We start from the raw sequence: 280,837 nt of genomic DNA, 5'->3' as shown, positions 1-280,837 counted from the left end.
GACAGGATTCGGGCGTGACTGTGATGCTGCACCTAGTCGAATAGCCCTCCAGCACTCGGTCAAGGCTTGCTCATTAGAAATGGTTACTTAGCCGAGATACCGAAGAGTACGGGGGTCAAAGAAGGGTGGGGTCGGGGAGGTGCTATGCTGGGGTCTGAGGCTAGTAATTTAAATATCTCCACTGCACCCATGGTTTAGTGAGTTTATCTGGTGAGTAACTGAGCCACACAGACTAGGATTAATTGTCTGGTCTGTGCTGAGTTAGTGAATATCAGGTTCAGCAGTAACGCCCCCATTGTCAAATAGCCTACTAACATTCTTTGTTAAGGCCTATGTAGGAATAATAGACACTTGGACAAGGTAGAAGGATGACCACTGCCTGTGGAAGCATCCCACAGTAAAAAATCACTCTCTTCAGGAGGGGATGGAGAGAAAATCAGTCAAGAAAATTGGCAAAATAAAGCTTCCAGTAGATTCTACCTAAACTGCGTGGCTCTCCCCTCATCCTTTAGAAAAACGGCACAGTAAGACTGTCCTTGTGATCACAAGCAGTCTATCACCTTAGTAAGTGTCCTCCCCTTAAACGCTGGATTGCGTACAGAGAACCTTGTGCCCATCCTGTTTGCATGTGCCTGTGAGGATGGAGGTCCCACAATAACCAGGTTCGGACCATGAGTATTCTCCCCTCATCAAACATTGGGCTCGTTCAAAAATGTGACCCTGTCATTTAGAAAAGAAAAGTTCAGGTAACAGTAGTTTTTGTTTTTTGAACATTCAATGCTGATATAACACCACAAAACCAGGGTTCAGCAAACCCGTTTATATATGCTAGAAAGTTTGTTTTTCCTTTAAAACAAAATTGGACCCTTTTATTTTAATTTGCATATTTGTACTTACTTGGAATGATTTATCCAAACTTGTCGATCAACACTTTTGGGGTGGGGCAGTCTGTGTGGGTAGTGTTTATGGTTCTAGTTTAATAATGAATATTACTAAGTTTCATCATATACTCCTTGCAGAGTTGTCAAATTTCAGAAGGCATATTTCAGTGAACGTGGTTTTCCCCATTCCTCCTCTCTTTGTAAGCCAGTGAACATTAATTCTTTCAGTGAAATTGCAATTTGAAACTTAATTTTAACAAATAACTGTTCTACGTGTTTCTCCCCTGTACCTTCCACTCCCTTCTATTGAGCTATAACTGTCTGCGATAAGTAAAGAAAGAAGGAACCTGCATTTACGTAGAGCCTTCTACCGTGGTTCGGTGGGCACCGCTCATGCTTCCGTGTCAGAAGGTTGTGGGTTCAAGTCCCACTGCAGAGACTTGAGCACAAAATCCAGGCTGACACTCCAGTGCAGTACTGAGGGAGGAGTGCCGCACTGTTGGAGGTGCCGTCATTCTGATGAGACGTTAAACCGAGGCTCCATCTGCTCTCTCGGGTGGACGTAAAAGATCCCATGGCACTATTTTGAAGAAGAGCAGGGGCGTTCTCCCTGGTGTCCTGGCCAATATTTATCCCTCAAACCAAGATTATCTCATTGCTGTGTGTGGGACCTTGCTGTTCGCAAATTAGCTGCCGCGTTTCCTACATTACAACAGTGACTACACTTCAAAAAAGTACTTCATTGGCTGTAAAGCGCCTTGAGACATCCTGAGGTCGTGAAAGGCGCTATATAAATGCAAGTCTTTCTTTTACAACTGCTTAACTCACCTTTTTGTCTTTCTCATGCTTTTTTACAACCACTTTCCAGTTTTTAAAACAATCCATTCTCCAGTTATTAAACCCCATTAGCAGCTTTCTTTTGCACCAGTATTTAGTATATTTGATTGGTAACCTTTGCCTGTTGTTTGCTTCCCTCTGTTTTTGGTCAGCCCTGACCGCTGGTCTCTACCTGTAACGTTTCTGGGACAGATCTACTGCCTATTTCCAGAATTTTCTGCTATTCTAAATAGTTTTTGAGCATGAGGGTGTGATGTCGTAGTCGAATAGCCCACCCGTAGTTCCTTACATGTATCCCAGTTGCACAGCTGTGAAAGTGCACTCCAGCAAGGAACCAATGGCTTTGGAAAGGGAAGGAACATTGCTGGTTTAGAGAAGAGAAAGATTAGTTAGCTTAGTGTATTTTCCAACAAAGTGCAGCCATACATTCTTTCATGATTTAGGTTTGCTTTTAAGAAATTATTTGATACTGGGAAGGTCTAGCTTTTCTTCTATTGCTGGGTCTTCACATTGTTTCCCACTTTGGCCCCCGCCCCAAAAGATTTTGAAAGTTATTTTACTCTGCGTTGAAGACCCCTCTCCCGTACCCGCCAGTATTCCACAGCTGAGGGAATATGCCTCCAGACCACTGTGCAACTGGCTTCTTGAAGACGTGCCTGAGTGATTCAGGTTAACTCGCTTTCCATACACTGGAGGAAATGAATGGGCTGTGGGTTTGCAGCTGGGATTCCCCCACACGGTGAGGTCCTGAAGTCGACGGTGATACTGTAGGGGAAATGGTGAGCGGAGCTCAGGCACTTCCCAATAGGCAGGGAGGGGAAATTAGACGCAGCTCTGAACTACCTCCTATTTGTTGGTTATAGAGGAGGAGGGATGCGAGTCTTGCTGAACGTGGGAGTTCCTGATTGGTTCGAGCATCCAGGACAAACATACTTGTCTCCCGCTGCATCCGCTCGAGCTCAATGTCACTGAGTTTGAGGAACATTAAGAGATGCTCCATCACCCACGGGAGTTGGAGGGGTTCCTGGAATACAAGATTCAAGAGGTGGTCACCCCACAGACAGACAGTGTAATAGAGGATAAGGATTACAGGTGAGTGACTATCCATTGAGGTGGGAAGAAAAGTAGGGATGAAGTGCAGGGGTCCCCGAGAGCATTGCTCTTTGGCAAACAAGTTTTCAATATTGAATACTTGTTCCAAAGATGGCATCTCAGCAGAGGGAAGCCATGACCAGTACCATGGCACCATGGAAAGAGTGGTTGCCCAAGGAGGCCCCCCCTCCCCTTCTTGGACTGCAGGAATGCAGTGGCGGGAGGAGATTCAATAGTGAAGGGAGCAACTGTAACTTAAGTTCCAAATTGTCTGTTTCCTGTAGGGACCAGGGTAAGGATATAATCAAGTGGGGGCACAAACTGTTGGAGAAGGAAGGGAGGCAGATAAAAGTTGTGGTTCATGTCAGAACCATTGACAATAAGGAAAAAAGGATCTAGGTTCTACAAAAAGAGTTGAGAAATTGATTTAAGAAACAGAGCCTCAAAGGTAATAATCTCAGGATTACTATCAGTGCCACATCCTAGCCAGTACACAGAAACAGGTAGGGGTGTAAATGTACGGCTAGAGACCTGGGTTCAGTTACTCCGAATAGGGGGCATCTCTGACAGGCCAGGACTTCAGGGAGATGCCTCCCCGGGCCCGGCCGATGGGGAAGGAGGAAGCCTCCGAAAGCTTGTGGATTTTAAAATAAAATTGTTGGACTATAACTTGGTGTTGTAAAATTGTTTACAATTGGCTGATGAGGCTGTAAGAGCTATGGGGAAAGAGCAGGAGCGTGGGACTAATTGGATAGCTCTTTCAAAGAACCAACACAGGCACAATGGGCCAAATGGCCGCCTCCTGTGCTGTAAGATGCTATGATAAGAGCCATTGGACAGGCCGTTCTGCAAAAAAAAATACTTGCATCCCCATTACCAATCTTTGAACATAGTTCTACCAAGACTAGCAGGTATCCAGCATTCAAACAGGAGCAAATGCCTGGTTTCAACATGATTTGTAGGCAGGCACACTTTACACCACTGGCCCCACACTCCAGAAAAGGGGGTAAGACGGGAACATCCCCGATCACCTATCCGGCCACGATATTTATGATCTGGGCGGGCGTCGGAGTTGATGGGAGGCAGTGGAGGTCTGATGCTTCCCCTACAAAAAGAGACGTGGAAAATCGTTACATCTTTTCAAGTGTCTCCGAGTTACTGGCTCAAGAAATCTTGGACCAGGTCAGCTTTTTGTTTCCATTCATGTAGGCATTGTTGGCAAGGCTGGCGTTTACTGCCCATCCCTAGGTGCCCTGAGAATGTGGTGGTGGGCCTTCTTCATGAACCGCTGCAGTCCATGTGGTGAAGGTGTTTGGTAGCGGTTTGATGCAACTGAATGACTTGCCAGGCCACGTCAGAGGGCAATTAAGAGTCAACCACATTGATGTGGGACTGGAGTCACATATAAGCCAGACAACAACAACAACTTGCATTTGTATAGCACCTTTAACATAGTAAAACGTCACAAGGCGCTTCACAGGAGCGATTATGAAACAAAATTTGACACCGAGCCACATAAGGGGATATTAGCTTGGCCAAAGAGTTAAGTTTTAAGGATCGTCTTAAAGGAGGAGAGAGAGGTAGAGAGTCAAAGAGGTTTAGGGAAGGAATTCCAGAGCTTAGGATCTAGGCAGCTGAAGGCACGGCCGCCAATGGTGGAGCAAGAATTGGAGGAGTGCAGGGATCTCAAAGGGTTGTAGGACTGGAGGAGGTTACAGGGATAGGGAGGGGTGAGGCCATGGAGGGTTTTGAAAAAAAGGTTGAGAATTTTAAAATGGAAGCGTTCCTGGACCGGGAACCAATGTAGGTCAGCGAGCACTGGGGTGATGGGAGAACGGGACTTGATGCAAGTTAGGATACAGGTAGCAGAATTTTGGATGAGCTCAAGTTTATGGAGGGTGGAAGATGGGAGACCGGCCAGGAGAGCATTGGAATAGTCAAGTCTAGAGGTAACAAAGGCATGGATGAGGGTTTCAGCAGCAGATGAGCTGAGGCGGGGCGGAGACACACAATGTTACAGAAACTTAACTGTACCAGCCACATAAACACTGTGGCTACAAGAGCAGGTCAGAGGCTGGGCATTTTGTGGCAAATGACTCAACTGACTCCCCAAAGCCTTTCCACCATCTACAAGGCACAAGTCAGTGTGATGGAATACTCTCCACTTGCCTGGATGAGTACAGCTCTGACAACACTCAAGAAGCTTGACACCATCCAGGACAAAGCAGCCTGCTTAATTGGCACCCCATCCACTAGCTTAACATTCACTCCCTCCACCACTGGCGTACCATGGCTGCTGTGTGTACCATCTATAAGATGCATTGCTGCAACTTGCCAAGGCTTTTTTGACAGCACCTCCCAAACCCGCGACCTCTACCACGCAGGAGGACAAGGACAGTAGGCACATGGGAACACCACCACCTGAATGTTCCCCTCCCAAGTCACACACCATCCTGACTTGGAAATATATCGCCGTTCCTTCATCGTCGCTGGGTCAAAATCCTGGAACTCCCTACCTAACAGCACTGTGGGAGTACCTTCACCACATGGACTCAGCGGTTCAAGAAGGCGGCTCACCGCCACCTTCTCAAAGACAATTAGGGATGGGCAATAAATGCCGGCCTCGCCAGCGACGCCCACATCCCATGAATGAATGAAAAAAAAGGCGGAAGTTGGCGGTCTTGATGGAACGGATATGGAATGGGAAGCTCATCTCAGGGTCAAATAGGACACCGAGGTTGCGAACGGTCTGGTTCAGCCTCAGACATTGGCCAGGGAGAGGGATGGAGTCGGTGGCTAGGGGACGGAGTTTGTGGCGAGGACCGAAGACAATGGCTTTGGTTTTCCCACTATTGAGTTGGAGAAAATTTTTGCTCAACCAGTACTGGATGTCGGACAAGCAGTGACAAATCAGACAGTGAAGGGGTTGAGGAAGTTGGTGGTAAGGTAGAGTTGGATGTTGTCAGCATACATGTAGAATCCGGCATTGTGTTTTCAGATGATGTTGCCGAGGGGCTGCACATAGAGAGAAATAGGAGGGGGCCATGGTTAGATCCTTGGGGGACTCCAGATGTGCGGGAGTGGGAAGAGAAGCCATTGCTGGTGATTCCCTGGCTACGACTGGATAGATAAGAATGGAACCAGGCGAGCGCAGTCCCACCCAGCTGGACGACGGAGAAGAGGCATTGGAGGTGGTTCGAGTGGTCAACAGTGACAAAGGCTCCAGAGAGGCCGAGAAGACTGAGGAGGGATAGTCTAGCACGATCACAGTCATTTGTGACTTTGATAGGGGCCGTTTCAAATAAGACCAGGTAAGGACAACAGGTTTCCCTTCCTTAAGGACATTAATGAACCAGTTGGGGTTTTACAACCATCCAGCAGTGACTCTTTTAATGATATTTCCAGATTTTTTTTATATACTGAATTCAAATTCTTATTTGAACTCACGTTCTCTGGAATACTAGTCCGATAACATGACCACAACACTACCTATATATGCTGCCAGCCTTTTGGCCGATCAGACGCGAAGATGTCAAAAAAAGGAGCAGAAGCCAATAAAATCCCGAAAGAAAAATGAATGCCTACCTCACAAAGCTGCTTTCAGTTAAATTCTAGAGTATACCAAGGTGCAGAAAGCAGCAATGAGGTTCTAAGGTAAACAATCTGTATTCCTGCCCAGTGCCATGGTAACACTGATGTCATTAATTAACACATTAAAGGTCAGCAAACTTTAGCGAACTTCAAAGTTTTAATAACATTTCCCTGCCCTTACCCGAAATAGACTTTCCCCATTCGAAGTTTGAAGAGTTTGAAGTTGTGTTTGAATTTTAGAAAATATTGCTCTGGGCATACAGCCAGATCTGGCAATAATTGGTAATGCGTCAGCAACAGAATTCACAAAATGTAGCAACAAGCCAGACAATCAACATAAGATTAACTTCTGGTGGTAAATAAAGAATTCACAACTGCTGCACAATATTGATTGCCATGTTCACAATTATAGCAAGTATGCTCACCTTTCTGGAAATGTAATGGTCTGAATTTGTTTACGAACATACATACGAAAAATGATAGACAGGGAAAGACCTATTGATCTATCCAGCCTGCGATGCGTTATGCATCACAATACATACACAACCCATCCAAGCTGGAGCCATGTGATCTCCTGGGAGAGGTGAAAAACCAAATTAAAAACCCAGGCCAATTTGGGGGCAAGGGGTGGGGGGATAAAAATCTGGAAAATTGCTCTCCTACACCCCCCCCCCCCCCCCCCACTTAGGCGATTGAAACTAGTCCAGAAGATCACTCTGACCCTGATCAACATTACAGGATACCTACCTCTTGTGTGAGGTGACCTCCGCCCCGGCCAGAAACAGGTCCAGCTCTCGCTTGAAGGAATTCAGCGAATTAACATTCACCGCGTGAGCCGGCAGCCTGTTCCACAGGTCCACGATTTTGTGGGAAAAGAAGAACCTCCAAACGTCTAACCTAGTTTTGCCCTAACATAACTGGTAAGAGGGACTCCTGGTCCTCCTTAACCTAGTCAGTTGAAACATTTGATATGCACAAACACAATTTAGTCCCTTCATCATCTTATAAACCTCAATCAAATCATCCCTTAGTCTAAGCTTCTCTAAAGGATAGAATCCCAGCTCTTTGAGCCTATCTGGGTAACTAGTTTACTAGTGCATCTCCTGTGGCATTGCTCACAGTAAATTGAATGATGCACTGTTTTCTAATGACAGGAGGTTTACACTATGTAATGCACAAATATATTATTCTGCTGCTAATATGGAGTTGTGTTTAACCTGACTTGTTCTTTGAGGCCATAGAGTCCAATTGCTTTAAGCAAACACAGCCTGAGGTCAGTAAGAGTTTAATTGCAGTTTAATGAGGTAAGTTTGCAGATTGCGAAGTGTGTGTAAACTTCAGTTCCCAAACTAATTGCTCTTCTTTCTATGGAGAGCCTCCATTACCTCACCCCAAAAGACTATTCTACATTTGTGAATATAGACAGAATTTCGGCAAGTGATTTGACTGCGAAGAAAGAGCTTGCATTTATATAGCGCTTTTCACAACCTCAGGTCGTCCCAAAGCACTTTACAACCATTGAAGTACTTTTGAAGTGTAGTCACTGTTGTAATGTTAAAATCACGGCAGCTAAATTTGCACACAGCAAGGTCCCACAAACAGCAATTTAATAAATGACCAGATCATCTGTTTCAGATGTTGGTTGAGGAATAAATTTTGGCCAGAACATCACGAGAACTCCCCTGCTCTTCTTGGACTAGTGCCACGGGATCTTTAACGTCCACCTGAGAGGGCAGATAGGGCCTCGGTGTAACATTTCATCCGAGAGATGGCACCTCCGACAGTGCAGCACCCACTCAGTACTGCGCTGGAGTGTCAGCCTAGATTATGAGCTCAAGTCTCTGGAATGCGACTTGAACCCATGAGCTTCTGACCCAGAGATGAGAGCACTACCCACTGAGCCACGGCTGGCGCAGTGGAGAGGAGGGAGAAATCAGCTGTTTCCAATAATGTTTCCGCCTGTACTTTGCAGCAGGAGTCACTGGATAGTGATCAGGATCAGACCCCCTCCCCCTCCGCCATTGGCCTTCCAGAGATCAGGTACCTCGGGGTACAAACCTACTAATGGTTCAGTGCAATAATGGGCAGTGCATTTACCATCTGAGCCCTCATGGAAGCCCATAACAATGAGATTTGTAACTGTCCAGATGATACGAGAACTGAGAGGTTATACCTATCAGGAAATATTGATTAGGCAGGGTCTCTTTCCTCTAGAAAAGAGAAGGCTGAGTGGTGACCTGATAGAGGTTTTTAAGATTATGAAGGGGTTTGATATTGTAGACGTAGAGAAGATATTTCCACTTGTGGGGGAGTCCAAAACTAGGGGTCATAAATATAAGATAGTCACTAATAAATCCAATAGGGAATTCAGGAGAAACATCTTTACCCAGAGAGTGGTGAGAATGTGGAATTTGCTACCATAAGGAGTAGTTGAGCTGAATAGTATAGATGCCTTTAAGGGGAAGCTAGATAAACACATGAGGGAGAAAGGAATAGAAGGTTATGCTGATTGGGTTAGATGAAGAAGGGTGGGAGGAGGCTCATGTGGAGCATAAACACCATCATAGACCAGTTGGGCTGAATGGCCTGTTTCTGTGCTGTACATTCTATGCAATTCTATGTCATCCAAAGCCAGAAGTGAAGTTACAGCCTCAAGCTGACTCCAAGGTTTTTATTATATTTTATTGTTCATAACATGAGGTTCATGTTAGCAGTTTCATTCAGTTTTGACAGCTGCACACACCAACATGCTATTTTTAACACACGGATAAGATGGAAACACCGTGTTTCAAACTTGCTCTCTTACCATTGTTTTTAAAACCTGCCGCTTTCCCATTGTTGTTAGATGATGATAAATGGGACTACGTGCCCTAGGGGAACGGGTGTTACTGAATGTAACTTCCTAGAACCTCAAGGTGTGTTTGGTCTGGTGACCCGACACCTGGTGCCACCGAGACTTTTAACTACAAAAATTTTTTAAAGGGATCACCTCATTGATTTTTCATGAAGATGGTGTCCCTTTAATTACCTTTAAGACTACATTGGACTGGGGAAAGACCATTGTGGTGTATCTTGGTCAGTATGAACATTCAAACGATGTCTCTCTCTCTCTATTCCACCTCTTATACCCTGCAGTAGGGGCTTACAAAATCAGGAAAGACCCCAAGAGTAGGAAATTATAGCACAGATGAAGACTTTTCAGCCCGTTTGCTGGGCTATCCACTCTAATCCCATCCCCCTGCCCTTTTATATTCTCCTTTTTCAAATGCTTATAGAATCATAGACCCTTACAGCACAGAAGCTGCCTGTGCCGGCTCTTTGAAAGAGCTATCCAATTAGTTCCACTCCCCTGCTTTATCCCCACAGCGCTGCAAAATTTTCCTTTTCAAGTAAATTCCCTTTTGAAAGTTACTATTGAATCTGCTTCCACCGCCCTTTCAGACAGTGCATTCCAGATCATAACAACTCGCTGCGTAAAAACATTTCTCTTCATCTCCCCCCCGGTTATTTTGCCAATTATCTTAAATCTGTGTCCTCTGGTTACCGACCCTCCTGCCAGTGGAAACAGTTTCTCCTTATCTACTCTATCAAAACCCCTCGTAATTTTGAACACCTATATTAAATCTCCACATAACCTTCTCTGCTCAAAGGAGAACAATCCCAGCTTCACCAATCTCTCCACATAACTGAAGTCCCTCATTCCCAGTACCATTCTAGTAAATCTCCTCTGCACCCTTGCTAAGGCCTTGATATCCTTCCTAAAGTGTGGTGCCCAGAATTGGGCACAATACTCCAGCTGAGGCCTAACCAGTGATTTATGACGGTTTAGCATAACTTCCTTGCTTTTGTACTGTAGGCCTCTACTTATAAAGCCCAGGATCCTGCTTTCCTAACAGCTTTATAAACTTGTCCTGCCACATTCAAAGATTAGTGTATGTGATTATCCAAATGAAGTTCCAGGCTCTGCCTCAATAGCAACTTGTTGTAAACCGTTCCATGTTCTATAAACCCTCTATGTGAAAATAAGTTTTCTAACTTCATCCTTCATTCTTTTAATGATAATGCTGAAATCATCTCCTTATTTCCGATTTGTCCATCAGTAGAAGCAATCTTTCACTATTTACCTTCAAAACCTTTCACAATCATGTAGAGTGCATTATTGCATCGTGAGCACATTTTTGGAAATATTCTATCTGATTTAATTTCTCAGCAATCACTGTCCAAACTGTATTATATTGTGTAGTATTCCATAAAGCTGTAAGTTAATGTTGTGCAATAAACCCCATTGATGGTGAACTAGAATATAGTGTCCAAAGTGAACGAGGTGTACACACAAACTCTTTGTTCAAGGATACAGTCCTGAGCAGTGCCTTGCTTGAAGGCCAAATACGAAGCAACAACATTTCTCCTTTCTCGCTTCCTCCTCTGAGTCCCCACTCCAGCTTGCAAAGCTGTGAATCAAAGCTCAGAGACACATGGGACCGTAGTTCAGCTGAGGGTTTCAGGTTGTGCAATGCTGTGAGGGGGAGGTGGGCTACAAGTAGTCCCTGATGAGTTAAGGGTGTCAATGTTGTAATCAAACAGAATAGTCCTTTTACAGTGAAATAACTCAGCATTTATTGTGCCAATCTGAGCATCAATACAACAGAGCATTTGTTGTGCCTCACTCATGTGGGACATCGCAAAATGCTTCACAGCCAACTATTTACTTTTGAAATGCAGTCGCTGTTGTTACTTAGGCAAACCTGATAGCCGATTGCACACAGCAACATCCCACAAACAGCAAATGAGACAAACGACTCATTAATCTCTTTTCTTGGTGGTGTTGGTTGAAGGATAGATGTTGGCCAGGACATTGGCAGAATGCCCTGCTCTTCTTCAGACAGTGCCACGGAATCTTTTTACACCCACTTGAACAGGCAGACGGGGCGTCAGTTTAATGTCTCGCCCAACAACAATCTCCCAGTGTTTAGCTCCTGAGCAGCAGTAGAGTATTGCCCTCCCGTGACAAAGCACTTAATCCAGCCGCACTGATTCAATGTCTCAATTACACTTTTTGGAAAGCAATGATTTGTGTTCAGCTGCAAGAACGAGTCAGTCTCACGATCTTAATCCTCTTTTTTTTTTGCAAAGTTTTGCAGTCAATTCGAGGTCAGACTCATTACCTTCTGAAGGCAGAGACTGCTGCACCTTTATTATATCACAGAATCTTTAAATTGAGTTTGAGAGTGTAATAACCTCAAATCAAAATGACTTGTTTCTAGAACTCAACTAGAAATTGCTGTTTCATCAAATTTGTCAGCCTGCCAGTTCCTAAAGTCTGCGTTTTAGGATAAAAAGATTCACTTTTTTTTGGGTTCTTTAGTAAGTTATTTTAAAAGGCAGTCTTCCGAGCACCCTACCCCAAGCAAAGATGACGGACAGCCTATCAGTTCTGTACCTCTGCCCGTCTCGCTGTGCAACCAAACACGGGGAAATGGCCATGAGCATGTCAAGGTAATCTGCCAGGTAGGGTGGTAGAGACAAAACCCTTGGGGATGTTCAAAGTGCAGCTGGATGTTTTAATGGGATTAATTAGGATAACAGAGGGATGAGTTTCGATGGGCTGCATGGCCTTTTCTTCTCCTCAATTCTTTCTCATGCCACTCGCTATTTTCCCCTCATTCCTGTCAGCGTAACTGAGATCAATGATTCACATTGTGGGGCACAAGCGTTTATTCTACCGTCCTGGTTTCACTCTAGTTTGCTGTTTGCAGGATCTTACTGTGCACAAAATGATGTCAATGGCCAAGCTGGCAGTTGTGGTGCTACAGCTGGGCTATCTAACCTTGGACAAGGAAAGGGGGGAAAAAAAATCTGCCAGGGTTCCCTGTCCTGGTCACTATGTGTGTGAATGTGTGCACGTGCGTGTATAGACATTGGATACGGCCAAGATCAGGAAGAGCTATGATGCTGCTCTCCCCTCCCCAATAGTATTCCAACACTCTGTCCAGACTCACACATGCAGAATGGTCACTTAGGCGGGGTGCCAGAGGTTGTGTGGTGTCAATGGAATTGTAGCCCAGCATAGCCCCAGTACCGTCAGGGGAAGAGTGGGAGGAGATTGAAGAGGGAAAAACATTACCTTACTTTTCAAAGCTAAGGCAAGGATAAGATGCATCACATCATCCAATTTTAATGCATTCCCAGCACTTCAAAACTATGGTACTTCCTTGGAGGTGTGAGTGCAAGTATATAAAGGCATAAAAAAGGCAAATAGCATTTTGGGCATCCCATGAGGAAAAGGATACTAAAGACCATGAGAGCATATAGCATAGAAACACCAAGCTGATACTAGAGATGGGGAACTATGGTTATGAGGAGATGCTAGAGATAGTGAAACGACTTGCCCTGGAGTAAAGAAGGCTAAGAGGAGATTTAATGGAGGTTTTTATAATTATAAAAGACATTGATAGGATGAATCATAGAATCATAGAAAGGTTACAGCACGAAAGGAGGCCATTCAGCCCATCGAGACCGTGCCTGCTCTATGCAAGAACAATCCAGTTGGTCCCACTCCCCCGCCCTATCTCTGTAGCCCTGCAAATTCTTTCCTTTCGAGTACTTAGCCAGTTCCCTTTTGAAAGCCATGATTGAATCTGCCTCCACCACCCCCTCGGACAGCGCATTCCAGATCCTAACCACTCGCTGTGTAAAAAAAATTTTCCTCATGTTTCCTCATTGGTTCTTTTGTCAATCACCTTAAATCTATGTCCTCTGGTTCTTGACCCTTCCGCCAATGGGTACAGTTTCTCTCTATCTACTCTGTCTAGACCCTTCATGATTTTGAATACCTCTATCAAACCTCCTGGCAACAGTCTCTGTTCCAAGGAGAACAACCCCAGCTTCTCCAGTCTGTCCATGTAACTAAAGTCCCTCATCCCTGGAATCATTCTACTAAATCTCTTCTGCTCTTTCTCTAAGGCCTTCACATCTTTCCTAAAGTGCGGTGCTCAGAATTGGACACAATACTCCAGTTGTGGCCGAACCAGTGTTTTATAAAGGTTCATCATGACTTCCCATACTTTTGTACTCTATGCCTCTATTTATAAAGCCCAGGATCCCGTATGCTTTTTTAACCGCTTTCTCAACCTGCCCTGCCACCTTCAACGATTTGTGTACATATACCCCGAGATCTCTCTGTTCATGTACCTCTTTTAGAATTGTGCCCTCTAGTGTATATTGCCTCTCCTCGTTCTTCCTACCAAAATGCATCACCTCGCATTTTTCTGCGTTAAATTTCATCTGCCACGTGTCCGCCCATGCCACCAGCCTGTCGATATCCTCTTGAAGTCTATCACTCTCCTCCTCACTGTTTACTTACACTTCCAAGTTTTGTGTCATCTGCAAATTTTGAAATTGTGCCCTGTACACCCAAGTCCAAGTCATTAATATATATCAAGAAAAGCAGTGGTCCCAGCACCGATCTCTGGGGAACACCACTGCACACCTCCCTCCAGTCCAAAAAACAACCGTTTACCACTACTCTCTGGATAGGAAAAGACTATTTTCTCTAGTTGATAAGTCAGTGATAAGGGGTCATCAATTTAAAATTGTTACTAAGAGAGTGGGACAGAGGTTAGGAAAAAAAATTCTTTATACTGATGGTTGTTGGAGCATGGAATGCTTGACCACAGGGAGTTCTGGAGGCAGAGACCATTACATCTTTTAAGGGAAGAATAGATAAATATTTGAAGCAGAGGAAGATATAAGGGCTGCGGAGAGAGGGCAGTGGGATTAGTTTGGGATTGCACCAGCAAAGAGCCAGCACGGACACAATGGGCCAACTGACCTCCGTCTGTGCTCTGAAGGTCCATGGTTCCTACATTCCTCAGTCTTTCCTTCCCTCTACAATCTACAGGCTTTTAAACCCCAGGTTTGGTGGCATCTAACCACTGCTTTTGGAGTTATCTTGTCTTATACCCTCACTTTTTCAACTTTACTGGTCCCCGCACTAAGGGCCTTGGCTCTTTTACCTAAGCTCCTCAATTAAAAAAGAAGCTGCAATGAAAGACTTCAAATTCTATGGCCACCCATTCATTATTGTCAACAATGTTTCCATTGGCAACTTGGGGGTTCAGTGTTTTACTCTCAGCTGGAGAGTATCATAGAAACATAGGAACAGGAGTAGGCCATTCGGCCCCTTGAGCCTGTTCCGCCATTCAATTAGATCATAGCTGATCTGTATCTTAACCTGCCTTGGTTCCGTAACCCCCAATACCTTTGCCTAACAAAAATCTATCAATCTCAGTTTTGAACATAAAGCATCTTATGTTCATTTCCAAGGTGTCACCATCAGTTGCGTCATAAAGATGAACTTCACTTCAACACCTTCTGTGACACCAGATGTTCTCTATCTTCTACTGAAACTGAGAATTCACAATGAGGGCTAAACTGCCGGTTTCTGAATCAATCTGTGTAGGCTTTAATCCTCTAAAACATTTCCTGAATACAGTAACTAACGTGTATTTGGTCGACTACTTGCATGGCATTTTCCTCTTTCAAGCCTAGGCATGCATTCACATTAATCCCTAAAGTTCTTGAATTCTATTTGGGCTGATAACAGCTATAAATTCTAGCTATCTGCATGTCAGAATAGTATAGTCAGTCAAAGAGCAATATCCTTCTCATTGATTATACTAGAAGCTGCTTAGAAATCTGTCAAAAATCAATGAATTTTCTGACACCATTAGAACTCGTACCAATTCCCCTATTAATTCGCCATGTCCTCAAACCAGGTCTCCGAAGTTGGGACTAATTACTTAGAAACTCTTTTGTACTCCAGTGTAGGAACATAAAGCATGGAACTAGACAAGGCTATTTGCCCCATCACTTCCACAGACCATGTACAATCTGCTCCGTCATGGACTCTACCCAACCCATTCAACATCCTGAGAGAAGGATCTGCATCGTTTTCCATGCACCAAAGGTTTTAAATACCGTAAAAATGTAGGAGTAAAGGAACACTGAGGGAGATAAGGAGTTCCAGAGCTGGTGGTAGGACCCCCCTTTGCAATTTTCAGGAGCAGATGGACGGAGCGCAGTCCACCCATTTGTACCAGACAGTGGGTGGTCTAACTAGCTGTTGTCAAAGGGACCGCTCGTGGTCGCTCCCCAAAAGGCCCAGAAATTTTTTTTTGTGGGAGGGAGGGCAAAGAGGGACAGGAACGCTCCCCCTGGCTTCACAATAGTTCTACGGCCTGCTGTCGGCTCGGGCTCGACCCCCTGCGGGACTGGACTCCCCCCCCCCGAAACAGGCCGGACCTGCCAGTCAGCTCAGTGTGGGAAGCCGGGGACGATTACCCACTCTCCCAAAACCAGCGGAGCGCCCGTTTGGCTCCCACATTTCCATGGCTACATTTTATACAAGGCCCAAACCTGACAATGGTTCTGGACTCCCTCTGACGGCTTCATGCCCGTTTTGGGCGGAGGTCGAAAATCCCTTCCACTGAGTAAGGGGGGAGAAAGGTAAGACTTCTTTTTGGTAAGTGTTGATTAAGATGCTAGCAAAGATCAGGAGAGGAATGACCATGCCGCGAACAACACTGCTGATCATGGACAGGCCAGAGCTTTCACAGTGACAGATATTTAGAGAGTTAACTTGATTTGGATCGCACTCTTAATTGGGACAAATTTGTATCGTGGGCACTAAAAAGGAAGTGGTGCTGTAGTGTCACTAGTTAGACTTTTATGGACTGGCACTGCTGTAGAAGCAACAGGATATTATTGGAGGCACTGGATACACATTAGATTCCAACTTCATTCCAGCTGTGTCATGATCACATGTGGAGAGATTTTTGCCCAAAATGTATATTTTTACTTTACATAGCACGTACGGCACAGAAACAGGCCATTCGGCTCAACAGGTCCAGGCCAGTGTTTATGCTCCACACGAGCCTCCTCCCTCCTTCATCTAACCCTATCAGCATATCCTTCTATTCCTTTCTCCTTCATGTGTTTATCTTGCTTCCCCTTAAATGCATCTACGCTAGTGGCCTCAACTACTCCTTGTGGTAGCGAGTTCCACATTCTAACCACTCTCTGGGTAAGGAAGTTTCTCCTGAATCCCCTATTGGATTTATTAACGACTATCTTATATTTATGGCCCCTAGTTCTGCTCTCCCCCGCAAGTGGGAACATCTTCTCCACGTCTACCCTATCAAACCCTTTCATAATTTTAAAGACCTCTATCAGGTCACCCCTCAGTCTTCACTTTCCTAGAGAAAGGAACCCCAGCCTGTTCAATCTTTCAACTTTTTCTTATTGAATTTTTTTCTATTTAAATTATTATCTCCCCAGTTTGGTCTCCACGGACCATTCCTAGCTGAGAGGGCAAGCAGAGACCCCGCTTCAAGGCCTCCAACAAAGCCACTCTTGGGGTGTCCAAAACGAGTTGCTGAGGAGCTGCTTGGGTTACTCCCTCTCCAATCTTCTCTTCCGACCTGTGCCTAGAAGTGGCTGGCCTCAGATCAGTGCTTTTTTATACAGCAACACAGCTGAGCGCAACAACGTGCAACGACATATGCAGCGTCTTGGTAGTAAATGTTCCAAGGTGCTGGACAGAGGGGGAAACGGGTGCTGAGCAGCAGTAGAAGAACTAGGAGAGATGACTGAAAGGATGACCAAACAGATTGTCCTTGCGACGGCATTTAACGACGAGGAGAGAAGTAGCAAGTTGGAGGGGTATAGGGAGCGAGTTCCTGAGGGTCGGGCCGAGGTGGCTGAATGTTCTGCTACAGAATGGTGGTACAGGGAGGAAGACTAAAAGACGTGGGCTGGGAGTGCAGAGGTACGATGGCTCAAACCCATGGAGAGATTTGTAAATAAGGACAAAGTGTTTGACTTCAGTGTATTCAGTTTAGTAGCAGGTGAAGAATTGTTAGCACAGATCCAGGTCGTATCACTGTACTGTGCTACACTATAGTGGATCAAAACACTGGCCTGCTAAATGCTGCACAATACTATAGATACTTTGAAAACTGCAAAGAACATTCATCACTTGAATGAGTTAACTGCACTCATTAGCCTCACAATTGATAGAAAAATGTGTGCAGCTCCGTGCACCAGGAGTAAAGGTGGTATCGGGGGATAATTCTAGGCCTGTGGCTGAAAAATGGGTTTCTCAGATCTAAGACCTAATTTGGTCATTGTGCTGGAAAGCAGCAATTCATTTCTGAGGAGCAAGTCTCGGCCAGCCAGCTAATACTTTTACAAAGCATACGTGAAGTCACGCAGCTGAAAATAAACATAACACCACAACATTATGCCAAACCTAGATTTCAACATGCTTGACCCTGACGCTTTATCTGCAGTTATCAATTCTGCTTAATCTCTAAAGATGTAAGTCAGGCCACTGTTGATGCTGACGTGACTTTTATTTGTGTATTTTGATTATTATACCACTGTTCAGGGAAGCTTTGGGCTCTGCCTCCTACCACTGGGTTGCTTAAGTTTGATCTAAAAAAGATGTTAATGTACGACAGTCTGCGATTTAATTTAATTTTTTGTTCATTTTCCTTCAGGGTTCTCTTACTACTGTTTTTGCATTCTCCTTCAGCTAGTTGAGGTTATGAGTGAGCTGAGGCACCAGTGCTGCTCTTTATTCAGGCAGCAAGACAACAATAGCAAGGTAGCAAGGCTGTAAAGCGCTTTGGTCGTGAAAGGCGCTATATAAATGCAAGTCTTTCTTTCTTTCTTTCATTCTCTTAGTCTTGTCTTGTCCTGTGTCCTCTACTGTGTCCGTACAGTGGTGCTAAACCCATATGTGATGTTAGTAACACATGGGTTTATTTGTTAAAATGGCGGACAAAAGAATTTAATTTGAACGAGTTTATGCATACGTTACTGATACCACACAATGCAATTTAAACTCACGAGTCTCCTAGTTTTCCAATCCCTTCATGGCCTCACCCCTCCCTATCTCTGTAACCTCCAGCAGCCCTACAAGTGGGATCTCTGTGCTCCTCCAATTCCATCCTCTTGATTATCCCAATTTTCATTGTTCTGCCATTGGCGGCCTTGCCTTCAGCTATCTAGGCCCTAAGTTCTGGAATTCCCTCTCTGAACCTCTCTACCTTTCACTCCTCCTTTAAGATGCTCTTTAAAACCCATCTCTTTGACCAAGTTTTTGGTGACCAGTCCTAATATCTCCTTATGTGGCTCGGTGTCAAATTTTGTTTGATAATATTCCTGTGAAGCACCTTAAGAACATAAGAACATAAGAACATAAGAAATTGGAGCAGGAGTAGGCCAATCGGCCCCTCGAGCCTGCTCCGCCATTCAATAAGATCATGGCTGATCTGATCCCAACCACAAATCTAAAGAACACAAGAAGTCGGAGCAGGACCCGGCCACATAGCCCCTGGGCCCTCTCAGCCACCCACAGGGCATTGACCGATCCGAACTCAGCTTCATGTCCAATTTCCTGCCCGCTCCCCATAACCCCTAATTCCCTTTACTTCTAGGAAACTGTCTATTTCGAAACCTTAGAGGGTTTTACTATATTAATGGCGCTATATAAATGCAAGTTATTGCTGTAGTAGTTGTTCAGTCGGCAGCTTCCCTGGAGTTCCTACCGCTACCCAGTGTTGGCCATGAGAAAGTGGTGGTTGGCCTTCTTGAACCGCTGTGATCCATATGGTGAAGTTGTTCCCACACCGCCGTTAGGAAGGGAATTCCAGCATTTTGACCCAGCGGCCGATATATGTCCAAGTCGGATAATGTGTTACTTGGAGGGGAACTTGGAAGTGATGGTGCTCCCACACACCTGCTGCCCTTGTCCTTCTAGGTGCTGGAGGTCGTGGGTTTGGGAGGTGCTGTCGAAGAAGCCTTGGTGAGTTGCTGCAGTGCATCCTGTGGATAGAACACACTGCAGCCACTGTGCGCCGGTGGTGGAGGGAGTGGATGTTTAAGGTGGTGGATGGGCTGCCGATCAAGCGGACTGCTTTGTCCTGGATGGTGTTGAGCTTCTTGAGTGTTGTTGCAGCTGCACCCATCCAGGCAAGTGGAGAGCATTGCATCACACCAGTATGACTAACTTATGCCTTGTAGGTGGTAGAAAGGTTTTGAGGAGTCAGGAGGTGAGCCACTCGTCGCAGAATACCCAGCCTCTGATCTGCTCTAGTAGCCATGACATTTATGTGGCAAAGAATAAGCTTAGGAGGAAATAGGTGACTTTGGACCTATGGCTCCCAAAGCTTTCCACCATTGGGGCTTTCTTCACGTCATGTCTGGATCTGTTACAGACTAATTGACAGAGATTGATTGCTATGATTAGTCAATAACTCCATTACCGTTGTATCATCCGACTACCAGGATGGTAGAAGGTGAACTAGATGGCCCATGGTCTTTTTCCATCTAACAATTCCTATATTCCTAAGTTAGAGCAAGAGAATTGCAACTGTGATAATATCAGCTGCTGAGCCTCCGCCACAAACCTCTGGAGATCGCAACTCAGAAACTGTGAGCCAGCAGCAATCCAGATGTGCATTATTGAAAAGATGAATCCCCTCTCTGAAACCAGTTGCTGTGCTACTCTGACCATGGGATGGCCCACACCATCGCTTCTGCAGGCTACACCAAAACTGGGAACACTTGGTGCTGTGTCAGCTATGGCTCAGTGGTTAGCACTCTTGCCTCTGAGTTAGAGGGTTGTGGGTTCAAGTCCCACTCCAGAGCTCAAAACTCTAGGCTGCAGCACTGAGAGAATGCTGCACTGTTTAGAGGTGCTGTCTTTCAGATGAGATGTTAAACCAAGGCATTGTCTGCCCTCTCAGGTGGATGTAAACAATCTCATGGCATTATTTTGAAGAAGAATTCCTGTCAATGTCCTGGCTAATTTTTATCCTTCAACCAATGCAGGTTATCTGGTCATTATCACATCGCTGTTTCTGGGATCTTGCTGTGCTCAAATTGGCTGCCATGTTTCCTACATTACAACAATGATTACACTTCAAAAGTACTTCCTTGGCTGTTAGGCACTTGGGGACATCCTGAGGTCGCTGAAGGCGCTATATAAATGCAAGTTCTTTCTTTCTTTTCTGCTGTTGGGTGCCCAATGTGAAAAGTCTTGTGTGTCTGTTCCCTAGCGCTGACATCCCCCGAATACTGAGCACAGAATTCACCCAAAAAACTAGACAAACTAAAGTCTATGCTGTAAAAATATTTGGTGATAATTCTAGCAGGGCTGGTATTAGTTTGATCAGATCCCCGACATGAAGACATGTATAGACCTACTCCTGATATTTCCACACAAGTAGATTAAATTAATGCATTTTTATTGGGTTGGCATTTTTAGAGGTATCATCCAAACCAATTCTTCAGCCAGTATGCCTTGTAGTTTGTTATCATGATTTTCAATTTTGTGCTTGTTTTTAGGCACATCAGGGCGTCAACATTTTCAGCACCCCTATTATCAAAGGCTTCAGTGGACCAAGAAACTACCGTCAATTGATGTGACATTCAATAATTTTGGATGGCACCTCCCTTAACCGAAAGGCAGACTTTGGGACGTCCCGCAGATGAGAAGGGTGCTATATAAATGTCAAATGTACGGAGTCGTACAACACCAGGTTATAGTCCAACAGCTTTATTTGAAATCACAAGCTTTCGGAGCTTTGCTCCTTCGTCAGGACGAAGGAGCAAAGCTCCGAAAGCTTGTGATTTTCAAATAAAGCTGTTGGACTATAACCTGGTGTTGTACGACTCCGTACATTTGTCCACCCCAGTCCATCACCGGCATCTCCACATCATATAAATGTCAGTCCTTCCTCTAAAAATGCCAACCCAATAAAATCTTCTTGAACATATTTCCAATGTCATGACACATAGAAACCAGAATAATTTTGTTCAGAATGTTATTAATCTTAAGCAGTGAAGTGGTTAACTCACTGCACTGTTTGAACCAATAAGGGTCATTTATCAGCATAAATTCTCAAATGTAATTTTTTAATGTTCCTTTTACACACAAGATAACAGGTATATCAGACACTTTATTCCAAATTGTACCGCACTGGCCCTTTTTAACAACACTGCAGTGTGACCTTTCCTTTAACAATCGGAGCAAAATTAATTCATATCATTCCCCTTCGAGTAGGTGAAGCTCCCCAGGGACTGCTGCTAAGCAGAACAAATACCACATCTTACAAAGGCACATGGGCTGGGAGTCCAGAACCTGACACACTTTCATTGTTTAAGCAGCACAAAAACTATATTCATGCCGAGAGGAAAAATATCGCCAGCAGCTCCTTACGTAGTATGTAACGCAAATCCATTAAACCTAATCAGGTCATCTCAGTGCCATCACCTACTGCCTCGCCACAATATTCAAAGATACAGGTGTGCACAAAAACAACCACACACACACTCACACACACTCACACAAACACAATCTCACACACATTCACACATGTACTCACACACACTCACGCACATACTCTCACACATACTCACACACACTCACAAACACACACTCACACACACTCACGCACACACACTCAATCTGACACACACACTCACACACACTCTCACATGCACACTCATACATACACACACACACTCTCACATAGATACTCACACACACATACATACACACTCAAACACACTCACATACACACACTCACTCACAAACATACATACTCTCACACGCTCAAACACACACTCTCACACATACTCACACACGCACACACCCTTTCATACACATGCACACATGGTCATACACACACACACTCATGCACACACTTACACACATGTTACACTCACATACTCATACATACACACACACACACACAGACTCACACACTCTCACACACACACTTTCACACATACACTCTCACACACACACACACACACATGCGTACAGATACACTCTGACAAATACACAGAACACGGGAGATAGAAGGCCGGCGGTGGTGGGGGGGGGGGGGGGAGGTGAGTGGTGGGGGGTGGGGTCGAAGGTCGTGTGATAGAGGCCTGGGAGGGGGGGATCGGTGGCGATCAGGTGAGAGCGTCAGCCTGTGTTCTTTAAACGTGGGGTCAGGAGGAACACTGCTGCTCCTCTCGGCACTGCAGTTTCATAAACTTATCTCGCAGTGGGGTCCTCAAACAGATGTTAGGCTCCTTATGTGCCTTTGCAAAGGGCCTAACGTCGTGTTTCAGGAGTGGGCCCTGGACGCCTAATTCTTTCCTTCATTCTTATGGTGGGCGGCGCGCTTCTGGACGGAAATGCTCAGGCGCTCCCTGCCCGCCACAGTGGGGGCTTAGTAGGCCTGCTAGCACCCCAATTTATAGACTACCGGCTGTAAAGTTCAGAGTCTGTGCTGAGATAGGGTGAGGTTGTGGCTGTTCAGCTGCAGTCTGTGTTGCCTGCTACAGGGAGAGGATGTGGCTGTAAAGTTCTCTGTGCTGTAGGAGAGCAAGAAAGACTTGCGTTTGTACAATACCCGATCACGGACTTCAGAAACATTCCAAGCTTCAATTACTTTCAGTTTGCTGAGGCAAATGAAGCAGCAATTTTCTGCACAGCAAGATTCATGAACAGCAAAGGGAAGAGTGAGAAGTTAATCTGTTTCTGGTGGTTTTGGCTGAAGGATGAATATTGGAGAAAATTGCTGGGGGAGCTCCCTGCTCTCCATTGAGTAGTGCCGAAGGATCTTTAATAACCCTCCCCGACCCCAAACCACCAGAACAGGCAGACGGGGACCTGGGTTTAACATCTAATTGGAAGGACGGCAGCTCCAGTAACGGAGGATTCCCTTGGTACTTCACTGCAGTGTCAGCCTAGATTATGTGCTTAAATCCTGGAGTTGGATTAGCGATTGCAAGGGAAAGAACAGGGGCAGAGATAACTGAAGGCTGTGCAGGCCCTGTCAGATGATGAGAGCTGCTGGGTCTGTGGGACGATCCCGCCGAGGGAGGCCCCGTGTCAAGGCCTGTAATATAGGATGTCAGGTTGGAAAGGTTATGGGAGGCTTTGCTTTGATTTACATTTGGAGCAAGGAGCAGCTTTGCAGGAAGCGAATTGTAGTGGGTACAACCCATAATATAACGGGTTTGTGGAAGAAATGAGCTCAATGACCTATTCTTCTTCCCCGCTTTCTTATATTTGTGATCTTACACCAGTACTGGCTGGTGGGGGTTACCAAAGCCAATATTATGAGGGAGCTGGTTTCAGGGACTTCAGCATCGGAGCAGACCTGTTCGCTGCTCACCTGATCTTGATTGGGGAAGATTATGCGGTGCGATGGAACTAAAGAGAGAATGAAGAAATAATGAAACAAGTGAAAGGAGGACATTTAAAAAAAACAGGGAAAATTGAGTTTTTTTCTCTCATTAGCTAACTATCAGCACTGTTGTAGTTGCGTGTAACCTCATCCAATCTTGGGACAGCACCATTTATCCACTCATAGAACAGACAAATTTGCATTTATATGGTACCTTTCACGTGCTCAGGGCATCCCACAGTGTTTTGAAGCCATTGAAGTACTTTTGAAGTGTAGTCATTGTGGTAATGTAGGGAAACACAGCAGCCAATTTGCGCACAGCAAGGTCCCGCAAACAGCTATAAGATAAATGACTAATCTGTTTATTTTTTAAGTGATGCTGCTTGAGGGATAAATGTCGGGCGAGCATTTCCCTGCTCTTCTTCAAATAGTGCCATGGGATCTTTTACGTCCACCTGAGCGAGCAAACGGGGCCTCAATTTAACATCTCATCCAAAAAACAGCACCTCTGACAATGCAGCAATCCTTCAGTGCTGCACTAGGTTTTATGCTCAAGTCTCTGGAGTGGGATATGAACCCACTACCATTCTGACTTAGACGTGAGTGTGCTACAATTGAGCCAAATCTGACACCATACGACCTCACTAAGGTGGCCAACTCTAGTTGGACTTATTCCTGGTGGTTTCATCATGTGACGGCTCGCCTCCAATGGCCCCGCCCCCATGTTCCCGCCATTGGTCGCCCGACATGTCCATACACGAGGGGCATCGCCTTCCCACGGCCAATTGGACTCTTTGTTACCCAATTGGATGATTCTTGACCGTTAGTGAAACAGCCTTTTCTCCCCCCCCCATCTCCAATATTTTTATTACTAATAAATGAAAATGTTCAATGAAGCAGTGTCCTAGAGATTAATGTTCAATTCCTGGAGACAGCAGGACATTCCTGGAGGGTTGGGAACCCTAAGCCACATAGAGGGTAAATGCATCGGACCAACTCCCAATTGCTTTTTTATTATTTGCTCTCAGCTGCATTTATTGCTCATCCCTAACAACTGAGTGGCTAGGCCACTTCACAGGGCATTAAGAGTCAACCTTGAAGCATAGGCCTGGAGTCACGTGTAGGCCAGACTGGATACAGATGGCAGGTTCCTTTTCCTGGAGGACATGCGTGTATCAGTTGAGATTTTACAACAATTCAGCAGCTTTCACCATCACCTTTATCTGGGGCTAACCCACAAATGGCCAAATTTTATTCAATTTAATTTCACAACTTACCATCAGGGGATTTGAACTTATAACATCTGCATTGTTAGTAGAGTACCATAACCATTACACTACCAAAAAACCAGCTAGTTATATTGACGTTACAACAAAGAGTTGCATTTATATAGCGCCTTTAACATAGTAAAACGTCTTAAGGCGCTTCACAGGAGCGTAATCAGACAAAAATTGACACCAAGCTAAAGAAGGAGACATTAGGGCAGGTGACCAAAAGCTTGGCCAAAGAGATAGGTTTTACAGAGCATCTTAAAGGAGGAGAGAGAGAGGTGGAGAAGTTTGGGGAGGGAATTCCAGAGCTTAGGGCCTAGATGGCTGAAGACATGGTCACCAATGGTGGGGCGAAGGAAATCGGGGGATGCGCAAGAGGCCAGAATTGGAAGAACGCAGAGATCTCGGAGGGTTGTAAGGCTGGAAGGAGGTTACAGAGGTAGGGAGGGGCGAGGCCATGGAGGGATTTGAACACAAGGATGAGAATTTTAAATTTAAACCTGCTCCATTATCTTGACAGCAGAATCGTAGATCCAAATTTTAGTGGGTCCACATCGCTAGTGGAATAAAGGTGCCAGGCTAGTTCACACTACGAATACCACCCCCCACTCCATCAGCTAGATTCACATAGCTTACAGGCACTTTAACAGGGGACCATCCTATTTATTCCTACGGGATTCTTTCCTTCTATTGCTTGGACAAGCTAACTGAAACAGCAAATAGAATAAATCCCTGTTGGACGAAATTATATTTTCATCCCTCAGGCATTCACTCTGAGTGCAGTCAGAGCTGAAATTGGTAAATAAGCTTTGTGCTGTCGTTCCATATCCTCCTGGGACTAGTCTGTGATTATTAGATCTCATTTTACACATCACCCTGAATGTGGGTTGAGGTGGGGTAAATGGCCAATTAAGCAGGATTGAGATAGTAAAACAAGAACATGAACGTGAAAGGCATTAGCCTTTCAGAGGTGGAAGAGCCTGAATTAATTGAACTTCATTTACATCCTAAGCAGCATCATTTGCACCTAATGATGGGTAACATAAGCTGCTTCTATATTACAGGGCAGGGCCCGGGAGAGTTACCTAAATGCACAGCTCTCCCACATTTACACCCTAACTGTACTGGCTGCGAAATGGTATTTTTATGCATAGCGTGATAATTTGGGGAGTGCACATGAGCATAGTAGAGATGTGCGATGTCAGCAACAAGTGACATCCTAATGCCACTACAGGGAATCATCAGCCACATATATATATATATATGACAATGTCTTGACCTCGCATCACAATGTCAACACATTGGGGTCACGCTGCTTCTGTTGGAACAATAAGTTCATTGACTAGAGTTTGTTGACCCTAGGAAGTCCAGGGGCAGTGAGGGAGACCCAATGTAAAATGGGTTTTGAGCCAAAAGCGGAAAATGTTGGAATCTGTGGAAGGGTTAATGTTTCAGGTATAACCTTTTATCAGAACTGGGGAAGAAAATTAGAGATGGAATGTTGGTCTTTATCTCAAAAGGGGTTGGAATACAAAAGTGCCAAAGTGGTACTTCAGTTGTACAGAACCTTGGTCAGACCTCATCTGGAGAACTGTGTTCAGTTTCGGGCCCCACACCTCAGGCCTTGGAGGGAGTACAGCACAGAATAATACCAGGGCTTAAAGGGTTAATTTAAGAGGACAGGTTGTATAAGCTTGGTTTATTCCCTTGAGTTTAGTTGGTTGAGGGGTAATCTAATCAAGGTGTTCAAAATGATAAAGGGATTTGATAGGGTAGATACAATTTCCTCTAGTGAGGGAATCCAGACCAAGAGGCATAATCTTAACATTAGAGCTAGGTCATTTAGGAGTGAAATCAGGAAGCATTTTGTCACACAAAGAGTAGTGGAAATCTGGAACTCTCTCCCCCAATAGGCTGTGGGTGCTGGGACAATTGAAATTTTCAAGACTGAGATTGATAGGTTTTTGTCAGGTAAGGGTATCAGGGATATGGAGAAAAGACAGGTAAATTGAGTTGAGGTACAGATTAATCATGATCCAATTGATTGGCGGAACAGGCTTAGGGAGCTGAATGGCCTCCATAATAGCATTTGAGAAAGAACAGAACAAAAGGAAGGGGAGAAAAAAAACCAGAAACACGCATACAAGAGAAGCTGTAGGATGACATATAAAGTGCTTAAATAGAAAACAGGAAATGGTTAAATGGCTGAAGTGATATTAATATGAGATGATAGGAAGAAGCATTATGCAAACAGGCCAAACTATTTATCTTATGAGTCTCTACCCCCTCCATGAGTATATGGTCCAAAATGCTCCATTTGCTTTAAAATATAAAAATGTCTTTATTCATAAGGATATAGTTGAAAATCCATACTAAAGAGTAATACCTTTTGAAAGTTAAGTGGCTTTTATATGTTGCTACTTACACGTTTACCTCAGAAGGTACAATGAAAATATTAACAGAAGACAGCAGGCATCAACATAACAGTAAACTGTCCTGAGAGCGCCCTAGGGTCCTGATTGCATTGACTCATGATTGGGTTTGATTCCTTAGGTACCGGAAGCCCTCTGATACCTTGCTCAAGTGGCCATTCCCATGCTGAGTGTAGAGAGTGAGTATCACCCAAGGGAGGGGTGGGGGCTGATTTGATTAAACTTCTGTACCAACGTAGATTAGCTAATTTAGCACAGAATCATTATCAATGCCTTCACGATATGGCTGAATTCCACAGTGGGCAATAGTTTTCCCAACTGAGCCACTGAGGGGGTTAATTAGTTGCTGAGTGAGCCAATTCCATTGATAAATAAATTTTATGACAGGAAAAGGACAGTAGAGTCTTCTTTGTGAACATGTAAAAGGTTTATCAGTAGCATTTTCCACCTTTCAATTCCATTTCAGCAGGTTTACAAATGGAGGTGGTGACATCATAGCCTCGCTACACACAAAGGGTGGTAGAAGTTTGGAACTCTCTTCCGCAAACGGCAATTGATACTAGCTCAATTGCTAAATTTAAATGTGAGATAGATAGCTTTTTGGCAACCAAAGGTATTAAGGGATATGGGCCAAAGGCAGGTATATGGAGATAGATCACAGATCAGACATGATCTTATCAAATGGCGGAGCAGGCACGAGGGGCTGAATGGCCTACTCCTGTTCCTATGTTCCTATGTTCGCTAATTACCTCCGCCCAAACACATGTTTAACTTTAAAGTAAAATGAAAGAAAAGGAAACAAAAATAAGTGCTTCAGAAAAGATCACGCTGCAGTACATAGAGCATCTGGAAATGAGCCTTGACCCTAGCGTCAGCAACCAACACGGGGGGGGGCCGGGGGTGGAGGTGCGGGGGGGTGGTGGTGACTGGCAACAGCCCATTGAGATATGAAAAATATTAAATAGAAAAGAAAAGAAATAACTGAGCTAGCAAGCCAGCTGAGAACCAATGACATTGTTCACACAGGTGGGTGGCAAGCTGGAGTGTGGAACATGAGCTGGGATTCTCGCCTAACAAACGTGCCAACTACTACACAAATCACCCTCTCATTTTGCTGATCAATTCCATACAATAATAGATATCTGATTGCCTTCAATGTTGGGGGGGCGGGGGGTGGCGGGGTGGGGGAGTGGTGCAGGTGCTGGAGAGGAAAGTGTGAATCATTTAGAGCAATTAAGAGTTTGAACCCAAAGTCTCATATTTATAATGCCAATTTGGCTGATATCCATTTCAAATATTCTAAATGGCAGGTAGTCATGCAGATACTCTGCTAGTATTTGGAACTGTTGTTTTTTTTTAGAACAGTGCAAGGCGTGGTCATATCCCAAGCTTAATGATTGTTTTCGCCAAGGGGCAAATCTTTTACATACAGACAGTGGGTTGCGGCTGGCATATTTTGAATTAAGTTGGCGGCACACAACACAGCAGCTGCGATTCCCAAATGCGAAGCCATCTGCTCAAACACAAGCAACCACAAAAAGCTTGAGAGGAAAGCTCCTGCACATCACAGCAAAGTAATTATAATATATTGTTATTCTGCCTTCATTACAACACACAATATATAATTCTCCTGGATCCATCCCCCTGTGCCCTGCCTGCAAATGGAATTTTGTTTCCTGTTATATTTTTGTCAAATACTGTACGTCTCAATTGGAATAACTGGAATGAGGTTATTTCACTTACCTTATAATTGAGCAGAATGTATAAGTCGTAAATTGTTACATTTATACAGCACCTTATCATGTCTACCCTGTCTTTGACATGGATGGTACCAAGTTCATATAAACCGAAGCCCTGTCTGCTTGTTCAAGTGATTGTAATGATCCCATGACACTTTTTCAAAGAGGTTTCCTTGAACTCCCACAGTTCTGGTCTCCATATTACAAGACGGATATAGAGACACTGGAGAAGGTGCAAAATGATACCAGAACTGAGAGGTTATAACTATCAAGAAAGACTGAACGGGCCGGGGCTCTTTTCTCTACAAAAGAGAAAGCTGAGGGGTGACCTAATAGAGATCTTTAAATTTATGAAGGGGTTTGATAGGGTAGGCGTAGAGAAGATGTTGCCGTTTGGGGGGGAATCCAAAGCTAGGGGTCATAAATATAAGATAGTCACTAATAAATCTAATTAAAAAATTCAGGAGAACCTTCTTTACCCAGAGAGTGGTTATGTGGAACTTGCTACCACATGGAATAGTTGAGGCGAATAACATAGATGCATTTAAAGGGAAGCTAATTAAGTACATGAGGGAGATAGGAATAAAAGGATATGCTGATAGGGTGAGATAAAGTAGGGAGGGAGGAGGCTCTTGTGGAGCATAAACACCAGCATGGACCATTTGGGCCGAATGGCCTGTTTCTGTGCTGTAAATTCTATTTCTTTCTATGTAATGTCCTGGCAAATATTCATCCCTCAACCAACACCACCAAAAACAAATGATTCAACTCATTGCTGTTTGTGGGACCTTGTGTGAAAATTGACTCCCTCATCTGCCTACAACACTGCAGAGTTATTTTCCTGTGGAGAGATGGTCAATTTGTGCTTCTCTTATTGTTAAAAATTAAGACTGACAAATTAAAACAAAACCTTAATGTTATTTGCTTCGCCTTCGCAGAATTGATAACCTGAGTCCCTTCTCTCTCCAGGAACACATCTAATTGGTTCCTGAACCCACTTATACTGTCTGCTTCAGTGGCCTCTCCTGGTAACTTATTCCAAAATCTATTATCCCTTGTGTAAAAACGTTCCACCTGACTTCCTTTCATACTCCTAAATACTTCATTTTAACTTGTGTTATTTGAACCCTTCAGAAAAAAACACTATGGCAATTTAGCATGCATTCCTTTAAGTGGGTATGTGTTAAGTATATACCTCCATAAATATATACCAATTAAGGATATACAATTAAGTGTGTACTCCTGAAAATATATATCCATTAAGTATATATCAAGTGTCAGTTGTGGATTAGTTGTTAACACTCTCGCCTCTGGGACAGAAGGCTGTGGGTTCAAGTCCCACTCCAGGAACTTGAGCACAAAATCTAGTACAGAGGGAGTGCTGCACTGTCGGAGATGCCGTCTTTCAGATGAGATGTTAAACTGAGGCCCCGTCTGCTCTCTCAGGTGGATGTAAAAGATACCATGGCACTATTTCGTAGAAGAACAGGGGAGTTCTCCCTGGTGTCCAGGCCGATATTTATCCCTCAACAACATCTTAAAACAGATTATCTGGTCATTATCATGCTGCTGTTTCCAACATTAAGGGACTGTACTTTATTGGCTGTAAAGTGCTTTGCGACGTCCTGAGGTCGTGAAAGGCGCTATATAAATGCAAATCTTTCTTTTTCATTAAGTGTTTATCCCATGAAATGTGTGCACCTCTGTAAATATACGCCCATCAAGTATATATGTAATATAAATTGTATACTTGTCCAGAGTAAACCCCATCCAATCTCCAGTCTGTTGAGTTGGTGATTGACAACTGGGGCTGGCACTGGGAATTGGGAAAAAGATTGTACACCAGTAAATCCATAGATCTTTAACAGCCCCTCCTGCACCCAGACACATGGGGGAAGCAGGGGGGGGGGGGTGGTGAATTTCCACGGGGGTTCTTCCGGTCAACGACTGAAACTTTGACTGTTCCTTTGAGGTACAGATCAGCCAAGGTCTAATTGAATGGCAGAGCAGGCTCGAGGGGCTGAATGGCCTACTCCTTTTCCTAATGTTCCGACGTTGTTCCAGGGTTTCCGTGGATCTTTGACCGATTGAGAGGACCCTCATGGAAATTCACCACCATATGCTTAAGTTTTAGAAGCGTATGCTGTTTATGAGATATAACATATAAGGTATAAACATATAATATTATGAGGGGGCTTGACAGGGTAGATGCTGAGAGATTGTTTCCCCTGCCTAGAGTGTCTAGAACTCGGAGGCATAGTTGTAGGATGAGGGGTCGGCCATTCAAGATTGAGATGAGGAGGAATTTCTTCACGCAGAGGATTGTGAATCTTTGGAACTCTCTACCCCAGAGGGCTGTGGATGCTGAGTCATTGAGTATATTCAAGGCTGAGATCGATCGATTTTTGGACTCTAGGGGAATCAAGGGATATGGGGATCAGGCGGGAAAGTGGAGTTGAGGTTGAAGGTCAGCCATGATCTGATTGAATGGCGGAGAAGACTCGAGGGGCCCTATGGCCGACTCCCGCTCCTATTTCTTATGTTCTTCTGAGGAAGTTAATGTTACATTAATGTTCACTGTACCTTCTCAAGCTGTGCAGACAGTGGGCAGCAAATTAGTAGCCTCAGCGTTTCAAAGTAGCAAAATATTCCCTTTTCGTCTAGAATCCTCCAGAGCAGAAATATTGCCGGATTATCCTATGAGCGGCAAACAAACAAACCCTGCCGTTGGTTAGACTTGCACTTGCCCATAGACTTTTCATGGGCTTTTGCCCTCTGATGGGGCGCTCAATCCAGCACGGCGCCCTCTACAGGGCATCTGGGACCTGTGTGAACAAGCAAGCAACTGTGTACCTCCTTAATCAATCAGATTGTAGCACTGTTAATAAGCTGCACAGAGACTGATCCAGGAAGTGCAAGTTAGAATAATGAATTCAGTGTCAAATCAGGTACAGAAAGCATGATAAAGAGAGGGTAAGAAATATTGAATTAAGTGATGTTGGAAATATACTATTATTAATGCTACCAAGGGTTATAAATCCTTCTTAATAATAACTTCCACTATGATTTGGGCCTGAGTGTGACCGAACATGCAAGCTTTATTATAGACACAAGGCCAACATTCTAATGCGGTTATACCAAACAACAAGTATTTATATAATAACGTTCTAATACAGTTATATCAAATAAACAAGGATGGTACAACCTGTTCCTAGGAAGTTTCAAGCTGATCAGGCCTGGTTCATAGGGTGTGTCGACCTCTGCCATCCTGGGAAGCTGTTTCTATCTGTAGTGGGTCAGCGCCTCAGTTTATATATCTTTCTGAAGCATATCTGCTTCTAGTAGCATTAACGACATTAGTCTCATGATGTCATCTGTCCCGGACTTCTTTCCCCCAAGGTGCCCATTGTTCCAGACATCTTTTTCCATTCTATGGTGTTAACTGTTGTCCATTCTATCTATCTTATGGAGGGGGGGGGGGGGTCGTGCCCTTAACTCTCTGTGTATTTTGATTGTTCGGATGTCTGTTAGGATGCGGACATTTAAGATGTTTCATCCTGTATATACGAATCAGTTTTAACTAAACAAAGTTCCTGCAGTAAATATAATAGGATTAGTCTGTGTCCAGGTCCTGAGTCTTTGATTATGCCTTGGGACGTTTTGTTATCTGTTTCTGACAATTGGCCTTCAGTGTGTCTGTTTCACATCTCTATTGTCTCTGCAATATTCCCAATTACTTTGCCTGATGGCCTAATGTTGGGCCATATAATTTCCTGTGGAATGGTGGCTCCCTTTGTATTCTCACAGACACACGGCCTGAGCTTCACTTTTTAGCCAAGCACCTAAAGCTTTGCAGGATGGGATACATGACTATGATTTACAAGAGTCAGAGATAAAATAGACAGAAAGCAAAAGAAAAGAAATGTAAATTTATTTTTAAATGTCCAACAATTAAAATCTGAAGTAATGAGACTCCATACTTGTAAAAGTTTAATTTTCAGTGCCAGAGAGGTTGTTTGGCAGTGGTTAAGACTTACCAGGCCGTTAACAGGGTGCTCAGACTTAAAATGACTTGACGTACCTTTTTTTTGGCGAGATTAGTTCGTATCCATCAGGTCAGTGCAGGAACTTCACGTCGTTCCATCCGTCTAAACGGTGAGTCAGACAGCGAGATGCCGTTCTCACGCAGCTTAGGGAAGAGGGTCACATCTGGTCGAGCAACCTCTGGATTTCCGCGTTTAACTGCACATGTGAGGTCTCCGGAAGTTGCTCTACCATTTGCCCTGAATTAACGGGTAGTCCCGTTAGCCTCACTGTTATTTGCACAAGAAAATCCGGCCCAATCTTTTTTTTTGTGGTGAGTTCTGCTTGGTCATCTTCAGTGACTGTCCAAATATTACTGTCAGATATTTTATATAAGGAAATGTTCTCCTGTTCTGTGATCCACAGACAATACAATGAAGAAAGGGTCAATGTGAATGTCTCCCCCCACCCCCTCCCGCCACTAAGGTCCTTTCACTCAGTAATGATGCAAAGATGCTAGGCAGATTTACTTGTAAATAAAGAGATTCTCCAACCATCTGCTGTCTTGTACCTTGACTTGGAAAATTGGCCAATGCTCAACAGCACATAATGTTAGAGTCTTTTTATTAAAGGTGGGATGTTTCTCTTTCAGATTCCGACTGAGCTGCTTTGGAATTCAAGCATGTTCTGTTTTTGTTTCAGAGTTCTAATACTCAACCGTTTTTCCAAATGATCTTTTTGTAAATATGCTGCCAGTGAGGGTGTTTGAAGTGGGGAAAACCTGAGTTCATTCTTATTGTTTTCATTTCTTCAGGTAAATGATTGGCCAGTAGTGTCACTGCTGAGAGAGAATAGCTTAAAACAGAAATAATGAATTTTTAAACATCACTGCCTTCAAGAGCTCATAAAAAATAGGAAAAGTACAATAGTTTGACACCTTCGAGTAAAATCCACAGGCTTCACACAGACCGAGCACCTTCTTCATACTCCACACAGCCTTTATGGTTTCATCCACAAAAATGTCCGACCCCTCCAAATATCTATTGAATCACTTTGTCGGTGCTATACTTAAGAAATTAAGAATTTTAGGAACAAGAAAAGGCCATTTGGACCATTAAAAGCCCACCTCTTCTCAATAGCTTTTAATCCCACCCACCATTCATCTCACCATGTTCCTCAATCCCTTCTCTACGTTCTTCATTTACTCATAATTTGGTGCTTATCATGATGAGGTTCTGAGCGCTGGGAACACTTCCCTATTTTCCGTGCCGAGTGTCAGCACACAGCACTCCCACTTCAATTGTAAAGAAAGAAAGACTTCCATTTATGTAGGCCGGTTAAATGCAAGATTGAAGCTCCCTCTGCTCCGCCCAATAATGAGCTTTTGGCTCCAAACTCTGAAGGGCATCCCCTACTATACCAGTGTGACACTTTCTCACCGACCATCTTGTGGCTTATCTCAGTGATGGTACCCATACACTGTCAATTAATGGTGAATTAGAGGCATTTTATTTTACTGTGGGCTCATTCTTGCTAGGAACTGGATTGAGACTGTTCATATTCATTTCAATAGGACTCTTACAGCTAGCAAACAGGACCTTCACCCAATCGTGTTGTTTTAAGCCCAGTTGCCAGAAGTGAAAGGACAGTGCAAAATAGTGTGATTTTTGGGAGATGCGAGTCATTAAATATTTAAATGTTCTAAATAATTATGTATTATTAAATGTTCTGGGACTAGTTTGAAGTTGAAATTGCAGCATTTTTGCTATCTACCTTAAAGAACACAAGTGTGTGCATCCAAGCAGGGCTGGAGTACTTAAGTTACAAATCAAAAGATAAGTGCCAGTTTCTGGTGAGATTGTACAAACAGTTCCAAACCACTGAGACTCTCGAAAAATCGCTGAAACCTCAAAGTAACAAATAGGTTCTGTTTGATTAAACTTTATGACAGAACAATGCTCCAAAAAGCAAAGTGTCAAATGTCTCCTGATGTGTAACTGAAAAACTGGGACATACACAATGGAAACTGTGATGCACATAATAGGAAAGCTTATGTCAAGAAAACGCTATTTGATGCGCAGAACTCCTTCCACAGACCATGTACAATCTATTCTATTGTGGGTTCTACTCCACACATTTAATCCTTCAAGGGAAAGATTTGCAAAATGTCACCCTGACCACAAAAGATTGTCAAACAAAACTCTACAATATCCATCTGCACTGCCAGCTCCATTATTCGAATCATGAGGGGAGTCTCAAATAACTAATTGGAGTAAAGGAAATTGAGAGGGGACATGATCCAGTTTTTTTTAATAATTAGGAAGAATTAATAGTGTGGCTAAAGTAGGTTGCATCACCCCAACATTATGTTCCATGGATTGTTTGGTTATCTTAGTCTACACTTATAATGATGTGGAGATGCCGGTGATGGACTGGGGTGGACAAATGTAAGGAATCTTACAACACCAGGTTATAGTCCAACAATTTTTAAATCACAAGCTTTCGGAGATTATCCCCTTCGTCAGGTCACCTGACGAAGGGGATAATCTCCGAAAGCTTGTGATTTTAAAATAAAATTGTTGGACTATAACCTGGTGTTGTAAGATTCCTTACATACATTTATAATGATTGCCTTCAATCCCATTCCTAACCAGATTTTTATTCAGCTCCTTTTTGAATGAATTAATGGGCACAGTATTGACTATTTCTTCTGAAAGTGAGGCCTACAGGTTCCACTAACCCCGCAGGGCAAAAAAAAACCTTCTAATGTCTGCTCTCACTTTATGCCATTCAATTTTAAACCCATGTTTTGCTTTCACCGACCAAATTTTTTTAGAAAACTTGCAATAGCCACACTATCAATTCTTCTTAATTATTATAAAAGCCTGGATCATGTTCCCTCTCGGTTTTCTTTTCTCCAATGAAAACGTCTTCAGTTCCGTGAATCTCCCTTCATAATTTGCACATTGTTGGTGTTGTTACAATATTAACTCCACATCCCTCCAAGTACCCGAGAGTGAAAGCAGATACCTGCGTGGAGCTCCTTATTTTCATTTTTAAAAAAAACAGGCTTCAAATGGGAATTAGCAGCCACTTCACGAAGTTAAAGTTGTTTCACTCTGGAATTGAACTTTTCCTGTATTGTGGTGTGCGTAAAAGGGAACGGAGGATGTGGTAAAACACGAGTTTAACAGAGGAACTTACACCAGTAGATTTAGTATTTGTCAAATTTACAGGAAATTGTATTAGATTGTAAATTGTTTTTTTCCCCCCTTTGAAATGAGAGCAGTTTAATAAGGCATTGTGTCACTCCTGTCTGAATTGTCGGTTTCCACATTATGCTGCGACTAAAAATACCATCACGTCGGTTTTGTTTGCCAGCTGTGAAACTGGCACTAAACGGAAAGTGACAAGCAGAAAGCACGTCCCTGACTGTGCCCCTGTGACAACTGGCAGATGAAAACTGCACGTTGCAGTCATTGTGCTGTTTTACATAAATACCGGGAGCAGGACTGGGGTCATGTTCACTTCTTTTTTTAAAAAATCATTCAGCGCCATTGGATTGAAGATAATTTCTCAAAGGGAAGTGAAGCAGGCGGCCTCAAACACTACACCCTTTATAATGAGGCTGTTCGGGACGTTACAGGGTATCAGCAGCCGTGTGACACGCAAACTTTCAGTGCTCCCTGTCCGCCAACGCCTCGATTTTAAAATTCTCATCCTCATGTTCAAATCCCTCCATAGCAGTGTATTACTGGAAAGTAAACCTCTATCACAGGGCACCTATTAAATAGTAAGGGCAGAGCTATTATAGCTGGTAATTTTACCTGAACCCCATGCTCATGTAGCAGCCATGAAACTTAATCCTACCTATTTGTGATTCTATCTATAATGTGATTCCAGTGAAACAGGAAAAACAAATCATTCATTGACGCTGATGTGAGGAACAAAGGTTTCTGACTTGGCAATGGTGGGGCAATGGGCAGTGGTTTATTGAGGTTCATTTTAATGACGCTATCGTGGGTGGGAGGGGGAGTGGTTTGGCTAATCTCTAATCATGTTAATTCATGAATTTCGCAGCTTTACTTCTGCTATTTAGTTTGTTTACTGCGTCATTATTCTTATGTTTCTTTTTATAACTAGTTTTGCATACCGAGTACAAAAACACGGATAGAGGAGGGTGGTGGCAAGCATGTAATTATATTTCATTCAGCGAATTTACACTTTTGTTCCAATGACATTTAATCAATCAAAAAAAAAACATTAAAAAAGACAATTTTCAGGCGGCTCCGATTGTTACTTGTTGTCCATATAAGAAATCTCAGTGAAGAATTGAAGAAATATAGAACGTCAGTGTTTGTATATAATTAGCAGTGCTATTGGTTCTATATGAGCAGCACTACCTGCTCATTTACGCAAGCATCAAAGATGCTAACTGGGAGTGAGGTTTTATCGGCAAAATGAGGGACACATGTTGCAAACCCTTGGTGAACGGTGTTGGTTTTATTGGATTCAGACTCACATGTAAAAGAAGCCCATCTTTACCAAAATGAATAAGACCCGACAGACCCAAGCTGTACGAACAGTGTAATGGAGTCCAGTGATCCTGTTATACTCGGGTACCAGTTTTAAAGTTACCTAGTTTCCTCAATTTCCCTCCTTTTTGTTCTCCTCACCTACATTGACTTCTGGTCACCCAACACCCCAAATTTAAACTTCTTTAAACCTCTCCATGACCTCACACCCCCTATCTCCACAACTCCATCCAGCCCCACACCGCCTCACCCCCTCCACCCCCCAACCCTCCATTCCTCTGACGGTCTTTTGTTCATCCCTCCTTCCTTTCGTCTCACCGTCAGCGGCCGTGCCTTCAGCCACCTAGGTCCCATTCTCCAGGATTCCCTCACTAAATCCGAATGTATTCTTCTCCTCCTTTAACCCTCTCCTTAAAATTCACCTCTCTGACCATGCTTTTAGGTCAGGCCACTATTATTTGCCTTGGTGTCCCTTTTCCACACACCTCTGCCTTGGAGTGTTTTGCCACATGTAATTCATTAGTTAAATGTAGCTGCTGACCTTTAATGGGAACCTTTCCACAGCCCGTGGTTGCCCACAAAGGGTGGTAGAAGTTTGGAACTCTCTTCCGCAAACGGCAATTGATACTAGCTCAATTGCTAAATTTAAATCTGAGATAGATAGCTTTTTGGCAACCAAAGGTATTAAGGGATATGGGCCAAAGGCAGGTATATGGAGTTAGATCACAGATCAGCCATGATCTTATCAAATGGCGGAGCAGGCACGAGGGGCTGAATGGCCTACTCCTGTTCCTATGTTCCCATGTTCCTATCTTGCCCGAGGGCCCGTCCTTCATGTGTGAGCTTAGGCAGTGAGTGACGATAGGATATTTAACTCTGGAGGGTAACAGAGCTAATGACCGCATACCCGCACATTCCAGCTATAGTCACTGGATAATGATCAGTGGTGGGAACCTTGGCTGATGCCCACCTCCCCTAGCACTGAGGCCAAGGGCATCACCTCAGTTGCTAGCCTGACTAGAACCAGCCACCTCAGTGCCAGACCAGGAGCCTTCTGGTCTGTTTCTCTTAGTACTACACTAGATAGTGCTTTAACTCACTAGACTATTGGGGAGCCAACTTACTTTTTTTTAAAAAGTTAATCATTGCGCCAATTCAACAGGCACACTGTGTAAATTATGTTATAAAGAAAGAACTTGCATTTATATAGTGCCTTTCAAGACCTCAGGACATTCCAAAGTGCTTTATAACCAATGAAGTACTTTTGAAGAGTAGTCACTGTTGTAATGTAGGAAACACGGCAGCCAATTTGTGCACAGCAAGGTCCCACAAACAGCAATGTGATAATGACCAGATAATCTGTTTTTAGTGACATTGCTTGAGGGATAAATATTGGCCAGGACACTGGGAGATCTCTCCTGCTCTTCTTTGAACTAGTGCCATGGGATCTTTTACATCCATCTGAGAGGGCAGACAGGGCCTCGGTTTAACGTCTCATCTGTAAGTAGCAATGCAAATACTGTACTGCTATTGAAACCTAGTCTGTAATAATTTGCCCAAAGCCATTCCTCATATAGAGGATTTTATTGCTGATAGACTAAGAAACTTTGCCGATGAAAAGAAGTTAAAGAGAGACTCAAAACCTCATGGCATTAGGAAATATCCCGACCTGCACTTTGACCATACTGCCTGAGTCACGGACACAACTTTAGTCATCTAAAATCATAAATATGACATTTAATTTTTCCACTGGCACCTCCACAGTTAAAATTAGTGCAAGTCATTTTGAGGCTAAGCCACAATGCAGTGCAGTTCTTTGTGAGACTGCAGAATAAACAGTTTGATGTTCCTGTTATTGCTAAGTGTTCATTGCATGGCTGAAAATTTGGAATCTATCACACGGGACGTAAAGGGGATAAAAACCTCCACGGTCTCCAAGCTCGGTGCGACCTCAGTGCGTCAGCAACAATGAAAATCCACAAGGGGGCGTTGCGGTCATTAACCCCCCTGTAAGAGACCAGATGAGTTGGGATAGTCTACGACTGTGCAAATTCTTCATGGTCTGTTGGGGCAAGCAAGCTCAATGAGCCAATTGTCCTTTCCTTTGTTCTGAACATCGTGTTCTTGTGAGCCATAAGGGTTTTACAATAAATCTTCGCCGCATAACCACTGGAGAATGCCTGGATGCAGTATCCACCACTGCCTCTAGATGGCTCTGAAAATGTACCAAATGGTAGCCTGGTCTGATGACAACAACAACTTGCATTTATATAGCGCTTTTAACATAATAAAACATCCCAAGGACAATCCTTGAGTGACATACCTTCTATCTATAAATCTTATTCTCTATGGGTTCTTTTCTTTTACTTTGGGTATTACTTTGTGTTTTTTAAAAGAGCTCATTGAAATTAAGATTATAAAAAATAAACAAAATTGCATTTATGTAGCACCTTATGGAATCATCAGGACTTCCCACAGTAGTTCACAATGAATGGTTACCCTTTTTTTTTGAAGTGCACTGTTGAAATGTGGCCGCAAGTGGCAGCTGATTGACTAACAGCAGAGAGCACATCCTCATTAATTTCACACCAGTGCTTAATCTGACTGCTTCAGAACAAAACATGGAACCAAGAAAAAAGACACTTTGGGCCTCTCAAGCCCATTCCTTCCTTACACCTTAGAGCCCCAAAGTCCTGGAATCAATCCTTGTCTCTCTCTTTCTATCAACAAGCAGTTATTTGAGACTGTAGTTTACACAACTATATAATATAATCGCATCCATCATCTGTGCTGGATGAATTGGGATCTGTGTACTGAGACTGATCAGTACTGACTCTTGGCTGCACCTTGCTCATTCCAGCTTTGTCTCTCTCTGGTTTAAGATTTTATCTTTTTCTTGGCACTAAATAGCAACCTCCGCCCCCCCCCCTCCCACTCCGAATCCGAGCTTGCTCATGACCTTATCATAGTTGACTGTCAAGTGGTAGCAAGGGGCTATGTGGCCGGGTCCTGCTCCGACTTCTTGTGTTCTTTAGATTTGTGGTTGGGATCAGATCAGCCATGATCTTATTGAATGGCGGAGCAGGCTCGAGGGGCCGATTGGCCTACTCCTGCTCCAATTTCTTATGTTCTTATGTTCTTATGGGCTCTTGGACCAGGATATTGTAATTCTACACCACACACTCCAGCCTTGTCCAGCAGGGATTTTTTTCTCCCCTGGTGTACAATAATGCCAAAAAAAAACCCCATCGAGATTAAGATTGAGAAACAGACTCGTGCATTATCTCCGAAGCAATTAGGACATCTCTGAATGATTCAACTCATGTTTTCAACCTCATTCCATGTGAATTCTGTCACTATCTGTCATACTGACGAAACAATGGGAATCTCTGCATGGCTTTTTTTTTTCTGTTTTTAATTCATCAATACTACGTAAAAAGTATTGTATCTGGAATCTTCCTTGAAATCACGTGCTGTGTTTTTTTTTTGTTTCTGTTTCTGAAATTCACAGTTTATGCAGATGTTCTGTACAGATGCTTTCCATGTCATTAGTGTGTTGAATGAAAGAAATAAAGAATGATAAAAAGAAAGAAAGATCTTGCACTTATATAGTGCCATTCATGACCTCAGGATGTCCCAAAGTGCTTCACAGTCAATGAAGTACTTTTGAAGTGTAGTCACTGTTATAATGCAGGGAAACGTGGCAGCGAAATTGCGCACAGCAAGGTCCCACAAAGAGCAATGTGATAATGACCAGATAATCTGTTTTGGTGATGTTGGCCAGGACACTGTGAGAACTCCCTTGCTTGTCTTCAAATGGTGGCATGGGATCTTTTACATCCTCCTGAGAGGGCAGACAGGTTAACGTCTGTTTAACGGTTTAGTGTCTCATCCGAAAGAACAAACTCCTGTCTTAAACAATTTAGCTGTATTATGAATCCAGGTGCAAGGATGATTGCAGGGGGGAGCCTGGGGCGGCAGCAGATCAACTTATCCTTCTCAGGTATTGAGAAAGAGTGGAGTAGGGTGTGTTCCAAGTGTTATCTTGTACAGAATCCCCTTCTGTGCCAAGAGGAAATAATGCAAATTTACTAACTAACCAGCCTTGACATAGTACATGTAAAGTTAGTGGTGTATATTAGTGGGAAAGTCCATTTAAAGGCAATGATTGCTCAGTCAGAGAATCAATTCCCACAAATTCCAGAAATTTGCTGATTTATGGGCTAAATTGGATAAAGGGGAATAAACAGGTATAGTCCCAATAACCGGCTTGTCCTGTAGTATAGTCCTGGCTTATTACTTTGTACTCATGATGTGGAGATGCCGGTGATGGACTGGGGTTGACAATTGTAAACAATTTTACAACACCAAGTTATAGTCCAGCAATTTTATTTTAAATTCACAAGCTTTCGGAGATTTTCTCCTTCCTCAGGCAAATGTTGAAACATTTGCCTGAGGAAGGAGAAAATCTCCGAAAGCTTGTGAATTTAAAATAAAATTGCTGGACTATAACTTGGTGTTGTAAAATTGTTTACTTTGTACTCAGCAGCGTAGAATTCCAAGTAATGTGACAATCTAAAGGTAGACGAAGTCCACATACAAATGCTTAGCACACTTGTACTGCATTCCTGTGTGCTGTACTTCAATGCCCATGTACAAATAGCACGCACAGGAATAAAGTCTGAGGGCCGTCAAGGCCTCGTGTGTGGATGTTGCCAATTGGAATTTCTTCCCTCTAATCTATTTAGTCATGTTTACTGCTGATGACTGAACTCTGAACTCTGCCACATTGCACCTGCCTGTACAGGTAGACACACAACTTAATTACCTTTCCTAGGCTCACTGCTTGCTGACATTGTCCCCCCGCCCTTCAGAACTGCCGTCATCTCAGTACACCCTTGATCCCTCTGTCCTCTCCAACTACCACCCCATCACTAACCTCCGTTTCCTCTCCAAATGCCTAAGCATGTCATTACCACCCAGTTCTGTGCTCACCTCTCCCATCACTCATTGTTTGACTCTCTTCAGTCTGGATTCTGCTCTGCCCATAGCATTGAAGCTGACATGGTCAATGTCACCAATGACATCCTCGTGACTATAAGTGTGGGACGCTAACCCTCTTTGTCCTTCTCCACCTTTCGACCACCTTCGATGATGCCATTCTCCTGTCCATTGTCTTTCCTCTGTGCCACAGTCGTCACTTGGTTCATTGTGTCCAGCCTATTATTTTTTTTTCCTCCCTCTCTTCCCTGAAGGAATTGATTCCTTGCAAGGGGACGGCCCACAGATGAGAATGAAGTGTTTAATTAGGGAGGTGAAACTTGAAAGGATAGCAAAAACTGATTCCACCAGGAAATGTGAAAGGAGGAAGAAACTACACAAAAAAATAAGTTGCTAGAAAGATTTTTTAAAAAGAAAAGTAGAAGGCCCCTCTAATGGACAATTGGATAAAGGTTCAATTGGTGCAGTACATAAGGCCAGGGTCAATTCTTGGTCTGTGCCAAGTTACAGGATGTACTTAAATGCAAGTTGCTGTTATTGTTGTCATTGTTTTGGTTTTGGCAACTGTTCACAGTCTTTCTTTAGAAGCATCCACTCCAATGTTCCCACTTGTGATAATCCTGCATTTGCTTGTGTGATGTTCTTTCCTTTTTGGGAATGAACTATCGATTCGTGTAATAAAAATGCAGATGGGCTCGCCAATGGCTCAGAGGGTTTACAGACTGGATACAAATGAGCTGTAAGGGGATCGTGCATTAATGAGAGAGAGCAAAGAACCGCAGAAGGAAACTGACAATTGACAAGTACTAAGAGTTTAAAATCAGAGACAGGATGAAAATGTTCAATTAGCAGCACTAAAATTGAAATGAAAATAAGACTGGTTCCACCAGTTCCAGGAAACCACTTCTTCACTTAGGCTGACAAATGTAAGTAATCTTACAACACCAGGTTATAGTCCAACTGTTTTATTTGAAAATCACAAGCTTTCGGAGGCTTTCTCCCTCGTCAGGTGAGTGTGGGATTCGGATTCCATGGAAGGTTGCCGCATTTATAGTCAGAGAACAATACCTCAATATTGTTCTCTGAATATAAATGTGGTAACCTTCCATGGAATCCGAATCCCACACTCACCTGACGAAGGAGAAAGCCTCCGAAAGCTTGTGATTTTCAAATAAAACAGTTGGACTATAACCTGGTGTTGTAAGATTACTTACATTTGTCAGCCCCAGTCCATCACCGGCATCTCCACATCATCACTTAGGCTGTGTTGCTTCCAGAAGCAACATTATCACTTTATTCACTTTACAGAGCTACTGTAAGGGGCTGCGATGCATCTGCAGTGTTACAGTCCCCCATCACAAACTCTGTACCCTCACCACCAGCTCCATCCCCTTCCCTGGTGACTGTCTCAGATTGAACCATCCTGTTCAACCCCGAGGTGAGCCTCTGACCCAGATCTTCTGACCCAGATCCTCTCCAATGCAAATACATTTAATTCCACTTCCCTAACATCGGCCTCCTTCGCCCCTACCTCAGTCCATCTGCCGCTGAAACCCTCATCCGCGCCTTTATCATTTCTGGACTCGACTATTCCAATGATCTCCTGGCTGGGTTTTCATCCTCACACCTTCATAAACTCCACCTCTCATTCAAAACTCTGCTGCCCAAATCCTACCCCACACCACGTCCGGCTCACTTATCACTCCTGACCTTGCTGGCCCGTGTTGGCTCCCGTTCCCCCAGATGCTCCAATTCAAATAATCTCATCCTTTTCTTTCAGTCCCTCCAGGGCCTTGCCCTTCTTTATCTCTGTAAACTCTTCCAACCCTACAGGCCCCTTCCCCAAACTCTCCGTTCCTCTGATTCTGGCCTCTGGTCCATCCACCCCCTCCCTTCAGCTCACCACTGGCCGTGGTGCCTTCAGCTGCCTAGGTCCCACTCTCCAGAATTCCCTCCCTAAACCCCTCTACCTCTCCACGTGCCTCTCCTCCTTCAAGACCCTCCTTAAAACCCACCTCTTTGACCCTTCATAATCTCCACAAAGCATTTACTTTTCCTTACATCTGCGTGAAGTGCCTCGGGATGTTTTCCTACATTTAAGACCATGTATAAATGCAAGTTGCAGCAATATTGAGCAGTGCAACATTTTCTACCGACTAAAGCCGGCTGGCTATCTCACTAATGCAGTAAATAGCTGCTCTCAGCAAATTGGAAAACATTCACTCCCAACCTTGGTGATAAAAAAGAATCAGGGCTGGGGATTAGATATTCGAGGGTTGGTTTAACTGCAACCGTCGGCATTCCTTAGTTTCCCTTTAAATTATTTACTTTGTATCTGTCTTTGTGGGAGAATGTGTATCTCAAATCTGGTTCTAGCTTGGCAGAGAATCAGGCAAGAAGGTGGCAAATATCATGAGCAACAGTGATGACCATTAAGAAACTGGAGTAATCAGAATGTGCCAGGTCCAGACAGAATGGGGGCCTATAACAAATTAGGTTAGAAGTCATGGGGCCCCGTCAATAACTTTACAAAGCTTTTCAAAGAGTCCTATCAATTCCAATCTTTCAAAAGGAATTAGAAACATAAGGCAAGGACATCCCTTGTGGAAAATTAATGTTGATCATTATAGACAAAGCAGGTTAAGAGCAGCTAGCAAGATGAAAAGCAATAAATTAATCGATTCATCAAATGTAAACAAAACCTAAGAAATATATTGATATTCTGAATTGGTGGTTGAAGACAATGTGGTTGACATTATCCCCCTAATTCTCAGAAAGCACATGATAAGGTCTCTTACACAAGACTTGTGGCTGAAGTGAAAGCTCCTGGGATGAAGGAGGAATTGGATAAAGAGCCGACTTTATAAGAGAAAAGTATTAGTTGTAACTGGGCTCCAGGGAATATTGAAGTTCTCCAGGGATCATTCTTGGTAGCACTGATGTGTTTAATTTTCATTATAAGGACCTTGATAAGTGTATTGTAGAGAATGTCTAAGTCTTTGAAAAACATGAATTGTGCAGAAAGGTAGGAGAGATCTACCAAGACTTAAGATGCAGACTGACAAATGGTAGTTGATATTTCATATTAAGCAACCCTATGTATCCAGATGTAAGGAATCTTACAACACTGTTGTAAGATTCCTTACATTTGTCAACCCCAGTCCATCACCGGCATCTCCACACTATGTATCCAGGAGTAAGGAGCACTGAGTATCCAGGAGTAAGAAACACTGAGTATCCAGGAATAAGAAACACTGAGTATCCAGGAATAAGGAACCCTGAGTATCCAGGAGTAAGAAACACTGAGTATCCAGGAATAAGGAACCCTGAGTATCCAGGAGTAAGAAACACTGAGTATCCAGGAATAAGGAACACTGAGTATCCAGGAGTAAGAAACACTGAGTATCCAGGCCTAAGGAACACTGAGTATCTAGGAGAAAGAAACACTGAGTATCCAGGAGTAAGGAGCACTGGGTATCCTGGAGTAAGGAGCACCGGATATCCATGAGTAAGGAACACTGAGTATTCAGGAGTAAGGAGCATTGAGTATCCAGGAGTAAGGAACACTGAGTATTCAGGAATAAGGAGCATTGAGTATCCAGGAGTAAGGAACATTGAGTATCCATGAATAAGGAACACTGAGTATCCCGGAGTAAGGAGTACTGGGTATCCAAGAGTAAGGAACACTGAGTATCCATGAGTGAGGAATACTGAGTATCCATGAGTGAGGAACACTGAGTATCCAGGAGTAAGGAGGATTGGGTATCCAGGATTAAGGAACACTGAGTATCCAGGAGCAAGGAGCACTGAGTATCCAGGAGTAAGGAACACTGAGTATCCATGAGTGAGGAACACTGAGTATCCAGGAGCAAGGAGCACTGAGCATCAAGGAGTAATGAAGACTGAGTATCCAGGAGCAAGGAGCACTGAGTATCCAGGAGTAAGAAACACTGAGTATCCAGGAATAAGGAACACTGAGTATCCAGGAGTAAGAAACACTGAGTATCCAGGAATAAGGAACACTGAGTATCCAGGGGTAAGGAACAATGAGTATTCAGGAGTAAGGAACACTGAGTATCCAGGTGTAAGAAACACTGAGTATCCAGGAGTAAGAACAGTGAGTATCCATAAGTGATGAGCACTGATTATCCAGGAGTAAGGAACACTGAATATACAGGAGTAAGGAACACTAAGTATCCATGAGTTAGGAACACTGAGTATCCAGGAGCAAGGAGCACTGAGTGTCCAGGTGTAACGATCACTGAGTATCCATGAGTGAGGAGTACTGGGTATCTAGGAGTAATAAATACTGAGTGTCCATGAGTGAGGAACACTGAGTATCCATGAGTGAGGAACACTGAGTGTCCAGGAGTAAGGAACACTGAGTATCCAGGAGCAAGGAACACTGAGTATCCAGGAGTAAGGAACACTGAGTATCCAGGAGTAAGGAAAACTGACTATCCTGGAATAAGGTACATTGGGTATCCAGAAGTAAAGAGCACTCAGTATCCAGGGGTAAGGAACACTGAGTATCCAGGAGTAAGGAGCATGGAATATCCAAGAGTAAGGAGCACAGAGTATCCATGAATGAGGAACACTGAGTATCCAGGAGTAAGGAACACTGAGTATCCAGGAGTAAGGAACACTGAGTATCCATGAGTGAGGAACACTGAGTAACCAGGAGTTAGGAACACTGATTATCCATGAGTGAGGAACACTGAGTGTCCAGGAGTAAGGAGTACTGGGTATCCAGGAGTAAGGAAAACTGAATATCCAGGAGTATGGAACACTGAGTATCCATGAGTGAGGAACACTGAGTATCCAGGAGTAAGGAACACTGAGTATCCAGGAGTAAGGAACACTGAGTATCCAGGAGTAAGGAACACTGAGTATCCAGGAGTAAGGAACACTGAGTGTCCAGGAGTAAGGAGTACTGGGTATCCAGGAGTAAGGAAAACTGAATATCCAGGAGTATGGAACACTGAGTATCCATGAATGAGGAACACTGAGTATCCAGGAGTAAGGAACACTGAGTATCCAGGAGTAAGGAACACTGAGTATCCAGGAGTAAGGAACACTGAGTATCCAGGAGTAAGGATCACCTTCAGGATGGTTTCTCATTGGAGAAACTTAACTTTTCCAGGATGTTTTACTTGCGGAATATTCACTTCACTCAGGACGGCAAATAAATCAAAAGAAAAGCCATATCATTTCATATTGTACATAGAATATTGTTGAGATAGCTGCAGAAAAAGACCCTCACTTATCTCTGGGCTTAATAAATAGTCGAATAGCTTGCTGGCACTCAGCCAATTTAACCAGGCAACAGCTCCAGAACTTCATGAGTTTGCAATATGAAGAATGACCCCTTTGGCAAAGTATTGGAGGACTGCCTGGGCCAGAATGAACCAGTGCCTTCGGGAGAGGTGGGAAGAAAAGGAGGAAAGAGGAAAGAAAACAAACTTGCTGCTGTTCATTTTTGCATGTACGCAATTTTATTTAACAGCAGAAAACTAACCACAAATGTGATTTAATTCATAAATCTTCGTCATGGAAACAGCAAAGAGGGTATTTTCCTCTACTTACTGATCCTAATCTCATTGGTTAGGTTCTCATTAGTACGGCACAGCACTGAGCAGTGGGCATGTTGCTAGGTAACCAGATAATTCCATATGAACTGCAAGACAGAACGAGCAGGCCTGAATTAGAAAGGATGGGCTGCAGTTATACACGAAAAAATAAACGTGGCCTGTTTTCCATCACCAGGAAAGCAGACTTATTGTTTTTATCCATCCCATCTCCTCTTTAAAGAAAAGCGAGCATTTATATATCGTGCATAAATGATGAACCCCAACTCAAGAAACTGGATTGGGGTTCCGGGGGTGTTGGAGGGGTGGACTGAAGGGCAGCCCTGCCTGAAGACCACCACCATGGAGGATAATCCCGGCACATACCTATTTAGACCATGAGGGGTCTGATTCCCATCGGGTCCTCAGGGACTATCTTACGGATAGTCACACCAACAGTATGGATGAGTCACTTCCCTTCGTAACTGCGCCCATCCTCCTGGCTCATCTGCACACTCACTCTTCCCTCAGAAGGCTGTTACCAATTTTGGTTGGAATTGTCAATTGGAATTGCAAAGTGCCCGGTCAGCAGCAAATAGGGGCGCGTCCGCCTTGGGCTACACTCCATCAGTCCGCAGAACAACATTGGCAATGGAGATGTCTCTGGTCACCGATGTGTATTCTCTTAAACAGACCCCACAGTGCAAAGTTTGAGAGGCTACAAATTGGGTAAAATGGGAATAAAACTTGGGGCAATCTCAAGAGCAAGCTGTTCATGTAATTGTGTGCATGTTATTGAACCCATATGTTCTTGTATTTGGCTTAACGTGCAGTGCAACCAGAGTAGGTCCTTGTTTATACAGGCTCAGCCTTGACTGAAACCAGTCCAGGGTGTGGTGACTTCTGATCAGAGACATTTCTGTGCTTTTTACGGGATTTTCTTTGTTCTTGGTTTTAATCACTCCAGAATTAAAAAAAAAATCTCTGCATATTCTTTTGGTGAGGAAGTGGTTTAAACTTCAGTAAGAAAAGAAAATCAGGATTGTGTCGCAATAAACCCATCTGTTCCAGCTCGGACTCCCTCGCAACTAACAGCTAACCTGAGCTTCAGCATCACTGCAGTGTGGTGCAGTGTGACTTCAGTGTGAATGTTCCGCTAGAGTGCCAGTATTTGCAGTGAACCGTTCGCACAGAAAAGCTTGAAGAACACTGATGAGCCGACTGACACCCCATAATAATCGCCACTGTGTGACTCCCCCCACTGCTTGGAGCCTAGTTGGCACTGGGATGGCAGGACAGGATCGGTTGTGATGCCTTCCTGCTAATTACTGTCCGGGTTCATTCATGGAGAATGGTCACATGCTCGTCCCTATGGCACTGTACCCCAGGACAGGAGGGGAGGCAACTCGAATTAGTGTTTTGACAAACTAAGAAACAAAATGATTAATTAAAAACAATGATTAAGGAGACTGAATTACCAAAACGAGTTAAAATCCGTCCTTATAATTCCACTGTTTCAAATCCATCATATTTGGGTCACAGCCAGCAGAAAGCATTCCTCCCAGTTACAGCCGTTGATGCACAGGCAGGGCTTTTAATTGAGGGGCAACCACTCATATGGTTAGAAATGTTATTATTTAACAGAGTTACCAACACAATGTATTGAGTTTCATGAAGTTGCTGAATTTGCGCATTAATTGCCAAATAAACATCGCGGCAAGTTAGGGCAGCAGTGTAAGTACCTTTTAAATGAGGAGATTTAGGTTCCTGCAATGCCATTCAAACTCTTCAGCCCAGAAAGGGAACAATTTAAACTGCTGAGTCTCATTCCTACAGATAGTAAATTGTTCTTAGAGATTTTTAAAATGTTTAATTTTAAATTTTTATATTTTTTTCTTACTTTTTCTTTCTGTCTCTTTTTTTCTCCCTCTTAATCCAATCTTTCTTTCCTTCTCTGTATTTCTCTTTCTGTACCTGATTTGACTCTAATTCAACCGATTTCCGTCTCTGCTTCTTTCTCTATCCTTAAATCTCAATGGTTGAGGAGATAGACTGTTGGTCCCGTCGTTCACCGAGGTCCCAGGTGCCCCTTGACCTTTGCACTAACAGCTCGCTCTTCCAGCAACTTACAGAGCAACAAATGTTTGAGCTGAAGGGTGAGGGATAAAGACTAACTAACAGGGCACGCCATGAGATGCCCCGCTCCAGCAAAATCTGGGCCAATATTTTAGATCCCTAAGTATTTTTATACGTTCAACAGTGAATATAAAACGTTTTTTTTTTCTCTCTCTCTCAAGATCAACTAGGGTTTCCAAAATATAACTGGCCCTTAATCCAATCTAACCTTATGGGTAATTCTCCTCATCCATTTTTGCTAAACCGTGCAAAGTCTTGCCCACTGACATACCTTAAGTCATCATCTGGCTGTTTTCAAACAAGCTTGGGTTTCAAACAAGCAGAAACAGATTCAAAGTTGAAGCACCCACACAACAGCAATGGGCTGACAGGGTGGCAATAACCAAGGCCCATTGGTACAAAAGATCAATCAATTCCTAATTCAAGATCACAGATAGCAAGATCTGGAAAATCTGTGCAAAATAACACATATTGCGTTTTCCCAATCCATCGCCAGCAAGTTGCAACATATATGCAATGAATTGTCAAAAGTACACATAGAATCATAGCATCACAGAAATTTACGGCAGAGAAGGAGGCCATTCGGCCCATCTTGTCTGTGCCGGCTGAGAAAGAGCTATTCAGCCTAATCCCACTTTTCAGCTCTTGGTCCGTAGCCTTGTAGGTTACAGCACTTCAAGTGCACATCCAAGTACCTTTTAAATTCAATGAGGGTTTCTGCCTGTACCAACCTTTCAGGCAGTAAATTCCAGACCCCTACCACCCTCTGGGTGAAAACATTTTCCTCAGCTCCCCTCTAATCCTTCTACCAATTACTTTAAATCTATGCCCCCTGGTTATTGACCCCTCTGCTAAAGGAAATAGATCCTTCCTATCCACTCTATCTAGGCTCCTCATAATTTTATACACCTCAATTAAATCTCCCCTCAGCCCCCTCTGTTCCAAAGAAAACAACCCCAGCCTATCCAATCTTTCCTCATAGCTAAAATTCTCCAGTCCTGGCAACATTCTCGTAAATCTCCTCTGTACCCTCTCTAATGCAATCACAGCTTTCCTGTAATGTGGTGACCAGAACTGTACGCAGTACTCAAGCTGTGGCCTAACTAATGTTTTATACAGTTCAAGCATAACCTCCCTCTATACCTCGGCTAATAAAGGCAAGTATGCTTTCTTAACCACCTTATCTACCTGCCCTCCTACCTTCAGGGATCTGTGGACATGCACTCCAAGGTCCTGGTGTTTCTCTACACCTCTCAGTATCCTCCCATTTATTGTGTACTCCCTTGCCTTGTTTGCCCTCCCCAAATGCATTACCTCACACTTCTCTGGATTGAATTCCATTTGCCACCTTTCTGCCCATCTGACCAGTCCATTGATATCTTTCCTGCAGTCTACAGCTTTCGCCTTACTATCAACCACACAGCCAATTTTTGTATCGTCTGAAAATTTCTTAATCATGCCCCCTACATTTAAGTCTAAATCATTGAAATATACCACAAAAAGCAAGAGACCTAGTATTGAGCCCTGCGGAACACCACTGGAAACAGCCCCCCAGTCACAAAAGCACCCATCGACCATTAACCTTTGCTTCCTGCCACTGAGCCAATTTTGGATCCAACTTACCACTTTCCCTTGGATCCCATGGGCTTTTACTTTTGTGACCAGTCCGCCATGTGGGACCTTGTCAAAAGCCTTGCTAAAATCCATGTAGACTGCATCCTACGCTACCCTCATCGACCCACCTACACATTGGAAATTAACACCTAATCACTCAGGAATGCTCATGTATTTGGGAAGGGAGTACACTTATGGGATGTTTATATTGCAGAATAGTTCTTGGTGCAGTTACTGGTGTGTCTATATTGCAGGAAATGACGAGATGCACAGGTCTCCCATCCGCTGACTACATTCCATTGTATAAGCATCCAGTACTCAGGAAACCAACGTCACAATAGGCCCACAAAAATGTGAGTCTAGAAATGTGCCACTGGATTGAGTAGCCGCTTTCAAGAAAGTAAACTTGGGAGTAAGCCCTCCACATTCGAACTGACACAGCAATTGGACCTCTGTATTGCACAGTGGAGACCAACACAACTGGCACCGTAAGTGTGAAAGCAAAAGGGAGGGAGCCAGAGTTCACTCTCCTAGACAGCAACAACAGCTTGCATTTATAAAGTGCCTTTAATGTAGTAAAACGTCCCAAGGCGCTTCACAGGAGCATAATCAAACAAAATTTGACACCGAGCCACATAAGGAGATATTAGGACAGGTGACCAAAAGTTTGGTCTTAGAAGTAGATTTTAAGGAATGTCTTAAAGGAGGAGAGAGAGGTGGAGAGGTTTAGGGAGGGAATTCCAGAGCTTACGGCCTAGATAGCTGAAGGCACGGCCGCCAATGGTGGGGTGAAAAGAGTGGGGGATGCACAAGAGGCAAGAGTTGGAGGAATCCAGAGTTTTTGGAGGGTTGTAGGGCTGGAGGAGGTCACAGAGATAGGGAGGGACGAGGATGAGAATTTTAAAGTCGAGGCATTGGTGGACCGGGAGCCAGTGTGGGTCAGCGAGCACAGGGGTGATGGGTGAACGCGACCTAGTGTGAGTTAGGATACGGGCAGCAGAGTTTAGATGAGCTCAAATTTATGGAGGGTGGAAGATGGGAGGCCACCCAGGAAAGCTTTGGAATAGCCGAGTCTGGAGGTAACAAAAGCATGGATGAGGGTTTCAGTCGCAGGTAATCTGAGGCGGCAGCGGAGACGGGCGGTGTTGCAGAGGTCCTCGAGATGGAGAGAATGTATTGTCGGAAGCTCGACACAGTGTCAAATGGGACACTGAGGTTGCGAGCAGTCTGGTTCAGCTTGAGACGGTGGCCAGGGAGGGGGATGGAATCGGTGGTGAGGGAACAGAGTTTGCTGCAAGGTCTGAAGACAATGGCTTCAGCCTTCCCAATGTTTCATTGTAACAGTGAAAACAAGCAGTATGAAAGTGCCTTGAATTCGTCCAGTATACTCGCAGGATGGATTCAGACTGCTGGCGGCGATATGGAAACAGCGCTGCATGGGAATCTGGTATGTGTGCAGCTGTGAAAAAGTTGCACGCACAGCTTTAAAGCAACTGCACACAAAGTCTAGAAAGTAATATTTCTTTAAATAGACCGGATCGTGTATGTGTGTCAAGACCATTATAGTCAAATCAACCAGTGACCCGAATGCAAACCTTGGTGAGTACAAATTTGGTCATCACAAGGAAGACATCAATACATTCCCTAACTGTGTAACTTCGTCGTTGAAATGTTTTATTAAAACATGGCGCACTCTGTTAATGGGATTATTACGTATGGAGAGTAGGAAGTGTTACGAGAACAGGCCCTTACTTCAATCACTTGCGAGAACATGAACAGAATGGTAATACAAACCTCCACAGACACACAGCATCCTCCTCAACACCAATGTTCAGAAAGTTGCTGTGCAACATTCTTACTGCTTCACATTTTTCTGGCACCACCGAAATCTTCCTAGAACTCAATCAGGTTCTTACTGATAATTGATACTGATATTCCCCTTTGTCCTGGTGTTTACTGCTCACCCTTCCATTAAGTAAGCAAAACTGCTGAAATCCCACTGACTGAAGACAGCAGATCCCTCTACAACAGAGGCCTCTCAATCTGCTCTTCTTTTAGAAAAATCTACACACGTGCGGAATGCACTTATTGAAATACGTCCTGGAGGATTATTGGGAAAGGTGGGGGTTGAAATTGGGTCCGCGCCAGTAGCGCGATAAAGGCTCGTAACCAATCGGCAGCTCGTTTTACACCGTGCCCGATTTTACATTGACTTCACGTTCCCAGTTCAAGCTGGTGTTCCTCCTCTCCCTTGTTCCATGCTGGAAGCGTGGCATTTAAAGAAAGAAAGACTTGCATTTGTATAGTGCCTTTCATGACCTCAGGTTGTCCCAAAGTGCTTTACAGCCAATGAATTACTTTTGAAGTGTAATCACTGTTGTAATGTAAGAAACGTGCCAGTCAATTTACGCACAGTAAGCTCCCACAAACAGCAATGTGATAGTGACCACATAACCCGTTTTAGTGATTTTGGTTGAGGGATAAATATTGGCCAGGACACCAGGGAGAACTCCCCTGCTGTTCTTCGAAATAGTGCCATGGGATCTTTTACATCTGAGAGGGCAGACGGGGCCTCGATTTTAACGTCTCATCCGAAAGACGGCACCTCCAACAGTGCAGCGCTCCCTCAGTACTGCACTGGAGTGTCAGCCTAGATTTAAACAAGGCCCTGTGATTAAAATGGCCACGGGTTCCTACTGCCTCTGGAGGGTGGTACATTCAAATGCTAGCGAGGTTTCCCGCCGAAAACCTGCTCCATTAAAATCCACCCCGTCCTCTTTCGGTTCCAAACTCCCATGCTAATTATTTTACACTTATCCTCATCGTAGAAGCACATACTTTTCAGTGGTGGGACAGTGCATTAGAGTCCCAGCTTAATGAGTTTTCAAATCCCCCCCATGGCCTCGCCCCTCCCTATCTCTATAACCTTCTCCAGACCTATGACCCTCCGAGATCTCTGCGCTCCTCCAATTCTGGCCTCTTGAGCAGCCCCGATTTCCTTCGCTCCACCATTGGCTGCCGTGCCTTCAGCTGTCTAGGCCCTGAGCTCTATAATTCCCAGCCTAAACCTCTCCGCCTCTCCACTTCTCTCTCCTCCTTTGAGGCGCTTCTTAAAACTTACCTCTTTGACCAAGGTTTTGGTCACCTGTCCTAATTTCTCCTTATGTGGCTGGGTGTCAAATTTTGTTTGATAACCCTCCTGTGAAGCTCCTTGGGACGTTTTACTACGTTAAAGGCGCTGTATAAATGCAAGTTGTTGTTGTTTTTGTGGTAAATAGATTACCAGGGAAGCAGACAGTATAAATGGGGTAAAAAAAAATCAGCAAGTACAAGGCAGGCAGATGTCACATGAGAGCAGGACTGGGTTGAGTGTGTTGTGAAGAAGTCATTTGGAGCTGGGGTTTTCCATTAATTAAGTATATTTATATCCATAAACCACTTATTTGCATGACAGTTTGGCCTTCAGGCCGATCCATGCATGCATTTACATATTTCATTACAGTTTGGCTTCCACATCCGGCCAACACAAACAAACATCCTTACTGACAGGCAGAACGGCAGAATCATAAGAGGGAAAAAAAATCCGGTAATAGAACCGGTGGAGAACAAAAGTTTGTGCAGACTTTGTGCAGCGTCCGTCAAAATTGCTAAGGAAGCCACGATATGAAACTGTAAATGTTTATACTGAGGTTCATGGTGTGAGACTGATCCAGCTGCCAGTTGGTATCACTCTTTTTCTCCCCTGGTTTTTCTCTCCCCACCTCTCAAGAAGCCGGTGATTCATGCAGGGATACAGTCCCACAGGGACCGACAGCTCTCTGGTACATCGCCCAAGTGGCCAGTCTTGTTTGACAGTGAATGTCGACAGGCTATTAAGTGGGAGGGGAGCATCACAGGCAAGACCCAGTCCTGCTCCCACGTGGCATCCAGATGCACTTTCCAGCATGGTGTCACTGAATAGCGATTAGGAGTGTCCATCCTCACTGACTTGTCTTCCCCGGGCCCAAGGCACTGAAGTGTATTGTAGATGCCCTCACCTCCTACCTGGTTTAGATCAGCTAATTCAGTGCAGACCAATGACTTGAAACTGGAACTATCCTGAGCTATACCTCACCTTGCAGAGTATTTACTGAGCCACCAAGTAAGCTTTTGTCAGCTGTGGTTCAGTGGATAGTACACTCGCCTCTGAGTCAGAAGTTGTGGGTTCATAGTCCCACTCCAGAGATTTACACACATAATCTAGGCTGACACTTCAGGGTAAGTACTGAGGGAGTGCTGCACTGTCGGAGGTGCCGCCTTTCAGATGAGACGTTAAACCGACGCCCCCATCCAGTCCATCCTCTCAGGTGGATGTAAAAGATCCATTTTGAAGAAAAGCAGGGGCGTCCTCCCTGGTGTCCTGGGCCAATATTTATTCCTCAACCAATATCACCAAAACAGATTATGTGGTCATTATTTGTGGGACCTTGCTGTGTGCAAATTGGCTGCCGTGTTTCCTACATTACAAAAGTGACGACAATTCTAAAAGGACTCCGTTGGCTGTAAAGCACTTTGGGGTGTCCTGAGGTGGGACCTTCCCCCACTTTTGGCAAAGAGCAGCGGCCAACAGGACTTGGCCGGCCTTTACTGGTAGATTGAGGGCTTAGCCTGTTGGTGGACACGGACAAGCAGGCAGACCCAATCCAAGTGCTGCAGCCATTTAGCTCAGGGGTTAGCAGCATGTCGAACGGCATAAGAGAAAGATTCAGTACTCATCGGAGAATAATACTACCAACTGGTACCATAGTTAAGCACTTTGATATGCATTTAAAACAGTGTTTATGAATCAGGGACTGTCGGGTGGTTTATTAGGTCAGAATGGTCCTGAGGCTGTTTGATGGAAAACAAATGTGTAAGCTGAAATCTGTAATAGATGCTCAGTATGGAAAGCATGAGCTGCACACGCTGCTGCATAGCCCGTTCTTTGATGGGATAATGATAAGTGGTTCTTAAAGTTTTATCTCTCGACTCACAGGCCCGTGCCAAGTGTAACCCCTGCTCACAGAAAGAAAAACAACATTCTCTGTCATTGTGCAACATCTACGCAAAGCCTCGTTGTTTTAAAATTTCCATCAGAGAGCTACAGTTGTTTCGTAATCATGCGTGATACAAGCCCATTCAACAGCCAGCACATCTGGGCAGTTTATCAGGGGCTGTTTACAGTGCACCTGACTCCTTCAGCTCCAGGCATTGCTCACATCTGAGCACTGCTTGCATGGCAGTTTCTAATCAGGTCTCGAGGAGAGCAAACAATGTACAGATATGCAATAGCAATAGGAGCACTTTAAAAGTCCAAAATCACACCAACAGCGGCCCCCAAGTCGTAGTGCGCTTTTTGTTAGAACAGTTTTCCTCAGAGTAGAGTTGACCCACAAAGTCTCCATCCCCCACCCTCGCCATGCTTCAGTGTGCCCCAACAAAAATTGATTTCAGGAATCTTTGTCCTTGCTTTCTAATCCCTCTGCAGCTTCACTGCAACCTCAAACTATCTCCTCCAATCGGAATTCCATCCATAAATCCCTTCACCTTACCACCTCTGTTGCTACTTTCCAAGACCTCCTATAGACAATTCTCCTTGACTATACTGTTTCTCTCCTTTTTGCTTGATGTCCACTCCCCCCTCCCCTCTATTCTGTAAAGTGTTCAGTCATCTTAGAAGAGTAGGGAAGTTCTCCTGGTGCCCTGGCCAACATTTATCCCTCAATCAACACCATCAAAACAGATTAGCTGGCCATTTATCTTACTGCTGTGTGTGGGGCCTTGCTGTGTACAAATTGACTGCCACGTTTTCCTACATAACAGTCACTACACTCAAAAAATAATTCATTGGCTGTAAAACACTTTGGAATATAACAAAAAGAGAAAAGACTTGCATTTATATAGCGCCCTTTACGACCTCAGGACGTCCCAAAGCACTTTAAAGTCAATTAAGTACTTTTTTTTGAAGTGTAGTCACTTGTTGTAATGTAGGAAACACTGCAGCCAATTTGGGCACAGCAAGGTCCCACAAACAGCAATGAGATAATGACCAGATCATTTGTTTTAGTAATGTCGATTGAGGGATAAATATTGGCCAGGACACATAGAAACATAGAAAATAGGAGCAGGAGTAGGCCATTCGAGCCTACGCCACCATTCAATATGACCATGGCTGATCCTTTATCTCAATACCATGTTCCCGCTCTCTCCCCATACCCCTTGATGCCTTTTGTGACACCGGGGTGAACTCCCCTGCTTTTCTTCGAAATGGATCTTTTACGTCCACCTGAGAGGGCAGACTGTTTAACATCTCATCCGAAATGCGGCACCTCCGACAGTGCGGCACTCCCTCAGTACTGCACTGAAGCGTCAGCCTAGATTATGTGTGCAAGTCTCTGGAATGGAACATGAACCCACAACCTTCTTAGTCGGACGGGAGTGCTACCCACTGAGCCACGGCAGAAGGCTCGACATAAATGCAGGTTCCTTCTTTCTTTACAGGCAGAGATGAAAGGTCTTTTGTCACCACAGGGGCTTGCTGGTAATCAATGCTGGCATTCTGTCTCCTCAACCTGATCAATCTGTTTTAGCAACCAATAGCTGAGTCATTGGAAAAGTAAAAATCTCATGAAACTTGGAGAGCTGACAGAAACTACAGGCACTGCTTCACTTCATTGCTGAAACAATGACAAAAACTTCCTACCTAGCTGATGTCCTGAAGCCTTTGATATTCTGCTGACACCCCACACTACAATCGCAGGCCTCATTCACTCAGGCTTCATATGAACAATTTTCAAACTGTCACATTTTTGGAAACAGTATATCCTATTCTTTAGCTTTGAAAAGGGTATCACTTTATACTCAACGCTGTCAAAGCAGCTCCTTGACACGGAAATAATGAACTGCGGGCTGTGGCTTGCTGACGTTGGAGTGAAAATCCATTAAGACTTGGACATATATCGGCCGTTCCTTTATCGTCACTGGTCAATGGAACTCCCTACCAGCATTGTGTACTTTCATCACACGGACTGCAGTGGTTCAAGAAGAAGGCCCACCACCACCTTCTCAAGGGCAACTAGGGATGGGCAATAAACACCGGCCTTGCTAAATCCCAACAATGAATTTTTTAAAAATTAGAATACTCCCTAAATTTAGAGACACAACTTCCCTTGCATGCATAACTGAAATCCAAGCCTCCCTGAAAAATAATCGTATTGTGACCAGTTTGGGATTTTTTTCTCACTGGGGGATTTGGATGTTGAAATTAGCAGCCTCCAGGATCCATTAGTTCAACAGGGCAGCAAGTCCTGAAAGAACAATAAGAACTAATTAAAGAGCGTTACCTTCAATATAGCGCAGGGGAGCAATCAGCATTTTACAACACTCTGCTGTGTCTGGTTCCAGCCAGAGAAGGAAACTGGTCTTAAAACCTCATTGACTTTTTATTTAGCCAGCGGCTGATTATTGATTCCTGCTTGTCATGTAAAATGCTCCTAATGGCTTCAATTAAATGCATCAAATTAAAGCTCACAAATTAGCTACCAAAGACATTTGTTGAAGACTTACAGATGCTGCTCATACTCATACGGTGGGGTCAAGCAGACTATGGTTCGAATCTGATCACTGAACACCAAAAGCCACTGAAAAACAAGACCAAAAGAAATCCACTACTTCTCACTGTAGCGCTCTCCGATAGACCAAGAGTTGCTTAAAGCTCCCTCGATTCTACGTAAAAACACCGTTTTGGGAAGGAGCCATCAGATAGTCAGCTTTTTCCAATTTACTTTCCACCCTCATCCCTCACAGTAAACTCAAAAAATAATGTTCTTCCATAAGAGTATTAAAAATATGAAATAATTTCTCTTTCCCTCTATGTTTGTCATTTCTCTTTCTCTCATCTATTTTTCTCCCACTTCTTTTCTCTCTGAACATAGGAACAGGAGTAGGCCATTCAACCCCTTCGAGCCTGTCCGCCATTCAATTAGATCATGGCTGATCTGTATCTTAACTCCATCTGCCCGCCTTGGGTCCGTAACCCTTAACACCCTTGCCTAGCTCTCAAATTTATTCTCTACCTGTACTTCCCTCTCCTTCTGTTTCTTTTGAACTGACATCCATCTCAACTATCAGCTTTTTAACCCGACAGTCAGCTTTACAACCCATGTGTCAGTTTACGCCTCTGTGAAACACCTTGGGACGTTTAGCTATGTTAGAGGCGCTATACGAATGTGAATTGTTGTTGTAGAGACGAGCAAGGGTTGGCCCACTAGATAAGAAGCTATTGGTTGTATCCTCTAGTTCTGCAGTGAAAGACAGTTACATCTCACATATAAGAGCAGTGTCCAAGCCTTGAACGGACTCGGGGCTTTACAGAGAGTCAGGAGTTGCTGAGGGGAATAGAAGTGTTCGGCATGAATGAGAAATCCTGGGGGGTGAATTTCCTTGGAGCTTCTCCCACTCCACCACCGGAACTTCAGCGGAAATTTGGCGGAAGCCCCATTTACGGGGGGAGCAGGAGCAGTCCCGAGGAAATTCACCCCCCCCACCACCCCCAAGTTCTTTAGCAATGGAGATGTGCTGAGGTACAAGTAAGGGAGAGAGTCCGAAACAAAAAGCAAAGGGGATCGACCCTTTAGCAGAGTAGTCATAAAATCGTAGAATCTTCCAGCACACAAGGAAGCCATTCGGCCCATCGTGCCTGTGCCGGTTCTTTGCAAGAGCTACCCAATTAGTCCCACTCCCCCACTCTTTCCTCGCAGCCTTGCAATTGTGTGGAAGACAATGAAAGCTGCAGGCGATGGAACGTGTGAAATATAAACCAAATCAAATGCAGCCAGGCAGCTTTAGAATCATACTGACACATCCCGGAATAAGATGCTCTTGAGTTGCCATCGTTGCAGTTTTTAACAATGTCAGTGACAGTTTCTAAGGGAGGGTGTTTAATCCAAATCCAGTCTCTATAATGATTAATAACCGTTGTATACTTTCCATCTTTATTTTTAAAAGAAACACACTGGGGTAGATCTTGGTTTTGTGCGATAGTGTAAAACAGGATATAACGAATCGGCAGCCCGTTTTACGTCTCTCCCCATTTTTATTTCCATTGAAGTCAAACGGGAGAGATGTAAAATGGGCTGCCCGCTCGCTATCACCCGTTTTACACCATCGCATGAAGTCGAGATCTACCCCACTGGGTCATATCAGCAGTTGACTGATTTGTCCCGGTCACAGTTCCTATTTATTTAAGTTAAAAAAAAAATCTGTCCTTTCTGATAAAAGTAGGCTTCCCAGAGACAGGAACCAGAAAGTTTTTTTTTAAATGGTATTTTTAGCTAGATTAATTTAAGAGAGAATTCAATCTAATAGAATTTTCCTAATTGAAGTCTGATCGTGTAGGTCTCACCAGATAAGTCTGATAATGGAACTGCAGATGGCAGAGCTATGCAAGTCTTTTCTTGTTGGCTCTTTTCCTCGAAGTAGAACAAAGGTTCGCTTTGAGAGAATAAAGCTTAATAATACAATCTGCTTAATGAGGAGGCCAATGAGTTTAAGTGGGGATATATGAGAAATTAGAGTTTCCATTAATACATATGTTTTATAATGATCTGTAGACTGAAGAAAAGAATCCGTCCGCACAATCTAATTTGGTCGCACAGCGACCGCGCTTCGAGATAATGTGCTGCCATGCAACTTTGCAATGTGACTCAGAGGCTTTAAGATATCTTCTGCGAGACATCCTTCAAATGTGAGGCCTGAAAATAGAGGTATGTACTTCTCGATGACACTGTTAAAAATAAAGGAAGTCATTACCATTTACAAAGGCTCTGTTAATTGAACTCACTGGACCTCTTTTTTTGCTGATTCTGTTCCCATTCCTGCTTCAGAGACGATAATTGGCTTTGCTCGTTTGATTCAGCGATTTCTCTTTGTCTCTTTTTATTTTGCTTCATCTTAAGGTCCCTGGGCTGAGGGGGTGGTGGCGGGGGTGGGGGGTGACCTGATAGAGATCTTTAGGATTATGAAAGGGTTTGATATTGTAGACGTAGAGAAGATGTTTCAACTTGTGGGGAAGACCAAAACCAGGGGCCATAAATATAAGGCAGTCACTAATAAATCCAATGGGGAAATTCAGGAGAAACTTCTTTACCCAGAGAGTGGGTAGAATGTGGAACATGCTACTACCAGGAGCAGCTGAGGCGATTAGCATAAATGCATTTAAGGGGAAGCTAGATAAACAGAATAGAAATAAACAGAAAAGAATAGAAGGTTGTGCTCATAGGGTGAGATGAAGTAGGGTGGGAGGAGGCGTATGTGGAGCATAAAGATAGGCATATCCAGTTGGGCTGAATGGCCTGTTTCTGTGCTGTACGTTCTATTTAGTTCTATGTAATACTTGCCCTCCGTCTCACCCTCAGATCATCCTTTGGCCCAGAAGTGAACCACTCTCAAGCCTCTGCTGAGCTCACTCCTCAGCTCATCACTAAGAGTGTTTGACCCAGTTGTTTGGAAGGGTGACTTGGCTTCACCTCCACTCAATGCCTCTCTATGTCCAGGAACTTCCCCCATGGGGAACTGCGGCATGCATCTTTTTTTTATTATTTGTTCATGGGATGTGGGCATCGCTGGCGAGGCCAGCATTTATTGCCCATCCCTAATTGCCCTCGAGAAGGTGGTGGTGAGCCGCCTTCTTGAACCACTGCAGTCCGTATGGTGATGGTTCTCCCACAGTGCTGTTAGGAAGGGAGTTCCAGGACTTTGACCCAGCGACAATGAAGGAACGGCGATATATTTCCAAGTCGGGATGGGGTGTGACTTAGAGGGGAACATGCAGGTGGTGTTGTTCCCATGTGCCTGCTGCTCTTGTCCTTCTAGGTGGTAGATGTCGCGGGTTTGGGAGGTGCTGTCGAAGAAGCCTTGGCGAGTTGCTGCAGTGCATCCTGTGGATGGTACACACTGCAGCCACTGTGCGCCGGTGGTAAAGGGAGTGAATGTTTAGGGTGGTGGATGGGGTGCCAATCATCTGATCAGTCCATGTGCATTGTGTTAGTATCCTAGTAGTTGGCACCCTTTTATTCAATGACAACATGCATTTATGTAGCACCTTTTATGTAATAAAGTATCATGAGATATTCCAGAGGTGGAACGGTGAATTCAAAGTGGCAAGTTGGAGAGAAATGAGGGAGCTGACTAAAAATCTTAGCTTCCTTTCCCTAGTCTTACTTCTAAAATGTGTTACTTTGCATTTTTCTGCGTTGATCTGCATCTGCCACTTACCTGCCCATCCTGCTAGACATTCTATGTCCTCCTACATTATTTCACAATCCTTGCTGTACCTCCCAATTTGATTTAATCCAGGACTTATGTTTGACAGCCAAAGCATAAGTACAGCTATAAGTCAAGAGTGGGTGATGAAGAGCTAGGATGGCATGTTGTCTTCAAATGGAAGGTGACACCATATTTCTGGATGATGTTGCCAAGGGGCAGCATGCAGATATGGAATAAGAGAAGGCCAAAGGCAAAACCTTAAGACACACAGAGGTGGTCGAGTGGACGCAAGAGGAGAAGCTTTTGGAAGAGTGTACTGATTCCAGTGGAAGAGGTAGAAATGGAACCAGGGGAGGCAGATGCCATGAAGGTGACCCATAGAGGAGAAGCAGTGGAGGAGGATGGAATGTAGATTGTATTAAAAGCTGAAGAGAGATGACAAGGATCAAAAGGGATGCAGCACCACAACAGCAGTCACTCAGGATATCAGCGGTGAATTTGTCAATGTTGGTCCCAGTGCTTTGGGCAGGATGGAAACCAGATTGGAGGGAATCGTGGGAGAGGGAGGAAGAGAATTAGCAATCAACATCGTAACTCTCTTGGAGTCATCAAAGTTTACAACTCAGAAGGAGGCCATTTGGCCATTTGCCAGAGCAATCCAGAACTATTCCCACTGCCCTGCTGTCTTCCCTGTATCTTCCTCTGCTTCAGATATTTATGCATAGTTTCAGGCATTACATCAGGAGAAAACTCCAGGCTTGTCCGCTGTGACCTCAGTGACTACCACAGTCAATGTGGTGAGTCACAAGTTGCCCCCACCAGCAACCTGTTGTTATTCGACACTCGTCAATCTCCCGTTGTGTTGCAAATGGGAATCAGGTGTAGCGGGGCTAGAAGACAAGGGATAATTGGACCAGAGTTCATAGATGTAATTCAGTCCCCATTTTAAAGTCATGCATTCTGATCTTATTTTTACATCACATTATTTATAATGAAATAGCCAAACTTAACTCAATTTGAGAAGTAGAGTTGGTTGAAGCATGGGAGTTTCTCTGCGGTACACTCTGAGGAGCTGGGAGACGCAAAATTGAGGCACTACACGCCACCATTGGGGGAGGATGTAATGACAGCGTGACAGTGTAACATTATAAATGGAATTTTTGATGGAAAAAGTTGACACAAAATTGTGACAAAAATATGACAACAGGAAATAAGTTTTGTAGACAAGAAATGCATGTAGGCAAAAGACTTTTAATAAGACATAAATATTTAAACTTTAAAAAATATTTTCTAAATAATGTAAACGTGATTGGTGGGAATGATCTGCCGGTGGTTGGTTGCGCAAAGGTATATTTTTTAGAACTTTACTTTTATGTCACGTGTTCTTATTGTCTGAATGTGGACTCCCTGACCAGGTATTAATTGCATTGTAATACCAGCAGAGAACTGGTAATCAGAGGTGTCACCATCAGGGAAATGATAGGAGTGAGATTTCTAATCAAAAAGAGCCAGACAGATTAAAGAACGAAGGAAAGACTTGCATTTATATAACGCCTTTCGTGATCCCAAAGCATTTTACAGCCAATGAAGTACGTAGTCACTGTAGTAATTAGGAGATGCAGCAGCCAATTTGCACGGAGCGAGGTCTCACAAACAGCAATGTGATAATTACCAGATAATCTGTTTTAGTGATGATGAGTGAGTGACAAATATTGGTCAGGACACCGGGGAGAACTCCCCTGCTCTTCTTCGAAATAGTGCCATGGGATCTTTTACATCCACCTGTGAGGGCAGTCGGGGCCTCGGTTTGACGTCTCATCCAAAAGACGACACCTCTGACAGCGCAGGGCCTCATCTTCTAAAAGCTGTCCACTGCCTTCTCTCACTGGAGAGCAAGAGAAGGTGCAGAGCCAACACACCACAACCAGGCAGACTATGGATGGAGACCCAGAGACAAGAGGGCAACAAGTTTTGCTTAAGGCCACAGGTGAAGGGGATAGAGACCTGAAACAGCCCTGGGGTGTGCTATCAGTACTGCAGTAAAGGAGCTCTCTGTTTCCTCAGGAATTTCTCAAGATATGCAGAAAGACAGAATTTAACAGACAAGAGCACTTTTGACCACAGCTACATCTCAATAAAATCATTAATGTCTCAAGTTACATCTCATTTTGATAGTCAGGCTTGTGCTTAACCGAAAGGAAAATTACCAGTATCAGTTTCATTACATCTCTTTCATCACAAGCTTGTTGAAACAGGGATACACACAAATGCACACTATATACTTATATATATATATATATATATATATATACACACACATACACACACACATGTACATCCACACACACGCATAGACACATACACCCACATATACACACACCCACACACACACACATATACACAAGGGCTGATTCTGCAATCCCAGCGAGGACTGGTGTACTCAGCAAGTGTGTTATGAGAAATGATCTTCCATCCATTAAGCTTAGAGAACAGAAAATCAGGGGCTGTGTGGCTGTGATTTTCCTCCTTCTGAGTACCACTCACCGCTGGGAGTGCTGGATCAGTCCTAATCTTAGTTCCCCGCAGGGCCAGTCCGGAATTCTGGAACATAAACAGGAAAAATCAAGACCATAAGGGTAAACTTTCCCATTGTGTGCTCCTGGCGTGGAGCCTTGCTGTTCTACTGTAGGGGGCATCACAGCCAAGCTCATTCCTATCCTCGCCCAAATGTCCAAGGACATGCACTTTCCAGCATGGACAGTAATCAGTAGCAGTAGTGCAGACTGAATTGGCTCAGTGGGTAACAGCTCACACCTCTTCACTGTCGGAGGTGCTGTCTTTTGGATGAGACGTAAAATTGAGGCCCCATCTGCCCTCTTCGGAGGACGTAAAAGATCCCATGGCACTATTTCAATGAAGAGCAGGGGAGTTCTCCCTGGTGTCCTGGCCAATATTCATCCCTCAACCAACATCACCAAAAAACAGATTATGTGGGCATTATCACATTGCCAATTGTGGGAGCTTGCTGTGCGCAAATTGGCTGCCGCGTTTCCTGCAATACAACAGTGACCACACTTCAAAAAGTACTCCATTGGCTGTAAAGCACTTTGGGATGCCCTGAGGTCATGAAAAGCGCTATATAAATGCAAGTCTTTCTTTAATGTACATCCAGCCATTCTGCAGCTGTCCTGGCTATCCTTGATGCTGACAATGGGTGAAAAAAGCATTCCACTCCACAGTACTGACGTCTTTCACCCTTGATGAGCAAAACAAAGTAACCCCTTGCTTTGATCAACCGTGTGGGCACTGGGATTGCAGAATCAGCCCTTGTGTATATATGTGTGTGTGGGTGTGTGTATACATGGGTGTATGTGTATATGTGTGTGTGGACGTATGTCTATGTGTGTGTGTGTATGTATGTATGTGTGTGTATGTATGTGTGTGTACATGTGTGTGTATGTATGCATCCCGGTTTCAAACCGTGTATTTGAAATCTTCCAATGAAGGTTCATACAAGGAAAATGGGGGCAAAGAGATACTGGCAGACATATTAGTTTGCAATCTCCCTTTGTCGGCCCTTGAATAATGCTGTACTAAAGATTCCTTGAGGCCAACTGTGCTGAGGTTAGTTTTTATATTACTTGTGGTTTATGTTAGCAATCTGAAACAGGGCTGGGCTCAATGCTTCTTTCACATCGATGTAAAGTTGCAAGTATTAACAGGGCATAAGGTTGAACGGTTCGTACTTGCTGACAGCGTGTGCCTTATAATCGACTCTTGTCTGAGATGCTCCTGTTATGGGGATTTGAGCACAGCAACACAGTCGCTTTAAAAGTCAGGGAGCACACACAATGGAACAGGACAAATCCATTCTCATCGCTGAATTCTGAATCCAAACCTAAACAGCTGTGACTGAAAGATGAAGACTGATATTAGCTCCATGGAAACTGGAATGTTCACTCTGAGAGTGACAATGTGCCCAGGATTTAACTTGTACAAGATTATGTGGGAATATGGTGCCTTTCTGTACCAACAGTAGGTTATGGGTTCTTGCCTGCAGTTCCCCGCGCATTGAGTTCCCACTTGTAACAGTACTGTTAGGCTGAGCAAAGGCTGGGGATCTGACCATAGGCGGAAAGAATAATACCACTGTCGTTGGCCACCAAAGACGCCAGAAGAGGGGTCGGGAGGTTGGGGGTGGGGGCTCGTAATCGGGGGAGCAGGCGGGAAGCCCAGGGCAGGGAAGGCCTAAACTCTCCTTGTGGGGCCCGAGGGAGGACTCCTGCTCCTCCTGGACCCGACAAGGAAAGTATAAAAAAAGTTTTTAAAAAAACACTTACCTTTTTTTGGGCCTCTTCTGGCCCCGACTCCTCTTCCCACTGGGTCGGCCTGGCGGGAAATCCACAACGGTTTCCCCGCGCGGGCCTCTGGTTGAAACAGGCCCGATGACGTCACCGGGGTGGGGGGGGGTGAGGGCCATACCAGAAGGAGCAATGGGAGACAATGAAAGGTTTGCTAGGGATGAGGGCGTCACAGGTAGAGGTGAGGGAGCGGTTGAGCAAACCGACAGTTGCAGAAGTATCATGGCGAGTGCTTGCAGACTCGTGGTACGTGCAGGGTTTCCTTTCCCTCTCACTCCTTTGACTCCTCCTCCTTTAACCTTAAAAGCTGTTGAAGGAAAAGGTAGAGGGGAGGAGGGGATGGAATATTGAACCTAGAGCAGGGGATGCAATCACAGGTTCGTTTGCTTTGCTGATGATGAAACGCCACTTAATAAGGCTCCCTCGATGGGTTAACAACTGTGCGACAATAGTGCTCAACACAATTCTGTGTGTTCACGTCAAGCAGCGCACTACCAGAGGAAATTAAATCTCCAAATGTAGAAAAATAATTTTAAAGAAAGATTAATTGAGTGCGAAAAGAAAGAGAACAGTGCAATGAGCTGGTTGAATATTTGATCAAGTGCTGTGCACAATATTGCATTGATGCCTGCATGTTTGAAGAAGGACCCTGCTGGTTTAAAGAGGGCGTCTTTCCCCCCTGCTCAGAAGTGCAGGTTGAAAACCGAGGACCTGCGGGAAGCGAGCGGGACCTCGGCAGGTAAGTCTCACGGGCGATTTTAACTGTCCTCCCACCCACCCAGTTTCCGCCCTATAGTAACGAGTAGGTGAATCACTTTTACACTGCCCCAGGCACCAGTTCAGGAGCAGCACTGGTGGAGGAGCAGAGCACCGTTACATCGAGTTACATCGAGTCTACAGCACAGAAACGGGCCATTCGGCCCAACTGGTCTACGCCAGTGTTTATGCTCCACATGAGCCTCCTCCCACCCCTCTTCATCTAACACTATCAGCACACCCTTCTATTCCTTTCTCCCTCATGTGCTTATCTAACTTCCCCTTAAATGCATCTCTGCTATTTGCTTCAACTATCCTTGTGGTAGCGAGTTCCACATTCTAACCACTCTTTTGATAAAGAAGTTTCTCCTGAATTTCTTATTGGATTTATCAGTGACTATTTTATATTTATGACCTCTAGTTTTGGACTCCCCCACAAATGGAAACATTTTCTCTACGCCTACCCTTTCATTATCTTGAAGACCTCTATCAGGTCACCCCTCAGTCTTCTCTTTTCTAGTGGTGGGTGTCCTGAGGAGATTGAAAGAGGACGGAGGAGAGAGATAAAGTTAGAATGAGCGAAAGAATAAATATACAAGGTACCACTTCAGTGACCTTATTCCACAAATATATTGGCCTTTGGTAAAATAAATTCTCCGACTTCCCTTCTTGCTCATTTTCGACTTTTGTCCCCTGGTATTTGAATCCTTTACCATTGTAAATATTAACCGAGTGAATCCATTTCATAATCTTGAAAACATAAGCAAAATATTGCAGATGCTGGAAATCTGAAATAAAAACAGAAAATGCTGGAAACACTTCTGCCCTCCACCCTATCATAGACCTTCTCCCTTTTGTTCTTTCCTTGACCCACACCCCCTTTTTCCCTGCCTCTGTATACGCTTAAAAGCTGTTCATCTCTAAACATCTTCCAGTTGTGATGAAAAGTCATCGACCTGAAATGTTAACTCTCTTGTTTCTCTCTCCACAGATGCTGCCTGACCAGCTGAGTGTTTCCAGCAGTTTCTGTTTTTATTTCATAATCTTTAAAACTTTAATGAGATCACCTTCAAGTCTCTTTCTTCAAAGAGAATAAACCCCACCGGTCTTAATCCATCCTTAGAGCTTAACTCGTTCTCACCCTGAGTCAATTTACATGCTCGCCTCTGTATCTGCCCACCACACTGTACCGACTTAAGTAACCTGCAGTCCCTACAGTGCACTCTCCCCACCCCCCCCAATCCCGTCCTGAAATAGGTGTACACACACATTGTACAGACAGGGGGCTGTTAAGGGTGAACCAGACACACATGGAACAGAAGCTCTGCTGAGAGCCACACGTGAAGGGGAGGCAGGCGCAGGTCATAGGTTGAGCACTAGTAGCTTACAGTAACCTCCTTGATCCTAAATCAGATGTGCGGCAGATGTGAAAGCTAACAAGCTGTGTATTGACTTTTCAGAGTCAGACGTCTGCACTGTAATAAGCAGTGATATGGCAAGCAATTATTTTAGTCATTGTTCAGCATTTAAACAAAAGCAGAGGCAAACTTTCACACATTCCTGCCCGCAGAGCTCTCTCCCAGACAGTGTTATTGTCTGTGTGCTCTGTTCCTTGTATGCAGAAGTTCAAAGGCAGAGTTAACTAATATTTGCTGAGCCAGGGTTGTTGGAGCATGTACTGGCCCACTGGGAATCTCTGGGGTGGTTTTAATGAAATCCCAGCACAAATTGTCTTAAGTTGCTCTGTTCTGTCATCAACTACTGAGATATATGTTAGATATTCGTCCTTTGGGGATCCTGCCTTGTGCCAAATCCAAAGCCAGATAGAAGGCAAGCCGAGAATAGGGCAGGGGATGCAATCGCAGATGATGAAATATCACTTAATAAAGCTCTCTCGATGGGTTAACAACTGTGCTACAGTAGTGCACAATACAATTCTGTGGGCTTGTATTAAGCTCGTAAATTTAAAATAATAAAAAAAGATTAATTGAGTGCAAAATAGAACAGTGCAACGAGCTGGTTAAATATTAGATCTAGGGTTGTGCACAATATTGCATTGATGTCACACTGAATGAACCTCCAATTAATAAACTAAAGACCCGAAAATACTTTTCAGCATTTTGCTTTGTTATCATGTCAGATCCCCCATACAAGAGGATCTGAATGACCAGGTCAAATGTGTGGACCTCTCAGACACTGGCTGGGAGATTAGCCAAAAAAATGCTAAGCCTTTCAGGCTTTTTGTTTTAATCTTGTGAATTTTTTGTCCCTTCCCCTCCTCCTCCCGCCTTTCTCTTTTGGCTGCTGATTGACCTTTTCCCATTTCTATTTTACAGAAGCTCCTGGGCAATTCTGAAAACTTAGAGATGGTTGCGACCTATTGAACTGGATTGCAGTATCTAACGTCTCAAACCCCGTAACAATCCTGGAGATCCAGGGATTCTGTAATCAAGGACTTCTGAAATCAGGCTGCAGTTTACGTAGCTTTTGGAGGGCAAAAAAGAAAGAACTTGCATTTATATAGCGCCTTTCACAACCTCAGGACATTCTAAAATACTTTATAGCCAATGATGTACTTTTGAAGTATAGTCACTGTTGTAATATAGCAGCCAGTTTGTGGATAGCAAGGTCCCACAAACAGCAATGTGATAATTACCAGATAATCTATTTGAGTGATAAATATTGATCAGAACACCAGGGAGAACTCCCCTGCTCTTCTTTGAATAGTGTCATGTGATCTCTTACATCCACCCAAGAGGGCAGACAGGGCCTCAGTTTAAATGTCTCATCTGAAATAAGGCACCTCCGACAGTGCAGCACTCATTCACTACTGCACTGGAGCATCAGCATAGATTTTTGTGCTTGAGTCTCTGGCGTGAGACCTGAACCCATGATCTTCTAACTCAGAAGGTAAGAGTGCTACCCACTGAGCCATGGCTCACACCTTCATGGCTGACATAGCTGGCACTGTGTTTGCCAGTTCAATTTCCACATCAGTAAGTGAGCTTGTTGATACAGTCCATAGAAATAGTTTAAAAGAAACACTGCTGACTACTGATCGGAGTTGGAGCGCACTGAAGTATACTGACTGGGCTTTAACTCTTTATCTGTCCAGGAAACAGGAGCAACAAATGTGCAACTATAACAGTTTCTTACTTTTACATAGCACCTTCAGCATAGTAACAAGTCCCAAAGTGCCTTGCATTTGGACCCAGACCCAAACAGGAGTAGGAAGAAGGATTAGGGAAGGTGGCTAAAACACTTTACAGTCAAAAAAGGTAGGTTTTGAGGCGGCTTCTATAGGTGGAAATGTAGCAAAATGAAAGGGTTTAGGGTGGGAGTTTCAGAGTGTGGGGCCAAGGTGGATGAAGACTCTGCCACCAGCAGAGCAGAGGGAAGAGGGAATACGCAGTAGACCAGAGTTGGAAGCGTGTAAGTTGCAGACAGGGAACTTGGGGTCGAGGAGGTCATAGAGCCTTCTATGATTGGTGGCATGAACTCGTGTCATGTCTAGTGAATACATCCTGGAAATAATCATTTAGAATGTCAACTAGTTTTAGTTCATCCTCAGTTTCGATCCCATTTGCAACCTTAAGGAGCCTCAATTCTTTGATATCACTCTTGCTGTGGAAGAATTTTTTTTACTGTTGGATTTGGCCAGTGAATCTAAACAAGTTTCTATTTCTCCCTTGCCCTGTTGACTGTTTCGCCCCCCCCCACCCCCCCCATTATTTTGGAAATTATATTCATCCCAATGATGTTTCCCTCACGATTCTTTCTACAGGCTTTGTACAGATTGATTTAATTACTTACTTCTCTTTGTGTTCCCAACATTACAACAGTGACTACATTTCAAAAGTACTTCATTGACTGTAATGTGCTTTGGGATGCCCTGAGGTAATGAAAGGCGCAATATAAAAGCAAGTTCTCTACATCGAGTTACATGGAAACTACAGCACAGTAATAGGCCGTTTGGCTCAACTGGTCTAAGCTGGCGTTAATGCTGCACATGAGCCTCCTCCCTCCCTACTTCATCTAACCCTTTCAGAATACCCTTCTATTCCTTTCTCCCTCAGGTGCTTATCTAGCTTTCCATTAAATGCATCTGTGTTATTTGCCTCAACTACTCCTTGTGGTAGCATGTTCCACATTCTTACCACTCATAGGGTTGGGGGTAATATATTAGAATGGATAGAGGACTGGTTAATGGACAGAAAACTGAGAGTAGGGATAAACGGGTCATTCTCAGGTTGGCAGGCTGTAACTAGGGAGGTGCCGCAAGGATCAGTGCTGGGCCCTCAGCTATTTACAATCTATATTAATGATGAAGGGACCAAGTGAAATATATCCAAGTTTGCTGATGATACAAAGAAAGGTGGGAAAGTAAACTGTGAGGAGGACACACAGAGTCTGCAAACGGATATAGACAGATTAAGTGAGTTGGCAAGAAGGTGGCAGATGGAGTATAATGTGGGGAAATGTGAGGTTATTTGCTTTGATAGGAAAAATAGAGGAGCAGAACATTTTCTATATGGTGAGAAACTATTAAATGTTGGTATTCAGAGAGATCTGGGTGTCCTCGTACAAGAAACACAGAAAGTTAGCATGCAGGTACAGCAAGCAATTAGGAAGGCAAATGGCATGTTGGCTTTTATTGCAAGGGGTTTGGAGTACAAGAGTAAGCAAGTCTTGCTACAGTTGTACAGGGCTTTGGTGAGATCACATCTGGAGTACTGTCTACAGTTTTGGTCTCCTTATCTAAGGAAGGATATACTTGCCTTGGAGGCGGTGCACTAGATTGATTCCTGGGATGAGAGGGTTATCCTATGAGGAGAGATTAAGTAGAATGGGCCTATACTTTGGAGTTTAGAAGAATGAGAGGTGATCTCATTGAAACTTACAAGATTCTGAGGCGGCTTGACAGGGTAGATGCTGACAGGTTTTTCCCCTGGCTGGAGAGTCTAGAACTAGTGGGCATAATCTCAGAACAAGGCATCACCCATTTGGGACTGTGATGAGGAGGAATTTCTTCACTCAGAGGGTTGTGAATCTTTGGAATTCTCTACCCCAAGGGGCTGTGGATGCTGAGTCATTGAGTGTATTCAAGGCTGAGATAGATAGATTTTTGGACTCTAGGGAATCAAGGGATATGGGGATCGGGCGGGAAAGTGGAGTTGAGGCCAAAAATTAGCCATGATCTTATTGAATGGCAGAACAGGCTCGAGGGGCCATGTAGCCTACTCCTGCTCCTATTTCTTATGTTCTTTGGGTAAATATGTTTCTCCTGAATTCCCTATTGGATTTATTAGCAACTATTTTATATTTATGACCTCTGGTTTTGGTCTCCCCTACAAGTGAAAACATTTTCTCTTACGTCTACCCTATCAAACCCTATCATTATCTTAAAGACCTCTAACAGGTCACCCCTCAGCCTTCTCTTTTCTAGAGAAAACAGCCCCAGCCTGTTCAGTCTTTCCTGTTAAGTATATCCTCTTAGTTCTGGTATCATCCTTGTCAATCTTTTTGCGCCTTCTCCAATGCCTCTATATCCTTTCTATAATATGGAGACCAGAATTGTACACAATACTCCAAGTGTGGTCTAACCAAGGTTCTATACAAGTGTAACATAACTTCTTTGCTTTTCAATTCTATCCCTCTAGAAATAGCATCAGGCTCTATAATAATGCCCCATTCTATGGTCGAGTGACCTCGCTGTCAAGAAACATGTCTGAAGAATGACCACTTGTTGGAGGTATCAGAGGACACCCGGCCCCCACAAAACTGTTCCACAAAACACCTTCAGCAGAGGAGTAAAGTAAATGGGGAATGTTTCCAACAAAAAAAACATTTTGTGCAACTTTTTCAGGTGGTATTTGCACTGATTTTATTGAAAAACTCAAACCTACGAGGAGAATCGATTTTAGCACAATCTATAACAGAATTTTATAATACAAATAGACACAAAAAATTACAAGATTATGTGCACAAAAATGACATTTAACATTGCAAAACCAACAGGGCTCAGTCAATGAGGCAAGAATTTCACGAAGAGTAGGAACTGAATAAGGATGTGTACACTATCGCAGGCAGATGTAACATTGTTGCATTGCCACTTTATTTATTTCTCCTCTTTTCCCCATTTTCTCCTCTTTTCCCCATTTTTCCCCCCGAATGTCATCTTAAGAACATAAGAAATAGGAGCAGGAGTAGGCCATATGGCCCCTCGAGCCTGCTTCGCCATTCAATCAGATCATGGCTGATCTTTGACCTCAACTCCACTTTCCTGCCCGATCCCCATATCCCTTGATTCCCCTAGAGTCCAAAAATCTATCAATCTCAGCCTTGAATGTATTCAACGACTCAGCATCCACCGCCCTCGTAGAGAATTCCAAAGATTCACAACCCTCTGAGTGAAGAAATGCCTCCTCCTCTCAGTCTTAAATGGCCAATCCCTTGTCCTGTGACTATGCCCCCTAGTTCTAGACTATCCAGCCATGGGAAACAACTTCTCAGCATCTACCCTGTTAAGCACCCTCAGAATTTTATATGTTTCAATGAGATCACCTCTCATTCTTCTAAACTCCAGAGAATATAGGCCTAGTCTACCCTACCTCTCCTCATTGGACAGCCCTCTCATCCCAGGAATTAATCTAGTGAACCTTCATTGCACCGCCTCTAAGGCAAATAGATCCTTCCTTAGATAAGGAGACCAAAACTGTACGCGGTACTCCAGGTGAGGACTCACCAAAGCCCTTTACAATTGTAGTAAGACTTCCTTACTCTTGTACTCCAACCCCCTTGCAATAAAGACCAACATGCCATTTGCTTTCCTAATTGCTTGCTGTACCTGCATGCTAACTTTTTGTGTTTCTTGTACAAGGACATCCAAGTCTCTCTGAACACCAACATTTGACAGTTTCTCACCATTTAAAAAATACTCTGTTTTTCTATTCTTCAAGCATTGTTCAGAAGCACTCTTCAGCATGTTGAGCCCATCTGCTCGCCCCTCTTGGGTTACCTCCTTCCACAATTTTAACAAACATTTTGAGAAGGAAGGCCATTAAACCCATCAATCCAGAACAAACCTGTGCTCTCCAATTGTTTCCTGAAATGATTCCAAGGCTTTAGCCCCACTACCCTATCTGGAAGCTCAGTCCACATGTTGCTCATCCTCTGCGTGATGAAGAACGTCTTATTATTAGTCCTAAAGTTGTCTCTTGTTAGTTTGAACCTGTATCCCCCTTTGCCCGATTGTCAGGGTTTAGTTTGAAATAGTGACAGGAGGGTTCCCTCCCAGTCGGGGAACACTTCAGCAGTCAAGGACATTCAGCCTCCGATCTTTGGGTAAGCATTCTCCAAAGCGGCCTTCGAGACACACGAGAACACAAAATCGTCGAGCAGAAGTTGATAGCCAAGTTCCGCACCCATGAGGACGGCCTCAACCGGGATCTTGGGTTCATGTCATGCTACACGTAACCCCACCAGCAAAAAAAAGTTATCTGTTTTTAATGCAACTGGTCATTGTCTCTCTTTCTCTGCCTTTCGGGTGTCTCTCGCTCTCTCTCTGTCTTTGTGTTCTGACCGCTTGTGTATTCAGTAGTCTGGGATGTAATGTTTCTCTGTCTGAACACCATCCACTCCTTTGATTGCTTTGATTATATCTATGCCGAGGTGTGATAACGGGCAGTTGGAAAGATTATCTGTAATCACCAGGCATTGTTCTCTGACTATATATGCTGTGCATTTACGGAATCCTACACTCACCTGACGAAGGAGGAAAGCTCCGAAAGCTTGTGATTCCAAATAAAGCTGTTGGACTATAACCTGGTGTTGTAAGACTCCTTACATTTGTCCACCCCAGTCCATCACCGGCATCTCCACATCATGGCTTACCTTTTCTATACAGATGTATCGCCATGAGATTCCCCTCTTAGATGTCAGCTTTCAAGGTCGAAAAGCCTAAGTTTCCTCAGTGCTTGCTTGTGTCAGTTTGGCTCAGTAGTAGTCCTCATGCATCAGAGCCAGATGTCTGTTGGTTCAAGCCCCACTCCAGAACGTGAGCACTGACTCAAAGCTAACACTTCTGGGGACCGCAGCATTGTCAAAGGAGCCTTTTTTTTTGGATGAGACATTAAACGAAGGAGCTGTTCAGATCCCATGGCACTATTTGAAGACGAGCAGGGAGCTTTCCTGGTGTCCGTACAATGTTCCTCCCTCAAACAAAAGAGATTAACTGGTCACTTGCTGTTTGTGCAAATTGGCTGCTGTGTTTGCCAAAAGAAAGCAGTAACTGCACGTCAAAAGTAATCTGTTGGCTGTGAAGCACTTTGGAATGTCCTAAGGACACGAAAGGCACTATATAAATGCAAGTTCATTTGTGTTTGGTGATATTTTCCACCCATTCATTCTCATCGCTGTCAAGGATAGGCTATAAATACTAACTTTTAGTGGGGGAGCGACAATCTCAACCAATGTCTTGCTTGAGGGCCGCTCTCAGGAATGCCGTTTCACGTTGTACTATGGAGCGATGGGACTGCAAATGTGATTCCCCACACAGCGAGCTCCCGGTCTCAATCAAGTCCACTGTGGGCGGTGAGGCCAAGAGCTTCCTTAGAGGAAGTGGAAAAAAGATACATAGGGCCAACCATTCAATTCAATAGTTCTGATTCGATAGGCCTTTTCACTTGCTGGGATAACCCTGGCCGATAGCCCTTCTTTTTATTTCAGGTTTCCAGCATTTGGTGCTACTCCTTTTTATTTGTACATGGATCAACAAGTTCAACAAGGGCCGCTGATGAAGAATGGGGGAGGGGTCACAAATGGACTTTGGGCCGACTTATGGGAACCGCTGCCATCAACTGAACATCACCCTTTTGAGCTGGTTGCCTGGTCTAAAAACTTACATCAAGCAGTAAAATCTCTTTTTAGACAGAGAATAAGATTGCCATCTTTTGTAACACCTAACCATCAAAAACAAAAAAAAAAGGAAAATAACCGCACTATTTTATCTTTGCTTTATGGTTTTCTGAATGGAATTTTGGAACAAATACCCACAAAGATCAGATTGATTAGTGCTAATCCGTCCTTCATTCGTGGCTGATAAGAAGAGACTGCGCACACTGTGTGTTGCTGAAGGTAGAGAGATTGTAATCTATGGAGAACGCGGTATCAGCTCAGGCTAATCATCATGTGCTCCAATTCTGGAATGCAAGATTGTTCGCACTTGTTAAGAGCAGGCCTGTTGCACACTGCTAAGTAGCAATCACTGCACTGAAACCCCCAAATTACTCCTAATTCAGCTACTTGAAAAGGAAAAATTTGCAGGGCTAAGCAAATGCAGAAAATATTTGATTTTATGTTTCAATGATCGACTGACTGATCTACCAGGATGTTTGCTCACATGACAACCTGCGAATTGGAGCACAGTTTTGGATGTTTAGCTGCAATGATGGGGCTGTGTTTACCTTGGCATGCCATGGTAACACAATTAAGATAACTGGCAAAAGAACTAGAGGGGTGATGAGAATTTGTTTTACACAGCGAATCGTTATGATCTGGGCTGCATTGTCTGGAAAGGTAGTGGAAGCAGATTTAATAGTAACTTTCAAAAGGGATATATAGTTAAAAAGAAAAAAAGTCACAGGGCTATGGGGAAAGAGCAGGGGAGTGGGACTAATTGGATAGCTCTTTCCAAGAGCCAGCACAGGTACGATGGGCTGAATGGCCTCTTTCTGTGCTGTGTGGGTACAGTAGCATAGTGGTTATGTTACTGGACTAGTAATCCAGAATCATAAGTTCAAATCCCACCACGGCAGCTGGGGAATTTAAATTCAATTAATTAAATAAAATCTGGAATTAAAATACTGGTATCAGTAATGGTGGCCATGAAACTACCGGATTGTCGTAAAAACCCATCTGGTTCACTAATGCCCTTTAGGGAAGGAAACCTGCTGTCCTTACCCAGTCTGGCTTATATGTGACTCCAGACCCACAGCAATGTGGTTGATTCTTAATTGCCCTCTGAAATGGCCTAGCAAGCCACTCAGTTACACAAGTCATGATAAGAATAAAACCGGACGGACCACTAGGCACCGGACACGACAAAGGCAAACCAAGCCCAGCCGACCCTGCAAAGTCCTCCTCGCTAACATCTGGGGACTTGTGCCAAAATTGGGAGAGCTGTCCCACAGCCTGACAGAACCATGCTCACAGAATCATACCTTTCAGCCAACGTCCCAGACTCTTCCATCACCATCCCTGGGTATGTCCTGTCCCGGTGGCGGTACAGTGATATACAATCAGGAGGGAGTGGCCCTGGGAGTCCTCACCATTGACTCCGGACCCCATGAAATCACATGGCATCAGGTCAAACAGGGGCAAGGAAACCTCCTGCTGATTATCACCTACCGTCCTCCCTCAGCTGATGAATCAGTCCTCCTCCATGTTGAACACCACTTGGAGGAAGCACTGAGGGTAGCAAGGGCACAGAATGTACTCTGGGTGGGGGACTTCAATGTCCATCACCAAGAGTGGCTCGGTAGCACCACAGCTGGCCGAGTCCTGAAGGCCACAGCTGCCAGATTGGGACTGCGGCAGGTGGTGAGCGAACCAACACGAGGGGAAAAACTTACTTAACCTCACCAATCTACCTGTCGCAAATGCATCTGTCCATGACAGTATTGGTAGGAGTAACCACCGCACAGTCCTTGTGGAGACAAAGTCCCGTCTTTGCACTGAGGACACCATCCAACGTGTTGTGTGGCACTACCACCATGCTCAATGGGATAGATTCAGAACAAATCTAGCAGCTCAAAACTGGGCATCCATGTAGGCGCTGTGGGCTATCAGCTGCAGCAGAATTGTATTCCAGCACAATCTGTAACCTCATGGCCCAACATATCCCTCACTCTACCATTACCAACAAGCCAGGAGATCAACCCTGATTCAATGAAGAGTATGCTAGAAGCAGCACCTCAGGACTAGATGCATGCTAAACAGCAGAAACAACATGCTATAGACAGAGCTACAACCAGCTACAGATTCCACAACCAACGGATCAGATCAAAGCTCTGCAGTCCCGCCACGTCCAGTCGTGAATGGTGGTGGACAATTAAACAACTAATGGGAGGAGGAGGCTCTGTAAACATCCCCATCCTCAGTGATGGCGGAGTCCAGCACGTGAGTGCAAAAGACAAGGCTGAAGCGTTTGCAACCATCTTCAGCCAGAAGTGCCGAGTGGATGATCCATCTCGGCCTCCTCCCGATATCCCCACCATCACAGAAGCCAGTCTTCAGCCAATTCGATTCACTCCACGTGATATCAAGAAATGGCTGAGTGCACTGGATACAGCAAAGGCTATGGGCCCTGACAACATCCCGGCAGTAGTGCTGAAGACTTGTGCTCCAGAACTAGCTGTGCCTCTAGCCAAGCTGTTCCAGTACAGTTACAACACTGGCATCTACCCGACAATGTGGAAAATTGCCCAGGTATGTCCTGTCCACAAAAAGCAGGACAAATCCAAACCAGCCAATTACCGCCCCATCAGTCTACTCTCGATCATCAGCAAAGTGATGGAAGGTGTCGTCGACAGTGCTATCAAGCAGTACTTATTCACCAATAACCTGCTCACCGATGCTCAGTTTGGGTTCCGCCAGGACCACTCGGCTCCAGGCCTCATTACAGCCTTGGTCCAAACATGGACAAAAGAGCTGAATTCCAGAGGTGAGGTGAGAGTGACTGCTCTTGACATCAAGGCAGCATTTGACCGAGTGTGGCACCAAGGAGCCCGAGTAAAATTGAAGTCAATGGGAATCAGGGGGAAAACTCTTCAGTGGCTGGAGTCATACCTAGCACAAAGGAAGATGGCAGTGGTTGTTGGAGGCCAATCATCTCAGCCCCAGGACATTGCTGCAGGAGTTCCTCAGGGCATTATCCTAAGCCCAACCATCTTCAGCTGCTTCATCAATGACCTTCCCTCCATCATAAGGTCAGAAATGGGGATGTTCGCTGATGATTGCACAGTGTTCAGTTCCATTCGCAACCCCTCAGATAATGAAGCAGTCCGAGCCCGCATGCAGCAAGACCTGGACAACATCCTGGCTTGGGCTGATAAGTGGCAAGTAACATTCGCGCCAGACAAGTGCCAGGCAATGACCATCTCCAACAAGAGAGAGTCTAACCACCTCCCCTTGACATTCAATGGCATTACCATCGCCGAATCCCCCACCATCAACATCCTGGGAGTCCTCATTGACCAGAAACTTAACTGGACCAGCCATATAAATACTGCGGCTACAAGAGCAGGTCAGAGGCTGGGTATTCTGTGGCAAGTGACTCACCTCCTGACTCCCCAAAGCCTTTCCACCACCTACAAGGCACAAGTCAGGAGTGTGATGGAATACTCTCCACTTGCCTGGATGAGTGCGGCTCCAACAACACTCAAGAAGCTCGACACCATCCAGGACAAAGCAGCCTGCTTGATTGACACCCCATCCATCACCCTAAACATTCACTCCCTTCACCACCGGCGCACTGTGGCTGCAGTGTGTACCATCCACAGGATGCACTGCAGCAACTCGCCAAGACTTCTTCGACAGCACCTCCCAAACCTGCGACCTCTACCACCTAGAAGGACAAGAGCAGCAGGTACATGGGAACAACACCACCTGCACGTTCCCCTCCAAGTCACACACCATCCCGACTTGGAAATATATCGCCGTTCCTTCATTGTCGCTGGGTCAAAATCCTGGAACTCCCTTCCTAACAGCACTGTGGGAGAACCTTCACCTTACGGACTGCAGCGGTTCAAGAAGGCGGCTCACCACCACCTTCTCAAGGGCAATTAGGGATGGGCAATAAATGTCGGCCTCGCCAGCGACGCCCACATCCCATGAACGAATAAAAAGAAATGATTCTATGGTTCAGCCCTGAGTGAATCTCGACTTGAAAACAGAAACAAGGAAAGTTGATTTTTGCTGACTGAGATGGTGAATGTTTCAGTGTTATTTATTAACACTTTCTCTGGGACCACAATCCCACTACATAGGGTTGCCAAACCTCCAGGATTGTCCTGAAGTCTCCAGGAATTAAAGCTTAATCTCCTGGTCACGGCTGCGAGCAAACCCGGGAGAAAAATCATAGAGGCATTTCAAACAAATTGTGTGCTTTTTTCATTTTGTTGAACACTTTTGTTTGTCAGTTATAAAAATATTGGAGATGGGGAAAAATGGCTATTTCACGGGGCGAGGCGGTTGGGGGCAGGAGGTCATGTGATGAAACCTCCAGCATTACGTCTAACCAGAGTCGGCAAACCTATCACTGCACAGCAGAGCGATATCAAACAAGACCCCACAACATGAGTTCTTGATTTCAACCGTGCTAATGAAGTGGACCATATGAAGCTTACACTTCCTACAGGAAGAGATTGGAACAAATATTAACAGGACTATTAATCGTTTTATGTTAATAGGAGGCCCTTCATCAAATACAGTGCTGGCAGGAGAGTCGGTGCCCTTGTTGCTGGCCTGTTTTTTCTCTTTTTGTAGTTAGTGGACCCCACTGTGTGTTTTGTCACCATTTCCTGTTTTAATTTCAGATTTGATCTATAGGCTCTCTCATTCCCTCATTTTCTCATCTTCCTCGGGAGTGCCTCTCACTGCCTCAAAGCTGTTCAGATTTTCTTTGTTTCCCTCACGTCTTTTAATCTTTCCATTGTGTGGTGTAACAGACCTCAGTCATCTGACCATCTCCTGGTTTCTTTTTCTTTTTTTAAGTAGGTTACGGATTAGTTCACCAATACTTCCTCTCATGTGTTTTCTCTTCCTCCCTCTTCCGATTCTATTAAAATGCTTGCTTATCAATTCTGAAGAAGAGCTACGACCCTATACATTATCCTGTCTCTTCCCTCCACAAGAGGCGGAATAGCCTGCTGTGCATTTCAAGTATTTTCTGTCTTTGGCTTTCACTTGCTGTACTGAAGCTGGGACAACCACTGTCTCCTAAAGGAGAGCATCAACTTGATGACTGTCAAGAAAAGGAGGAGGAACAGCAACCAAATTCCAGTTTGCTCAACTTACTCACAGCAAGGCAGGCTATAGACGGCGGCCGAGTCTGCTAAGGGCCACAGGTGAAGAAGGGGGCAGGCTGCAGATAGTCTGCAGGTTGCGTTTTGAATAGGACTGCACAACGCACTACAATCACAGCATAGGAGCTGACTCACATGACTGGCATGTTATTTGGTGGCATGCATTACACAGCACTGTCCAAAATAACAGAAACCAGTACCTCTGCTGCTATCTATTTCATTGAGTGCTCACAGCTCCTAGGCAAAGCCGACATTGTCAACTCTTCAGAAAAAGATTTAATGTTGGAATTTCCAGGTTGTAAGCCAGAAATTGCTAATAGAGCTGCTAACAGCAGCAGTACTACAAACGCTGACACTTGAGGGCAGTGTTGAGGGAGTACTGCACTGTCAGAGGAGCTGTCTATTGGGTCTGCCCTCTCAGGTTGGTGTAAAAGATCCCATGGCTCTATTTGAAGAAGATCAGGGCAGTTCTCCCCAGTGCCCTGGGGCCAATATTTATCCCTCAAACAACGTCACTAAAACAGATTATCTGGTCATTCTTTCATCGCTGTTTTTGGGACCTTGCTGTGTGCAAATTGGCTGCCGCGTTTCCTACATTACAACAGTGACTACACTTCAAAAGTACTTAATTGGCTGTGAAGCGTTTTGGGATGTCCTGAGGTCGTGAAAGACGCTATATAAATGCAAGTCTTTCTTCTTTCAGATTAATGCTGAGACTTGACTTCTGACGATGGTTGCTACTGCCAGCATTTTCAGTTTTTGTTTTGAGTTCACAGCCCAGACTGGGGTGGAGGGGAGAGTTAGTTCTCTCTGTGAGTTATCATTCGCATGCTGGTCGACCTCTTGTCTCCATTATTTTAACACAGTCATTGACCTGCCATCACTGGGCCCTATAGCCTTCCTCCAGGAGACATCATGAGAACTCTCCCTAACATGGAGATACTGACTGATGAGGGTTGCCAACTCTCCAGGATTGGTCTGGAGTCTCCAGGAATTTAAGATTAATCTCCAGGACACTGCTGCGAGCAACACCCGGGAGAAAAATCATAGGGGCATTAAAACAAATTGTGCGTTTTTTTTTCATTTTCTTTGAACACTTCTGGTTATGAGTTATAAAAATATTGGAGTCGGGGAAAAAAGGCTGTTTTGACTGATAGTCAAGAATCATCCAATTGGGTAATGAAAAATCTTTTTTCTTTCCAATTGGTGTGGGAGGATGGCACACTGTGAGGAAGGAAGTGTTGGGCAACCAATGGCGGGAGCGTTGGGGCGGAGCAGTTGGACGCATGAAACCTCCAGGAATAGATTCAACCAGAGTTGGCAACCCTATGACCAACTCACTGTCTACTGCCAGCATTTTCAGTACAATGAGTCATTTGAGACAAGACGCGTGATAAGTGTAGCAATGCTTGGGAGGAACTGATGACTTTGGACCTATGGTTCCCAAAGCTCTCCACCACTGGGGTTTCCTCACATTATGTCTAATTATTTTCTAAATGATAAGAAGCGAGGAACTGTGAAGGAGCAGAGAGATTTAAGGGCCCAAGAACATAAATCACTAAAAGCTAGTGGATAGATACAAAAAAAATCATTTTAAAGGCTAATGGAATGTTAGCCTTTATCTAAAGGGAGCTGGAATACAAAGGGGTGTAAGTTGTGCTGCAGCTGTATAAAGCTTTGTTTAGACCACATCTGGAGTACTGCATTCAGTTCTGGGCATTGGACCACAGGAAGGATATATTGGCCTTGGATGGGGTGTGGTGCAGATTCACCAGAATGATACCGGGACTAAAAGGTTTAAATTATGAGGACAGGTTGCATAGACTCAGCTTGTATAGAATCATAGAAATCATAGAAAATTTACGGCACAGAAAGAGGCCATTCGGCCCGTCGTGTCCGCACCGACTGAAAATGAGCCTCCCAGCCTAATCCCACTTTCCAGCATTTGGCCCGTAGCCTTGTAGGCTATGGCACTTCAGGTGCATATCCAGGTACTTTTTAAATGTGTTGATAGAATCACAGAAAATATTCCGCTGCGTATAGAAGATTAAGGGGTGATCTAATTGGGATGTTTAAGATGATTGAAGGTTTTGATAGGGTGGATAGAAAGAAACTATTTTATGTGGTGGGGGAGTTCAGAACAAGGGGGCATAACCTTAAAATTAGAGATAGGACATTCAGGGGCGATGCCAGGAAGCATTTCTTCACACAAAAGGTAGCGTAAATCTGGAACTCTTTCCCCCACAAGGCTGTTGAGGCTAGGGGTCAATTGAGAAAGTCAAAACTGAGATAGATTTTAGGTGGGTAAGGATAATAAGGGATATGGAGCAAAGGTGGGTAAATGGAGTTGAGGTACAGATCAGCTATGATCTAATTGAATGGTGGAACAGGCTGGAGGGGCTGAATGGCCTACTCATGTTCCTATGTTCCTAATTGACAGAGATTGATTGCCATGATTAGTCAACAACTCCATTATCGTTGTATCATGCAACTTCCAAGATGATAGAAGGTGAACTAGATGGACCTTGGTCTTTTTTCGTCCTCTGTTCCTATGAGATGTCGTGAATTTCACTCAGCTCCTCCCTGCTGAGTTGAGGTCAGGTAGGGAAATGAGCAGAGCAGTGTCAAATCTGTGTCTGCCCTTGTGAGCATACAGCTGCCTTCTTTACTGCCAAAAGTTAAAAAGTATATTTCCACATGAATAAAATACAATCCCACGATGCAGTAGAATCACTGCACAGTGTCCCTTCCAATAATGCACACCTCTTTGTTTCAAAGAAACATATGATATTTATTTATTGATCTTCAACGATAATTAACATTTTATAATATGAAAAAATATATATAGTTCACTAGCAAATGTTTCTACATAAATACATCTGGGCAGCAGCCAGAACCACTCACACCCTGTAACAGGGAGTTGAATCCGAAGTCTTCAAGTGAAAATATCAGAGTTTGGATCTGATAAGCGATCAGTAAGGTTTCACGTTTCCTTTGTCGCGGCAAGCTGATATTGGCCGAAATCGCTCAGCACTTCCAACGTTTGTACCTTGATGGTACAATGCCGGGAGTCGGAGGAGAACGGTGTGACAGTAAGCAAATAGATCTTTCCAAGTGTCATGCAGGACAAAGAAGAGCTTCTACTGAAAGAAAAGCTTAAGTCACAGCAGAAAAGGTGCCTTTAGTGCCCATGAAAGCAATTCACACAACAGCTAGATTTCTGTACAATACCAAACAAACTAAAGAAAAGAGAAAGGAACAGGCTACTAAGTCCGGTATGTTTATATATTTTACATTCATCAAGTTGGCGTGTGAAGCAGTCCTGTAATAATAATACTAAATCAAACCATTCAAAATTAGACAAGAGTTAAACAGATTTAGTGACATGAGACCTTAGCAGGACAGTGATGACTCAATGGGTCGGAATTATAGCCAACAGTCACGGAGCAAAGTCTACGACAGCAATAATATGTTACAAAACAACCAGCTCCAAGTAATCACATACATGCTTCCAAGCACAGTTCCAGGGCACCCTTTACATTGGCTCAAAGACGTAGAAATCCAGCATCGCAGCAAAGCGTTGCTTGGCAAATAAATGCCTTATGGGCTTATCAGAATTCAACTTGCATCAATCACAGGGTTAATTCAGTGCAGTGTCATGACTAGGAATTCAATAAAGCATAATGGTGGGCGTGTGTGAGATTTTCACACTGTGACCAATTGAACTGTGATCAACACCCACTGATACCATTCTAGACTTTGTATAAGGACGGGGTGAAGGACCTGCGATTACAGGTCTGTCACTGGTGGAGGTGATAGTGCTGGGATTGATAAGAGGTGATGAATTCTGCGTATTAGTCAGAACATAAGAAATAGGAGCAGGAATAGGTCGTATGGCCCCTCGAGGCTGCTCTGCCATTCGATAAGATCATGGCTGATCTTTGGCCTCAACTCCACTTTCCTGCCCGATCCCCATATCCCTTGATTCCCCTAGAGTCCAAAAATCTATCTTAGCCTTGAATGTACTCAATGACTGAACATCCACAGCCTTCTGGGGTAGAGAATTCCAAAGATTCACAACCCTTTGAGTGAAGAAATTCCTTCTCGTCTCAGTCTTAAATGGCCAACCCCTTATCTTGAGACTATGCCCCCTAGTTCAAGGTTCGCTAGCCAGGGGAAACAACCTCTCAACATCTACCCTGTCAAGCCCCCTCAGAATCTTGTATGTTTCAATGAGATCACCTCTCATTCTTCTAAACTCGAGAGAATATAGGCCCATTCTACTTAATCTCTCCTCATAGGACAACCGTCTCATCCCAGGGATCAATCTAATGAACCTTCGTTGCACCGCCTCCAAGGCAAGTCTATCCTTCCTTAGATAAGGAGACCAAAACTGTACACAGTACTCCAGTACTCACCAAAGCCCCGTACAATTGTAGCAAGACCTCCTTACTCTTGAACTCCAAACCCCTTGCAATAAAGGCCAACATGCCATTGGCCTTCCTAATTGCTTGCTGTACCTGCAATGATAACTTTCTGTGTTTCTTGTACGAGGACATCCAAATCTCTCAACACCAACGTTTAATAGTTTCTCACCATTTAAAAAATATTCTGTTTTTCTATTCTTCCTACCAAAGTGAATAACCTCACATTTCCCCACATTACACTCCATCTGCCACCTTCTTACCCACTCACTTAACCTGTCTACGCCCATTTGCAGACTCTTTGTATCCTCCTCACAGCTTACTTTGTATCGTCTGCAAACTTGGATACATTACACTCGGTCCCCTCATCCAAGTCATTAATATAGATTGTAAATTGCTGAGGCCCAAGCACTGATCCTTGCGGCACCCCACTAGTTACAGCCTGCCAACCTGAAAATGACCCTTTTATCCCTACTCTCTGTTTTCTGTCCGTTAACCAATCCTCTATCCATGCCAATATATTACCCCCAATCCCATGAGCCCTTACCTTACGTAACAATCTTTTGTGTGGCACCTTATTGAATGCCTTTTGAAAATCCAAATATACTACATCCACTGGTTCCCCTTTATCTACCCTGCTAGTTACATCCTCAAAAAACTCTAATAAATTCATCAAACACGATTTCTCTTTCACAAAACCACGTTGACTCTGCCTAATCTTATTATGATTTTCTAAGTGCCCTGTTACCACTTCCTTAATAATGGATGCCAACATTTTCCCGATGACTGATGTCAGGCTGACTGGCCTGTTGTTCCCTATTTTCTCTCTCCCTCCTTTCTTGAATAGCGGTGTTACATTTGCTACCTTCCTATCTGCTGGGACCATTCTAGGATCTAGGGAATTTTGGAAGATCACAACCAATGCATCCACTATCTCTGCAGCCACCTCTTTTAGGACCCTAGGATGTAAACCATCAGGTTCCAGGGTATTTGTCGGCTTTTAGTCCCATTAATTTCTCTAGTACTTTTTCTATACAGATATTAATTACTTTATCTTCCCCACTCTCTTTAGACCCTTGGTTCCCCATTATTGCTTTCTGTGTCTTCTACTGTGAAGACAGATACAAAATATTTGTTTAACGTCTCTGCCATTTCTTTATTCCCCATTATAATTTCTCCTGTCTCAGCCTCGAAGGGCCCAACATTTACTTTTGCTACTCTCTTCCTTTTTACATACTTGTAGAAGCTCTTACAATCTGTTTTTATATTTCTTGCTAGTTTACTCTCACATTCTATATACATTAAAGCTTATTGGTTTAAGTGTAATTTTTTCCTGTAGTGAATTGATGCCAATGTACTAAACATGCCTAGTGACAACACTGAACTGGATGACAAATATTACACCAATGTGTAGGAACATTGGAACAGGAGTAGGCCATTCAGCCCGTCGAGTCAGTTCCACCGTTCAATTAGATCATGGCTGAGCTGTACCTCGACTCTATCACCCTCTTCTGCTCCATATCCCTCAATACACTTAGTTACAGCAGTAACAGCTACTGGGCCTTATTGCATTTAATTTTCAGTTCCCCTCTTTTCCACTGCATTTGTTTGAAGTGCCTTAGGACATCCTGACGGTGTGATAAGGCACTATATAACTGCAAGCTCTCTCTTTCTTTTGCTCGTGGGTCCTACAGGTCAATCAAAATCGCGTTGCTGGCCTACGAAGGCAGCCTAAGAGTTCAGTGGCCAAAAGAAAATGATAGGCCCCGACACCAAGTGGCGATAAGAGGAGACAGTCATTGTTGTTGCTGCTACCGGCAATGCTTAGCCTTCGGAGGCAGGGACCAGAGCCATCTCGCCAGACAATGGTCCCTTCCTCTTTGCAAGGTGGCATTCCTTACCTCTGAAAAGTAACACTGTAATATAAACGGGGTACTACACTTTGACAGCGGGCAGGTGAATTGGGCTCCGAGCCCCGCCAACATCTGCTGAGAGAACTCCGCAAAAAACATCGGCCGTGGAATTTCCTCAGAGCTGCTCCCCCTCCACCACCGTAACTTCTTTGGCGTAAACCCCGCTTACGTGAATGGGGTTCCGAAGCACTTCTGGCATGGTTACAGCGGGAGCAGCTCCGAGAAAATTCCCGGCCGTAAATACCGTGTTAGTCGTAGTGACATCAGCAGTGGGTTCTTTCACAATTCACTAGAGGCAACCGTGATTTTTAAAATGTGAACACGCAAGAACCTTTAATTTCCCTGTCCGTTATTTTTAGTGTATCGATTAAGATGTTTGCACTGAAAGGTTAATTCACCATTAAAGGAATGTAGATAGGAATTTATGGGGCAAATTCTGTAACGCTTTGCACCATTATAGAGACAGGATTATGGTTTGGAAAATTGGACTTTGATGCTATCAGGCCGATTGTCCAACTCGCACTTCATCTTTCTGTTTGCACTCTTTTAACTCAGTCATTAGTCTTTTTTAATGTCACACAGAGGACGTTTTTAGAAATTTGTTATCAGGATGTGGGCAACCCTGGCAAGGACGCATTTATTGCCCATCGTTAGTTGCCCTAGCAACTGTTTTTACAGCTGAGTGGCTGGCTGGGCTGCTTCAGAGGGCACAAGAGTCATCCATGTAATGTTGGACTGGGGTCACATGTTAGGTTAGACTGGGTAGCGGTGGCAGATTTCTTTCCCTGAAGGACATTAGTGAATCAGTTGTGTTGTATGACAACCCAGAAGCTTTCCAAGTCACTTTTCTGTTCTAGTTCATAAATTACCAGATTTATTTAAATTCAATTTCATAATTTGAACTCATGTCCTCCAGGTTATGAGTCCAGTGTCTTACCCACAACACTACCATGCCCACTAAATTAAAGCCCCTTATGTTGACCATACAGAATCTGAACAATTAACATTATATGACTGAGTTTACAAACATGCATTACCAGTGGGGGAGAATCTGGAAATAGCGCATTTTCAAAATATATTAATACCTAGTGGTACCTTATGGGCCACCAAACTGAATCCTGACCATTATTGATGTTCTTTAATTTACAACTACTCCATTTAAAGGATTCATATTTATACTGCCTTATTGGCTAATCGTATACAGCAGTATGTGTTCGACAAAGGGTGTGGTGCATACTCCTGAGAAGTAGGTAATATTGCATGTGGTGGGGGGTACAGTGCTTTCTGGAGATTTTGGAATCGTTCTACCAATATTCACAAAAAGGTTCTAGATCAGTGGTGTCCAAACTGCAGCCTGTGGGCCACTAAGGCCTACAATCACAGGCCATCGTAGCCCAAACAAATCATTTGTATGTGCACTCATATTCCCCTTATTCACTGGTTTGCTAAGTGGAAAGGGGTTTTTGTTACCCCCATGGGTGGACCCATCCTAAATCAGAACACCGAGACCTGTTAGCATCGCCCACTTGGGATAAACTCAAATTAACGGGAAGGTTAGAGTTAAACTGTATACATGGGCCGCAAGGCACCATGTTACCTGCCGAAGTGGCCCACAGAGTCAAAAGGTTTGGACACCCCTGTTTCCACCTTGATGGATTCTACCAGACAGAGGGGAAGACACTGTTCCAAACACTGAATACTTTCTTCAGACAAGCTTGGGCTCCACTTTTCTTCTCATCTGAAAGCAACAACATGAAAGAATCATAAACATCCGTGTCGCCAGCAGCAGATCATTTTAATGCAACTGCTTCACCTTATCTGTTCCAAGAGCTCAAAGCTGGTTAAAAAGCTGCAATCTCTCTCTCATTTTGGAGACTTCACGGTTCAAGATTGGAACACTTCACAGATGTAGTTAACAGGAAATCTCCTCTCAACGTGATTCATCAGCTCACTGCATAAGTGACGTCCTGCTAACATTAAGCTGCACAGATAACACTACGATCTCCAAATGATTCAACGCTTTATCACTTTAGGATCTTATGCCCTTCCCAGTCTGTGCCTAGTACGTCACAGCACTCAAATGTCATTTTCAAATAAATACTTAATCAGCCTGGATTACACAGACAAATCCATCCACCCACTTCCCCAACTTTGTACGTTAAAAGCAATGTGTAACGGTGAACTCCCTCTAATAAAAATCTATTTTTACTCCATATTTATGGTGGGACCCCATCAGGACTATTGCATTCAGTTTAGGGCACCACACTTCAGAAAGGATATATTGGCCTTGGAGAGAGTGCAGCGCAGGTTCACCAGAATGATTCCGGGGCTTATAGGTTTAAATTTATGAGGACAAGGTTGCAGAAACTTGGCTTGTATTCTCTTGATTGAGGGGTGATCTGATCGAGGTGTTCAAAATGTTAAAAAGATTCAACAGGTTAGATACAGACAAATTATTTCCTCCGGTGGGGGAATCAAGAACGAGGGGACATAATCTTAAAGTTAGAGCCAGGCCATTCAGGAGTGAAATCAGGAAGCAGCTTTTCACACAAAGGATAGTGGAAATCTGGAATTCTCTCCCCCAAAAGGCTGTAGATGCTGAGGGTCAATTGGAGCTTTCAAAACTGAGATCGATAGATTTTTGTTAGGTAAGGGTATCCTGGGACATGGAGCTAAGGTGGGTAAGTAGAGTTGAGGTACAGATCAGTCATGATCTATTGGAATGGCGGAGCAGGCTCAAGGGGCTGAATGGCCTCCTCCTGTTTCTATGTTCCTATCCACTGGTAAAATCACAGTCTCAGCAATTTAAGGGTAAATTCAGTAAAGCTTCGCACCAGTACAGAGATAGGACTGTGGGTTGGAAATTAGACTTTTACGTTGTAAGGCCGATTCTCCAACTTGCCCTTCATTTAGCCTAATCAAAAGTTTCTGTTTGCGCTGTTTTAACGCAGTCATTAGTCTTTTTTTAATATACCGCACAGAGGACATTTTTTACTTGTTATTGGCATGTAGGTAACTTTGGTAAGGTCGCAATTATTGCCCATCGCTAATTGCCCTACCAATTGTTTTTACAGCTGAATGGCTTGCTAGACCACTTCAGAGGGCACTAAGAGCCAATGTGTAATGTTGGACTGGAGTCACATGTAGACCTGACTGGGCAGTCTCAGAAATCACGTTTCAAAACCATGCACTCCTGCGATTTCATTAACTGGTTGTTAAATAAGAATAAAAGCGGGCATTCTTCCATCTTTCATTAACAGAGGAATTTTGTCCACCATATAATGTGACTGGGAGCGAGCCTTTGGCTCAGTGGCAGCATTCCCACTTCTGAGTCAGAGGGTGGAGGGTTCGAGCCCCACCCCAGTCAGCCCCAGTGAGTGGAGACTAGAATATGGTCTCAAAATACTGGGTTGACATCCAGCGGGGGACTCGCATCTGGATGGAGTGACCACTGGCTCAGGGGTAGTAATCCTGGATCTGAGTCAGAAGGGCTGGGTTCAAGCCCTGACGAGCAGAGACCAGAGAGTCGGCTCTGAATACTGGGTTGGCGTACAGCGGGGTTATTTGTGCCTGATGGGTGAGGGTGGCCCTTCCCCCATCATAAAGGGCAGGTGGGGCTCTTTAGCCTTGGTTGCAGCCCCTCTGGGAGAAGGTACTCTACAGATAAAAAAAACCATTAGGAAGGCAACAGGAAACCACCTCAGCTACTCTTCCCCAGGAAGTGGCTTAAGAATCTCACATGTAAGTCTTGAGTTAGGACCTGCCCTAGGCCAGAACACAACAGATGGATGGATAATATGACTAAGGCACAGAATGCAGGAAGGTGCCAGCTTTGATCGCTGTGCTGATTTCAGACATAGCTGGGCAAGGGTTGAATCTGGGACCTGCTCAACAAGTGTTTTTATCCTGTGCCAACATAGCGGGGTATCCCAAGCGAGGATCTTGCACAGCTGGCTGCAAGCCAAGTTTTTTTATATATTTGATTTTGGGATGCAGGCAACGCTGGCATGGCCGCATTTATTGCCCATCATTGGTTGCCCTGAGGAGGCAAGGTGGTGGTGGGTCTTCTCCTGGAACCACTGCAGTCCTTGAGGTGCTGGTGCTCCCACAATGGTGTTATGTAGGAAATTCCATGATACTGACCCAGCAACGATGAAGGAACGGCGACATATAACTAAGTCAGGATCATACGTGACCTTGAGGGGAACTGGGAAATAACAGTGTTCCTGTGACAGTGCTGCTCTTGCCCCTCTCGGCTGTAGAGGTCGCGTGGGAGGGAGGGTCTGCGGTGAATCCTGTAGATAGTACGTACTGCAGCCACGGTGTGAAGATAATGGAGGGGATAGATGTTGAGTCCAATGGCAGGAGTGCCGATCAAACGAACCACTATGTCCTGTAAAAACTGCCAGGCTTACCAAGACCAGCATCCTGCTGAAAATAGGTCGACCCGACAGCCAGTATTAGCGAGTCCTGACTGTTTTACATTTGGCTTGCAGCTAGGTACACAAGAACCATGCTTGAGGAACCAGTGGCATTAGCATGGGTCTCACACAAAAACAGAAAGTGCCTTGTAACTCAGTACCAAGCTGCATTTACCCAACAGGCCTTTCTGCATTTTCACAGACACAACCAATTTGAGGTCATAATCGAACTGTAAAGTACCCGTGGAATATGGTTTCTAATGTGGCGAACCATCCAGGTGTTCCTCAATTCAAAGCATGATTGTTAAGTTCAAAAATATCACTGACATTCAGGTCTCCATTACCCATCCTTCCTCTCTGAAACCTAATACAAAAGTCGAATTAACTTACATTAGAGAAAAACCCTCAGCAGACTTTGTAAGTTTAAGGCAAAACGAAGCAGCTAATAACAAATTAACTGTACACAAAGGCAAGAGTGCTACCACTTAGAGGAAAAAGCCTTCAATTTAAGATGATTCTCATATCTTCTGTCTTCATGGAAAAATCATTAAAGGGGCTGTGGGGAAAGTAATGTTATGTTGACAGTGGGAATCACTGTAGAAAACTTCATTTGTGGAGATGATGAAGTCTTGCAAATTTCATTGATTTTTAATGTTTTAATTCATCTGGTCTGAATTCTCACACCGACTTGCTTCCTTCATTCACTTGGTCTGAATCTGCTTCTAATTTAAGCCCTGCAAACATCTGGACTCATTATCTTTCCTTCCACACTGTCATTCATAACTGTGGCTGTTCATCTCCTGAGGCCAATCGCTAAAATGTTAATTCTGATTTTTAGCAAGCTTTAAGAAAACATTTCCATCCTCCTTTGGTTCCCCCCCCCCACCCCGGCCCCGACAATCGCCCCCACCTCCACCCCAGTCCCCTGAAGGCACTGATTCACGCTGGGGTCCAGGTCCACATGTGTCAGCTGTCACCCGCTACCTCACTCTTCACACGTGAGCACAAACGGTCTGTGTCAGCAACTCATTTGAGTGGGAATATTACAGCCGAGCCCAAACTTGTTTTCACCTGATGCCCACGAGCAAGCACTTTCCAGAAGGAGTCATTGGATAGTGAACAGGTCTAGGGACTAGCCAATTTCCCCCTCCGCATCCCCATCTCCATCCCCATCAATATCCCCACCTCGCAATCAAAATGTGCTATGGGTTCAGCTGTGGCTCAGTGGGTAGCGTGCTTGCCTCTGAGTCAGAAGGTTGTAGGTTCAAGTCCTACTTCAGAGGCTTGGGCACATAATCTAGGCTAATGCTCCAGTGCAGTATTGATGGAGTACTGCAATGTTGGAGGAGCCATCTTTTGGATGAGGCGTTAAACCGGGACCCTATCTGCCCTCTCAGGTGGACATAAAAGATCCCCTAGCACTATTTCGAAGAAGAGCAGGGGAGTTCTCCTCGGTGTCCTGGCCAATATTTATCCCTCAACCAACATCACTAAAACAGATTATCTGGTCACTATCACCTTGCTGTTTGTGGGACCTTGCTTTGTGCAAATTAGCTGCCGCATTTCCTACATTACAACAGTGACTACACTTCAAAAATATTTCATTGGCAGTAAAACGCTTTGGGACGCCCTGAGGTTGTGAAAGGCGCTATAGAAATGCAAGTCTTTGTTTTTTTTTGTTAAATATATATGTAAGTATGCACGCTCATAAAATATGTGTGCAAATGTACACCTAAATATACACTAGCCTTATAAAATATATATGTGAATGAATACCTAGATGTAAAATATAACTGAGAATGAACACGATGTGCACAATAGCCTCATAAAATATTCATGTAAAAGATACTTTCTTGAGAATGCAAAAAAAAGATAGGAATTGATAAGCAATCCAGGGCAGTTAAAACACCAAAATAGAGCAGGTCCCTTTGTGCCTAACAGAAACGGGTCAAGTACGTTTGAAAGACTAGTTATAATTAATAGCCCTGGATTCTACTGGGTGAGGTGTCATTCCAGGAGCTCCACAGTGAAGAATCTGCAGTAAATAATTTGAAACAATCCTGGCAGCACTCTCGCGCCTGGGTGAGAAAATTGTGGGTTCAAATGACCCGTAGGACCCGAGCACCCAGTCTAGGCTGGCACTGAGGGAGTGCTGCATGGTCAGAGGTGCCGTCCTTCCGATCAGACATTAAACTCAGGTCCCGTCCGCCTATTCGGCCAGATGTTAAAGGTCCTTTGGCACTATTTGAAGGAGAGCAGGGAGCTCTCTCACTGTCATGGCCAATACCCCTCTCTTAATCAACAGCATGTAAAACCAGATTCACTGTTCAATCATCTCGTTGCTGTTTGTGGGACATTACTGGTGCGTAATGGCTGCCTGTTTGCCCACATAACAACAGTCAATGGAATAATTAATTGTACAAAGCGCATTGAGTTCTTTCAATGATGTGATAAAATGCTGTATAAATGCAAGTATTATAACATTACTTTTTAATCTGATGCATTATATAAACCGCTGGAAATGAACAGCACGCTACCATACCAGAGAACTCAGGGGGCGGCAAATTTACCTGGGGTGATTATTGAAGAGTTTATGGATAAAACATTTTTTCAGCTGCAGTTTTCCCCCTTTCTCACCTGAACACCCTGACAAACACTTCACTACCAAGCTCCAATACCAGAACTGATCAAGGATCTACACTTGAAACAGTAAGAAGAATCACTTCTTTCCACAGATGCTGCCTGACCTGCTGCGTGTTTCCAGCATTTTCTGTTTCTGCTTCCGATTTCCAGCATCTGCAGTTTTTTTTTAGCTAAGAGTCCTAAATTTGCCTTGAACCCTTGCTACTGCTCTGGCTCAGTTTGAAGCAGTATTCCGCAGTCTCTACACCATTCACTATCTCCAGGAGACACCCTTCTCGGTTATTTCCTCTTCAAGGCTGAAGATTGCAGCCATAAAACCTGTGATACTGCAGCCAAGGCAAAGTCACCTGTGAGCAGCAGGCGACCAGTGGTTCAATAGGGAAGAAACGAGGATGGAGAGATGTTTTTGGAATTTTGCCTGATTATCTCTGAGGGAGGCAGAAAGAATTTTTGCAGAACTTTCTCTCTTGTAATTAAATAGGTAGATAAGTACATGGCTGGTTGGCATTTTCTTATTCCATATCTCCTTAAGGTAACTGTGCTGTTATTCATAATGAAATCCTGTCCACCCATCCTACGTATATAAATGTGTCAAAGTCTGTTAATCTAGAATTAATCCTCCGTCATATTGTTCCAATTAGAAATCTCTCCTGTGTGCTTGGCGCTGGGGAGCTCCCAGTATCTGTCACAAAGAGCAGAGTCCAGAAATTTGCATTGCTGATATTAGTGGGCGAATGTTTAACTCGTTCACGTGACATTCCTCTCTTTGCTACTTTAACACAGGTATTGACCTGTTTAATTTAAATGGGTCAACACCTCCACTAATAAAGCAAATCGGTGTCATAGGAACACACCAAAGGGGGTCATTTTAACCTAACCCGACCGGCGGGAAGCTGACGGGATCGGGTGGGACCCCAGTTTTAAACCCCACCGATTTTTAACTCCCACCCATTGACTTCAATGGAGAGTAAAATTGGGAGGGGGTAAAAACAGGAGGGGGTAAAATCGGGAGGGGGTAAAATCGGGAGGGGGTAAAACAGGAGGGGGTAAAATCGGGAGGGGGTAAAAATGGGAGGTGGTAAAATCGGGAGGGGTTAAAAACTGGAGGGGGTAAAAACAGGAGGGGGGTAAAAACAGGAGGGGGTAAAAACGGGAGGGGGTAAAATTGGGAGGGGTTAAATCAGGAGGGGGTAAAATCGGGACGGGTTAAATCGGGAGGGGGTAAAAACAGGAGGGGGTAAAATCGGGAGGGGGTAAAATCGGGAGGGGCTCAATCAGGAGGGGGTAAAAAGAGAAGGGGGTAAAAATGGGAGGGGGTAAAAACAGGAGGGGTTAAAATCGGGAGGGGGTAAAAACGGGACGGTGTAAAAGCGGGAGAGGGTAAAATCGGGAGGGGGTAAAATCAGGAGGGGATAAAATTGGGCGTCCGATCAGAACTTGCCCGGTGAGTTAAGTTACAATTAGCCCCTAATTGTTTGTTTACTAATATCACCCACGGTAACGTCTAGGTTCCTAATAGTTACAAAGAGTTATTACTAACTTCAATCTGTTTTTCGCTCAATCTATTTCTGTTGATGTATTTTGAACATTGGAAGTGCTGAGGGCCTTATCGATGAGCTGGTTTGTGTCTGTGTGCCAGTAAACACAGTGATGCTGGTCAGGATCTACATGCAGCTTGTTGCAGCTAGACATGGGGAATTGGTAAAAGTGAATGGCCCCTTTGTCAAAGACCAAGAACAAACAGAACCACAAGACCAGCCTGTTGACAAATAACCACGTGAATTGTTGACAGATCTTTGTGATTTCAACGAGTCTCGGAACTACCTAGCACCTGGTATATACGTGAAGCTGCAACATTTATACATTGCTGGCAATAACAGAATCTGTGGACAACACTTCATTAATACATTTTATAGAATAATAATCAGGATGGCTCCTCTATGGCTTGGTTAGTAAATACGCTGCCTGATATGCTATACAGAAAAAAAGACTTGCATTTATATAGCGCTTTTCATGACCTCAGGACATCCCAAGATGTATGACAGCCAATGAAGTACTTTTGAAGTGTAGTCACTGTTGTAATGTAAGAAACGCAGCAACCAATTTGCGCACAGCAAGTTCCCACAAACAGCAATGTGATAATGATGAGGTAACCTGTTTTAGATTGAGAGATAATTAGTGGCCAGGATACCAGGGAGACCTCCCCAGCTCTTCTTCTTCGAAATAATGTCCAAGAAAATTTGATCCCTGGTCCATGCATGTTAGCCAATCTCATCAAGTGTAAACAATTTTACAACACCAAGTTATAGTCCAGCAATTTTATTTTAAATTCACAAGCTTTCGGAGATTTTCTCCTTCCTCAGGCAAATGTTTCTCATCAAGAACAGTGGTAGAGAAACTAAAATTGGCCTCAGCGTCCAGGGGCTAGCAAGGGGGGAGAGCTGCCCAGTGTTTATGCTTCAGATTGCTGCCCCAGCTTCTCCCCTCTCTCCAGATCACGCAATCCAGAGGGCAGGCAAGCTGCTCCTAGGCCCCTGCCCTTAAGATCTTGCCAAATCGGGCACCAGAGACACTTCTACCCGAAGGTAAATGCTATCGCCAGTCAACACGCATTTCTCCCACCATTGCGGCCACTCCCAAATGTAATGGAGACGATCTTCATGGAACTTGGGATCTGCTGTCCAATTCCAACGAGGGTCCTGAATCGCTGGTCCATCAAACACGTACAAGATGGTTCCGTGCGTCTGTGGGTTTACATCATGATGCAACATAACGTTGTGACATGCGTCACCTCCAGACCTGCTCACTCCACATGGTCACAGTGCGGTGCACAATTCCGCCATGGGCATGGGTTCCAGTCCCATGAGTAGGGCTCCAACATGCCTTACATGCCAGTGGCAAAGGGAAAGTATTTGCAATAGGAATTGGGGGTTGGTTGGTTTTGGGGGGGGGGGGTGAACGGGTGTGTGGGGGGGAGGTTGTGAGTGCTGCAAAAGAGGCAATTTCTATTGACCTGATCAATAAGGTAATCGTTGAGCTGAAACGTTGAGGGTAATTTTCCAGCACTGCCGGAGGGGCCAGTAGGAGCTGCTTCCCCCCCAGCCCCTCAAAGCAAACGTGCCCCGATCCTCAGACCCCCCGCGACCCAATCTCTCCTCCCAACCCCCCACCACGATCTCTCCCTCCCTCCCTCCTCTCCGGTCCCCAGCTGCGGCGTTATACAACAGGCTTTCCTGCCCGGCTGCCATCCAGCCTCCCAACCTGGCCGGCTGCTGGGCAGGAAACTGAGTAAAAAAATTCTAATGAAGTCCTGCCGTTAAATTCGGCAGGATCTCCGCCTTTCCCGTACTTCCGGGTTAACTGGCCGCTGACAGTCACCCTCCCGCCCCCCCCCCTCACCCCAGTAAATATCGGGGCCGTTAACTCTGTGTCTCTCTCTCCACAGATGCTGCCTGACCTGCTGAGTGTTTTCCAGCATTTTCTGCTTTTATTTCAGATCTGCTGTAATTGGCCTTTTGATTTAAGGTAAAATGAGACACCAGGAGTAGTCCAATACTGACTCCCTCCGCGATTTTCTTTCCCTCTCTGTGTCCGGGCACCGCTCCGCACCAGCAGAATTTTGCTCGCAATTGTTGTTCCAACGTCATGTAGCAAGCTACTTTTTAAAAGGAGAAAAGGAAAATGTAGAAGGGTATAGGGAAAGGGCAGTGGAATGGGACGAAGAGAGCCAGCACAGGTACGATGGGCTGAATGGCCTCCTTCCCTGCTGTAAAATTCCAAACTCAATTAAAAAATAAACCAAAAGCACACAACGCTTTAGTTATTTTAGTTAAAACAAAAACAAACACAATCCCCAGGCATGATGTGGAACAACCAGTTTATTTGGATCACGAGGAAGGTTTTTGTGACTCTGTCGCTTGTGGTGTTATCAGGCCTATCTTGCTCCTGGAAATAAAAGAAATCTGGTTCTCCCACTCGATCTCTTCCATGTAACTGCCACACAACAAGTGCTCCGACTCACTCCAAACCAGATGGTCTGTTGCACAGTCGGGATATTTTAGAATTTATCATCTTGTGACATTATCTATCTTCAATAGTTCAATGGAAAAGCGTTTCATCGACAGATCCAAGCAAAAATAAAGAAATCCCTCAATAATGCTGGAGATTGGTGGTGGTGTAAGATATTTGAGTTCTGGGGAGTGGGGCCAGAGGCAAGTTTGAGTCCTGTTCCACTTAGTTCCTGACTTTTGAGCCCCCGTCAACCAGGAAGTGTCGTGAGTAAGTTGCCACGTCTCCCAGCAGCGGAGGGGGACGAGCGTCGGAGGGAAGGGTCACACCTGGGAGACCCCGATTCTCCTAGCAGACGGCGACCTGGTAGGGGAGTGAAAGCAGCCTGGGAGCAGGGCCTTCTCCAGCTACTCGACAGAAGTGTCAGGCTGAACGGCGATAGAAAGAAATGCCAGGGGAAAAAAGTTTGGGAAACTTACCTACCTTTGGGAAAATAAAGTATAAAGTTCAGTCTTAACTGTAAGGTGAGAGGAATAAGCCACTGAGTACATGAGAACCCCATGTAACAGCGTCACATAATGTTAGTTTATCCTCAGTCAACTTCTAAAAAAGTCAAAAAAATTAACATTTTTTAGAGTATGCTTTAAGATCCACCTCACCTTGGCTCACCTGTATCCAACTGAGGTGCCTGTTATTACAGTACCACTTTGGAATGTGAGCTAGCAGCACGTTCACCATTGTTACAGAGTCGGTACTGGTTGAGCAGGTCTTTAAACAACAAGCAAAAGCTACCCATCTCCAGCTGTCCCAATGACTCAGCAAATTTATCTGGCGAAAAACTGAGGCGCACAGAATCAAGGAAGTCCCCCAGTTCGGTCCCCCGGCTATGCTGAGTTAGCTGGTGTGGAGTGAAGGGTGCTACAGTTGGCCTCTTATCTCTGAGATCCGGAGGGGAAAATCAGCTTTTTTTTTTATTCGTTCACGGGATGTGGGTGTCGCTGGCAAGGCCGGCATTTATTGCCCATCCCTAATTGCCCTCGAGAAGGTGGTGGTGAGCCGCCTTCTTGAACCGCTGCAGTCCGTGTGGTGACGGTTCTCCCACAGTGCTGTTAGGAAGGGAGTTCCAGGATTTTGACCCAGCTAGTGTGCCTGATCACCAAAAGGAAAAGAAAGAACTTGCATTTATATCACGCCATTCAAAACCTTAGTATGTCCCAAAGGGCTTTTCAGCCAATTAAGTACTTTTGAAGTGTAGTCACCGTTGTAATGTAGGAAACACGGCAGCCAATTTGAGCACAGCAAGGTCCCACAAACAGCAATGTGATAATGACCAGATAATCATTTTTTTTTGTGATGTTGGTTGAAGGATAAATATTGGCCGGGATATCAGGGAGAACTCCCCTGCTTTTCTTCCAAATAGTGCCATGGGATCTTTTACGGCCACCTGAGAGGGCACCTGACAGGCCTCAGTTTAATGTCTCATCCGAAAGATGGCACCTCCCACAGTGCAGCGCTCCCTCAGTACTGAACTGCTCCTGCTCTTAATCACCATTCAGTAATTCCTGCTGTAATCCCAACAGGTTCACTTTAGGGTAGGAATCCTGTTGGTCTGGCCTATTTGTGACTTCAAACCCAGATCAACGTGGTTGACTCTTAACTGCCCGCTGAAGAGGCCTGGCAAGCCACTGAGTTGTACAGGGCAACCAGGGATTGGCGATAAATGCCGGCCTTGCCAACGACACCCACATCCCACAGAATGAATAAAAGAAAAAAATCAGAGAGTGTGTGGACTTCTGCACATGACAGGGTTGGACACAACCTCTCATGACGGAATAGCCTGCCGACACTCACTCTCTAGGTTCACCTGTGAATGAGCAGGAGGGACCTTGCTGAAGCGTGGGTCATTGTCTTCAGGAGAGGAAGGTGGAAAAAAAACTCTTCAGAGCTAGTCGAGTGAGCCTTTAGCATTGATACAAATCTACATGATTGTTTTGGTGTAAACGATGACTTGTATTTATAAAGTGCTCTCCTCCCACTCACTTCCACAAACCCCTGTCGGGCCTCATGCCCTGTTGAGAAATAGGGAACAGAAAACACACTCAGCTCTCGACAGTCAGCCTTGCAGTTGGAAGAGCCCAGTTTGCCTGACCCACACCACTAACCGTGCTGAGACAGATGATGGTTTTTTTGCCACATTCTTCCAGCTTAACGCATGTCAAAACTGTTCAAAGTCTGGATTGCGACAGCGTTTCATCATAAAGCGCCTCGCTTGCCCCGTGACCTCTTCCTGCTGATTCTGGTCAGCTGGTCACGTGTATTTAAAAAGGAATCCAACCTTTGTACTGACAGACTATGAGAAACACACATCAGCACAAGCTGCTTACAGCTGTGAAAACTGTTGTAATCTGAGTATAGCTGAATTATCAATTTAATTGTTATACCGAGGGGAAATACTAACAGGACGCATTAGTGCCAACACAGAATGATGCTTCATTCTATAGATATCATTCTCGGGCTTGCCTTTTTCCTATCTGCACTGAAAAGTATTTCCAATATTGAAACATTCTTCCCGTCCATCTCTTTCTCCTTGGCGGTTTGATTGCTCCTCTTGTTTTTTTTACCTATCTCTCTCCACCCCCCCCACTCCTCCTGGCTCCAATTCTCTCCTGTCCCTTTCTGAGTCTCACTGTGCCCCTATTGTACCTCACCTGATTGAAGACTTCTATCAGCTCAACGTTCTATATATTTGAGCCTAGGTAATGAGGGTCGCAGGTTACTCGGTCACGAGGCAGCCGAGGGAATTACAACCGAGCCAAACCCTGCCCTCATCTGACGTCCGCACAGGCTGACTGTGGAGCAGGGACCGCCAGGCAGTGCTCAGGAGTGGGATGCCTGACTGAATTGCCCTTTCCTTAGTTCAGGGGTTACCAAGGTCAAGCTCAGCGACCCCTATTTTCGACAAGACCAGACAGATGGGTCCTGAGGTACCTCGGTACCATCTTGAGACTTGACGCAAGATGCCAACAATCCACGAGCCATAGCTGAAGGAAAACATAATGAGGCACATTCCTCATGGAAAAGGTCCAGGGTAGGTTGACCAGGATGGTCTCTGGGGGTGGGGGATGAGGGTTACAATGCCGAAGAGAGACTTAAGAAGTTAGGGCTTTTTTCACTGGAGCTGAGAAGGAAGAAAGGTGACCCAGATAGAGGTCCTCAAGATTCTGAAGGGTTATGACACTGTAAATAACGATGGATTGTTTGCATTGGTTGGTGAGACAGTAACAACAGGGCCCAAATTTAACATAATCAACAAGAAGAATTGAACAGGAAAGGTTAGAAAAAAGAAATGTCTTATACAGAGGGTGAGTAGAATGTGGAATTCTCTGCCGCAAACCATTGTTGAAGCAGAGACCGTGAATTCTTTTAAAAGGGAATTAGATAGTTGCTTGGAAGAGGGGAATATTAAAGGGTACGCGCAGGATTAGACAATGTGGCTTGTGGAGAAAATCACCTGTGCAGGCTTGATGGGCCAAATGGCCTGTTTATGTGCTTGTAGCATGCTATGATTCTACTGAGAGCAACTAACTCAGATCAGAGCCTGGTCCTGGTCTGTGTGGTTCAGTTCCACACTGGGCAATGTTACTTACCAACTGAGCCTCTTCTCCTGTCTGCTTCTGTCTGTCTACACTTTCCCCACTCCCGCCCTTTTATGTCTAGACTTTCCTCCCATTTCTATTTCTCTTTTTTCACTCAACGTACCCAACAGTTCTGTATTTCCAGCAAATTTCTTTTCTTTTTATTCCAGATTTCCAGCTTTTCCTTTTTAATTTTTTTTAATCTTCCTCGTTTCACTGATCTTTTCCTAACTCTTCATTCCTCTGCTGCCACTATATCATCCATTTTCTTTTTTTTTAAAATGTATTCATTCTGGGGAAGAGGGCATCGCTGGCAAGGCCGGCATTTATTGCCCATCCATAATTGCCCTTGAGAAGGTGGTGGTGAGCCGCCTTCTTGAACCGCTGCAGTCCGTGTGGTGAAGGTTCTCCCACAGTGCTGTTAGGTGGGGAGTTCCAGGATTTTGACCCAGTGATGATGAAGGAACGGCCGATATATTTCCAAGTCGGGATGAAATAAAACCTCTGTATGTGTCATTAATATTCACTCCCAGTGTATTCTTGGTATGTGTGAGTGTGTAAACTGGAAAAGTTCTTATACCAGAGTTCCTTAATGACTGGAGTCCAGAGCGAGGAGAGAAAGCAGGAGTTTATGAGGCACCAGAATCAACATTCGCAGTTCAAACCAAGGAAAACAAATGGAAAAACTGGGTTTTTAATCAAGGGCCAACGGAAAGCCCATAAGAAAAATCCCGCAAAATAAACGAATGTCCTGAGGGGGAAAAGAGAGGCAATTATTTTCAGTCAAAATCAGTTAAAACTGAAAACTCAGAGCTCGAAGAAGGCATGACATTTCACCCTTTAACCCTGCCAGGAACGACTGCCAAAGTCTAATTCAGAATAAATGCCATTGTTTTTATGCCATTACCTGTACTGAAGAACTCAGCAAATTTATTTACTTAATACGCAGCTCATTAATGAAACAGTCATGCGTGATGGACATTAAATCACAGTGGTCGAGGACTGTGTCCTTTTCTTGGCCTCACTAATGAAAATGCATCGATCTACTTTTGTGCACTTAAAACACTGGGTAGGCCGTTCATCCCTTGTTTATTTGTGATTTTGATATTCGTGCACAACTGCTGGCTCATTTCTTTTTTCTCTCCAAGAAGACTTGTAGGTTTGCTGATCCAGAGATAAAACAGGGTGGTCAATGTTTGATGTTCAGTGCTAAAAAAAAATAAGGGCAGACTTCAAAATATTCATGTCGTCCTCTGCTCTTCTCTCTCTCTGCGCTGCCTCTAACCCCTTGCACACTGATTAATCCTACACTGGTGGCCTCATTGTGTTATCATCAGCGTGCTATATTAAATCACATGAATGAGAATTAAAGCTCTATGGTTACGTATTAGATTGGTGATTAGGCCATAGTCCTTCAAAGATTGTGGCTGCGTTTCAGTGCCATGTCCAAAGGAAACTTTCTTTTTCTCTTCACACCATTTTAGGAGCAACACGATAACCGAGGGAAAGGTTGCCTCAGATCACTTACTGTATTCACCAATAGATACTTGAATTAAGATGAATGGAACATGGAGTAGTTACAGATTATGCTAGTTCAGGGGGCTTATCATTTGGCTTTCCAGCTCAACTTGCATTTTATACAGCACCAATCCTATATGATGCCACAGGCTGGATTACTTGCTAACATCATGCTGAAGTTAAATTCTTTCGGTGCCAGACAGTGGTGCCACCAATGAGTGAAACCGCCAACTGGCACCAAATCAGAGTCGTTTTGTGCTGTGGGCCCCACATCCACTGGGAGCTAGACTGAGACTGCCCAAACTTATGGGATAATTGCAAATCGGAAACTTTCAACCCATCAGTCTGGGCTGGATCTGAAGCTGGGATCTAGGAGTGAAAGCACCGTGTGCTACGCTAACTTACCGCAGCACCCAGTCCCTGCTTAAATCTAGACTTTCAGGCCCTCCATTTCCTGTGCTGTCACTCTAGGCAATTGGGGTAATCTGTGTGGGTGAGGGCATGAAAAGGTGGGAGGGGGGGGTCAACCCATTACACCAATTTCCCCCTCCCTTTTTGCGCCTGTCAATAATTCTACCATAATTGGGGCCGAGTCCAAAATATCCACAGCCATTTTACATTGATATGCAAATTAAGGAAATACATCACGTAACACAGTACGAATCATTTGCATCCTAGCAAAGGGCCTCAGGCATGTTTGTTAAACTTTAAAATTGCAGCTTAAGGCATTTGGCATAAATGAGAAGCAAGAACTCTAAAAAAAGAATTAAATGTTCCATGCGATCATTGAGGGCCAATTTACACTGCAGTGAGGCAGCACAGCAATTTCCTTCTTTTTCACCTGAGGCAGGTACAGCAGCTGTTCCATAAATAAACCCAGCATCTGCCTAAAATATTTGGTTGCCCCACCCTCCACCCACCACCTCCTCCCCGCCCCGGCACCGGGATATGGGCCAGGAGTTGGGGAACAACCCAAGAGGTGGGTGGAAGTCCCACTTTGCCAAAGGTCTGTCACCGTAGAGAGGCAGACAGGAAATTCAGGGGCTACTTCCCTACGTTCCATAATTAAGCCTTTTCTTGACTTCAGAACACACAGAATCTGTTACTCGTGCTTTGCCCAGTTTGGATAGGTGACAGGATCCTTATCTTCAAGTACATTTCAGGGGGCTTATTTTGTGGCCCATTGTTCAGGATTAGTAAACGCGTGGTGGCAATTTTCTTTTAGTATTATAGTATGGTACAGTACAGAAAGAGGCCATTTGGCCCGTCGTGCCTGTGCCTGCTCTTTGAAAGAGCTATCCAATTAGTCCCACTCCCGTGCTATTTCCCCGTAGCCCTGTAAATTTTCGTTGAGGAAATGAAGTAACAAACACAGTGAAGGATGGAAATAGTCTTAATTTAATGTATAAATGGAATTAAGCAACAAAACAGTTCCATGAATAAATTAAGCAAATTACATGCAGAATATACCCATACATTGCAACATAGAATTATTCATACAAACTCCAATATGGATTAGGAACAAGTAGCCCCTTACTCTCACAAGTCATTCTAAAAATACTCTCTCAACTGTGGAACATCCCACATCTCTGGGACTTTGTGCTTGCTGTATCAGTTCCTTGCTGATGCTTAAATTGGTTGCTAACGGCCGCGTAGGGTTGACTTAATTTCCCGTTTTATTGCTCCCTCCTTGTAGGTTAGCACACTGTATAACCTCGGCCTGTCCGCCTCTCCCAAGGGAGCCTGGTTGAGATCAGGATATCACCATGCAAGGCATCACACATCCCACCACCCAGTGACCCGGCCTGCTAGTCCAAAGAGAACTGTCTGGCAAAATAGTTCACTTCAGTTGAAATAGTTTGCTTCTGGCCAAAAGAAAAATTAGGGCGGGACAGTGTACCTTTCACCTCTGACACCTGGGTTCAAATCTGGTGGGGTGAGGTTAAAGATTCCTTCTGCTGTCTGTGGAAGGGTTTATGCAAAATGGATTTGGGCCTCCTCATTCCAGTTCCCAATGGACGTGGGCCTACAGCATAATATTGGCACCAACTGCATAATCTCATTCAGACAGTCTTTGTGGGACATGGAAAAATGTCACACTGCTGGACTAAAGATTGCTTGCCTGAGGTTGGGGCTGAGGCAATTGTTGGGGCAGTGTAGAGGGAGCTCTACATTGCATCTCACTTATGCAATACCTGATCTGTGAGAGTGCTTAATACTGTCACTGGGTGCCTGAATCCAGCATTAACATTTATCTACTTGATGTGCACAAAAAATTTAAAAGGATCCTATTAATTCTCCAATAATTCCATAGACACAATACCATCTTTGGCGTAGGTTGTTAAACAAGCTAGAATGTATGGGTTAACAGCAAGCAGTGCACAAGAGAATTAGATTTACTTTCACTTGCTCACTCATCCAGAACAGAGCTCAACATAACACACATGAAAATCTGTTTTCATTTCTCAAAGCTATAGGAACTTGAATGCGGCAGAGTCTAATGACTGCGATCGTGGCCCCGCCACTCCTGAGGTGCACTCACTCAACCTCTGTATCTTCTCACAGTATTGATTAGAACAGCTCTATCAGTTAACAGGCTGTCAAGCGGACCGGAGAATGATTTAATTAAATCATCGCTGGTCTTCACTCCGCGCCAGAGGAAATGGTAGAGAAGGAGGGGTTTTTTTTAACAGCACGCCATGGGTGAAACTTTCAACCGAAACGGGCGATATCGGATCAGCTGCTCGTTGTCCATCCCGCCCGATTTTGCCTTTGACGGAAAGGAGAATCAGGCGCGGGATGGATAACGGCCGATCCCGACCCCTTACCGCCAGTTTCTTGCCCCCGCTGAAGTCGGGCTCCGGCTGCAATTTTCTTCCCACACGTTCAAAATTAAATTTTACCCACTCAAGTAACAGCAAAAAAAAATTTTTTTTTTTAAATTCTCCAATGGTTGCTATGACAGTCCCCCAACCCAACGTAGACTGAGGAAAATATTTTGTTCCAAGTGTCGCTTTAAACGTTTGAGTGGATTATCTATTGTCTGATCCCAGAACTAAACTGACAGCGATGCTCCCTGCGCATAGCTGCAACTCGATTTAAAGCTGATCTATAGACAGCCGGCATTCCACAACCCCTCAGTCCCTACTTAAGGAACTTGCCACCTGTTTCCTCCATCCACCCCGTGCTTCTCTCCTGGACTTACTTTTCTCTTTAAATTTTCTTTCTTTTTGTGAAAAGTGGACAGTGGCCTGTGTTACTGGGCTAACACCCCAGAGGTCATAAGTTCAAACTGGCCACCACGACAAGCTGTGAATTCAATAAAGCTCGTAGTTTGCGGGCCAGCACCGGACAGTGACCACGTTGGATTGTCATAAAAAACCCTAACTGGTTCACTAATATCCTTCGGGGAAGGGAATCTGCTGCCCCTACCCGGTCTGGCCCATACGTGACTCCAGTCTCACACTATGTGGTTGACTTTTAAATGCCCTCAGGGCACCCAGAAGATGAGCAATAAATACCACCTTGCCAGAATAACCCATATCCCAAGGACAATTTTTTTTTTAAAAACGCTCCCCAGCGTACAGCCCACTTCCCCTCTCCCCGCCCCCCCCCCCACCCACCCCTCACCTGCAAACCCCCAGAAACTTCCACCCAACACCCCACCCCCTCACCCTAATCCTGGGCACCAGCCTCTGCTTCCCACTCGGGCCTGCTGTTCCCATGTAACTGGGCCTGCCAGACACGGAGCCTCACCAGCCTGCCGATGAGCCGCTGCTTATAATAAAAAATCTCCTTTGGAAAATATAAATGAGCTGCTGACTGATCAATTCGAACTTACCCCTACGGATTTGCTAGTTAAGGACCAGCATCGGAGCTCTCGATTAAACATAGAGGGGGCTGTTTTAAGAGATCTTCTCCCCCCACGCACTTCTCCTTTACAAAATGACTTCTAGAAGTGCAAAAAGAGTTATCAATAGGCGCACCGATAAGTAGGAGCAAAAATTGTATTTGAGCCAATGCACTTTAGTGCTGGGCCATGCACCTCATGTGATACCTTCACTTCAATCACCTGAAGCTGTTCCAACCACACCTGTAACTACCACTATGGCGGTGCACAGCTCAAAACTTACTTTGCATACACAAACAGGTAATTTGCACACACCAGGTGGGGGTAATAGAAGAATTTCATATGGCCAGCATGACATTTGATCGAAACCGTGTGGTGGCACGACATGTGTTGTGCATAAAGGGAAACCATGGTGGCAAGACATGATTTTATACGTGTGTAATATATAAAATGTATTTACAATTTTCTGCCACAGGCTGGAAGTATCACTGCACAAAAAGTAACAATCAGATTCAACGTTTTGACTCACCATTGTGATTGTCCTGCCGGCTTGTAGCAGTTTGCCTTTTAAGAGGAGTTTCTCCCTGGGTTACATAGGAACAGGAGTAAGCCATTCAGCCCCTCGGGCCTGTTCCGCTGACAAGTGTCAAAGTTCATCGGAGTCTCTCATTTTAATCTCTTTCCGTGCCTCATCATTTTAAGCTTCTGGCACCATATAGGTTTGGTATAAAATCTCTCTTTTGATTGATATCTAAACAGAGTCACAAATATATTAAAGATCAAGTGTTATTTACAGGTGATAAGAGGTCGTTTTCTCCGTACAAATGGCCCCTGACGAGGAGGCAGCAAAAGGTTCAGGTAAAACACTAACGTAGGCCTTCCAGTCCACCGAGGATTTTCTTTGAATACTGAATGAGGTAGATAATTCGGAGCTCTCACTGGAAGGTCCCGTCCCCCTCTCCCGCCTCTCCTACCCACCAACCCCCCTCCCCGGCTCTCACACTGAGCTTTCATCCGGCTTCTCCACCAACTGGGCGTGTTTCCTCTTCTCCAGCATTTTGCTCAGCTCCTCGGTGAACGAGTGGTAATGAGGCGAGGTGGACTCCATTTCGCTGGCCTGCCGCAGCAGGACGTAACTGTTGCCGTTCATCTTCCGCAGGACGTGGGGCAGGCCGGGCAGCCCGTTGGGGGTGGTGGCGGCGGTGATGGTGGTGGCGGGGTCAGAGGAGGAGGAGGAGGAGGAAAGGTCGGGAGGGAGCGGGAGAGGTGGAGGAGGAGGAGGAGGGGGGAGCAGCTCCACTGTCGGCGTCCGGTGATTGCTCGCAGCCTCGCCAGGGATGATCTTCAAAAAACGGTCGCCGTGGTAATGGCCCGGCTCTCCCTCCTCGGCCTTCCCGACGCAACTTCCGGAGATGTTCTGCAGCTCAACCAGCGATGACCTGGGAAGCCGCATGTTGTAGTTGCCCCTTTTGGACGGAGAGCAGAAGAGGTAGATGGACAAGATGGACAGGACAAAGGCAAAGGCAGCCAGGACGGCAATGATGATTAAGTATATGAATTCTCTGCCCTTGGAGATCTGGGGCTGGGGAGGGGAAAGGGGTGAGGCCGCCATGCTTTCCGTCACACTGATGTTGTACCAGGCTACCGCGTACCTCACTCCATCTTCTTCAGCGAAGCAGCGATATTCGCCACCGTCTTGGATCTGCACATCCTTTACCACCAGAGAACCGTCCTCTTGTCTGTAGCATTTCCCGCCATTGCCAAGGAGCTCCGCCTTGTTGATCTTCCATCTCGCGATGGCTATGTTCGAACTGAGACGGCATTGTAAAACAATGTCTGATCCCTTCTGGACTCTTCTGCTCTTCGCTTCTAAAGGAACTGTTGGGGGGGGAAAGGGTACAATTACTGGAATTATTGTTTGGAGCAATATTATTATTGCTATTAATGTGGGAGCTTATTAATGGGAACACTCTTACAGTGAGGAAAATATTTGTATCCAATCATTGCTACGAAGCAATTATTATAGAATGTAACGGGGGGAAAAGACTCTGTTTCTGAGCAATTGGCAGCCTATTAGTAAACTGTCATGGTGACACAGTAGAGTTGGCACGCTAAGGTGCCATGTCAGAGTAGACTGTAGGTGAGCAACCAATAACATCATAGGCAGACATTGGGTGAAGCCCAAGGTACTTCCCCAATGGGGAAGAATCACCTCATGCCCTTGCTGCTTCAAGCCTGTTCAGTAGGCCCGCCCTCTTGATCCACCATGAAGATCTCCCAAAAGAGGCCAATCCCATTCACAATTCTTACTTCCGGTTGCCATAATTTTTGATGCTCTTGTCGACATTTGCCATTATAAATTGGTATGTCAACATTTCCCCTTCGACTCTGCAAATTCAACTGTCACGAGATAGTCACAGCCTCTGGCCACTAGGTAATTCCATGAAGCCAGTTTCTGAAGTGTCTCTCCCAACTCCATTGCCACCTTGCATATCAACAAAAACTAATCTTCATCAACTGACCATACGTAACAGGAGGGACAATTTACTGTAAATACATTTTGTGCATTAAATTAGTGGTAACCATGCTCTCTCTGAAATGACGGAGTTATCTTCCTCACATCTGCAGCAATACAGAAGAGTTCATTCTTTCAAATATCGCAGAAAATGCCCAATCAGGAGCAACAACACACGCTACATTGTGTTTCTTTGCACCTGATTTTAACTTTTTAAACAAAAGGAAAACCGGTAAAAGCTATATTTAGAGCAACCAATGTAGAAATGCTTCCTGATTTCACCTCTGAATGGCCTGGCTTTGATTTTACGACCGTGTCCCCTTGTTCTTGATTCCCCCACCAGACGAAATAGTCTCTCTGAATCCACCCTATCCAATCCTGGTTATTGGATGGGTCAGGTTAGTGGGAATATTGATAACTTGGTCAGTTAGGACAACTACATAATGAAATGATTGTTAAGTCTGGAATCCAAAGCTTTTGAATTAATCCTTCTCTGGCAGGTCAGACTGTACAATGTCAGTGCTGGGAAGCAGGACACTTTTTTTTCATTTTTTGTCAGCACCAAGCACTCTCAGGTTGGGTAGAGTAGATGGTAGATGCGGAGTAAAACTCCACCTTTTCTCCGTCCTAATAATTTTAACCCCAACCTCAAAACAGCACCAGGTAATGCATTGGCGTCACAATCCCAATTCCCACCGGAAATTCTTATAATCGCTCTGAGTAGGATCAACAAACTAATGCCAATGATGTGGGATTATGGCAGGTTTTTTTTTCCTGCAGATTCAGTGCCAACCCAGGAGCTTGAGTTGAAGCTGCCTTAACTCATTTGACTCAGGACCCTCGGAGTGAAGGAAGACACATTCACGATACCAAGTTGCCTGGATTTAAACCCAGGGCCCAGAGGTGAAAGGGAGCAGTGACACCAGAACCTCATTTTCACTCCAGACAGATGTGCTGGAATGCGGCCTGGGCAGGAACAGGTTAAAATACAAAATTTTAATGAACAAGTGATTTAATCAGCTCTAGGCCTCTTATTCTAATGTTCATTAAGTTCCTCAGTGGATTGTCACGTAACCACTGAGCTTGTGCCAGCAATGCGGGCTATTACCGAGCATTAGCACCCATTCTCCCAATTTACAGGATTGAGCAACCTAACCACGAGTAGTAATTGCTTTTTCCTACTTCCGATTTCCTCATACTATTAAAACCTAGGGCTGATTCAGTGATCAGGTGCTCCCAGCGAGGAGTGCCACTCCTAGGGTCCGTGATTTCATGACCTGCACTTCCTACGAGCGCCGCCCCTCTCTGGGAGCGTCCAATCGTGGAATCAGCCGCTCTAATATTGAGTTGTGTGCACCACTTATTCGTAACTTGATTTTATTCCCCCCAATTTTCTCCCCTCATCTCCTGAAGATTCCCGGGGCTTGGTTACATGGGCGAGGCTCTCTATTAACTCTCGCTGAGTGGCCATCCCTTCAGGTCCAAGGCCTGACCGGCAGCGGGTTACTCGACCGTGGCGGGCCTCACAGCTGAGCCTACTCTCCATCCGATGTCCACCTTTCCCGCTGGAACCATGGACAGTCATCAGGAGTGGCTGATTTTTGTACCTCCCCAGTTCAGGGGCGCTGAGTCCAGATGCAACTCCCCTGCTGCTGCCCTGGGTGAGACCAGCTAACTCCGCACAAACCGGGAACTGAGGCTGGGACTTGTGGTCTGAATGGTTTAATGATAAAGCAGGAGATGCCTTCAGTGCAGCCTTGGAAAAAAACACAATTTTAAAACTCATTCTCGGGATGTGGGCGTCACTGGTAAGGTCAGCAATTATTGCTCATCCCTAGTCGCCCTGGACACAACTGGGTGGCTTGCTAAACCACTTCAAAGGGCATTTAAGAGTCAATCACATATGGGTCTGGAGTCACACATATAGGCCATACCAGGTAAGGATGGCAGGTTTCCTTCCCTAAATGACATTGGAAAACCAGTTGGGTTTTTACAACAATCCGACAGCTTCACGGTCATTTGTACTGATACCAGCTTTTTATTTCCAGATTTTTAAACTGAATTCAAATTCTCAAATGGTGGGATGTGAAATCATGTTCTCTGGATTATTAACCCAGGCCTCTGGATTACTAGTCTAGTAACATGACCACTACACCACTGTACCCATTACTTTAACTATCTGTCAACGCCATTTTCCATTCAATATCTAGACTGCTTCTTCCAGAAACTCCACAATAAATTGGATCCTTTCTTCTTTCATTCCTCTTCCAAATTTCTTCACTCAGAGGGTTGTGAGTCTTTGGAATTCTCTACCCCAGAGGACTGTGGAGTCTCAGTCGTTGAGTGTATTCAAGACTGAGATCGATGGATATTTTGACATTGAGGGAATCAAGGGATATGGGGATAAGGCAGGAAAGTGGAGTAGAGGTAGAAGATCATCCATGATCTTATTGGATGGTGGAGCAGGCTCGAGGGGCCGTATGGCCTACCCCTGCTCCTATCTCTTATGTTCTTACCCCTTGTTATCATGCTTACAGTTTCTCAATATAGTGAGTGACATTCTCCTGCCAAAGCCTTACTAGTATTCCTGCGAGGCGAATTCCCACACTCTCTGGGCCGTTACGATCAACAGCAAGGATTACATGCTAATGTGAAAGCAAACAGCTACATACCATCTGCACCGCTGTCCAAACACCCTCTGCTCCCATTCACAAGGTCTTGAATCAGCTGCGATCTACAACAGAGAAAGCAAACCTTGGGTGAAGTGCAGGAAATGGAAGCCTACCAGCAGCGTAAGGCCAGAGGGAAGAATTTCTGCGGCGTTGATGCATCAGCAGAAGAGCATTGGAGCGAGACGTCCAACTGCAACTTTCACCTGCCAATGACCCCATGCCCAAATCCCAGGGACAGGGTCGTTTTAGGAATCAGGGTCGGCGCCTGTAAGACACGCAAAGAGGTGTCCACGCCAATGAGGCAATCAAACACCAGAGTAGCACCTTGCTGCTCCAAAAGTGGGGGTCGGGGTGGGGGGGGGGCTGCAAGGTCTAACCTTCGGCTGAAAAAGGCTGGAATGTTTTTTTTTAAACTAGGGCAACGTATGGCTCCTGTAGCAACAGCAATTGACCATTCTGGGATTGATTGCCATTTGCCTTTACAATCTCACTTTAGGTCCACACTGGAACTCGTACCTGCTCTCAGTTATTGCAGGTCCCACTCGGCCTATCAGGGGCACATTGAGCAGAAGTCCCAGGGTAACCCAGGAACTCCCCAGAGTGCCAGTTCAACATAACAGAGGTGGGCAGAAGAAGCACCCTCTTCCCCCCCAATGCAATTTGCTGGCCACCCTAAGAGGGGTGGAAACCTGGCTGATCCAGGATCTACCCCATAATCTGCCCCACCCCGGAATTGATTTACGTTGAAGTCAAGAAAATCGGGAGAGATGTAAAACTGGCTGCCGACACACTATTGCCCCTCTTAGCAACAAAGCCAAGATTTACCCCCAGGAATTTCTTTCCATTTGTAGATTTTGCAACAGTTTCTGCATTTTCTCTTCCTAGAATGTGTGTAATGCAGGAACCACCCAGGCTGCTGTGTAAACTCTGGAGTCTACCAAACAACTTTAAACAAACAAGGCACTGCCTGGGCGACAGGAATGCTTTTTTGGAAATCTCTTAATTCCTGTATTTTCACCGCTCCCTGCTATCTCTACTTGTAACAAACACAACATTAACTAACTGCGTGTGGTAGTGAGTCAGGCAGCCCAAAATCACCCAGGATTGACTTGATGTTCACCACACTACGTTGGATTCCTGTGAAGTACGGACACCGACCCCGCCTGGCTGTAGGTTGTTAAATCTCTAGACTCTCGTCAAATAAATAATCTGAAAATAATACTCTTTTTTTTTCCCTCCCCACCCCTGAAAGCACCGGGGGTACATTTAAATTTGAGCAATAGCGTAACACGGACCATATCAAACTAGCCGCCTATTTCTACACCTCTCCCGATTTATCCTCTCCATTGACTTTAATACATTTGGCCAAATATCCCAAGCGATCATCAATGACCGTAAAGCAGCTCTAGGCTGATTAGAACGGGGCGTTTCCCCAATTGGACTCTCCTGGCACGGAACTCTGCTCAGGAAATCAGGGGTCTGGCCTGCTTGATTTTCAGCCCAACAGTTTAAATGGATGGAAAGGTCAGGCTCTGTGGGCCTGTGGTTTCCTGACCAGCTCTCCCTGCCAACCCTGCTCTGGGGATTCCAGGAGCCCACGAGATCTGTACGCTTTTAGTATTTCCTTTGACTTCTTTACCCGGGCAGTGGTTAGAATGTGGAGCTCGCTACCACACGGAGTAGTTGAGACGAATAGTACAGATGCATTTAAGGGGAAGCTAGATAAACACATGAGGAAGAAACGAATTGAAGGATATGCTTATACGGTTAGATGGAGTAAAGCTGGGAGGAGGCTCGTGTGGAGCGTAAACCAGCTGGGCCGATCTGTGCTGCAAATTGAAAGTAATTCTACATAATACTTTTTAATATTGTCACTGGTGCAGAGGTTGCCAAAAACAGAAGCTAGGCTGCATTACAAGAAATTCTTGTAAAACTACTTCCCCGCTCTCATCCAGCTTATAAACACAGAGGTTCTGTTCACAAACAAACCCACAGCTTACTGCTACATGTTGTCTCCCGGTCCTGCTGTAACGCGGGCGTTGACCTGTTTATTATTTTAAACCCGTTAGCGTTAGAGCTAAAATAGTTCAGGGGAGGAATTTCATACGAGCTCCCTGCTTGTAATGAGCACTGATCATTATTTCTGCCCAGTAGTGCGTAGGTGAGGACGTCACTGGATTCAAAATTGGGTTGTTTTCATGGTTTACTAAAACATCTGAACATACGAAAATGCCGAGCAGGAAAAGGCCAGCTGGTCCATCGAGCCTGCTCCACACTCATAATGGCCGGAGCATCCTGACTAGACACTTCCTGCACACTGCCTCTCCCCACCCCACTTCCCACCCACCCACCGTCGCAACTATGCAATCTCCTGCGAGAGGCAAAAAAAAAAGAAAAAAAAAACCCAGGGCAAATACGGGAAAAATACTCTGGAAAATTCCTCTCCGATCCCCTCAGGCAATCGAAACCAGTCCAGGAGATCACATGGACTATGTGTTCATTACCTGATTATCCATTTACCTTCTGCCTGATGCAACCTGTGCCCCAGTTAAGAATCGGTCCAGATACCTTTAGTTTTAACGACGTATTAAAATTTCAATAACTTGGTTCAAAATAAAACTTGGGAAAAGTACAAATACGATAGACAGGAATTTCCCTCCGCAGTAATGAGGAAGATTGTATAGGGTAGGATATTCCTGAATAAGCTGGGAACTCAGACTGCTCATAATACTCTTTAAAATGCAACTCCCTTTTTAAGTGGCCTGGTTTCCAAGATACGCTAGATCTCAGTGGAACGTTCATAGAATCAACAGCACAGAAGGAGGCCATTCGGCCCATCGTGCACGTGCCAGCTCTTTGGTGGAGCTATCCAATTAGTTCCATTCCCCTGCCCTGCAAATTTCCCCCTTCAAATATTTATCCAATTCCCTTTTGAAAGTTACTATTAAATCTGTTTCCACCACCCTTTCGGGCAGTGCATTCCAGATCATCAAAAAAAAATTCTCCTCCTCTCCCCTCATGATGAGTTACATGAAACATTGGACCAAAACCCACCAGTGACTGACTACCTGTGCGATAAAGATAGACGTTCCAGGTACGGTTTGAGCAAAACTCAAGACAGCCAACAGTACCTGTCCTTTTCCATCCGAATCTCCCGGCAAACTTCGCCGTCCCAACCGCAGTAAGGATCTCGGGCCAAGATGCAATCGAAGCACGTCGCATATTTGCGGCAGCTTGCCACAGAGAGCTGAATCACGGCACTCTGTGATCCAATATACAGCATCCCCTGTAATCAAAACAGACACACCATAAAAGTTAAACCATCATTCTGTGCCAAGCATGATGTGGGCGAGCACTACTTTAACATTCATTTCCATCAAGACATAAATGTTGAGGTGTATAATAAACATGTCTGGGTAACAGGTCGACCTTCTCCTTCCACTTTAATTGCAGACTAGGTTTTAATGACAATGGAAAAACAAACGCCTTGTCACAGCACTCGTGCTGAGGTGCCTGCTTCACTTGTGTTAGTCTTTTACTTTATCGAGACCATGGGGTGCCCTGAAGGCTCAGTGGTTACAGTCACTGCTTACTCAGCCGTGAGGTCTGGAAGGTTCCAAGTTCAGTCCTCACTCTGTGCTGATTTTGCCCGATCGCAGCCAAGCAGCAGCCGGGGTGTTGCAATTGGGCGAGGGAGTGGAAGGGAAATCAACAGGCATTTGCCCTTCTGATCGCTGCCCAGTGAACCCCGGCTGGAGAATGTGTGGGCAAGAGATGAGGACAGGATCCAGAGTGTCTATTGACACCACGGTGCCAGCCGACAAGTTGGAGGCAGGGTGGGGCTTACGGCAGGACTCACAACAAACAGTCTATGTTACAGCAAACAAAGTTTATTTACTCAGCAAATAGCAAAGCAAACAAGGTCTATTTACAGAGTCTATTTAAAAGGAGTGTCTACGAACTGCAGCAAACAGAACTCATGACCAAAACTACAGCAACTTCTCCCGATAAAAGCAAGGTGAATTCTCCAGCAAAATGCAGTGAGTGGAGGATAGTTACATAATACAGATTATGTGCGTAAAATCAATCCCGGTCACTTACTGCAGTGTGGTCTCCAGACCTGATTGACGGGGGAATTACCCAATCATCTCCATTCTGGCCGGGAATAGTGCTTTCACTATATGCAGCTGACAGGATCAGGCCCGGCTGATGCCCCCTATGTTCCAATAGCCAGATGCCACTCACTATCTGGACTCACACCAGAAGGATCGTCACAGGCAAGGTGTGCCTATTGCTCTCTTGAAACGTAATAGGATTCTGAACTTATCCAGTACACAGTAGAATGTTGCTATTGCAAACATATTCTTTCGTCTTTGCAGAAGCTTTATTTTAGTCAGCAGGGAAGCTCAAACCTCAAATACATTATTCCCTGATAAGCAGAATGTTATTAGTTGCCCACAAGGAGAGTAATCTTCGCTTGGGCGGTTAATTAGTAGAGCCGATCGCCCACCCATTGCAGAACCCGCCTGATTTTCATTCCCATCTCCGCCCAAGCGGTGAAGGTGGGAATTACCCCCAAGGTTTGACTGTGCTTTTTAATGGAGTCTGCCCACGTCCACTTATAGTTTCACATGGTTATAAAGTTCAGGTCGTACCTGGGTGCTGGAGAGAACCAAACTTTCCACGGGTTGGGGTTCCTTGTAGATCTGGATCTCCTCTATGATGTGCACGCTGGACCCAGTGTTCACTACTTTGTGCAGCCATCCTTCAACTTTACAACAGGAGACATTAGAGACAAACGCATATGATTCTCTTAGCACTAAACAATACCATTGGAGCAAATACGTAGCAAAGCGTGCAGATTAACAATCTTTTTTGCTATAGGTTGATCCTGAATAACAATAATACAGGTTAAGGCTACACTATTCCCCTGCACCAGTCAGTAAAATAAATCAATGCCAGCGTCAAGGGTGTCAAAGCCTTGGAGAGGGTGCAGAGGAGATTTACTAGACTGGCACCAGGGATGAGGGACTTCAGTTATGTGGAGAGACTGGAGAAACTGGGATTGTTCTCCTTGGAGCAGAGAAGGTTAAAGGGAGATTTTATGGAGGTGTTCTAAATTATGAGGGGTTTTGATAGAGTAAATAAGGATAAATTGTTTCCACTGGCAGGAGGGTCAGTAACCAGAGGACACAGATTTAAGATAATTGGCAAAAGAACCAGGGAGGAGATGAGGAGAACTTTTTTTAGCGTAGTGAGTTGTTGTGATCTGGAATACACTGCCTGAAAGGGTGGTGGAAGCAGATTCAATAGTAACTTTCAAAAGGGAATTGGATAAATACTTGAAAAGGAAAAATTTGGCCTTAACTGCTAGTTTTACACCCCTGCCAAAAATGATAATTATACCCCCCTCCCCCCACAATCTTTAAAAAAATACTTTCTTGCCCACCAGATCTTGAAGAGCTGGTAAACAAAATTGTGACAAATTTGTATTTCGCAAACTTACACTGACAACCAGGACACTGTATGAGCTTAAAAATAAAGAGCAGAGGGAGTGGGACTAATTGGAGAGCTGCTTTCATAGGGCCGGCACAGGCATGATGGGCCAAATGGCCTTCTTCTGTGCTGTATCATTCTCCAAGCATCAGCACTTGTCAAATCTTGTGATTCAATCACAGGGCGCTGACTGTCTGCTGTGTCTGCCATGACCATGCTGTCAGCTAACAAAGCAATGCTTTGCTCTCTTATCCAGAACAAAACGCTTTAGAGCATGTTCCAGGAAAGTAATGGTTATACCGGACACCTTGTATAGTTATTGCCACAGAGCTCAATGGCATAATTTGGAATAAAGAATCTAAAATGGAATTCGGTGCCTAAATGGCTCCATAGAGTTTGGTCCCAGGTTCCATCCCTGGTCTGTGTTGAGTTTGCTGGTCTAAGAACATAGGAACAGGAGTAGGCCATTCAGCCCCTCGAGCCTGCTCCACCATTCAATTAGATTATGGCAGATCTGTACCTCAACTCCATTTACCCGCCTTAGCTCCATGTCCCTTGATACCCTTACCCAACTAAAAATCCATCAATCTCAATCTTGAAAGCTCCAATTGACCCAGCATCCACAGCATTTTGGGGGAGAGAATTTTAGATTTCCACTATCCACTGTGTGAAAAAGTGCTTCCTGATTTCGCTCCTAGGTCTAATTTTGAGATTATGTCCCCTTGTTCGTGATTCCCCCACCAGATGGGACAGCACAGGAGATGCTACAATTGGCTTCAGTGCCTTTCTGCTGGCAAGAGTGAAAATCCGGCCAGATTCCTGCTCCTGATTGCTTATCCTATGAGCCCTACTGGAAAGTGCACGTGTGTGGAGACATGATCAGCTCCGACATGATGCCTGTCATGGTCGAATAGCCTGTCAATACTTGCTGTCACCGCTCACTCATGAGGAATGGCGAGTGGAATATAGCCTGGACTGTGGACATTGTGCCCCAGTGTAAGTCAGCATCTTGAGGAGGAGAGGGATAGGGGAGAGAGAGAAAGGGAGGACATCCAAAAGAAAATGGAATCACCCAGGGGTTTAAGGCCAAAGCTTAACTACAGTCAAAAAGCTGGGAGCGAGACATGGGCTAATTTTCACTGTTGGCGGGGTGGGGGAACGAGCGGTTGCGGATTGACGGTACGTTCTACATCCTGACGGATTATCCCTTCCACTGAAGTGAATAGAAAGGAAAATCGGCGGGCTGCCTAACAGACAGACGATCCCCAACTGCTAGTTTTACACCCCTGCCAAAAATGGTAATTGTACCCACCCCCCAACCTCATCTTTAAAAAAATACTTTCTTGCCCACCAGATCTTGAAGGCCTGGTAAAAAATTGTGACAAATTTGTATTTCACAAACTTACACTGACAACCAGGACACTGTATGTTGTGTCCAGGCCCAATAACAGTCGATAACTACTGAATACAGTGAAGAAAGAATTTGCATTTACTTAATGCCTTGTCATGTCTCTCGCAAATATTCTACAATGTTTCACATTCAGTGAGCTGCTCTGAAGTACACTCACTGTCGTCATGCAGGCCGTTTTTGCAGAGAGCAAGATCCCACAAACAGGAACGAGATCAACAACTGGTCAATCTGTTTTTTTTTTGGCAGTGTTGGTTGAGGGAGGAATGGCAGGACACTGGGAGAACTCCCTGCTTTTCTTCAGATAGTACAGGGGTATCCTCAACACTCGCTTAAACCTCCAGAGTAGACGAGTGGGGCCTGGGTTTAGCATCTCAACCAAAAAGCATCACCTCTAACGAGAAAATATTCTCTCAGTACTGCACTGAAGTGTTATCCTAGGCACTTGGTGTTGTTATCGTAGACGTGCACTCGAGTCCTGGAGTAAGGCTCGATCCAGAGGTCAGAGTGCTGTGGAGTTATGAAGGAAGCCGCACGGTATTTCTTTATACAACACGTACCTGTGCCAATGAACATCACATTATACTGTTTATCGTCCAGCGCTGTGATCGTGTCCACTACAATTTTTGTGTAATTCACATTTTTCTTTATAAAAACCGGACGCCCTCCCACGGGTGTGACCTCTTCATGCATCAGCGGATGCTTCTTCACAAAGTCCAGAACAATATCCGGCAGATCATGTGACGTCTTGAAGCCCCTTCTCCTGAATTCGTCTGTAATGCACTGTCAGACACAGCAGGAGACAGCACACCAAGTCAGCAAAAAGCAGTCCTCACAGTGTTATTTCTGACAATTGTCTACCCCGCCCTCCCAATACCATGACTCCTTGTTGGGGTATGGTTCCACAGAAAGAAATAATGAAAGACTTGCATTTATATAGCACCTTTCATGACCTTAGGATGTCCCAAAGTGATTTACAGCCAACGAAGTACTTCTGAAGTGTAGTCACTGTTGTAATGTAGGAAATGCTACAGCCCCAATTTGCACACAGCAAGGTCCCACAAACAGCAATGAGATAATGACCAGATCATCAGTTTTAGTGATGTTGGTTGAGGGATAAATATTGGCCAGGACACCGGGGAGAACTCCCCTGCTCTTCTTCAAAATAGTGCCATGGGATCTTTTACGTCCACCTCAGAGGGCACACAGGGCCTCAGTTTAATGTCTCATTCAAAAGACGCCACCTCCAACAGTGCAGCACTCCCTCAGTACTACAGTGGAGTGTCAGCCCGGATTTTGTGCTCAAGTCTCTGGAGTGGGTCTTAAACCCACAACCTCTGACTCAGAGGTAAGAGTGCTGCCCACTGAGTCACAGTGACACAGGTGTTATTTGTCCTCCTGTATCTCATCCAAGTGGCATTTTGGCATGTGTGAGGCTGAGTGTTAGCAGGCTATTTCATAGTGGGGAACAGGAGAGGAATCACAGTCAAGGGTGACACTGTCCTCACCCACCGTTGTTCTTATTTGATATCCACATATGTACACCTCCAGCAGGAGTAGCTGGATAGTGTTCACGAGCTTCACCCCTGGCTAATTTTCTCTTCCCTAATCCAGGAGTATTAAGACCAATTGTATCCCTTAACCCTTATCGAGATCCAGCTGAGCTCAGCATAGACTGGGGATCGAATCTGTCATATTCCCAGTTTGTATGCCTCAGTGCTCATTGGATAAACTCACTCGGGGTAGACCTTGATTTTGTGCGATAGTGTACAACCCGTTTTACATCTCTCCCCATTTTTTACTTCCATTGACTTCCCCGCTGGAAGTACCAGCTCACAGAATCCCTCCCCATGATATCAACACAAAACACGATAAGGATGCAGGGGAGAAGGAATCATGTGTAGGGAAGCCAAAAGAAGAGATTGAAATTGACGTTATTTAAGATGAGATGGTTTCATTGGGTGTATTACTTAGGAAGGATGTGAAGGCCTTAGAAAGGATGCAGAAGAGATTTACTAGAATGATTCCAGGGATGAGGGACTTTAGTTACGTGGATAGACTGGAGAAGCTGGGGTTGTTCTTCTTGGAACAGAGAAGGTTGAGAGGAGATTTGATAGAGGCATTCAAAATCATGAAGGGTCTAGACAGAGTAGATAGAGAGAAACTGTTCCCATTGGCGGAAGGGTCAAGAACCAGAGGTCATAGACTTAAGGTGATTGGCAAAAGAACCAAAGGCATCATGAGGAAAAACTTTTTTACACAGCGAGTGGTTAGGATCTGGAATGCACTGCCCGAGGGGGTGGTGGAGGCAGATGCAATCATGGCCTTCGAAAGGGAATTGGATAAGTGCTTGAATGGGAAAGGTTTGCAGGGCTACTGGGATAGAGCAGGGGAGTGGGACTAGCTGGATTGCTCTTGCAGAGAGCCGGCACGGACTCGATGGGCCGAATGGCCTCCTTCCGTGCTGTAACCACTCTATGATTCTATGTATATTGATTGATATAAACCCGTGCAACCCTCTGTTTTAAACCTAAACGTTTTCCTTTCTGAGAGCCTTAGAGCAAAAAAAAATCCTTTGAAACGTTGAACGAGCTTACCGATCCTGGGCGTGGCTCTGGAACCTTGTCCGTGTATCTTGACCACCGGTGTGGAGACTCCTGGTCTTCCTTAAACGGCCCTTCGAACGTCTTCCGAACGTCGGCGATGGTGTACTGACATACAGCGGACATTTGTACATTTTGCCTTCATTATTATCGAGAAGAGTGAGTAAATGTTAGCGACATCAGAGAGACGACGGCCTCACATAGGATATTAGCTGTCCCAACACTCCAGGTGTTTGTCTGACATTCCTCTTTGCCTTATTCTAGCGGGAGAGTTTACCTACATCGATCTGTGTGATTTAGAAGTCGTGCAATGTAGACTGCACTTCTTGAGAGTGTCACACTTTCCCCATTAAACTCTTCCAACTCACTGTGAACAATCTCACGAGCAATCTGTTTCTTTATTTTATATGGGTTAATCCTAGGGTTGCCAACCCTCCAGGATTGGCCTGGAGTCTCCAGGAATTGAAGAGTAATCTCCAGGACACTGCTGCGAGCAAAACCCGGGAGAAAAATCATAGGGGGCACTAAACAAAATTTTGGGGGGTTTTTTCATTTTCTTTGAACACTTGCATTTATTCGATATTAAAAATATTGGAGATGAGGGAGAAGGGCTGTTTCATTAACAGTCAAAATTAATCCAATTGGGTAACAAAGAGTCTGTTCCTTTTCCAATTGGCATAGGAAGGTAGTGCGCCTGGAGGATGGACCAATGGCGGGAGTGTGTGGGGGGGGGGGGGGCGGGACGGTTCGTGGCGGGAGGTCAAATGATGAAACCTCCAGGAATACACCCAACAAGAGTTGGCAACCCGAGTTAACCCATCAGCTAAAATAGTGCAGCGGGAAATGTCAGATGACTGTGATAAGAATTCATACACTGGTATCACACAGTGTCTTTTCAGGATCAATAGGCGTGTATATATTTTTAGAACTTGCCTGGAATTCTTTTTTAGCTAAGCGGCTCAGCACATTTAACAAAAGCAGTAGTTAAAGAGGTTGAATACAGGCAGCTACGTGCTAAACCACTATTTTCATTTTCGATCCTGGACAAAAAAAGTACTGACAAAACCTCCAAGCTTTTTCCACTTTTGAAATGGGAAGCATGAAGGAATGCTTGAGCTCGCTACAGAAATAGTGGCACTGATGTGTCAAACAAATCAGGGAACTCCCAGCTTGTTATACTCAGTGTAAATATTCAGAAGTGAAATCAGCGCATAGTCGATAAGAGGCTGCAGGAGTAGGTGTGAGAGACACTGCTGATTACTACAGTTCGGGCTGGTGCACTCTGATGATTCAGTGGGGGTAACTTTGACTTTGGGCGATAGTGTAAGACGGGTGATATAGATTCAACCTAAGGTTACACATCTCTTCCCCCTTTTCATTTGCACTGAAGTCAATAGAAATGTAAATCAGGAGAGATGTAAAATGGGCAGCTGAATCAATGTAGCCCCATTTTACAAAGTCAAAATCCAGTGCGTAGCCATACAGACCAGGAATGTCCCAAGTTGGATCCGTGTCCTATGGTGAGTTAGCTGATGTCAGACAGAGGTAGCGGAAGAGAAGGAAAAATCCTGATCATTAACTGGTGACCTCCCCCCACCCCCACCCCCCCGCTAGAAATGCACGTATGGGTGAGGACGGAAACGGGCACGGCTGTGATGCCCTCACGGTCAAATTGCTTGTCAACATTCACGCCAGCGTAACGGCCACTTGTCTGAGGAAGCAAAGAGCATTGTGGGCCAGTTGAGTCGTGTCCCAGAAAGGTGTTAAATGGAAGATGAGGCCAAATTGTAAGGTGAAGGAGGAAGAGTTGCAGGATATCTCAGGGCAAAAGGGGAGCGCTGGCAGCATGGAATGGGGAGGAGAGACTATCTCAGTGAGGCAGCCCGTGACAGGGATGCATCACGTCCAAAATGCTTCCACTTTCTCCAATATCTGAGGACTACCATTCCCAGATGATCAGTCACGCACACAGTGGTGACAAACATGTAACCAATCTATAATGTCTCTCTCAGAGCAGGCGTGACTGATCAAACAGGGAAACAATGCGTCCGATTCAGGTACGCGTAATCAATCTCTGAGATCCTGAAGTTTCTCATTCTCTAAAACGCTTTGTGAAATTCAATTCTCCTTTCCAGCAGAGGTAATTGTGGAACATTTGCGCTCAAGTTTCAAACCACCGCCTTCATTACTATTCTATTGTTACGAGGGAATGGGACTCGTGAACGAAAAATGAAGCTGCTGAGAAATGAAGTGGCACTCGGTGTACAAAATACCCTAAAAGCAAATTTACTCCTAATCCTTTGAGCAAGCGAGTTTAGTTCTGTGAAAGATCAGCCTTTGGGATGGGGTTTAATCCAAAAACGACCACAAGCTATCACGCAATGAGATTCACAGATCAGGGCAGGTATAATTGGAACCGTCCAGCCAATTTCTTTACTTCTATTATGAGTCATTGTCTCCACGGAGACAGATTACATTACATGCCAAAGCTGCTAAGGGGCATTTCTTTTTGCGCTTCTAGACACCTGCAGCATGTTGAGAGTAATGACGACCACAGCATTTGTGGTCTCCCAAGAATGGTATTGGAGAACCATGTCATCTTGTTGGAAAGGTAATGGCCCGGAGTCATTTGAGTCACACAAACACGTTGATACATTGAGTCTCGAATGAAAATGTTGCTTGCTCGTCTCTACAAGCTTGTAAAGCGGTTTGCTTTATTTGAACACTCTGCTAGATTTATTTATATAAAATATAGAAACCTAAGCCAACGATTCTAATCTAACTCTCCCGGCGGGGACGGGGTCGGTTTGCGTCGGAAGCCTGGTTTTATACCCCGCCCGATTTCACGCTCCGCTGCCCCGTTCCCGGCAGGCAGGTTAGGTTAAAATGGGGGCTATGGAATTTTACGGTGCAGAAGGAGGCCATTCAGCCCAATGCACCCGTGCCAGCTCTCTGAAACACCTATCCACTTAGTCCCGTGCCTCTGCCCTTTCTCCGTGTCTTTCTTTTTCAAATACGAATCGACTTCCCTTTCAAAAGCTATTGTGAATTCTGCTTTCAGCGCTGTTTCTGGTAGAGCAGTCCACATCCTAACAACCTCTGCGTTAAAAAGAAATTCTCCTAGACCCTCCTTTCATTCTTTATGTATAAAGGTAATACAAAAACATGGAGGGCAGCAAATGGTCACAGAGCAACCTTTTCAAAATGACTTCTTTCCTCTCTCATCTTCCCTCCTTTAGGGTTTGATTCATTATGGGGCACAGTTCCCCATTAGCCGCCCATCCTCCAGTACCTCATCCCAGGAGTTAATTTTTTGCGCGGGAGCTTGGGCTCTTGACTCTTGGCTGAGGTACACTTTCCAGCAGCGTGCTGTGCGAGGGTCAGAGGATCGACTCTACAGCGTCGGAGTCTACCTCTGACCGAAGCTCCCTTCCTCCGTGGCTCCCTGCTGCGAGTGCGGGATCGGTGAATTTTCCCTAGAATGTCACTGGCTATTCAACCGCGGGATGCAACACAGCCACGCCAAATCCTGCCCTAACCTAATGTTCCCATTTCAGCATTTCCCAGCCGGGGACTACTGGATAGCAATCAGGAGCTGATCCATTTTATGCCCCCCCTCCCTACTCCGCCCTCTGGGGGCATAGGGCCAAAGATAGCGGCTAGTTAAGAATAACTAACTCAGCCACAACCAGTGATCAAACCTGGGACCTTCCTATGACTTAGTTCCACATTGGACGGTGCATTTACCAATTGAGCCAGTGAGGAAGCCAAACTATTTTTTACTTACACTAAAATTACTCTTCAACAATCACCAATTGCCATTGGTAGTTACAATGCATGACTCGTAGCCAATGACTACAATGAAATTTCATTTCGTTCCAACACTTCACCCCAATTATCAACAAAGTGCACATCAAATAACATGATTTGATTGTTGCGTTACCCCTTTGGGCTGCAATCATATGCCTGACTAACCAGATTTTAGTTCACATTATATATAACTGCAATGCTTCATCCGTCAGGCATAATCTCGCTCCCTCTGGTTAAAAAGCAGACAGAAAACATAATGAAGGTATTATTATTCACTGGAGTCTTCAAGTTCAATTCAAAAGGACAGTCCCTGGTTGAGTCTCTCCATAGGATTCCATTTTGAGCTTGAGTTTAACAAGTACTGGCAACAGTTCAACTCTGATGGATTTGTTCATCCAGCTGCACAATATAGGTAGCTGTGTAGCATCACAGTTACATGTGGCTACACTGACACTCCAAAACTTTCTCCATTCATTTATTAAACATGACATTGATGGAATGACAGCTGACAGACTTGCTGTGGAAACCGTAGCACAAGTGGAATAAAAGAAAGACTGGCATTTATATAGCTCCCTTCACGACCACAGTCTCAAAACGCTTTACAGCCAATGAAGTACTTCTGAAGTGTGGTCACTGTTGTAATGTAGGAAACGCGGCAGCCAATTTGCGCACAGCAAGATCCCACAAACAGCAATGAGATAATGACCAGATAATCTGTTTATAGGTGTTGGTCGAGGGATAAATGCCCTGCTCATCTTCTAAATAGTGCCATGGGATCTTTTACGTCCAACTGAGAGGGCAGAAGGGGACTCAGTTTAACGTCTCATCCGAAAGACAGCAGCCCCAACTGTACAGCAGTCCCTCAGTACTGCACTGGGCATGTCAGCCTGGATTTCATGCTCAAGCCTCTGGACTGGGACTTGAACCCGTAACCTTCTGACTCAGAGACGAGAGTGCTACCAACTGAGCCACAGCTGATACAAAAGGCTTAAAGGGTAGAATTTGCCTACCATAACATTCTTCTCTCCTGTTGATGTACGGGTTCAAAGGCACTGAGCTCTCTCTCAGACCATGCCCATGCAGCACCGGTTATTCCATGTCATCGCCAGGATCTTAACTGAGCTTGGGCGTCGCAGTGATTGGATTCTTGATTCATCTCATCCTCTCTCCTACGCCTTGCAACCTTGGTATTGCTCTGCACTATAACCTTGGCCATTCCCCATGGAATCTCAACAAATTAAATGGCCATCACTACTGACAGCTAAGTGATACTTCACGGGTAGGAATTATCCCTACTTTGCTATTCATGGCCAGAGAACAAAAATAAGTAACCACGTGGAGAACTGACTTGCTGACATACGATTACTGCACAGTGAGGACATCAGAGAATTTGCATCAAGTCGCTGTCAAATGTCAAAATTATTCAAGCATTCGCTTACAGTCATTAGAGACTGGAAAAAAATCCCTGCTTTGATGATCTTTGGTTTTACTCTACCGGTGTGATCTTCCTTTGTTTTTTTAATATAAACCCGATTCTTTCACTAACTGGAAATAATTTTTTTTATAAAACTGCAAAGAGGAAAGTTGTGTACACGTGATCCGGCTTACGCAAACAATAAAGTCCACTGAATGGGTCACAAGATTTTCACAAATAAGTTTCAATTTAACGATGCAATAAATCTCTCACCAATCGTCAAGCTCTACGAAGGTCAGTGAATAAAGAACTGCATTTGCATCTTCAAAAGGACACAAGATACATACAGAGGCGATCATTTGGCTCATCCTAGTTCATCCATTCAGAAAGAAATTATTGTTCCCCACCCCCCCATCCCCTTTCTCCCCACAGCCGTTGCTCAGTTTGCAGCACTTTTTTTAAATTCGTTCATGGGATGTGGGCGTCGCTGGTCAGGCCGGCATTTATTGCCCATCCCTCATTGCCCTTGAGAAGGTGGTGGTGAGCCGCCTTCATGAACCGCTGCAGTCCGTGTGGTGAAGGTTCTCCCACAGTGCTGTTAGGAAGGGAGTTCCAGGATTTTGGCACAGCGACGATGAAGGAACGGCGATATATTTCCAAGTCGGGATGGTGTGTGACTTGGAGGGGAACGTGCAGGTGGTGTTATTCCCATGTGCCTGCTGCTCTTGTCCTTCTAGGTGGTAGAGGTCGCGGGTTTGGGAGGTGCTGTCGAAGAAGCCTTGGCGAGTTGCTGCAGTGCATCCTGTGGATGGTACACACTGCAGCCACTGTGCGCCGGTGGTGAAGGGAGTGAATGTTTAGGGTGGTGGATGGGGTGCCAATCAAGCGGGCTGCTTTGTCCTGGATGGTGTCGAGCTTCTTGAGTGTTGTTGCAGCTGCACTCATCCAAGCAAGTGGAGAGTATTCCATCACACTCCTGACTTGTGCCTCGTCTCTGAGTCAGAAGGTTGTGGATTCAAGCCCCACTCCAGAGACTTGAGCACAAAATCTAGGCTGACACTCCAATGCCAGTACTGAGGGAGTGCTGCACTGTCAGAGGTGGCGTCTTTTGAATGAGACATTAAACTGAGGGCCCGCCTGCCCTCTCAGGTGGACATAAAAGATCCCATGGCACTATTTTGAAGTAGAGCAGGGGAGTTATTCCCGGTGCCCTAGCCAATATTTATTCCTCAACCAACATCACTAAGACAGATTATCTGGTCGTTATCACATTGCTGTTTGTGGGATCTTGCTGTGTGCAAATTGGCTGTCGTGTTTCCTACATTACAACAGTGGCTACACTTCAAAAAGTACATCATTGGCTGCAAAGCACTTTGGGACGTCCTGAGGTTGTGAAAGGCACTATATAAATGCAAGTTCTTTCTTTCTTTCAAACGAGCAATTCATTGAACAAAACTTAAACCAAATTTGGTAGTGAGATGATCCAAAGCACGGGTTGGAGAGTTGACTTATAAGCACTTTCCTCCCTCGCTGCTGCTCCAAACATTGGCTTGGGGTCGAAGAGGTGAACACCTCAATGTAATAATCCATTCTACTTACTGATCACTCCTTCCATGAAGAGGAACTTTCAATTCTAAATTTGTCTTTCACTAGTTTGGGCATGAGTCCCCCCTGTCCTGTCATGGCTTGATCTGAAGTTGCTTTTGAGATTTACTTTAAATACACCATTTATTATTTTACGTACTTCTACGAACTCCATTCTCAGCTACCTTTCAAGGTTGAAGAGCCCAATTTACTTAGCCTTCTGACACTAGCGATTAACCCCATGGCTGTTCTCTACTTTCATGTCTTTTAAATTGTTATTGAAAGCATTTGTATTGTATACCCCTATATCAGGAATAATTCCTGAATAGAGATAAAAAGAAAATCCTCGGGCACGAAATCTGAAATAAAAACAGAAACAGCTGGAAACACACAGCGGGGCGGTCAGCATCAGAAAGAGGGAGATAGGTTCACATTCTGGGTGGAGACCCTTTGTCAAAATTGATTCTGAAGAAGACCCAGCACCAGTTCTGATTCAAGGTCCCACCCGAAATGTTAACCCGTCTTTTTCTTTCAGGTGCTGACAAGTCTGCCATGTGCTCCCATGAATTTTTTTTTTTATTTTACGTTTTGTTTTCCCCGTCCCTGTTGTAAACCAAATGAGACAATCTGACTTACTGAGAATCCTCGTTGAGATGCTGCATTAGCCGCATATTTCTGATATGAGCTGGTACCTCTTTAGTGTCCAGTTCAAAAGGCCGACTGGGTGTTGCGAGAATGATGTTCTTTTCTCCCTCCACTGTCCTCCCCCCATCTCTCATGAAGATGCTGATTCTTGCTGAGATATGGTTGCACTGGGTGCTGACAGTCCTGGGATCCTCACACAAGTGGCCACTCTTCAAGTGTGAGCTTGGACAGTGAGTGCGAGTGAGATTGGACAGTGAGTGCGAGTGAGATTGGACAGTGAGTGCGAGTGAGATTGGACAGTGAGTGCCAGTGAGATTGGACAGTGAGTGCCAGTGAGATTGGACAGTGAGTGCGAGTGAGATTGGACAGTGAGTGCGAGTGAGATTGGACAGTGAGTGCGAGTGAGATTGGACAGTGAGTGCGAGTGAGATTGGACAGTGAGAGTCGGTGAGATTGGACAGTGAGAGTCGGTGAGATTGGACAGTGAGAGTCGGTGAGATTGGACAGTGAGAGTCGGTGAGATTGGACAGTGAGAGTCGGTGAGATTGGACAGTGAGAGTCGGTGAGATTGGACAGTGAGAGTCGGTGAGATTGGACAGTGAGTGTAGGTGAGATTTGACAGTGAGTGTCGGTGAGATTGGACAGTGGGAGTGAGTGAGATTGGACAGTGAGAGTCGGTGAGATTGGACAGTGAGAGTCGGTGAGATTGGACAGTGAGAGTCGGTGAGATTGGACAGTGAGTATCGGTGAGATTGGACAGTGAGAGTGAGTGAGATTGGACAGTGAGAGTCGGTGAGATTGGACAGTGAGTATCGGTGAGATTGGACAGTGAGAGTCGGTGAGATTGGACAGTGAGTATCGGTGAGATTGGACAGTGAGAGTCGGTGAGATTGGACAATGAGAGTCGGTGAGATTGGACAGTGAGTATCGGTGAGATTGGACAGTGAGAGTGAGTGAGATTGGACAGTGAGAGTCGGTGAGATTGGACAGTGAGTATCGGTGAGATTGGACAGTGAGAGTGAGTGAGATTGGACAGTGAGAGTCGGTGAGATTGGACAGTGAGAGTCGGTGAGATTGGACAGTGAGAGTCGGTGAGATTGGACAGTGAGAGTCGGTGAGATTGGACAGTGAGTATCGGTGAGATTGGACAGTGAGAGTGAGTGAGATTGGACAGTGAGAGTCGGTGAGATTGGACAGTGAGAGTCGGTGAGATTGGACAGTGAGAGTCGGTGAGATTGGACAGTGAGTATCGGTGAGATTGGACAGTGAGAGTCGGTGAGATTGGACAATGAGAGTCGGTGAGATTGGACAGTGAGAGTCGGTGAGATTGGACAGTGAGTGTCGGTGAGATTGGACAGTGAGTGTAGGTGAGATTGGACAGTGAGTGTCGGTGAGATTGGACAGTGAGAGTCGGTGAGATTGGACAGTGAGTGTAGGTGAGATTGGACAGTGAGTGTCGGTGAGATTGGACAGTGAGAGTCGGTGAGATTGGACAGTGAGTGTCGGTGAGATTGGACAGTGAGAGTCGGTGAGATTGGACAGTGAGAGTCGGTGAGATTGGACAGTGAGAGTCGGTGAGATTGGACAGTGAGAGTGAGTGAGATTGGACAGTGAGAGTGAGTGAGATTGGACAGTGAGAGTGAGTGAGATTGGACAGTGAGAGTCGGTGAGATTGGACAGTGAGAGTCGGTGAGATTGGACAGTGAGAATCGGTGAGATTGGACAGTGAGAGTCGGTGAGATTGGACAGTGAGAGTCGGTGAGATTGGACAGTGAGAGTGAGTGAGATTGGACAGTGAGAGTCGGTGAGATTGGACAGTGAGAGTCGGTGAGATTGGACAGTGAGTGTCGGTGAGATTGGACAGTGAGAGTCGGTGAGATTGGACAGTGAGAGTCGGTGAGATTGGACAGTGAGAGTCGGTGAGATTGGACAGTGAGAGTCGGTGAGATTGGACAGTGAGAGTCGGTGAGATTGGACAGTGAGAGTCGGTGAGATTGGACAGTGAGAGTCGGCGAGATTGGACAGTGAGTGTAGGTGAGATTGGACAGTGAGAGTCGGTGAGATTGGACAGTGAGAGTGAGTGAGATTGGACAGTGAGTGTCGGTGAGATTGGACAGTGAGAGTGAGTGAGATTGGACAGTGAGTGTAGGTGAGATTGGACAGTGAGTGTCGGTGAGATTGGACAGTGAGAGTCGGTGAGATTGGACAGTGAGAGTCGGTGAGATTGGACAGTGAGAGTCGGTGAGATTGGACAGTGAGAGTCGGTGAGATTGGACAGTGAGTGTCGGTGAGATTGGACAGTGAGAGTGAGTGAGATTGGACAGTGAGAGTCGGTGAGATTGGACAGTGAGAGTCGGTGAGATTGGACAGTGAGTGTCGGTGAGATTGGACAGTGAGAATCGGTGAGATTGGACAGTGAGAGTCGGTGAGATTGGACAGTGAGAGTGAGTGAGATTGGACAGTGAGTGTCGGTGAGATTGGACAGTGAGAGTGAGTGAGATTGGACAGTGAGTGTAGGTGAGATTGGACAGTGAGTGTCGGTGAGATTGGACAGTGAGAGTCGGTGAGATTGGACAGTGAGAGTCGGTGAGATTGGACAGTGAGAGTCGGTGAGATTGGACAGTGAGAGTCGGTGAGATTGGACAGTGAGTGTCGGTGAGATTGGACAGTGAGAGTGAGTGAGATTGGACAGTGAGAGTCGGTGAGATTGGACAGTGAGAGTCGGTGAGATTGGACAGTGAGTGTCGGTGAGATTGGACAGTGAGAGTCGGTGAGATTGGACAGTGAGAGTCGGTGAGATTGGACAGTGAGAGTCGGTGAGATTGGACAGTGAGAGTCGGTGAGATTGGACAGTGAGAGTCGGTGAGATTGGACAGTGAGAGTCGGTGAGATTGGACAGTGAGAGTCGGCGAGATTGGACAGTGAGTGTAGGTGAGATTGGACAGTGAGAGTCGGTGAGATTGGACAGTGAGAGTGAGTGAGATTGGACAGTGAGTGTCGGTGAGATTGGACAGTGAGAGTGAGTGAGATTGGACAGTGAGTGTAGGTGAGATTGGACAGTGAGTGTCGGTGAGATTGGACAGTGAGAGTCGGTGAGATTGGACAGTGAGAGTCGGTGAGATTGGACAGTGAGAGTCGGTGAGATTGGACAGTGAGTGTCGGTGAGATTGGACAGTGAGAGTCGGTGAGATTGGACAGTGAGAGTCGGTGAGATTGGACAGTGAGAGTCGGTGAGATTGGACAGTGAGTGTCGGTGAGATTGGACAGTGAGTGTTGGTGAGATTGGACAGTGAGAGTCGGTGAGATTGGACAGTGAGAGTCGGTGAGATTGGACAGTGAGTGTTGGTGAGATTGGACAGTGAGAGTCGGCGAGATTGGACAGTGAGAGTCGGTGAGATTGGACAGTGAGAGTCGGTGAGATTGGACAATGAGAGTGAGTGAGATTGGACAGTGAGTGTAGGTGAGATTGGACAGTGAGAGTCGGTGAGATTGGACAGTGAGAGTCGGTGAGATTGGACAGTGAGAGTCGGTGAGATTGGACAGTGAGAGTCGGTGAGATTGGACAGTGAGAGTCGGTGAGATTGGACAGTGAGAGTCGGCGAGATTGGACAGTGAGAGTCGGTGAGATTGGACAGTGAGAGTGAGTGAGATTGGACAGTGAGTGTCGGTGAGATTGGACAGTGAGAGTGAGTGAGATTGGACAGTGAGTGTAGGTGAGATTGGACAGTGAGTGTCGGTGAGATTGGACAGTGAGAGTCGGTGAGATTGGACAGTGAGAGTCGGTGAGATTGGACAGTGAGAGTCGGTGAGATTGGACAGTGAGAGTCGGTGAGATTGGACAGTGAGAGTCGGTGAGATTGGACAGTGAGAGTCGGCGAGATTGGACAGTGAGTGTCGGTGAGATTGGACAGTGAGAGTCGGTGAGATTGGACAGTGAGTGTCGGTGAGATTGGACAGTGAGAGTCGGCGAGATTGGACAGTGAGTGTAGGTGAGATTGGACAGTGAGAGTCGGTGAGATTGGACAGTGAGAGTCGGTGAGATTGGACAGTGAGAGTCGGTGAGATTGGACAGTGAGTGTTGGTGAGATTGGACAGTGAGAGTCGGCGAGATTGGACAGTGAGAGTCGGTGAGATTGGACAGTGAGAGTCGGTGAGATTGGACAATGAGAGTGAGTGAGATTGGACAGTGAGAGTCGGTGAGATTGGACAGTGAGAGTCGGTGAGATTGGACAGTGAGAGTCGGTGAGATTGGACAGTGAGAGTCGGTGAGATTGGACAGTGAGAGTCGGTGAGATTGGACAATGAGAGTGAGTGAGATTGGACAGTGAGTGTAGGTGAGATTGGACAGTGAGTGTCGGTGAGATTGGACAGTGAGAGTCGGTGAGATTGGACAGTGAGAGTCGGTGAGATTGGACAGTGAGAGTCGGTGAGATTGGACAGTGAGAGTTGGTGAGATTGGACAGTGAGTGTCGGTGAGATTGGACAATGAGAGTTGGTGAGATTGGACAGTGAGAGTCGGTGAGATTGGACAGTGAGTGTCGGTGAGATTGGACAGTGAGTGTCGGTGAGATTGGACAGTGAGAGTCGGTGAGATTGGACAGTGAGAGTCGGTGAGATTGGACAATGAGAGTGAGTGAGATTGGACAGTGAGTGTAGGTGAGATTGGACAGTGAGTGTCGGTGAGATTGGACAGTGAGAGTCGGTGAGATTGGACAGTGAGAGTCGGTGAGATTGGACAGTGAGAGTCGGTGAGATTGGACAGTGAGAGTCGGTGAGATTGGACAATGAGAGTGAGTGAGATTGGACAGTGAGTGTAGGTGAGATTGGACAGTGAGTGTCGGTGAGATTGGACAGTGAGAGTCGGTGAGATTGGACAGTGAGAGTCGGTGAGATTGGACAGTGAGAGTCGGTGAGATTGGACAGTGAGAGTTGGTGAGATTGGACAGTGAGTGTCGGTGAGATTGGACAATGAGAGTTGGTGAGATTGGACAGTGAGAGTGGACAGTGAGAGTCGGTGAGATTGGACAATGAGAGTTGGTGAGATTGGACAGTGAGAGTGAGTGAGATTGGACAGTGAGAGTCGGTGAGATTGGACAGTGAGAGTCGGTGAGATTGGACAGTGAGAGTCGGTGAGATTGGACAGTGAGAGTCGGTGAGATTGGACAGTGAGAGTCGGTGAGATTGGACAGTGAGAGTCGGTGAGATTGGACAGTGAGAGTGAGTGAGATTGGACAGTGAGAGTGAGTGAGATTGGACAGTGAGAGTCGGTGAGATTGGACAGTGAGAGTCGGTGAGATTGGACAGTGAGAGTCGGTGAGATTGGACAGTGAGAGTCGGTGAGATTGGACAGTGAGAGTCGGTGAGATTGGACAGTGAGAGTCGGTGAGATTGGACAGTGAGTGTCGGTGAGATTGGACAGTGAGAGTCGGTGAGATTGGACAGTGAGAGTCGGTGAGATTGGACAGTGAGAGTCGGTGAGATTGGACAATGAGAGTGAGTGAGATTGGACAGTGAGTGTAGGTGAGATTGGACAGTGAGTGTCGGTGAGATTGGACAGTGAGAGTCGGTGAGATTGGACAGTGAGAGTCGGTGAGATTGGACAGTGAGAGTCGGTGAGATTGGACAGTGAGAGTTGGTGAGATTGGACAGTGAGTGTCGGTGAGATTGGACAATGAGAGTTGGTGAGATTGGACAGTGAGAGTGGACAGTGAGAGTCGGTGAGATTGGACAATGAGAGTTGGTGAGATTGGACAGTGAGAGTGAGTGAGATTGGACAGTGAGAGTCGGTGAGATTGGACAGTGAGAGTCGGTGAGATTGGACAGTGAGAGTCGGTGAGATTGGACAGTGAGAGTCGGTGAGATTGGACAGTGAGAGTCGGTGAGATTGGACAGTGAGAGTCGGTGAGATTGGACAGTGAGAGTGAGTGAGATTGGACAGTGAGAGTGAGTGAGATTGGACAGTGAGAGTCGGTGAGATTGGACAGTGAGAGTCGGTGAGATTGGACAGTGAGAGTCGGTGAGATTGGACAGTGAGAGTCGGTGAGATTGGACAGTGAGAGTCGGTGAGATTGGACAGTGAGAGTCGGTGAGATTGGACAGTGAGTGTCGGTGAGATTGGACAGTGAGAGTCGGTGAGATTGGACAGTGAGAGTCGGTGAGATTGGACAGTGAGAGTCGGTGAGATTGGACAGTGAGTGTCGGTGAGATTGGACAGTGAGAGTGAGTGAGATTGGACAGTGAGAGTCGGTGAGATTGGACAGTGAGAGTCGGTGAGATTGGACAGTGAGTGTCGGTGAGATTGGACAGTGAGAGTCGGTGAGATTGGACAATGAGAGTTGGTGAGATTGGACAGTGAGAGTGGACAGTGAGAGTCGGTGAGATTGGACAGTGAGAGTTGGTGAGATTGGACAGTGAGAGTTGGTGAGATTGGACAGTGATGTTACAGAGAACATCACAGTCGAACCTGATTCTGTCCTTGTCAAACATCCACATGTGCTTACCTCCTCGCAGGGGTCACTGGACGGTGATCAGGAGAGGGATTTCATTCTTGTTTTTCATCTGCTTCTCTCGGGGCTGTTGCAGCCATTTGCAGCATCGCTATTACAACTCAATGCAGACCAGGAATCAACCCTGGGGTCATCCTCTCTTATCACACTCACCAATCTACTGAGCGTAAGGGAAGTTGACTCTTTATTTTAATAAAAAACATGCTCAGCCATGGATGAGTTTCTCTTCCCGATCCCTATAACGGTGCTTTTATTGTGCGTAAGCCAAGTAATGATTGAATGTTCCTCTAACCAGGGAAGTATAATCCATCCCTGAACTAGAGTTGCCAACTCTGTTGGACGTATTCCTGGAGGTTATGTCACATGTCCTCCTGCCTCCAAGCCCCGCCCAGTCAAACAGCCTTTCTTCCCCTCATCTCTAATATTTTTTTATAACTAATAAACAAGGTTTTCAAAGAAACTGAAAGTAAACACACAATTCTTTTAATTCCTTTATGATTTTTTCTCCTGGGTTTGCTCGCAGCAGTGTCCAGGAGATTAATCTTTAATTCCTGGAGACTCCAGGATAATCCTGGAGGGTTGGCAACCCTACCCTGAATAGTGTCGTCTTATTATCTCCACAAAGCACTGACAGGGCACAGGACTGCCAGCAGCTATCAGACTAGCTGGACGTTACATCAGAAATTTTCGGAATCATCTTTAGGCCGAAATACTCTCGGGAGCTACAAGAATGCACGTTCTTAATCACTTTCACCGTCTCTCCTCGATGACATTCGGTCAAATGACTCAGGGCATGTTGGGAAATGTTCCAGGGATGATCTTAATTCCTTCCAATGAAACCACAAGCAAGCTAAGGTCATGCGAATACATTCTAAAAACCATAACAATCAAACCACAGCTGTAAATGCAGGAACATTCTCTGAACACAAAGTCTTAACAGATACTTTTTGGAGTGGTGAGGGGTGAGGGAGGGCTTGATATGATAAAATAGTTGGGATTTTTCACTTCCAAAAGGGACAGAGACATAAAAACATGGTTTCCAGCAACATTTCTTTTTAAAAGTGAAACAAGAATCTGCCGAGGGGAAGAGAATTATTAAACGGGCTAAAACACGTTACAAACTGTTTTCTGTTTAACTTTATTGAAGTGACTGTGGCAAATGCATGGATTGAGGTTTGGTTTTGCTGACTTTCAACTGTCTTGTGACTCAAGATCAATAAATTCTACTGGGCCTTTTGTTTACAGTATTCCTAGTTACTGGATCAGGAGAGGGTAGCAGCATTTTGTAAGCCGTTCATGCTTTCCTGGATCTTGGCCTAAATATCTGGCAAACCAGTCATGTTAACAATGTCTTGTTTTTTAAGAACATAAGAAATAGGAGCAGGAGTCGGTCATACGGCCCCTCAAATCTGTTCCGGCATTCAATAAGATCATGGCTGATCTTCTACCTCAACTCCACTTTCCTGCCCTATCCTTGGTTCCCTTAGAGTCCAAAAATCTATCAATCTCAATCTTGAATATACTCAATGACTCAGCATCCACAGCCCTCAGGGGTAGAGGATTCCAAAGATTCACAACCCTCTGAGTGAAAATTTCTTTCCTCATCTCGGTCCTAAATGGCCGACCCTCCTATCTTGAGACTATGATCCCTAGTTCTAGACTCTCCAGTCAGGGGAAACAGCCTCTCAGCATCTACTCTGTCAAGCCCTCTAAGAATTTTATACATTTCAATAAGATCACCTCTCATTCTTCTAAACTCCAGAGAATACAGGCCCATTTTACTCAATCTCTCCTCATAGGACAACCCTCTCATCCCAGGAATCAATCTAGTGAATTTTCGTTGCACCCCTTCTAGGCAAGTATATCCTTCCTTAGGTAAGGAGACCAAAACTGTACACAATACTCCAGGTGTTGTCTCACCAGAACCCTATATAATTGCAGCAAAACCTCCTTACTCTTATACACCAACTCCCTTGCAATAAAGGCTAACATACTATTTGCCTTCCTAATTGCTTGCTGTACCTGCATGTTAACTTTCTGTGATTCGTGTACAAGGACACCCAAATCCCTCTGAATACCAACATTTCTTAGTCTCTCACCTTTTAAAAAATTTCTGCTTTTCTATTCTTCTTTAAAATTCTTATTTGATTCTAAAATCTCACAAAAAAGATGGGAGGACTGAGTGGTGCAATGGATTTGCACCATATTTGTTTACCTCTGAGATTTGGGTTCAAATCTAGCCCAGACTGATGGGATGAAGACCTCCTTTGTCTGCTGGATGTCAGAGCCCTGTGCTTCTGGGCAGTCTCAGTCTCAACCCATCTCCTAGCGAGCATGAGCACACAGCATAAAACTGGCAGTAAGTTAGCAGTGTCACTCAGAGAGGCCACAAGGATGGTTGGTGCAAAAGTTGGAAAAATGCATACTGGTATAGTAGATGGGTACTCTTTTGAGGCTTAGGCTAAGGCATATTTTGGGGGGGGAAGAGTAGAGAGAGTTTTATTCTGCATCTAACCTGATCTGGAAATACTGACACTGGATGCCTGAAATAGAAGTGATTCATTCTCCCGTGCTAGCATCCCTCACCTTAACGAGCAGTAAAAAAATATACAATAAGAAGAAAATGTGAATCGCAGGAGCACTGCAGCTTAAAGGTGCAACAGTCAGACAATGCTTGGTTTACACATGGTTTGGGAGAACTCTTTTAACACAAGCACTGCACTCTGCCTAGTCTTCCTCTTTATCAGATGTGAGAAGTGACAGTCAGTTAAGAAGGATACAACCTTTAATAGTCTAAAGAATGAGGAATTGCAAGGTCTTCAAGGGGCAGAGGTGAGGGGCACGAGGCACGTTCTGCCTTTTATCATCTCTCTGGGAATTGTGTCCATACAGGGGGAGAGCAGGGTGAAAATGTGACGGCATACAGTGGATAAGGGGTAGCTTTACCAAAATGCATGGAGACTATTTTCAATCTCGCTTAGCCGGTGCAGCAGTGTTGCTGGTACAGCAGGAAATCTGTACATATGGTGATTTGTGCAGGTGCGTCCATATTTCCCAGGAAATCTGTAATCGCTTGTACAAATTGCCAGGGTTTAGAGAAATTAACCATAAATATGTGCGGGTTTCTACACATCTACCGTATGCTTCCTGTCAAACTAGCTCCGAGTGTGGAAACTTTAGGTGAATTTGAACTGTTAGCTCCCTCTTTTATTTGAATGAAGGTTGCTGTATTTGAGGTCTGAATTATTATTTTGTGGGGGAGAGGGATTTAAAATGTATGCGTTCAGGAGGGGATCGAAAAGTATACAACAGGCGACAAGGGTTGGTGGTCAAAGAGTCACGTTTGTCAGTGAATATACTTCATACATGGCTGCCTTCTGTATGTTGTTTCCTCATAAAAGCCTTGCATGGAAATAGGTCTGTAAAAGTGACTATACTTCAAAAGTATTTCATTGGCTATAAAGCACTTTGGGATGTCTTGAGATCATGAAAGGTATTTTATAAATACAAGTTTCTTTTTGTTGTTTTCATTCTTTCTCTCCTTCCCTCTCCCTTTCTTATCGTCAGATCTTACATTACAACTGTGACTACACTTCAAAAGTACTTAATTTGCTGTAAAGAGCTTTGGGACGTCCTGAGGTTGTGAAAGGCGCGATATAAATACAAATTCATTCTTTCTTTGAAAGTGTCGTTCTGTTTCAACCTGAGATGGAGGTGGACACTACACTTTTAGCCGTCCGGCTAGCACTGAACAGAGAACTTCCCATTTGAGCTGAGCCAAGTCATAATAAACCTGGCCGGACTGCTAAAAGTGTAGTGTCCACCTCCATCTCAGGTTGAAACAGAACGAGTGGCTGGGTTTCCCTTGTACTGTTGCGACAAAAGAAACATTCAGAATGCGAGCATGGACCCAACAAACCATGGAATCTGGCCCCATTTTGCTAAACTGTCCCAAGTCTGGGGACATCCAGATTTGTTTCCAAACTTTCACCCATTCTTAGTTTTCTTCCCTCCCCAACTGCCATCCTTGAAGTTGATGGGAGAGATCGCGGCTATTTCCCACATAGCTTAAAATAAGGTACGGCATAAGCTCTTGTGTAATTGGAGTAACCACAGGTGGGAATCACACTAGTGTCGGCAACGTTAATCCATCTGTGCCGGTACACCAATCATGGGCCTCTAGATTGTGAGGATAGAATCAGGACCTTGAGAAGGAAAAAAATAGATAGGAAGTGACAAAGAAAACAGAGTCAGGCCTTACAAAGGTTACCTGTAAATTTAATTTGCTGTGGAATTCATCCTAGACACCCAAATGTGAATGGATTGTCCTTCTTCTGGATTAAATCCAGGTGTCCTCAGAACAGTATTCCTGCGTTCACCTCATTTCATTCATTTCAGTTGTGCTCGAACTGGGGTTTAGAACTGAATCTAACTCTACTAAAAAAGGGACTTGCTTTTATATAGCACCTTATCACATCCTCAGGATATCCCAAAAGGGTTTTCAGTCAGTGAATTACTTTTTGAAGTGTAGTCATTGCTGTTTTTGTAGGTAAACACGGAAGCCAATTCGTGCACGGCAAGTTTTCACAAACAGCAATGAGATGAATAACCAGCTAATCTGTTTTTGGTGGTGTTGGTTGAGGGATGAATATTGGCCAAGACACTGGGAGAAGGCCCCTGCTCTTCTTGGAAAAAGTGCCATGGGATCTTTTATATCCACCTCAACAGGCAGACGGGGCCTCGGTTTCATATTTCAGTTCTGCACTGAAGTGTCAGCCTAGATCACGTGTTACTTTGCTTGTTACATCGCCACCATTTTCTGAATGTACTTACCATTGTGATATGAACACTCCATAGAATATGGTGCTCTGCCAGCTTCCTTGGTCCAAAACGTAGATACTCTTCAAGATGTTGAAATAGAAGCCATATTCTGGGATGGAACACACAACCCGGGTCTTTAGAAAAGATGTCCACTTCCTCTGTAGAGTTCTCATTCCTCCCTCATCGCTCTGTAGCACAAACATATTAAATATAGAAATATGTATGTGTACATGCTGCACTGTCACATATAGCCATTGCCAGGCAGCCACCCATCCATCTGTAACCAGCTTTACTATGGATTCTTTCTGACTTAAAACAAAATCAGCATTTTCATTTTTATATATGAAAATCAAGACTATAAAGCATCATGCATTACACTTCAGGACATTGGAGCATTCCTATGGGACCCATCTGTATTACAAGAGATCCCGGAGGTACTAACATTTTGGGACACAGTATATGAGTAACCTGAGACATGACATGTGGTAAGTGTAGCAGGCTTAGAAGGAACAGGTGGCTTTGGACCAATGGTTCCCAAAGCTCTCCTCACATCATGTCTGGCTCGGTCATAGACTAATTGATAGAGATTGATTGCTACGATTAGTCAACAGCTCCATTATCATTGTATCATGTGACTACAAAGATGGTAGAAGGCGAATTAGATGGACCTTGGTCTTTTCTCGTATGGCAATTCCTGTGTTTCCATATACTACTAATTCATACAATGATGTTCCAAAGTTCCAATGTAGTTGAAAGGTCCTTTTACTCTTTATTTTTCCTTCTATCTCCCCTCTCTACATCAGTCAAACTCACATAGATTTCTCAGGTATTTGGTTTGCCAACTCATATGTACGGTGATGGGTCTCCATATATGTCAGACACAAGACTAACCAAAAGAAGACCCCTCTGTCTTAAACTTATAACCACTCTCTTAAACCTTATCTGACTTTTTCTCCCTGCCTCAATCCTTTAAAACCTAAGATTCATGTCATTACTTCTTGATTTGCTTTAACTTCTCTTCTGTTGTCATCAATCTTGGTAGTCTCCTGCACTACAGGGTCTGGTTCTTTACCTAGGTTTCTCAATGGAAAAGAGACACCGCCCACCTCAACTGTTAGCACAGAGCTACTTCTATACATAGAAGTGATCACACTGAATAACCCACCTATCAGTCTTCACTTGGTCCTGATAATTATTCCAGCAATTCTGTTAGAGGTTACTTGGGGATTCATATCAACACAGGCATTTCTGCGTTGACAGGGTTAATGCAGTACAGGGGTGTGTTTACAACTTATTCAGATTACATTCTTCCACTGAAAACAATGGGAGCACTCACTAGCCAGCACCACTCCCAGTTGAGAAGTCAAATTTCAATGTCTTAAATGACAGGCAGTCAGAAAACTACAGCCCATAAGACAGAATCTCTCTCAAATCCAAATATTTTGAATTCGTCCAACAAACTGGAAGGAAAGCAGAAGTAGGTGACACCACCAACTTCAATTGTCTGCTAGGACGAAGGGTACATTGTAGAAGACCTTTTAACTGTGACGTAACTTTACTCTTGAACCTTTACACCAGTATTTGTTTAAAAAAGGCGCCGCCCAGCATGGACTTTGAGGCATACAGACCAGGAAAATCCCAGGTTCACCAGAATGATACTGGGGCTAAAAGGGTTAAATTATGAGGACAGATTTCATAGACTAGGCTTGTATTCCCTTGAGTATAAAAGATTAAGGGGTAATCTAATTGAGGAGATTACCATGATTGAAGGGGTTGATAGGATAGAGAGAGAGAAACTATTTCCTCTGGTGGGGGAGTCCAGAACAAGGGGGCATAACCTTAAAATGAGAGCCAGGCCTTTCAGGGGTGATTTCAGGAAGCATTTCTTCACACAAAGGGTAGTGTAAATCTGGAACTCTCTCCTCCAAAATGCTGTTGAGGCTAGGGGGTCAATTGATAATTTGAAATTTCAAAACTAAGATTGATAGATTTTTGTTAAGCAAGGCTATTAAGGGTTACAGAGCCAAGGCAGGGAGATGGAGTTAAAGTACAGATCAGCCATGATCTAATTGAATGGTGGAAAAGGCTCGAGGGGCTGACTGGCCTATTCCTGTTCCTATGTTCCTTCCTAAGCCGCAGCAGTTCTTCAGACACTACAACTAATCTCCGTGTCTATGTATTAGAGAGAGGGAAATAATCTGCCAGGGATCTCATTCCTGATCCCGATCCAGTGACTACTGCTGGAAAATATGCCTGGATGGACATCAATGAATTCCCTCTGTTTATTACAAAAGGGTTAACATCTGTAATTTCTGCAAATGCATTAGTGGGTGTGTTAATAATAGCACACAGAGGGAATTAAACCCCAGAGTGAATAATGACACCACCTTATCAGCCAACGTTTCACTGTGTCAGCCAATGAGTTGGTGATGGGGCAGGACTTATGGCAGAACTCACTGCAAACAGAGTCTATTTAAAAAGAGTCTCTACAAACTACAGCAAACAGAACTCATGACTGAAACTACAGCAACATCTCCTGATAAAAGCAGGATTATTTCTCCAGCAAAGTTCAGTGATTGGAGGATTGTTACATAATACAAATTATGTGAGTAAAATCAATTCCAGTCACTTACAGCAGTGCGGTCTCCAGGCATGATTGACGGGGGAATTACCCAATCATCTGGGACTTGTGTTGTCACTATATGCAGCTATTAAACCCATTGGCAAGAACACATTTGGGGTTGGTTGTGATATCCACAAAGGCATATTTTCTAGCAAGGGCTCATTCTAACAAAAGCACACCCAACTGAGCTCAGCTATGGACAACAGACTTGGGATTGAAATTCAGACCTTCCTGGTCTGTGTGTGACTAAGCTCCACTCTGGGGCTGAGTATTCGCCGAGTGCCTTTTTGAAAAAAGCAATTGCTTATGTGGACATCATTCAGTGAGCTGCTGACATTCACTGTCAGGGCCACATGCATCACAGGCAATGGCCCCTTGGGCAAAGTGCCAGAGGTCCACTGATGCTGATGTCACTGTGCTTCCAACCAGAGTCATCGGCTTTAGGCGAGGAGGAGGAGGAGGAGGAGGAAAAAAATGGAGGGGAGAATCATTTTAAACAAAAAGGAGCCTCAGCACTAGCACTTCTTTCGAAACTCAAACAGGTAAAAAGAATGGTAAATTAACTTAAGCATCCTTTTATATTTCCACCATCTACTCCTGTATATATATATATATATATATATATATATTTGGATTATTTCTTTTTAAATAGTGGTTGTCGAGGAGACATTCATGGAAAAGATACAAGACCTGACCTTATGTGAGGGCTGAATTAACATTCGCAGTTGAGATGATTTAATTGCTGAAGCACGCTGGGTTAATAACCATCTCTATTGATGTTAGCTCAGCTCCCTTGCACTGCAGTATGAGGATCACTCATCAGCCAGTTCTTAATCACATCATCACTCAGTTTAAAAACAGAAACAATGGAAACAGAGCTGCAAAAAGAACACTGTTAAAGATAAAGGTAGTTCCTTGGAATAGTACAGAGTTACTGATCTTTAGCACTGAACCGTTCCAATGAGATTGTTCACTTCAATTCATTTAATAAATAGAAAGAAAGAAAGAATTGCATTTATATAGCGCCTTTCATGAGCTCAGGGCATCCCAAAGTGCTTTACAGCCAATGAATTACTTTTGAAGTGTAGTCACTGTTGTAATGTAGGAAACGCAACAGCCAATTTGCACACAGCAAGATCCCACAAACAGCAATGTGATAGTGACCAGGTCATCTGTTTTAGTGATGGTGGTTGAGGGATAAATATTGGCCAGGACACCAGGGAGAACACCCCTGCTCTTCTTCAAAATGGTGCTTTGGGGTCTTTTAAGTCCACCTGAGAGGGCAGATAGGGCCTTGGTTTAACATTTCATCCAAAAGACGGCACCTCCAACAGTGCAGCACTCCCTCAATACTGCACTGGAGCGTCAACATAGATTTTTTGTGCTCAAGTCTCTGGAGTGGGACTTGAACCCACAATATTCTGGCTCAGAGACAAGAGTACTACCCACTGAGCCACAGCTGACACCGAATGTGGGATAATAATGCTGTGAAGAGCTCCTCTGTTAGCCTAGTGGGCCAAGGCACTGTTCAGTAGGGTTGCCAACTCTCCAGGATTGTCCTGGAGTCTCCAGGAATTAAAGGTTAATTTCTGGGGGCACTGCTGCGATCAACTTGGGAGAAAAATCTTCTGATCGGAAAGAAGCCGTTTTCAGGACCTAAGGACCATTTTTTTTCTGAGTATCTCTCATCACCATGCCCTGCCCTTTGCTTGCACCTACTGCAGGCGCTCAGTTCCTCAGTCTCCAGACAGAACCCCCAAAAATCCCTGGCAATGAAAATGGGAACTGATATTGTTCCTCGGGTCCATACTGAGGCCAGGCCTCATTAGCACAGGGCCAACGGGCAGAGAACGAGTGTCCTGGGGCAACATGCTGGCTCCTGGGGCAATATCGAGTGGCTTGGCTATGCCGGAGGAAGGTAGTTCTGGAGGGCGGGGGGGTGAGGGAGGAGGGAGCGCACCCTCGGGAGAGGAGGAGGAACCCTGTGCTACAGTGGCCCAGGTTGCTTTTGTGGGGCCCGCAGAAGCATTTCTTCTCCTCTCAAAATCCACAACAATGAAGCCAAGCTGATCTGCTGGGCTTGTTTTTGGCTGGATTATCCAGCTAGGGGTTGCTAACCCTCCAGGATCGCCCTGGAGTCTCCAGGAATTGAAGATTAATCTCCCGGACTCCGCTGTGAGCAACATCCAGGAGAAAAATCATAGGGGCAATAAAAACAATTGTGTGTGTTTCTTTTCATTTCCTTTGAACACTTTTGTTTATTAGTTATAAAAAAAATATAGGAGTTTGGGGGACAAAAGGCTATCTGACAGTCATGAATCATGAAGAGTCTGTTCACTTTCCAATTGGCGTAGGAAGGCGATGTGCCAAGAGGATGGACATGTTGGCCGACCAATAACGGGAGTGTGGGGGGAGGGGTGGGGCAGTGGGAGGCGGGAGGTCATGTAATGGAACCTCCAGGAATACATCCAAACAGAGATGGTATCCCGACCACCAGCTAATGTATGCACAGCACACTTTCTGACTCAGATCTGTCCATTCAGGGTCCTGTGTACCTCACAGTAACCCAACGTTTGCATATTACAATGGCCTACCCCCTGACTCAGGCGGGAGACTCCAGCAGTGGGTGGGAGGCCTTAATGTCTCCCCCCAGTTAATCTCTCCATGAGAGAAAACATTCTGCCTCGAGTCTAATTCTATAGCAGCGTCCTTTAGTTTTGCACTCAGTGCAGGTTAAGTAGCCTGTTTTAATCTGCATAATCTTCATTTTAAGGTCCTGAAACACCCCAACCCCCACCTCCCCCTCACCTTCATTCCTCCAATTAAAGAACAGCCTTGCAATTCACTCCTCATAACCCAAGGCCCTAAGTCCAATCCCCATCCTTATTATCCGTCTCTGAACTGCCACAATGCATCAATGCCCTTTTTCCAAGACACAGTATCAAGACCAAAATCAAAATATTCCAAATATGGTCCCACAAAGTTAAAACAACTTGTTCTGCCTCACAATCTAATGTTCTTGAGCTGTATCCCAGTACATAATTGCTTCTATGCACATGTTAACAGCTTCATGCTGGCTCGATGCTTTCACTAATAATGCACAATAATCAGACCAAATTTCTTTCCATGCCACCTCAGCTGATGGAACTCATTTATCTTCTACACACATTTTCTGTTCAGAACATGCATGACATTAATTTGTATTAAAATCCATCTACCATTCCTTAGCTGATCTGCCTAACCGATCCAGATCCCTCTTAGTTAAAAAAAATCCTCTATAATGAGGTACGGAAGGTAGTTGGAGGAGGAACTGCAGGTGATAATTACGGAGCAGGTAATGCACAGATGTCAAATTAATTACTCCCAGTGGGGTAAGGACTGGTGTGGTGCACAAACCATCTGAGAACCGGGCTTCACTGGCTGTCAGAGTCGCTGTGGTGATGTCTGTGGGATATGCAAGCCTGCAGCACCATCCCTTTGGATGTTTTGAGAGATTGTGTGTGCGCATCACTATTCCTCTTGCCGTTAATGCTCCTTTGTTGCTTGTTTTGTTTGTGGTGCTGTTTTTTTGTATTGGCTGCAGTCTGCTCTCCTTAATTCAAAGTTGGTCATAGAATCGGGGAAGGATACAGCGCAGAAGGAGGCCGTTCGGCCCATTGTGCCTGTGCCGGCTCTTTGAAAGAGCTATCCAATTAGTCCCACTCCCCCTGCCCTTTCCCCATGGCCCTGTGAATTTTTCTCCAAGTATTTATCCAATTCCCTTCTGAATGTTATTGTTGAATCTGCTTCCACCGCCCTTTCAGGCAGTGCATTCCAGATCATAACAACCTGCTTCGTAAAAAAAATTCTCATTCAACCCGGAGAAGTGTGAGGTAATGCACATAGTGGGGGCAAACAGTAAAAGGGAATACGCAGTAAATGGGAATATATTGAGAGGGTTAGAGGGAGTGAGAGACCTTGGAGTGCATGTGCACAGGTCCCTGAAGGTGGCAGTACAGGTAGATAAGGTTGTGAAGAAGGCATATGGAATGCTGCCCGTTATTAGCCGAGGTATAGAATATAAAAGCAGGGATGTAATGATGGAACTGGATGAAACGCTGGTACGGCCACAGCTGGAGTATTGTGTGCAGTTCTGGTCACCACATTACAGGAAGGACGTAATTGCTCTGGAGAGAGTGCAGAGAAGATTTACAAGAATGTTGCCAGGGCTTGAAAATTGTAGCTACAAGGAGAGATTGGATAGGCTGGGTTTGTTTTCCTTCGAGTAGAGGAGGCTGAGGGGAGACTTGATTGAGGTGTACAAAATTATGAGGGGCCCAGATAGAGTAGACAGGAAGTACCTGTTTCCCCTAGCGGAGAGTTCAAGATCTAGAGGACATAGATTTAAGCTGATTGGCGGAAGGATTAGAGGGGACATGAGGAAAAACTTTTTTACCCAGAGGGTGGTGGGTGTATGGAATTCGCTGCCCGAATTAGTGGTAGAGGCAGGGACCCTCAACTCTTTAAAAAAGTACCTGGACCTGCACCTGAAGTGCTGTAAGCTGCAGGGCTACGGACCGGGTGCTGGAAGGTGGTATTAGAATGGGCACCTGGTTGTTCTTTGAGCTGGCACGGACACGATGGGCCGAATGGCCCTCTTCTGTGCTGCATCTTTTCTATGGTTCTATGGTTCATCTTGCTTCTGGTCCTTTTGCCAATTCTGGTCAGTTTTAAATTATCTGTTAATTCAAATTTTTTTGAACAAAAAATGGCTGTTTTAAAGAAAGAAAAATCTTGCATTTATATAGCGCCTTTCACGACCTCAGAACATCCCAAAGCGCTTTACAGCCAATGGAGCACTTTTGAAGAGTAGTCACTGTTGTAATGTAGGAAACACGACAGCCAATTTGCGCACAGCAAGGTCCCACAAACAACAATGGCCAGATAATCTGTTTTAATGGTGTTGGTTGAGGGACAAATATTGGCCAGGACACTGGGTAGAACTTCCCTGCTCTTCATTTAAATAATGTTATGGGATCTTTTACATCCATCTCATCCAAAAGGTGTAGACTTTGTGCTAAAGTCTCTGGAGTGAGACTTTGAACCCACAACCATCTGATTCAGAGGCGACACCGAGTTAAACAGATGAATTCGAGCCGCTGGACGATTCAGATTTTCTTTTTGAGCCAACAAAAAGACTGGTTTCATTTGTTACTTGGTGACGTCGCTGTAACTTTTTATTAACTTCAAGGAAAAGTAAAATCAATTTCCAGAGATGTACGACATTAAAATGACAAATGTGACTTTGAGAGCTCGTTCCCCAAGGGCCTGTCATGATCACCATAACTCTTGCGCTCAAATGGTTGCTGCGATTGGAGAGAACAGGTAGCTGAAGAAACTTGTGTGTTTTAACGACAGCACACTGCTTAATGTTGTGACATCTATCTACATCCTGGACTGGGACTGAAATAAGTAACAATTCATGTTAAAAAAAACAGGAGGAATATACGGCCTACTCAAAAGGGCTAACAGCCTAAAGTCTAAACAGTGTTCTTGTATCAATCTGTACAAAGGTCTTGCCTGTAGGGCACATATGTCACACTTTGGTATCTCAAAAGTATTTAAAAAGAGAAAGCCAGTCATTTCCTGCTGGTTCGAATGACCCTAATAACCCGGCCTTTCCCCAAAGACGCATTACAAGCATCTGCCAATCTACAGAAACTTCCCTCAACAATTAGCTTCGAATTGACCTTGGGGTGTGCCTATTTACACCACTCACCCCACTACAGTAAATGCCTGAAGCAGTAGCCTTAAAGGGGCATGGAATCATACAGCACAGAAGGAGGCCGTTTGGCCCAGCATGCCTGTACCAGCTCTTTGAAAGAGCTATCCAATTAGTCCCACACCCCCGCTCTTTGCCCATAGCCTTGCAAATTTTTCCTTTTCAAGTATATATCCAATTCATTTCTGAACGTTGCTATTGAATCTGCTTCCATCGCCCTTTCAGGAAGTGAATTCCAGATCACAACTCACTGCGTAAAAAAAAATCTCCTCATCTTGCGTCTGGTTCTTTTGCCAATTGTCTTATCCTGACATGCCAGGGTAAACGCAGCCCCAAAATTGCGGCTAAACATCCAAAAACCATGCTCTAATTCACACATTATCAGATAGCAACACTGATAATGCCGATAGGATTAGATGAAAAGGGGTGAGAGGAGGATCATGTGGAGCATAAACACCAGCATTGACCAGTTGGTCCGACTGACCTGTTTCTGTGCTGTGAATTCTATGTAATTCTGTGTAACATCGTGGTGCAGTAACCAGTAAGTTAAAATTAAATCAAATATTTTCTGGAAGAAACGTATTTGATTGGGCTGTCAAGGCTCTACTCTTGGGTCTCAGTGACCCTGGGCCAGAGAGGAGGAAGGGAGATCTCAGCCGGGGATTCCATCTCCTGGCATGCTATCAACCGCAACCCCCCCTCCACTCACTGCTACGTGGAGAGCGAGACTCACTGGCGAGGTATCATCGGACATTGGCCACACCAGCACCTTCAGGACAGGAGAGAAGAAAATTGGGGGTGTGGTGGGGGGGGGAAACGCATTCTCTTATTGACCACCAGTGAGGAAACGGAAGTCACTTTGACAGGCCTGAAAACGAGCCAGAAACCGTACCCCAGGGTAAAAAGGGAGCGTGATTTATAAAGCTGTGTGGATTTCCGTGACTCCACTAAGCGAAAGCCTGACTGCTGAATAAAGTTTTCGCAGTGAATCAGCAGATGTGAGTCATGCTGTTGAAGATTTGGTATCAAGGGTGCTGGTTTGCTGGGGAAGAAACCACAGCATTCCAAACAAGCGTGGCCAGCTTGTGATCTGATTATCGCACAAGGGTGTCCTTGTAGTGAGTTACAGAATCAGGCAACTCAAATGAGTGCGTTCGTTGTTTCACTTCAACAAGTGGTCGTAATAACCTGCTTCTCCTTCAACCAGCTGGTGAGCAGGTGGAAATTATTATTATCAGGGTGCATTTTATCCCACTGTTTCTCCCCTTCGCACTCCCACCAGGACCACTCACTCCCTGTAGTTGAGCGAGTCAAGGAGTTTGCCTGAACCCAGGTCACAACTATTGAGGCTTTTGACCAGCCGTCTGGAGATGGGCAAAGGACATCCTGCTGGAGACAATCCCTCTGAGTCATGGACTCTGCTCAGCATCTCCCCGCTGCAATGGGGATAAAATTGGGGACTCTGTGGAGCGAAGGAGGGACATCAAATCTCCATCCCGCCATTCTGCAGCCTCTCAAAGTCAGTGCTCTTAATAGGCTGAACCACACTGCTGCCCTGGAATTATCATGTTTAGTTACAGATCACACACAAGGCCCCTGATAGTGGGGAGAACAAATCCTGATAGGAACTCAGAATCATGTCGGTTTAGCCAAGTGTGACAATAACTAAAAACAAAATTTAATGAAAAATAATTAAATTAACCAACATCAAAATCACTGCATAACTAGAACTAAGTAATAATTATAATGATATACTAATAATTAAAATTAGTTATTTGGTGCAGCTAAAATGACACTGATCGCAGTGTGGGCGTCACTGGCAAGGCTGACATCTCTAGTTGCCCTGAGAAGGTTATAATAACAGAGTGGCTTGCTAGATCACTTCAGAGGACAGTTAAGAGTCAACCACGTTGGTGTGAGTCTGGAGTCACATGTAGGCCCAGAGCGGGTAAGGACGGCAGGTTTCCTTCCCTAAAGGACATTGGTGAACCAGTTGGGTTTTGTGACAATCCGACAGCTTTATGGCCCCTTTACTGATATCGGTTTCTTTCACTTCCATAATTTTTATTAAACTGAATTCCAATTCTCAAATCGCCACGGTGTGATGTGAACTTATGTTCTCTGGATTACTGGTGCCAGCAACATAACCACTGCACTACCGTATCCACGACTTATCACTTTGCACCGTCCCTGCAGTTATAGTGTAGACACAATGTGAATCCAGAGTCAACGGCCAACCTGACATCACAGTGAAGAGGGTAGGCTGTCTCATTCCACTTCATTTCGGAGTCAGTTCAGACCTTGAAACCTGATTTGCACCAAATTTGACACTGGCGTCAAGCTGGAACTGCTTTACGCCAATGCTAGATTTGTAGGCCCTTAACTTTCACGAGCGATGGGAGGGGGGTGGGTTGTCCCAATCTCCCCACCGTAACTTTGGTGGAACCCTCAGAGAAACTATGTAAATGGTCATTTGCATTATTTTTCCTCCTCCCCTCCCCCCAATGGAAATTCAGGGCCTTAGTATGAACTTAGTTACACTGTGGGATTCTGATGTACAAAGGCTTGAACGTATTCACCTGAAGATCACTGCCTCCAGTAGCAGAGGATTAGCCTGTTTAAAATAAATGAGAAAATGTCCCCAATAAAATAGCAGAGAGAGGAATTTCAGCGTTTATAGGCTAGTGACCCACAGTGTAATTCTAGGGCCTGGCTTTTTTAGTGGTGTAACAACCTGAACAGCAAAAAAAACCTCTATAAGACGTTTTTATATCAAACTCGGGGAAACACAAGACAATATTTTGCGATATTAAGCTACGTATGTGCAAGGCCACCAGAGGAAATAAAACCTTTACTTCTATATGTGGCAGAGTATTCCCACCCTATAAAATGCAGGTAGGTTATTGGTAGTTTCACTTATCTCAGTAATAGGAATTGCTGGTCCAAACTGCCACAATCGCCAGTAATGTCAACAGCACAAAGTGCAAAGTGCAGCCTTCTCAAGCTGTGTTTAGATTGTTCCACTTTAATGTGGTTCCAGGGTTGTTTCCACATTACAGAAGAACAGGTCACTGTAAAGGACTCTCATCTTTGCGTTCGAGTTGGAGGTTTTTGGACAAATAGTGATTCAATGGTTCAAATGGCTCCGTGCTCCACTCCCGAACCCCGGCAGCCGCAGATTCAAATCCAAGGACTGCCATGTCGCTCAAAGTTGCCAGTCTTAAGCCCCATTTATATCCGTGAACTACTTGCTGCAGAATGGATAGTAGGAGCTCTTGTGTTCCAAAAGTTCTCTGTTCACACTTGCAGGGTGGATGCAGAGCAATGGCGATACTGGAACTCAGTTGCTCTAAAGTTGTGTATATTGATTTAGAATTACATTGAACTTACAACATGGAAACAGGCCGCTTGGCCCAGCCGGTCCATGTTGCTGTTCATAAAGGTGTCAGCTGTGGCTCAGTGGGTAGCATTCTTACCTCTGAGTCAGAATGTTGTGGATTCAAGTCCCACTCCAGAGACATGAGCACGTAATCCAGGCTGACACTCCAGCGCAGTACTGAGATGTTAAACCAAATCTCTCAGGTGGATGTAAAAGATCCCATGGCATTATTTTGAAGACGAGCAGGGGAGTTCTCCCCGGTACCCTGAACAATATTTATCTAACCAACATCAATAAAACAGATTATCTGGTCATTATCACATTTGCTGTGCGCAAATTGGCTGCCATGTTTCTTACATTACAACAGCGACTACACTTCAAAACTACGTCATTGGCTGTAAAGCACTTCGGGACGTCCGGAGGTCATGAAAGTAACTATATAAATACAAATCATTCTCTTTTTCTACACAGCAGCAGTAGTTTTAATCCCATGTGCCCTCTCTGTTCCCATATCCCTTTATCCACCTTTCCTTCCACCACCTATCTAACCTACTCTTAAATGTTGACATGGTCTCTGCTTCAATCACTAACCCATGTAGTGAATTCCACAGTCTCACAACCCTCTGTGTAAAAAAAGATTTCTCCTGCTCTCTGTCCTAAATCTCTTACATATTGAATCTCATATCCACGTCTCCTCGTTCCAGACCCATCAATCACTGGAAACAAATCTGCCCGAAATCTCCCCTGTTCCAACTTCAGGGGAGGCTTCACGCAGGCCAGCAACGTGCAAGTTACCAGAACCAAGTGACAGCAACTAATGCTTTGCCATCGGAGGCGGGGAAAAAGACTAGCCCATGAGGTGGTGCTCTGGGCATCTGGTGCCAAGTACCCCACCTTGTTTACATTACAGCACTGCCTCGAAAGGTGGGGCTTTATAACTGGAGTTGGGTACTCTTCTGTCAGGTCTCGCATGGATCCTTCAGAGGGGACGATCAGCTGAGTAACACGGGGCGAGGGAGGGGTAGATTTTCAACTTGCCGCCGGGGTGTAAGACTGAGGCTGTGAATTGGCCGCCCGTTATAGAAACCGTCCGGTTTTCCTTCCCATTGAAACCAACACAAATGAAGATCGGGCAGATTCTGTAACGAGCGGCTGGTCCACAATGACTGTTTTTTGTACCCGGGCGGCAAGTTGAAAATCTAACCCTATGGGGCTCAAGTCTCTTAAAGGGACAACACCTGTGATGGGATGAAATCATGCCGTGAAAAATTAGTACTAAACTCTTCAATGCACTCGTTTGTGAAATTGCTTTGTCCATTACTTTACCAAATGTGTTAACTTGTTTATTGCACGGCACGTTTTTACCTCACAGGGGATTTTGCCACGGTGGATTTTGGAAAAGCCTAACTGTACGTGGACACTGATCAAAGGAGAAAGGAAGCAGTGTTTTTATAAAAGCCAAAAAACTGCGGATGCTGGAAATCTGAAATAAGAACAGAAAATGCTGGAACTACTCAGCAGGTCAGGCAGCATCTGTGGAGAGAGAAACAGAGTTAACGTTTCAGGTCGACCTTTCGTCAGAACGGGATGAAATGTTAGCTCTGTTTCCCCTCCACAGATGTTGCCTGACCTGCTGAGTATTTCCAGCACTTTCTGTTTTCATTACAGTCTTTTTATAACAGGTCCTTGTTAAAAAAAAATCCAGTAGATAGATATATCCCCATTTGTGTGAGATTCAGCTAAGTGGTGCAAAGTTACACTATTCTTGTGGTGTTGGCAATACAAGCACAATTCCTGAGACGCACCGATATTCAGGATATGCCTTTGGCAAACTTCATGTCTTTATTACTTTTAACAGCTACCAGACCACAGCTGATTCTCATCAGTTTTAATGCACTGATACCAGATCCTTTTCTTATTAGTCAGCTCAGTAAATACACTGCAAGCCGACTGATCTTACATAAAACTGCAGTAAGTCACCCCCCAAAAAAAAATCAGAGAAATATGAGTTCCCGAACAAAACATTAAATGTAATCATAAATTACTTTTAGTGAAAGATTGATGGTGAAAAAAGCAAAGTAATAAATTACAGCACTGCCATATTGGTAGCTATAAACCTGAAAACTACTGGGTACAATATTAGCCTAAAAACACCAATGGACAACACTTCAACCAAAGCAAAATACTGCGGATGCTGGAAATCTGAATTAAAAACAGAAAATGCTGTAAATACTCAGTAGGTCAGGCAGCATCTGTAGAGAGAGAAACAGAGTTAACGTCTCAGGACAACGACATTTCAAAAGATCATTGACCTGAAACATTAACGATAATAGTTCTTTATTTTAACAGAGTCATTAAGCCGATTATTGTAAATGGGTTAGCACCTCCTTTAAAGCAGTGGACAAAGTAATGTCACAGAAATGCATTATGCCTTCATGCCTAATATTGCAAACAGTTATTTCGAGGCCAGTGTAATATGCTCTGTACTATGTTCTGCTAGAACTTAATAAAGAAACAGTAAGCAAAACTAAACAGGCTAATCTATATCCTCTGCTTCAAATATATTGCAGGATCTCACTTCTGCAGAATTAATAACAACTCCCCCAATTAATGTGACACAATCCACAAAATAAAAGAGGAAAAACTCATCTGAATCTTCACACCTGTTGCCCAGATCCATACAACACTTCAAACACATTGGGGGTTAAATTGGATAAAGCCCGACACCAGGGGCGGGAGGGGGGGGGGGGGTTGCAGGGCGCGGTTAACCCACACACGGTGATACCAATGTAGGCAGCACATGAGGTTCGTGCAGCCAGCGCTGCCCGCACCATTGAGTGGTTGCATCATCTGAATGTTGCTCATCGATCACACAAATCTAAGCTTTGAAACCCTCTTACCTTGCAGACACGAGCCACCCTCGTAATGAGCGGCTTCCCATTATAGGCAGTCTCTTCCCCGAGCTTCTCCGTGAAAAAGAAGTAAATCTTGTCGTCGTCTCCCAGGGTGCTGTTGACACTTTCCGTCACCAGCACTGAGTCAACAAAGTTTGCGTCTGAAAATAGGGAAACAGCAGTGGGTGAATTCATAAGTCACTGACGGGGAGATTAAAAAATAAATAAAAAAGCACAAAAGCCGACGGCCAGACAATATTTTAAACGGCTGGGAGTGCGCAGCAAGGATTGAGAAAAGAGACGGACAGTTCACTCGTCTTTTCCCGTACAGGGGCTGACTGATCCCATCGTACATTTCCAGCATTCGGTTTTTATCTCCTTGAGGTAGATTCAAGTGCCCGTATTACAAAAGGGATATAAAGGCACTGGAGAAGGTGCAGGAAAGATTTACAAGGATGATACCAGAACTGAGAGGTTATACCAACCAGGAAAGACTGAACAGTCTGGGGCTCTTTTCTCTAGAAAAGAGAAAAGGCTGACCTAATAGAGGTCTTTAAAATTATGAAAGGGTTTGATAGGGTAGACGTAGAGAAGATATTTCCATTTGTGAGGGAATCCAAAACTAGGAGTCATAAATATAAGATAGTCAATTATAAATCCAATAAGGAATTCAGGAGAAACTTCTTTACCCAGAGAGTGGTTAGAATGTGGAACTCACTACCACAAGGAGTAGTTGAGGTGAATAGCATTGATGCACTTAAGGGGAAGCCAGATAAACACATGAGGGAGAAAAGAATAAAAGGATATGCTGGTAGAGTTAGGATGGGAGAAGGCTCATGTGGAGCATAAACACCGGCATAGACCAGTTGGGCCGAATGGCCTGTTTCTGTGCTATAAATTCTATGTAATAAACTCTGGGCTACAAATAATAACAACAACAAATTGCATTTGTGTTGCACCTTTAGCATAGAAAAGTTCAATTTCAATTTTCATTCTCGGGCCGTGGGCGATGCTGGCAAGGCCGACATTTTTTGCCCATCCCTTGTGGCCCTGAAGGTGGTGGTGGGCCTTTGTCTTGAACTGCCCGTAGCGCTTTGGTACAACTGAGCGACTTGCTAGGCAACTTCAGAGGGCAACCAAGTTGGTATGAACTGGAGTCACAACGAGGCCAGACCAGGTTAGGACAGCAGGTTTACTTGCCTAAAGGACATCAGTGAACCCGTTGGGATTTTACAACAATCCAAAAGATTGATGGTCATTTTCACTGGTACCAGATTTCTCAAACTGAATTCAATTCTCAAACTGCCATGGTGGGATTTAAACTCACATTCTCTGGATCATTAGTCCAGGCCTCTGGATTACTCCTCCAGCAACATAACCACTACACTGTCGTCACATCCCAAGTTGCTGAGTTTAGAGGAAACGGCTATTTTATGGATCAGTAACCAAGTCATTTTTTTTAAATGTTTGTTTTGACACAATTTGCAGTGGTATTTTTACCACCTTGGTCAAATCAAACTACGGCCCACAAATGTGACCGCTGGCTCCTGACAGGGTCTAGTCTGGTAGAAACTCTGCATTTGGAACATTGAGACCACTTATTGCAGCTGCTCTGAATTTCTGATATTTGTAGCGGCAACTGGGAGCTGAGTCATTTCTGTGGAGATTCAGCACATGTTTACTCTATAAACAAGCTATAATTTATGCCGTTAAAGTACAACAGGACTGCAAAAGGAATGGGCCAGGATGCCATACAAGAGCAGAATTATAAAAAGCAGAGATTAGGAACAGTTAACCAGATTATATATACATAATGTACTAGTTGATAACCCAGTCGGGGTGCAGGATAGATGTGGACTGTGGTGGGATTGGACCAGATAATGGGTGAAAAGTGCAGGCCAAGCGTACGGCTAAGTCGATGGCCCAGTTGGGGCAGCAGTTCCAGAGAGGGTGCAGGCTGAAGCTCAGGCTGGGCCTCAGATTGGGCATGAGTGCAGGAAATCTGGTGTAGGCCGTGTTTAACGTCAAGGCCTGGTAGGGCTTACTTTGGGCGCAGTGCTCAGACTGGGCGCAGGTTCAGTCTGACAGTTACCCCCGCTAAGTGTGGGAAAGTTTATCTGGAACAATAATGAGAGTTTTGGCAGCCAACTGGATCAATTAGATCACTTAAAATGAACAGAACAACACTCTTTTTTATGATACATTTACAAAGGCAAATTCACTGGGATTCAGGCTTAAAGAGAGTTGGAGATATTTCTATTGCGCCAATTTCCCTTCAGATACATCTCCTCACTGGGAGCAGAACATTACTGAATTTAGCCTAAATTATATAGATAAGCCAATCTGATCAGATATTTAAATCCAAATATAATTAACATTAAATTATACAAATTTTCCACTGTAGTTAGGTATCTTCATTGTAATGTTTTTAGTTATAACAATGCCTCTCAAAGTTCTCATGTTCCATTTAATCATAGAATCATGCAGCACAGAAGGAGGCCATTTGGCCCATCGCGCCTGTGCCGGCTCTTTGATAGAGCTATCCAATTAGTCCCACTCCTCTTTTCCCATAGCCCCACAATTTTTTCCTCTTCAAGTATTCATCCAATTCCCTTTTGAAAGTTACTATTGATTACTATTAATACTACGATCTGGGATATTTACTGCAGTGCACATCACATTATAGATTGTAACTGCTCAGCTCCCGGGGATCCTGTTAGGACGAGGGTTGATGGTGTTATCATGGCGAGTTCAAGTGAATGGGTTTCAAACAGATGGTGCAAAACAAACAGGAAATGAACAAAAAAAAGTCAAAGGATATTAAACACAGCAGACTTTTGCTTTTGATCTTTGTGGACCACCTACGGGATGGTTTTCATTTTTTCTTGTTGCAGCTGTTCATTGTACACTGTCATACGTTACATTCCTGGTGTACATTATGTGTGGTACAATGTACATGGTGGTGTGTGATAGCAGATGATCCTTACAGAATGATTAGTGTCCCACCCCTATCGTGGGTCACCTTGCACTGTTCTAGAAGCTGGGATGCCTCATCTCACTGGGCTTACTGGCCTCCAAAGGCCGAGTTTAATTCAGCCCCTCTTTGTCTAATGACCTGACAAAGGATCCAACAGATCTAGAGTTACCACGGGGACGAAATCTGTCTTCACAGTAGAAGACACTAATAACATACCAATAATCGTAGATAGTCAATGGGCAAAGGGGAGGGAGGAACTAAAAACAATTACTATCACTAGAGAAAAAGTACTAGGCAAACTAATGGGTCTGAAAGCTCATAGGTCCCCTGGACCTGATGGCTTGCATCCGAGGGTCTTAAAGGAAGTGGCTGCAGAGATAGTGGATGCACTGATTGTAATCTTCCAGAATTCACTAGATTCCGGAAAGATCCCAGTGGATTGGAAAACCGCAAAAGTAACACCCCTATTCAAGAAGGGATTGAGACAGAAAGCAGGTAACTATAGACCAGTTAGCCTAACATCTCTCATTGGGAAAATGCTAGAATCCATTATTAAGGAAGTAGTAGCAGGACATTTGGAGATTCATAATACAATCAAGGAGAGTCAACATGGTTTTATGAAGGGGAAATCGTGTCTGAAAAATTTATTAGAGTTCTTTGAGGAAGTAACGGGCAGGGTGGATAAAGGGGAACCAATGGGTGCAGTATATTTGGATTTCCAAAAGGCAATCGATAAGGTGCCACATAAAAGATTACTGCACAAGATAAGAGCTCATGTGTTGGGGGTAATATATTGGCATGGATAGAGGATTAGCTAACTAACAGAAAACAAAGAGTTGAGATAAAAGGGTCATTTTCAAAATGGCAATCTGTAACCAATAAGGTGCCGCAGGGCTCAGTGCTGGGGCCTCAACTATTTACAATATATATCAATGACTTGGATGAAGGAACAGAGTGTCTTGTGGCCAAATTGCCTGGTGACACAAAGATAGGTGGAAAAGCAAGTTGCGAGGAGGACACAAAGTGTCTGCAAAGGGATATTGACAGGTTAAGCGAATGGGCAAAAATATGGCAGATGGAATATAATGTGGGAAAAAGTGAAGTCATCCACCTTGGGAGGAAAAATAAAAAAGCAAGATATTATTTGAATGGAGAAATGCTGCAGTACAGAGGGATCTGGGTGTCCTCGTACATGAAACACAAAAAGTCAACATATAGGTGCAGCAGGTAATCAGGAAAGCAAACGGAATATTGGCCTTTATTTCTAGGGGGATGGAGTATAAAAGCAGGGAAGTCATGCTACAACTGTACAGGGTGCTGGTGAGACCACACCTGGAGTACTGCGTACAGTTCTGGTGCCCTTATTTAAGGAAGGATATACTTGCATTGAAGGCAGTTCAGAGAAGGTTCACTAGGTTGATTCCGGGTATGGAAGGGTTGTCTTATGAGGAAAGATTGAACAGGTTGGGTCTATACTCATTGGAGTTTAGAAGAATGAGAGGAGATCTTATTGAAACATATAAGATTCTGAGGGGACTCGATAGGGTAGATGCTGAGAGGATGTTACCCCTCATGGGGGAATCTAAAACTAGGGGGCATAGTCTCAGAATAAGGGGTCGCCCGTTTAAGATGGAAATGAGGAGGAAGTTCTTCTCCCAGAAGGTTGTGAATCTTTGGAATTCTTTACCCCAAAAAGCTGTGGAGGCTGAGTCATTGAATACATTCAAGGCTGAGTTAGACAAATTTTTGATCAGCAAGGGAGTCAAAGGATATGGGGAAAGGGCAGGAAAGTGGAGTTGAAGTAAAAATCAGATCAGCCATGATCTCATTAAATGGCGCAGCAGGCTCGAAGGGCCAAATGGCCTACTCTTGCCCCTATCTCTTACGGTCTTATGAAAGTTGAGGGTATGCACCTTCATTCCAGGTCAGGAATATCTCAGAAAGAATACAATGAGATTGAATGAATGAACTATTTTTCTTACCATTCAGTGAGTAAGGAAGAGAATCGTCCATCCTGAACGAGCGTTGTTGAAAGTTCCTTTTTATGTCCGCCAGTCCACCATGGAACCCGTAGAGTGTGGCGGTGTATATTTTATTGTCTGTGAAAGAGCAGATTATGGAAGTTTGCGCAGTTCACAATTTTAGGCCAATTTAAAATCTCTACTGCTAACTTAAAAGCAACTTTTGAAAGACATGATTGCCCTTAAGAACAACAGGAATATTTCTGGGAATCAGGAGTTCATGACGAAAAGTTAAGGAAGTCCTTTGATGAAGAGGTGACTTTGAGGTAATCGAATTGAAGTCTTGAAGACAATGAAGGGAGTTAATAAAGATGATCCAGGCAAATTGTTCATTAATGCGAAAGGTTCAAATACCAGGGGACACTAGTTAAAAATGTGTAAATTAATAAGATGGAAAGTTCGGCAGAAACCTTTTCACCCAAAGGATAATAGGGTTGTGGAATATGTTACCATAGAAGCTCTCTAAAGTGGGATAGCATAAGTTCTGAGGATCTCGGGAATGCTGGCATGGCCACGTTTATTGCCCATTGCTAGGTGCCCTGGTAGCATCTTGACAATTGAGTGGATTGCTAGGCCAATTTAGAGGGCATTACAAAGGCCAAACCAGAAAGGGTCGCAAGTTCCCCTCCCTGTGGGACATCGGCGAGCCAGTTGCATTTTTACAACAACCTGGCAGCTCTGGTGGTTGTTTTTTTTTGGTGCTAGCTCCCAAAAGACCAGATTTGTTGAACTGAGTTTCAGAAGTTGCCATGGTGGGATCTGAACTCACGACTCTGAGTCCAGTACACTACACTCCACCACAGTACCATAAAGAGGCAACTGGATGCATTCCTGGAGATAGAAAGGGTGAAGGGAAATGATGAGAAGGTAGGTAGGGGGCAACGAGATGTACCAGAAAGGTATTGGCTTGGTAAACTCAATAGTCTTTTTCCTGTTCCTACAAAAATTGATGCTCTTTTTTTTATTGAGTTATCAGTGCTAAAGAATCATTTGCCAAGTAAAAATATCCATAGAAAACAGGATGATTGTTCAGCAGGATTCATGTGGATGCCTGGGTATCTGGCAGTAATCTCATCTTGTTCTTCACCTGGAGCCACACTGAAAAGAGATTACTGCCTAGAAGTCACTGGTATGTGTCCATTAGGTTTTATAATATATATCTGACGCAGCTTTTCCTATCATTCTCACTCATGGGTGTTTTTTGCCACTGCGTTGTCGTGGCAGACATTAATTGCCAGGGTGCTTCAGGCGGTTAACTGTTAATGATAACCCCACTGCAGGATCAATAACTGTCCCCATAGTCACCGGAGGTTTATTGAGTGACAATTTACAGCGTTTTCTGAATTGAGGAGCCTGGATGGAGAGCCATGGCCCACAGGGCAGAGAGGCCACGGAGGTGGAAAAACGTAGAAGATGAAGTAACTCAACAGCTAGCGGTTAGGTGACACCAAGCTTGAATTTTAAGAAGCCCGTAAATTGTAGCAGGAAGCAAATATTAAAGAAGGTAAGGGGTACGGTAAGATGACCTGGGAAAGAATGAGTTAATGTAGGACACTGGGTATTGATTTTATCACAGTGAGGAGACAGGAAGGAGGAAAAGCATATACTAGGAGCTTAGGAGGAGCAAGATAAGAAAGCTTAGAGCAGCAATGACACTAATAGAATTGATAAAATAGAACAAAAAGAAGGCTTGCTACAGAGAGATAAAGAAGGGGTGGAGGCCAGTGGGAAGAGAGGATTAACCATCAAACAGCATGCGTTTTGTTATATTTTGTATCCTCTTAATGGGCGCATTAAGGGTAATTTTCCAACTTCACACTCCCAGCAGGGAGCACTGCCCACTGGGAGCACGTATCGGAAATTCAAGTGCTAGCTATACATGGTTTTCCAATCATTTGTTCAGGTGGTCAGACACTGCCTGAATTTCAAGTACACGCTTCCTGTGAACAAGGGTCCCCACCAGGTGCACTAACAGAAAATTACCTCAATTAGCTTGACCATAATACCTACATACAAATACATATAATCAGTAGTGTCTAATGTTTGCTACCTACCTACAATGAGGCCTGTGTATCCAATTGTGGGGTCATAAGGGCACTTCTCTTTTCCCTCAAAGGTCGATGACAAAGTGAAGTTCTCAATCTCCTTTAGAGTGGCGGGGGGGGGGGGAAAAAGAATGAGATCAAAGCAGCGAATTCAACTGTAGAAGACATGCAGTCCAGGAGAATGCTTTTGCTCTCAATGCCCGAAACCACATGCACAGAAGAAATACTTACAATGTAAGCGCAGTGAGGATGAAAGGCATACGTCCCACAGGTATACAAATGAGTTCCATTGAATCGTTTCAAGAAGCGGATATAGTTAAAGCAGTCCATCTGCAAAGAGCACACGGCATTTTACAATCAGGTTGGAACTTAAATCTTCAAAATGCTCATTCAATCTGCCGTCACCCAGCAAGTCTAACTCATTTCTCCCTACCTCAGTGTGCCCCCGTTTATCTAGACAATCAGATCTTTTAGCTGGCACAGCCTCCCATTGTATCTGTTAACGAAAAAAAACATTGAAGTACGTTAGTGCAACAAATTTAAATTTCTGCGACGAAAGAAATTAGTGGCAGCAATGAGTGTTTGCAGTCAGTGTCACAGAGTGGGGACAGAGGTAGGCTCAGCTCAGTTGCTGATCAGAGACAAGTGGGCTGGAGGTTGCACTGGGCCTCTGCCAATTTCCTGGTTGCTTTGTAAGGGCCAGAACCACCGTTCGCCCCTAATAAGATAAATGGTGGCTGGGGGCGGAGCCAAGGGGGGGTGGTGGCAGGGAGTGTTCTAACTCCTGAGGCCAGAAGGGGTTTGTGTAGCGGCCAGTCCATCAAGTGAATGGAGCCTGCTAGTAGGGTCCAGGCCAGGCTGGTGACTTGGACCCCCAAAGATTGCCACTTTTGCCAGACTTTGCCCCTTGCTCAGGGGGCTGAGGAGAGCATGGCTGGGGTCGGGAGGGGGGCTGGGGCCGAGCAACCCCCACCCCCCCACCCCCCCCGACTAACAGGGCGAGCAAACAGTACAGCTGCTGTTGGCATGGGGCAGGCAGGCCCCAGAGATGCGCCAGTGGTGGAGCTTGTGCCCGCTGGCCTCACGCTAATGAGGTTCTCTCCCGTGGACCCCGCCACCTCCAGCAGGGTCAGCACTGGAGGACACAACCGTCAGGATCGCATCCTGCAGGCTTTTAGCCCCCGTACTTACCCTACCGGGTGTTTTCCTTCCCCCACTTTCGCCGTTTCACCTGAGTTGGGGTTCCCAACATGAGTCCCGCTCATCTTCTGCCCCATACGCTCTTTGAGTGCTCGGCTGTGGCTTCCCCTCATGCTCTCACGTCTCTCCCCCTCCCCACTTACGTCGACTGGTAACTCTTAGATTCTTGCCTGTTACCCAGCCCTACATCGGTCAGCTGCTCGCAGTGCGTCCGAGCACCACCCGCTGCTCCCTGAAACCCCCGCATCCTGCCAGTCCTTAGACAAGGGGCGACTGTGATCAGTTGGACCACTTTGGCGCACTCCAGGCGGTCTCTGATCGAGCTGCCTCTCCTCCTTGCCCGCCCACTGCTCGGGGCCTCAGTCTCAATCTGTCCCCTGCTGCGGCCAGTCCTGGGCTGGCGCTGCATGCTGCTCCCTATGGGCCGCAGGCTTCCGGCCAGCCCGTCAGCCACCAGTCGCTGGTTAGCCATTCTGGTCACGGCTTCTCCCATCAGTGTGTAAAGCACATTACAATCATCACTCATTATAGCTTTTGAGTATGAAATTTATAAACCTAATGGTTTTTTAATGTGGCACCAGACACATTTTCTACATCATTCACCAAAAGAAACTTAATGTTGCATGAATGCTACCTTGGAACGTCCACAATGTGGACAGAAAGCTTTTCTTCAACAACATGATTTTAAAAGGGAAACAAACTTAAGTGGAACAATATACTCCATATTTAAATATGAAGTAAGTGTTGCTTTGACGTTTTCACTGAGATTAAGAGACACTTTCCCGGCTGTGAAGTACCCTGTATAAATTTACCAGCTGTCTAAAGTGAAGCAGCGGCTTGTCCACTACACCAGCCAATCAGCATGACAAGTTTACATAAGGCAGTTTCTATTAGAAATGCAGAAGTGGGAAATTATAATGGAAAATTTAAGGACCGAATGCATGGCTTTAAAACGGACACTGAGTTACGTCTGCACGCCCCAGTCCAATTATCCCCTGCCCTCTAACCCCACTTCCCCTTGAAGACTACTCTCGGTCTGCAATCCCCATGTGCAACACCACAGGAGGTCAATCAGTAACAATAATTTGCATTCCTGCAATAGACGTCATTCATTGTGAAATACCTCTTACTCTTACCACTTTTATGGAGCTGTCGCTGATGTCACTCATATTTAGGGCAAAAATGGCTCCTCTTGCTCCGACATAAAGGACCCCCAGTTCCTCCTCGAGCCAGAACGTGGTGTAGTTGTACACGGTGTGAGTGAACTGCTTGTAATCAAGTAAATCTACAAGAGACAAAAGAATGTGTTTGGAAGGTTAATTTTTCAGTGCGTATGTCAGGAGTTGATATAGCAGTGGCCTGATTCACTGAGTAACTGAGCACACAGCCAAGTAACAGTAAAGGTATTACAAGCAGGTACATAGGAATATAGGAACAAGAGTAGGCCACTCAGCTCCTTGAGCCTGTTCCACCATTCAATTAAATCATGGCTGATCTGTATCTTAACTCCATCTACCCGCCATGGTTCCGTATCCCTTTATGACCGTGCCTAATAAAAACCTACCAATCTCAGTTTTGAAATTTTCAATTGATCCCCAGCCTCAACGTCTTTTTGGGGGAGAATGTTCCAGATTTCCACTTCCCTTTGCGTGAAGAAGTTCTTCCTGACATCACCCCTGAATGGCCTAGCTCTAATTTTAAGGTTATGCCCTTTTGTCCTGGACTCTCCCACCAGAGGAAAGAGTTTCTCTCTTATCTACCCCATCAACTCCTTCAATCATCTCAAATGGCCTCGGTGTCCTTGGGTTAGGGAGAGGAAATTAGTTCCCACTTCTGACTGTTACCCAGTAACGTCTGATCGACATTGTATAAGGCCTCCCATGGCCAAACAGTGTGCCGACACTCAGTGCCAAGGCTTACGTGAATAATTCCTACCTGGAGAAGGTATCAGGGGGTAACCAGTGCCTATGGAGCGAGCCATAGAGTAAATTCACCAATCCCACATTCCCAATGAGGAACCAGGCTCGAAGGGAGCCCGAGTTGGGGAATCAGTGTTAAATTGTTGTAACTTCTATCTCCAATCCACCCTACCTTGAAACACAGCTCCCCAGCGGGGAGTCAGTGAATACACTCTCACATCCCAACATGGAGTCAGTGGCTTGAGCAGCGGAAGCGAAGAGAGAAAAATTAGTGGAGAAGATTGGCAAGAAAAAACACAGACTCGTTTATCGGATGTAAAGGTCTTCAGAGACAGAGAAAAATTTTTCGTTTTCATCCCTGGAATGTGGGAAAATGCTGAAATTGACCCTGTATATGAGTTTATCTCAACTGTATTACTGATTTTAGAAACAGAACCAGAGAGTGGAAGACTCAGCTGGATTAATTGTGGCAATATGACAAGCAGTGAAGAAAATCCGATGAGATGGCAGCCTGACTGGCTGTCAATTGGAAGCACTTTTCCGACCCTGACACGTGTGGTGGTGAGGTGATGAATGGTAATGCAGAGAAACAGAATTTTTTTCCCAGTTTGTTTTAAATTCTCCCTGTAGTGCAGAGGTTAACATTTTCCATTGCTAATATAAGGGGATGGGTATGGGAGAATACAGGAATATTCAGGAAAAACTCCAGTAGCCCAACAAGCCTCTCTGATAGATCAACTGCCGCTATCTCCTTCTCTCTGTATCCCTTGGCCCCATCGCCAAAGAAAACATTACATAGAATTACATAGAGTTTATAGCACAGAAACAGGCCATTCGGCCCAACTGGTCCATGCCGGTGTTTATGCTCCACACATCCAAACTTCCTAACCTTTTCTCATGACTTAAATTCCTGGGGGGTGATTTTAGGAGGCAATTGCGGGTGTGTTGAGGTCGGGGGGGCTCCGAAAATCGCAGAAATCCCATTCGGGCCCGGAAGCCGGCTCCAACCCGCCGACTTCCAAGTTTCCCAGGGACCGACCTGTGTGCGTGCGAGCAACCCGAAAACAGAAGTCCCGCTGGCAATTAAAGCCGGCAGGATGACAGTTAAAGAGCCAAATGTATCTCATTGAGGTACTTAAGGCACTTTACCTGTGACAGATGAAGTAATTAGAATGATTTTTAACTTACCTGGGCGGCTTGCCCACCGCTTCTGATTCACGCCTGGAGAACAAGAAACTAAATAAATTAAATAAAAAACCATAGACGGAAGTGAAAACACAAAATGAACCTACCTTTGCGCCCTGCTCCGACATCTCCCCCTCTGATGTCCCCTTCTTCACCCCCCGTCCTCCCAGTGTCCCCCTCTTCATCCCCCCGATGCCCTCCAATATCCCCCTCTTCACCCCCCCGATCTCCCCCTCTTCAACCCCCCGATCTCCCCCTCTTCACCCCCCCAATGTCCTCCCGACGACCCCCTCTTCAACCCCCGATGTCCCCCTTTTCAACCCCCCCCGATGTCCCCCTCTTCACCCCCGATGGCCCACCAATGTCCCCCTTTTCACCCCCCGATGGCCCACCAATGTCCCCCTTTTCACCCCCCGATGGCCCACCGATGTCCCCCTCTTCACCCCCCCTGATGTCTCTCTTTCACCCCCCGACATCCCCCTTTTAATCCCCCCACGTCCCCCCGATGTCCGCCTCTTCAACCCCTAAGGTTCCCCTTCTTCACCCCCCCCCGATGTCCTTCCGATCTTCCCCTCTCCCTCCCCCCCCGCCCCGTCTTCCAGTCCAGCGCCGGATCTTCCCCTCTCCCCCCCAACCCGATCTTCCGTTCCAGCGCTGGATGACATCTCGCTCTCTCTCTCTTTCTCGTCCCTCCCGCCCCCCACGTTGCAGCTCCTGACGGCAGCCAGCCTGTCAATCAGGCTGGCTGCCGGGCGCGAAACCCGGAGAGGACGTTAATTATCATCAATTAACAGGCGATCGCATCGGAAACGGTAAGTTTTGTTCACGCGGGTTTGCCGCGCGCACCTTCACCACCCTCCACCCCCCAACCCGCCACCATTGCAAAATCGAGCCCCTGATGTCTGGAATTATCCTCGTTATTGCCACCGTAGCCTCTCGAGGATTTTTTTTTTTTATTCGTTCATGGGATGTGGGCGTCGCTGACGAGGCCAGCATTTATTGCCCATCCCTAATTGCCCTTGAGAAGGTGGTGGTGAGCCGCCGCCTTGAACCGCTGCAGTCCGTGTGGTGACGGTTCTCCCACAGTGCTGTTAGGAAGGGAGTTCCAGGATTTTGACCCAGCGACAATGAAGGAACGGCGATATATTTCCAAGTCGGGATGGTGTGTGACTTGGAGGGGAACGTGCAGGTGGTGTTGTTCCCATGCGCCTGCTGCTCTTGTCCTTCTAGGTGATCAGGTAGCCAGGAAGGCACATAATTCAGATGGGATCTGACCAACACCTCACACAGCAGCAATACAACACCTCTTGAGTTGGTGGCAGTGAATAGAGAAAGATTATTCCCTCTGGTCCAGGAGTCAGTATCAGGGGACCATCACTTTGAAATAATCAGTGAGAGAATAAGGAGAGGGGTTAGAGGAAACTCTGTTACACAGAGGGTTACTGGAACATGGGATTCTTTGCCACAGGGAGTGGTTGAGGTAGAGACCAGTGTATCTTTTAATGGAAAATTGGATAAATATTTGAAGCCAAGGAAAATAAAAGGAAGAGAGTTGGGTGGCGGGATTAGTTTTGGATTGCTCGAGCAAAGAGCCGGCACAGACACGATGGGCCAAATGGCCCTCTTCTGTGCTGTAAACTTCTACGGTGTCACCGCTGTGGTGAAATAAGAGAATATGAAGCATACAAGGCAGTGAACTTTCCAGCACTCTGCTGACGAAACTGTTACATTATCTGTAAGGCAGCGAATGAGAGGGGACGTTACAGAGGTAGATAAGAAACTAAATGTAATAGAAAAGGCTAATCCTGGCCACTATTTTAAGTTAAACCACAACTGCAGAATAAAGGGGCATGAGTGAAAACTGGTGCCAGGCATCACTTCTTTACACAGAGTGATTAATACCTGGACTGATCTCGAGTAGGGCAATGGAACTCTGGAGTCACTCAAGACAGTTAGCTGCTGTGACAGGGGAATTATAGGTTTCTATGGAAGGGAGAGCTAGGTGGGCTGAATGGCCTCCCTCTTGTGTTTATCTTTGTTACCCAATAGGCCTTCTGCTCTTATCCCATTAAAGTAGACCTTTCTGACTTAAACATGTGGTCCTCCTTGAACTTTTCTCACAGCATCAAGAAGTACAATTTTTGTTCCCCAGCAATAAGTCAAATTTGGAACAAAGTTTTAAGATTAAAAAGAAAAAAAAAGTTGAAAATCTGAACTAAAGAGAGACAATGCTAGACATAAACTGCAGGTCCCATCGGCATCTGAAAAGAGAAAAGTGGGATAATGGGTAGAAACCCATCGTCAGACTGATTGTGACAGAGGTTCTCTACCCAAAGCATGAATATATTGTTTCCCTTTTCAGATGCTGATGTTGCTGTGCATTTCCAGCATCTCCTGCCCTTATTTTAGAGCAAGATCTCACCACCTTATGTGTAAAATGTAATCGACAAGTCCCAACTGGGTTACTGCCTTGTGTTTCACTTTGAGCCGTCCATTCTCATCCCAGTTACACCCATCGCACAGACGGGAGACCTTGATTCCACCTGCATGGGCTCGATGTAAACTCAGGATCTAGAGATAAAAGAACTATTTGCCATCACAGTACACAACACAGCCCCCTAATAAAAACCAGGTTGTAAAGCATAACCAGAAGGGATGCTACAAATTGTTTGGGAAGCTATATGGGAGTTACTCTTGCTGCCCATGTAGTTCCTTCTCTAGTCATCTTCACAGTAGCAGATCTAAAGAACAGTTCCAGGGCATAAATTGTGACTAGTCCATTGGCAGTGTTACACTGGAATGTGCTGTCTGAAAGGGTGGTGGAAGCAGATTCAATCATGGCTTTCAAAAAGGAATTGGATAAATACTTGAAGGGAAAAAATTTGCAGGGCTACGGGGAAAGTGCAGGGGAATGGGACTAACTGGATTGCTCTTACAAAAAGCAGGCATGGGCTCGATGGGCCAAATGGCCTCCTTTTGTGCTGTAACCATTCTATGATTCTACACTCTAAAGTTTGTGGTAAATTGCTTCTATCTACTATTTAGAAACCTTGAATTCTATTACTTAGCAATCAGATCAAGTGCAAACTTAAAACATAATGATTAGTTATACTGACAATTAATTTTCCGACAGAGATTTCAGCTATTTTGTATATATAAAAAAATCTATATGTTAAAAGACTTGCTTCTATTTTGTGCTTACAGTGCTATTTCAGCATCCAGTGTTAGCATCAAACACTCCAGGTTCATTATAGCACAGGGTAAAGGTCCTATTACTCTGTCCCGACATGGTACCATAAACCCAATCTTTGCAAGGGCACCCCCTGTTCTCGAGTGTTTCACTTGCCACATGCGGCCTCTGAGTGAGATTGCCTGTTTATTCTTAAATTGGGGACACTCTGTACTGCAGAGCCAGATCCATTAGGAACTGGGTGGAGACTGCCCCAAACTCATTTTATATGGATTCCTCCAGGCAACAGATGGAGGAGATTTACATTCCATCGATCTGTATTGGATTTCAACCCAGGTCTGTGAAACACAAGGGCAGCATGCCAACTCATTGTGTTACCAGGTCACCTACTGGTACATTTTGACATTCTATTTGCAATGCTGTTTCTATCTCAATGCTACTTTTCCACACCTCTCTTCAACCATTTTTGGCTAATTGCATCACAGTAGATCGGCAATGGAGAGAGCCCAGAACATAAAGAAAATGTGGAATGGTGAAATTCAGTGGGCTATACTCAGTATCAGTGTCACCTTGTTCACAGAGATTATTTTTCAGCTCAATCTTCCACCAAGATGCCACAATGATTTAACACTGACTGAACAGCAGAATGCTAAAACATAGGGAGACAAATTTTCTTGAGAGCAAGCATATTTCATTGACGCTTGAAAATTAGAACATGCACATTTAAGAATCGGTAGGCAGCAGGAATTCCATTCAGGACCTGCAGATATTGGTGGTCTTTAATGAATTTGTTTTCTTTTAATATAAATTCAAATGCTGGATAGCTCAGTGGGTTGAGGGCTGGACCGGGGTGGGTTTGAATCCTGGCAGAGTTCACTCAGCCTTTCATCCTTCCCCGATGGATATAATGAGCAGCACACAGGAATTGTACTTTAACGGAGTGAACGTTTTCAAATTTCGAATAAGGGTGCAAATGAGCACCAGCTGCTCTTAGACATTGCATGACCAATCCAAAAATACATCAGATAAAGAAAGAACTTGTATTTATATAGCGCCTTTCACGGCCTCAGGACGTCCCACTGCCAACTATGTACTTTTAGAAGTGTAGTTATAAATTAGGAAGAGCAGTAGCCAATTTGTGCACAGCAAGGTCCCACAAACAGCAATGTGACAATGACCAGATAATCTGTTTTTAGTGATGTTGACGGAGAGATAAATATCGGCAAGGACAACGGGGAGAACTCCCCTGCTCTTCTTCGAAATAGTGCCAAGGGATCTTTTACGCCCACCTGAGAAAGCAGACTGGGCCTCGGTTTAAAGTCTCATCCAAAAGACTCCAACAGTGCAATGCTCCCTCAGGACTGCCTTGAGGTGTCAGCCTGGATTGAGTGCTCAAGTCTCTGGAGTGGGACTTGTACCCATGACCTTCTGACTCAGAGGTGAGAATGCTGCCCACTGAGCCACGACTGACACATCATTAAACCCTTAGGATGTGGTAAGAGAGCAGGAGACTGTGGGAGATTGTGCGCAGTGACTCCACACTGCCCTCGGACACTCATCTGCTGACGGTAATAGAAACAGGGATCAACACCCTCTCGTTCGACCATCTTCTGACTGCGCAACATGCCTCTCTCACTATTACATAAATTCAACAAACTATTTTCTCCAATGGCCAACAATTTTCTGCAGCGGTGAGATCGGCGACATACACTGTAACTTTGGCGTGCCAATAACTTACTCCATATTTTCCCGTATATCTAATTTAGAAGCCACCACAACGAGCATAGCGGAGAATCAGAAGTAGCACAACCAACGGCCATTGTACTTTCCGTTGCTCCATAGACCATTCCTGATACCTTAATAGGCGGTGACGTTTAACGGGTTATTCAGCTGCGTGATTATTAGAACGAGCTCTGACTTTAGCAATTGTCCAGCATTAGAGACATCACTGGACAGAACAGGTATGTAAGTGTGTGTTTGCTTCACCATCCTAACTCGGGCATGAAGAATTATAGCCTTTACGTAAAATGGAGCTAAAAGTCATGACTAGCAAAGCTCCAACAATCGGCCGCACTGAAGATACAAAGAGCTGACCTCGGTGAAGGACAGAAAGGACCACATGATCCTTTAATCACAAGGGTTTTTTATGATCCCAATTCATCCTCCAGTCAGCCATGTCCCTAGAAGACATATTTATAGTTTGAATCACAAATAAATACAGTACTTGTGTTTGCACATAATCACAATCACCTACTTGTACACATAAATTAGGCTGCCGCCAGGTCACCACCGCCATTATTTTTCAGTCTAAGTGGCAGCAATGCGAAAACTGGCTTAAATGCAGGAAAATCGCCATCGCCATTGATATTAATGGAGATGAGAGTAAAAGGCCTCTGACAGTGCAGTACTCCCTGGAGTGTCAGCCTAGATTTTATACTGAAGTCTCTGGAGTGGGACTTGAACCCACAACCTTCTGACTCAGAGATGAGAAGTGCTACCCACTGAGTCACAGCTGACAGGAGAGGGAGCCGACTGAGCTGGATTTTGCTGTGAAAATAACGGGGAGATTAACAGCGCTCACCGTTATTCATGTGCAAATCGGACAGTAACTTCCAGTGTCTGCACATGCACAAGAAGTTGATGTCTGAGATGCCCTGCTCCTCCAAAAGCCACCGAAAATGGCATCTCACTGTCTGACTCCCCGTCCTGTACTTGCTCTATAGATACGGACTAAACTCGCCACAAAAAGTTAGGGCTTGTCTAGTCCAGTGTAAGTACCATTTTAACGGCGTGGTAAGTCTTAATTACTGCTGAACAACCTCACTGGCACTGAAAATTAACATTTCCAATGTGGAGTCTCATTCCTTCAGCTTTTAATTATTGTTGGACATTTTTTTTAAAATGTAAAAAAAAATGTTTATTCTTACCTTTTCTTTCTGTCTCTTTTATTTCTGTCTCTTAATCCAATCTTTCTTTCCCTCTCTTTATTTTGCTCACTGTACCTGATTTGACATTGAATTCACTATTCTAACTCACACTTCCTGGTTCAGTCCTTGTGCTGCTCATTAACGATTCTTCAATCTGATCGGTTAAGGAGACGCACAGTTGCTTGCCCTGTTCACACAGGTCCCAGATGCCCTGTAGAGGGCGCCGCGCTGAATGGCTGTCCCACTGACAGCAACTTGCTGTCCGAAAACCCCATAGAAAGTCTATGGGCAAGTGCAAGTCTAACGAATGACTAGTGCCATTCATTTACCACTCACAGCAAAAATCCAGCCCAGTATGTATGAAATCACAGTGATGAGCCTTGAACTCTAGAACAATGTGGAACCATGCATTACAGACTGTATCTCTGCCAAGATAAGCTGCCTCATGAATGGAGATAGAGATGTACACACAGACCACAGACTAGTCTATCAATCCAAAACAATGATTTGATAACACATCTGCAGTGCTCCAAGGTGTGCAAAGTATGTTTAGTTGTGTCAGCACACCGACACGATGTAGCTAACCAGCCTCTGCCCCGCCATTCTTTCCAGTCTGGATAAGCAACTGGGAACTATTGTTCAAGCAGATGAAGAGCAGGTACAGCAAAGCACGCAAAGGTAGAGAGAGAATTGACTTTGGCAGGTTTCTGTGATTGCCGAGTCACGTAATATATCGTTAGTGCGTTGTTGGGTCTCCAGGAAATATCTCCGGGGTAAACATCCAGCTCTGAACCAATCAACAAGTCATTAATGAGTTCCAATGAATGTCACCGTACGTCAAAACACGGCACAAACATGATTCAAAAAAACGGAATTAGTCTCCAAACAGATGCAACAACACATATTAATAATGGGATAATAGAGGGTTGGCAGTGAATTACAAGGCAGTAGTTGAACTGAGTAGTGGCGATGATGTTGTAAAGAGCAGGATCGGATTACAGTGTTAAGCTTACTGCCAGCTGTATGTTATTGCTTATAATATGCACTCTATGTTTTCTTAAATAGCATTACATTCATACACTTCTATTATGTGCTGAATTCAGTTGAGGCAACATAGCATAGGTGATAGGACCTAACCATGTATGGTATCTGGAATAACAAACAGCAAGTTGCTGGTCTTACAATAGTCAGGAGGTTTGTTTTTATCGACAGTGTATATATAAGCTGTTCACCGTATATATCTATTAAAAGTCTTGAATATAACATGCACTTCCTGTGCGTGTCACCCTGACTGTCACAGTTTAGCCATCAAACTTTAGATGTCATGCTTCACCATGGCCTCTAACTCACTGTGGGCAACACTGTGGGATACCTGCGAGCATTACTTTAAAACAAACAGCCCCGAGAGCAAGTTTCAGCCTGAAACTGTAATCTCGGGTGTTCCAGCCGATGGTCATTAACAGCTTGAGCTTCACGCTTCAGGGGTGAGATCAAGCTGTGCGACTGTAAATGGGTTAATGCCTTTGTCAAGTTAGCAGAGGGTGACATTTTATAAGAGTGGGCTAAAGCTTTTGAGGCTAATGTCACATAACACGATTTGAACCCCTGTCGGCTAGGTCACAGACATATTTGGCACTCCCAGGGGAGAGACTCTGAGCATGTACATGTGTTGTGTTGGAAGCTCGATTCCATAGGCTGAATGGTCTTTGCTAGGTCCATATATATATATATATATATATATATATATTCTTAAGCTAGCATTTGACAAAAAACGTGGGTAACCAGTTACTCTTTATCAACTATCAAAGTTTCTCGTGTTCTCTGGCTGGTATCTGCGCGTTCCCCTTCCTCGCTGTTGGAAAATGTAACTAGGACAACTTGGTTCTGATAACAGAAGTCCCGCACACCACAAAACCATTTGCAAACTGTGAATAACATTAAGTGCAGATTCACTGGAAATTTAAAGGGAAGTATTAAGAGAACCTACCTCAGAAAAATGAAACCAGCTCCATTGTATAAAGGGGAAACATATCGGGTACATTGCAGAAACCATCTCATCAAATTCTACTGCTCGTGCGTTATGCTGACTGTGCCGCAAGTGGTTTGTTCTTTCATCTACTTCTATCTGACGCGCATTTTGTTTCAACAGCGTGTCCGGTGATCTATAGTTTTAAAGAAAATTTGGTTTTTTATATAGTCTTTTTTGGCCCCCTCCTCTCCTGAGGTACAGATATGTGGGAGTGGCCACACTCCAGTACCTCACCCAGGTGTCCACTCTTCACTTTACACAGTGAGTAGAGATTCTTTGAGAAAATGTTAATCTAACCCACCCGCTGGAAAACTGACTGGGATCGGGGGGTATTGCTGGTTTTACACAGCGCACGATCTTACTGGAGTAAGACTTATCTGATTGGAGTCAGCGGAGGGTAATATTGGGCGGTAAAACCAGCATTCCACCCGATCCCCTGGTTTTCCCGCCTGGCGAGTTAGGGTAAAATTACCCCCTTTGACACTTTGTGAGTACCCTAGCCGAGGACCTATCCTTGGCCAATGCCCACCAACCTCCAGGAGGGAGGTTGAGCAGGATATTGAGATATTGGATATTGAGCAGGAGCAGGAACCGGAACCAGAACCATGGCTGATATTTTTTCTCTCCCTAGCCTAGGGGCAACTAAGTTCAACTGCAGTGCATCTACCACCACCCTCCTAGGTGAGATCAGCAAACACAGCACAGGCTAGCGATTGAACCTGCAACCCCTCCTGATCTATGTGGCTCAGTGCCACACCGCACGATGCATTTACCAAACTGCGTGGTGAGAGGAGCTTCTTGTCATGTATGAGTGTTCCTGTGTCCCGCCTTGTGCAAAGGAAGGAGAACGGTCGGGTTCATGTTCTAGGTCCAGAAGATGGTGGTGTTGGGAGCTGAGTCTGATAACGGGCTTCTTGTCCACGTTAGAATAGAGTGTTGAGAAAGAGAATGATAGATTGTGGTGGATCCATGCTGAAGAGGAAAGCAGCAGGAAATAACAGTGAGGCCACTGATAAACAGCAATTGGGGAATAGGACCAGGTGCAGGAGAAGCCGCAAGACAGTTCCAACAGTAGCATATGCAAACTGTGACCCACCCTAAGCAAACACTGTTGTAACTTCCGCTCATGTGGCAGCATAAATCTTTTCGGCATGCAACCGGTAGTCTGAACAATGTTCAAAGTTGAATACATTCTTTTCCCAATCAGTTCCGAGATGCATATTTAACTGTTTTATGCCAAGGCTGCTTCTTTCTTCACAGACTGTCCATTAACATAGAGGACTACGCATTTGGAAATGCCATTGCTTGAACATAGGAACAGAAGTGGGCCGTTCAGCCCTCGTGCCTGTTCCACCATTTAATTAGATCATGGCTGATCTATAAGAACATAAGAAATAGGAGCAGGAGTAGGCCATACGGTCCCTCGGGCCTGCTCCGCCATTCAATAAGATCATGGCTAATCTTCGACCTCAACTCCACTTCCCCGCCCACTCCCCATACCCCTTGAATCCAAAAATCTATCCATCTCAGCCTTGAATATATTCAATTTCTCAGCATCCACAGCCCTCTGGGGTAGAGAATTCCAAAGATCTGTAACTCAACTCCATTTACCCACCTTGGCTCCATTTTTAAAATTTATTCATGGGATGTGGGCGTTGCTGGCAAGGCCAGCATTTATTGCCCATTCCTAATTGCCCTTGAGAAGGTGGTGGTGAGCCGCCGCCTTGAACCGCTGCAGTCCGTGTGGTGAAGGTTCTCCCACAATACTGTTAGGTAGGGAGTTCCAGGATTTTGACTCGGCGACGATGAAGGAACGGCGATATATTTCCAAGTCGGGATGCTGTGTGACTTGGAGGGGAACGTGCAGGTGGTGGTGTTCCCATGTGCCTGCTGCCCTTGTCCGCCCAGGTGGTAGAGTCGTGGGTTTGGGAGGTGCTGTCAAAAAAGCCTTAGCAAGTTGCTGCAGTGCATCTTGCAGATGGTCCACACTGCAGTCACGGTGCACCAGTGGTGGAGGGAGTGAATGTTTAAGGATGTGGATGGGGTACCAATCAAGCGGGCTGCTTTGTCCTGGATGGTGTCGAGCTTCTTGAGTGTTGTTGGAGCTGCACTCATCCAGGCAAGTGGAGAGTATTCCATCACACTCCTGACTTGTGCCTTGTAGATGGTGGAAAGACTTTGGGGAGTCAGGAGGTGAGTAACTCGCCGCAGAATACCCAGCCTCTGACCTGCTCTTGTAGCCACAGTATTTATGTGGCTGGTCCAGTTAAGTTTCTGGTCAATGGTGACCACCAGGATGTAGATAGTGTGGAATTCAGCGATGGTTATGTCGTTGAATGTCAAGGGGAGGTGGTTAGACTCTCTCTTGTTGGAGATAGTCATTGCCTGGTGTGAATGTTACTTGCCACTTTATCAGCCCAAGCATGGATGTTGTCCAGGTCTTGCTGCATGCGGGTACAGACTGCTTCATTATCTGAGGGGTTGCAAATGGAACTGAACGCTGCAATCATCACCGAACATCCCCACTTCTGACCTTATGATGGAGGGATGGTAATTGATGAAGCAGTTGAAGATGGTTGGGCCTAGGACACTGCCCTTGATAACTTTACCTAACAAAAACCTATCAATCTCAGTGCTGAAATTTTCAATTGACCCCCAGCCTCAGCAGCTTTTTGGGGGAAAGAGAGTTCTAGATTTCCACTACTCTTTGTGTGAAGAAGTGCTTCCTGACATCACCCTTGAATGGCCTAGCTCTAATTTTAAGGTTATGCCCCCTTGTTCTGGACTCCCCCACCAGAGGAAATAGTTTCTCTCTATCTACCTTATCAATGATGTGGAGATGCCATTGATGGACTGGCGTTCTCCAAGGCGGCCTTTGAGACACACGACAACTCAAAATCGTCGAGCAGAAATTGATAGTTAAGTTCCGCACCCATGAGGACGGCCTCAACCGGGATCTTGGGTTCATGTCATGCTACACGTAACCCCACCAGCGAAAAAAAGTTATCTGTTTTTAATCCAACGGGTCATTCTCTCTCTTTCTCTTCCTTTCGGATGTTTCTCTCTCTCTCTCTCTCTCTCTCTCTGTCTTTTGTTCTGGCCGTTTGTATATTTGGTGGTCCTGTATGTAATGTCGCTCTGTCTGAACACTTTGATTGCCTTGACAACGGGCAGTTGGAAAGATTATCTGTAATCACCAGGCATTGTTCTCTGACTATAAATGCGGTAACGTTCAAGGAATCCCACACTTCACCTGAAGAAGGAGAAAGCCTCCGAAAGCTTGTGATTTTCAAATAAAACTGTTGGATTATAACCTGGTGTTGTAAGATTCCTTACCTTATCAATGCCTTTAATCATCTTCAACACCTCAATTCGATCACCCCTTAATCTTCTATACTAGGTGGTGTAGCAATTTAGGCCCTGGCCTTTTAGCTTTGGGACACTGCGTTCAAATCCAACCCAAAATGAAGGTGTCTTCTCTCTGCTGGCTGTAAGACTACTACGTGAAATGACTTTGAGCCCTCTTAATCCATAGTCCTGTTCATGTTCTCAGGACGACCCAAAGCGCCTCACAGTCAAGGAGTTACTCTCGAAATATAAGTTGCTGTTGTAATGGTGACTGCAGCGGCCAATTTGTGCACAAAAAGCAATGAGATAGATAAGCTGATAAATCTTTTTTACTGATGTTGTTGAGGGATAAATAATGGCCAGGACACCGGGGAGAACTCCCCGGCTCTTTTTTGAAATAGTGCCACAGGATCTTTTACATCCACTTGGGAGGGCAGATCATTTTGTTAATTGTATATAAATAAATTGCATCAGTTGATGAACGATTAAGTTCAGGTGCATGAGCAATTGAGCACTCTCTTGCTCCCATATATGAGGAAGTAGGCTGGGGGAGAGGTTGTGGGTTTTTGTGTGAGGGATGCATTGGATGTAATGTGAATCCCAGCAAATAAAGTTTATAAGCAATTAAAAGTATTCAGTCCTTCACTGTCTGGCCAATAATTTATAACACATTTAACTCTGTTTAACATTTCATCCAAAAGACGGCACCTCTGACAGTGCAGCACTTCCTCGGTACTGCACTGGTGTGTCAGCTTAGAATCAAACAGCACAGAAGGCGGCCATTCGGCCCATCATGCCTGCGCCAGTAATGCAAGGTGTTCAGGTTTCCGGAGTGGGGCTTGAACCCACGACTCGGAGAGCGGTGACAGTACTACCACCGAGCCAAGGCAGAAGTACTTGACACAAAAATGCCCTTAATTTGGCAATCTCATTCAGAGAATCCACAGGATGGCTACTGTCAGAAATAGAAAATGTCACATTGGCACAGGAGGCATACTCTTCTGAAGTGGGGGCTGAGGTACACTGTCGGGGCAGAATAGAGGGAGCTTTACTTTGCGTCTAAACGATGCCATGCCTCGCCCCGGACTGTTTGACGCTGTCACTGGGTACCCGAAATGGAAAAATTGTTTCAATCCCCAGCACTAGCAACCCTCACCTTGACAAGCACAATGTTTATCAAGTTATTAGACCACTTGGGAGTTGAACCTACAGCAGCTGGGCAGGCACTTGACAAATGGGTGCCTTCTTTTTATTGCTCACTTTCTGCAGCCAATAAATATACTTCTGTTGAAGTGCATGGAACCGAGCAATGTCATGTCATTCATAAAACACTTCTTTACAACTGAGCCTGGGACAAATTATATGACTGCAATTAAACAGTAGCAGTATGAAGTTTTATGGTGTATTTATGCAGCAGCTGTACCAATTAATTTTTTTATATATATAGTAACCCATTAGGTCTTCAGGCACCTCAAACAATGGTTATTGGGGGTACATCTGTCAATGAACTGATACCAGTATACAAAAACAATCACGGGATGGGGGGGTATAGAGACAGATGGATTTCCACGCAAGTAACATACAAACATACGAGTTAAAAGCAGGAGTAGGCCATTCGGCCCCTCGAATCTGCTCTACCATTTGATAAGATCATGGCTGATCTGATTGTGACCTCAACCTAAGTGTGAGGTCATCCACTTTGGACCAAAAAAGGATCAATCCAAGTATTTTTTAAATGGTGAAAAGCTAGGAACGGTGGAGGTCCAAAGAGATTTAGGGGTCCATGTGCACAGATCACTAAAATGTAGTGGGCAGGTACAAAAAATAATCAAAAGGGCTGATGGAATGTTAGAGGGCTAGAATATAAAGGGGAGGAAATTTTGCTACAGCTCTACAAAGCCCTGGTTACACCACATCTGGAGTACTGGGTACAGTTCTGGGCGCCACACTTTAGAAAGGATATATTGGCCTTGGAATGAGTGCAGTGCAGATTCACCAGAATGTTACCAGGGCTCCAAGTGTTAAAATATGAGGAGAGATTACATAAACTAAGCTTGTATTCCCTGGAATATAGAAGGTTAAGGGGTGATTTGATTGAGATTTTTTAGGAGTTTGAAAGGAATTGATAGGGTAGATAGAGAGAAACCTTTTCCTCTGGTGGGGGAGTTTAGGACAAGGGGGCATAACCTCAAAAGCAGAGCCAGGCCATTCAGGAGAGAAGTTAGGAAGTGTGGAACTCTCTCCACAAAAAGCAGTAGCTGCTAGCTCAATTAATAATTTTAAATCTGGAATCAATGGATTTTTGCTAACCAAGGATATTAAGGGATATGGAACCAAGGCAGGTAAATGGAGTTAGGATACAGATCAACAATGATCTCCATTGAATGGCGAAACAGGCTCGAGGGGCTGAATGGCCTCCTTCTGTTCATATGTCCTATGTTCCTTCAACCCCGGGCGGGCTTCTGATAGGGAAAACGTACCTGAGCTGCACTATGTTTGTGAGAGGAAAGAAGCCCATGATCTTATCAAAATTAGTGTACTGCATTTGAATTAATTTAGAGAGTTAAATTATGAGGGCAGGTTGCATAAATTTGGCTTGTATTCCCTTGGGTATAGGAGATTGAGAGGTGACCTGATCGATCCCTCCACTCTGGAACTCTCTCCCTAAACACCTCTGCCATGTCAACTCTCCACTCCACCCCCCCGCAACCCTGCCATCTTCAAAGGCCTCCTCAAAACCATACCTTCATATCATTTTTCTCTCACTTCCTGCTCAGTGTCCTCCAATTTCCTGTAAAGTGATTTCGCTCATTTGCTCTGTGGGGGCATTATCTAAGCATAAACTGCTGCTGCTAATGTTGGGTGTGTTCTTTTTCGTTATTGTGTAGTTTCCTTATTGTGTACTGTTTCGTTATATTTACTGTTTCGTTATTGTGTAGTTTCCCAATTGTGTACTGTTTCGTTATTGTGGAATTTCGTTGTTGTGTACTGGTTCGTTGTTGTGTACTGTTTCATTATTGTGGAATTTCGTTGTTGTGTACTGGTTCGTTGTTGTGTACTGTTTGGTTATTGTGGAATTTCGTTGTTGTGTACTGTTTCGTTGTTGTGTACTGTTTCGTTATTGTGTACTGTTTTTTTCTGCACAGTCAGATGTAGGTGTGAGGCGTTTTGAAATGGGTACGATCTGGGTACACAATGAGCTTGTATTACTGCATCACACGCAACCACATCAGCTGATGTTTTATAAAACTGAAATAACTGAAATAACTGGCACAGTTCATTCACTGAAACAGAAACCTGGTTGCAAACTGGAAATGTTTGATTACAGCCAGGAATGCTCAATGCAGGCACTACACAAAAAGCACAATAGCCCACGTGTGTATTAGAATAGAAATCTCACTCCTCTCCACCATTAGCTTCCTCTCCAACTTTTCTAATGATGCTGACTTGGGCTGGCCTGAGGTTCGACGGATGCCAGATTCCCTCCAATATCACACCCAGGTGGCTTTTCTTCATGTGAGTCTGGAGAGTGAGTGTTGACAGGCTATGTGGGCCAATCTTGTCCAATCTAAAAAAAATAAATCCTTATATGGAGTGCAGTTAAATCTATTTAATGGTCATGGAGATCTAATTGAAGCAAACTCCTCACAGAAGCAAATCTCTACCAAGACTTGGGTCATTGCCCAACTCGTGCATCGTTTCTACTGGCTCACCCTGAGCTGATCGAGCAATAAATCTGCATTTGGGACCTCCGATTCAGCATTTGCATCACATATCGTACGCTGGGCACCCAGAGAAAGCACAATGTTTATTTTTTTAAATGGTTGAAACTCCACAGTTTGTGCTTTATGCTTCATTTGATAGCATTCTCGTCTCTGGGTCAGTTTGTTGTGTTTTTTAAGCCCTACTCCAGGCCTTGAGCTCCAGGCTGACACTTCAGTGCAGAACCGAGGAAGTGCTGCACTGTCGGTGCTGCCATCCTTTGGATGAGATGTTAAATCGAGGTCCCGTCTGCCTGTTCACGTGGTGAAGGCGTATGTTAAAGACACTACTTGAAGAACAACATGGAGCTCTCCCAGTGTCCTGGCCAACATTCCTCCTTCAAACAACACAACAAAAGCACAATCATTGGCACATTTGCTGCTATTTTTTGGATCTTTGCGTACAAAATAACTACTGCTTGTGCCTACATATCCACAGTCACTGCACATTAATGTAATTAATAGTATGTCCATCAACTTTGAAATGTGTTTTTTTGATCTTGAGAAGTGGACAACACTATCAAGGCAGTATTTGTTGCCCTGAGACCATTAGGAGTCAACCACATAGTGTTGCCAACTCTGGTTGGACGTATTCCTGGAGGTTTCATCACATGACCTCCCATCTCCAGCTGCCCGCCCAGTCAAACAGCCTTTCTTCCCATCTGGACGTGTAGTTAATACAAAGGAAGAATGCATCAAAATGCAAGAGGACATTAATAAACTTGCAGAATGGGTGTGTAATTGGCAAATGAATTTCAATATAGATAAGTGTGAGGTGGTGCATTTTGGTAGGAAGAATAAGGAAGTTACATACTGCTTGGATAATAAGAGTCTAAATGGGGTAGAGGAGCAAAGATATCTAGGGGTACAGATACACAAATCACTAAAAATAACAACACAGGTTAATAAGGCCATAAAAAAGGCAAATCAAACGCTAGGGTTCATTTCTAGAGGGATAGAATTGAAAAGCAGAGAAGTTATGTTAAACTTGTATAGAACCTTGGTTAGACCACGCTTGGAGTATTGTGCACAATTCTGACCTCCATATTATAGAAAGGAAATAGAGGCATTGGAGAGGGTGCAAAAAAGATTCACAAGGATGATACAAGAACTGAGAGGATATTCTTATCAGGAAAGGCTAAACAGGCTGGAGTTCTTCTCTCCAGAAAAGAGAAGGCTGAGGGGTGACCTGATAGAGGCCTTTAAGATAATGATAGGGTTTGATAGGGTAGACATAGAGAAAATGTTTCCACTTGAGGGGGAATCCAAAACTAGAGGTCATAAATATAAAATAGTCACTAATAAATCCAATAGGGAATTCAGGAGAAACTTTTTTACCCAAAGGGTGGTAAGAATATAGAACATGCTACCACAAGGAGTAGTTGAGGCAAATAGCATAGATACATTTAAGGGGAAACTAGATAAGCACATGAGGGAGAAAGGAATAGAAGGGTATCCTGATAGGGGTAGATGAAGTAGGGAGGGAGGGAGGAGGCTCATGTGGAGCATAAATGCCAGCATAAACTAGTTGGGCCAAATGGCCTGTTTCTGTGCTGTAATTTCGATGTAACTCGATGATGTAATCTCCAATATTTTTATAACGAATAAACAAAAGTGTTCAATGGAAAAAATACACAATTTTTAATGCATCTACAATTTTTCTCCTGGGTTTGCTCGCAGCTGTGTCCAGGAGATTAATCTTTCATGCCTGGAGACTCCAGGACAATCCTGGAGGGTTGGCAACCTTACAACCACATGGTGTGGGACTGAAGACACATCTAGGCCAGACCAGTTAGGGGTGGCAGGTTCCCTACCCTAAAGGCCAGGAGTGAACCAGTTGGATTTTTATGACAATTCGGCATCTTTTATGGTCATTTGCTGGCGCTGGCCACAAATTACCTGATTTATTCAATTCAATTTCACAACCTGCCAAGGCGGAATTTAAACTCATGAATCTCTGGGTTGCTACCCAGTACCATAACCATTAGTCCACCATACCCAAGCTTCAGAGAGATGTGATATGGTGTTGTATAAATGCAAGACATTTTTCTCTTTGAATACATTCTTCTGGTCACTTCATGCACCTGATGTTACAAACAGACCACCATTCAAGTAAGTCTTTTAGTCAGCTACCTTCTGTGCCATGATAAACTACAATATGTGCAGAATTCCCTACAGCATCTCGTAAGTTCCGGTATAAGGAGACGACAAAATACTGCCGCTGAGGAAATTCATAGTGACTGATGAAGCACCAATAGTCTATGTTCGCCAATAAAACATCTCTCTGCCTCTATTAAAGGAACAGGTCACGAATTGATTATGAAATGTAAGTAAAGGTTCACGGCTTTAGATAATGATTAAACAATGTGTCCAAAACAAGAGCCTCCCTCTATAGGTCAGTCGATATGTTGGGAGTAAAAAATGACCCCTAATTAAACTACACTGGGACCTGTCAACATGTTTAAATTACAGTTGCAATTTGGATTATATCCGTTGACATTTCTTCCTCTCCTTCCCCTCGCCACCCCACCCCTCCCCCAAGAGACAGAGGGACCAATCATGTCACCCCAGGCCATTCTTAACCAATTCCAAGAGGGCATGTCAAGGGTGGCACTCGCTTGTCCTCAGCAGATTTCTTGGTTGCCCCCTCAGTTAGAGAACGTTACTTGATATGTGGGAAGACGGGGAGGGGGTGGGGGTTGGGGTGAGGGCAACCTGAAGGAGGAAAGAAAAATTGCGTTTTAAGAAACAGGGGGGCCAAAGACAACTCATTTTCTTAAAGTTGCTGCTGAAAAGGCACAAATAGATTTGAGAGAAGCTGCGGGGGTAGATTAACAGGTTTTACCACCTGCCTTCCTGGTTACTGAAAGACTTTGTTATCTGTTGTCAGTTCAAGTCAGGTACTGATGCTATTAAGAACAGTGTGGGTGGGGGAGGGCCACATCCTTTCATGAGCGCGGCTGTCCGATTTTCATGGAAGTCAGTCCCTGAAACTTCGTAAGTTGAAGCAACACGATGATTTTCGGCAGAAGTGTTTACCCGTGGAGTTGGCAGACAATGATGGTTTTTGATGGCTTTGTCCCTGATTTCGTGGAGCCTTAGGCGCAGGCCTAATGATGGGAGAGAGGACGCCACACCTCTCTCTGCAGTCAAATCTCCTCAATTAACAGGCCAGCTTTTTTTTTTCAGAAATCAGCTTTTTATACAGTTCACTGTTTTTTAAATCATTGATAAAATAAATTGACGCACAAGGCTAAGGTTTCTTTTTAAAAAAAAATTGAGCCTGACCTCTCACCTGCGATTAGGGTTGTCAACCCTCCAGGATTGTCCTGGAGTCTCCAGGAATTAAAGAAAAATCATTAAAAAAGATTTGTGTTTCTTTTTTAAAAATTTTCTTTGAACACTTTTGTCAATTTTTTCTCTGATAACGCTCCTGTGAAGCGCTTGGGATGTCTTACTACAACAACAATGTGCATTTATATAGCGCCTTTAACGTAGTAAAAACGTCCCAGGTGCGATTATCAAACAGAATTTGACACCGAGCCACATAAAGAGATATTAGGACAGGTGACCAAAGGTAGGTTTTTAAGGAGCGTCTTAAAGGAGGAGAGAGAGGCGGAGAGGTTTAGGGAGGGAATTCCAGAGCTTCGGGCCTAGGCAGCTGAAGGCGCGGCCGCCAATGGCGGAGTGATTAAAATCGGGGATGCGCAAGAGGCAAGAATTGGAGGAGGGCAGAGATCTCAGAGGGTTGTAGGGCTGGAGGAGGTTACAGAGATAGGGAGGGGCGAGGCCATGGAGGGATTTGAAGACAAGGATGAGAATTTTAAAATCGAGGCGTTCCTGTTAAAGGTGCTGTACAAATGCAAATTAGTTGTTGTTTAATAGTTATAAAAATACTGGAGATGGGAAAAAAAAGGCTGCTTGACTGTCAGTCAAGATTCATTCGATCAGCTGACGAAGAGTCCGTTTAGTTTCCAGTTAGCGTTGAAAGGCGGGGCACCGTGAGGATGGGCATGTCAAGCAACCAATGAGGTGCATGGGGGCGTTGGAGGTGGGAGGTCATGTGATGAAACCTCCATGAATACATCCAACCAGAGTTGGCAACCCTACCCGCAGCAATCCGTCCTCAACCGTCCTTTTAGGCAACGTGTGTCAACTGAATAATACGTAATTCACTCTATCACCTGTATTATGCACAGTAAACTGGGGCTGCGTGAGTCACACACACCCTCTCTCCAGTGCACTGCTACCTTATATCGAAGGGAAAACAGGAGAATGCTGGCAGCGTACGTCAAGTTAGTCAGTTAAAATCCAATTAAACAGCTTTCCATCTGGACACTTATCATCCTGCACGTACGGGGCGAAGCAGGGCAAAGTCCAAAGTTTTATTTGTTTGTTTTTAAGCACGCAGAGTAGGATTGTGCAAACTCCACTAATCCCGGCAAAGGGAGAAAAAGTTCAGCTGAGGGGGGTATTGCAGGGAGAGCTAACCAACAAATTAAGGAACTGTTTTTATTAAAAATGGGGCAGTTTTTGTTCCTGCTGTTTCTCAAAGGAGAGATTCTCTGAGCATCAAACTGTCCCTTAAAAATCCAAAATCATTATGACAAGTCTATAGCAGCTGACAAGGTTAAAACCAGTAATCAAGTACCTATCTATTTATATCCTTTAGAGCTCTTAAGGGCATGTGAATCCCTACTTAATTTAAGAAGAAATATTAAAAAAGATTTTTTTAAAAATATTTAAAGGAACATTGCCAAAGTTTTGCAAGGTACTTAACAGGCCTCTATAGTGATATCATGGGTGACATGTGACACTGCCAGCTTTAAAAAAACACAGATCTCCTATGATGTTGCTCACTGTGAGTCGGAGCCTGTGCTGATTGACAACAATAGGAGTGTTAGCAACAAAGGGTGACATGGAAAGCATGATGAGGGACGTGCGATGTTTGGAGCCCCACAGCTCACCGTGCCCGACGTTAATGAGGCCATTGCCTCAAAATGGCAGCCGCCTCTTCGTGGTGGGTATGGGCGATTGGCCGCGCTCTCCGCCAATCAGTCGGCCAAAAGTCGAAATCGAGCCCCCCCGCCCCGCCGTCGTCTTTACGTTGCATTTATTCACACAGTTGGCACCACTGCAATATAAATATGATGGGGCTGCTGCCCCCTGATGGCACTTTGACCCACCAAGACATGGTTTTTCTCTGTGCTGTTGGAGGCAATGCACTGGCGGTAATGAACAGGAACAGATGCTGCTGACACCTGCACACCGTGGGCTGCCATTTTGTTCTGGTTGCACATGTGCAGAACTCCCAGCAACAAATAAAAGTCACAAACACGTCATGGAGACGGGCGTACCAGCAACTTCCTGAGAAAGGGCAAATATTTTACTGGACTGCCACAGATGTGTTTTCTCAGCTCTCCGTGGTTGACATGTTTCATCCTCTTACTCTTCTATTCTTACTCTTTTTCTCCCCTCCCATTCGCTGTTGGCCAGTTGCTGGAGTATGATTTCACCCTCTGGTGTCTATCCAGGTGGCCATTATTTATGAGTGAGCCTTGATAGTGAGTGGCACTAGAATATGTGGAAGAAACCGGAGCCAAAGTTAGAGCTCTCAGGACAGTCGAAAGTCCATAGACAAGCAGCAGCCTACGGAGGTTGAGTCTGATCAATCTTGAGCCCGCAGGAACCAGGTTGTATTAATTGCTTGTCATTTAATGCATTCTGAAGAGAGTTGTATTATAACACTGTTCTAAGTCAATATTAAAACTTCTTGTTGAATAGCCAATCGGGCCCGAATCACAGGAAAGTTACTGTTGAAGAACTAACAACCCTTTGTTGTGACAGTAATAGGAACATCCGCTTACATTGGCACAAACTCGATAAGCCGGATGACCTGTTTCTGTGCCGTCACATTCTGCCAGCGCCAGCAGGCTATTCAACTCAGCAGGGCATCACATTCAACCTCCACACCTGCGCATTTTTCCAACCGGGATCACTGGAAAGCAAACAAGGAGGAGGAACTTTAGCTTATTTCCCTCTTCCCTAATCCAAGGTGCCGAGGCCAACCGGAGAGGGACCACTGCCATCCGGCAGAGATCAGGCAGCAGCACAGAGAGCAAAAACAGATTACCTGCTCGTTTATTTCATTGCTGTGTGTGGGACCTTGCTGTGCACAATTTGGCCGTTGCGTTTCTTACGTTACAACAGTGCCTACACTTCAAAAAGTACTTCATTGGCATAAAGCGCTTTGGGAAGTCCTGAGGTTGCGAAAGGCACGATATAAATGCAAGTTCTTTCTTTCCTTTCAGATTGGGAATTGAACCTGCGACCTTCCTGGCCCACATTATAGGAGCCGTGTTTTTATACTTTAAGACTGTTGGTTCGGTCATATTTCCCATTGATTAGATAACCGGTGGGCAGCTGGTGATATCAGTGCTGGGTCAAGGTTTACACAGAATGTCTGTTCTCCAGCTAACTCTGCCCAGCACACACACGCACACGCACACGCACACGCACACGCACACGCAACAGAGATCCGAGCGAGGGCGGTGAGTTTGCCTACTCCGGCTCCTCCTTCGGATTATGTGGCGAGTCAGTAGGACACCCTCCCCCTCCCCCTCTAATGTCTATAACAATGTCTTGGGTAAGACACGAGAGGGTGACCGGTCTCAATTTAACTCTTTGGCTACCAAACAGAATTTTGCCGTTTTTCAAAAACGTGCAGCTTCCCTGCTGCATAACATACTGTAATAGAACGAGAGAGGGAGGGTGCGTGAGCCATAGGCTTTGGAGAGCTCTGTATCTGCAAGAGGGGCACAGCTTTAAGAAATTGTATAAAATGTCAGAATGGCCAAGACAAGACGGTATAGCTTTAAGGAATCTTTAAAGGCAATTAGGGTCAATCATGGACGTTTCCCAGCCTGGAAGGATAAAAGGCAGGAAAATGGTTCAGTTGGGGAGAGGCTGGATCTAAGAGTGAGAATCTGTAGGTGGTAATCCCTGTTACTGTTTTGTTTATCTTTGCAGTTAAAGACACAACTGCTGTGGGTGAATAAACCTCACTTGTTTTGAATATTAAGCTCTAGTCTGCGTAACTAATTGACCACTGAGTCCTGCGTCTGCTTCAGCTTCTTACAATATGAACATACAAAATTGACGGGCAGGAAAAGACCAGCCAGCCCATCAAGCCTGCCCCACACGATGATGGTCAGACCATCATGGCTAAACACTTCATCCCCTACCACCACCCACCCCCGCAGCCATGTAATCTCCTCTCCTGGGAAAGTCAAAAAAAGAGAAACAACCCAGGGCCAATAAGGGAAGGAAATACTCTGGAAAATTTCTCTCCGACCCTCTCAGGCGATCGAAACCAGTCCAGGAGATCACATGGACCAGATAACCTTTGCAGATTGTCTGAAACTTCTTAATGAGTTATACCATTAAATTCAATCTCAGAGTATTACCTAATTTACACAATTCAGCGAACAAACATAAAACTTATACATTAATAATTTACTGTTACACTGAGCTCTCAAAGGAATAATATAATAATTTATACAAAATGCCGACTATGAGCTAAGAGTAATATTACCCCAGGGACAACTCATGTGAATAGAATGATATTATAATAGCTCAGAACTAACAACTGACAGCTTTATTGCACGTTCAAGGTCACTTTATCATTCCCAAGAGGCAGACAACCAGAAAACTGCTGTCCATAACTTATTTATTATTATATCCTTGTTCCAAAACTTTAACGAAAACTTGAGAATGTTTCTAATCACTTCAAGCTGGCTACAGCAGTTGCTGACCGAGTTCCATCACTGAGAAACCGAGGTGAAGGGCCAATGCCCATACAATGCAGGACATCACCTAGGTTGAACGGAGAAGACAAAGGAAAGCAAGAGGCACATAAGAACATAAGAAATAGGAGCAGGAGTAGGCCATACAGCCCCTCGAGCTTGCTCCGCCATTCAATCAGATCATGGCTGATCTTCAACCTCAACTCCACTTTCCCGCCCCTTCCCCATATCCCTTGATTCCCTTAGTGTCCAAAAATCTATCGATCTTGAATATATTCAACGACTCAGCATCCACAGCCCTCCGGGGTGGAGAATTCCAAAGATTCACAACCCATTGAGTGAAGAAATTTCTCCCCATCTCAGTCCCAAACGGCCGACCCCTTATCCTGAGACTATGCCCACTAGTTCTAGACTCTCCAGCCAGGGGAAACAGCCTCTCAGCATCTACCCTGTCAAGCTCTCTCAGAATCATATATGTTTCAATGAGATCGCCTCTCATTCTTCCAAACTCTACAGGTGAGGCCAAGTTTAACACCGTAGATTGTTAAGAGGAAAAGAAGGCTGGGAGGGGTGGGGTGTCCCCCCAGTTTTGAGGTCCTGAGAAGGAATGAGTTAGAGTAGGAGATTGTGTGTAGGTGTTGGTTGTGCCTCAGTGGTAGCACTCTCGTCTCTGAGTCGGCAGGTTGTGAGTTCAAGTCTCACTCCAGATATTTGAGCACAAAATTTAGGCTGACACTCCAGTACAGTACTGAAGAAGTGCTGCACTGTCAGAGGTGCTGTCTTTCGGATGAGATGTTAAACTGAGGCCCCATCTGCCCTCTCAGGTGGATGTAAAAGATCGCATGGCACTATTTTGAAGAAGAGCAGGGCAGTTCACCCCAGTGTCCCAGCCAATATTTATCCCTCAACCAACATCACTAAAAAAAGATTATCCGGTCGTTATTACATTGCTGTTTGTGGGATCTTGCTATGCGTAAATTAGCTGCCGCGTTTCCTACATTACAACAGTGACTACACTTTAAAAGTGTTTCATTGGCTGTAAAGTGATTCGGGGCATCCTGAGGTTGTGAAAGGCACTATATAAATACTGGTCTTTCTTTCTTTCTGGATGAGACTTGATTGCAAAACAGCAAAAATGCAGAGAGAAGATCGATCACATAGGATGGCACATTGTACCCTGGGAGGAGGAAGAGAGGAAAGTTCAGCCCAGCAATATCTGCAATATCAACAAAATAGATAAAGACAACAGCTAGCTCAGCATAGGCACTGGAGAGATTGAACTTTAGCACCTTTCTGGTCTATAAGGTACAGTATCGTACTTAACTAAGACCACAGTCGCAACAAAGGTTGCAACAGAGGGTGGGGGACATGGGGGTAAGAGGTGAGAGAGGAATTACCTTTCAGATAGCAAGCTTATAGTTGAATCCAGTGTAGGAATGTGATAATGGTGTTCGAAAAGCCTCACCACAGATAAAAGAAAGACTTGCATTTCTATCGCCCTTTTCATGACCTCGGGATGTCCCAAAGCACTTTATCGCCAATGAAGTATTTTTTTTATTTTGAAGTATAGCCACTGTCATACAATAGGAATTTGGACAAAGCAAGCTCCCATGAACAGCAACGTGATAATGACCAGATTATCTGTTTTTAGTGATATTGGTTGAGGGGTAAATATTGGCCAGGACACTGGGGATAAGCAAGCAATTTTTTTTTTATATATTCGTTCATGGGATGTGGGCGTCACTGGCGAGGTGCCCATCCCTAATTGCCCTTGAGAAGGTGGTGGTGAGCCGCCTTCTTGAACCGCTGTAGTCCATATGGTGAAGGTTCTCCCACAGTGCTGTTAGGTGGGGAGTTCCAGGATTTTGACCCAGCGACGATGAAGGAACGGCGATATATTTCCAAGTCGGGATGGTGTGTGACTTGGAGGGGAACGTGCAGGTGGTGTTGTTCCCATGTGCCTGCTGCTCTTGTCCTTCTAGATGGTAGAGGTCGCGGGTTTAGGAGGTGCTGTCGAAGAAGCCTTGGCGAGTTACTGCAGTGCATCCTGTCAATGGTACACACTGCAGCCACAGTGCGCCGGTGGTGAAGGGAGTGAATGTTTAGGGTGGTGGATGGGGTGCCAATCAAGCGGGCTGCTTTGTCCTGGATGGTGTCGAGCTTCTTGAGTGTTGTTGGAGCTGCACTCATCCAGGCAAGTGGAGAGTATTCCATCACACTCCTGACCTGTGCCTTGTAGATGGTGGAAAGGCTTTGGGGAGTCATGAGGTGAGTCACTCGCCGCAGAATACCCAGCCTCTGACCTGCTCTTGTAGCCACAGTTTTTATGTGGCTGGTCCAGTTAAGTTTCTGGTCAATGGTGACTCCCAGGATGTTGATGGTGGGGGATTCGGCGATGGTAATGCCGTTGAATGTCAAGGGGAGGTGGTTAGACTCTCTCTTGTTGGAGATAGTCATTGCCTGGCACTTGTCTGGTGTGAATGTTACTTGCCACTTATCAGCCCAAACCTGGATGTTGTCCAGGTCTTGCTGCATGTGGGCTCGGACTGCTTCATTATCTGAGGGGTTGCGAATGGAACTGAACACTGTGCAATCATCAATGAACATCTCCATTTCTGACCTTATGATGGAAGGAAGGTCATTGATGAAGCAGCTGAAGATGGTTGGGCCTAGGATACTGCCTTGATGAACTCCTGCAGCAATGTCCTGGGGCTGAGATGATTGGCCTCCAACAACCACTACCATCTTCTTTTGTGCTAGGTATGACTCCAGCCATTGGAGAGTTTTCCCCCTGATTCCCAGTGACTTCAATTTTACTAGGGCTCCTTGGTGCCACACTCGGTCAAATGCTGCCTTGATGTCAAGGGCAGTCACTCTCACCTCACCTCTGGAATTCAGCTCTTTTGTCCATGTTTGGACCAAGGCTGTAATGAGGTCTGGAGCAGAGTGGTCCTGGCGGAACCCAAACTGAGCATCAGTGCGCAGGTTATTGGTGAGTAAGTGCCGCTTGATAGCATTGTCGATGACACCTTCCATCACTTTGCTGATGATTGAGAGTAGACTGATGGGGCGGTAATTGGCCGGATTGGATTTGTCCTGCTTTTTGTGGACAGGATATACCTGGGCAATTTTCCACATTGTCGGGTAGATGCCAGTGTTGTAGCTGTACTGGAACAGCTTGACTAGAGGCGCAGCTAGTTCTGGAGCACAAGTCTTCAGCACTACAGCCGGGATGTTGTCAGGGCCCATAGCCTTTGCTGTATCCAGTGCACTCAGCCATTTCTTGATATCACGTGGAGTGAATCGAATTAGGAAGGCAAATGGTATATTAGCCTTTATGGAAGGGGGTTGGAGTATAAGAGTAAGGAGGTCTTGCTACAATTATATAGGGGTCAGTTGAGACCATACCTGGAGTACTGTGTACAGTTTTGGTCTCCTTACCTAAGGAAGGATATACTTGCCTTAGAGGGGGTGCAACAAAGGTTCACGAGATTGATACCTGGGATGAGAGGGTTGTCCTATGAGGAGAGATTGAGTAGAATGGGCCTACATTCTCTGGAGTTTAGAAGAATGAGAGGTGATCGCATTAAAAGGTATAAATTTCTTAGAGGGCTTGACGGGTAGATGTTGAGAGGCTCTTTCCCCTGGCTGGAGAGCCTAGAACGAGGGGGCACAGTTTCAGGATAAGGGGTCGGCTATTTAGGACCGAGATAAGGAAAAATTCCTTCACTCAGAGGGTTGTGAATCTTTGGAATTCTCTACCCCAGGGGGCTGTGGATGCTGAGTCATTGAGTATATTCAAGACTGAGATCGATGGATATTTGGACACTAAGGAAATCAAGGGATATGGGTATAGGACGGGAAAGTGGAGCTGAACTAAAAGATCAGCCATGATCTTATTGAATGGTGGAGCAGGCTCAAGGGGCCGCATGACCTACTCCTGCTCCTATTTCTTATGTTGTTATAACTCCCCGACTCTTCTTCGAAATAACGCCATGGGATCTTTTACGTCTACCTGAGAGGGCAGACGGGGCCTTGGTTTGACGTCTCATCCAAAAGACGGCACCTCCAACAATGCAGCACTCCCTCTGTACTGCACTGGAGTGTCAGCCTAGATTTTGCGCTCAAGTCTCTGGAGTGGGACTTTAACCCACAACCTTCTGACTCAGAGGCGAGAGTGCTAACAACTGAGCCTCAGCTGACACTACCGTGGGAAAACTGTTCATTGAACACCACCGCCCATTACTATCAATCAATGGCCAGCAGCACCAACTCTTTCTTCAAACTGTGTGGCCCATTTGTGTTTCAGTCCAAAATTTACAGGCATATCTTTTAGTGTTCACCAGGGGTCTGTTTATTTAATCTGAAGTCCTGGACTCTTGAGAGTGAAATTTGCTGAAGAGCTCAGATGCTTTCTAAAGCAATGTTTTGAGCATCACCTTGGTCAAAATGTAATCATTAACTCGTGTACAGGGTTGTGCAGCGCACAAACATTTTGCTGCACCATAAGGCTGATATATTTGCTGCACAGTATCATTGTGCTACCAGGCTGCTGGGGCCAAAGGTGTGTGAGTATTTTTATATGGATTGGGGAAGAGGTAGAAACACATTCAGTTAAACGTACAGTGTTCTTTGTTAAGTACGACACTGAGCCTTACATCTTTCGGATGAGATGCCTGCCCTCTCAGGTGGATGTAAAAGATCCCATGGCACTATTTCAAAGAAGAGCAGGGGAGTTCTCCCTGATGTTCTGGCCTCAGCCAACATCACTAAAACAGATGATCTGGTCATTATCTCATTGCTGTTTGTGGGACTTTGCTGTGTGCAAAGCGGCTGTCGTGTTTCCCTACATTACCTCTCAAAACTATTTCATTGGCTGTAAAGCACTTTGGGATGTCCTGAGGCCGTGAAAGGAGCTATAGAAATGCAAGTTCTTTCTTCTTTCTTACAGAGTAGGAAGGTGCTACAGTTCAATCTGGTCAGTGTCTATGCTGAGTTAATTTTTCTCAGCCAGACTGTCAGCAGGGATTCTAGAATTAGCTACAGCATCCCTGAGCTAGACAGGGCGCTTCCCAATTTCAAGGCCCATGTGTGCTTAAGTGTCAGCTTGGCTTAGTGGCAGCATTCTCACCTCTGGAGATAGGAGAAAGTGGGCATAAACCCCACTCTATGACTGAAGCAGATAAATCTAGGCTGACACCCCTGTGCATTACAGAGGGAGTGCTGCATTGTCGGAGGAGTCGCCTTTCAGACGAGAGGTTAAACCGAGGCCCTGTCCGCCATGCTCAGGTGGCTGTAAAAGATCCCCCGGCACTTTTTGAAGAACAGCAGGAGAGTTCTCCCAGTATCCTGGTCAACCTTTGCCCCTCAACCAACACCACTTAAACATGTTCATCTATTCATCTGTCTCATTGCTCTTTGTGGGACCTGGTTGCGTGCAAATTACAGTTGCCAACATTACAACAGAGGAAACATTTCAAAAGTAATTCACTGGCCTCCAGAGAGCCTCGAGACATCATGAGGCTGTGAAAGGCACTATATATAAATGGAAGTTCTTTCTTCCTCTCTTAAATATATAGTCCAGCTTTGGTGATCACCCTATGCAGTGACCAATACTGAGGCATTGCAGCAGGACATTCAGATGCCATTCCCTTAACAAAAACATCCTTTAAACTGTGAAAATAAAACCTGCTGATTGACAAGTATGCAAATTAAAACAAATACATCTGCAAATAGATAGTCGGGTAGCTCTGCATGCACACGAATTATACTCCGGGGATTTGCATTCTAATGAATAATCATTTGAAATCTCCTTCCCTTCAGGCAAGGAACATAGGAAGCATCGCCTGATGGAGTAAAGACAGATCACCACACATCGGTTCATAAATAAATCACAAACTACTGCGCCCAAATTGACATCGGGGAAACGATAATGAAGTTCTGACATCTGCAGTGTTCCTCAGGAGCCTGGTATTATTCACACCATAACAAGCACTGAACAATGTCTCGAGGGATGGTGTCTGTCCTGTGCTCAGACAGGTCAGCCCGCAAGACGTCTGCAAATTTAAAAAATTTAAAAATCGGGCACCAAAACATCTTGACGTTTGAAATAAAAACAGGAAATGCTGGAAAACATACAGATGCTGCCTGACCTGCTGAGCGTTTTCCCCAGCACTTTTCCGTTTTTTATTTCAGGTTTCCAGCATCCGCAGTATTTTGCTTTTGTCTGATTTTTAGAGTTAGGAGTCCATTTTCCCACTTACGTCTGTGCCGTACAAATGTGGAGACAATTTGCTGCTGGAAGCCTACCTCTTTGGCCAAGAGTTTGGTCACCTTTCCAAATATCTCCTTCTTTGGCCTCGGTGTCAATGCTTGTCTGATTACCCTCCTGTGAAGCGCCTTGGGACGTTTTGCTACATTAATTTGTAATTGCAAGTTGTTGTTGTATTAAAGGTCTTCATTGAATTTCATCAGCACTGAAATGGAAAAACTTGAATTCAAGCCTACGATTAACCTTAACCCTCTCTCCCAATCCGGTCTCCGGTCCAAATTTGGACTTGGGAAAAGGTGGCAATATTAGACATCAAATAAAATTCAGGCCGGAATATCTAGTAGAGTTATAACCGAGCTTCAGTAACTAGTAGTCCCTGCAGAATTTCAGGGCCATTATCTGCTGTAGATCCACCTTTCTCCTCATGCATCTCAACGTGGCGGCCATAGCTGCAGGAACACAACGGCCGTCATTTTACGAGTCTGCACCACCGGAAAGTCGGGTGCAGGCTGCCCACAATTTGCCCCCCCATTACAATCATCCCCATAGTGCAAATTAAGTGGGAAACGGAAATCAGACCCTGTGCGGACGACAAACGTTCCATTTTGCCTACAGCCAGAAGATATGGCAAATGTCAACCGTGGCTCAGTTGGCAGCATTCTTGCCTCTTGCGTCAAGTCGCACTCTAGAGACCTAAGCAAATAACCTGGGCTGACACTCCAATGCAGTACTGAGGGAGTGCTGCATAGTTGGAGATGCCGTCTTTCAGATGAGACCTTAAAACCAAGGCCACGTCTGCCCTCTCAGGTGGACGTAAAAGATCCCATGACATTATTCGGAGAAGACCAGGGGATTTCTCCCCGGTGTCCTGGCCAATATTTATCCTTCTACCAACATCACTAGAAAAACAGATCATCCGGTCATTATCGCGTTGCTGTTTGTGGGAGCTTGCTGTGCGCAAATTGGCTGCTGCTTTTCCTACGCTACAACAGTGACTACACTTCAAAAAGTACTTAATTGGCTGTAAAGCGCTTTGGGACATCCCAAGGTCGTGAAAGGCGCTATATAAATCCAAGTCTTTCTTTTCTTTACATTATCTGATCCCGATTAACATACATTCACGAGACCCCCGCCTGTTTCCGGTGGGGGCTTTGGCTGCCAGGGTCGAGGACTGCCTGAAAATCAGAAGGGGCAGGAACTCTTCTTTTCTTCATGATACAAAGCAGTAAGAGATCAGGGGGTTGAGATGACTTGTTAAGCGGCAAGGATTGAGCTCAAACTGTATCTTAACGTCTCTTGAACTCAGATAAATTACAGCCTACACTCTTACATGTATTGGTCCCCATAATGTAGATAGAGCATAGCTATTTTATACTTCGAAGAACTGATTAATGGAGGAAACAGCACGCTAGAGGAAAACTGATTATTTGTGCTCTCGTTTTAGAGAAGAAGAGAGGAGGTTCTGGGACTAACGGGAGGCCTGGGCCTGGATGAATTTGCACTGTGACTTTGTTCAGCATGGGTGAATCTGCTATTTGTGTAAGGGGGAGCTCGATGTCTGGATATTTAGGGACGCTTTTAATTCCCGATGGTATTTTTCTCTCTTTGTTTTAGGTTGAATGTGTTTTGTGTCAGTAATGCACCCTGCACTTTTTTTTAAAAAAAATTTACAGCGAAAGAGACTAAAAACACACCGTTTCCCAAAGATCAGCTGTGAGGTTGGACGACGAGTTCCACCAGCAGCAGCAATCTGCGTGGCCCAACTCAAAGCCGCAGTTACTGGAGCATGTGGCTCCTACTGCAGTGATATTGACTTTTGTTTCACTGAATGTTGCAGGGTTATAACACATCTTGTGCCAACAGCCACTAGCAGGGATCTGCAGCAGCCTCGCGATGACTGATTTCAAATTAAAAAGCATATATACTTTTTAAAATAAGTAGCTGGAGCTGCATTGAAGGTCACGATATTTCAAAATGTTCTATGAAGCATATCACAAGCATTCCCACCCCCTCCCCCCCCATTTAAAAGTCAGCTTGGCTCAGAAAACTGCTCTCTCTCTCTCTCGCCTCTGGGTCAAGCAGGTGGTGGGTTCAAACAGCACTCGATTTTAAGGCCATTTTGTATTGGTCTCCTTTTAAGTCGGATTCTGGAAGTCCAGCCAGGTCCCAGTGTTTACGCAGTTAAATCCAGTTTCCGTAGCCGCAGACTTACTGACCCGATTTTTCTTAAGAGTCTCCATAAACCCGATGTGACACCATAAACACTGGGAGCTCCCTCACGGTTGCTGGATGCTCAGAATCCAACTTAAGAGATCGATATAAAAGTGGCTCGAGGCTGACACTTGAGTTGCATGAATTGAGGGAGTGCTGCATTGTCAGTGGTGCTGAACTTTGGCCAAGGTCTTAAGCCGAGCTCCCGTGTGCCGCTTCAGATGGATGTTAAGGACCCGACGGTGCTATTCAGAGAGATGGGAGCTCCCTTAGCCAACATTCCTCCCTCGGCCAACACCACCTAAAAAGGGATTAACTGGCCGTTCATCTCATGGCTGCTTGTGGGACGTTGCTGTTGCAGAATATCTGCTGTGTCAGCAATCTCACCCTGAGTCAGAAGGTCGTGGGTTCGAGCCCCACTCCAGAGACCTGAGCACAAAAATCTAGGCCGACACTCCAGTGCAGTACAGAGGGAGTGCTGCACTGTTGGTGGTGCAGCATTTCGGATGAGACATTAAACCGAGGCCCTGTCTTCCCTCTCAGGTGGACGTAAAAGATCCCTCGCCACTGTTCGAAGAAGAGCAGGGGATTTCTGCCAGGTGTCTTGGCCAATATTTATCCCTCAACCAACGTCACTAAAACAGAGTAATTTATTTCACTTCTATTTGCTGTGCGCAAATTGGCTGCCACATTTCTCGACATTACAAGAGTGACTACAACTTCTAAAATACCTCATTGGCTGTGAAACGCTTTGGGACGTTCTGATATTGTGAAAGGCCAAAACAAATATTTCTTTTTTTCTTTCAAGAGAGAAGGAAGAAAACTGAAGGAAGGTGGGGGGAGGAGGTGGGGTGGGGGGAGGAAAAAAAGGATGAAAGCCAAACAAAATAGACGTTGTTAACTGAACTGCAGAAATTAAACAATCTTATGGATAACTCCCCCATATCCTTTGCTTTGTAGGTCTCCATCTTACCCCAGTATTTTAATAGAATTTTGATTTCATCTTCAAATAAATGGGTTATAGCTTCATAATCCTCCCGAGGGTCGTCACACTCAGGATATAAGCTGCGTGCTTGACAAAAAGAGAAACAGCGAGGTAATGTCTCTGCAATTCTCTGGGACCGCAGATTATATTATAGCCTGCTGTCATCCCAGGGAAGCTGTTAACACTTTAATAAAAGGAGCAGGTAGAAAATGCATACCCAAGCATTTAATATTGCGATACAATCCATTAACAACCTGGAATTCCATTCTGTTCACGTACCGAGGCAAAATTCGTCAGTGGATATGAAGTATTGGTTAGGCCACATTTAGAGTACTGTGTGCAGTTTTGGGTACCTTCATTACAGAAAGGACATTAACAATGACAACCTGCATTTATATAGCGCCTTTAATGTAGTAGAATGGCCCACGGTGCTTTAAGCCCTGGAGAGCACACAGCACAGATTCACCAGGATGACGCCAGGGAGGGGAAACTACATTTATGAGGATACTGGAACTATTGCCACTGGAGCAGAAAAGGCTAAGAGGAGATTTAATAATTTTTGAGATTATGAAGAGTTTTGATCAAGCGAAGAGAGGCTATTTCCGCTGGTTGGGACTTGGTCACGATAGTGATTATTTTCAAAGTGACGACCTAAGAGAGGGAGGAGAGAGATTAGGGAAAACTTCTTTACACAGACGATTGAAGGAGCGTGCAAAACTTTGCCTTGGTTGAGACAGAGGTCACTGATTCCTTTAAGGGAAAATTGAATAAATATTTGAAGCAGAGAATGGTACAAGGCAATGGAGATATTGCTCTTGCAAAGAGCTGGCACAGACACGATAGGCCAAATGGCTTCCTTCTGTGCTGTAAGTTCTATGGAGTGACCCCCATGACTCGAGATGAAGGCCCTGCATGGCCATTCACTCTTGCAGATTGGCTCTTATTCTAGGTATGACATCCGCTTAGTAATTTGGTATGATCATTGCCACAAGTGAAATGCTTACTGGCCATTATCCCTGGACTGAGCCATATTGTTATGCTGCCACACATAGAAAAACCATGGCCATTCCAGCAGACTCCCACTCTACGTCTGACGGGGGTCGACCAGAATGGCCACAAACTCAGCCACGCCGTGGCTCCTTGGTCCCATCCGCGTTGGGGCAGAAATTCCGCCCGCCCACACAAGGCAATCGGGGGGATCGGGGGGGGGCCCAGGGCTGGGACTCCTGGAGTCAAAAGGTTCCCACTCCCTCAGTCAGCACCTGGCACAGGTACACTTGGTTTCACCAGGCATAACTGGCCAAAGGGGTGGGAGGAGGGGCTCAACAGGAACCGGTGTTGGGGTCTGGAACCCTGAAGGTAAGGGGCCCCGAATTATTTTGGGGAGTTTGAAGCGGGCCCCTTTGTAAGAGGGCTGTGGGGACTCCCAAATGGATGTGGTAGGGGGAACCTGGCATCTACCACCCCCCCCCCTGACTTGATACCCAACGTTTCCAGGCTCTTCGGTAAATGGGATGCCAACGATGCAGCCGTACACCGTCAAAGACCTGCTACTCCTGGCCCACCCTCCCACCCCGACCCTGAAGACGTCAGCAGGACCAGCAGTGATGGGCATGGCCGGGCGGATCCTTACACTCACACCAGGAAATAGACCAACCACACACCCCCACCGCCGCCCCCCCCCCCCCCCCCCCACAGATTGTTGAGGCCGATGCTTCCTTGGAAACTGCTATTCTCAATTTTCTTTTGAAAACGGTCCTGTGAAGCGCCTTGGGACGTTTTACTATGTTAAAGGCACTACATAAATGCATGTTGTTGTTGTTATTGAACTGCTCAGAATTGCTATGTGTACCAGTATTTTCCTGTTAATGTGTCAGTGTGTAGAAATTAAGGAGGATTCAGTGGCGCATCAATTAGCAAAGTTGGCTCTCATCCATGCATTAGGTAAAGAAAGTCTGCTGTGCGCACAAAAGGTAGAAGGCAATCAAACATCCTAACCCTCTGGTGTTCACTGACATACTTTGAAAGAATGGCTTCCTAATGTTTAATTAAACCTTTTAACCTGCGATCATTTTGAAGATGTTATCTTGTGCCGTCCTACACTGTCTCATCCAAGAGTTAACAAATGTGTTGTACCACCCTTGACAAGTTTTCTTTGTTGGTTTGCCTTATGTGAGAAAGAAAGACAGAAAGACTTGCATTTATATCATGCCTTTTATGACCTCAGGACGTCTCAAAGTGCTTTACAACCAATTAAGTACTTTGAAGTGTAGTCATTGTTGTAATGTAGGAAATGCGGCAGCCAATTTATGCGCAGCAAGGTCCCACAAATAGCAATGTGATAATGACCAGATAATCTGTTTTTTAGGTGTTGGTTGAGGGATAAATGTTGGCCAGGACACAGCATGCCTCTCAAAACATTTCACAGCTCAGCCATTTTTGCGCACAGCCAGATTCCACAAGCAGCAGTGAGCAAAGGAATGTTGGCCAGGACACCCACCAGCAAATCATTCAAAGGAACAAGCAGGGTCTCCATTCAACATCTCAATTATGTAGGTATGAGGGGCGAGTTGGCTAAGGTAGATTGAGAAACTAGATTAAAAGATATGATGGTAGATAATCAATGGCGAACATTTAAAGAAATAATTCATAATTCTCAACAAATATACATTCCCTTGAGGAATAAAAACTCCACGGGAAAAGTGATCCAACTGTGGCTAACTAGAGAAGTTAAGGATAGTATTAGATTAAAAGAAGAGGCTTACAATGTTGCCAAAAAGAGTACTAAGCCTGGGGATTGGGAGGGTTTTAGAAATCAGCAAAGGATGACCAAGAAATTGATAAGGAGGGAGAAAATTGAATGAGAGTAAACTAGCAAGAAATATAAAACCAGATGGTAAGAGCTTCTACAAGTATATAAAAAGGAAGGGATTAGCGAAAGTAAACGTAGATCCCTTAGAGACAAAGGTAGGAGAAATTATAATGGGGAATAAGGAAATGGCAGAGTCGTTAAACAAATATTTTGTATCTGTCTTCACAGTAGAAGACATAAAAAAACGAAATAGCGGGGATCAAGGGTCTAATGAGAGTAAGGAACTTCAAATAATTAAAATTAGTAAAGAAAAAGTACTGGAGAAAATAATGGGACGAAAAGTCAACAAATTCCCTGGACCTGATGGCCTGATTTCTAGTGTTTTAAAAGAGGTGGCTGCACAGATAGTGGATGTATTGGTTTTGATCTTCCAGAATTCCCTAGATTCTAAAACAGCCCCCATGGATTGGAAGGTAGCAAATATAACACCGCTATTCAAAAAAGGAGGGATTGAGAAAACAGGGAACTATAGGCCAGTTAGCCTGACATCAATAGTAGGGAAAATGCTAGAATCTATTATTAGGGACGTGGTAACAGGGCACTTAGAAAATCATAATATGATCAGGGAGAGTCAACATGGTTTTATGAAAGGGAAATTATGTTTGACAAATCTATTAGAGTTTTTTGAGGTGTAACTAGCAAAGTAGATAAGGGGGAACCAGTGGATGTGATAGATTTGGATTTTCAAAAGGCATTCAATAAGGTGCTACACAAAAGGTTGTCATACAAGATTAGAGCTCATGGGATTGGGAGTAATATATTAACATGGATTGAGGATTGATTAATGGACAGAAAACCGAGAGTAGGATTAAACAGGTCATTTTCAGGTTGGCAGGTTATAACTAGCGGTTGGGCCTCTGCTGTTTAATATATATCAATGACTTAGATGAAGGGACTGAGTGTAATATATGCAAGTTTGCTGACAATACAAAGCCAGGTGGGAAAGTAAGCTGTGAGGAGGATGCAAAGAGGCTGCAAAGGGATATAGGCAGGTTAAGTGAGTGGGCAAAAAGGTGGCAGATGGAGTATAATGTAGGGAAATGCGAAATTATCCACTTTGGTAGGAAGAATAGAAAAGCAGAATATTTTTTAAAAGGTGGAGAGTCAAAGAAATGTTGGTGTTCAGAGGTATTTAGGTGTCCTTGTACACGAATCACAGAAAGTTAACATGCAGGTACAGCAAGCAATTAGGAAGACAAAGGGTATGTTAGCCTTTATTGCAAGGGGGTTGGAGTATAAGAGTAAGGAGGTCTTGCTGCAATTATATAGGGCTCTGGAGTACTGTTGTGGTCTCCTTACCTAAGGGGGTGCAAAAAAAGGTTCACTAGATTGATTCCTGGGATGAGAGGGTTGTCCTATGAGGAGAGACTGAATAAAATGGGCCTGTATTTTCTGGAGTTTAGAAGAATGAGAGGTGATCTCATTGAAACATGTAAAATTCTTAGCGGGCTTGACAGGGTAGATGCTGAGAGGCTGTTTTCTCTGACTGGAGAGTCTAGAACTAGGGGAGATAGTTTCAAGATAAGGGGTCGGCCATTTAGGACCGAGATAAGGAAAAATTTCTTCACTCAGAGGGTTGTGAATCTTTGGAATTCTCTACCCCGGAGGGCTATGGATGCTCATTCATTGAGTATATTCAAGATTGAGATAGATAGATTTTAGGACATAGGGCAGGAAAGTGGAGTTGAGGTCAAAGATCAGCCATGATCTTATTGAATGGCAGAGCAGGTTCGAGGGGCGGTATGGCCTATTCCTGCACTTATTTCTTATGTTCTCATCCCAATCAAAGGTCAGCAGCTTTAGCAATGCAACACTCCCTCAGTACTATGCTGCATTACCGATCTATGGTTTTTGCTCAAACCTGGCAAATGAGGCTTGAACCCACGACATTTGAACTCAGAGGCAAGAGTGCTACCAACTGAGCCAAAATCAAACTTGCACCTGAGGGTTAAGTTTCCGAATCTGTGCTCCCGCAGGGAACCTCACCCATCGGAGTGCATATCATAATGTGAGAGAGTTGCTGCGCACAATCTGCCTACCAATAAAATAAATGATTGGGAAATTCACGAGCAGGTGCGGTTGCAAACCGAAAGTGCCCAGTCGGTAAATTACCCCTCTTACATCTTTGGTACTGTCGCAAAATGTGTCACTGTTTGGCCCGCTGCAAAGGTTTTAAGGAATATTGCTAAGCAATTTCCAAAGACTTGCAATGTTGTTAATATCTGTCACTAGCAATAGTCCTACCACACCTGGAACATCCTACGTCAGCGGGCATATAGGTGAGGCCACCCCCTACTGCCGCTCCATTTTGATTGACCAGTTGGAGGATTTTAGGAGAAACTTTCCACGTGGTTGCCAAACGTTTGCGTTCCGAGCAGACAACTCACTTTTTTGACCCCTGTCACATAGTAGCTCTCAACACAGCATTTCTGGATTCAGCTGAGACCTGCTCCATAAAGTTCATAATTTTGCCACTTGCTGGAGGAGTTAATTGGAAAACAGATCAGGCACGGATTAGACAGTATGCAAAACCAATGCTTCGTACCGTACTCTTGTTACATAGAATTTACAGCACAGAAACAGGTCATTCGGCCCAACTGGTCTATGCCGGGGTTTATGCTCCACCCGAGCCTCCTCCCACCCTACTTCATCTAACCCTATTAGCATATTCTTCTATTCCTTTCTCCCTCATGTACTTATCTAGCTTCTGCTTAAAGGCATCTATGTTAATCGCCTCTGGGTAAAGAAGTTTCTCGTGAATTCCCTATTAGGTTTACTAGTGACTATCTTATATTTATGGCCCCTAGTTTTGGGACTCCCCCACAAGTGGAAACATCGTCTCTGAATCGACCCTATCTAACCCCTTCATAATTTTAAAGGCTTCTATTAGGTCAGCTTTCTCTTTTCCAGAGAAAAGAGTCCCAGTCTGTTCAGTCTTTCCTGGTAGTTATATTTCTTGTCAATATTTGCAAATATTAAGTGTGATATTTACAGAATCTTCTTTGCCCATTATTTGCTGCATATCAGTGACATTTTTGTCATTGCTCTTGCACACAGTTTTTAGAATGGTTTTGTATGTGTAGCCCAGTTTGAGGCTCCGATTGCTAATGAAGTTACAGGAAAGCTTTGCTCTGGTTTGGAAAATAAAGGCATAGATTCCTGCATTTCCCTTAAGCCAATGTCAGTCAGTGTCCCTCACAAATATAGATCTGCCATAAAGATATTATAAAGGGGCTCAATAATCTGACCTGTGCCCCCTCACAAACACGTTTCTTCCCTTCTAAAGCATCACATATGCCATCATTTTCAGGCTGGCATGTAGGGCCTAGCTGCCCCACTGCTACAGATGTTAAGTCAATGCACTGGCCGACATTTATCCCTCAACCAACATCACTAAAGCAGATTATCTGGTCATTATCACCTTGCTGTTTATGGAATCTTGCAGTGCAAATTGGCTGTCACATTTTCTACATTACAACAGTGACCACACTTCAAAAATACTTAATTGGCTGTAAAGTGCTTTGGGAAATCTGAGGTTGAGAAAGGCGCTATATAAATGCAAGTTCTTTCTTTTTTTTTAAAAGCTGCTTAAAAGACCATGAAAGTTGCTGTTTTGCTGGAAAAACCCCGATGGTCACTTAGAAGCCACTTAGGGATGGGCTATAAGGTCTAGCCAGTGTTGTCCGCATCCCAAGAACAAATTGTTAAAAGTTGCGCAGCTTAATTTGTGGGTTATAATTCTGTACTTAGGAGTTGGCAATGAACAAAGATTAAAAGGCACAAACAGGAAAAAAACTTTACATAAAAAACCATTTCCCCCCTCTTTGTGTGGATTATCTGTGCAATGCTCATGAACTGACTGAACAGAATTTTTCAGCAAATGCTAAATATTTAATATGACAGTAATATGAAGGAGTGCAGCAAGAGTGGAGCGTGTGTGTGGATCGTTATGCCCAAAAGAACCAGAGGGGAGGTGTGAATTTTTTTATAACACGGCGAATTGTCATGATTTGGAATTCACTGCCTGAAAGGGCGGTGGAAGCAGATTCAATAGTAACTTTCAAAAGGGAATTGGATAAATACTTGAAAAGGAAAAACATATGCAGAACTATGGGGAAGGAGCAGGGGAGTGCGACTAATTGGCTAGCTCTTTCAAAGAGCCGGCACAGGCACGATGGGCCGTATGGCCACCCTCTGTGCTGTATGATTCTAAGGCGGAATATTAGCTGCGACAGGGGGCAGCGACAAGTCATGTCTTCAGGCTCTAAATATCGCAGAAACTAATGGGATTTAACGCTGATGTAAATGACAGAGTTGCGTGACGCTGACGGTTTTTCCGATCAGCGATCGAGAGTATTGTCACCTACATCACCAGCAGCATCTGTTTATTTCAAATTTACACTATTAGTCTATATTAATATATTAAGACCAGGCCTTGTAAGAGGCACAGTTAAGCCTCCATTTACAGTGGGAAGTGCTCACACAAAGATCAGCCTCAGGTTAAGATTCATCACTTTGAAAACTGTATCCTCATACAGAGCATAACCAGTAACTCATCTCTTTATTTTCCCCTTCCAATTTTTCCCTCGTCCTCTCCTGAAAGCGCAGATTCTTATTGCAGTAAAGAGCCACAGATAGCAGCATGACGCCAGTATCACCAGTTTTATGTTTCATTTGTTCTCGGCATGTGGGTGATGCTGGCAAGGCCGGCATTTATTGCCCATCTCTAGTCGCCCTTGAGAAGGTGGTGGTGTTGGTGGGCTTCGACCGTTACAGTCAGTGTGGTGAAGGTGCTCCCACAATGCTCTTAGGTAGGGAATTCCAGGATTTTCACTCAGTGTTGCCCAAATCCCAGGGATGGGGTTATTGGCTTAATGGGGATGGATACCTGAGCCTTTATGGTATTTGCTGGGCTTTCTTGAAGAAGAGGAGGAACTTGCATTTATATAGTGCCTTTCACGACCTCAGGGCGCCCCAAAGTTCTTTACAGCCACTGAAATACTTTTGAAGTGTAGTCACTGTTGTAATGTAGGAACTTTTGCCCTGTGGGGTGTCCAGAATTACAAAATAGCACCTTGACACTTCATCAGGGATGGACCAGTCTGGCGAAAAGGCAAACGGTTGTTGCAGAAACCACTCTTCCTTCCGTTGCCACTTTCCTAACGGCAATCGACGTCTTTGAGGACTGCCTTTGGGAAACAGCACTGGTGGGCCCCAATTCCACCTTTACATTGGCTTGACGAGAGGTGGAACCAGCAGGATTTCTGCCGGGGAACACCATTCCACCAGTCTCGCCTCTTACGGTAACGTCAGGAATGGGGAGCGACGGACAAAATGGCTGCTGCCGCCCTTCTTGTCGGAATTCTGCATCGAGGACTGAAAGGGGCAGAGACCCGGCAGGATGGAATTCTCACCCAAATTCGCTCCACCCAACCTTCCTGCCCAGATTGCATGATTTTTGTGTCAGAAAGCCAGAGGAATTTCGGGGCTGATTGTATTTTTTGGACCCAAAAGAGATACCTCTCTGTTACCGGGGTCAAGCCTGTTGCTACGTATATATTTATGGGATGCAGTGTAATTAAGAGTTCAAAGTTTTTGCCCATTTCTTCATCAGATTTTTTTTAAATTTTGCTTCTTTTAAGGAACTTGTATCTATCGTTGGATTGTGTCCAGCATGAAAACACAGCCCACTTTCCCATGAACATGTTCAAGACAAATTTCACCCATGGATGAATAAGCAGTGAGTCAATGTCACCTTGAGATCAGGACTTCTGAAAAGTTCTCACTGTCTATTGAAAATATGACAAGAGCACGGAGAATATAGCTTAATGTGGACAGGACTGCATTTTATTTAGAGCTGACGGACGATTTGAAACAAGACTCCACTTTTCTTCTCTTGAATATTTATCCTACGGCATTCAGCAGAGAAACTGAAAAAAGGTCCAACATAGAACTTACTGGATGATTATAGAACATTTTTCAACAGTTATTTATTCCACTTCTTTTACATTCCTCCCTGAGTATATTCAAGGTTGAAATGGATAGATTTTTGGACTCTAGGGGAATCAAGGGGTGTGGGGGATCCGGCGGGAAAGTGTTGAGATCGAAGATCGGCCATGATCTCATTGAATGGCGGAGCAGGCTCAAGGGGTCGTATGGCCTACTCCTGCTCCTATTTCTTATGTTCTTACATTCTCACACATGCACTAATCTCCGACTGAGATAATCTATCGCTCCTGAGAAATTAACATAAGAATACAAGAAATAGGAGCAGGAGTAGGCCATACGGCCCCTCGAGCCTGCTCCGCCATTCAATAAGATCGTGACTGATCTTCGACCTCAACTCTACTTTCCCGCCCGATCCCCATATCCCTTGATTCCAAAAGTCTATCCATCTCAGCCTTGAATATACTCAACGACTCAGTATCCACATCCATAATTACTGCTAATCCTTTAGACTGCTGATCCCAATCTGATTTCTGTTAGTCAGAACACGAGAAGAGAGTACAGTCTGAATTGGCCATAACCATTTGCAACCCCCCCATCCAATTTCCTCTCCCCAGCTCTCCTGAAAGCACCAACTTATCTTTGAGTTCCTTTGGTGCTGCCAACAAATGTGTCTCACCCGTTCTTCATTGAGAACACTGAGTCAGCCATGGCTCGGTGGGTAGCACTCTCACCTCTGAGTCATGTAGGTTGTGGGTTTAAGCCCTGCTCCATTGACTTGAGCACAAAATCTAGGCTGACCATTCCAGTGCAGTACTGAGAGAGCACTAAACTGTTGGAGGTGCTGCCTTTCAGATGAGATGTTAAACCAAGGCTCTGTCTGTCCTCTCAGGTGAAAGTAAAAGATTCCACGGCACTATTTCCTGGCCCAATATTTATACCCCAACCAACATCACTAAAAAACAGACTATCTGGTTATTTTCTGATTGCTGTTTGTAGGATCTTGCTGTGAAATTGGCCACTACGTTTCCTACATTACAATAGTGACTACACTTCAAAAAGTACTTCAGTGGTTGTAAAGCGCTTTGGGACGTCTTGAGGTTGTAAAAGGCGCTATAAAAATGCAAGTCTTTCTTTCATACTGTGGGCCTAAATCGTGCGTATTCCCAGATTATTTGATCACAACTAAACCCAATCTAAAATTTACACATGCCCATTTTCCCACTGGACAGGAGCAGAACCTGGGTGAACTTTAACCCCGCTCTAGCCTTGGGGCACTAAGGCCATTCATTGGTTTCCAACTGCTGTCCTGACTGAAATCAGCTAACTCGGAAGAGTCCAGGTCTCGAGCCTGGTCACTCACTGGTCTGCCTAGTTCAGTACCACGCCACACAATAGCTTTCATATCAGCCGTGGCTCAGTGGGTAGCATTCTTGACTCTGAGTTAGAAGGTTGTGGGTTCAAGTCCCGCTCCGGAGACTTGAGCATCCAGGCCGATACTCCACTGCAGTACTGAGGGAGTGCTGCACTGTCAGAGGTGCCGTCTTTTGGATGAGACATTACACTGAGACTCCATCTGCCCTCTCAGTAGACATAAAAGATCCCATGGCACTATTCGAAGGCTAGCAGGGGAGTTCTCCCTGGTGTCCTGGCCAATATTTATCCCTCAACCAACATCCCTAAAACAAATTATCTGGGCATTATTACAATGCTGTTTGTGGGACCGTGCTGTGCGCAAATTGGCTGCTGCAATTCCTACATTACAACAGTGACTACACTTCATTGGCTGTAAAGCGCTTTGGGACGTCCTGAGGTCAGGAAAGGCACTAAGTAAATGCAAGTCTTTCTTTCTTTTTCCTCCCGTTCCCAAAAAGCACACGACGCAAAAGCAACCATTGGCCAAGACCAGTACCAAAGAACCACAGCTGCAACGGAATAATGAAAGATTTTCACTGCTTTCATTATCATGCGAACTATCACGTCTTGCTTTGAGGCAGGCGTTAAACCCCCTGCTGCCAGAGGGCTTCTGGAATCAAGAATTTTATTCCTGACTGATTAGGGCCCACTGTCGTCGGTGTTCCATGTCGTTAGAAGCTAAGCGCATAATTGGATCCTTCTTTATTAAAGATTCATTAAACACGCTGGTAATCTTTTGGAAATCGCATGTGACATTCCGATCACTTTGTACTGGAATAGCAACCTCAGTACCTCACTGCAGCCGTGCGTTCTTCAGAGGCTGAGCAGGGGGTGTGGGCATGGGGGGGTTCTGATGCTAACATAAGAGACCACAGCAGCTTGTAAGAAGGTCAGTCTTTTCTCATTTCATTCTCTGTTCAGGCAGTGGTGATTTTCAAAGTCCTTTTTTAAGCAATTTATATAGAGCTATGACCGAGTCTGCTGGCTTTTTTTTTTGATTTTTCACAGTAAAATGGGACAGAACCATGGAATGCAATCCTCAAAACACAACATTGAAAATACAAAAAACGTAATATAAAAAGAGAATTTGACTTATTCTGTCACCTTAAACTAGTGGCCCCCGTTACAGGGGATGGCAGCCCCTTTGGTAGATTATGGGCAAAAACTTCCGGGTTCCCACGGCAACCAGCAAGGCCTCACAGCAGAAAGCGACTTACTGGATGGAATCATACAACGTAGGAGGAGGCTATTCGGTCCATCGTGCCTGTGCCGGCTCTTTCAAAGAGTTATCCAATTCGTCCCGCTCCCCTGCTCTTTCCCCATAGCCCTGTAAATTTTTCCCCTTCAAGTATTTATCCAATTCCCTTTTGAACGGCACTATTGAATCTGCTTCCACTGCCCTTTCAGGCAGTACATTCCAGTTCATAACAACCCGCTGCGTGAAAAATTGCTCCTCATCTCCCCTCTGGCTCTTTAGCCAATTATCTTTAATCCGTGCCCTCTGGTTACCGACCCTTCTGCCAGTGGAAACAGTTTCTCCTTATTTACTCTATCAAAACCCCTCATAATTTTGAACACCTACGGGTGATGTGTTCACTATTTTCTGATAAGCCACCCACTGGGTGCCAGTGGCAGGGGCGGGGAGGGGTGGTCTCAGAAACCTTCACCCCATAAGCAAGACTCTGATTTCCCATCTTCATGGAAAATGGACGGAATCCTGAAATTCTTAGAATCCCATATGATAAAAAAACGGAATTTGACTTAATTGGTCACCGTAAATCAGTGATCCCAATGGCTTGCTTCTGATAAATTATCAATTACTTTCACATGGATTGCGTAGTGGCCATTCAACTAGAACACCCAAGTCTGAATTCCAGTCTTAACTAATAGGCAGCATATGGTAATGTAGCGGTTATGCTACTGGACTAGCAACCTAAAGGTCATAAGTTCAAATCCCAGCATGGCAGATTCCCCTCAATCTGGTAATTTGTGGCTATGGCCATAAAAGCTGTAAAAAGCCAAGTGGTTCACTGCTGTGCTTCAAGGAAGGGAACCTGCCACCTCTTCTCCCCTCCCACCCCCTGATACAGTCTGGCCTACACATGACTCTAGTCAACAATACATGGTTCACTCTTAATGCCTGCTGTAGCCTAGCATGCTTCTGAGTTGAACAATCAACTGCTTAAGGGATGGGCAAGAAATAAGGCCTTACCAGTGCCACCCACATCAAATAAAAATAAGTCCGTTGGCTAAAGAGTTGGGATTATATGATTTGAAATGGCTCAGTTGGTAAATGCACTGTCTGTACAGAACTGGAAAGGTTCAAATTCAATTGTTGGTCTTTTATTTAATTCATTTTTAGGAAGTGGGTGTCACTGGCAAGGCCGGCAATTATTGCCCATCCCCAGTCGCTGTCAACTGAGTGACTTGCTGGGCCAATTCAAAATCCTGGAACTCCCTACCTAACAGCACTATGGGAGAACCTTCACCAGACGGACTGCAGCGGTTCAAAGGCGGCGGCTCACCACCACCTTCTCAAGGGCAATTAGGGATGGGCAATAAATGCCAGCCTCGCCAGCGACGCCCACATCCCATGAACGAATAATAAAAATTTTTTCGGAGGGCCATTAGGAGTCAACCACATTGGCTTGTGACTGGAGTCACATATAGGCCCAGACCAGGTAAGGACGGCAGGTTTCCTTCCCCTAAAGGACATGGTGAACCAGTTGGGTTTTTGCGACAATCCAACAGCTTCGCGGTCACTTTTACAGATACCAGCTTTTTACAAACTGAATTCAAATTCTCGAAGTGCCATGGTGAGATTTGAACTCATGCTCTCTGTGCTGCAGGGCTGCAATGGGGGAGCTAGAGTTGGCCTCTGGGCTGATGCTGTGCCGCTTTCAACTGTCATGATGAAACTCAGCCCACTCACCTGCAGTGACTGTGAAGAGAGTCACATGCACTGACTTTGGATTATGCGTGTTACAATCTGAATTTGACACCAGGTTTGCATCTATATTAGCATAAAGTTTGCTCGAGTTTCATAGTGCAATGCCAGCTAAAATAACAAACAGCCCATAATAGCATTTGAAGCCCATTCACAGAATGTTGTACTGAGAAACCGAACAGAAATGTCACAAGAATAAAAGCGATAATCTGCACCAGTACTGGATTTCAAGATCTCCTAAGGACTCAGGCTTACTGCTAAAGCCCTTCTTCGAGTAACACTCCAGAATTATTATAAACGAATGTGCAACACTAGGGAACGGTGCATTTTATCTTAAATTTCCATAATTTAACCTCTCTCTTCTTAATATGCACTGGGACTGCAATCAGTTTTAAAATTGCCATAGCAAAATATTTAATACTGCACAGCCTAAATATCACACAGAAAAACAAAGACTACGCAGATTTGCTAAAGCTGCCTTCGGCTAATGACAAAGGCATGCAACACAGTGGGGCTGTGAAATAGAGCGATCGCCATCAAAATGAATGGTGTGCCAGATTCACATCATAATCCCTTAACAAGAACAAGAAGTTACATTTCTGCATTGAGCTGTGTTTGTAGGTGAAGTATTTTATTTCTCTGCTGTTTCGATAGATTTCTTTCAGAAAATAACATTTTGGGGCATAGTATATGAATAATTTGAGACATGACATGTGGTAAGTGTAGCATGTTTGGAAGGATAAAGGAGACTTTGGACCTATGGTTCCCAAAGCTCTCCCCCATCACTGGGTTTTCCTTGCGTCATGTCTGGGTCTGTTGTAGACTAATTGAGAGAGATTGATTGCTATGATCAGTCAACAACTCCATTATCATTGCATCATTCGAGTAACAGGATGGAGAAGGCGAGCTAGATGGACCTTGATCTTTTTACATCTAGCAATTCCTATATGCCAATGCTACATCTTCTGTGCATTATCCATCCCATATATCATCCCTTAATGAGGCAGCAACAAGGCACCCTGTTCCCCAACACAATGATCAGTAGCTCTCTTCATGAGCAATTGATGGTGAACACCTGCATCCTACCAGTCAATGAGCTATTGCTGGAGATGCAATGTACTGTGCTTCTGGACTGACCTCTCCATAAAAAAAGAAAACAGCAGAGAAAGCACTATGAGGAGATTCCTCAATCCCAGCAGGGAACAGCATGTGCAAGTAACACATCCCAGGAGATCCTGGATGGCAGCCCGTCCAGTTTTCATCCCTTTTATCTCCGTGATTTCCCAAGATGCACATCCCTGAGACTGACCCTCCTCACCAGGAGCGCTGGATCGTGAAATCATTTTATTCCTGCCCTGTTTCGCAATTTAACCTCTCTGCTGCTGCTTCATGCTGCTTTCTGGTGTTGTTCATGAGCTCAATGGGGATCCTGAATGCCAGATAGACAAAGACCAAACAAGAAATCACACAGCCCAGAAGAAGATGGAAAGCAGCAGTACACCCCATGCACGAGATTATTTGTCCCTCTCTGCATGCTGAAGTTTTTATTTTGTTTTCCCAGTTTTCCTCCTCTGAAGGAGCTGACTCTTGTTGGTGTCGAGATTCTACAGATGCCAGCCATCCTCTGGTACCTAGCCCAGGTGACCATTCTTTGAGAGACAGCCTGGGTAAGGTGCGCAATCTGTTCAACTAAGGGGGCGTGACAACTGAGCCATATCCTGCCCTTAAACAATGACTCACTGGGCAGTGATTAGGGCAAGGGTATTGTGGTCAACTGTAGAGACCCCAACTCTGCTAACTCAGTTCACACTGAGAATTGAACCAGGGACCTTCTTGTTCTGTGTGACTCGGTTCCCCGTTAGTCAATGCACTTACCAACTGAACTGCTTGACAGGCAGCCATTTTTGATTTATAAACAAAAACAACTTGCATTTATATTGCACCTTTAACGTAGTAAAATGTCCCAAGGTGCTTCACAGGAGCGTAATCAGACAAGCAAATTGACATTGAGCCAAAGAAGGAGACATTAGGACAGTGGAAAGGTTTCAAGGAGTGTCTTAAAGGAGGGGAGAGAGGTGGAGAGGCAGAGGGGTTTGGGGAGGGAATTCCAGAGCTTAGGGCCTAGACAACTGAAGACACAGCCACCAATGGTGGGGCGAAGGAAGTCGGGGATGTGCAAGAGGCCAGAACTGGAGGAACGTGGAGCTCTCGGAGAGTTGTAGAGCTGCAGGAGGTTAGAGAGAGAGGGAGGGGCGAGGTCGTGGAGGGATTTGAAAATGAGGATAAGTTTAAAACATGCACACAATGTGGTGAGACAAACTGTGCTAAAATATATTGTATCAATTGCACGTGAGATCATCACGCTGAAAGCATAGCTTTTCTCCCTCCCCATAATCGAGGCAGACAACGCAGCGCAGTACTGAAGGTGCGCTGCATTGTTGGAGGTGCCGTCTTTTGAATCAGACTTCAAACCGAAGCCCTCTCTCCTTCTGGTGGTTCAGGTGGATGGTAAAGATCATATGGCACTGTTCAAAGAAGAGCTGGGAATTCTCCTGGCGTCCTGGCCAACATTCCTCCCTCAGCCAACGTCACAAAACACAGCTTCATCTCATCTGCTGTTTGTGGAATTTTGCTGTGCACAAAATGATCGCCCCATTTGCCTGCATGACAGGAGTTACCAAAGTTCAAAGCTCCTCATTGCATGGGGCATGCTTTGAGGTGTTTCTGAGAGACATCAATAAGGCACTGTAGAAATTCAAATCTTTCTTATTTTTAAATTTTCAAACAAACAAAAAAAGAGATTTATCGAAAGCAGTTTCATGAAGACTGTGTCTCTTTAAATCTCTCACAGGTCAAGTAAATCTTCCCATTTAAAGCTTCTCTCGAAAGCTCTATCCCTTGTGATATTTTAGAACACTGCCCAGTCTGGAATGTGAATTGCTGGCAAACACGGACCCCTTTACATTACACACCACCGCCTCTTCCCCACGTACATGATCCAAACCACCATCTACACTGACAGTCCCATTTTCCTTAACTACACCTCACAGCCTTCGATTGTCTTAAATCTCAGCAGCGCAAAACAAAACTGAAAATAAAGAATAAAGGCAGGATTCATTTCTGTAGTTGCCAAAGGCAAAATTTCCATTCCAGTGGCCTACAAAAAGCTGTTTATTTGTGCAACTGCACCAAAATCTTTTTATAGGCATCTATAGACATACCGCCCCGCCCGCCTGCCCCTGGGTGATTATATAAGGTTAGAAAACAGACTTTTGTTATGAAGATGAAATTGGATTAAGACTGCCTCAAACCCTACCAGTGGTATAACGATGCCCCAAGGAGCCATCCCATAACTGTCATCTTTGTCAACAGGGTATTTTCCTGCTTAATCCTCCTATAAGACAACTGTAATAATTACAGATAATGCACCACACACACATGCCCTTTACCCTGCTCCTATCGCAGATGCTCCTTTTTAATATATTATGAAGAATTATTGTGGATAGTCCCTTAAAGTAATCACAATAATGCCAAAAACGCACATTAACTGTCTGCCATAGTTAGCTGTTCCTCAGGAATGCCTCAACATCGCTCTTTTACAGACTTGCTCATTAAATACCCCTATTTATACTCCACCCTCCTGACAACATGGCCCCTGAAAGGTGAGAAATTTGTGAGGTGCAAAACAATGTGTGCTGTGATGGATGATCTGGAAGATTCTGCATGAATGTGGCAACGTTTACCAATTTAGAAGCATCACATTTAACTAAAAACAAAACAGAAGTGTTTCATGTTTTCCAGCTTATTAAATAAAATTAGCGGTGCACATGGTTGATTATTAAAGTCTATGTTGTCATTGTGGGTAGGCAGGAGGGACACCTTCATGTTTAATTCCAGTCTGACCCCATCTCCCAGACATGACACAGAAAGATGGAGAAAAGAATTGGAAAATCTTTTATAGAAACAGTTTACTAAGAATTCCATTGAATCTAAAAGCCTAGATCAGTGTTACCGCCTGTTATAACAGCAGACAAAGAAATTGCATTAGAATGCATTAAGCTAATCTTTGCACAAGATAATTTGAAAGCCAAGGACTTGTATTTGTGTAGTGCCTCATCCCATCTCTCAGAAGTATTTCAAAGCTCTTCAGATACAATGAATTACTTTGAAGTGCAGTGACTGTTGCTATGTAAGCAAATGGAGCAGCCATTTCGCATACAGCAAGATCCCACAATTAGCAATAACATGAATGTACAGTTAATCAGGTGGTACCGATGGTCAGGACAAATGAGAACACCCAGCTTTTCTTCCAATATTGCCTTGGGATCGTTGATGTCCAACCAGACAGGTAGACGGGACCTCAGGTTAACATCTCATCCAAAAGTCAACCCTGATAATGCAGTCTTCCCTCAGCAGCTCCCTAGATTATGAACTCACACTTTTTGAATGGGGTTTGAACCTTCAACTTTTTAATCCAGAGGCCAAAGTGCTACCAACTGAGCCAAGGCAAGCCCAGAGTCATTGCTGGCGACTGTTCCACATCCTCAAGCTGTGTCACTGGTGGACATCTTGGAGCAAACTGCCCATCCCCTGTCTTGACTGTAGAAAGTCTGTGACTCGGTACAATGAGAGCCATACAGGGAGAACGAAAAGGGAAAAACTGTGGGATTTCATTCACCCTTATAAGAAAGAAAGGCAAGACCCAAGAAAGTAACAATTTCTTTAATTCTAGTGAAGTTGACACCTTTCTTCTCCTGAGCTTTTCAGTGTAATATATTCAGCCCTGTCTATACCAAATGTAACAAGCCTACATTCACCGTATAAATTTAATTTTCTGTTAGGCTACAGGCAAAGTTTTGGAAGTACAGCCACATTCTCACATGCATCGAGTGCATCTTGTGCTGCAAGTGAACAACTTGATCCGAAGTTGCCACTCTGACCTGCAACTCCCCCTTTCTATGGCACTGTGCAGTATGGTACTGAGGGAGTGCTGCACTGTCGGAGGTGCCGTCTTTCAGATAGACGCGGACGTAAAAGATCCCACCGCACTATCCAAAGAAGAGCTGTGGAGTTCTCCCTGATGTCCTGATCAATATTTATCCCTCGACCAACACCTAAAAATTGATTATCTGGTCATTATCTAATTGCTGTTGGTGGGACTTTGCTGTCTGTAAATTTCTGCCGCGTCTCCTCCATTACAACAGTGACTACACTTCAAAAGTACTTCATTGACTGTAAAGCACTTTGGGAGGTCCTGAGGTCATGAAAGGCACTGTATAAATGCAAGTCTTTCTTTTTTTTACTGACAGTAAGTTCTTTTCACAGATGATTTGTGAGAATCTGCTGTAGCCTAGCTGGTAGAGAGGGATTTACATTGACGAGCTGCTTTTTTTCCTCCTTATTTTCTCAGTTTTCACTTATCAACTCATCCCCCTTCCTGTATCTTGGAGGGTGGGTAAGTAAAACAGATGATATGTCAGTTCCCCTTCCCACACACCCTCCTTCCCCACAAAAAATGATGAAGCACCTCACTATAATATCATTCCTTGTTGACCTAGATTCTCAACTGGAACCAGCCACACAAATGCTGTGGCTACTAGAGCAGGTCAGAGACTGGGTATTCTGCGGCTAGTGGCTCACCTCCTGATTTCCTCAAAGCCTCTCCGCCACCTACAAGTCACAAGCTAGGAGTGTGGTGGAATACTCTCCATTTGCCTGGATGGGTGAAGCTTCAACAACACTCAAGAAGCTCAACACCATCCAGGACAATGCAGTCTGCTTGATCAGCACTTCACCCACTAGCCTAAACCTCCAACCCCTGCAGCACCAGCACACTGTGGCTGCAGTGTGTACTATCTACAGGATGCACTGCCAAGGCTCCTTTGACAATACCTCCCAATCCCGCGACCTCCAACACCCAGAGGGGCAGCAGGCGCACGGGAACGCCATCACTTCCAAGGCCCCCTCCAAATCCCTGACCGTCCTGACCTGGACATATAGCGGCCATTCCTTCATCGTCGCTGGGTCAAAATCCTGGAACTCCGTACCTAACAGCACAGTGTGAGCACCTTCACCACACGGACTGCAGTGGTTCAAGAAGAGGGCCCACCACCAACACCTTCTCAAGGGCAACGAAGGATGGGAAATAAATGGTAGCCTTGCCAGCGACGCCCACTCAGTGAGCTGGTCACACTCGCTCAATTGAAACCAAAGAATTTGAGTGACTGGAATCCTGGGGCTGAAAACTGGTCGGCAATCAAGCGTTCAGCCACTGAATCAGAAAGCATGACAAAGCAACGAGGTAGCTTTACTTCCGTTTTGGAAAATACATTCTGGTTTTGCAAGTAGCTGGTGGCGGTGAGAAGTTGGGCAGGAGACTGCAAGCCAGAAACAACGACAAAACCCGCTATCACGAGTGCACCGACTAAAAACAAAACTCCAGGCGAGCGCTGTCGTGGACCATAACTGGGGCTTTAAACCACTAATGCCCAGGGCATGACCTATTCAGGCAAGTAGAGCCCACGCACAGTAGGATGCGGTCATACCGTTCGTTTACACAATGCGATATTCCGCACAGGTTTATTCTCCCTGTTTTCACAGTCGCAGGTGCTCCTTCCCACTTATATACTCAAGTGAGTAAAGAAAAAGATGATTCACTCACTCACTGCCAGTAATTTCGGGATATTTCCCCCACACCACAGTGCCGCCTCCTTAAATTGCGTAATGTTGGGGCTGGGAAATGTTATTCAGTTGAGCATCCTCCATCGGAATGAATGGAGGATCCGACTCACCTTGCAACATCTTGGAACAAAAGCAATTTACGTTCCTTATAGTCAGGCTGCTATTTCCGAAGAATGTCAGGCGACCAGCAAAGAAGGAAGCCATTCAGTTCTTAATTCCTTTAATTGCTTCATCTCACACACCGGTATGGTTTGCTGTGCTATCATTGGGTCAGATCATTGGTGCTGAATTATCGGGAGAGCAAACAGGATATGATATACAAATATGTGGGTGGGAATCAATCTGACAGCCAAAGTGTAACATATCACAACAGCAGTCGCATTAATGGTGTTTCAGAGCAAACGGCACTGAAGGGATGGAAATGCATGTGATCTGGAAGGGCCCTGAGTTGTGTAAAATTTAGATATTTATGATTGAACCTGAAACGCCCCAGCTCAGATCATTTAAAGGTTTTTTATAGTTTTCTCTTCTGCGGGTACTGGCCATTGGAGGCGGACAGTTCCACGACTGGAGGCAACCTACTGGTACCTCGCCCGACAGCACGGACCTCATATGTGGGCCTAGAGTGAGAGTCAAACAGGCTCACGGCTCACAGCCAACACCGACCCCCCCGCACCACCCCCTCCCCACCTCCCCACCCCCCCCCCCCCAATCCTATCCTCATCCAACACCCACTAGGGTTTCCAACCCTCTAGGATTGCCTTGGAGCTTCCAGGGATTGAAGATTAATCGCCTGGATACTACTGCAAGCAAACGCCCGGGAGAAATATCAAAGAACATAAGAACATAAGAAATAGGAGCAGGAGTAGGCCAATCGGCCCCTCGAGCCTGCTCCGCCATTCAATAAGATCATGGCTGATCTGAAGGGGTGTTAAAAAATGATGAGTGTTATTTAATTTCTTTGAACACTTTTATTGATTAATTATAAAAATGTTGCAGACGAGGGGAAAAGGAATTTTACTGGGAGGGGCAGTTAGAGGCGTGAGTTTATGTGATGAAACCTCCAGGAATACATCCAACTCTAATGCCCATGTACATCCACTTCCCAGCAGGAGACACTGAACAGTGATCAGGGGGAGGGACCCTTGCTGAGTCTTCTCGTCTAACGAAGGATACACACCCCGTTCTATCATAGCTGTCTTTTCTCTTTTTGACCAACCTGCTATGTATTTGCATCGAGTTACGTCAAGTCTACAGCAGAGAAACAGGCCATTCGGCCCAACTGGTCTATGCCGGTGTTTATGCTCCACATGAGCCTCCTCCCTTCCTATTTCATCCAACGCTATCAACATACCCTTCTATTCCTTTCTCCCTTGTGTGTTTATCTAGCTTCCCCTTAAATGTATCAATGCTATTTGCCTCAACTACTCCTTGTGGTACCACGTTCCACATTCGAAACACTCTTTGGGTAAAGAACTTTCTCCTGAATTCCTTATTGGATTTATCATTGACTATCTTATATTTATGACCTCTATTTTTGGACTCTCCCACAAGTGGAAACATCTTCTCTACGTCCACCCTATCAAATGCTATCATTATCTTAAAGACCTCCATCAGGTCCAGCATTTTCGGTTTTTATTTCAGATTCCCGGCACTTGCCGCTTTTCCTCTACGAAGTGTCAACGTGCCACGACCTCCAATCAACCAGGAAGACATTTATTGGGAGAACGGGGGATGCAGTGGGTTCAGCACTGAGCTTTCACCTTGGGATCTGGATTAAAATCCAGCCCAGAGTGATCAGATCAAAGTGCCCTCTGTCTCTGCCGGCTGTAATGAAATGACTGGGCAGTCTCAATCCAGTTTCCAGTAAGCATTGGACTCGTGGCACAAAACAACACTAATTCGACACTAATGGGCATTAACTTACTAAGCCACTCACTCAGTTTTGCTACATTACGGCTGTTGTGGACAATGAAGAAAATGTAATATTGGTGCAGTAGAGAAAAGTGCTCTTCTGAGACTAGGGCTGAATCATTGGGCCGTACCTTGCTGGAGTGGGGCACCTCGTGCCGTTAGTTAGACTTTCTTCCTGCATCCTTCAGCTCGAGAAAAATTTTCACGGCGTGACGTGCTGGAAGTGCGAGCTGATAACGGCCCGGCAAGCGCAGAGGGGCATCTGGGACCTCAATGAATGGCGGGACCAACAATGTATCTCCTTAACCAATGAGATTTAAGGATTGGGAAAGAAACCGAGGAACGACAGAGAAGGGGGGTGAATTGGAGTCAAATCAGGTACAGAAAGAGAGGGAAAGAAAGATTGGGTTAAAAGAGAGAGACAAAAGACACAGGAAGAAAAAATTTTTTAAATGTACACTTTCAAAATCTCTAACAAGTATGGTACATGCAGGACTGAGATTGAACAGTTTAAATTGTTCCCTTCCTGGGCCAAAGAGGTAGATTGGCATTGTATTAACAATTATCACATTGTTAAAAAGCTACTTACGCTGTTAAATCCTAACTATATGTGGCGAGTTTAATGGGCAATTAATGTGCAAATCCAGCAAATTCCTAAAAATAACGGGGAGGCTGAGGGCGAGATGCCGCTTGTGTGAAGCAAACGGTGGAGCGGCGTAAATCGACCAGCTAGTTCTGGAGATTGGCAACTCACGCCGTATCTCTTAATCCCCTGAATCTGTGCATTAACACATCGTTATTGTTCCAGCAAGATCTGGCCCGTTGTCGAGGCAGAGCAGACGGAGCTTTAGCCTGCTCCAAACCGTGAGCTATGATGCAGGATCTCACAGGATAGTGGCTTTGATTTAGGATCTCGCAAGCGCTTGGCAACGGCAGTGTGTGCCGGAAATCCTCAGCACTAACGTCCCTCACCTCGATGAGCGTAAAAATTTACAAAAAGAGAAAAGAAGCACACTTATTGTAGCAAATACACGTTTGCACTAGATAACGATATTACACTATCACTATGGGGTCGGCCACAAGCTACTTCATGGGTGCGGGGGAGAGGGTCACAGTCATGAATAAGATGAACAAGAAGTATATGTAGCTGTGGAGACCATAACCAATGACTACTAAAAGTAATCTGGCCTCAGTAGAGTCGTACTACATGGAGGATTGTGAATTAGGGACTTAGTCCAACAGCTCATTGCGGACTTTATTTTTAATTTCTTCCACTAATTTCTTGCCTCCTGTCCTGGAGTTACTGACCCATGTCGGAGTTCCATGTGGGCCCAGCTGCCCTCTACTACTTGCCTGATGAGCTCATTCTTGGCATGTGAGTCTATAAAGTGAGTGTTGACAGGCTATATCTCCAGGGGAGGAACATCATAGCTGATGTCCTCACCCGACACGCACGCGTTACAGCACAGGTCAGTGGATAGTGGTCAGGAACGGGAATTGTGGGTCCTCGATCTTGCCCTTAATTCAGGGGTGCTGAAGCCAATCGTAGCACTCCCATCACTGCACCTGCTGAGGTCAACTAGCTCAGCGCAGATAAGAATCACACCTGGCTCTGAAAGGTCGTCAGCCGAGGCAGATATCCTGCATCACAGCTCCAAGCAGTGATATCATAAGAAGCAGCAGTGGGGTGTAAGAAAAGTTTTAACCCAATGGAAATAGATATGTATAAAATATAATAAATACAGAGAAGATTACTGACAATAATGAGATCTCAGGTTCAACAGACAAACCATTGAGCTTCAGTCTCACTCCAAAACATCATCCGAACCCCTTCACCAGATCACTTGCAGGTCCATTACCAATTGCCTAGTACCCGCTATACAAGCCCTGTATAGTACCCGCTATACAAGCCCTGTATAGTACCCGCTATACAAGCCCTGTATAGTACCCGCTATACAAGCCCTGTATAGTACCCGCTATACAAGCCCTGTATAGTACCTGCCATACAAGCCCTGTATAGTACCTGCCATACAAGCCCTATATAGTACCCGCTATACAAGCCCTATATAGTACCCGCTATACAAGCCCTGTATAGTACCTGCCATACAAGCCTTGTATAGTACCTGCCATACAAGCCTTGTATAGTACCTGCCATACAAGCCCTATATAGTACCCGCTATACAAGCCCTATATAGTACCCGCTATACAAGTCCTATATAGTACTTGATATATAAGCCCCACATAGTACCTGCTATACAAGCGCCACATAGTACCTGCTATACAAGCCCCACATAGTACCCGCTATACAAGCCCCACATAGTACCCGCTATACAAGCCCCACATAGTACCCGCTATACAAGCCCCACATAGTACCCGCTATACAAGCCCCACATAGTACCTGCTATACAAGCCCCATATAGTACCCGCTATACAAGCCCCACATAGTACCCGCTATATAAGCCCCACATAGTACCCGCTATACAAGCCCCACATAGTACCCGCTATACAAGCCCCACATAGTACCCGCTATACAAGCCCCACATAGTACCCGCTATACAAGCCCCACATAGTACCCGCTATATAAGCCCCACATAGTACCCACTATACAAGCCCCACATAGTACCCACTATACAAGCCCCATATAGTACCCGCTATACAAGCCCTAAGCACATACGAGTCAAATCTTTGCCCCTATATCCCTGGAAACACAATAGGAAAAACAAGTGCCACATTACCATGAACTGGTACCGTCCTTCTGGGAATACTGTCAAAATCCACAGCGTGTCTCACTGGGCACAGTGTAACTCCGAGTATTAATGGGATGAAGAGGTGCATTTTGCAACTACAGCCACTCATTTTCTGCATTCTGAGGTGTATAATACTGTTGAAGTCAGGCTTTGTGAGATAAACTGAAGAGATAAGCCGTCTATTTTTCCTCTGGCATCACGCAGTTATCCTTCCAGAATAATTTTCTACGCTGCTTAGTCACAGGTTCGTAATCTCTGTGGGAATGAAGAATAAACAAATAAAAAAAAAATGATTCGGCAATACTCATATCAAAGTCTAAGTGTCACCAGTTAGAAAAACAACAATAAACAATGTTCATCGGTGTTCTCTCCTCCTCTGACCCTCCAAGTTCATACCCTGACACTCTCTTCTCGGCTCCCCTCTCGATTCAACCTGACAGTCTTCCCGCCTACCCCTAAATAGGGCCTTTAACATAGTGAAAAGTACCGAGGTGTTTCACGGGACGGGACGGGACGGGGGGGGGGGGGGGGGAGTAAAAAAAAATCGGACACCAAGCGGAGGTTGGGTGACGAGTTAGAGAAGGTGAACGAAGACAAAGGTTTGAAGCAAGGCGGAGAGTTAGGGTGCAGAGCCATGATAGCTGAGGATTGTGCCACTAATGGCGTGGGTTGGGGGGAGGAGGGAGGTGGAGGGAGGAAGGGACCAAGGTAATCCAGACTCTTTTTTTTAAGTACAAAGAATTAATCTTCAGGTTTGATTTTTTTTTTGCTGTGTCTCTGGGGTTTTTTGTGAGGGAGGGGGAATCTTTGTTTAACCAAGGCTGGCTAATGGCATCATACAGGAACAAATAGCCCAGGCTCACAGACAGAGTGTTAAACAACTGAACCAAGCTGACACTTGCTCACCACACTTACTGAAGACCAAGAAAAACAAGTTGTTTAAATAAGTGACAGCAGAAGATAAATGGGTGGAATCGCTGCCAGTGATGTTATCATGCGAAAACTTAAAGGGACTCATATCAAATTCGTCACGCTGCCATTTCAATTAACAATTTATTTTAAACAGGTTAACGCCTCCTTTAAATGTCACAGTAGGGAAATGGTACGAATGCATTAGGTGTTCATACGATGCTATCAACAGGAATTTCTACCCAATGATTCTTTTTCCTTCATTCCTGCTCAACATTCACATCTATAGTTTTAAAAAATAATCACTGAACGGGTTCCTCAATCAGTACCTAACAAGATACAAAGATTCATACACAAATTGTACAGGAGATTAGACTTCACCATATGACAAATTAGCGAAGGTTGCACATCTTCTTCAAAACTACATGATGCACTTTTTTAAAGCACAGTTTTGTTGCTCTGAGTTTTCACAGTGTCTACAATTTTTAAGTGACACAGTAAAACCTTGTTATGAAAAACTCTTTACTAAAAGCCTCGTTCATCAGCTCCCCAGATGGATAATTTGGTTGAAGCAGTGAGACCAGAAGTGTCCTGATTTATCATTGTAAATTACCAGGCAGATGGATACAGAGGGCAGAGTGAGAAAAAGACAGAGACAGAGGCAGACAGAGGGACAAACAGAGAGAGAGAGAAAGACAGAGTCAGAGAGACAAACAGAGAGAGAGTGAGAAAGACAGAGACAGAGGCAGACAGGGACAAACAGAGAGCGAGAAAGAGAAAGCTAGAGACGGAGACAGACAGACAGGGGGATAAACAGAGAGAAAGATAGAGATGGAGGCAGACAGAGACAGGGGAAAAACAGAGAAAGAGAAAGGTAGAGACAGACAGACAGAGGAACAAACAGAGAGAGAGAGAAAGGTAGAGATGGAGACAGAGACAGACAGAGGGACAAACAGAGAGAAAGTGAGAGAGAAAAAGATAGAGACAGAGGCAGACAGAGACAGAGAAAAAAACAGAGGGGGGGAGAGAGAAAAATAGAGATGGAGGCCGACAGAGACAGAGGAACAAACAGAGAGAGAAAGAGAACGATAGACACAGAGGCAGACAGCGACAGAGAAACAAACAGAGAGAGAGATAGGGACGGAGGCAGACAGACAGAGGAACAAACAGACAGTGAAAGAGAAAGATAGAGATGGAGGCAGACAGAGAGGGACAAACAGAAAGACAAAGAGAGAGAGAGAAAGATAGAGACAGAGGCAAACAAACAGAGGAACACACAGAGAGAAAGAGGTAGAGATGGAGACAGACAGAGGGACAAACAGAGAGAAAATGAGAGAGAGAAAAAGAGAGACGGAGGCAGACAGAGAGAGAGAGAAAGATAGATAGAGATGGAGGCAGATAGCAACAAGGAACAAACAGAGAGAGAGAGAAAGATAGAGATGGAGGCAGACAGCGACAGAGGAAAAAAGAGAGAGAGAAAGATAGAGACGGAGGCAGACAGAGACAGAAGAACAAACAGATAGAGAGAAAGGCAGACAGAGGGACAGACAGAGGGACAAACAGAGGGACAAACAGAGGGACAAACAGAGGGACAAACAGAGAGAAAGTGAGAGAGAAAAAAATAGAGACGGAGGCTGACAGGGACAGTGGAACAGAGAGAGAGAGAGAGAGAAAGATAGAGACAGAGGAAAAAACAGAGAGAGAGAGCAGCAGTACTGGAAATCTGAAGTAAAAATGGAAAATGAACAAGACATTTTACATGAAAAATAATTTAATCTGATCTGACCTCAGTTCCAATGAAGGCCATTCTAGAAACAGACTAATCTATCGTTTTCAGATACTGACTGACCTGCTGTGCATTTCTGTTGTAAGACAGACCGAGATAGAAAGAGAAAGACAGAGAGAGAGAGGGAGAGAAAGACAGAGAGAGAGAGTGAGAGAGAGACAGAGAGAGACAGAGAGAGGAATCATAAAGATAAACACGAAGGGAGACAGACACGACAGAATCAGTCTCCTGCTGCTCGATCACAGACTGCAAAGCAGCACTACTTATGATGCTCATGGAAAATTCTGCAGCAAAGATAGTCTCAGCATAGAGGAATCTAGCAGTCGGAGGCAGGAGTAGAGCGTCTTAAAGAAACAATAAGCTATAAATATTGGAGGGCGGAAAAAATATTGAACTTGGTTTCATACTTTAGGTGTATTGTTACACATGTCTGTGGAGGAAAATAGAGAGCAAAATCATCAGGGCAATACCCCTAAAAATGGAGCACGCAGAAAAGAACTGATTACTAAGTGAGAGGTTCAGACAGTAGACTGCAGCAAGGAGCCTTGTTCTACTGGCTCTTTGGCCTCTGCACACCAAAACCAAATTTGTCTCCACTTGAGACTCATCCTAACGTATTATTCTCCATTCAGAGTTGTTGAAATCTTGTACATGGATTGTAAAGTACTAACGACGGCTTGCAAAAAGATCACCCATGGGCTGACTGATGCTGAATACTGGATGGGAATTTGGCAAACAGGTCATCAGTGACTGCACTTTATGGCACAGATTTTAATCAAAAATTGCTTCTTTTCTTTATATAAAGCTAACTGCAGCTATTCATTCAGTTCTTGTGTGCTGTTTCCCATTTCATCTCATTTCCTTCCTTGTTCAGAGATGTTGAATAATGCAGAAGTGCAGAATTATATTTTACACGGCGTGAATCACAGTTTCTAAATTTGTGCTGGTGCGATCTATCAGGTTTTCTTTTCAAATGATGATGGACTGACGTCAAAACGTCGCTCCCTCTCCCTGCTTCATCCTGGCTCATCTTTCATTCAGTGCGCACTGAATGAAGCATTCATTTGGCTCATTAAAGACAACTGCTGAGTTAGTCAATCGCAGCTAGGGCGGTGATGGGGGGGGACACTGCAATTAGGGTTGCCAACCCTCCAGGATTGCCCTGGAGTCTCCAGGAATTGAAGATTAATCTCCAGGACACTGCTGCAGGCAACACCCAAGAGAAAAATCATAGGGGCATTAAAAAATAAATGGTGCGTTTTTGCCATTTTCTTTGAACACTTTTGTTTATTAATTATAGAAATATTGGAGGTGGGAAATAAAGGCTGTGTTTGACTGACATGAACATAAGAACATAATAAACAGGAGTAGGAGTAGGCCATACGGCCCCTCGAGCCTGCTCCGCCATTCAATTAGATCATGGCTGATCTTCCACCTCAACTCCACTTTCCCATTCTATCCCCACAAGTCAAGAATCACCCAATCAGGTAATAAAGAGTCTGTTCGCTTTCCAATTGGCGCTGGGCACCACGAGGGTGGATGTGTTGGGCGACCAATGGCGGGAACGAGGGGGCGGGTCATGTGATGAGACCTCCAGGAATACATTCAATCAGAGTTGGCAACCCGAACCACAACTGGCCCTTGGGTCAGGGAAAAGAACAAAAAAAAGCCAGCAACCACACTCCTGGTCACCATCCAGAGACTATTCCTGCAAAGTGCGAACGTCCTTCGCCTCGGGATGAGTGTCACATGACTCTAATCGCTCAGGCGCAGAGCAGGACAGGCAAAGGCTTTGGGGGCAGGTTAGCCAGAGTGTGGGCTCATTTCTGAAGGCAAAGTGGTGAGTGTTATAACGTAAAAATAACTTTCAAGTCCATTCTCACAATACCTTTAACATGGAGATGGAAGGGCCCATTTCCCGATACAAAATGGTGGATAACAAACATGAAAAACTATAGTATAAATAAAATCAAAATGATAACAATACATTTTTACAGGGATCTGTGTCTTACAGTATCACAGAACAGTGAGTTGGCCTATTTGTAACCTAGACTGGCCGACAGATTCATGTTTACTGTAGAAGTGGTTTTCAAACCTTTATATGTGGGACACCGCATGCAAATATTGGCACACTTCCAAAAACCCCGTGGCAATATTGGTATACACTCCCAGAGACCCCCATGGAAATGTTGGCACACTCCCAGAGACCCCCCCCCCCCCATGGAAATATTGGCACAGCCCCAGAGACCCCTGTGGAAATATTGGTACACTCCCAGAGGCCCCTGTGGAAATATTGGTACACTCCCAGAGACCCCCATGGAAATATTGGCACACTCCCAGAGGCCCCCGTGGAAATATTGGCGCACTCCAGGGTACCCCTTGCAAGTACTGACAAACATGGCAGAACCCCCTGAAAATAACAGCACATTACCGGGGACTCCCTACAAATACCGCACACTCTCAGGGACCTCCTGCAAACAGTGACATACTCCCACTTTCGAAAGATAGTCCAAGCCGAAAAATGGAAGATAAGAGTCAATGTTCTGACATTGCGCTCCCAGTGTGAAGCATCACCCCTGGGGGACCATACATCGAAGATTCAGGCTTGCGCTGCTCGTAATCTTCCAACCATTCATTTAAACGGTCAGAAACTCATGCGCAACGCAAGCCCAATTTTTCTCGTGGCTAAGGCTCGAGGCTCCCTGCATGAAGTCGGAAAATTATCTTTTTTCATGCGATCACTGCAGATTTTTTTTTTGCCTCTAGCTTGCAGCAACAGTGAAAGCAGGCTACTAAGTCGGAAAGTACAGAAACTGTTGAGGAGCTGTACTCGCACCACATGGTAATCTCAGCCCCCTGATGGTCAACAACGACAACTTGCATTTATCACAAGATCATAGAACATTACAGCACAAAAAAAGGCCATTCGGCCCATCGTGCCTGTGCCAGATCATTACGGATTTCATATGGGATCTTTTTGTCAAAAGCCCTTTGGATGCCTAGGAACACTAGGTCATGGGGCTTTCCACAGTCCACTTGGGATGTTACTTCCTCAAAGAAGTCTAAAGAGGTTGGTCAGGCAGGATCTTCCCCTTCTGAATCCATGTTGGCTACTGCTTACTAAGTTATTATTACACAGAAACTCCAAGTTTACTCCTGATAATCGAATCCATTATTTTACATGGAATGGAGATGAGACTAGTGGGTCAGGATTTGCCTGCGTCTGTTTTGTCACCTGTTTTGAATATGGGCTGTTTCTAATCTACTGGTACCTTCCCAGTGTCCAGTGACTCCCTCGTAATGGTTTTCAGTGTCTCACAAATCTCCACCCCAGTCTCTCTCAGTATACTGGGATAAATATCATCTATCCCACGGGGTTGTATTTATTTTGAGTCCTTTTAATCTGTCTAGGACTGCCACCTCATTTATATCGAAGCAACTGATTTTACTTTGGTTATCACTGTTTGGGTCTGAATGATGCAATTACAACATCGATTGCAATTTTAAGGGGCACATGGGCGGAGCTTGTGATGTGAACACTCTAACCCACTGGTGTACTGGCGTTCCGATCATGAATGGGCCGGGTAAATTTTAAAATGTGATTATTTATGTGGAGTCTTCCCCCTCCTGGCTCCGCAAAGATACTGCAAACGCCCGATTGGTGTTTGCAGCTGGCCTGGAAAATTCAAACAAGGCCAGAGCCCTCAAAATCGCGGGGGCCTCTTCGCCACTGGAACGGGGAGTTGGGGGGAGGAAATTGGCCAGTCTCGGTCGGTCGCCTAAAAATCAACATCGACCCCTATACTGCTGAATGTTCACTTCCCTCCATAACTGTAGTGACGCTTCAGTTGTACAGAGCCTCGGTCAGACTCTGGAGTACTGCGTTCAGTTCTGGCCACCACACCTCAGGAAGGGTATCTTGGCTGGTGGTGAGAAGGGCCCTTCCCGTCAGATCCTTCATGCACTCCCGGACTCTCAGCGCCACCCGAGGAGGCTGCGGTGGAGACGAGACCGTCACCCATCTCCTTCTGGAATGTGCCTTTGCAAAGAAGGTCTGGAGAGAGATGCAGTGGTATCTGTCCAGGTTCGTCCCGAGCAGTTCCATAACACAGGTTTCTGTGCTCTACGGGCTGTTCCTGGGGACGCACACTGAGACGGACATCAGCTGCGACTGGAAGACCATCAACTCGGTGAAAGACGCCCTTTGGTCTGCCCGAAACTTGCTGGTCTTCCAGCACAAGGAGCTGTCCTCGACCGAGTGTTGCAGACTGGCACATTCCAAGGTCCAGGACTACGTGCTGAGGGACGCACTGAGGATGGGTGCGGCCGCTGCAAAGGCTCTGTGGGGAAAGGCAACCGTTTAGAGCCTTCTCGCCATTGTAAACCGAGGGGCTGCAATCAGGGAAAAATCTCCTCGGGCAGAATGTAAAATTTTAATTGATGTAATGTAACTGTAATGAATCTGTAATGAACCTATAAAGAATCTGTAACGTACCTGTTATCAATAATCTGTATTGAGTGTATTGCAATGAGGCACCCTAGAGTGTCATGAACTGTAATTATGTCCAATGTGTTTCACTGAACTGTACTTGATGTAACCTGCAAATTGTATAATCTGTATTTTGTACGTTTGGAATGTGATATGAGAACTGTATTGTATGTATTGCTGCAAATTTTATGAATAAATTATATATTTTTTGAAAAAAAGAATCTCACTACTTAACGTGGACTACAAAATTCTGTCCAAGGTCATCGCCAATCGGGTCAAGTCAGCCCTGGAGGTGGTGATCCACCCCGATCAGACCTGCACCGTACCCGGCAGGAAGATCTCTGATAGCCTGGCGCTACTCAGGGATACGATCGCCTACATACAGGACAGGGGGGTGAACACCTGCCTGTTGAGCCTGGACCAGGAGAAGGCCTTTGACAGAATATCCCACACGTACATGATGGACGTGCTCTCCAAAATGGGGTTTGGGGAGGGAATCCGCAATTGGATCCAACTGCTCAACACAAACATCAGTAGCGCAGTTTCAATCAACGGGTGGGAATCAGGAAGCTATCCGATCAAATCTGGAGTCAGGCAGGGCTGTCCTCTCTCCTCCGTCTTGTTCGTGTGTTGCATCAAACCCTTTGCCGAGTCCATCAGGAGGGATGCGGGCATAAGAGGGGTGACGATTCCAGGCAGCGGAGGCACTCAGGTCAAGGCCTCCCTGTACATGGATGACGTCGCCGTCTTTTGCTCGGATCAGCTCTCGGTCCGCAGATTGATAAGCATCTGCGACCAGTTCGAACTGGCCTCAGGGGCCAGGGTAAATCGGAGCAAGAGCGAGGCCATGTTCTTTGGGAACTGGACCGACCGATCCTTTGTCCCCTTCACCGTCAGGTCGGATTACCTGAAGGTGCTGGGGGTCTGGTTCGGGGGGGGCCGGGGCGTGCACCAAAAACTGGGAGGAGCGCATTGCCAAGGTTAAGCAGAAACTGGGACTGTGGGATCGACGATCCCTCTCGATCGTGGGCAAGAACCTGGTCATCAGGTGCGAGATGCTCTCGGTGTTGCTGTACGTGGCGCAGGTCTGGCCCATACCTCGCTCCTGCGCCGCGACAGTCACCCGAGCCATCTTCCGCTTTGTCTGGAGATCAAAAATGGACTGTGTCCGCAGGGACACGATGTACAAATCTCCAGAGAAAGGGGGGAAAGGCGTGCCCAACGTGGCCCTCATCCTGATGGCCACCTTTGTGTGCGGCTGCATCAAGCTGTGCATAGACCCTCAGTACGCAAACACAAAGTGTCACTACGTGCTGAGGTTCTACCTGTCCCCGGTGTTGAGAAGGATGGGCCTGGCCACGCTGCCACGGAACGCTCCGTCCAGTTGGACCGTTCCGCCCTACCTGTCCTTCGTGGAAAGGTTTGTGCAGGAAAACACCTTTGACCACAAGGCGATCAGCAAGTGGTCCACACGTAACGTCCTCGAGATCCTGCAGGAAAAGGAGACGATGGATCCTGTCGGTTGGTTCCCCGAGCAGACTGTCAATGTCATTTGGCAGAACGCCTCATTGCCAGAGCTTTCAAACAAGCACGAAGACCTAGCTTGGCTGGTGGTGAGAAGGGCCCTTCCCATCAGATCCTTCATGTATTCCCGGACTCTCAGAGCCACCGCACGCTGTCCCAGAGGAGGCTGCGGTGGAGACGAGACCGTCACCCATCTCCTTCTGGAATGTGCCTTTGCAAAGAAGGTCCGGAGAGAGATGCAGTGGTATCGGTCCAGGTTCGTCCCGAGCAGTTCCGTAACACAGGATTCTGTGCTCTACGGGCTGTTCCTGGGGACGCACACCGAGACGGACATCAGCTGCGGCTGGAAGACCATCAACTCGGTGAAAGACGCCCTTTGGTCTGCCCGAAACTTGCTGGTCTTCCAGCACAAGGAGCTGTCCTCGACCGAGTGTTGCAGACTGGCACATTCCAAGGTCCAGGACTACGTGCTGAGGGACGCACTGAGGATGGGTGCGGCCGCCGGAAAGGCTCTGTGGGGAAAGGCAACCGTTTAGAGCCTTCCCGCCATTGTAAACCGAGGGGCTGCAATCAGGGAAAAACCCCCTCGGGCAGAATGTAAAATTCTAATTGATGTAATGTAACTGCAATGAATCAGTAATGAACCTGTAAAGAATCTGTAACATACCTGTTATCAAAAAAAACTGTAATTATGTCCAACGTGTTTCATTGAACTGTACTTGATGTAACCTGCAAATTGTATAATCTGTATTGTGTATGTTTGGAATGTGATATGAGAACTGTATTGTATGGACTGCTGCAAATTTTATGAATAAAATATATTTTTTGAAAAAAAATATTGTACCTGTAAGGACTACGTGCTGAGGGACGCACTGAGGATGGGTGCGGCCGCCGCAAAGGCTCTGTGGGGAAAGGCAACCGTTTAGAGCCTTCCCGCCATTGTATACCGAGGGGCTGCAATCAGGGAAAAACCCCCTCGGGCAGAATGTAAAATTCTAATTGATGTAATGTAACTGTAATGAATCTGTAAAGAATCTGTAAAGAATCTGTAAAGAATCTGTAAAGAATCTGTAACGTACCTGTTATCAATAATCTGTATTGAGTGTAATGCAATGAGGCACCCGAGAGTGTCATGAACTGTAATTATGTCCAATGTGTTTCACTGAACTGTACTTGATGTAACCTGCAAAATGTATGATCTGTATTGTGTACGTTTGAATTGTGATATGACAACTGTATTCTATGTATTGCTGCAAATTTTATGAATAAAGAATATTTTTTGAAAAAAAATATTGTACCTGTAATGAATCTAATGTACCTGTAATGAATCTGTAATCAGTAATTTGTATTGAGCATAATGCAATGAGACACCCCAGAGTGTCATGAACTGTATTAATGTACAATGTGTTCATTGAACTGTACTTGATGTAACCTGCAAATTGTATAATCTGTATTGTGTACGTTTGGAATGTGATATGACAACTGTATTGTATGTTTTGCTACAAATTTTATGAATAAAGTATATTTTTTGAGAAAAAAAAATATTGGCCTAGGAGGGGGTACAGCGTAGGTTCACCAGAATGATACTGGGGCTTAAAGGGTTAAATTGCAATGATAGGTTGACTAAACCTGACTTGTATTCCCTGGAGTTTAGAAGATTGAGGGGTGCTCTGATCGAGGTGTTTAAAATGTTAAAAGGATTCGATAGGGTAGATGCAGAGAAACTATTTCCTCTGATGAGGGAAATCAAGAACGAGGAGACATATCTGAAAACTAGAGCCAGTCCATTCAGGAGGGAAATCAGGAAGCAATTTTTCACATGAAGGGTAGTAGAAATCTGGAACGCTCTTCCCCCGAAAGGCTGTGGATGCTGGGGCAATTGGGGCTTTCAAGACTGAGATCGATAGATTTTTGTTATTAAGGGTTTTCAGGGGTATGGAGCTATGGCAGGTAAATGGAGTTGAGGTGCAGATCAGCCATGATCTAATTGTAAGGAATCTTACAACACCAGGTTATAGTCCAACTGTTTTATTTAAAAATCACAAGCTTTCGGAGGCTTGTGATTTTTAAATAAAACAGTTGGACTATAACCTGGTGTTGTAAGATTCCTTACATTTGTCAACCCCAGTCCATCACCGGCATCTCCACATCATGATCTAATTGAATGGCGGAGCAGGCTTGAGGGGCTGAATGGCTTACTCCTGTTCCTATGTTTCCAATTTTCTCACATCATCACAGTTCCCTACTGCCAGGGAAGTTTGGCATCTCATCCCTAATGCTTCCAACATTCATGTATGTACATTTTAATATAGATCTACCTCCTTTCAAGTCCCCCCGGATCTGCCTAACCCTGGTCTCCAGTTCATGCATGCATGCCTCTTTGGATACCTATGTCAATACCTGTCTGTTGACTGCCTTCCCTCTGACAATCTGTCTCGTCCTGGACCCTGTTTCCTCCCTGCCCTCTCCCCCTTCACCTATCGATAGCCACATCGATGTTTTTCCGCAAGTCTCTTTGTTCCTGGTTGGTTTGGGTGCAGCCCGTCCCTGCCAAGGTGTTTCAGAGTCTTAAGGAAAAATTGACGTCAAGCCAAAGAAGGAATGAAAGATAAAGCAAAAGAAAGCTGGTGACCTTCTCCTGGGATCCCATTCTGGATCTCCGGGAGTCTGCAGGCAACAGCCTGAAAAACTATGAGGTATAGGATGAGTCCGGAAGGGTAGGGGAAGGAAATTCTAAATAATTTGAAATGTTGTGAGGGGAGGAGGAGGTACAGCAGGGTGGTGGAAGGGGTAACTTTGGTGTCCAATCTATTCTTCATAATGTGCTAAAACCTCAATTAGTATGTAAGCATCATTCAACACAGCCACACATTTAGTAACCAAGGTAACAGCAGGTCTTTTCAGCTATTACAGTAACCTAGCAGAAAATTAGCAATGAATTTAATTATCAGCCTTTCTTTTAGTCCAGATTTATCATAAACTATTTGGATAATTCGTGTAACACTTCAATAACTGGGTTACCTCATATACCAGCGATTAGTTTTCCTTCAGAATTACTAGAAAGATAAGTTAAATGGCCTCACATCAAGTATAACCAAACCTTGGCCCAGATTTTGCTGTCAAAGTAACGGTGAAGCTAATGGTGCTCACCGTTACTTATGCGCAAATCACACAGCAACTTCAGGAGGGGCAGATGCGCGGTCAAACTCAAATATCCAAAAGTTGCTGTCGAAGTTGAACGAGGTGAAGTTACTGTATTTGCGCGGTAGATACGAACTAAACTCGTCACAGAAAGTTAATTCTTGCCCATTTCAGTCTAAGTATCCTTTTAACGATGTGATGTGTTAATTACTGCCAGTCAACCCCTCTGGCACTGAAAATTAACTATTATAGGCGCGGATTCTCATTCCTTCAGGTTTTAATTGTTGTTGGTGATTTTAAAAATGTAAAATTTTAAAATTTAATTTTTTTTTAAAGCTTTTCCTTTCTGTCTCTTTTTTTTCCCTCTGTCTTAATCCAATCTTTCTTTATTTCTCTTTCTGATTTAACATTGAATTCACCCACTCTAATTTACACTTGCTTCTCAGTCTTTGCGCTGTTAATTTCCCAATCCTTCAATCTGATCGGTTAAGGAGATACCCTGTCGCTTGCCCTGTTCACTCGGGTCCCAGATGCCCTGTCTCCCTCGCTATGACGGTATCACCTCTCACTTTCAGCAACTTACCACGCAAAAAGTTCAAAAACCTAAACGTGCAAGGGCAAGTCTAACTAACAGCAGACGTCGTTAGATGCCCTGCCACAGCAAATTATGGCCAGTCATCTTTTCAAGGACGGATGCAACTTTCAAACCGCTCAAGAAATTTCTGTTATATAACAAGTGCAAAAAAAGGTTGCATTTCTTAAATATAATATTTAGAAAGCAGAACTATAAGATGGGGGGGGGTGAGTAATTTCGATGTGATAATACTTGGATTTTATACAGCACTTTATCACATCAAAAAATCTCAAATTCACACAATGAATTACTTTCAAACTACAATGACTGTTGCGCTGTAGGCAAATGCAGCAGCCATTTTGTGCTAGTAACATCCCACTATTGGAGCTATGAGGTGAGCAACCAGTTCAACTGCTTTTGGTGGTAATGTCTGAGAGAAGAACGTTCTTTAACATCCACCCCAACAGGTTTAATATCTCATCCAAAGCCAGGCACCTCCAACAATGCAGGGCCCCCTCAGTGCAATACTGGAATGACAATTTAGATTACAAGTTCAAACTCTGACACTTGGGGTGCACTGAAAGCCTCCTGACCTAGAGGGGAGCATGCTACCAGCTGAGCTGGCACACAACTTAAGGCACTTACTTGCATCCCGACTCCCAAAGGCTCAGTTCTGATCTCAAGCTCCCGGCTGTGAAGATTAACTCAGGTGTAAACAGCAAAGCACTGGCAGATTGCCCATTCACAAGAATGGGTACAGATTGTGGAAGTACCTTCACCACACGGACTGCAGCGGTTCAAGAAGGCGGCTCACCACCACCTTCTCAAGAGCAGCAAGGAATGGCCAATAAATGCTGGCCTTGCTAGCGATGTCCATATCCCAAGAACAAATTTTTTTTTTTTTTAAATTCCACTGTTGACTCTTCCCACGGGTCACAACTATGGGAATGTGGAGCATGGCGAGGGAAGGAAAGCTTCCTTCAGCAAGAGATGGAGTCCACGGTGGAAACCTTAAACTGGCACCTGCTGTTTGGCAATCACTGAGCAGAATGGTACATGATCTTCCCATGCAAACTGTGGGCCAACTGAGTTTCCTGGTATTCTCACCAGTACAAGGAAGCAGAAAGAATGATAACCTCAATCATTCCCCAAGACATTCTCCCTGAGACAATGTTAGTACAACACATGTATCCAAGTAAAACTGCAGAGCAGTAGCCAAGAACATAGATTTTTTAATGAGTAGGAAGAGGCCATTAGAAACCACAATTTTTGGAAATCTAATTCCCGATACCAGTAACAGTTTTCTGGACTTTTTCTGGTCTTTCCCCAACTTTTTTGGTTTGACACTTCACAATATGTTTACCGAGCAGAATGGTGCGTGATATCCATGTGCAAATTGCAGGCTTCCCTATAATCATGTCATTTGTGAGGCTCATTTCACAGCCAATCTGTCATTAATAGCTTCCTCTCTCAGTTGCTCAAACTGGCCAGTTGTGCAAGTTCAACCTTCGGCCCATCATCTGGTCCTGTGAGGTCAGCGTTTGGGAGGAAAGGGGGGGCCTTCCACCAGATAGTTCATTTCACTCATTTACAAATGGCTACATCGGCCCACCATTCAAAACTTATCTCATGAGCAATCGGAGCTTTGCAATTGGCCTCAGTGCCCTTGGGCTTGAGGGGTGAGAAATGAAACCTTGATTACCCCTCCTCGTTGCTATCCAGTGGCCCCCCCCACTAGAAACTGCGCTTGTACGCACACGTATAAAATAGCTGGCATTGCCTTTGGAACTTTATCAGGTGTTAGCCCCTAGGCTCAGTGGCAGCACTCTTCGAGTTAGAAGGTTGTGGGTTCAGGCCCCACCCCCAGTTACTTGAACACAAGATCTAGGCTGACACTCCAGTGCAGTACTGAGGGATTGCTGCACTGTCGGAGGTGCCATCTTTCGGAAGAGACCTTAAACCGAGGCCTCTCGGGTGGACGTAAACGATCCCACGGCATTTCGAAGAAGAGCAGGGGAGTTCTCCCCGGTATCCTGGCCAACATTTATCCATCAACTAACACCATTAAAACAGAGTATCTGGTCATTTGTGGGACCTTGCTGTGCACAAATTGAATACTGTGTTTCCCTACGTTACAACAGTGACTACGCTTCAAAAGTACTTCATTGGCTGCAAAGCGCTTTGGGACGTCCTGAGGACGTGAAAGACGCTATATAAATGCAAGTTGTTTCTTACCACACTATCCTCAGGACTGGAGGGGTTGAAGAGGAAAAAATGGAATAAAGTAAATGAAGTGCCTAAATTTGCAAGTTTTAAATGTCCGAAACTGTGATGAATTAAAAAAGAGCTCAGCAAGGATACATGTAGCTGATCTGTGGCACCCATTATAACGCCAACCTCACAGGACACAAGAGTAATTTGTATTTATTTCGAATACTTTAAATCTTCCTGGAATCAATTTAGAACAAGGCACGGAAAGTTTTACATCATTCTGTTTACGAAGATTTCCTGTACAATCAGGCACGTGTGATCTGTCATACAGTATATTCCATTTGGGATTTGGAGAAAAACTATTAAATGTTGAGAAACTGAAAAATGCAAAGCAGGAGGTGTTGGGAACGCATGCCAGGTCGAACGGTAGCTGAAATAAAAAGTAAAGAATCTTACAACACCAGGTTATAGTCCAACAGTTTTATTTGAAAATCACAAGCTTTCGGAGATTATCTCCGAAAGCTTGTGATTTTCAAATAAAACTGTCGGACTATAACCTGGTGTTGTAAGGTTCTTTACATTTGTCAACCCCAGTCCATCACCGGCATCTCCACATCTTGAAATAAAAAGGTTATTGTTTTGGGTGTGACCTTTCGTCAAGAGAATAGTCTGAGGAAGGGCCCCGTTTCAAATCTTAATGTGCCCTTTCTAGTCAATTTCACTTTTTGTTTTAAAGGAAAGGAAGGAAAGAAAGAAAGAAACAATTTCTAAGGCACCTTTCACAACCTCAGGCCATTCCAAAGTGCTTTACACTCAATTAAGTACTTTTGAAGTGTAGTCGCTGTTGTAATGTAGGAAACGCCGCAGCTAATTTGCGTATAGCAAGCTCCCACAAATAGCAAAGTGATAACGACCAGATCTGTTTTCGTGGCGTTGGTTGAGGGATAAATATTGGCCAGTACACTTGTTTGGAAAAACACGGCTTCTGAAATTCCAAGCGGGTTTCACCAATCTGCCGTTTACCCCGTTTCTCTGGGGTTTCCTAGTCTCCCGCCAGAGCTATGGCGGAAAGCCAAGAGAAACTGTGTAAATTGCAGAACCGCAGTCTGATCCTAGTTTATTGTCGGTATTTATACCACGCCTCAAGACTTTGCACGCTACATAACGATGATTATAAAAAAAGAGACTGAACAGAATAATGTGAGACATGACATGTGGTAAGTGTAGCACTGCTTGGGAGGAACAGGTGACTTTGGACCTGTGGTTCCCAAAGCTCTCCCCCCACTGGGGTTTTCTTCGCCTCATGTCTGGGTCTGTTGTAGACTCACTGACAGAAATTGATCACTATGATTAGTTAACAACTCCATTATCATTGCATCATGCGACTACCAGGATGGTAGAAGGCAAACTAGATGGACCTTGGTCTTTTTTACGTCCTATGTCCCTAAATGTAACAGATTATGGCTAAAATTGAGCTTGCAAACATTCGGCTAAAATGAAGGAAACATTTGTTTGCGAAGTCATGACTGAAAAAATGCATATGATCCTGACCATAAATATTTGACAACCAAAAAAAATGGAGGGTTTGAAAAAATTCCTTGATGGAAACAATTTTCACATTGGACACAGTCTGCCTGTAGCTTCTGGCAAAACCGGGGGCAGTTTTCATATCGCCTACCGCCCTGTTTGTGCATCGAAACGGCGGGAGCAAAATAGGAAGGGAAACAGACGTGCTGACTTACCGCTAAGTTCCCACCTGTTCCAATTTTCAGGCACAACTCGTTCCTGGCGGCCGGAGGTCCCGCCGGAAACAGGGGGGAGTCTCGTAAATGCGGGCGGTAGAAGTCGGGAGGCGGCCATTTTGAGCAAACGTTAAAGGGATCCTCGGTGGTAGTCAGGGATAGCTGGAAACAGATTTGGCACACTTTTTTTTTTTGGAGTCACTGATAGGTTTTGAGGCTTAAAGGCTTCCACAATTAACACCCTTACTGCTGCAGGGGCCGCCAAAACAGTTGCCTCATCCTTAAGATTGCTGCTTCCTCTCATTTCCACCCCGCCCCTTTAAAGTTGTTGCTGCAGGCTCATCAAATTTGGCCACCCCGTCGGATTTCCCACCCCCAGATCGGCGAGCTGTCATGGGGAGCACCTTTCGCACTGGCAGCGCGCCAAGTTCAATTAAATGAGGCTCCCTCCACAAAAAATGGCACAGGCCCCAAAAGCCCACTCCTTCTGCCCCAACTACCGCCGACTCAATTGACACTAGAGATGAAAATCACCCCCCCCCCCCCCATCATGTCGAAATAATACAACTCTTAGCCCCCCCCCCCACCCACGACTCACTTTGAAAGGACATGGCCTGGAGTGGATTTGAGTCATAGGGACCAGAACTGTCGCAGATTGAACATCTGATCTGTATTGAGTTTGTCATTCTCAGCTGGGTTGGTATCAAAGCCGCCAAACCTGGCCTTCACTTTCTTGGGCTAGGGAGGAGCAAGAAAAATCAATCAGGATCCCCACTCCTGGTTGGTGTCCAATATGTAGACATCAAGTGAGTATAAAGACTGGGCACCACTGTGATGCACCCCACCCCCATGATTGAATAGCCCGCCGATACTGGCACCTAGACTCACGCATTCAGACGGGCCACTTGAACAAGATGCCAGTGCTGGTAGACTAGTGCCTCAAGCCCCTTCTGCCCTCTCGGGTGGATATAATAGATCCCATGGCACTGTTTCGAAGACGAGCAGGGAGTCCCTCAACCAACATCACTAAAAACTGTTTATCTGGTCGTTGTCGCATTGCTGTTTGTGGGCCCTTGCTGTGCGTTTCCTACATTACAGCAGTGACTGCACTTCAGAAGTACTTCAGTGACTGTAAAGCACTTTGGGGCATCCTGAGGTTGCGAAAGGCGGTATATAAATGCAAGTCGTTCTTTCTGTCTTTATTACTCAGGGCCATTAGGAGAGGGAGGAAGATAACTGGAGGGACAAAAAATATATACAACTCTAAAGACTTCTGTTCCCCATTCCAACACAGAACTCTTGCACTCAAAGACAGTACAGCCATATTGCGAATCATTCTTCTCCCTCTCACACATCATTATACCATCTATATGCTTAGCATGACTGCCGCACACAAATAGCAGAATACATAGCAGCGTGCTAACATGCGAAATACATCAGCAGACTGATGGTACCGTGTACGTGTTGCGAGTGGTTGGCCAGCAATCAATAATCACAAATCAGGTTCTGCATTCCGAGAAAACATCCTGAGGAAGTGAATTAGTTCCTTGTGTGGAAACCGGAGAACCAGCACCGCTGATAATAATCCGAGGCCCTGAGATTACACTGCAATACGCTGGTGTTTCAACACTTGACGCTCGTACGAAATTCCTCTCGCTATTTCAGCAAAAGTGTCAACCCATTTAAAATAAGCATTTCCTCTAAAATAGCGGAGAGAGGAGTTTCATAATTAATGTGTTAAAAATTGGCACGTTAATATCCCAGTGTTTAATTTCAAGAGCCAAGGAAATCATGAGCTATAATTTAAAGGAGAAGGAAATTCTGAAGGGACTTTCTGTTCAAGGTGCTCCTTTCTTCAAAAGAATTGTCTCAGCATGAATTTCTTCTAACACTTTTTGTTTTGAAAGATGCCAATTTTTTTTTTGGATGCATGAAGACCTCAAGCTGAGTCACGCTCCCCGTTCGGCTGCTTAGGTAACTTCAATTATAAGGGCCGATTCCCTGACCGGACGTTCCCAGTGAGGAGTGGCGCTCACAGGCCTCGGAGTTGGCGGACGGAAAATCAGGGACCGAGGGCCTGCGACTTAATGAACTAACGGGGAATCGGCTCCACCTGGAGCAGCTGCGAAGGAGTCACCCCGTAAATGACCTCGCTGCTGCAAGCTACCAGCGAGAGGGATCGCTACTCGAGGTGACAGCCGCGGCTCAGTGGGTAGTACTCTCGCCTCTGAGTCAGAAGGTTGTGGATAGTTAAATCCCACTCCAGACACCTGAGCGCAAAATCTAGGCTGACACTCCCAGACACTGAGGGAGTGCTGCACTGTCCGAGGCGCCGTCTTTCAGTTGAGATGTTAAACCGAGGCCCCGTCGGCCCTCTCAGGTGGATGTCAAAGATCCCACAGCACTATTTTAAAGAAGAGCAGGCGAATTCTCCCCGGTGTCCTGGCCAATAGTTATCACTAAAACAGATTCTGAACATTATCACATTGCTGTTTGTGGGATCTTGCTGTGTGCAAATCGGCTGCCGCGTTTGATACGTTGCAGTGCATACACTTCAAAAGAATTTAATTGGCTGTAAAGCACTTTAGGATGTTCTGAGGTCCTGAAAGGTGCTATATAAATGCAAGTCTTTCTTTCTTTCAAGGTTCTCTATGTCGACAAGGAAATTGAAGCTTTTAAAAATCATCAAAGATATTTAAGGTTAGGCTGTCATTTTCTTTAAACAGAGTTCTCATTAAACTTTCCTGCTTTTTAAAGAACTATGCCACACTAAATAAAGATTAACCAGTGTGGCAGACTGCCACAGGGAGCACTTAGTGCAGGCTCAGTTAAAGTATTCAAAAGCGTGTAGGCAGAAACCGCACCAACACTATCTCCACTACGAATCATTGATTCCACCAAGTTGAACAGCGAAATCCAAATGGATTCCCAGTTCCAGAAGCTGAGGTTTAACAGGTGAGAGAAAGCAAATAGCCCACTTTCAAACGGCGTTTGAACTTTCAAAAGGCGTTTGATAAAGTGCCACATAACAGGCTTGTCATCAAGATTGAAGCCCATGGAATAAAAGGGGGCAGTAGCAGCATGGATATAAAATTGGCTATGTAACAGGGAACAGAGAGTAGTGGTGAACGGCTGTTTTTCCGACTGGAGGGAGGTGTACAGTGGTTTTCCCCAGGGGTCAGTACTGGGACCACCGCTTTTCTTGATATATATTAATGACTTGGACTCGGGTGTACAGGGCACAATTTCAAAATTTGCAGATGACACAAAACTTGGAAGTGTAGTGAACAGTGAGGAGGATGGTGATAGACTTCAAGAGGATATAGACAGGCTGGTGGCATGGGCGGAAATGTGGCAGATGAAATTTAACACAGAAAAATGTGAAGTGATACATTTACATTTTGGTAGGAAGAACAAGGAGAGGCAATATAAACTAGAGGGCACAATTCTAAAAGGGGTACAGGAACAGAGAGATCTGGGGGTAAATGTACACAAATCGTTGAAGATGGCAGGGCAGGTTGAGAAAGCGGTTAAAAAAGCATACGGGATCCTGGGCTTTATAAATAGAGGCATAGAGTACAAAAGTAAGGAAGTCATGATGAACGTTTATAAAACATTGGTTCGGCCACAACTGGAGTATTGTGTCCAGTTCTCGGCACCGCACTTTAGCAAAGATGTGAAGGCCTTAGAGAGGGTGCAGAAGAGATTTAGTAGAATGATTCCAGGGATGAGGGACTTTAGTTACGTGGATGGACTGGAGAAGCTGGGGTTGTTTTCCTTGGAACAGAGAAGGTTGAGAGGAGATTTGATAGAGGTATTCAAAATCATGAAGGGTCTAAACAGAGTAGATAGAGAGAAACTGTACCCATTGGCGGAAGGATCAAGAACCAGAGGACATAGAATTAAGGTGATTGGAAACAGAACCAAAGGTGACATGAGGAAAAACTTTTTACGCAGCGAGTGGTTAGGATCTGGAATGCACTGCCCGAGGGGGTGGTGGAGGCAGATTCAATCATGGCTTTCAAAAGGGAACTGGATAAGTACTTGAAAGGAAAAAAAATTGCAGGGCTACAGGAATAGGGCAGGGGAGTGGGACTAGCTGGATTGCTCTTGCGTAGAGCCGGCACGGACTCGAGGGGCCGAATGGCCTCCTTCCGTATTGTAACCATTTTATGATTCTATGATTCTACCCCAATTGCACAAATGAAAAAAACTCAGGAAAAGCTGGGAATGCTCAGCAGGTCTCTCTGTGGAGAGAGTGCAGGTCAACATTCCAGGTATTGAACCCTTCCTCAGAACTGGGAGATATTACAGATAAACAGCGTTCGAAAAGGAACAGTTCAAGGGAAAGGGAAAAAAAGAAAGTAACGTTTGCACGCGGAGGAAAAGAAAACGACTGACCTGTGAACTGCTTAGGTGAAGCACAGGCAGTCATAAAATGGCAAAAGTGATGAGACAAAAGGAGGCGTAATGAGAGAAATCAAAGAAATAAAAGACATATACGAGACACGCACAGTGTGTGTGAATGGCTGATGGGAGACAGCAAAGTAGGAAGGGAAGTATGAAACACCAACTTCTGCTCTCTCCACAGATGCTGCCTGACCAGCTGGGTGTTTCCAGCATTTTTGCTTTGTGTTTCCAGCATCAGCAGTATTTTGCTTTGTTTTTTAACCTGAAATACATGATTTATTGCCCAGCCCCAATTTTGACCTCACTATATAAACACCTTGGAATGTTTTACTACGTTAAAGGCTCTATATGAATGCACGTCATTGTTGAATATGGAGCTTCCTGCTATATACCTGTTCTTTTTGCATTTGATAATACTCCAGTCCTCCAGCTAATGCTTCTTTTCCGGAATAGATTCAAATTGGGGCTTCCCAATGGAAGGCATTAACTTTAGGCCAAGGCAGGTAATGTTCATTCAGAAACCCGCCCCTCCACCCCCCCCCAAAAAAAAAACTTTGTTCAGTAAAAGGCTGTTGGCTCTTTGCCAAACAAAAGCAAAACTTACAATTTGTTCTGTATAAAATCTCAAAACATTGTACGATCATTATAAGAAATGGATGATTGCACCAATTTATGACTCAGTAAACGCATCTCAGCATCAAATATTGTTCACTTATCTCAATGGGGTCTCTTTAAGGGGATGGGAGAGGAATTTTCCAGATTTTTTCCCCCCCCTAATTGGCCTGGGTTTTTAAATCTGGTTTTTCGCCTCTCTCTGGAGATTACATGGCTTCTGGTGGGTGGGAAATGTTTGTATCTGATGCATGGGACATCCCAACTACAGATGGGCCAGTGGGTCTTTCCTGTCTGCCATTTTGGTATGTTCATCCGACAGGTGCGTGAGACCCGAAGGATGAACCCCATCATTTTTCTTTCCTTAATGGCATTCTTACATTTTATAGATTATAATCAGCAGTGTATGTATTATAATAATAATAATCATTAACAAGCACAACAAGAACAAAGTACAGGCCATGGAGACACATCTTTAATCCCGGTATGTAGCAGGCAATGCTAACTTTTGTGCTCTGTCGATTTGATGACTTGTGTTGAAAAACACTCCTGCATTGCTGGTAAATGGCATCACCGAATGTCAAATTTATCGCAGCTATTTTAGTCACCTTCCCCCCGTAAAATAGTGACAATCTCACTTCAACTATACCTCTCCAGAGTAGCAGGAAAGCCAAGTGTGGCAGGTTTTTTTTTTGCTCAGTCTCACAAACGCCCTTGAAGGTATCCATTTTTTTTAAAGCCCTACATTATGATCAGAGTGAGAAGTGACAAGAGTGCTCACACTGTGAATCCTGGATCTCAAATGCCTGTTGTTAGGTGGTGGAGGGGAGGAGGGCAGGAGGAATGTTGAGCAAAAGATACACTTTGCCGAGGGATAAAAATTCAGTGCGGCAATCATCCTGGGACAGTCTAATGCAGGTCGCAGCTGCTGCTGATAAGAAGTGGCATCGCCAGAGCAAGTCCACAGTCAAGAGGTCCCCATGATGTGGAAAAACTTCAACAGGAAAAAACGATTATATTCCTTAACCATCTTGTATTCTCTATACTACATTATTTTTTTTTACGAAAAGGTGTATAAAATCCAGGAGTTTCGCTTCAGAAATTATGGACTAACTGTGTAAAGCAATGATTTGAGTGTGGTGAGGGGGAGGGTGCTGAGTTCTGTTCCACCCCCACCCCCCAGATGATTTCAATTCAATTAATTGCTGCAGTTATGTAACTCTGAGAAAGTCAGAGAGAGAGAGAAAGCCCATCCATTACAATAAAGCAAAATCTCAATGCAATCCTCAAAGGATTCAATACAACAAAAAAATCCACATGAGGATAGAATAACGGCAACTAAAACCCTAATGGTTGCACTGCAAAAATTAGATTAATGCACAACACAAAAATCACTGTAAAACACAACAGATTGCTTCCAACATAAAAAGATTAATTATTGTAACCGGCACAATGTTCTCCCCCCTCCAAATCTGTATGAATAAATTATCATTCCAATCAATTCAGTTATTTATTTATTGCTACATAAATAAAATAATCTGGGCAAAAGATGAAATATTATTTCCGCTTTATTAACTCAAGGCTTTATATGCTGGTTGATTTGAAAGGCTAACCTTTATGTCTCTGGGAAAAGACTGCTTCCAGCAAACTACACACACACAAAGCAAAGAGAGAGAGAAAGCTAGATAAAGAGATAGAGTGATAGAAAGATAATTTATTCTGTCCTTAGCGACAAAAAAAAAATCGATAGTAACCTTAAGACAAGCACCTTAAAACCAATGCAGATTCTTTCGGCTTAACGCATCCAACAGCCTGAAGCCTTTACGGAAGATATGAAAAGCCAAGTTTGATTTTGACACAGGAAACGAGGAGTGATTATAAAAAAAAAGGGAAATCCACAAGCCACAATTAGGAAATTCTATTTGTTTTAAAATAAGGGTGGGTGGTATCACAACCTGTAGTCCGCAAGTACTCCTCTCCTTTAACAATTGGCTCTTGTTTGGAGATGCGATAGGAGGAGAAATGGCAAGAACTGAGCACAGAGGCGAAGGAGGAAGCGCCGGCTCTCAGCCCCGATCCCCGGCGAAGGGGGGTAGGGTGGGGACCGAGCTCGTATCCCCGGTTCCCTGCACAGCCAGGGCGGGGAGAGAACGGCAGGCACCTAACCGGAGAAAAATATCATAAATTAAACGGGGCTAGGAAAGAAAATATCTTAAAATGCATCATGAGTGTGCATATGAATATTTATTATATATTAGCTATATGTGCATATTTATTGCATATGTGCATATTTTGTTACACACATATTTATTACCTATGTGAATCTTTGTATATGAGTTATTATCATTATTATTATCGAATGATGTGACACAGACATTATATGTTGCTAATACACCGCGGTTGCTATGTGCCCCTAGTTTCTAAGGGGCTCCCAACTCATACTCATTCCATTAAACATCTCCACTTACCTTTCAATCGTTTATTTTCCCTCGGAGAGTCGCCACAGACCAAACAAACATGGTTTTAGTGAAGGAAACCTTGCGATAGAAATCGAGGGGAGAAAGGCAGGATATTGCAGCTCCCTGCCCGCTGGTCTTCCAGTCTGTCTCTTTAAATACAATGCGACGAAATAAGTAGAAAAAAAACTTTGCTTTTGGACACGCTTATAAAGATTTCTTTCTTGCCTCTCAGTAATTTATTCCCTCCTTGCTTTTTTCTTCTCTCCGGAGGGCTTGAGCCAGTTTTGACTTGTGGAGTTACTTCTTTGTAATAATCTCAAAGTCCTTTTTTTCTCGCACAGTCTGGTGGAGGATAATAAGAGAGAGGAAAAAAAATTGTAGCCTGATTCTGGTTTCTAAACGTTGTGCACTGTACAGGGGGGGGGTGAAAGAGGCGTTTACTCAAGCTCTCCACGTTCAAGCTGACATCAATAAGGCGGTGCTTACATATGAGGTTATCTGGGCTCTCACATTCAATGTGGAAAATAGTTTACACATTCATTGCAGTGCATCCAGTACATTAACTGTTAAATCATTGAATCTTACAGCACAGGAGGCGGCCGTTCGGCGCCTCATGCCTGTGCCGGCTCTTTGAAAGAGCTACCCAATTAGTCCCACTCCCCTACTCTTTTCCCAATGCCCTGCAAATCTTTCCTTTTCATGTATTTATCCAATTCCCTTTTGAAAGTTACTATTGAATCTGCTTCCACCTCCCTTTCAGGCAGTGCATTCCGAATCATAACAACTCGCTGCACAAAAAAAAATTCTCCCCGCTGTTTCTTTTGCCAATTATCTTAAATCTGTGTTCCTTGGTTACTGAACCTCCTGCCAGTAAAAAGTTTCTCCCTATCTACTCTATTAAAACCCTTCATAATTTTGAACACCTCTATTAAACTTCCCCTTAACCTTCTCTGCTCTAAGGAGAACAATCCCAGCTTCTCCACATAATTGATACCTTATGAAAATATGCATCCACAGTGGTAATAAGAATTTTGCATTGAGTTAGTACTCGAGGAACCGTTCATGTTTAATACATTCAGTCTGTTTTTAAGCAACACTTTTGTCCACCCTGACCTTTCATGCAATTTTGCCCCAATTAAAATATCATATGATATTGAAATAACTTTGTCACTTGTGAGTCATCAGGTCAGTTGACTGGTGCAGTATAAATCATATCTCATGGCTCCTCTTCATGTGCCTGCTCTCTCTCTGCTCTGCTGCCATTGTTAAATACACCACAGATACTGCTGGTAATGCCTCAGAAGTCTTTCCTCGCTCAATCATGAAAGTGTTTCCAATTATGTTTTCACCATTTAAGCAGCAATGGTAATATAACAAAACTTGCATTTATACAGCGCTTTTAACATAGTAAAACGTCCCAAGTTGATTCACAGGAGCGTTATCAAACAAAATTTGACACCGAGCCACATAAGGAGATATTAGGACAGGTGACCAGAAGCTTGGTAGGTTTTAAGGTGCGTCTTAACAGGAGAGGTAGAGAGGCGGAGAGGTTTAGGGAGGGAATTCCAGAGCTTAGGGCAGCTGATATAAGTAGACTTTGGTATGGAAAGCAGTGCACTACTGGCTGTACTTCACTGTCTGTTATAATTCATTCGTAGTGATCCTGAAGTGTAGATCCATCACACTTTAGAAAAAAAGTCCAAGTTGGCACCACCTACTGGTACAATAGTCTCTACACAGCACAGAATGAAGTGATGTTTCCTGTAACTCATCATCGAAAATAACCATACATCAGAAACTCAACAAACTCTTTAGGATGCAGTTATATTGTCATTTTCAGTTCAATGGTTTCAACTGTGCATTGATTCAGACATGGCAGTGTAGCTTCCCGAGTTAGGTCCCGATCTCACTTTGACCCTCCCTAAACCTCTCCACCTCTTTTCCCCTTTAAGACGCTCCTTAAAACCTACCTCTTTGACCAAGCCTGTCCTAATGTCTCCGTCTTTGGCTTGACATCAATTTCGCTGATTACACTCCTGTAAAGCTCCTTGGGATGTTTTACTACGTTAAAGGCACTATATAAATGCAAGTTGTTGTTGAATGCATGAGGACTACGTGCATTACACTGAAGCCAAGTGGTGTGAGATCTCTCTTGGGGAAGGTTGTCTCACACCACATGGGTTGGACACTGTGGAGTACAACCCCAATGCATTGTGAAGTCAGGTTTAAAGATTGGTGGTTCAATTGGGCATCCTGGGCACTGAGTAGACTTACCTTAGAATCTTTTTTAATGTTTTATATCAAATCAAATTGATATTCCTTCAGTTCCTGTAACAGGTGGCCCATTTTCCTCACTGTGCTCCGCAGCGATGGTGCTTTATGCCCAGGTGGTAAAGATGAAAATCTACCCCATGATTTCCTCCTTCTTATCTCCTCAGTCGCTCAGCGCCAAGAATGTAAGACTTCGCATTGGTTGAAAAACATCACGACACAGACATAGTAGAGCTTAATTGTACCAAGTCACGTGCGACATTCCAGAATTTAGTGAAAGACCACCCGACAGACCAAAAGCGGTCCCGAGTTTAATCCGCACTTCGTGCAGCATCCTTGGGCTAGAGGGAGGGCAAAAATCAGCCGAGGGCTTTAGCTCCAATTGCTACCCAGTGACTGCTGCTGTATGTGCATGAATGTTGGGTATTCATGCACATACAGCAGTTGGAGTATTACTGTGATTCGCCCTGAAATCACACCAAAGTGTGGATTCACACATACCAGCCAGAACTGTACTGCGGAATGAATTGGCTTCAAAGGTAATTTAGGAGGCTTCACTAACATTAGAGGCCATGGTCACCCACAGAATAGAGAAGAGGAGGAAAGAGGTGCAGAGGTTACAGGGACTCGCTGTTTCCCAAGTTCACCATAAATGTCCTCACCATAATGGTGGAAGTCGAGCAAATCCCCGAGGCGTGGACATAAAACCACAGACCAGTTTGTGCCAAGTTAGCTGATGGATAACAGTAATCAGGGCTTCGGAATGATATCACAATTCTAGGTGGGCAGAAGAGGGTGATTGACTACATGCATTACATCCACAGGAATTGACTTAGCTATAATCCCACCAGCGCCTTCTAATGTTTGTTATCTTCAGAGGGTCTATCACACAAGTAGACCTGGCAGTTTTGCTCTTTTTGGAGAGAGACAGACAGACAGACAGAATGGCAGAGAGAGAGAGACAGAATGGCAGAGAGAGAGAGAGACAGAATGGCAGAGAGAGAGAGAGACAGAATGGCAGAGAGAGAGAGAGAGACAGAATGGCAGAGAGAGAGAGAGAGACAGAATGGCAGAGAGAGAGAGAGAGAGAGAGACAGAATGGCAGAGAGAGAGAGAGACAGAATGGCAGAGAGAGAGAGAGACAGAATGGCAGAGAGAGAGAGACAGACAGAATGGCAGAGAGAGAGAGACAGACAGACAGACAGAATGACAGAGAGAGACAGACAGAATGACAGAGAGAGAGAGAGACAGAATGGCAGAGAGAGAGAGAGACAGAATGGCAGAGAGAGAGAGAGAGACAGAATGGCAGAGAGAGAGACAGACAGAATGGCAGAGAGAGAGAGACAGACAGAATGGCAGAGAGAGAGAGAGACAGAATGGCAGAGAGAGAGAGAGACAGAATGGCAGAGAGAGAGAGAGAGACAGAATGGCAGAGAGAGAGAGAGACAGAATGGCAGAGAGAGAGAGACAGACAGAATGGCAGAGAGAGAGAGAGAGAGACAGACAGACAGAATGACAGAGACAGACAGACAGAATGACAGAGACAGACAGAATGACAGAGAGAGAGAGAGACACACACACAGAATGACAGAGAGAGACAGACAGACAGACAGAATGGCAGAGAGAGAGAGAGACAGAATGGCAGAGAGAGAGAGAGACAGAATGGCAGAGAGAGAGAGAGACAGAATGGCAGAGAGAGAGAGAGACAGAATGGCAGAGAGAGAGAGACAGACAGAATGGCAGAGACAGAGACAGACAAAATGGCAGAGAGAGAGACAGAATGGCAGAGAGAGAGAGAGACAGAATGGCAGAGAGAGAGAGAGAGACAGAATGGCAGAGAGAGAGACAGACAGAATGGCAGAGAGAGACAGACAGACAGAATGGCAGGGAGAGAGAGACAGACAGACAGACAGAATGACAGAGAGAGACAGACAGAATGACAGAGAGAGACAGACAGAATGACAGAGAGAGAGAGAGAGAGACACACACAGAATGACAGAGAGAGACAGACAGACAGACAGAATGGCAGAGAGAGAGAGACAGAATGGCAGAGAGAGAGAGAGAGAGAGACAGAATGGCAGAGAGAGAGAGACAGAATGGCAGAGAGAGAGGCAGAATGGCAGAGAGAGGCAGAATGGCAGAGAGAAAGACAGAATGGCAGAGAGAAAGACAGAATGGCAGAGAGAGAGAGACAGACAGAATGGCAGAGAGAGAGAGACAGACAGACAGACAGAATGACAGAGAGAGACAGACAGAATGACAGAGAGAGAGAGAGACAGAATGGCAGAGAGAGAGAGAGACAGAATGGCAGAGAGAGAGAGAGAGACAGAATGGCAGAGAGAGAGACAGACAGAATGGCAGAGAGAGAGAGACAGACAGAATGGCAGAGAGAGAGAGAGACAGAATGGCAGAGAGAGAGAGAGACAGAATGGCAGAGAGAGAGAGAGAGACAGAATGGCAGAGAGAGAGAGAGACAGAATGGCAGAGAGAGAGAGACAGACAGAATGGCAGAGAGAGAGAGAGAGAGACAGACAGACAGAATGACAGAGACAGACAGACAGAATGACAGAGACAGACAGAATGACAGAGAGAGAGAGAGACACACACACAGAATGACAGAGAGAGACAGACAGACAGACAGAATGGCAGAGAGAGAGAGAGACAGAATGGCAGAGAGAGAGAGAGACAGAATGGCAGAGAGAGAGAGAGACAGAATGGCAGAGAGAGAGAGAGACAGAATGGCAGAGAGAGAGAGACAGACAGAATGGCAGAGACAAAGACAGACAAAATGGCAGAGAGAGAGAGAGACAGAATGGCAGAGAGAGAGAGAGACAGAATGGCAGAGAGAGAGAGAGAGACAGAATGGCAGAGAGAGAGACAGACAGAATGGCAGAGAGAGACAGACAGACAGAATGGCAGGGAGAGAGAGACAGACAGACAGACAGAATGACAGAGAGAGACAGACAGAATGACAGAGAGAGACAGACAGAATGACAGAGAGAGAGAGAGAGAGACACACACAGAATGACAGAGAGAGACAGACAGACAGACAGAATGGCAGAGAGAGAGAGACAGAATGGCAGAGAGAGAGAGAGAGAGAGACAGAATGGCAGAGAGAGAGAGACAGAATGGCAGAGAGAGAGGCAGAATGGCAGAGAGAGGCAGAATGGCAGAGAGAAAGACAGAATGGCAGAGAGAAAGACAGAATGGCAGAGAGAAAGACAGAATGGCAGAGAGAAAGACAGAATGGCAGAGAGAAAGACAGAATGGCAGAGAGAAAGATAGAATGGCAGAGAGAAAGACAGAATGGCAGAGAGAAAGACAGAATGGCAGAGAGAAAGACAGAATGGCAGAGAGAAAGAGAGACAGAATAGCAGAGAGAGAGACAGAATGGCAGAGAGAGAGAGAGAATGGCAGAGAGAGAGAGAGAGAGAATGGCAGAGAGAGAGAAAGAGACAGAATGGCAGAGAGAGAGAGAGACAGAATGGCAGAGAGAGAGAGAGACAGAATGGCAGAGAGAGAGAGAGACAGAATGGCAGAGAGAGAGAGAGACAGAATGGCAGAGAGAGAGAGAAACAGAATGGCAGAGAGAGAGAGAAAGAGACAGAATGGCAGAGAGAGACAGACAGACAGACAGAATGGCAGAGAGAGACAGACAGACAGAATGGCAGAGAGACAGAATGGCAGAGAGACAGACAGACAGAATGGCAGAGAGAGAGACAGACAGAATGGCAGAGAGAGAGAGACAGAATGGCAGAGAGAGAGAGAAGAGAGAGACAGAATGGCAGAGAGAGAGACAGAATGGCAGAGAGAGAGACAGAATGGCAGAGAGAGAGACAGAATGGCAGAGAGACAGACAGAATGGCAGAGAGACAGACAGAATGGCAGAGAGACAGACAGAATGGCAGAGAGAGAGAGACAGAATGGCAGAGAGAGAGAGACAGAATGGCAGAGAGAAAGAGACAGAATGGCAGAGAGACAGACAGAATGGCAGAGCGAGAGAGACAGAATGGCAGAGCGAGAGAGACAGAATGGCAGAGCAAGAGAGACAGAATGGCAGAGCGAGAGAGACAGAATGGCAGAGCGAGAGAGACAGAATGGCAGAGCGAGAGAGACAGAATGGCAGAGCGAGAGAGACAGAATGGCAGAGCGAGAGAGACAGAATGGCAGGGGGAGAGAGAAAGAATGGCAGAGAGAGAGACAGAATGGCAGAGAGAGTCAGATGGCGAGAGAGAGAGAGAGACAGAGAGGGAGACCGCAGCAGGAAAGATTGAGAATCCACCCGGACCAAACCTTACCAGCCTACTGCACTTTCCACTAACTTAAGAATTCTGACATAAAAACAGAAAATGCTGGAAACACTCTGCAGGTTAGGCAGCATCTGTGGAGTGAGAAAACAGAGTTAACATTTCAGTTTGATGGCTTTTCATCAGAAATCACCTGAAACCTTATCTTTGTTTCTTTTTCCACAGATGCTGCCGGACCTGCTGAGAATTTCCAACATTTTCTGATTTTATTTCAGATTTCCAGCATCTGCAGTATTTTGCTTTTGCATAAGATTACTGGTTGTACACAGCGTGAGCCTAAGAACAGAATCCCCTCTTAGTTTAGGAACCAAGATACATCGTAGGGAACAGCAAAGGGCGCTCTACATAATATAACTTACTTGATGTGCTTGAAGCTATACTGGGTGAACTTTGACTTGACTCATCTTGATTTGGCACCAAATTAATACTTCCTAAAAACGAAGATCATGTAGGAATATATCCAAACCATTTAAAATGAACTTTCCAGAACAGCCAGCAGTTTCTGTTTGACATGATTGATTGACCAAAAAATGAAGCAGAACTAGAAATCCATCATTCAGAATGAACTTTGCCACCACTGAAATATCTTGAAGTCCAAGGTGTTGAGTCACTGGAGACAAATGCCCAATCTGGAATGTGCTGGTACCATCAAGTCGCGACTATGTACTACATGCAAAATTACAATTGATTAGAAGTTGATTGGAGCCACAGTGCAATCACAAGATCTCAGTAAGTTGAAACATCAGTAAAGCAATGTGATTCAATCTGAAATAAAAAAATTGGAAACACTCAGCGGGTCAGGCAGCATCTGTGGAGAGAGAAACAGAGTCAACGTTTCAGGTCGATGACCTTTCGTCAGAACTGGAAGATGTTAGAGATGAACAGCTTTTAAGCAAGTACAGTGTCAGGGAAAGTGGGGGGGGGGCAGGAAAAGAACAAAAGGACGAAGGGCTGTGATAAGGTGGAGGGCAGGAGTGATTAAATGTCAAAAGGGATGATGGTGCAAGGCAAGATGAGATAACTAGACATATATAATAGCAAAAGATGGGTCCAGAGAAGGTGTAAATAGTAACAGCAGAATAGCAGAGAAGCATGGAAAATCTGGATGTTATCTGAATTGTATGATTGAGACACAGACTCAAACATGCACAATGTTACCCCCCAACATATGCTAATTAGGATATTATATAAGACATTCTAATCACTATATGTTGGGTAAGATTGAGTTGACCTCCGGTAGTGTTGCACATAAAGTGTGTGTCTTCAAGTGAAGCTGGGTTACGGTGGGGGGGGATAATTGCACCAGGGTGTGCAGAAATAATTACATAGAATTTACAGCACAGAAACAGGCCATGCCGGTGTTTATACTCCACACAAGCCTCCTCCCTCTCTGTTTACTTCATCTCGCCCTATCAACATATCCTTCTATTCCTTTCTCCCTCCCGTTCTTATATAGCTTCCCTTTAAATGCATCTACGCTATTCCGCACAACTACTCTGTGTGCCAGCAAGTTCCACATTCTCACCTCTCATCATTTTAGAATCATTCAGCACAAAAGGAGGCCATTCGGCCCATTGTGCCTGTGCCAACTCTTTGAAAGAGCTACCCAATTATTCGCACTCCCCTGCTCTTTCCCTGTAGCCCTGCAAATTTTTGCCGATTCAAGTATGTATCCAATTCCCTTTTGAAAGTTACAATTGAATCTGCTTCCATCACCCTTATAAAGTTGTATATTCTATCCTTACTTTTATGTAATACCTTAATGTTATATTATTCTTTACTGTTGAATAGAAAAACTTAAGAGCAATTTGGGAAGTAGAGAAGCTGGAGCAGAGGAGTTTCACTGAAGTACGGACGAGGGAACTCGGAGTGAGACACTGCAGTACCACCACTGGTGGGATAACGCAATTACCGCATGACAAGTTTATATAGGCAGATTCCATTACAAACGTGGGCATAGGAATTTATAATTGAAAGAGACAAAAACATAGCAACAGGGAGTAAGGCTTTGTAGACAGCAAGTAATCAGGCAGAGCGAAAATGTGTTATTATCAGGCGAACTAAATAATCAAATTTTAGTTTTGACAAATCAGCAGAGTGTGACAGAGGAAAGTGTGAAGGGGGGAATGTGTTACACAGGAAATAAGCATGTCAATTAACCAGGAAGTACAGACCTCCCATCCTGTTGTTCAGGGTGAGTTGGCGGGAACACTGTTTTATAAAAATAGGTGTATTAGCAATAAATTGTGACAGGAAAAATGTGACTGGGATAGTAAGGACAGAGAAAGTGTTTTAGGAATATTTCAATAGATATGTTCAAAATTACGAGGGGTTTTGATAGAGTAGATAGGGTGAAACTGGCAGAGTGGTCGGTAACCAGGGGACACCAATTTAGGATAATTGGCAAAAGAACCAGAGGGGAGTGGAGAATTTTTTTTTTAAACGCAGCGAGTTGTAATGATCTAGAATGCACTGCCTGAAAGGGTGATGGAAACAGATTCAATAGTAACTTTCAAAAGGGAATTGGATAAATATTTGAAAAGGAAAAATTTGCAGGGCTATGGGAAAGGAGCAGGGGGGGAGTGGGACTAATTGGATAGCTCTTTCAAAGAGCCGGCACAGGCACGATGGGCCAAATGGCCCTCCTCTGTGCTGTATCATTCTATGAAGTAAATGTGACAGTACCAGGAAAGTATGCGCTATACACAAGACTTTCAACATGTTACAGATATATACCAGCGGTTTCCCCATGGCATAGTTAATGATGAGTCAGAAGATATGGTAGTACCAGGGAGGAAGTGGGCAGGGGGAATGTTGGGGTTTGGTAGCACTAGAAAGGGGGAGATCTTGGAATTCAGCAGCAGTGTGGATGGGAAAATGGTTTGGATTTTGTAGTGGGAAGGGATGTGATCCTTGAGTTTTGCAACTTTGGAGGGTGGGGGTCTTGGAGTTTGGCAAGGCTTGTGGGGGGGGGGGGGTCTAGTGGCCGACAGCAGAGGAGTGGAGAGGTATTGCGGTCTGGTACCGTGAAGCAACTCGCACAGCGGCATAATTAAATCTTAATGTAAACAATCATTGTTTTGGAATAAAAACAAAACTGGAGAGGTCAGCAAGTCAGGCAGCATCTGTGGAGAAAGAAATAGTGTTAACGTTTCAGGTTGAAGACTTTTCGTCAGAACTGGAAGATGTTAAAAGAGTTAAAGTTTTTGAGCATGTACAGAGCCAGGGAAAGTGGGGGGGTGGGAGGGAGGGAGGGGAGGAAAGAACAAAAGGGAAGGTCCGTGATAGGCAGGTCAAGGTCACGCCTGCAGACAGAGCAGAGGTGTTCAGCAAAGCGATCACCCAGTCTGCATTTGGTCTCCCCAATGTTTTGGAATCGTTGATAGAGGCGAAAGAAAGCACAGGTGTGGTCAAATCAGGGAGGTCCAACCTTTTGGATCCATGCACCATAACTAGCGAATGAGCCACATGTGCTAAATTGTTTTGGATGAGCTAGAATCAAGATTAAAGGCCATTTCCAACAACATGTTTAGGACAGAAGGTTTTCACATTTATTACAGAAACATTTCTTGCACTGGCAAATCTTTCTTTTTTCTCACAATGACTCTCTGCAACCAGCAGACAGGACAAATATCCTCAATTCACAACACCTTTTACTTCACAACGGAAAGTTATTACACGGAACTGTTGTTACCTCAACTTTAATGGTACTCCTGATTCACTCGAGAACTCTACAATTTCAACTTTTTAATGATTATTATTCTCCAAAGTAAAAAAATAATAGTCTGAACCGAAACTACTCAAAAAAGCTCTTAAAATTCATTCTCCAATTTGTTTTCACAACATTTAGAAACATTTCCTGAGCAAAGATGTGCTTTGATATTTGTATGGAGAAAAATCAATGTATTTTCTGTAAACAGCCATTGTTTACAGTTTTTCAGTGTAACCGAAAGAAAGCACAGGTGATATAATCACTCCATTTGCCACTTCCTTTCTTTGTCTCTGAGCTAGGCTGAAATCTAAAATAAGCATTTTGATAAAGACTTTAAATCTGAAACTTTGACCTGAAAAAAAATCTTTACATTTATATGCAGCTTCTTTTCAAATTATTTGGAAAGACAAAGAAACCAAGAAATCCTGTTACAACGAGGAAAGATTAGCTTCACGTTGAACAGTGAGAGATTTCACTGGTGCACGTGGAGAAATTCTACACACTATACATGCACAGGTCGCCTCTGAATTGTGAGCACAGGTGTAGTTGATAACTCCCTTCAGCTGACAGAAAGATAACTTCAGGAAAATATCAACTTAAAGGCCAAGCTTTCGAGAAAGGCTGAGACTTCCAAGTAAAAATCGTAAATACTCAAATACACACAAAAGGCAATTCTATTGTAAAATTTGATCATGTTATTGTGAAATTTCTATTTTTAAAAAAAATGTTTTTATCCTTAGAAAACTTATTTTGAGCTCATAATCAGCAGGCTGAGGGGAGCAAATAGCAGCTGAATTTATTTTCAAAGAGTATGCTGATTACTTTCATTTGTTTTATTGGTAGATTTTGGCTGCTGGTCACGTTCGATTAATTGTTGGTTCGCTTCCATTTTGATTTGTATGTTTGCTATAGCTATTGAGTTCTGATTTGTTGCTGTTTTTATATGAATATGGAATTTAAGTGAATCAAAAAGTGTGACAATAAAGCATGACAGAAAAGAATGACGGCTGATGTGTGACACAGGAAGTGTGACGTGACAACAGAAAATTCACAGTATCATACCATTTTTAGAATATAGATAGGGCTGTTAAAAACATATGCGTTTAACCACAGTACTTTTAAATATCCTTTCACAAGAGCTAGGATTAAAGCCGGCAACCGGGAGTTGGGAGAGGGCCCAGGTCAAACACTGATGCTTTCCAATCAGACTGTGTCGTCTGCTTGATCACTACTAATCATGTGACAGATAATACCACCTGATTCTCATGTCCCAATTAACTCACTGAAAGGGTATAGTCATGAAGGGGTGAAATCTTCCTGATGAGTAATCAGGAAGTTACGCCCAAAATTACCCCCATTCGTGCGCCCATTTTGCCAATATCAATTTCATGCCTAAATAAATGCCAATCTCATTAGCACAAGCCAGAATGTCAAAATTAGCATAAATCAGGTCCTGAGGAAAACCATATTTTCCTTCTTTCAATGTGAAAATTAAAGTTTCAAGCCATCTAACCATCATTCATGCACATTAGGCACAGCGTGCAACCGGGGAAGCTTTTCAATTTTTAATGTGACTCATACTGATGCCATAAAAATGCATTCAAAGAAACAAAAAGGATAATTTTTTTTTCAAGAATCGCTTAAAAATTTGCAATGAAACGCCAGGAAAATGATTTTGTTTCCTGCTGCACCTAAATTTCTGTGCGTAATTTTACACCCGTTTTGAACCAGTATAATTGCAAGAAATTTGCGTTCACAGGTCTTCAGCCTGGGGGCGGAGTCATTATAATACATCGAGATGCGTTGAGGGGCATAAGTAATTATATAATGTCAAATATGGGCCCAGTGATGCAGCAATATTTTCCTGTTGTGGTACTGGGAAATAACACACATAAATTACAATCTGTAATGTATGGGAGTCAATTTCGCTGTATGTTTTTGTAAATACAAAACAGTCATAAATGTGTTTGAGCTGTGGACGCATGACCTTAATTTCAATCCTTTAGTCATTAGGTAGAGAAAAAAATGCATCGTTCCTGTTATCTGGGGCTCAGGTCCCTGAGGTAATTTAAGAACCTTGTTTCAAAATATTACACGGCTCTATGCCAAATTCAATTCCCACCACTGAGTCATGGGTCTGTTCACTTCTCTCTTTTCATGGCCTCTCTCTTCTTGCTTACACATAATCCTTTACCGACAGGAAGATCCAGCAAGAGAGCTGTGTGCAAAGACAGACTCCCATGTCATGGTTGCTCCACGGATACATGAGTGAGAAAGTGAATTTTCTCAAGCAAGGAAAAGGCAATGCTAGTGTGTTTTGTTTCATAACGAGATGTCAGTTTGAGGTGCACAGGGGAATGAAAAAATAGGAAGGTGATCAAAGCCAAGACAGAATAGGTGAAGGATGTCAGGGAATGAAAATTAGCACCAAGGCCCATAAGAAAGACCGACCCAAACATAAAAATTAAAATCTAATATCAGTAAAAGTTATTGAACAAGAGAACACAACAGGGAGTACAGGGGAAATTACCTATGATTCTCAGTTTTTAGTTTACTTTAAATTGCTAGCAGAACTCCCATTATGTTGCTCACATGTAACACACAATGCATTATATAATAGCAAGGGTTGTTAATGTCTTAATAGCTCATTCCTAATAGGTGTAAAGGGACTGCCTTGAGGACAGCTCACTGCTGCTAGGGTGGAGCTGTATTGAACCTGCTCTGTGTCTCTTGGAAGATCACAAAACCTAATGGCTATAAATATTCACACCCTAAGGGGAACTTTGTCTGTAGATTGCCAGCTACTTGTAAATCCTCAGCTCCTCCACTTGGGTCAAGGCCAGGTTAGATGTTGAGAGGATGTTTCCCCTGGCTGGAGAGTCTAGAACTAGGGAACATAGTCTCAGGATAAAGCGTCGGACACTTAGGACTGAGATGAGGAGGAATTTCTTCACTCAGAGGGTTGTGAATCCTTGGAATTCTCTACCCCAAAGGGCTGTGGATGCTCAGTCGTTGAGTATATTCAAGACTGAGATCGACAGTTTATTGGACTCCAGGGGAATCAAGGGATATGGGGATCGGGCGGGAAAGTGGAGTTGAGGGTGAAGATCAGCCAGGATCTTATTGACTGGCGGAGGAGGCTCGAGGGGACATATGGCCTACTTCTGCTCCTATTTATTATGTTCTTATGGAATTTGGAAAAAAATCATTAGAAAATGACTGGTATTCTTTCTCTTTATACTTTTAGATGTAGCTGCTCATTTATAGGTTCCTGTCTGTTTAGTTGTGATTTGTTTATGTTCTATGAATATGATATTTGAGATCATTGGGTGCAAGTGTGACATAGACTTTGCTGTGTGACAGGCACATTAACTACAAGACTTTTAAATATGATTATTGGTTTTGACTTTTAACATTGCAATTTTGTGTAATTATACACAAATGAATATTGCCATTTGTATCTGTGAAATAAAATACTAATAACATGAGGTTAAATGTGATTTTAATGTTATTTAGTCCTATGAGTGCTCAACCTGAACAAGCTTAATTAGATGTATTAATAGATCTACTTATTAATAAATGTAACTTGTAACAAATGGCTGATTATAGTAGTAATAAGATGAAGGTTAATTGGATTTGAAAGACTTGGACACCATAATTGAACTCACTGGGACTTTACTTGTTTAACACGTCTAGACTCTATCTGGATAACCTCCGTAAAAAAAAATTTTTTTCAGTACTCTTCAAAAACAAAGATGTCATTGACCAGATTTCTCCATCGGTGCCATAGAATGATTTAACACAGAAGTGCCTGTGCTGGCTCTTTGAAAGAGCTATGCAATTAATCCAACTCCTTCTGCTCTTTCCCTATAGCCCTGCAATTCTCTACACCAAGTATTTACCCAATTCTCTTTTGAAAGTTACTATTGAATCTGCTTCCACCGCCCTTTCAGGCAGCGCACTCCAGATCATAATAACTCGCTGCGTAAAAAAAATTCTCAACTCATCTCTGGCTCTTTTGCCAATTACCTGAAATCTGTGTCCTCTGGTTACCGACCCTTCTGCCACTGGAAACAGTTTCTCCTTATTTACTCTATCAAAACCCTTCATGATTTTGAACGCCTCTATTAAATCTCCCCTTAACCTTCACTGTTCTAAGAACAATCCCCAGCATCACAATTTTGGAATTAGGGACTTGAAATTCCTCTGATCATGAAAAAATATGCCTACACCTCTTCTGTCATTAACAGAACTTTAAGAAAAATTGCATGGTTCTGAAACATGCAATTTCTAAGAAAGCGACTTTGTTTGCAGGTCATTAATTACAGAAAAAAAACATTTACAAAGAATAATAAATTCTATGATTCCAAAAATATGGGGAATGGGTTCGGAAATGGGATTAACTGCAGTTGAAGAGCTACATCATTAAATAAATTTAAAACAGAAATAGACAGTTTCCTGGAAGTAAAGGGAATTAGGGGGTTACGGGGAGCGGGCAGGAAATTGGACATGAATTTAGATTTGAGGTTAGGATCAGATCAGCCATGATCTTATTGAATGGCGGAGCAGGCTCGAGGGGTCGATTGGCCTACTCCTGCTCCTATTTCTTATGTTCTTATGATGTGGAGATGCCGGTGATGGACTGGGGTTGACAATTGTAAACAATTTTACAACACCAAGTTATAGTCCAGCAATTTTATTTTAAATTCACAAGCTTTCGGAGGCTTCCTCCTTCGTCAGGTGAACGATGTCACATCGTTCACCTGACGAAGGAGGAAGCCTCCGAAAGCTTGTGAATTTAAAATAAAATTGCTGGACTATAACTTGGTGTTGTAAAATTGTTTACAATTATGTTCTTATGTAAGAGCTAATACTGGGACAAGTGCGATGGGCTGAATGTCCTTCTTCTCAGCTGTAAGTTCTGTACATTTTCCTGTTTTTTTTGTGAAAAAAGGGATTTCAGCTCTCAGCACTCCAAACAGCTAAGGTAACCCACCATGTGTTTAGTACAGTACCACTGTAAAACTACGTCCTTATTAAAACAAGAATCATATTTTTATTATTCTGCTATGTATCCGAGCATTCCATTAGCTTTTTCAATTGCTTTGACAAATTGTCTGGACATCAAAGTTACTGTGTGACACAAGCTAGGGAGTCCTGGGTTCGATGCTTGGTCAATGCTCAATTAACCCATCTCAGCTGGGGCAGTGGTGGTGGAGGTACCTCAATTGGCCTTAGCGTGTCTGTGCTAAAGAGGTTAAAAATCAACCAGGGTTCTCACTCCTGGTCATTATCCAGTGGCTCCTGCCAGAAATGTGCATGGACGTCACATGAAGACAAGTTTGCAGGGCCAGATCAACACACGTGCCCAGGGACACAGTGCAAACGTGGGGCCCCGTGCAAATATGGGGCTCTCGGCATAACTCACCATAACACAGAAAAAGTGCATGCAACCGCTGGATCAAAATACTCTAGCATTTAAACATACTGTCAGAAGAGGGTGAGGCAGAGTCGGCAGATTCGTTCCAATATAAATACTGACACTTAACCGGTGTTTTAATGCCGGGGGATGTTCATGGTGCTCAGGCCTGAAGAATTCTTAAGCCGGTTCTGAACGGTTGAGTTTAGCTGGGAGTCCATAATGGAATAATCGTGCACTGACTCTGGATGGAGTTCACCTGATGGACCAAGACCTTATGTTATTGCTTTGGGATTTTCTCCTGACATTTCAGAGTCCTTTGGCTCTGGCTCAACAATAATAAAGTCAAGATAAATAGTTTAACTAATAACACTTGAAAACTGAGAGTCGCACACATCCGTATCTCAAAATCAAAAGGTTTATATATTCTGACAGCTACCAGGTCCACTAATGAAAATATGTTGCTCCTAAATTCAAAGTCCTGAATGTACATCTTAAAATTTACATTACATCCTCCCTTCTTTTCATAGCAATTAACCTACTGAATGTTATAAACTGAGCAGCTGTGTGTCCAGCAACATCTGACTGCCAACACCACCAAACCCATTGGTAGCATGAGGTAGCGTTCCCCCCCAATGACTCAATGGATAAATGCGCCACATTTTGTGGTGCTGAGCTCTATGGACCAGGAAGGTCCCATCTTCGATCGGAGGTCTATGACGAGTTAGCTGTTCACAGCCCAAGTAGCAGTAGGAGCTTCACAATCGGTCTTGGTGACCCCAGGCTCAGAAGAAGAAAATCACGTCAAGGTTCCCACTCTCCACAGTGACCCCTTTTGGAAGGTGATCATAGATTTTGGGGGGGGGGGGGCGGCTTGGCTGTGATGATCCCCATGGAAGAAAAGCCTGGCCGCGCTCATTATCTGTGGTTGCATATGAAGAACGGTCACGTGCCAAGTATCGGAGGACTGTGCGCTCTCATGGGACAGCATATCAGCACGAATAGGTGCCTCAAGGTAAGAGAATTAGGACAAAAGAAACCAGGGAGAAGTCACTTGAACGTAGCAATAAAATTGAAGAGATATAGGCGCATATACATATACAAGGTTTTCAAAACACTGAACAATAGAGCTTTAATAAGGGATTAGAACCAAAAGGGGTTTCACATTAGTAATTTATCTGGGGATTAATTTTATCCCCTTGGGGACTATATTAACATTATGTCTAAATCCTGATTTTTTTTTTGTATAATGCAGAGATTCATTCATTGTACCCTTTTCACTCTAATCAGCATTATCATTTTACACAGCACCATTCTTCCAGTTACAGGATTACTTGTTTGAAACCGTTATTGGAACTTGCGAGGCACAAAGAAGCTTCAGTTCATAGAGAGCTTTTGCGGATTCACTTATTCAGCACCTTATTTTATTAATATGTCCATCTTTGTTTTGTCTTTCTCTGGCATATGACTAAGACTGTATGATTCACGTATGCCCAGAGATACCAGAACAAACAACAGAATATCACTGACTCGTTATTTTCCTTCACTGGCACAGAGATAAAGCTATTTGCGCGTGGATGTATTATTATGGCTCGACCGATGAGCTGTAATAGCAGCTCTTGCAAGTCTGTTCTGAATTTGGTTAAAAAAAAATGCAACTTACTTCTTTGTATTTGATTCTCTAACAAAGTTTTGCAAATGTGATCTTTTCACTCCATTTATTTATGACGTTCAACTGCTGCTGTGGCAAAATAGGTTTGGACGAAGAAGGCCTATCAGACCATTTTTCTGGAATAACAACCCCACCTTCGTCCTTTTCCAACATTAATGCCCACCTGAAGAGGCAGACAGGACTTTGGTTTAACATCAAAACCCCTCATAATTTTGAACACCTCTATTAAATCTCCCCTTAACCGTCTCTGCTCCAATAACAATCCCAGCTTCTCTAGTCTCTCCAGATAACATTCATAGCCAGATAATTATACAGCTTCTTCCTGAGGGAATCATTTGACACAATTATTTGACTGATTGTTTTCGCTGAGAGCTTTGCTCCACATAACTTTAATTCTATTGGGGGGGCGGGATTTCTGGCCTGTAATCTTACTTGAGGCCTGACACTTTTGTGCTTGTGCCCTTTAATTCTGCACTCACAGCCCATTAGATGGTCCACTTATAAGAACATAAGAACATAAGAAATTGGAGCAGGAGTAGGCCAATCGGCCCCTCGAGCCTGCTCCGCCATTCAATAAGATCATGGCTGATCTGATCCCAACCACAAATCTAAAGAACACAAGAAGTCGGAGCAGGACCCGGCCACATAGCCCCTGGGCCCTCTCCGCCACCCACAGGGCATTGACCGATCCGAACTCAGCTTCATGTCCAATTTCCTGCCCGCTCCCCATAACCCCTAATTCCCTTATCTATGCCTCTCTTCATTTTAAAGTTCTGAACCATGAACCTACTATCTCCTTGAAATCAAGTTCAGTTCTCGGAATCATCCTTACCATTCTCCTTGAACCCTCCCAATACTTCAATGTCTGTTTGAAGGTAGATCACCCAAAATTACACAGATAATTATAAATGTGGCCTCCTCAATTATTTATCGGGAGTTAAAATAGCCCGGAGATGCACTTGAGATGCATCTCAGTCCTTGATTAATGTTGCTGACTTCGGCTCCCATTGAACAGTCGGCAATCACTCCCACATCCGATTCCTTTGATGAGTCCAAGGCAAAGTGTGAGAGTCCGCTTGTCAAAGGACCACAGCGTACAACTGCAATTGATGCCAACAGTGAGGAGAATTTAATAAACAGTTGGATGATCTACTGAATTAGATCATTGCCCTTTTCCTCTCTGGGACTAGTGATCAAATCCAGGCCAGACTCATTTGATAAAATTCTCCTCTCTGACAGCTGTAAAGACACTCAGGTGAAATAAATCTGATCAATCTCAATCTATTTCCAGTCAACACAAATCAACAGCAAAAAATAGCCCCGTAGTTTGATGTTTAATTGATCTAAACTCAGCGACCACAGGGATTGTGGATGTACAAAATGGAAATACCACACGGCAGCAGTTTGAATCCGAGTCTGGATTTAAGTCATGTTCCTTGGAGCAGAGTAGAGGAAGTTTTGCTCTTCCTGATGTGGGAGTATTACATAGTATTTAAAGCACAGAAACAGGCTATTCAGCCCAACAGGTCCAAGCAAATAGCATCCCCTTAAATGTATCCATACTATTCGCCTCAACCACTCCCTCGTGGTAGCGAGTTCCACGTTCTCACCACTCTCTGGGTAAAGAAGTTTCTCCTGAATTCCTTATTGGATTTATTAGTGACGATCTTATATTTATGGCCCCCAGTGTTGGATTCCCCCACAAACAGAAACATCATCTTTACATCTACCCTATCAAACCCCTTCGTAATTTCAGCATCTACCCCTTCGTGGGCTTTATAAATAAAGGCATAGAGTACAAAAGTAAGGAGGTCATCATGAACCCTTATAAAACACTGGTTCAGCCATAACTGGAGTAGTGTGTCCAGTTCTGGGCACCGCACTTTAGGAAAGATGTGAAGGCCTCAGAGAGGGTGCAGAAGAGATTCACTCGAATGATTCCAGGGATGAGAGACTTTAGTTACATGGATAGACTGAAGAAGCTGGAGTCGTTCTCCTTGAAACAGAGAAGGTTGCGAGGAGATTTGATAGAGGTATTCAAAATCATTAAGGGCCTAGACAGGGTAGATAGAGAGAAACTGTTCCCATTGGCGGAACAGTCAAAAACCAGAGGACAGAGATTTAAGGTGATTGGCAAAAGAACCAAAGGTGACATGAGGAAAAACTTTTTTACACAGCAAGTGGTTAGGATCTGGAATGCACTGCCCGAGGGATTGGTGGAGGCAGATTCAATCATGGCCTTCAAAGGGGAACTGGATAAGTACTTGAAAGTAAAAGATTTGCAGGGCTACGGGGATAGGGCGGGGAGTGGGACTAGGTGGATTGTTCATGCATAGATCGGGGGGGGACTCGATGGGCCGAACGTCCTCCTTCCGTGCTGTACCTTTCTATGATTCTAATTTTAAAGTCCTCCATCAGGCCACCTGAATACTTGATACTAACGAGGAAAAAAGTGGAAAATTGTACCATTCCTGAGCACTGACATACTTTATCTTGATGAGAACAAAATATTCATGATCAAGTAACTTTAGAAAAAGTACAATTTTTCATTCAATTTTTACAATTCTGAAAGCTTAAGATAGTACAATCTCTGTATAGAGTACAGATATAAAATAAATGTTACATTGTTGGTACACAGCAGCATCCCTTGTTTAAGCATACTTGTCAATACTTGTGAAACTAAATGCGTAGACAGCGCTTTAGGGCACCAAATACTACACTCGTGAGAATTTTTGGTGTGTATATTGTGTGACATAACAGCAGGATGCAGATGGAAGCAAGAGTATTGTAAGCAGACAGCACTCAGCCTTTACCCTGGTGGTTACTGGGAGCACAGAAGGACTTGGATTCTCCTAGCCTACTGCATGCCAAGTCTGGGGGGCACTGGCTAGCATGGAAGAATTACTGGGCACCAGTGAGGCTCAGGGCACACAGTGCTTACATTTAAAACAATAACAACTTCTGATCCAGGATAATTACCTTCTCAATGGCAGGTTGAGAACATTAAGAAACAGGAGCAGGTGTAGGCCGTACAGCCCCTCGAGCCTGCTCCGCCATTCAATCAGATCATGGCTGATCTTTGACCCCTACTCCACTATCTCACCCGATCCCCATATCCCTTGATTCCCCTAGAGTCCAGAAATCTATCCATCTCAGCCTTGAATATATTCAATGACTCAGCATCCACAGCCCTCTGGGGTAGAGAATTCCAAAGATTCACAACCCTCTGAGTGAAGAAATTCCTCCTCATCTCAGTCTTGAATGGCCGACCCCTTATCCTGTGACAATGCCCACTAGTTCTAGATTCTCTAGCCAGGGGAAACAATCTCTCAGCATCTACCCTGTCAAGCCCCCTCATAATCTTATATGTTTCAATGAGATCACCTGTTATTCTCCTAAACTCCAGAAAGTATGGGCCCAGTCTACTCAACCTCTCTTCATAGGACAACCCTCTCATCCCAGGAATTAATCTAGTGAACTTATGCTGCACCGCCTCTAAGGTAAGTATATCCTTCCTTTGATAAGGAGACCAAAACTGTAGACAGTACTCCAGGTGAGGTCTCACTAAAGCCCTGTACAATTGTAGTAAGACTTCCCCATTCTTATACTCCAATCCTCTTGCAGTAAAGGCCAACGGGCCAACTTGAATAATCTATTCTAACAGGCAGGCTAGAGGAGTTCCTGCAGAGTAATTTAGTTTTAAAAAATAGGGTCTAAAACCAGGCATGATCAGTATAGCCAAGACGAGCCAGAACGGAGAGGCCCGAGGACCATCCTAAATTTGCACAGGTGAGTCCTTTGGGGAGGGGGGATAATTTCAAGGGAGCTTTTCTGCCCCCTAGTGACTCATTCAGTAATACTCCGAGAAATCTCTTCTGCGATTACAATTTTGTTTTAAAAAGTTTGCCAATAATATATTTCTGTAGTTTATATTGAAACCTTCTGCCTAAGGGTTGCAGGATACAAAGAGCTAACCTCACAGTCAGCATGAATACAGCGCAGTGACTGACACTGCAATCCTGAAGAGTCCAAGTCCTTCTGTCTGCTTCTCTGCTGTTAGTCCTCCCCACTCCCCACAACTTGCATTTATATAATTTAACGTAGTAAAAACGTTCCAAGGCGCTTCACGTGAATGTTAACAAACAAAATTTGATGCCGAGCCACATCGAGATATTAGGACAGGTGACCAAAAGTTTGGTCAAAGAACCTGCTGTCACAAAGTGCTCGATTCATCTCATGGCCATCTCATCCCAGTGCCTCTAATATTTGCCATGTATACTCAGACACTGTTATAATATCCATTCATAATGACTGTCCATAAAACTTGTCTCTGCTGTTGCAGAAACTTGGATTTGTAGAGTCAGTTTAAAACAGGTGCAGGTGAAGTTATGGTATTTTAATCGGTAAGGCAATTCCAGAATATATGGAAATTGATTTTAAGGAACAGGACCTCAAAGGTAATAATATCAGGATTACTATCAGTGCCACATCCTGGCCAGTACACAAACAGCCAGGGATGTAAATGTACGGCTAGAGACCTAGGCTCAGTTACTCCGAATAGTGGGCATCTCCGACAGGCCAGGACTTCACGGAGATGCCCCCCTGGGCCCGGCCGACTTTCCCGCCCCAAGGCCATTTGCTCGTCAGAGGAGGGCTCCCCAACCTTTGCATGGCAGTCGGCACCAGAAACCCGCCATGTCAGGCCTCCGAAAGTGACCTCTGAGCTGCTCTGGAAATTGTACGGTTGGTGCTGCTCCCTGAGCCTCTGTAAGGCCTATGAGGCAGTAAGTGTGATCGGACAGGCCCCTCTGTGTGGCTCATGAGGCTGTAAGAGGTATGGGGAAAGAGCAGGGAAAGTGGGACTAATTGGATAGCCCTTTCAAAGAGCTGGCACAGGCATGATGGGCCGAAAGGCCTCCTTCTGTGCTGTAATACACTATGATACTAGAATATTAAATCCAAGGAGATGCTACCTGCGTGCCCCATAGAGAGGAATAGTCATCGTGGAATACTCACGCCCCCTTGTGGCTGACTTTAGTGCAGCATTGACGGAACCCAAAAGAGGAGAAAACAAAAATACCAAATGTAACAAGATAATCAGCAATAACCCTATGCTGGTTTTAAAAGGTAAGCACTGCTGTTCTGCTCACTTCAAAGGATCTGGAACTCCTTTAAGACCCTCCTTAAAACCCACTTCTTTAACCAAGCGTTTAGTCACCGCCTCCTTCTTTGGCTCGGTATCAATGTTTGCCTGATTTTGCTTCTGTGAAGTGCCTTGGGACGTTTTCCTACGTTAAAGGGACAAGTTGTTGATGAAAATGGACTCTTCTAAATAGGTTTTAGTTCTTCAGATCTATATTATGATGATGGGATTCTTCAATTTTTTCTTTTATTTTGAAGGTAAGCTCTTTGTGTTAACCTCTAACAAACTGTATTAATTGTAAACAATTTTACAACACCAAGTTATAGTCCAGCAATTTTATTTTAAATTCACAAGCTTTCGGAGATTTCCTCCTTCCTCAGGCAAATGTTTGCCTGAGGAAGGAGGAAATCTCCGAAAGCTTGTGAATTTAAAATAAAATTGCTGGACTATAACTTGGTGTTGTAAAATTGTTTACAATTGTCAACCCCAGTCCATCACCGGCATCTCCACATCAAAACTGTATTAACACCAAGAGCTAGGTCCACTCTTTAGAATACTCCCCATGCCTCTAGGCAGGAGAATCTGAACAACTTTTCCCATAACCTCAATGGCACTCTGTAATCTTCTCAGTTTACGCTCAGTTAGATTTGACTGAAAGGGTCCTGGTAATTAGTTCAGGCCTCGCCAGTTAAAAGTAAATTTGACATGCTTATCACAACAGAGGGAAAATATTAAAAGATTAGAAGGTTTCACATAGGATGGCCCACAAATGTTATTCCATTCCAAAGAATTGTATTTATATAATGCCTTATCACATCTCTCAGAAAACTTCTTTATACAGTGAATTACTTTAACTATGGTTAGTTAAGCAGGCATTTTATGCACAGCGAGATCCCACCAATACCAGTGAGATAAATGACCAGTTGATCTGTTTTTTTCTGGCATTGGCTGAGGGAGGAATGCTGGTCAGAGCAACAGTCGGACTCCCCACTCAAATAGTGCCATAGAATCAGGGCAATAAGTGTTGACTTCACTACAATGATAAAACAAGACAACCAACTGCAGTTCAGAAGGAACAAGCGAACAAAGTTCAGAAAACCATTGAACGTTACTGACTGATGTCCACCTGAACCACCAAAATTTACAAAAGTTCTTGTAAGTTTTGCCTCAGTTTAACATCTCATCTGAAAGACGGGCACCACCGACCGGTGCAGCACTCCCTCAGTAACTGCCCTGAAGTGCCATTCTAGATTATGTGCTCAAGTCTCTGGAGCGGGGCTTGAACCCACAAAGTTTCATCTGGTCATGCTCCAACACTAATATGTCAGTACTGCACTGAAGTGAGAGTTTGGATTATGTGCACAAGGCCTTTAAAAGCGGGGCTTTAACCCACAACCTTCTAGCTCAAGCGAGAGTGCAACCATACAAAAAGGATAATGGAATATCGGCCTTTATCTCTAGGGGATTGGAATTCAAAAGCGAGGAAGTGATACTTCAGTCGTACAGAATCTCGGTCGGATTTCATCTGGAGCGCTGCTCCCGGTTTTGGGCACCGGTCCTCGGGAGGGATGTATTGGCTTTGGAAGGGGCGCAGCGCAGATTCACAGGAATGATTCAGGGGCTTAAAGGGTTAAATTATCAGCACAGGTTGCTGAAGCATGGCTTGTATTCACTTGAGTTTAGATGGTTCAGGGGTGATCTGATCGAGTTGTTTAAAATGCCAGTGATTCGAAAGGGTAGATACAGAGAAATTATTTCCTCTGGTTAGCAAATCCACAAGAGGGCACAATCTTAACATTAGAGCTAGGTCATTTAAGAGTGAAATCACAAAGTCCTTTTTCACACAAAGGGTAGTGGAAATCTGGAACACGCTCTCCCAAAAGACTGGATGCTGGGCCAATTGAAATTTTCAAGGCAGATCGATAGATTACTGTTAGGTAAGGGTATCGAGGGATATGGAACAAATATGGGGTAAATGAATTTGAGGTACAGTTCAGCCATGATCTAACTGAATAGGAGAACAGGCTCAAGGGGCTGAATGGCCTACTGTTCCACTGAGCCAAGGCTGACACCTTTGCGTCTGGAAATAATGTCTTGAGGAACAATGAAGTGTTGCTAGTTACAGTCTGCCACTTACTGGTGGAAGCAATGGAAGGGAATGATCATAGTAGGTACAGCACACGAGGCCATTCGTCCCATTGTGCCTGTGCCGGCTCTTTGAAAGAGCTATCCAAATAGTCCCATTCCCCTGCTCTTTCCCCATAGCCCTGTAAATTTTTTCCCTTCAAGTATTTATTCAATTCTCTTTTGAAAGTTACTAATGAATCTGCTTCCACCGCCCTTTCAGGCAGGGCACTCCGGATCATTACAACTCGCTGCAGAAAAATGTTTCCTCATGTCACCTCTGGCTTTTTTGCCAATCACCTTAAATGTGTCCTCTGGTTATCAACCCTTCTACCACTGGAAACAGTTTCTCATTTACTCTTAAAACCCTTCATGACTTTGAACACCTCTATCAAATCTCCCCATAACCAGAGTCATAGAGTTATACAGCACGGATAGAGGCTCTTCGGCCCATCGTGTCCGCGCTGGCCATCAAGCCCTGTCTAATCTAATCCCATATTCCAGCATTTGGTCCGTAGCCTTGTATGCTATGGCATTTCAAGTGCTCATCCAAATGCTTCTTGAATGTTGTGAGGGTTCCTGCCTCCGCAACCCTTTCAGGCAGTGAGTTCCAGACTCCAACCACCCTCTGGGTGAAAAAGTTCTTTCTCAAATCCCCTCTAAACCTCCCGCCTTTTACCTTGAATCTATGCCCCCTTGTTATAGAACCCTCAACGAAGGGAAAAAGCTCCTTAGTATCCATCCTATCTGTGCCCCTCATAATTTTGTACACCTCAATCATGTCCCCCCTCAGCCTCCTCTGCTCCAAGGAAAACAAACCCAATCTTCCCAGTCTCTCTTCATAGCTGAAGCGCTCCAGCCCTGGTAACATCCTGGTGAATCTCCTCTGCACCCTCTCCAAAGCGATCACATCCTTCCTGTAGTGTGGCGACCAGAACTGCACACAGTACTCCAGCTGCGGCCTAACCAGTGTTTTATACAGCTCCACCATACCTCCTTGCTCTTATATTCTATGCCTCGGCTAATAAAGGCAAGTATCCCATATGCCTTCTTTACCACCTTATCTACCTGTTCTCTGTTCTAAGGAGAACAACCCCAGCTTTTCTAATCTCTCTGCATAACTGAAGTCCCTCATCCCTGGTAGCATTCTGGTGAATCTCTTCTGCGCCCCTCTTCGAGGCCTTGGCGTCATTCCTGGGGTGGGGTGCACAGAATCAACAAAGAACTCTAGCTGCGGCCTAACCAGTGGTTTATAAAGATTTAGCACAACTTCCTTGCTTTTGTACTCCATGCCTCTATTAATAAGGCCCAGGATCGCGTGCTTTTTAAAAAAAAAAGTAGCCTTCTCAATTTGTCTTGCCACCTTCCAAGATTTGTGTATGTGCACCCCAAGGTTCATATTCACAACGATGTGAAGCCTGCAATTCCGTCCATTTCAGGAGGATGGGAGGTAGTGGGATTCCATCCAACATAAGAAATGCATGTTTCTTACAGATCAGTCTTGGAATTGTGAGAGAGAATTGTGCAGTTTGGAACTGAACGTGGACTTGTAACTCTGCTGACAGATTTGTATTGAAATCTCTTCAATTTGACTGATCTTTCCTATCTACTGAAACATTTCTTTTAGGCTAATGCTGCAGCACATTTTTTTTTGACTAAAACCAGGTTGAGAGTCAGTGTTAGCATTTAGCTGTTGGAAGGAATTTTACAATATGCAGCATTCAGTTGATTTGCGCAGTCTGAGTTCAGATGATGTTCTATCAGTTACATGGGTAAGAAGGGTATAGAGGGATATGGGCCAAGTGCAGGCAATTGGGACTAGCTTAGTGGTATAAACTGGGCGACATGGACATGTTGGGCCGAAGGGCCTGTTTCCATGTTGTAAACTTCTATGATTCTATGATAGAATATCAGTCTGAATTAGAAACTTGTTGCGAGTATTCCAGTTTTCTCAATCATAAATCTAAACACCGGCCTTTGTTTTCCTTTCAAGAAACATTATCTATTTTGCCCCCAGAGGGCTTTAAAAGTACCTGATTCAAAATTGAGCAATTCTATCATCTGTGGTGAAGTAAAGCCAAAAAATGTGAATGTGAGTCAGAGCTTATGGTTTAAGTTGTGCTTTGTTCCCCATTCCCTTCTCCTTATATGGCAAGCTTGGGAAAGCCTGGTTTTATAGTTTTTTGGGAGACAGGATATGTGGCTTTGGTAACTGTAATGAGGTTTATGTAGACTACATATTCCACCTTTTCTCAGCCTGCAAACCTGCCAACCACTGAATAAGGGTCTAGAGTCACCCATTGTAAAAAAGACTTGCACTTTGATGAAGTAACAGAGAGGGCTGATGAGGGTAATGCAGCTGATGTTGTGTATATGGACTTTCAAAAGGCATTTGATAAAGTACCACATAATAGACTTGTTAGCAAAATTAAAGCCCATGGGTTTAAAGGGACAGTGGCAGCATGGATAGAAATTTGGCTGGAGGACAGAAACAGTTGTTTTTCAGACTGAAGGGGTCAGTATTAGGACCACTGCTCCTTTTGATGTATGTTAATGACCTGGACTTGGGTACAGAGGGTATAATTTCAAAGTTTGCAGAGGACAAGAAACTTGGAAATGTAGTAAACAATGTGGAGGATAGTAACAGACTTCAGGAGGACATAAGGCAGACTGGTAAAATGGGCAGACACATGGCAGATGGAATTTAATGACAAGGGGGAAGTGATGCATTTTGGAAAGAATAAGGAGGGAGGTAATACAAACTAAATGGTACAATTTTAAAGGGGATGCAGGAACAGAGACACCTGAGGGTGCACATACACAGATTTTTGAAGGTAAGCTGTTCCAGTACAACTACAACACTGGAATCTACCCGACAATGTGGAAAATTGCCCAGGTATGTCCTGTCCACAAAAAGCAGGACAAATCCAATCCGGCCAATTACCGCCCCATCAGTCTACTCTCGATCATCAGCAAAGTGATGGAAGGTGTCGTTGACAGTGCTATCAAGCGGCACTTACTCACCATTAACCTGCTCACCGATGCTCAGTTTGGGTTCCGCCAGGACCACTCGCCCCAGATCTCATTACAGCCTTGGTCCAAACATGGACAAAAGAGCTGAATTCCAGGGATGAGGTGAGAGTGACCGCCCTTAACATCAAGGCATAATTTGACCGAGTGCGGCACCAAGGAGCCCTAGTAAAATTAGAGTCAATGGGAATCAGGGGGAAAACTCTCCAGTGGCTGGAGTCATCCCCAGCACAAAGGAAGATGGTATTGGTTGTTGGAGGCCAATCATCCCAGCCCCAGGATATTGCTGCAGGAGTTCCTCAAGGCAGTGCCCTAGGCCCAACCATCTTCAGCTGCTTCATCAATGGCCTTCCCTCCACCATGTGGAGATGCCGGTGATGGACTGGGGTTGACAATTGTAAACAATTTTACAACACCAAGTTATAGTCCAACAATTTTATTTTAAAATCCACAAGCTTTCGGAGGCTTCCTCCTTCCTCAGGTGAATGTGGAACTGAAATCCTCAAACCTCTTGCATTTATAAATCACAGAACAATGCCTGGTGATTACAGAGAGTCTTTTCAACTGCCCGTTGCCAAGGCAAACAAAGTGTTCAGACAGATAGGTGTTACCTACAGGCCCACCGAATATACAAACGGCCAGAGCTAAAAAAACAGATGATGTGGAGATGCCAATTAAAAAAACAGAGCGAGAGACGTAGAAACATAGAAACATCCGGAAGGAAAAGACAGCAATTGACCCGTTATATTAAAAACAGATAACATTTGTTCGCTGGTGGGGTAACGTGTAGCGTGACATGAACCCAAGATCCCGGTTGAGGCCGTCCGCATGGGTGCGGAACTTGGCTATCAATTTCTGCTCGACGATTTTGTGTTGTCGAGTGTCTCGAAGGCCGCCTTGGAGTACGCTTACCCGAAGGTCGGTGGCTGAATGTCCTTGACTGCTGAAGTGTTCCCCGACTGGGAGGGAACCCTCCTGTCTGGCGATTGTTGCGCGGTGTCCGTTCATCCGTTGTCGCAGCGTTTGCATGGTCTCGCCAATGTACCGTGCTCTGGGGCATCCTTTCCTGCAACGTATGAGGTAGACAACGTTGGCCGAGTCACAGGAGTATGAACCATGCACCCGGTGGGTGGTGTCCTCTCGTGTGATGGTGGTATTTGTGTCGATGATCTGGCATGTCTTGCAGGGGTTACCGTGGCAGGGTTGTGTGGTGTCATGGACGCTGTTCTCCTGAAAGCTGGGTAATTTGCTGCGAACGATGGTCTGTTTGAGGTTGGGTGGCTGTTTAAAGGAGAGTAGTGGAGGTGTGGGGATGGCCATAGCGAGGTGTTTGTTGTCATTGATGACATGTTGAAGGCTGTGGAGAACATGGCGTAGTTTCTCCGCTCCGGGGAAGTACTGGACGACGAAGGGTACTCTGTTGGTTGTGTCCCGTGTTAGTCTTCTGAGGAGGTCTATGCGATTTTTCGCTGTGGCCTGTCGGAACTGTCGATCGATGAGTCGAGCGTCATATCCCATTCTTACTAGGGCGTCTTTCAGCGTCTGTAGGTGTCCATCGCGTTCCTCCTCGTCTGAGCAGACCCTGTGTATTCCCTCCATCATAAGGTCAGAAATGGGGATGTTCGCTGATGATTGCACAGTGTTCAGTTCCATTCGCAACCCCCCAGATAATGAAGCAGTCCGTGCCCGCATGCAGCAAGGCCTGGACAACATCCAGGCTTGGGCTGATAAGTGGCAAGTAACATTTGCACCAGACAAGTGCCAGGCAAAGACCATCTCCAACAAGAGAGAGACTAACCACCTCCCCTTGACATTCAACAGCATTACCCCATCGCCGAATCCCCCACCATCAACATCCTGGGGGTCACCATTGACCAGAAGCTTAACTGGACCAGCCATATAAATACTGTGGTTACAAGAGCAGGTCAGAGGCTGGGTATTCTGTGGCGAATGACTCACCTCCTGACTCCCCAAAGCCTTTCCACCATCTACAAGGCACAAGTCAGGAATGTAATGGAATACTCTCCACTTGCTTGGATGAGTGCAGCTCCAACAACACTCGAGAAGCTCAACACCATCCAGGACAAAGCAGCCCATTTGATTGGCACCCCATCCACCACCTTCACCACCGGCACACCGTGGCGGCTACAGTGTGTACCATCCACAGGATGCACTGCAGCACCTCCCAAACCCACGACCTCTACCACCTAGAAGGACAAGGGCAACAGGCACACGGGAACACCACCACCTGCACGTTCCCCTCCAAGTCACACACCATCCCGACTTGGAAATATATCGCCGTTCCTTCATCGTCGCTGGGTCAAAATCCTGGAACTCCCTTCCTAACAGCACTGTGGGAGAACCTTCACCACACGGATTGCAGCGGTTCAAGGAGGCGGCTCACCACCACCTTCTCAAGGGCAATTAGGGATGGGCAATAAATGCCGGCCTCGCCAGCGACGCCCACATCCCATGAACGAATAAAAAAAAAAAGGTGGCAGGGCAAGCTGAGAAGGCATATGGGATCCTGGGCTTTATTAGCAGAGGCATAGAGTACAAAAGCAAAGTTATGCTAAACCTTGATAAAACACTGGTCAGGCCTCAGCTGGAGTATTGTGTTCAATTCTGGACACCACCTTTAGGAAGGATATCTAGGCCTTAGAGAGGGCGCAGAAGAGATTTACGAGAATGGTACCAGGGATGAGGGACTTTAGTTATGTGGAGAGACTGGAGAAGCTGGGGTTGTTCTCCTTCGAACAGAGAAGGTTAAGGGAAGATTTGATAGAGGTGTTCAAAATCATGAATGGTTTTGACAAGGAGAAACTGTTTCCAGTGGCAGAACGGTCAGTAACCAGAGGACACAGATTTAAGGTGATCGGCAAAAGAGCCAGGAGGTGACATGAGAAAACATTTTTTTTTAAAACTCAGCGAGTTGTAATGATCTGGAATGCACTGCCTGAAAGGGTGGTGGAAGCAGGTTCAATGGTAACTGTGAAAAGGGAATTGGATAAATACTTGAAGGGAAAAAATTTATTAGGGCTATGGGGAAAGACCAGGGGGAATGAGACTAATTGGATAACTCTTTCAAAGACACAGGCATGATGGGCCAAATGGCCTCCTCCTGTGCTGTACCTCCTACGATACCAGAACACATAGGCAGGGGAGCCTGGCTTTACATCTCATCTGAAAAGTGGCACCTCCGACTACACTGGAACAACATGCGAACAATAGCTGCCTGGAAAAAAAAAATTGATATACACCTTGAGCATACAGTAATGGAACCACTGTTTAAAAATGCAACACTCATTCTATGCCTTACAATTACTGTGCATTTCTCAAATCCCAGAGACCTCGCTGCGGAAACCAGTGGCTGAAAACACAAGTAAAAGCAGCCTTAATGCTTGTGGTGATGTGGGGCTGCATTGGACAGAGTTCTTGGTTTATTCTGGGCACGAAGGATGCAATTCAGAGAATTAGAAACAAAAAGAACTCACATTTGTATAACTCCAGCCAATTTTCGCACAGCAAGGTCCCACAAACAGCAATGTAATAATGACCAGATTATGTGTTTTTTTTTAGAAAGTGAATTTGGTTGAGGGATAAATAATGGCCAAGACGCAGGGGAGAAAGAACTCCCCTGTTCTTCTAAATAGCGTCATGGGATCTTTTACATCCACATGAGGGGGCAGACGGGGCCTCGGTTTTACATCTCATCCAAAAGATGGTACCTCCGAAAGTACAGTTTTCCCTCAGTGCTTGAACTGGAAGTGTCTGCCTAGATTATGTGCTTAAGTCTCTGGAGTGGGATTTGAACCCACAACCTTCTGAATCTGAAGAGAGCTCTACTATTGAGCCACGGTTAACACCTTGGCAGAACATGGCATGAGGTTAGAAAGAGATT

General features: G+C 44.7%; 1 protein-coding gene across 4 annotated transcripts; it reads right to left on the bottom strand.

Moving 5' to 3' along the window:
- Positions 1–85,233: 85,233 nt before the first annotated feature.
- On the bottom strand, positions 85,234–249,659 carry sema4gb (sema domain, immunoglobulin domain (Ig), transmembrane domain (TM) and short cytoplasmic domain, (semaphorin) 4Gb). 4 transcript variants are annotated; one of them, XR_010966666.1, is made up of 16 exons: positions 249,268–249,659; positions 225,390–225,656; positions 166,384–166,532; positions 164,481–164,543; positions 164,279–164,377; positions 164,057–164,147; positions 161,964–162,080; positions 157,011–157,165; positions 142,360–142,535; positions 123,562–123,706; positions 121,525–121,747; positions 118,716–118,831; positions 117,192–117,346; positions 114,061–114,122; positions 109,403–110,751; positions 85,234–90,536 (listed from the first exon to the last, which is right to left on the bottom strand). XR_010966666.1 is itself a non-coding variant. In XM_068002086.1 (15 exons), exons 2-15 carry the CDS (start codon positions 225,517–225,519, stop codon positions 109,871–109,873), a joined length of 2,562 nt encoding a protein of 853 aa, XP_067858187.1. In that variant the 5' UTR covers positions 225,520–225,656; positions 249,268–249,659; the 3' UTR covers positions 108,694–109,870. The 4 variants fall into 4 exon arrangements, 2 of the variants coding, with proteins under 2 accessions (XP_067858187.1, XP_067858188.1); XR_010966665.1 differs by lacking the exon at positions 85,234–90,536 and adding an exon at positions 108,694–108,975; XM_068002086.1 differs by lacking the exon at positions 85,234–90,536 and having other exon boundaries at positions 108,694–110,751.
- Between the last annotated feature and the right edge of the window lie 31,178 nt (positions 249,660–280,837).

The sequence above is a fragment of the Heptranchias perlo genome, chromosome 21 (assembly GCF_035084215.1).
Source record: "Heptranchias perlo isolate sHepPer1 chromosome 21, sHepPer1.hap1, whole genome shotgun sequence".
Classification (NCBI taxonomy): domain Eukaryota; kingdom Metazoa; phylum Chordata; class Chondrichthyes; order Hexanchiformes; family Hexanchidae; genus Heptranchias; species Heptranchias perlo.
This window is presented reverse-complemented; position numbering and strand designations above follow the sequence as displayed.

Excerpts from the sequence above, each read along its gene's own strand:
- sema4gb (XM_068002086.1), bottom strand. The coding sequence starts at position 225,519 with ATGCAGAAAATGAGTGGCTGTAGTTGCAAAATGCACCTCTTCATCCCA. Across the intron at positions 162,081-164,056 it reads ATACACAGGCCTCATTGTAG|ACAATAAAATATACACCGCC; the intron begins GTAGGTAGCAAA and ends GCTCTTTCACAG. Across the intron at positions 117,347-118,715 it reads TGGTTCTCTCCAGCACCCAG|GGGATGCTGTATATTGGATC; the intron begins GTACGACCTGAA and ends TTTTGATTACAG.